The sequence below is a fragment of the Lissotriton helveticus genome, chromosome 5_1 (assembly GCF_964261635.1).
Source record: "Lissotriton helveticus chromosome 5_1, aLisHel1.1, whole genome shotgun sequence".
NCBI lineage: Eukaryota > Metazoa > Chordata > Amphibia > Caudata > Salamandridae > Lissotriton > Lissotriton helveticus.
Genome location: NC_136065.1, coordinates 803,708,101 through 803,996,458, shown reverse-complemented (window position 1 = coordinate 803,996,458; position 288,358 = coordinate 803,708,101). Strand labels below are relative to the sequence as shown.

Sequence of the window (288,358 nt, the reverse complement as noted above, 5' to 3'; positions counted from 1 at the left end):
ACAATTTGCTGGGAAAGCCCTCCAGATCAGAGTTGTAAGGAGGGTTTTTCCTACCGAGATCGTAATCAGGCCCTTGATAGGCAATTCTCAATCAACATGTTGGTAGAATAAGTTGCACCACTGTAAATCCACTGGAGGTGAGCTTCCCCGATGTGCTTTCTCATCGCTTGACAAAAAATGTAACTTTGTTATATGTACTCTATTCTACCTGTTCTACCTATCTGCCACCATTTTCCAGTGACACAACTCAGTCTAGCTATCTTCAAGTAAATGGTCAATATCAACTTTTAATCCCAAATTTAAGAGCCTTTCTTGGCACTGCTCCTATCTTTTTCAAGCAATGTGTCAAAAGCTGATCTCTTCACTCCCTAAGTTCAACCATTCTACACCTCCTGATTTTTTAGTGTGATTACATTTTATTAGGGTTAAAAGAGAGAACAAATCTCAATTGTAAGAAGGAAAAATAAAGAATTATCAACATAAAGTGATTAGTATCATTTTATATATTGAGAAACTCGTTATGTTATAATGGATCTCATATTGTAGTAAAATATAACCTCGCTTTTTAGAAATATGAAGGACAGAAAGAGAAAGAATGGATGACAGAAAAGAAAGAAGAAAAGATAATTAAGAAACAGTATGTGATAAATATGTAAAAAATTGTAACAATAATGAATCAAACGTAACCGTAGCTTGAGTATTTTGTAGTGGAAATTGCATCAATTCTATGCTTGTCACAGATATAAATCCCCCAAGAAGAGTCTAAGAATCTTTTCTTGAAGCAGTTCTCTGCCTAAAGAGTATAGTAGGACAGAGATCTAATAATAAATATCTGTATAATATTTGGTCCCTGTGAGAGCAATAGAGACTAGAAAAATATTTTGAAAAGAGAGAGGTAATGAACAATTTTAAAAGGAGGAAAATGTAACCCAAGTAAGTTGCCTATATCGATCAACATTGGTGCATTGAAAAAGCATATGTATTAAATACTATGGGGCTTATTTACACAACCCTTGTTCCACCTCTTTTTCCCAATATTAATAGTGATGCACCAATGGTGCAAGGGGCTTGTAAAGAAGCCCCTAGGTTCTTTTTCATAGGACCACAATATGGGGCTCATTAGGATGGCGGAAAGACTGGAGTGCGTCCGCGATCCTGGTGTAAACCAGGACCGTCCACCATGCATGCGCAATCCCGCACCACAAATCAGGATGTCACCGCCACCATGGCGGCTGCATTCTGAAGTTTAACATTGCGACGGGTGTTGCTAATTGCAGCACCCGCCGCGATGTCACTATGGCATGTCGCGCATTTCACAGCACTATGTGACAGGCACCACAGGGTGTCTGCCAAGTAGTACTATGAAATTTAGGGGGTGCCATGGGTACCCCTAATGCACAGTTGTCTCCCCCAACACAAAGGGGGGCCCGCACCAGGCCGACAAACACAATCCCCCCCAGGCTTTCCATAGCAGTTCCACCGCCATGGAAGGGCTGTCTCCACCCATCATCGTAATTTAGCGGATGGTAATTGCTAGGCACTGCCACCATTTTAGTGGTGAGGACTGCTCCGCCAGGCAATCCCAAAGATTCCCTGTGTCGGTTCCACGGTGGACGGACTTTGCGACCACTACGGTCGCGGCGAGATTCCCCCACCATCCTAATTTGGCTGGGGAAACATGCGGCTGGCGTATGGAAGGACAGCTACCACAAAGCTGGTGGTGGCGGTCCTTCCCCCATCCTAGTCGACCCTAAGTTCGAATCATTTAAGTAAAAATTCACAGATTGCACAGGAGTAATGAACAGTCTATTGTAAAAAAGAATAACAATTGTGTAAAGGGAGAAGACCTGGAAACGTGAGATATTTTCCAACAAATTGTTGTCCAAATACTTTGATGAAAGCTTTGCTGCATATCACTTTCCCAAACGAGTTCCACAGCAGACTGAGATCTATGTACTGGTATATCAAAAATGTATACATAGTTGCAGCTTTGGGAACAGTATGATTACAAATTTCACTTTCTACTTGAAGTCAAGACTTGTGCGACTCTTGAAAATTCAAAATATTTGAGTTACTAGACCATCACCTTCAAAATATTTGAGTTTCTGATCCCTCACATCATGAACAGTGTCTATCCATCTCGACTTCATTTCTTTCACTACTCTTAATTGAAAACATCCTTTCTTGCTCTGGAGAAGTTAACATTTGTCAATTCTACTCCTCTGTATCTTACCCAGAATGCTCTACCTGACAAACCACAGTCCTTATCCAATCTGTATTTTTTTGTTAATGTGTTTTGTATAGCTTATGTGATTCTGTGATTCAATATCAAGTCGTATATATAATGGTACAAATATGATATTGTCCTCAAGTATTGACTTTCTTTTGTACAGCATTTAAGCTAAAAGGGCTGCTTCAATCATTCATACAAGTAAAACATGATATACAGTAAATAATGCTTAAAAGGGATGACTGGTGAACATTGAGAAACATGGCATTGTAGACATAAAGAACGAATGCCAAATGAGAGTGGCATAGGCTTAATGGTCTAAGGCAAAGGGTCAGGCATGTAAAAGGGTAAATCTACAACAGGGGTGGATGCCTCGATTTACAGAGCCTTTTATTACTTTCAAACTGTTCGCCAGAATAAATAGTGTCCTTATAATACATAGCAAAGGAACTAGGCCGAGTATTTTTCTCTGCCAGTGATATCCCTGTCATTAAACCTTAACCCATGTTACCAAGTTCTCTGGCTCACATTAAAGTAGGGCACCTCGTAGCTAGAAGACATGCTGCAGATTGGCTTGCCTGTTAATAGGTACACAGGAAACCATGAAAACAACGCCCCAATAAAATAACAATCAACCCATCCAACACATTGAAGGCTAGAGCCAGTTGGGGACCAATGGAAATCATGGTGAACTGGTGAGGCTTATGTAGCTGTGGAGGATCTTTGCGTCAGGTCAGGTGGACTGGTAATGACGTGGGCTAGTAGGTTTCTCTAGACAGGTACATTCCTAAGATGGTCTGAACTTGCCCTGGGGCCCCAAGGGAAATTCCAATCTCAGTCACAAATATTAGATGACTTCACACGTCTATCAGGTGATGCTGGCTATTAGCTCTACACTCGTCAGAATTCCTCAAAGACAGACTACGCTCAATCAGACTGTAACAAGACTTACAGCAGTCAAGAGCGCTTGGTCAGCAGTCATCACACCTTCGCCTACACGCTGTCAGTTAGGTCAGATGGTAAGCTTCCCTCCGGAACCTTCTACTTCACCTAGCCCCTGTTGCTGGTTGGATTCGGTTTAAAACCCCAGTGATACCTCAGTTCCGATACAGCCAGCAAGATTCAGTGAACGCTCATTCAAACAAACCAGTAAAGCCTCATTCATTTCATAGTAGCCAAATCAGTGCAATGTATTCCTGAGATTGGTGATTTCTTGACAGCATTACTATCCTATAGGGGTTCAACTGTTTCTAGAAACGATACAATATTAAGTAAGAGCAAGGGGGATAAACTGCAAGCAATTATTATAAAACATTCTTTAAATGAGCAAAACAAGAAAGCAGCCTCAAGCCATTATGCACTACTATCTTTCTTCTGTAGAACGTTCTTTTAGTCTTCCCTCTCAAGCACCTGAGTCAATTGGATTTCCCTCCTTACAGTTCTTACAGCATGTCAAAGAGACAGAGGAAGATAATGACCGTCACATAGGGAGTCTAGGAGTGTCCACTGCCAGTGGCCACAGCATGTGCTCTGTACCTTACTCTACTGTGGTTGCTTCAATAGTGCATAGAGAAACTTCAAATATCCATGAACGTGGGCTTCATAGTGTACTTAAACAGAACTTTGCCAGTGTAGATGTAAATATTCCCGCATTAGTATCTCTACAGAAATGCCCACTATTATCATTTGTTGGCCCTCTGAAAACACCTTTGGTGAACCTGGATCTCTCGGATGAGCAGACGAGAATCTCAGCAAGCAGCATCACAGTACAGCGTGCATGAGTATCACCGTGTTGTCCCTTGAGCAGTGTTTCATATTTTAGTTGGGGCCTATGTGCTTTTACACAATAGGCACACACGACCTCATCAATCATATTTCAATTCTGAAGTTATGTGATGGGTGCAGAGAGAATTGCATAGAATGTGAGGCTATAATGTCAGCCAGTGTAGGATACATAATCAATAACTATGTGCTTAAACCAAGAAACGCCATCAACTTGAAACCTAGTAACTACTTGGGAATGTAACAATGAAAACCATTTTAGAAGTAATCTCAAAACAAAGTTACCAAAGATAATGTGCGATAGGTTGTGAGACTCAGAGCTGGGTCTGTAAGCATGTTTGCTGACGCTATTGTATGCCCTTGGTGGAAATTAAAACACACAAGATGATGGAAGGAATGTTGCACAATGGCAAAACATTCACCCCCAGTCACAGATCTTGGTTTAATCCATTGTTTTTTTGCACTCCATTTTGCATGCCTGTCAAATTGCAGGCAAAAATAAAGAAATAATGGGGAGATGTGTACCTATGAGTATGGAATAAACGATCTCCCATCATAGGCTGTTATAAGGAATCGACGGCATCTCATTTCACAAAAAGTTAACTGCACAGCAGGTCTTCTCATGCGCTGAAATGTTCCTCTCTCTTCGGCCTCGTGATATTAGCTCCCTGGGGACATTTTTTGTTATATAAAACAACATAAACAAATTTAAAAGCTGATAGCATCAAAAGCACCTATCAAAATCAATAATGGAATGAACTTGGCAAGGCCCACAAGGCGACCAAGCTGAGTCTGTTGCTGCCTGAAACGTTCACTCGATGAAGCTACAGTTATTCAAAGGCAACATTGAAGAAGAGAAGGCAATGAAAGGCTGTCTCTCGAGGAAGCCTATCGAATGTGCTTCTTGGGCTCGCAGGCATTGTTATGTGCCAGGGGTTCATCTGTTATATTTTGAAGATGTGTGTCTGGAATGCCAAGGGTAAAAATCAGACAGTTCCCAGCACTCAAAGAGCTATCTGAAGGGAAGCAGAGCTTCTATCTAAGAGGTATTCCCTTTAGGAATGGCAGATTGTGCTGAAGTACGGAGCTAATGACTGAATTATCCAAGAATCAGAAAAGCATGTACTGTGTTTAATTGTGCTGGTGCTTGCATATAGTGGACGTGAGTACTCATTTTTGGGGCCTGGGACTTAGTTTTGATTAGCAGGCTTTGACTTATGGAACGAAAGAGAAAAGCTGAACAGTTAGAAAGAAGGAGGTTGAGAAAATTAGGAAACAATGGCAATGGGAGAATTAAAGGATAAACGGGAATATGGAAGAGATCGCTAAGGAGCAGGAGTTTAGGGTGGTGGAAGAAAGAAGTATAAGGTGAAATCAAAACTAGACATCTTCTTGTTCCTAAACCTCAGAATTATTTGGCAGCACCACTAGGGACGTGGTCTAAAGAAGCAAACACCTAACATAGAAGTATGACTAAAAGTCTAAATGAAAAAAACAAAGGTTAAGAATAAGGTATAATTAGGAAAACTGCATAAATTCTTCCTATATAAACCAAGCACAAACACAAACATTACGAATTCTAAAGTTATAACTTACATTTATAATTCACTCTTTATATACAAACATAATTTAACCTAGACAAACCGTAGTTATAACTTAAATTGATCATTTGCGCACCACCTTCAAATTATTATAAGTCATGTGAGTTGTTGTAGAGTGGAGTGACTTGCAATAGGCTGGAGTGGGTAACTGTACAGTGGAGTATAGTGGCACGTTGTGTACTAGAGTATTGTTTAAATGAAGGAAGCTTGAAAATATGTGAACAGATTTAATGTAATGTGTGAGAAATAAAAATCAAGGTGTGTAAAGGGTTCTGTTTGGTAGTAGATCTAAATTGTTTCAGTAGATTTAACGTTTGATTCACAAAGGTAAACTTACACTTTTGTGTAAGTTTATGACTGTTTGCTATTCTCAAAGGTATTTTATGAGCTGTATATTTACGACTGGGTAGTAACTTCACATAAAAAGATAGGTCAGTTCTATCTTTTTATGGGTGGAGCGTTCACAATCATAAAGTTACAATGAATAAAATGTCTTTGAGAATAGCAAATAATGGAAAATATCCACAAAAGTGTAAGTTTACCCTTGTGAATCAGGCCCAATAGGCATAAAAACTTATATATTGTGCCACGGTATACTGTGGTAATGTTGCACTATACTGCCGTAGGTGCCTGTTAGAAACGGGACCCCCGGCCGGCCAACGCTCACGCCAAGGTCAGTCAGGGATCGCCATTTCTAAGGTCAGGGCAAGGGAGTTACACACCAAGATAACCCCTGCTCACCCTCTAGGTAACGTGACGCGAGCAGCAAGGCTAATCTCGGAGGCGATGTGTAAAGCGTTTGCGCGCGCACCCCAGCAGCAACACCCTGAAGACAAAGGAATTTACAGTATAAGAAGGGGCTGTGTCCCCTTACAATTGGTTCTCTGTTCTACTTTTGGATCCTTGCCAGAGGGGGCTGTTGCTGCTGCTGGGGCCAGGAGGACCGCCACTTGGACTGTCTCCCTGCCTGGAGACCCAGTGTGCTGGCTCTGGCCCAGCCTTGCCCCCCTGCCTGCCTCCAGACCTTGCTGGAGCTTTTCTTTTGCCCCTAGCGCTGAAGAGCGCTTCCTTGGTGCTGCCTAGCGCTGGGAGCGCTTTATCTTTCCTGCTAGCGCTTCGAGCGCTTTATTCGTATCCCCAGCGCTGGGAGCGCTTTCCCCTTTGCTCATAGCGCTTGGGAGCGCTTTTTGTGTAGCCGGTGCCCACCCGGCATTTGCCCGAATTTGCGGCGCATCGCGAGTGCTTACCTCGCTTTATATTTTAATTCAGAGGCCGGTGCCCACCCAGCATTGCCCCGTTCTTGGATTTTTATTTATCACAAGGGAGCCCACTCCTCGGATACTGAGACCCCGCCTGCCTGCCTAAAACGGGCCGCCGCGCTGCCCACGACGACCTGGAAGTGCTGGGTCAGTCAGCCAATCGCTGCGCAGCCCGGGAGAGGCGAACCGGAAGTCCCGCCCCCTGAGCCGAGCAGCGAGGAGAGAAGCCGCCGGCCGTGCCCGAGGCTCCCGAGTGAAGGGAGAGCCCCGGCAGAGGAAAAGCCGGCCAGGAGCAGTGTCAGAGCGTCCCCGCCGTCCCGGTGAGTGAGAGGCAGCTGCATTGTGTGCAGAGCGGTCCCGGTTGGCGGTGGGCCGCTCCGCAAGAGAGAAGGGGCATTCCTTGAAGATTGGAGCCACGAGGCTCCTGGGGGCATTATCTGAGTCTGAGTCCCCCGTGAGGGACTCCAACGAAGCCCCCATTTGATTTACGAGCCCCGAGAGGTTCCAGGGCCCCGCAGTTGTTCAGAGCCCAGCGAGGCTCCAGCCCACATATTGATCTTTGAGCCCCGAGAGGCTCTGGGGGCCATTTTCAGTGTTTAGAGCGCTGAAGCTCTAAATTGCCTATTGGCTGTGTGAGCCCTGAGAGAGGCTCTTGGGGGGCCCAGTGAGTTGGTCAGAGCCCCGTGGCTCCCACGCTGTGTTCCCTCACCTGTGTTCTTGAGCCCACGAGGCTCCAACGTTGATCAGCCTTATTTACAACTGTCCAGCACTTAGTGGACAGTTGCTCCGTTTAGGCTTTGTGTTCTTGGCTGCCTGCGCAGCCTTCCCTGACATTGAGACTCAGGGCATTTCAGCCCTTGCGAGGCCAGTTGGCCTGGGGGACAATTCTAGTATTGTGCTTCATGCACCCTGCACAATTTATGATTTACTGCTTATGTGATTCCTGCGCAAATGTTCTACCTGCACCTCTGAATGTGTTTTAATACCTCATGTGCCATGTTCTCTATGTTTTATCCCCTTTGCTAAAAGTGACCTGCTTAGAGGATTGTTTCAGTTATTACCTTTGCTAAAAGTGACCTGCTTAGGTGATTCTTTATGTTTTTATTCCCCTTTGCTAAAAGTGACCTTCTTAGAGGGTTGTTTGATATTACCTTTGCTAAAAGTGACCTGCTTAGGTAATTGTTTATGGTTTATTCCCCTTTGCTAAAAGTGACCTGCTTAGAGGAATGTTGATGTTTTATTGCCTTTGCTAAATGTGACTTGCTTAGGTGATTATTTTAGGTTTCCTTCCCTTTGCTAAATGTGACTTGCTTAGGTGATGGTTTTCCTTCCCTAGGTCCTGATGATAAGGTCCTAGTTCCCTGCGTGATTTTCCTACAGTGTTTAGGGTTGCGTAGGAGGTATTTACCCTTTACCAGGAAGTCCTGGTTGTGTGCTACATGTAACTATTTTGTGTGCTACATTCATTATATGTTTATGTGCTAAGTGTTATACCTACAAGTGCTATTTCTAAAAAGTGCATACCCCTGACAGTGGTCCAGGTGGCCCTGTCCTGTACATAATCCCTTGTAAATCTGGCCCGTGCCTGTTGGCACATTGTAAAGTGTGTGTCTTATCTAATGTGTTTTTATTATAATACAAAGGCTATTTTTGATATAACCTTGTGTGGAGTTTCCTTTGTGGTGGGCCTAGGGTGTTGTCGCTGGGGTGCGCGCGCAAACGCTTTACACATCGCCTCCGAGATTAGCCTTGCTGCTCGCGTCACGTTACCTAGAGGGTGAGCAGGGGTTATCTTGGTGTGTAACTCCCTTGCCCTGACCTTAGAAATGGCGATCCCAGACTGACCTTGGCGTGAGCATTGGCCGGCCAGGGGTCCCGTTTCTAACAGTGCCCATGATAAAACAGTATATGTTTGTCTAATGACTACTGGCACAAAGTAAAACGCATCCATATAGTTTAGACACACTTTTGCTGTGTTCTAGCTTTTAAGTGTAAATATAGCGTCCTACTGTTTTAAAAGTATATAGGAAGGGATGGGTCAGTTTATATGTTTGTAAAGGTAAGTAGATATTGTTTTATCAATTTATATAGTTTAAATAATGTTTGCAGAGTACCGCTGTACTACCATTTTGTTTAGACTGACTTAATCAGCGTTGTGGGTTCTAATGGTAAATAAAGTGTAGTAGGATGTTTTTGCATAATTTGGTCACATATATTTTTTCAGTACACTGTACTACATTATATTGCCCCTTAATTCCCTGAATGCACACTAAGGGCCTGATTACGAGTTTGGCAGTGTGGGAGCGGGCCGCCATGCCAGTGCTCCGCTCCCACACTGCCAAATGGGAGACAGCATTTACAATGCTGTCAGTACCACGCGTGTTGGTAACAATGCAGACATTACATCGTCCGCGTTGTTACCACGCATGGCATTACATCGCAAGTCATTTCTACGACTTGCGCTAGATGGCGTGCAACACCAGGGAATGTGTTGGATTTTCAGTCCAACACATTCCCTGCTGTTGCGCTAAAAGGAGTAGGAATAGTGATTTATACTATTCCTAAGACCAACGTGCCATCTAATGCAAGTCGTAGAAACGACTTGCAATGTAATGCCATGCATGGTAACAACGCGAACGATGTAACGTCCGTGTTGTTACCTACCGAGATGTAATATGTGGCGTTTTTACGTCCCATATTCCTGCCAAACTCGACCGTCAACTGCCCGCCAGATTAGGAGTTTTCTCCTGGTCTGGAAGGTGGTGCTTTAATGGTTCCTGGCAGTGAGCCTTAGAAAGGCACAGCAATGGGAACACCAAAGTGCGTTCCTGCATGGCATGGACTGGTACATTCCATGCGGTGAGGAACTGGGGTGCATGCACACAGCGGGGCACACCATGTGCCACACTGCATGCACCCATGGACCTGAGGCTACAGGGGACCCTGTGGGGACCCCTTAGTTGCCTCAGCGCCACAGTTGTCATGGTGGTCTCACCTCCATGAAAACTGTGGTGGTGAGGAAACTCGTAACATGCTTTGCAGTGCGTCAGCACCACCTCCAGCATATTGTGGGTCTCAGACTTCTGCAAGACTGCCAGGGACCTGGAGGTAACAGTGGTCCCATGATGGTCTAACAGCCCAACATGAAATACAGCAGTGCAAGTATGGCGGTATCCACACCGCTACTGTGGCTTGTGTGGTCGATTGGACTGCCAAACTCATAATCAAGCCCTAAGTGTGGTGCAAACAATATTTATTCCAGCCAAAATTGAAAGTGCAAAACATGGTTTAGACCATCCTTACTGTGTATGTTGGGTTACAAATGGAAACATATTGTAGTACAGTGTTTTTTAAAGTTTTACATATTTAATTTTGTTTACATTTTTACACAGAGTGTACTACACTATACTATACTTTGCCTTAAATCCCAAAATTCAGCGTAAGTGCCAAAATAAAAAACAAATGTTATATATAAACTGATAACACTGTAATCCCCTATACTACCACCTAAATATAATATAGTAGTGTTGTTTGTAATTACTCTACATATTCTTTTTAACAATAGATGTTATTTGGTCATTTGGGATACAACGGACAACAGCCCCACAATGACACGTTGAATCATTCGGACAATATGTGCATCAATAACCATTTCCATGAAAATAAGCAATCCCTGCTAAACACGCAGGTAAAATAATAATCTAAACAATTTGCAGACAGTGGTCAAATTAAGAGGTACAGCACATGATTCAGCAGATACAAAATACACATCCCAGTGAGACACATCCCAAGAGTCAAGCGATAAGAACTTGGGGGACACATGGCAAGGAGCGGAGGATACCGCTTAGGAGTCCTCCTTAGGTAGAGGGGGCAGGTCGATTCCACGATATGTCGCCCACCGCGACCATATCTTGCGATGTTTCCGTGGGCAGCCCCTAGCCTCAAACACTGCAATCTCGGCTCCCAAACACCTATCTAATTTGGTCTTCCATTTGCCTATAGTCGGGGGAGATGATGCCTTCCATCCCTGTGTTATGTCTCGTTTGGCAATAGGGAGGGCGAGGAACAATAGATGTTGTTTGTATCAGTTCCCCCCAATGTCTTCAGTAGAATGCAACAAAATCAGTCGTGGATCCAGTGGGAGCACCCACCCCTGCACCTCATTAAGACATGACCTAACTATATTCCAAAAGGGCTGTAGGGCCGTGCAAGTCTATATTGTATTGGAGAAGGACCCATCTTCTCTGCCACACCGCAGACATACTGGGGATTTGAATAACCCCCATTCTCCATAGTCATACTCTCTACTCTCGTGTAAAAGACTCTATGTAAATATTTGAATTGGATGAGCCTGTAACGTGTGGAGACCGCCACACCCCTTGGACTGGCAATCGCCTCAGCCCAATCATCATCAGTTAATTCGGGAAATTTTGCCTGCCAGGCAAGTCGGGTCTTGTCTAGAGTGGTGGGAGTGTGTGTTGTCAAAGTTTGGTATATTTGCCTAATTTTGTGTAGTCCAAGGTCTCCCATCAACAGGCGACCCTCTAAGGGCTGGAACTCAGGGAGAGTCTCCATATTTTGGATCTGGGGGGGAAAGTGCGTGTCAGAGCTGTAAAAAGGTATACAATTGTGATTTATGGAGGTCAAAATCAGTCTGTAATTGCTGAAATGATTTTAAAGTCACGCCCCTCAAAACATCTCCAAGGGTCGAAATCCCCACCAAGTCCCACCCCCGGAACTCGCTCAGTGTGTTAACTGTCGTGAGGTATATAACATGCCACAAGGGGGTCTGTCGAGTAACTTGCCCTTTCAATCTCATTCGTCTGGTCTTTGCCCTCCATAACTATATGACTTGCCTGCCAGCTTGTGGTACATGGTCTAGCCTTGGGTAGCTATATAATAAGTGGATTAGGGGGACGTGTTCCATTGCGGCCTGTTCAATAGCATAAGCCAGATCAGTGGGAGAATTATACCATAATTCATTGATTACGAAGATGTGAGAAGCAACGTCATAGAAATAAATGTCAGCAGCAGCGATCCCCCCACAATACGTGGATTGTGCGCAGGTGCGGAGTGTCACGCAAAAAGCTCCACCACTCCAGATGAACTTATTTTGTGTTGCGTTTACTTGAGCAAACCACGCACAAGGGGTAGGATAAGGGAAATTTTGGAGGCAATATAAAATCTGAGGCAGGGAAACCATCTTAAAGATGGCTGAGCGCCCATAGAGGGACAAAGGGAGAGCAGACCATATTGTCGTTTCGTTTTTGTGACTGATCAACAGTGGGGTGATATTGTGTGTCCACATCTTAAGGCATGGGGAGATAAAGGTCCCCAGATATTTGAAACCATCTGTGGCCCGGGACAACTGTGCAGCCCACGATTCACGACCTTGATGTCCGCACACTGGGAAGAGGATGGATTTGGCTGGATTAGCGTGGAGGCTGGTGGTTCCACCAAATACTCTAAGAATTTTCATATCCAGGGCTCAGAATACCACGGGTCTCTCATAAAAAAGAACACGTCATCCACATATAATGCTATGCGAACAGACCTTGAGCGGGACCAATCGAATCCCCTGAGCACCGGGTCACTTCTGACCCAAGCCGCCAGATGCTCAACTGTCAGGGAGAACAACAATGGAGATAGTGGGCAACCCTGGCAGGTATCCCTCTGGATCGGAAAGGGGCGTGAGCAGTGTCCTGCAATTCAAACTGAATGCCATCAGATCCGTGCATAACAGGCGTATATATGCCAAGAAACGGGGTCCAAAGTTGATTGCCTCGATAAGCTGAAAAAGATAGACCCAACTTAGTGAGTCGAAAGCTTTGTCAATGTTAGCTGACAAAAGGGCAGCTGGTCAGCCTAAAGCGGGGGCTGCAGCAATGACATTATGGACTCTCCTGATGGTATGTCTAGTGGCCCTCTGCGGCATGAATCCTGACTGATCAGGATGGATCAAATCGGTAATGCACCCCCTAAGGCGGTTGGCCAAGACTTTTCCTAACTATTTGGGTTTGAAATTTGTAAGGGAAATGGGGCGATAGGAAGATGGGTCCTCAGGGGGTCGGCCAGGTTTGAGAAAGAGCACTATCTCCACGTGACGCGAGTCACTTGGTACCCTTGCCTGGTCAGATGCGTCCACAATGGTTGTTAATAAATGAGGCCCCAAGAGAGGCACATGAGATTGGGGGAATTCCATGGGGAACCCGTTGGGGCCTGGGGCGCGACCTGGCTGGAGCGCACTGAGGGCTCCTGTTAATTCTTCTTGTATTATTGGAGTCTCCAGTTGTTCCCAAACGGAGTGTGGGAGTCTGCGCGGTGGAATGTCTAAGAGGAACTCCGCTATAAGTTCGGCAGAGATCTGCTCCTTCCGGGCATATAGGGATGTAAAGTGTTTAACAAATTCTTCTGCTACCCCCACCGGCGACGTGTGTAAAGACCCATCTGAGCCACGAATAGTGAGTTTGACGGCCTGGGCACCGTCGTCTTGGCACAATCTGTGGAGCATTTTGCTGGACCTTACCCCCACTGATATATCCGGTGTTACGATGCCTCCCAGATCTCTTTGGCTTTGCCCAATAGATATTGACTCAGTTCTGGCTGTGTGAGAACTAAAATGCGGCAATGATGGAGCAGGAGTTGGCACTGAGTAGGGAAGATAGGGATGCCTGGCGCATTTCTAGGGCAACGAGCCGTTCGAAGCGCATACGTTTCTCTTGTGTGCGATAGCCAATTTCATAGCCCCTGAAAGTCGGCTTGAGGGATTCCCAGAGGACAGTGTTCAAAGGAGCAGAGGGGCCGTTGACGGCTAAATAGGTAGTAATCGGTGTGTTGAGCATATCCTGATAGGCCGGACTGTGGAGATGTCAAGGGGACATTCTCCAGCAGAATGGGCGCCTGCGGGAGCACGTGTGGAATTCCATTGTGACCGGGGAATAATCAGATAGACCACGGGGTCAATGTTGTTTTTTCGAGAATCTATGAAGAAAAACCCGGGGGACAAGAAAGTAATCTAGTCGGGACTGTGACCCATGGACCGTCGATAGATATGTGTATGCACACTCAGTAGGGTGAAATTCCCGCCATATGTCAGCCCAGTCCATTGTCGATGCGAAAGTAAACAATTTGGTCGGACCCAATGGTTGCGGGAAGTCGAGGATGCACTGGCAGTCCAAGGGCCCCATAGTATCATTCCAGTCACCCCCATCAGGGTCAAACCAGTTGGAAGGGAACCCCAGACCCCCAATAAATTGTCAATAAAAGTTGCACCTGAGGGGGGGCATAAATGCTACCAATAGTGACCTGTTCGCCACAGATCATACCCATGAAAAACAGGAATCGGACCCCAGGGTCTGCCCTATGTGCAACATATTTAAACTGAACTGTGCGATAGATAAGAACCGCCACCCCTCTGGAGCCCCTTGTGGACCCTGCGTGGTATATATGACAGAAACCGAAGCGAGCGAGGCACGGGGCTTTCATTCCCATTAAATGGGTTTCTTGTAGAAGCAGGATATCAGCCCCATACCTCTTTGCCTGTCGCAGAGCAGCACAACATTTTATCTTATTCAGTAGCCCTGGACACTCCAAGATACCACTGTTACATCCCCAAGGAGGTTTTAGTCACCAGGTGTCATTGGAGTCGAAGTAAAAGCTGAATGGAGCTAGGAGATTTGCTTGAAAGACAATATGAAAAATATCCCACCGTCTGCATGTACACAAACATATAACTTTATATACCAACATATCCGAAGGGATATCCCCCCACCCCCCCACCCGACACTACCAAAAACAAGGAGCATCTGTCACGGTACAAAGAGCAGCGGATCCCCATCGGGGGCCCCCAGATATCACACCAAAGGTGCCCACCCTATAACCCAAAGAAAACAGGGAGTTCAAGACACCTGCAGCCCAGCATCCCGTGCTCAAGTACTCAAGCCCACCCGGAAACTGACAGTACTGATATATACAACCAACCATATGCAATGTCTTACAGTTCACCATTTGAAGTGTGGAGCAGTCCTGATCAATCAAGGTGGCTGCTTAGGGCTCGGTGACACTCTCTCCGACCCCAGCCCCCGCCGCTTCTGGGACTTGTTGTGGCGCGGCCGCTGAGTACGAGAGCTACGAGAGGAGTACGAGTCTATGGCAGATGGAGAGTTCGCTCGGAGCTGTGGATGCTCATCGGACCAAGCGAAGACTGCCTTGGGGGTGTCGAAGAAGTAGGACTTGGAGTTGTAGATTACTCGCATCCGGGCTGGATTTAGCAGCATGTATTGAACATTCAACTCACTAAGTCTGCGCTCCGCGGCCATGAAGGATTGGCGTTGTTGCTGGACTAGGCGCGTGTATTCTGGGAATACCAAGATTGAGCGAGAGCCATGTATAAAGCTGTCTTTGTGTGTCCTAGCAAACCGCAGAATAGTGTCCCGGTTGGCGTAGTTCATGATCTTTGCAATGACAGGCCTTGGGGCTGTGCATGGGGGGGTCCTCTGCGTCAGGGCCCTGTGCGCCCTCTCAACAATGAAGGCAGAGGATAGGAGGTCACCAGGCAGGATGTCTTTGAGCCACTTTGTGATGAAGTTCGTCATGGATGCCCCCTCACAACCCTCGGCCAGGCCCATGATGCGCAGGTTGTTCCTACTAGTGCCGCCCTCCGCATCTTCCACCCTAGAGGCAAGTTCCTGCGTGAAAACAGTTAGCTTGTTTACTTTCTTTTGAAGGGAGGTCACTGAGTCTTCCACCGCTGAGACGCTTGTTTCAGCCTCGGTGATCCGGTCCACTGCCTTATGAAGGTCCTGGCATAGGAATGAGACTTTGGATCCCACCGCACCGATCTTGGCATCCAGCATGTATTGGGTGCTGTTGATTGCCACCAGGAGGGCCACGTTATCTGGGGCAGAGCTGCCCTCATCTCTGCCAACGGCACCTCCGGTAGCCGTAGTGTATTGGTCCATAGTGCCCTGTTTGGGGCCAGCCCCACTCGGCCCACCCTTGCCCATTAGGATGGTCGGGCCTGGTTGTGAAGCAAACAAGAGGGGGCAATGAGCCCACACCCATGGGGCAGGCGGTCGTCCCCCGGGGCGGAACTAGATGGCAGATGTCAGGTACAGTCTTGGATAAAGCACCAGACACACTCAGAGGATCAGGCCGGGAAACAGGGTCCGTCGGTGGGTAGGCAGCCAAGCTGTCCAATTCACCAAATCAAGCCCCTGAAGCCCAGGGAGAGCTCATATGGGATGGGCACCAGAAGGGGCCGCAAGCCACAACAATTTGCGGACCCTTCACTGTTCTAGCGGACACGTCTCTGCTCCCTCAGGGCAGTGCGCCAGTATCCAAAGGTAATACAGGCCTAACAGTGGGGGCCATTGTGAGTCTGCCCCGCGCAGTAATTAGAGCGACCTCGGTCACCCGTGCACAAATTCAGAGCCACAGCTGTAGTGCGCTCCTCATGAAGTGGAGGTCCTTCCCAAAGGTACCGGCGTTGCTGCTAGCCAGTCCCGGACAGGGCCGATCCTGCGCCGATCGCCGGGGGAAAAGAGAGATGACGGGGTCACTCACCGTCTGGGTCGCAACCCGACCCCTAGCCACCTACCAGCGCCCCACTCCGTCTGCCCTGCCAGGGCCTGCATTCATAGTCATTGGTCTGAAAGGCCGCGATCACCGGCTCAGAGGGCAGCTAGATCCTCATGTCCCTCACTGCAGGAAGCCAGGCGTCACCCCTGAACAAGCACCACTGCACTCCCAGTGCGGCTCCAGAGAGATGGCGGCCGCTGAGCAGAGGGGGAGGGGTCAGGCGGCGAACCTCGCACGGAGGCACATCGCTTCCCAGCCGCGTAGCTCACTGGGGATACAGCGCGCCACTCCCTGGAATTCGTGCCGCAGGCACCAACGAATCAGCAAGGACCAAGGTGGCATCCAAAGGCAGGCGCCGCCACACCTCCGGCACTGCACCAACACAATGGCAGCCGTGAAGCAGAGGGGATGGGCCAAGAGCGATCGTCACACACTGGTACTTCACTCCACACTGAAGCAGCCCTCCGGAGGCACGGGGCATCTCCCTCCAAGGTCCGATTCCTGAGTGCTGTGCAGTGCCTGCCCCGCAGCTCTACCCAACAGTCTCCAGGCCAACCACAGCAGCGAGAGTGGCAATAGGCGGTCTGACCTGAGGATATTTGATGGTCTCAGCCACCACGCCACCAATCTTCAAATTGCAGCGATTCCCACACTCTAGAGCAGATAGGGTATGCAGCGAAGCTAGGTGAGTCTTCTCCAGGCAGGATTTAGCAGGATAAATAACGAAAGATGGCATGGGTGGACGGAGCTCAGCTAAGCTGTGTCTGCCATAATGGCCTGTCAAGCCACGCCTCATTACTCTACATATTTAATTAAAAAATATATAATTAAGTAGTGCAGTAGTCTGTAGGTAATATCACAGAACTGTGTAAACTTAAAAAGAAATATGAACAAATTGAAAATATACATTTTGTGTAGTACAGTATATTTCTTTATGTTTTCCATATTTGTTAAGTACTACAGTACTTCCCAGGTAGTGCTGAGGTGCTTCATAAAATCTGTTACAAAAGAATTATAGAAAAATATTAATAATTTCTCCTACTTATAACCGCTTTAATAACGTGGCACACCATAGGGAAAAATATAAAACATACTATTTAGCTATATCTAATGGCCTAACCCAAAACATGGCCAAAGTGTGGTAAAACCGACATGAATGCTTTTCACTTTTTGAAAGGCAGCCATTAGTCAATCATATACCGCCTTGTCATTGGCAAGTACCATAATATATCACAAAATTACTGCGGCATAGAACAGCCTTAGATATCACTAAGGCTTAGCAATTAATAAGTCCAAAATGGCTCAACATATTTTAATGAAATCCCAACAAGGTTCCAATTCACACCATAATCTATCTGCCTGCCAAATTCCATCAAAATATGTTCAGTGTTTTACGGCTATACCACTGTAAAAAGTCCATGGAAAATGCACTGGTGGAAAAACATATTTTGGGACCCCCTTTTTTTACCCCCTTAATGAATCCCCAAGAAACGTTGTATCCTCCACCAATGTAGAAAAGGTGTCATGAACCCTTCAGTCTTTGCAGAAGCAGATCAGCCGCAGATCCCAATGCCCACCCACCAGTACCGCCGCTAAGTATAGCAACGTCACCAGCAGGGGGGATAGGGGAATTGGATTAGAGAAGAGACACTCCGTCAACAGCTGCTACCCTCACAGTGATGTTGAAAACTTCTGTATGTGTTCCTCACCTTGCCAGGGGTACCTAATGCACAGAGGGAGAAATCATGTACATACAACTACTACACAGATTTTTCCTACCATGTATTTGAATGAGAATTTCTTCCTACCAGCTGTCTACAAAGTATTTGCCTCTCTTCTGTGGTGTATGATGGTATTTACGTGCTGAGGAGTTTGTAAAATCTGCAAAATAAATAACAAGGTTACCATAGGTTCTATTGTCTGTATGAATGAAAGAGTGTAAGAATAAACCAGTTACCTGCACTCCTCACGTAAGCTGCCGTAAATACTTCCTAGGGAACTCTATCCTTGAAATGAACTTTGACGAAGGATTCTTCCCTTGCTAGAATAGTTTTTGACTATTGCTGCAAACCGTGTCAATTTATTTTCAATGATATAAATCCACTCGAGAAGCGCGCAAAAAGGTACAGGGAAGGAGAAGATAGGAAGGAAAGGTAAAGGGATAAGCGCAAGAGGGAGATATCACAGTTACTGAGTTCGGAAAGGGATTGGGTAACGGTTTCAAAATATCTTACAGTATTGAAGTTCAAGCGCCGCTCTCTTTCTGACTCTCAAACTTGGAAGATGTTCGATGAAAGAAGAACTCCAGCGACCACTCTTAACCCTCGCTTCAGGATTCCTCTCAAAGGCGCGGGGTTACTCTGTCCTTCAAAGTCAAAAGGGTACAAACTTTCTACTCAAGAAACTCTCGCCTGCTAATCAGATATCCACACTGAAAAAGAGCGAGTGAACTATGATACGAAGCGGAAGGTAATTCCGCAACTACTCTGAACTTTTAAATCACTTCCGAACTACAGTTCAGTCAGAGGTAACGGAAAACAAAGCTCTCTGACGAAAATCTCAGTTGAAGTGCGCAGTTTGAAAAGCGCACGTTCCACACTTTGACTAGACTGTGCTTGCCGCTGTAGGGTACATAAATGACGGCCACAGTGGCGGCCATCTTAGGGTGTGCACTACCTATCCTATAGTATACCAATGATTGATCAGGCTAGGTTTGACGATCACTCGCCTCCTTTTCCATAATGTAAGTGTCCCAATGGGTACTATGGAGGCGATAGTGTGGTTCCTGACAAAAGGGAAGAAGATGCACAGCCTCCCCTCCTTGAGCCACACATGGCCCTGGGGACCACCACCACCCAGGGTCGGCACCCTCGGACATGTATGTTTGCTATGGCTTGGTGGAAGGGGAACTACTCCCACCAAGCCATAGCAACCTGTGCCTGCTTTCAGCAAGCAAGAGCATTTCCCTGTGTGTGAAAAAAATGCTGGCTCCTGCAGGAGGCCCGGAGCTGGCAGGAACTGTGTGGACGTTAAGTCTCCACCCACGGTCACCAACACTAGAAAGTTGATACCCTGGGGGTGACCAGGCCACCCACATAGATGCTGAACCCCGGGGATGGGGTCCCCTTTGTCAAAATTGGCCTGGGACAGAAGCTGAGTGAGTGTCAAACTAGTTTTGAGAATTTTGTGAGGATTCATCAAACAACTCCAAAGTTATCGGCAAACCAAAAATTGCTCTTTCTATGGAAACTACAGCCTAACTATTACTACCTACTGGCGCCTGCCAGCAGGTAATTTATCTATATATCTACATATCACAGAAAATCACCCTTTGATGCATAAAGATGAAATCGGCACTCTTGTGGGTTTCGCTGCAGTTTATTGTTAGAGTGACATAATCATCTATGCGTTTCGACTGCCAGATTCAGCCTTGTTTACGATGACGAGTAAATACATTCAAACTCTATTTAGATCAAACATAGAGTGAGGACAAATGTTGGGAGTCCCCATACACCATATCTGGTAAACATTAGTGCCATTTTGGAGCAAAATCATTGCTTTTTGTCTTTTGTTTAGTAACTTCAAGATGAGATACTTCTTGTATTCTTATCTAAAAAGTACTAGGTATATATTTGGGAAAGTTCCCCTTACAAACTATCTTCTATATTAAAAGACCGTAGCAAACATGCATTTTTTCCCTTCCCTCTTTGGCTAGGGCATTTTAAAGTGTATTTCTGGTATCCTCAAAATATTCATCCCAGTGCTGATATTAAAGTGCTGATACTTATAAAGTGCTTAATGTCTAAAATGCTTACAACTTATAAAGTGCTAGTGATAAAAAAAGTCCTCAAATATATCTACTACTTATATTCGGCATCTTCCAATGAAATGCATTCAGTTGATCCATACACCATATATTCCTGGCATTCCATTTTCTAAAAACATTTATTTAAGAATTTCCATGAATATTTCTTTTCTTTCAACTTCAAAGACATCTTTAATTGGGAAAAAGCTTCTTCCATACACCTTGCAATCTCTATGGAAAAGGGTTGCCCTCCATATTAAAGCTGCTGTTTATACACATCATTCTTATTACTTGGCAGATTCCTATTTATACTATTTTTTAATGTTTGTTAATAAATAACTAAAACGTAGGTTCTTTAATCCCGTACCAAAAGTGATACCTCTCTATAAAGTGCTTTGTGATAATCTACATGTACCCTCCTATTATTATAATTCATTTAAATAAATTAGTTTACCTCTCTTTGAGGATTATGTTTCTTGGGATGCATTTTACAGTATAGGCAATTAACAATTTCAACAAAGTTGAAGCCATTCGGTTTCTTGTTATCCAGCTCTAGGATGAAAAAAGTTTGCAATTTTGTTAATTCCTTTCTCTGACTCTGCCTCTTCTCCTTTTTGTTGCTTGTGCAATGCAGCTTTATCTCATTGGTATGGGGTTGCTCCGATGATCTTTTTCAAAATGCCTGGCTACGATACTTGTTAACTATGGCTCTACTGTGCTGTAACATTCTTTGTGTACTCCCTACATAGATATCTTATTACACTGACATTTCAGCATAAACACTACATAGCTTGTTTTGCATATTAGAATTTCCTTGACTTTTATAGTTTTATTAAAAGCTGTTCTTAAAATTGAGATATTCTCCCCATGTTGGCATGCCTTACATTTTAAGCACTATCTAAAACCTTCCTTTAATTGAAGTCAAGTTTGTTGATATATATTCTCTGAAAAGTCACTTCTTACTAAATAGTCTCTTAACGATTTAGATTTTCTATATGTAACCTGTGGTTGTTTTTTTGTCAGCTGATCTATGATCGGATCTTCCTTAATAATGTGCCAGTGCTTATTTAAAATTTTACAAATGTTCATATGTTCTATATTGTATGTTGTTATAAACCTGTGCACACTCTGTTTTCACATTTTTCTTTTTTGCAGTGGCTTTTGATGGTTCAAAAAGTGCATTCTCTCTATTCAAACCCCTTGCTTTCTTTGATGTTGCTTCTAGAATTGAAGGTTGATAACCTCTCTCTAGGAAACACACGTTTATCTCTTGTTCTACTTTGTCATATCCTTCTATGGTGTTTCATGCCCTCCTTGCTCTGTAGAACTCCGCAAATGGTATATTTTTTATCAAAGTGTTTGGATGTGAACTACTGGCATGAATAATTGTGTTTCCAGCAGTTGGTTTCCTAAAAATTGGGGTTTCCAATCGACCTTCTTGCACCCAAACCTTAATATCAAGAAATTCTACAGACGTTTTACTCTTATGTACCACAACATTTAAATTCAAAGCATTTACATTTAATTCTGTAATAAAATGATCAGCTTCTCCCTCTGTGCCCTGCCACAGCACAAAGACATCATCAATAAACCTTAGCCACACCATGATTTTTTCTGACTAATGTTACAACCTTGGCCCCCGAGCACCTGCTCCTCCCACCAGCCTAGATGTAAATTGGCATAACTGCTATTTAATATTTACTTTAATCCTCTGGCTGATATCGCCAAGTAGGTGGGACTGTCAATTTTTTCCACAGCTGATGACATCCAAATAATCTTCTCCCTGTCTGCTAAAGAAGTTGCACAATCTTCTTGTCTCTTAACAGGGCTTCGCAATATCACGCAGTGGATATGGCTAATTCACTGAAACTCAATGGGGAGAAGACTGAGGTGTTAATCTTAGGGAAGAATAAAGATCTTTGGGGTCCTCAGCATTGGCCCCCTGATTTTGGTGCCTTTCCACAGCCTACCAACCAAGCTCGCAATCTGGGTGTCATCATCGATGATCAACTCTCGATGAAACATCATGCAGTAAAGGTGGCGGCTACCTGTTTTGGCATCCTTAAGTGGCTAAGAAAGATCTTGTGGATGTTGCCAGATTCTACACAAAGAACCGCAGTCCAAGCCTTGATTACCTCTTGCCTGGACTATGGCAACAGCCTCTTTTTGGGACCCAACAAGGATGTTATAACCAAGTTACAGGTAGTACAGAATGACGCTGCTGGCCTTCTATGCCGTATACCTATAACTACGTCTGCCTCTGGATCTTTGCGTTCACTCCACTGGCTTAAATTGGAAAACCAAATCAAAATTAAAATTCTAACTATCATGTTCAAGATCAAAACTGGCAAGGCCCGGCAATACTTGAGCACCTTTGCTCAATCATATGTTTCTCCCGGCCCCCTTTGCTCAGGTAATCAAGCTAATGTTATGGTCCCTAGGCAACGCATTTTCGTAGATCTCTGAAAACCTGTCTTTTTGATCAATAGGCTTCCCCTTCCTCTTTTTGGCAACCTGCAAGGCGGCGCCGGGAAACCTTTGGGTAGCTGTGTGCCTTATAAAACCTAAAAAAATAAATAAAAATAAAAGAACTGGGGGAGAAGCAGGTGCCCATAGCCGTACCTTGTTCTTATTGGAACAGTTCATTTTCAGACAGAAATATATTTCTTGTAAGGCATCATTCCATCATTTCTAACAACATCTTGTGTTCTGCAAATCTGATGGGTTTCATACGTAAAAAATGTTCAGTTGCTCTTATCCCATCCTGATGTCTTATACCCGTATATAGGGTTAAGACATCTGATGTAATCAAAACCATATTTTGTTCCCATTTATCATCATAAAGATATTTAAAAAAATCTGCTGAGTCCGTTATGTATGATTGAAGAGTGGTAGTAATTGGGTGTAAGAAAAAATCAATGTATTTGTAGACATTTTCAAAAATACAATTTTGTGCTGAAAATATTGGTCTCCCTGATGGATTCTTTAAGTGTTTATGAATTTTTGGGATCATATGAAAGGTAGGCAAGACTGGATGCTCCTATTTCAAAAAGCAAAACTCATCCCAGCTCAAGAAATTCTGATTCCTCCATTTGCTCAGTGTATTACTAAAGCTTTCTTTGACATCTTCATGTCCATCCATCATTATCATTTTATAGCAGTCTCTATTATTTAGTAGGCTTAATGCCTCAGTTATATACACATTTTTTCCACAGAGGACTATATTTCTTCCTTTGACAGACAACTTGACTATTACCTCAGGTGTTCTTTTGATTTTTTCAATTGTTTGGAAAATCTTTTTTTTCATTCAGGTTATGTTGATTTTTGCGATCATCAACTATCTGATATAAATCTCTTAAATTGTCCTTTCTCATTTGTGGAATGTACCTCGTTTTTGGTTGGAATGGGGTGAAATCTTTGGTTAAAAAATCTAGATTCGCTAATTCTGCATGATACATGCTTGATTACTACCCGACATTTTGCGAAGTCTGATTTGATGGCAGAGTTCTATCAGTTGTTTCCATTGTTTCCAAAATATCCATGGTTGTACTTTTCATTTTATATAATTTCATAGGCTTTATGTTTCTCCCATACTTAATAGATCCATCCTGCTGTTAACATAATTGAGTTAATTTCTGTGGCAGTGTGACAATCCTAATTCCAAAGTAGCCATATTTCCTGTTGATAAAGCCATTGAACTTAAATTGACAACTGTATTGTACTCCTTTTTTGCTTGGTCATCTGTCTCGAATTGTATCACATTGATCTTCTTGTTGTTTCTTTGCATATTTCTCTTTCACCCTTGGCCCCCTCTACTTTGCTTCATTTTACTCAAGGTCTTCCTCGTCCTCTTGTTTTACCAAGGTCTGTTATTTGATCCAATTATAAAAAACGTAATTCATCTGCTACTGTGAATCGAGTAGCCCCTCCTCCCTTTCTCATTGATTCCTCTTGTTCAACTTCTGATGCAGTATCAAAACTCCTCTCACTTTGTGAGTTTTCTTTTTTAAATGAATTACTGTTTTGGACTTTTTGCCTCCTTGATGTATGGAATCGCTTGGCAAACGTGTATATTTGTCCATTATCATAAACCAAGCGATCACGTAGGAACTTAGTTGCTTTTCTGGCTTTTATCCTATTTTAATTTTTTTCCAAGTGACCTTTAAAATCACTCTTGAATTTCATAATCCTTGTTTGATCATCTTCTTTATCTAAGATCCCTGATAATACTTTTATTTTTTGGATAACTTCAGGTCTCTCAATTTCTGCATATTTTATTAATATGCGATTCATGCCTATTGAGCTATCTGCACTATTCTCTGCACATTCTTTTAATAACCCTGGTGAAATACGGCACCATCTGACGCTCAAGAAAACAACATGGTGGCCGGTGTTGAAACATTAAAAAGGAGGTCAGTACACCAGCATATGCAGTACACAGGACGGAAGATGGAGATGATACCCAGAAGGGCGAGTCGAGGGAGGAGCCAAAGACACCGGAGCAGGGTGACCAGATGCCGCAGATGTCAGAGAAAGCCACCGGGGAAAGAGAGAGAGACCTACAGCGAGACCCCGCAAGCAGCGGTATCGTAGCCAAGAAGCAGACACCATGCCTGCCTGATGAGAGTTCTGCTGTTACCGCTGGTGCTCCAGAAGAAGCCATTGGTACACCCGCTGCCAAAGCCCAGTAGGGTCTTGGTTCCAGGCAAGTGTCTTCCCTTAGTATGATAACATTACTCCGCATGTGGGCGGGATGTCCACTCTAAACAACTGCACTAGTAAAGAGACATTACACGGGTGCGGTGAAGGGAGCACAAAACTAAGCTTGTAGACACCACACTGTAGTGACTGTGTGTTCTTGTGTTTTCTTTTATGTTTTTTTTAGGTAAGCTATTCAACCATACAATATGGGTGGAGGATATCCACACTTATAAGGCAACCAATCTTGAAGAGAACATACCCACAAGATGCCAGCCTAAACCGTCCAAGGAGACCATTTCCCTCTTCCCCATTTTCCTCAGCCACTGATAATGATTTAATAAGACTGTTCCTACAATAATGTAACTTTGCTCAATAAATACCAAGAACAAAGTCCCAACCCTATTTCCTCACATGTCTCATTTACGCCGTGTTGTTTCACCTAACTGAAGCTGACAGCAAAAAGAGTTGGGGGGAGAAGGAACGGCCAGTCCAACAGTGGTGTCAGAAGTGGGATCTGTGTGTCTAGCCCATAATGACACAACCCATTACAATGAAGGCTAGGATAGCCCAACTGGCCGAAGGACGACGTCACCTACAGCTTGTCCTAGAGCAACAGATGAAAAATGCACAGGAAGAAAGAGTGGCTTTCCAAATTGTCTTAAAAGAACAGGCATCATTACTTACCACCAACCAGCAGGCACAGGATTCTGTTATCCTTCGTCTTACAGATGCTATATACCAGGCTCGAGTTCACCCGAACGTGCCCAGCTCAGTCCTGCAAAAGCCCCAGGAAGGGAATGACCCAGATTATTTTGTTGTAAACTTTGAGAGGGTGGCTTCTACTGCAGCCTGGTCACCAGAGCGCTGGGGCCAATATATAGCCCCCCTCTTGTACGGGGAATTGCAGGCAGGCTATCAGGTAGCTAAACCGGGAGGTGCAACATCTTATCAGGAGATAAAGAAGGTTATCATGGAAAGGCTGGCTTGCGACGAAGAATATTACAGTGCCAAATTCCACACGGAGAAGTGGGTTCCAGGGGATAACTCCAGGGCTTAAAGACCTCTGAAATCAGTGGCTACAACCCACTATGTCGTCTGTAGAGGAAGTCATCGAAAGAGTCGTCTTGGAACATTACCTAGAAGCATTGCCGTATAGCACACATTCCTGGTTAAAACACCCTCACCTTATTGCACACTCAGCCATAGAGCTGGCCTGTGCCTACCATTGTTCCCCTGAAATCCGTGGTACGTCCCAAAAGACTACCCTAACAACACCCAAAACAGTCCCCTGCACACTAACTTGTGCTGAAGAACCACAACATCCTGGCAACATGAAAGGCATACCAAAATCCAAGGTTGAAAGTTCAAGCCAACACATTGTACCCCTGTGTTTTTGCTGTGGCGAGTGTGGCCATATCTCACAAAATTGTCCTCAGAAGACAGAGACTGCAGAAACTATGGAAATGGGATATACAAAGAGAAGAGTACTTGTGATAGGAGCGGAGAAAGATCGGTACATGAAAACGGTCTACCTTAATAGCAAACCAATCAACACTTTGCTCGACACTGGGTGTCGTCACGCAGTGGTTTCCCAGGAACTGGTACCAAAAGCCCTAATAAGCGACAACAAATCTATATCTGTGTCCTCGGGACATGGGAATGTAAAAACCTATCATGTTGCAGAAGTATTACTGACTATCGACGGGGAACCCCAACTACGCCATGTGGGGGTCGTACCCGAACTACAAGAGAAATAATACTAGGGACTGAATTGCCCCCTTTAAGCGATTACCTTTCGAACACGACCAGAGACACCTGACCGGTGGAGTGGCTGGGGGAGACTCCCTTCTCTGGAGTAGCCATAGAAATGTCCATGGTAAAGGTCCCGAAGACTAAAAGGGAAAAAAGAAATAAAAGAGTGCTTTATCAGCATTCATTCCAACCCCCTATTACCTCTGTTCTCTCATCCCCAGGTGACGCACTGTTCCTTCCCGAAGTATCAGAACAGCACAAAAAGATGACAGTACCCTGACATATGCCTGGGACAGGGCAGAAGAAGAGAACTCTGACCCGGAAGGCCCCTATTTTTGTGTGAAGCAAGGTTTACTGTATAGGGTCCACCACAACAAAAAACAAACAGTTGAATAACTCCTAGTACCTGCAGCCTTTAGGGAAAAAGTCATGTGTCTTGCCGATAGCATGGCTGGTGGGGGCCATTACAGACAAGATTATACCCTGAAGTACCTCTTAGGGCGCTTCTACTGGCCTGGATGTCAACTGATTAATCCCACACATGCAAAACAGCCCCATTATGAACCCTCCCTTTTATTGAAGTCCCTTTTCAGAGAGTGGAATGGATCTAGTGGGCCCTCTAACACCCTCAGCTAAAGGCCATCTGTATATATTGGTTATTGTGGACTATGCAACATGTTACCCGGAAGATATGCCTCTAACAAGCATGACATCTTTGTCCGTTGCCCAAGCCCTGATTACTTTTTGTCCCAGAGTAGGCTTCCCACATGAGATCTTGACTGACCAGGGGGCCCCCTTTGTTTCTCAACTAATGAACCAAGTATGCACACTCCTTGGGGTACCACAGACATGCACAGCCGTGTATCACCCACAGACTGATGGACTGATAGAGAGGCACAAGAGAACCATCAAAACCATACTAAGAAAATGAGTAAACAACTCAGGCAGAGATGGGAAAAAAAGCTCCCTTTGGTCGTTATTCCTCTATCCCCTTTCAAATTGGTGTTCAGACGAAATCCCCGGTCATTGTTAGATATGGCTTTTGAACAGTGGATAGAGGAAGAAGATGAGGGAAACCCTCTGTTGGCCTCCCGGGATCTTGGACTTCTCTTGAGTCCACTCACCAAACTTCCTGATCTGCACATGTCCAAACCAGTAAACCGATTAACCCACAATCACTCAACACGCATTCTCACTTCGCAAGACAACACAAACAAAACATCACCGCAATCTAACACACCACACAGTTTCATACTCACTGTACCACTGTTTCCAACGCACCATCAGCATCGGCTGAACTCCATCAATCACCGTTTCTCCGCCGTCTTCTGTGTTGAGTCCAGAGCCAGAATTCTCTTCGCTTCTACTCTAAATCCCTCATTTCCCCTCACTTTAGAGGCAAACTATCCTCTGCTACCATTTGATTAAGCGAAACTTGGGCCATGTCTTACTATCCATGTTCAGCTATGATGGTCTTTCATTTGCCTGCTAAAAGTTGTCGAGGGGAAGAAACAATTCGAAATTATACTTACAATGTAGGCATGCTGTAAAGACCACAAACTCCGAATTCAATTTAAGGAAATTTATTATAAGGACAAAAACAATTGGATATAGACACACCGCAAAATCAGTGAATATGGGTACAAGAAAATCATTACTGAGCCAAATCTGCGCATATATTTGTTTCGGCAAAAGAGACACAAAACTATAAACTCCAAGATTAATACACAACCCAAGATGGAGGCGGAGTCCAAAACCCTTTTCATTAGGAAAGACAGCATGAAATATCTTTGCCTACACTACTCTCATAAATGAGGATTCTAGTTGGCTCCCCTATTCTCAGTTCTCAAAGGTGTCAGCATGTGTAGACTTCCTTTGAAGTACTCACGTCAAATGGTTCAAAATCTAGAAGACTGCGTTTTTCTGTCCCTGCGCACAATACAAAAAGGATAAATTGAGCCCCTTCCTAAATGTATCACGTGACAAATCATTCACTTCTTCAATGCACCGGTAGTTTTCTATGACTTCTTTAATTAAATCTTCTTGCCTTCTTTTGACCTTGGAGTGTAGATATCCTCCCTTTTCGCTTCTCAGACTGTTCAAAGACATTCCAGTTATCTCCCTTAAACTAAAATAATGAGGATGCATTCCTTTTACCTACAATGGGATAAAAACATACTATTCTAGCACAAATAAAGATGCATTTAAATAATTCTACAGTAGTTGAGGAAACAAAACCATGAACACCCTGCATCTCGGGACCTAGACTGCAGGCAACTTTAACACACACAATTACATTATTATTAATATAATGTCTCCCTACACAGGTGCATATAGACATACTGATGTCTTCTTTTGCAAGTGAATTCTATATAATGTGCACATTACATTGCTTGGTTAACGTGTAGAAAAAATGCATTTAAAACATAATACAGAGTGATACTAAAACATCTGTAGGTGCATTTAAACCATGAATATGATGCACCCCTACAATTAAAGTGCTGTATGCGCACTATTACAGGTATCCTTCAAGATGTCCTTTGAGTCCTAACTAGTGTGATTTGAGACTGATTTGAGTTCGCCTCAAGATGAGGAGCAAAGGGAGCAGGAGCAAGAGAGCGGCTCCAGTCACCAGCTCCATTTGCTCAACTCGGGGCTCGGGGCAGAGAAAATGGGTGAACTGGGGGAGCCGGGGGATCGGAGAGAGGAGAGCGGGAACAGGAGAGTGCGCTGCCGCCACACTAGCCCACCCGCATGACACAGCTTACAGTGACTCAACCCCGGCTCAACCCCAGCTCCTCTAATCACTGATTCTTGGGACTGGCTTGCTGACACAGCTCACACTGCTTGCACCACTCGGACTGCGGACCTTGGAAAAACTCCTCCTCCTTCTCCTCACAGGTGGACATGATCAGGAAAATGGAGAGGATGCAAGATGCATCCTTTCAATTTAGCTTGATTTATCATTTAACAAGGAGTGATCTCTCTACTGAGACCTCACTGTTGCATGTCAAGTCACCAAAGTTGGATATTGAAATACTTGGCTTCTTCATTACCAAGTTTCTGTAGCACGAAAGATTTGCATAGAACTGTATAGATACATACACATGCAGTCACAGCTCTGCAGTCCTTGAAGATGGAACTGCCAGTTTTAATCAACATAACAATAGTGTAATAATAGTCAACTAATAAACAAACAAATCAGTAGTAACTTTCATCTTTTTCACTACAAAAACCAATCTAAAAACAATACAAAACTACACCTACATTAAACAACTATATCAAGAACTATAAAACAAACAGGACTAACAACTTTACTCTGATGAGAAACCACCAACAACTCTAACCTATTTCCTTCATTTGTCTACTGGATTTTGATTAGGGTAAACATTCTTCCCTTGCTCTATTTCAGCAATATTAGACTGCCAAGAATCTTTAGTTTGGCAATTTGTGTTTATATCAGGCTAGGTGGCAAAATAGTCTCAGCAAACTTCTCATTTCCAAACTTTGTAAAAGCTAAGTCTACAATTTTCTAAAAAAGAGTTCACAATTCGTGTTGCTGAACTGGAGAACTCTTTAGGTGCTTCCACATCCTTTCAACCTGAATACACCATGCCTGGTCAGGTACATACTAAACCTGGGCGGAGTTTGTGGAGTTCATCTAAGCGGAACTCTGCGAAGTGCAAAAAAACCTCTGCCGCACTACGAGGAGCTCCACAAGCGGTGGAGTGCGCTAGATAAATGCACTTTGCGGTGATTTTCAGTGACAGCTGCTTGTCGGCACTTTGCAATCGTCGTGAATGTCACCATGCACAACACAAGCGGGTGCTGCTTCCTTTCTGCCTCTTGAGTAGATTTTTACTTGAGCGGCTGCATTCTCAACGCAAATGGAAGTTTTCTCAACAATTGCAATGAGAAATCTGACTGCCCATGTTGAGAAATCTCGTCGGAAAGTTTTTTCCATGCTCGAGTATGCCAACTTTATGTTGACTATCGTGAATGAGGAAAATTCTCGCAGGAGGGGGATTATCCTCACTTGCTCTCACCAACTTCACGTTGACGAATGCAAGGGAGGAAAAAAATCTCCATGAGCTCTGTGTAAAGCGGAGTGCGGAAAAGTTCTCAAACTCCGTGAGAGGAGCGGAGCTCACTGCCGAGACTTAGTACTTACCTCTGAACAACACAATAACCCTGCTTATCTTAACAAGCCCCTTTTTCTCTGCTTATGTAAGCAGATCATATTTTCATCAGATACAAATAGAGCTACACAGGACAAGCTTGTGCAAGACCACAAATGTCCCCCTGTGCAATAGAAACACTATCACTTCTCCAATTAATAGTGTTTTTCCTGATTTTCCACAGAGTTATTATTTCCTGTTCTTCAAAAGTGAGCAAGACTTCTTTTTATCTTTGATATACTTTGTCGTATGATAGTTTTCTGTTTCACAACTTCTGTTTTCGATCTTCCACCTGCAAAAAGACAAAATAGCCAAAAATGATCAGATACATGCAGATAAATAAGGATAACAGTGATTCATCACTATATTCTCTAAACCTTTCTACATTTTCCTCCCACAATCTCTAATTTATATCGAGTGTACTACTAACCTGTTATTTTTTTCTCCTGAAAAATTCCACACCCTCACCCAGTGCATTTTTTTCATAACTAATTTATAATACGCCAACAAACCTGATTCCATAACAGTTCATACAGTAACACATTCCTAATGACACACATTTGCTAACAGTGTGCATGGTGATTTACTCCAGAAACAGCAATATCATCACTCATGGAGTTATATGCACAGTGAGGTTCATAAAAACACCAGGGCTTATATTAACAAATTCTACAGTCTTTGCTTTAGAATTTGAGAAACAGTACGTCCATTACTTACAATACAGTTTGAACACTTACTTTTTTAACATAATCTGCAATATTTGTTGATATCTCTCTACATTCTAATGTTTACCTTGCAAAAACTATATTGAGAAATCTACACCTCGAAACCGCTTTCACTCAGTAAACCTTCTGTAGGGTAAGTTTTCCACCCATTGTGCACTTACTGACACTTTTCAACAAAGGTCATTTACTACATTATTAAATACCTAAACTTGCAGCTCTTTCCTAAATCTACCTGGAGACACCAGAGTCTTTGAGTTCTAAATTAAGTCACGTCCGCTCAGCACAACTCAAAAAGACGCCCTGCTCCTCCAAAGTCCCAAGGAAAATCTGAGCTATCTCTGGTTCTGCAGCCAATCACATCATAGCATTTCTTCAACACTATAATAACAATGTTAACTATTGGTTCATCCTTGGCCCTTTGTTTTTAACTTCTCCCTATATGATCTCGCAAGACTCTTGCAGGATCGTAATTTTCCATGCAGGTCTTGCAAGATACTTGTGGGATTGCAACATGTTTTTAGGTAATAGTTGTATCTCTCAGACAGGCATAGTCAGTTATTTTTAGGGACTAGCATTTCTACTGAGACCACTCTCTAGTATGATGGGTGTGTATAGTAGAGTGTGGGGAGGGAATAGCCACTCCACTCAGGCCTTTCTATCAGATGACGTATTTACATAGTAGTGAGTGGGGAGGGACTTCCTTCTCTGCTGAGACCTCTCTCTCAGGTGACAGCTGTGTAAAGTATGGTGTGGGGAGGAACTGGCCTCTCATTTCAGCTCTCTCTTTCAAACAACATGTATGCATAGTAGGTTGTTTGGATGAATTGATTTCTCCTTTGACACCTTTCTCGCAGATGATGAGTTTGCCTAGTAGTTTGTGGGAAGGGAGAGGCCTCTGCTTTCAGACCTCTCTTCCAGATGACAAGTGTACATAGTAGTGAGTGGGGACTGACTGACTTCTCCTTTCGTACCTCTTTCTCAGATGATGGGTGTGCATAATACCATGTGTGAAAGACTGCCCTCTCTTGTCAGACCTCTATCTCAGATGATGGGTGTGCAGAGTAGGATGTGTGGATGGACTGGCATCTCCTTTCAGTCCTCTCTCTCTCAGTTGATGGGTATGTATATTTGAGAATGTGGATTGACTGGATTCCCCTTTCAGCCCTCTCTCCCAGATGACAGGTCTGTGTACTAGAGTTTGTGGATGGACTGGCCTATCCTTTCAGACCTCTCTCTCTCAAATAACAGATGTATGTAGTTATGTGTGGGTGTAGAACCTTACAAGAATAGACAATTTACATATATGTACATGGAGACAAAAAGCAGGATGAGTAACTCAATATCCAAATTACAGAAGTTTGACCAGGTCTTTCATGCCTGAAAATCACAAAGATGGACAAAACACACATCCACTCATAATACAGTAACAAGATGATTTCCTCATTGTATTGAACAAATACATGTGTTGTACATATGACAGGACAGATTTGCAGAATCTTTAAGCCTATAACAGTCTTAACAAAAAGATGATGCATGCCGCTGGCATGATACAATATGGTGGAGTGCATTATGTTCCCATGCTCAATGGTTTGTACAGTGGACACTTTCCAGAATTAAACAGCATCACAATTTGCAAAATACTTTGTCCAATCAGGAACAGACACTTTAGGATATATTTACAAGGGGATTGTGCCACTCAAACACCACTTTAACTGACATTCTTGTGGTGTAATGCTTTGCACCATATTTACAAAGTGACAGTATTTTTTGTGCCGTAATGCTACTTTATAAATATGGTACCCTTTCATGCAGGTATCTGGTGAAAGGAGCGTGCAATGGGTGTTGTTGTGGGCATTCCACCGCAACCAACAGTCATTGGTTTTTGACACTGCCCTTTAGTTACAAGGATCTGTAATCAGAGGCAGCACCAAAAACTAAGCCATGCAGGAGCAGGCGATAGAATGGCGCAACAAGGAGAAAACACTTTTATTTCTCTTCATTTTTGCTTTTTCTATGTGTGCTGCATTTTGCAGCACACATAGAAAGATCACAACATAATTATTGAAACAATCATTAAATAACAACAATTTGCTACTTCTAGGTGTGCTGCTAAATGCAGCACACAGGGAGGTAACAAATTGCCATTATTGATTGTTTATGTGCAGGAAGGGACACCTTTCTGCACATAAGCAAACATTCCCTGCAATGCTGTCACCCTTACACTATGGGGCAATGGTGTCTATGTTGGTACTAGGCAGCTATTTTAACGGCAATGCTAGGGAAAATGCAGGGCTGTGATGTATTCTTGTAAATATGGTACATCCCTGAGTTGTCGAAATGGTGGAGCATGGCAGTGAGAAATTTGCTGCAGCACCACACTCTGCCATTTCCTTGTAAATATGCCCCTTAGTATTATCTATATCTTGTATGCTAAGGATGGCTGCTGCTGGGCTAATGGGCAAGTGCATGTTGCAAGTAGTGCTATTGAGCAGGCCTTGCATTACAAGCTGTTAAACAGAGCATGTTTGTCATTAGGTCACTTTGACTTTGCACACGTTTTGCAGGTCTTAACATCATTGAGAATCACAGTGTAGGGCAAGCCAGTGGAGACCAGAGATAGCACAACGATGTATTCCACATCCCCCTCCTCTAATAATCAATTATGTTCTCCTTCCTATACCTTCACTTCTATTTCTATCAATTCCTCCTGTCCCGTCCCTTCCCTTCCTGACTTGTTTTCTCTATCAATGTGCATTGTGTTTTTTTTATAAATGGCTTTCATCTCCTCGTTCTGGTGTGTAGGTTGCATGGAAATAGGTTGTAGCAACAACTGTTAATTATAGAGGACAGACAGGTAGGAGCCACCTGTATAAGCACACATATTGTTGAAAGTGCCGCTACTCCTAAGACCAGGGCTTCCAACATCAATGTTCCCCAGTCCCTAAGCCAAGAAATATTTGATTCCGACATGCTCCCTCCCTGTATACCATGTGCCTCTTCTCCCACCTTTTTATGTTCTGTATCGCCCGTCTTATGTTATCACTGTTATCAGGTATGTACAAACAGAATCTCTGGTGTACTATCTGGGGCACTCCGCCTTCCTTAGTCAGGATGATGTCTGAAGCAATGCGGTTGTGGATCACTATCACCTTCATTGCAGTTAGCTCCTCTATATTGTTTCCTAGGGCCACCATAGTGGAATCCACCATGTTCTTAAACCTCCCACCCCACATTTACATTGTAGCTGTTCTAGGCCACCCCCAATGGTGGGTCCATTACACCTAATCTCACAACCAGGTTGTTCACCCAATCTGCCAATCGTTTCCACCTAGTATTCTTATGGCCCAGGTGGCCTACCTGTGACAAGTGGGTGTCATTTGTCAAATGTGGTCATACGAAGGAGAGGTACCAACTTCCATGCCATCCCATGGGCAAGTAGAAATAGGCAGACTTTTGACATACAAAGAACAGGCCCTTATACCCCACAAACTCCGTGGACAAGTGCATTGGCCCTCTCTTGGTCCTCACCGAGTTGACATAGTGTATGCATTTGCTATCACCCAGGTAAATATTTGTATTTTCTATCTCAGGGGGGATTTGCAGTGTCATGCAAGTCTGGCAGCATTTCCATCCCTCTCTTCTCATCAGCAGCTGCTGTATAGTGCAGTGGACTAAGGTGTCATCACAGGCATACTTAATGCTGAAGGGGGCAACCACCTGCTGTGCAACCCTTAACCTTGGTATCCCTAGGTCACCGGCCCTCTTGTTCCCCGGGGAGTGCCACACCGCTTGGTCAAGATGACTGCCTAGTCCTTGCCTTGTGTCTTTTTGCAAAAGGTGTTTACAATGACAGTTCCCTAGCAGTGGGTTGCATATCCATGCATGGTGATAGTTGTACCCATGGCCATCAAAGGTAAGCCTTCCACACATGGTGTGTCTCCCTCTCAAGCGGCATGCTAATTGTATTCAAATGTTGTGTTGGACATGAAGCATTTTTCTTACCATAGTATGTACTACATTGTAACTCATCTTGTCCTCAGCATCTCTTGGCCGGTATGTGCAGATATAACATCCTGATACATTTATTATATTCACATACATTGTCAACATTTCATCATATTTATTCCACTCATATTCCTCCCATATAATGTTCTCCTCCCTGCCTGCATCATCATCCTCTCCCATATTGTTCGCCGTTATTTCATTATCAAGGTGGGGCGAGAGGTACAGGATTGCATTAATGTTATTGTCTGATACTTGTCCATCAACAAAGGGTATGGTGATGTGTTCCGCAAATATTATCACTAGAGGTATTGTTATTGGAGGAATAGGGGTGCAGACTGCACCTACCAGCCATGGCCACTTTTCCACCCGTTGTGGGGAGGTGCTGGACATAGTTATCTGTGTGAGTGTGAAAAGTAGTTGAAAACAAAACAAGGAAATCCAGGGAAATACTCTGTTTCCGGTTAGACCATCCATTCTATGGGAGAAGGTGCCTGATCTTAGCACAGCAATCAGTACTTTTATTAGAATGAGGGTTGTAACCTTGGTCCAGGTGAGGCTGTAGGTGATGGAGTTGGTGCTTGGTGGTCCAGGTACCTAGTGCCTATTCTGCGGTTCCAATTGATTCATGGTGTGTGAGCCGTGCATCCAGGAAGTCAGACCTTCACATTTGACAGCTGTGGTGGTTTTCAGGAGGACATGGAATTTCCCTTGACACCGTGGATGAAGGCTGTGGCATCTGGTGTGGGCCTTGACCCAGATACAGTTTTCCTGCTTGCATTGCAGCTTCAGGAAGAGCCTGCAACACCTGTTGGTGAAGACAGCGTAATGTCTCTGTTAGTTTCTTGCAGTATTATAAAAGCCAACCATCTGATACTGTCAGAGGGACAATGAACATGTGGCCAGGAATTTGTATGAGCCGGCCAAACAATATGTCACATGTACTCAATTTTGTAACTCTCCGTGGTGCTTCTGATATCCAACAGGGCAAGTTGAAATGCGTCAATCCATGATAGTTCTGTAAATCTTTCCTAGTTTAGTCTTTAGCACGCTATTTCTGCGCCTGCTGCTGTTGGGTGGTAGGCACAGTGGAATTTTTGTGTGACCCCAAGCTCCTGCAATTCCCTTTAATCACTTGGGAAATTAATGCAGGCCCATTGTCAGCGCTCAGGAAGGCTGGAATCCCAAATAGTGGGATACCCTCCTTCAGGAGGGATTTAGCAAAAGTTTGTGCATCACATTTCCTGGTAGGGTTTGCCTCAGTCCATTTGCTTAATATGCACACAAAGACCAATGTGTGCTTGCACTTGTGTGTGTAGATGGAAACCAGCTGGATGCTTTTGAAAAGACAGTGTGGAGGAAGGAAATGGCCATGTGTGATGGGTGTACCCTTTCTGGTGTTGAATTGTGTGCACACAGTTATTGCCTGCATAGGCATTCTGCTATCTGGCAGAATGTCGTATTATACTAACAATGGGAGGACAATCTAACATGCCATCTTGGCCAATGTGTGAAGGCCCATGAAATAGGCGAGCCATGGATGAAAGCATAGACATAAGCAAACATAATTTCCCATTTGGTCCAGACTACAATCCCTCCTCTGTCTGCACACACCCGCCTTCCCTCCATATTTCATTTTCATTTTCTTCCACCTTCCTTTGAATATACTTAGGGTCAAAATACATTTCATCTTCATTGCTCTGTACTATCTGTGGTATTTGCAGTAACAGAACCATAGCTAGTTCACAACCTGTAAGAGGTATCCTCTTTGCTTCTCTATCAATGAATGAATTTCCTTGTGAAACATAGTCCTTGGAAGATGTGTGTATGGCACATTTTATAATTGCTACTCTATCCAGAAGTAGGAGGGCCTGCAAAAGGTTACTTATTAGTTGTGCATGCTGAATCTGTTGTACTGCTGAAGTCAGAAACCCCCTCTTAGCCCAAAGTGGGCCAAAGTTATGGCTGACCCCCAAGGCATACTGACTGACAGTGTATATATTGACCGCCTTCCCTTCAGTCAAACAGCAAGTTCTAGTTAATGCTATTAATTCAGCTGCTGGAACACTCTTTACCATTATTAACCAGGCCCATCTAACAAGTTGCATGCAGGCACCACTGCATATGAGGCGTGCAAGGTCCCCATGCTGTCTCTTAGACATGTGCCATTAACAAAGTTATCACCATCAGCATGCAGTAGGGACGTGTCTTTCAAGTCTGACTGTACCTTAGTGTGCCTATCAATAGCAGGCACACAGTCATGAAAAGCATCATCAGTTGTAATGTCATCATCATAGTAATCAGTGAGTAAAAGACAGGTCTGGTTTAGTATGGTACATCTTTTTATGACAATGTGTGGTGTTAACAATATTATTTCATACCAGTTGAGACGTGCATCGGTCAGGTGCTGTGTTTAAGTAGTTGTCAGCGGTGCATCAACAGCATGTGGAACATGTAAAATAAAAGTGTGTGCCAATACAATATTCTCAGATTTTTCCACTGTCAATGCTGTGGAGGCTACCGCCACAGACAAGATGGAAGGGAGCCACGAGCTCCAGGCTTGCAGAATAATATGCCACAGGTTGTTAAAATGACCCATGCTTGTGTGCTAGTACAGCCAAGTTACATCCGCCATTTTTGTGGCAAAAAAAGGTGGAAGTCCTTGGTATAATCAGGTAAGCTCAGTGCCGGTGCCATGTGTCATTCCTTGTGTTTTAGGGTATAAAAAGGCAGGTTGCGTTTGTGGGACAATGGCACTGGGTCATGCACATCCTTATGTGTTAAAACCTGCAGAGGTCGGGCGATCAAGGAGAAGTTCAGTATCCAATGTCAGCAGTACCCCGATTTACCAGAAAGGGCCATACCTCCTTCCGTGTGTGTGCTCTGGGGAAGTGTGTAATGGTAAAAATCATACAATGCAGCAATGTACATGCCCCTTCAGCCAGTTCATGACCAAGATATTTAACTATTGTTAGGCAAAACTGAAATTTCTTGGGGGATACCTTATAGACCTTCAGCACCAGGTGGCACAGGATAGCTATGGTGTCAGTTGTGCATGCGGTCTTTGATGGTAAAGCAAGCAGCAGGTCATTTATGAACTGAACCAGGGTGGATACCCCTACAGTGTAATGAGTGAAGGTCAGTTTTTAGTGTGTTTGTGAAGATGGAGGGGGACTCTGTGTACCCCTGCACCAACTTACACAAAGTATACCCTTTTTGTTTAAATATAAATGAAAACGATAACAGGTACTGGTTATCGGGGTGCAGGGGAATGGTGAACAATGCTGAGTTGAGGATGAGCATGGTGAAGTACGTGGCTGTCTCTGGATGTTGGACAGTATGGTAGCTGGGGTTGGTACCGTGGTGAATGATGGGACCACTATCGTATTTAGCACCTGGTGATGCTGAGTGAATCTGTTTACAGGGGCCCCGTCAAGGCCTCAGGAGGCCTTCTTTACTGGTAATATCGGGGTGTTACGGGGCGCGGAAGCAAATCTCCCTTATTATACCTTGTTGTAAGAGGTCATGTATTATTGGTGCGATATCTTTGTACTGGAGCGTAGTCTAGCAATTGTTCTACATCATTCTGGTGGGGTGCCCAGACATGGTGTGGTACTCTATTGTTGGAATGGATGAATACCATATTATATGTCTGCAAAAACATGGGCCATCGAGAACCACTAATTTATGGAGGGGTATAAGTCCTTTTTTTTTGCCTGCCACCTCTTCGAGGGCAGGCCAACCCAAAGGAGGCCTGGTCATTTATGTTTCTCTGGTGGTGAAATGTGACATTGTTGTGTTGCCCACAGATAATCTTTGCTTGCAGGCCTTATCACTTTACAGCGGGTCTTATAAACTGCAGCTTTTGAATTTTTATAATGCCACATCACCTCTCCCAGAGGTTTGATATATCTCTCAGTTGGGTGCCTTTTTGAGCAAAGTTAATGTTTCCACCTTTTCAAACAGGCATCTTATGCTGGATGGAGTCTTTAACATCCATCTATTCGGGGATCCGAGAGAGTTAGGCCCTAGAGCTTCTGGTTGTCCTCATTTGACAGGAATGCATCAAGAACACACCAGCCAGCGAGATAATCTTAACACCTTAGTGAATGAGTTTGGCCTAACATCGGCAAAATGCAAACTGAATCGAGGCTGGATGGAAATCATCCCCACATTTAAAGGGAATGGAAGTGACTCATTTATAAATTTTATATTTGTTTCAACTTCTCTTTTTTACCTTATCTCAGACTTCACTATTGAAGCAAGTACCTATTGTGACCATAACCTTTTGTGTCTCAAAACAGTTGGCCCCCACTAGCCCAAAACAGGAGGGTAGGAGGGGGGATCATTGAAAGCATCAGGAGGTGGGCCCCAATAATCCCTGATTCTTTCCACAAGACCTTATCAGCCAAATGTTATAAGGAGCTACAGACTTGCCTAGCCCGCAGGAGGAGCCAGCTGACATCATTGATGACTTTAAGGTTATTTCCTGCTCAATATCATATTTAGTTGGGGCCTGACCCGAAGGCAGCCAGAGTGGGTACCAAGATTGTTTGATTCTGGATGCTCTTGTGCATCCAGGAAGCTTAAGGATGCACTACGCACCATCCCAAGGGATACTTGTTTAGTAAGAGCTTGTAGAAATCAGTACAACGGCGCTTTAGCTAGGCGCAAGGCGGCGATGAAGGAGGAGGCCTGGAGCAAGCTTATCAATGCTAGACCCTTAAGAGTAGTGCCAAGTTTTGGGGCATTGTCAACAGCCCTTTCTTATCATTAAACACAGCCAATGCCCATTTTGAGGAAATGTTTTGGTGCACACCTGCCATGAGTACTCCTAGTGGAGTGGGAGAAGGGAAAACCGCCCCGTCTGTTTTAGAAGAGAAAGTAAGGATGGGCATAGTTGGGTTGTCTTGTAACAAGGCCCCTAGATCTGATGGGATTCCTCCTGACCTTTACATATCCAATCAGGAGCAGTGGGTCCTAGCACTTACCTCTATAATCAACGCAGCAGTTAGAGTCGCCCCAGGTACTTGGGCCACTCCACTATAGCCCCTGTTTTTTAAAAAAGGGAATGGAGGCAATACTCATTGTTATAGGCCAATCTCCCTGCTGGACTCATTGGTCGGATGTATCAATCTGGACACGATATCTAGTTGGGCAGATGACAACAATATTTTACCAGAAGTTCAGTATGGTTTTCGTCCAAGTCGACAACTGTGAACCAATGTCTGAATCTGTTTATGATTCTCAACAAGTATACAGTTTCCCGCCCTGGTACCATTTACTTGGCATTTATGGTCCTGTCCTCCACATTTGAGCGCATCAATAGAAGTAAGCTGTGGCAGATCTTGTTATCTATTGAGGTGGACAGGGACATTGTTCTCTTTTTACAAGATTTTAATCGAGATACGAAGGCGGAAGTCTTTATGTACTAAAGACTTCAAGGTCACTGATTGTCCCGATATACAAGAAAGGCTGTAGGGACAGCCCGCAGTGCTACAGACCTATTTCACTGATTGATGTTTCTGCCAAAGTTCTCGGGAGGGCGCTCCTTAACCGCTTAATAGATTGGACTGACACCCACAACATCCTGGTGGATACCCAGTACGGGTTCAGAACAGGTAGGTCAACTAGTGACCAATGCCTCAATCTATACCTCCTCACGGCTAAGTACACCAAGACGACTGATGGGACCATATACATGGGGTTTATGGACTTAGCAGCTGCTTTCGATAATGTTAATAGAGCCAAACTATGGTCACTCATGTCTAACTTGGGAATTGACTCGGATCTTATTAATATTTTGAGGGAGCTGCACTGGGGCACCACTGCCAAAGTCCGCTATAGTACGGGGGGTGAGTACCGATCCCTTCCCGTGCTCTGGCGGGGTGAGTCAGGGGTGTATCCTGGCGCCGTTCCTGTTTTCCCTTTACATAAATGGACTGGAGAGTGCCCTGATAGCACTGGGAACTGACTGTCCTAGGGTGGGCTCGGGAACTGACTGTCCTAGGGTGGGCTCGCGTCATCTGCCGGTACTTCTGTACGCTGATGACGCGGTCCTCCTAGCACGAACGGCAGTTGGTCTGCAGCTCTTAATTAAGGGTTTCTCTGACTTCATGAGGAATTTGGACCTCTCCGTTAACATGACTAAATCTTTCATCATGGTAGTGGGGAAGAAACCACAGAAGAAATTTGTGTTCAAACTAGGGGATCACGTCTTGGACACTGTCAAATCATTTCCGTATTTGGGCCTTTTATTTGATGAAAAATTCAAGTTCGCCCCTCTGATAGAGGAGAGGGCTAGGAGACTAGTCTCAGCTAATGGAGCTATACTAAATTTCGCCCGTCGTATGGGACGTTGGTCCCCAGAGCAGGTGATGACATTGTATAGGTCGATCAGTATCTCAAAGACCATCTACGGAGCTGAAGTGTGGGGTTTCAGGGATGCACAACCAATACAAAGAGAGGAAGACAAATTCCTAAAAAAACTGCCAAAGCTCCCGTTGAACATCCCAGCAGCGATAACACACGAAGAGTTGGGTACCCCATACATAGCCGATCTGATCAGACTGAGACCCATACTGGCCTGGCTTAAAATTTGGTCAAACCCCAATGCGGAATTGTCCAGACAGATCATCCAGGATTGCCTGTTGAAAGAGAGATGGCTCCAAATCCCCTGGCTGAAATACGTTAAAGACACACTGGGGGATATTGACGAGCAAAGGTTATTTCTGGACCCCTCAAGTGTGGATATATATTCCAGACATTTTGTACAAAAGCAACTACTGGAAAAATATGATGGTAGGAGGAGGGAGCTTGACTCTGCTAAATCCTCGGTAGTTGCTCATTCGCTGGTTTGCAATGAAGTGGGCATGGAACCGTATCTCTTTTTAATGCACAGTCAACACGAGAGGTTTTTAATGACTCGTTTTAGGCTCAATTTGTTGCACCACATTTTAGCCTATCCGTCTGGGTTTACTGAAACAATTGAGCAGAAGGGTGCCTGCGGCTGCGACAATAGGTCTCCGCAGGACACCCTTCATTTTGTATTACTGTGTTCTTTTTATAAAACACCGCGTCAAAGATTTTTAGTGGATGTTTTAAAGGACTCAAATATTATCCATGCTAAATCTGCTTTATTGTTTCTGCAAAGAGCCACTGAAATACGTACTCTGTTTGCTACCATGAGTTTTCTGAAAATTGCTTTTAAACTAAGAAATACAAGGGTTTGATATGGTTGGTGGGATAGGAAGGAAACTAAAAAGTCATATGGGGCTTGTGTCATATTTGCACTCTGTTTCTATCATTTACAAAAACCCCTTTTTAACTTGTCGTTCTTTTTAAAAATCGTTATGTTGTTCAGTATGTTTTATGCGATCATGTATTATTATGTATTTTTATGATGGTTTTCAACCTTCGAAACAAATAAAAGAACTGAACTGAACTGAACTGACTCATTTATAAATTTTATATTTGTTTCAACTTCTCTTTTTTACCTTATCTCAGACTTCACTATTGAAGCAAGTACCTATTGTGACCATAACCTTTTGTGTCTCAAAAACAGTTGGCCCCCACTAGCCCAAAACAGGAGGGTAGGAGGGGGGATCATTGAAAGCATCAGGAGGTGGGCCCAAATAATCCCTGATTCTTTCCACAAGACCTTATCAGCCAAATGTTATAAGGAGCTACAGACTTGCCTAGCCCGCAGGTGGAGCCAGCTGACATCATTGATGACTTTAAGGTTATTTCCTGCTCAATATCATATTTAGTTGGGGCCTGACCCGAAGGCAGCCAGAGTGGGTACCAAGATTGTTTGATTCTGGATGCTCTTGTGCATCCAGGAAGCTTAAGGATGCACTACGCACCGTCCCAAGGGATACTTGTTTAGTAAGAGCTTGTAGAAACCAGTACAACGGCGCTTTAGCTAGGCGCAAGGCGGCGATGAAGGAGGAGGCCTGGAGCAAGCTTATCAATGCTAGACCCTTAAGAGTAGTGCCAAGTTTTGGGGCATTGTCAACAGCCCTTTCTTATCATTAAACACAGCCAATGCCCATTTTGAGGAAATGTTTTGGTGCACACCTGCCATGAGTACTCCTAGTGGAGTGGGAGAAGGGAAAACCGCCCCGTCTGTTTTAGAAGAGAAAGTAAGGATGGGCATAGTTGGGTTGTCTTGTAACAAGGCCCCTAGATCTGATGGGATTCCTCCTGACCTTTACATATCCAATCAGGAGCAGTGGGTCCTGGCACTTACCTCTATTATCAACGCAGCAGTTAGAGTCGCCCCAGGTACTTGGGCCACTCCACTATAGCCCCTGTTTTTTTAAAAAGGGAATAGAGGCAATACTCATTGTTATAGGCCAATCTCCCTGCTGGACTCATTGGTCGGATGTATCAATCTGGACACGATATCTAGTTGGGCAGATGACAACAATATTTTACCAGAAGTTCAGTATGGTTTTCGTCCAAGTCGACAACTGTGAACCAATGTCTGAATCTGTTTATGATTCTCAACAAGTATACAGTTTCCCGCCCTGGTACCATTTACTTGGCATTTATGGTCCTGTCCTCCACATTTGAGCGCATCAATAGAAGTAAGCTGTGGCAGATCTTGTTATCTATTGAGGTGGACAGGGACATTGTTCTCTTTTTACAAGATTTTAATCGAGATACGAAGGCGGAAGTCTTTATGTACTAAAGACTTCAAGGTCACTGAACAGCTATCTTTTACAGAGAGGTGTCCTGCAGGGTTGTATTGTGGCCCCTTTTTTGTTTCACATATAAATAAACAACTTAGAGACAGTATTATTAGAGTCTAAGGTGGACTATCCCCAGGTGGGACGGCGCACCCCCCATGTTCTTCTGTATGATGGCAATACTGTCCTGATGGCTCGGACAGAGAGGGGGCTGCAAACGCTGCTAAACTTCTTTGTCCAATTTATGGAAGATCAGGACTTGTTGGTCAATAACTCTAAATGCTATGTGATGCAAGTGGGATCTTGTTCGAGTAAGTCCTACAGCTTCAAGGTCGGGTCCACGCCTCTCCCCAAGAATAGTGTTTTTTAGTACTTGGGGGTACTGATGAAACCCAAGATGATTTGGGGGCCTTTAAAAAAACGTGAGAAAGGGGATTTCTCATGGGCAAATGCCGCTATCTTCAACTTTTCATCTAGATGAGGCAAGAGACCGGTTGGGGTGCTCTTGCAGATCTATAGGGTCAAGTGCATTGCCAAGGAGTTGGACGGTAGTGAAATCTGGGGTCATATCGCCCATGATGATCTACAGATAGCAGAAAACATATTTTTGAGACTGCTCCTAGCTGTACCCCAGGGTACTCTCACCTTTGTTGTCTATGAGGAGCTTGGTATGGCCTATTTTACTGACCTGTTGGCCTTTTGCCCTCTTTCACAATGGATAAAAACTTAGCTCGGCATTGGGACCACATAAAATAAATTGATTTTAAAGGACTGCATATCCTGTGGCTCAAATATATTAGGGATTGCTTTTTGAGTCTTGGAAGAGTAGATCTTTTTTTCAAATCAGAATCGAGTAGCAAGAAGAATCTTGGTTCAATAAAGGAGGCCTTTTTTAGAGAGCGGTCAGCAGCCAGGGAAGATCAGGAGCTAATGAAGCCCAGCATATGTCGTTTTAATATGTTAAGAACTACACAGTTTACTGAACCTTATTTATTAGGGCTTGTGAGCTCTTATGATCAGTTATTATTGACAAGGTTCCGGTTTGGCCTCTTTCATCTCCCTCTTGCCCATCCAAGGGGGTATAGTAAGAGCCAGAGGCTGTTGCCCTGTGGATGTGATGGTAGGATATGCTTCACTTTTTAATGTTTTGTAGTTTTTATGACTTACCCAAGAAGACTTTTATCATTCCGATCCTAAAAAAAGGATACTTTATAAAAGTGTGTCCCACTTTTATCTTTTTATTAATGCTCACAGGCAATACCGTTTTTTTATGTGATTAGCTTTTTAAAGCCCACACTCAGGCTCAGATCCAGTTGTGATTAATTAGAGGTGGGCGTTTCATGGCAGGATCTTAGTCAGGTACTCGCTCTTTGCCATCTTGTTATTTTGTACCTTGTTAATGTAATTTTTATCTTTTGAACTACCTTTACCCAAATAAGTCTAGTCAGAAGAGCTATGCATACAGAATCTGAGGCAGCATATGTCTTTTATAGATTTGATGTTCTGTAGATTTACTTGCTCCTGGATTTTTATGGTCCTTGTAAAAATCTAATCAAGATTTTTAAGATACACCTTAGCTTGAACCTAACATATTCTCTACCAGCAGTTTCTTATGGCAGCTCTCAAGGTTTTACCTCTTATCGATGTAGTTGTAACAATTAGTCAACCTAGGACACGATGCACTTTACCATGTTTTGCACTCTTTACAAAAATCAAAGAAAGCCCCTCATTATATTGGACCTCCACCTGAGAGGGTGGCCTGCCAGGTTGTTAGAGAGCTACAGGGCTCCGGTTGATTTTAGTAGCCCTTCCTCTGTTTCTGTTCGTCAACCACTATCTCTTGGAGGCGGATTATTAAGCCTTGGCAGCTGCGTAGATGTGTGCAGTTGGCGTGCCGCTGACGCGCCAAAGGCAAGCCCGTCTGCTCCTGTCTGCTCCCATAAGCACCTGGACGGTGCCAGGGGTGAGTCCCCGTGCTGGTTTGAAACCAGGGATCTAGGATTATACAAAAGTAGAACTTTCCAACTGGCTTCTAATACTGCCGCAATCTGTAAACACTTTATCGAACCTTCTGAGGCTGATAAGAGTTGCAGTAAGTGTGGTTTTATGTTTATAGCCCCAGCCTGCCTCACTACGCTAACAAATAAAATCCGCTCTCCTCCTTGCCCTTCTAGCTCAGGGCTAGAAGCAGTTCACTTTCTAAACATAAATTAGTAATTCATTATTTAATAGTTGATCAAACACCAGAGATATTGATCCTGGTCAAAACATGGTTAATGGCTTCATTGTCCCCAGATATTTTGGAGGTGATTCCAGAAAACTATGCAATTCTGAGAAGGGATAGACTTTCTAAAAGGGGAGGTGGGATTTCAGTATTTTTAAAATGACATCTTCCCTGCACAATGGTAGAAGTGGAGATTACTGGCTGTGAGGCATCCTTCTTTTAATTGGCTCTTTCTAGTCAATGCATGCCAGCTGGTCTATTGATTTATCGCCTGCCTGGTCCTGCGGCACCTTTTGCTGTGGACCTGCCAGATTACGTGCCGGCTTATGCCCTACGCTGTTCTAATTTCATTATTCTAGGTGATCTTCATTAGCACCTTGAAGACCCCACATTTCAAGTGGAAATGTCCCTCATTGAAGAACTAATGGTGCTTCAGTGTTTCAAATGGTTCAGAGCTCTACGCACATATGTGGTCACCTTCTTGGTCCTATTTTGTCGCCGGTGACATCATGGTCAGATCATTCTGCTATACCCTTCCATGTGGCAGACAGATTCCGTAAAATGAGGACTTGGGGTAAGGTGTCTAAAACTGCTTTTACAGCAGCTCTGATTTCCAGAAGTCCCTTGCTCACAGAGGAGACCCACCTAACAAATTTGCATGTGGATACTTGGATCCGCCAGACTCTGGACATCAGCTCCTTGTGTTTCCTTTGTTCTCCCTAGGTTGGCAGGGTAAGCCCAGGCGTGGGTCACTTGTTCACTTTGCCACTGGATTCAAGCTAACCTGGCTGATGAAGGGTGTTACCTAGAAACTGGTCCCAGGATGCTTGTTTCCTGTTCAGGGAAGACCTGGATGGGCAGTTCGGGCTGGACTATTCCCATGAGGCACAGGGTCAAGACTGATTTGCAAATGGCTGGGTCTGAAGTGAGGTGGCGAAGTGAGCTAAATAATGATCATGGATTCAACCCAGATCTGTGACTGGGGGTGAGTGTCTGAAACGTTTCAGTACTCAGTCCATCATTTCCTTGTGTTTCCTCTGGACAATATTGCCCATGAAAAAAAGGGAAGTAGGGCTCGCTCAATGCCCTCAGCGGATTGGTACAGTAATGAGCTACATCTTAAAAAGAAATATTGTAAACGTCTTGAATGCCTATGGCAAAGAAACGATAATGCTACAGATAAAGATACTTATCGTAAGGCCTTAAAAGAATACCATGTCTTAATCTGACATACTTCAAGTTAGTTCTGTGTTCAAAAGGTTGAGCTCTCTTAGAACTCTCCACGTGAGATTTTTAGATTTGCAAAATCGCTCTCCTCTCTGGATCATGTCTCAGCAGTTAATAGCCCTTCTATGGAAACTTGAAATCTTCTCTGATAATATAGACAAGATCTATACCTTATTCAAAAAGAAGTTTGAGAGGCTTTACCTTTTGTTCAATGGTCTTCCTCATCCAACTCTCGGTAGAATTTTTCCCAAATAAATACTCTTTCCATTTCTGAACTCCAATCTTTTATTCTTAAAATCAAATCAGGTCCTGCTCCTCCTATTAGATTGGAATCAGGTATGGAAGTTATTCTACGTGTTCTGTGTGAATTACTTAATCAACCAATCACAAGTGGCGAGTTTCCCTCTCACTGGAAACGTGCAGCAGTGGTCCCCCTCCTGAAAAAAACGTCCTTACCTCTGGCCAAGTCTGAATGTTTCAGACCTGTTTCTCTGCTTTGTTTTTGGCTAAAATAGCTGAGAAACATGTTGTCATGATTTGCCGCTGTCAAACCATTTGAGTGAGGAGGAAGATGAACAATTACCCCCTTTCGTTTCCCCTGTTCTTTGATTTCAGTCACCATGAGAGGCCCAACATCTGGAAGTCGACGGCCCCTTTAACACAGACTGTTTATACGATGATGTCGTAACCCATGTGGAGGGGTCACATGCTTTTCCGGGGGAGGAGCCCCTCAGCACGGGGATACTTGAGCCGCGACCAGAAATTGAAGCGGCCGCAGCCTACGGGAGAAGACGCCTCGGAGGAAACGATGGAGTCGGATAAGAGTTACCCGCCCATCTACTATCGAGTCCGCGTCTCTACGCTGGACCACTGGAGACGGAAGCTGTGGAGCCTGCCGGAACACCGTGGAACTGGAGTTACTGACGAGAGCGGGTACCAACACCAGAACAGGAGGCTTCAAGACCAGAGAGGGAACCGGACCCATTCCGGCACTACGAGACCGCCAGCCGCGTACCTGGGGCTGCATGGCTTTCCGGAGGTACGTGCAAGAGTACGCGGGTGGTTTGCTAAAACAGACCACTGCTAAGGAAGTCCAGAGTAGGGTGGGGGAGAGACAGGACCACGTTAACGGGAAGAGTGTTCTAATGTGATTAGAACATTAGAACCCACTGGGTGATGGTACGGGTGTTCTCCCCTCACTCCCCCTCCCCATTGGTACTTCATAGAGAAAGGACAAATTTCTAAAACGTTCCTTTCTTTCTCCATTTTATTTTGTAATGTATGTAATGTATAGGCATTTATATAGCGCACTACTTACCCGTAGGGTCCCAAGGCGCTTCGACCGCTGCGAAACCCTTCCTGGTTTCCCTGAGAGATGGTCCCTTAATGGGTATCTCCAGGGTGAGACCAGGCGTCCCCGGCGGTCTGGTGGGGCCATTAGTGAAGATGAGGCAAGCTAATGCCCAGAGTTGCCGAGTGTGATCGCTGATCAGAGTGGGCACCGAGGCGAGAGAATTATCGAGTCCGCTGACCCTGGTCCAGAAACCTGCCGCGCCGGGAATCGAACCCTGGTCCCGGGCCGTCCTCTGCTCTCGGGTCTGCCGCCTCTAACCAGTGAGCCACACTACTTCACTCATTTTGGCTTCCTGATCATGAGCGCTGTGCACATACCCTTTCCTGACGCTAAGGAGAAGAGGAAAAATCTTTGAGAGACTGACAACCCGTAACCGCCCAGAAAAGAAAGGAACCATGACTCAGACCAATTAGTTGGAAAAACCGATAATTTCAATACAGTCCTCTCTAAAACCTAAAAACTTCTCTGGCATCCATGTGTACAACGACACATATCAATCAGCAATTGATGGTATATATTGAGAGGGAAAAGATTCTTCAAAGGACCCATTCTGGGTTTTGACCTCATCACAGCACTGAATCCGTACTCCTGCGTGATGAGGGTAGGGCAGCTGCCCTGGTCGTGTTTGATTTCTGAGCGGCCTTCCCGAATGGCTATGGGGTTTCAGTGTTGAGGGTTCAGCCTTAAGCTGGATGGCCACTTTTCTCCAGAATCTCATGTTTCAGGTGTTCTAACTGCCTTTTGCTCCAGAGATCTTTTGGTTACGTCAGCGAGTGCCACAGGGTTTGGCACTCAGTCCAACCCTGTTTAATCTATACATGCACTCTCTAATGGATGTGGTGAAGTATTCTGGTGTCAGAATCAAATCTTATGCTGATGACACCCAGTTAATCATGTCTCCATGTCAGGATAAGGGACTCGCTGCAGCCAATTTTAGAAACTGTTTGGTAAGTCTAGCTGTTTGGATGTACCACAGCTGCCTTAAATGTAATGCTGAAGAAACAGAGGTGCTGATTGTGGGGAAGCAGCCCTCTATCTGGCCCACCACATGATTTCCAGATGCGCTGGGAACAATCCCAACCCTGGACCCTAAGATAAAAATCTTAGGAATTTGGTTTGACAATAAACTCGCTTTCGGTCATCAGATACTCAACCTTGTAGGGGTTTGTTTTTGCATCCTAAAGATGCTTTGTAAGATCCTGGGATTACTCATGGACACAACTAAAAAGACAGTGTTCCAAGTGTAACTGGTGTCCAGATAGTACTACTGCAATGCGCTCTGCCTGGGGACGACGCTAAGCAGTATGAGAACTTTCCATCATGTTCAGAATGCTGGGGCTAGAAAGCTGCTTAACATCCCTAGGTCCTTCCTTGTCACGTGGCTCATGGGGGCATTGTTGTATTCACTAAGTTGGCATGATCACGCTTCAGCCTGTCTGCTGCTTTGCACACGTTACTACACGTTTTTATTTTTTGCAATAATTTCTATTGATGTTTTCACATGGGAACTCATCGCTGTGTTCAGTCTCTGCATGTTTCTAGGATTTTGACTAAACATTATGAGCAATGTCGAACGACAGTTCCTCTTCCTATTTTGTTCTGGCCAGGCCTTAACCCTTTGACAAAACATACTGATGCAGATGTTGGGACAATGCACTTTGGTTTTATTGGGATACAGAACTAGGTAGCACACACTTGGAGAGGAACCTTGACAGGGGAAGAGCAAAACAGTGCCTATGATGTAGATCTACCATTTATAGGCTAAGATTCGGTGTCTGCTGACAAAGCCCAGAGATCTTCTAATATATAATAATATTATTTCCTAGCAAGGGGAAGGTGGTTAGGCTGTATTATCTTTCCAGGATGACATCCCGCTTCAAGATTTATGGACTCTCTGTATTTGTACTGTGCATTTTCCTGATTGTTGTGGCACTTATACTGCATGTTATGGCATGTTAGTTAAAATAGATATTTTAAACTGTTTCATGTCTCTGTCAGATCTTATTGTGGGCAAATACAAAAGTGCGGGCTAAAGGGTGAGTCTTGTTACCGCGATTCCTGAGAGATCTGGGAGTGTTGTGCGCTGGGGTGTCTAATCATTTGTTTCTCTGTGAGTGAGTAGGAGAACTACAGCTAGTTGGTCCTGGGCTCATGGGTACTAAAGTGGTAGGATGGCTCAGTCCCTGAGCACTAAGGACCCATAATCCTACGCATAGTTCTGTCCTTGGGCAGAATCTCTGCAACACCCTACGGGTTCTGTCCTCTACACTGACTCCTGATCAGGGAAAGAATCTCTTTTAAGGCACTTTGATTTTGCCACAGAATTATGAACTTGAGGGGGCCCTGTTACCTATACCCTCTGATCAACCCCTACCATCCTACTCGCTGTTTGAGGACATCCGGTGCTGAATTTGCTATATTCCGTAGGATAACCAGTGCACGTCTGCTCCTGCCTCCGTCTGTAGTCCCAAGGTGGCCCTTAACATCATTGGGGTCTCCCTTGTTAATGATCAATGGACCCTGGACATAGAATTCCAGTACAAGGCTGCTCATCTCAATTATGCGGCGGATGAGTCCCATGGGAGGGGGTCAAATGCCAACATAGATACCCCATGCCAGGAAATCTGGGATAGCAAGATGTAGAGGTACACATGGTTGGAGGGGAAGGGGCAACCCCTAATATTACGGAAACTTACATTGTACTCTTTATGCTTCAGAGACAAAAGAACCATACCTTTGGGCTGCAATGACAATTACGGTATGATAATTCATATACTGGACCTGCAATGGGGCACCCCTACATTGATGGATCTGTATTGGCAAAGTGGGGACCTTGCCTATACCCAGCACTTCCCCGAATGGTGTGGCCTCTGCACCCGCTTGACCATACACATCGGAACCCTGGTTATCCCTGGAGAAAATCAGTCTGAGTTCTCTCAACATCTGTTACGGAAGAAACCAACTCTGTTGCATCAGGCTCAAAAGAGAACTTCTGAGTATTTTGGCTGGTCTCAGTACAAGCACATTCCAGAATTCAGACTGTTCACAGAAGCTCAAGTTAACGCTGGAGGATCAATACTATTTTTTACCTTGCTAGTAAAAAGCCAACACCAGCTGGTTGCAAATAACCAGATGGGAAATCATGAAACTAATAAACAGTACTGAGCTCGGCCTAAAAGCTGTCAGAGAGGAGTTGAGAGCCATCCGCCTTATGGTGATGCAAAATCGTTGTGTGTTGGACTTGATGACCGCTATGGGCGGTGCGGTGTGTGCCAAGATTGGTGCTTCATTTTGTACTTTTATCCCCTGAAATGACCTGGATAACGGCTCATTAGCCCATGCTATCTAAGAACTGCATCATTTACAAACCAAGAAGAAGGAGGTAGGTGCCCCAGAGCAGGACTGGTTGCATATTTTTTCATGGATTCCCTTATGGGCCTCCAAACAATTTACGTTGGTTGCATGGATTCTCATTGCTGCACTTCTGTTATGTGGTTTCCTACACGTAGGGGTTTCTTGCTGTAAAAATGCAGTCTGCAAATTAGGTAGTATGCACTTAGCTAGGGAAAAACCAACCAACACTACCGGTACATACAAACACATCAACACATACACACCCACACACACTTTTAAATAACATAACTGTCATGACATACGAGGAAGATAGAGTAGTTGATGAATAAACAAGTGGGGAGGGAGAATGTTGGAATGGGTGAATACGATGTCAATGAAGATCATGATATGAGTAGGCCCAACAACAGCAATATCGGTAAGTGCAATGTGATCATATGCCACAGCTTGAACCCGCACAATGCCAGTCAATGCAATGTCAATGTATACTTTAACTTGTGCCTGCACAGCAGTGCCCGACATCAGCAATAATGATACCAATGTACACCATGACTCGTGCTCATATCATAATATTATTGTTGCGAATAAGAACAATGTCAGTGTATGTCCGGACCAGAGCAAACATAGCCTCGTTAATATCAGTACGAGTGATATCTGTGTACAAAATGATACCTGTTTGCATAATGCTGATAATGTCAATAAAAATTATACCAGAGGCTGCCATATTATTTCTAGGACTTCCGATGAAATCACATCATTACTGTTGGATTCACCCACGGTGACCTCTCCATCAACCCCGAGTAAGAGATAAGTGGTCAGGCAGGTATTGCGACCCATGCCCACACCTATCGAGTAACAGGTCACAGATGTGGTCCCCATAAACCAAAGACAAAAATGCACCCAGAGAAAACCCGGATGGATTCCAAAGATAGACAGCTGCACCAGAAACAAGTCTGAGGTAATTGACCTCAATGAAAAATGTGTGGCCAAAGACTCACGTACCCCAGGAATACCACAAAGCTAGATACCACATGTCGATAGGCACACTCAACCAATCAGGACATGACAGGCAACCCACATGTCGTGATCACACACTCCCCATGCCGTACATCTGAACACATACACACTGGCCCACACTAGCTCTCCCCGAGGTCAAGAGCCATCTGTGTCCTTATCAGGTGCCCATGTTTGTTGATTTACAACTGAGATGCTGTTTTGGAAGACGCATTCTTCTCGGATCTCCGGGGCGGAAGCACTTAATTAAACCAAAATGTTTCTGTTTTGCCAAACACCTCTTGTCTTATTAGTTATTTAAGGTAAATTCATATCCAAGGAACACTACCTAACTTGCCATGAGAGCTTTAGCAGTCGTGCCACTGTAAACATTAATTGTACTTCTCTTACAGGATACCTCAGAAGGAGAGTGGAAGGCAAACAACACCCATGTCCTTGCCCTCGCTCTTTGAACCTATTGGCTAGGGCAACTATGTTTAGCAGTATTGAGTCTTTGTCCCAAAATTCTACAACCAACTAGATGGTTTCCCATATGATATAGCTTGCGGACATGACAATATGGACTACATCTCCTCATATCTCAAGTTGTCTAATAATAAGCATATCTTTCTTGGCTATTTAAATCCGAAGGGCACCTCACAATACACACTTGCTTACTTTTGCTGGAAAAATTACATTATTCAGCACTCGCTGAAACTTACTCACTTCAAAGTGGAACTCCTGTTTTGATAGTGGCGTAAAACGACCTTCTATAAATGGATGACCCCGTTACAGTCAACTATTCTCATCGTTACGAAATACATTTTAACTTGACCTTTTCTAAAAGCATGATTTTTGGTCAAACTGAACAAACCAAAACCTTGCTCAAAGACACCAAAACACACATCATATTGAAATAGTACCTGTTCTTCCACCCCCCTTGAGGCCCATAGGAATGAATGGGAAAGCCATTCCTTATTTGCGATTCGCAATTAGTGAATCGCAAATAAGGAAGCAGTAGAAATCGCAAAATTAATTGCGATTTCTACATGCATCCCGTTTTGCGAGTCTTTAATAGCGATTCCTTAATAATCGCTATTAAGGACTCGCAAAAGAGGACTTTGATGAATCTGGGGGTATTTCCCATGCATTCTTATGGGTCAGGAGGCCCATAGGAATGATTGTGAAATAGTTCGCAATTTGCGATTCGCAATTTGCGAATCGCAAATTGAGAATAATTTCAAGGGTGCAGAGGTGTCTCAAAGACACCCTGCTGCACCCCTGAAATTTACATGTGTGTGCATATGGCGCACGTATGTGCGTCACATGCCACCTTCACAAATGCCAAATAGGGCATTTTTAAAAGAAATCGCAAATTACCACCAAGTACAAGTTGGTGGTAATTAGCGATTTCTTAACTCAAATTCCCAATTTCTAATACCTACATACATCGCATTTAAGGAATCCCAACATTTGCGATTCCTTAAATGCTTAAGCAAAATAAGGAATCGCACAATTTTGCGATTCCTTATTTTGCGATTTTTTAATACATATCAAAAAATGCAAAAAAGCCTTTTGCGATTCGCAAAGGCCGAAATTCGCAGAATTCCGGCCTTTGCGAATCGCAAAAGGCTTGATACATCTACCCCTTTTTTCCTTCATATATTGCATTTAAGGAATCGCACATTTTGAGATTCCTTAAATGCAATCGCAAAATAAGGAATTGCAAATTTGCGATTCCTTATTTTGCACTGAAATTTGCTACATACATACCATTTTGCTCAACTGAGTTCGCAAACGCCGAATTTCGGCGTTTGCGAACCCATTGAGCTTCATACATCTGGCCCTTTGTCTCTATGTGGAAACCATTTCTCACGGTGCCAAGCAGACAGACCCACCCTCCTTCTCTCTTGCAAGGGCGCTGTCCTTGGGAAAGTAGACTGGCTGGTTGGTATAAAAATATCCTCTTCTGTTACCCTCCCTTCTCCTGCAGCGTAGATGAAGTAAAGATGGAAAAAGCTGGCTGTGATGTTCTCAGGGGTTCAGAAGTGATAGAGCAAGCCATTTCATAGCACGTCTTTGTCCTTAGTACTTTTGACATTATTAACAATAATTCGACACATTTGTAATCTGTTCTTGTTGAGCTAGTTAATTCGTTATGTACTCTTACTTCAAATAAGGTTGTTTGTCTAAAATAAGGAGCGCCTTGTATGTTATACTTTAGAACACAGTGTACATGCGTTCTGTAGTTTAATGCAGCATAGGCAAGCCTGCATTACGTTTAAAAGCGATTCATTGAAATCGTAAAGGGGATACATTCATGACAGGCAACCATGCACACCTTGTCCCTTTCTAGCAAAGCGGAGTTATGAATACATTGCACGCGGTGTAGGGATGAACACACAGTCATAAAAATGCCAACTTCTAGTCTCATATATTGCACGGTACGAGGCCGCGGTGTCTAGCAACTAGGAAATGTCCGTACATAAAACAGAGGGACCTATAGCCTACTGCGGTGACACATTGCACAGCACATCGTGATGATCAACAACCCTGCCTTTCAGGGCTTTGCACCCGGAGACACTTGAAAAATCAATTCGTGCTTGATAGAGGATGTATATCAATGAATACATACATATTGAGGCCAGGAATTCAGTCTGCCTATAAATAATTCATTCAGTAGAGATCCCACAGACCTGTTGACAAAATGCAAACCACGTAATGTGCCTGCTAACATCTCCAGGCAGCAGTACCTTGCTTAAGGCATCATATACTGAGTAGTACGAGGTGCCAGCGAGCTGTTTAGCTGAGTCTCGCGGAATAGGATTTCGAGCAGAACTCACCCCATGCGCCGTGAATTTCATCAGCCTGGACAAAGGGCTCAGGCGCCCTCGGGTCGAGTTAAACACATCAAAAATGTTTCTTTGAAGGAATATGATATGATATGATAGTCCTTACAGCAAAGGTAGGTGTCTGCTTGTTTCTACACAATATAAGCTCCAGCATTTTTTATCTCATTCACATTAAACATATTCTAATGTATTTTTTCAAAAATTGCTGATTACTTATTAGTGTGCTTACGGTCGTTTACAATAGACATTGGCCTAGATGTATCAAGCCTTTTGCGAATCGCAAAGGCCGAATCGCAAACGGTCTATTTGCATGTTTTGGCATGCATCAAAAATTCGCAATTTAAGGAATAGCAAAAATTTGCGATTCCTTATTTTGCCATAGCATTTAAGGAATCGCAATTTTGCGATTCCTTAAATGCTATGTATGTAGCATTTTTGATTTGCGAATTTTGGTTCAGAAATCGCAAATTACCACCAACTTGTAGTTGATGGTAATTTGCGAATTCTTTGTAAAATGCACAATTTGGCATTTTTGAAGGTGGCATGTGACGCACACACATGCCCATAGGGCATGTATGTGCGCCATATGCACACACATGTACATTTCAGGGGTGCAGCAGGGTGTCCTTGAGACACCCCTGCACCCTTGAAATTATTCTCAATTTGCGATTAGCTAATTGCAAATCGCAAATTGAGATTAATTTCACAATCATTCGTATGGGCCTCCTGGCCCATAGAAATGAATGGGAAATTATTCCTTAATTGCGAATTCGCAAATTGCGAATTCGCAAATAAGGAAGATTAAGAAATCGCAAAAAAATAGCGATTTTTTACATACATCCCATTTTGCGATTTCTAAATCGCGATTCCTTAAAAATCGCTATTTAGAAATCGCAAATGTTTATGTTGATACATCTGCCCCATTTTTTTTTTATTGCTCACGTCTACAGTGATCATGAAAAATTTATTTAACAAGTATTTAAGTGGTTTGTAGTAAGGGTGATGATGTGACTATGTATTATAGGGAATAATATACCCTCTAGTTTGGAGTTCTGGGATCTTATAAGGAACGCAGCCTTCAGCCTCCTTCCTCTATATGGTCACAGAAATTCTTGGTGATTTGCAATATCCTCATAATGCAACACAGGGGTACGTTATCTCATACATAATAGGTGGATTTCCGCAATCTCCGTATAAAAATGAGGCTCTAATTCCTTTATAATAGGCAAGGTATGACACCGCCTAGTATAAAGAAATGACTGAATCGCTCAACTGTAATAACTTATTAACTTTGAGTTCTGACATCACAATACCTACTGCCACAGCCAAAAGCTGAGGGGAAAATAAAGTCAGGTCATGGAGCGTAATTAAATCAGATCTGTTACAACATTGCTTTTCTTTCTTTTGCTCTGTTTTTTTAGCAGAACAGTGACAAGCACAAAGGAAATATTGATGGCAATATTTTTTTTGCACTCATTAGCTAATTATGACATGACCATGTACTATACAAGAATAAAGCACCCCCTGCTGTACATGATCAGGATATTGCAAGTCACCTCATAGTTCCATATCCTCCTACAGGTCCCGGGCCTTCTGCCTCGTTCCTCCTTAGGGTCATGGAACTCCTCGGTAACTTGCAATATCCTCATAGTATATGGCAGGGGGTACTTTATTCCATACATAAAATAAATGAGGCAACTCAGCCATCCCAGCCAATATCCTGCTTAAGGAAGAGTTAAGTTGATTACAAAATGGCACTCAATTACTCAGCTCTCACAAGAACAAGATCTGTCCAGCTGCAGGGCTAACACTTCTTTAGAGAAAAACTGCTTGCTGGCAAGCAAGAAGGAGGTGGGAAACTCTAGGAAAGCCAGGATTACATAACATTTTGTTTACATAATAAAACTTTTGGTCACTCCTTATTTTGCTGTAAAGGTTTATGTTAGTTTTGCACCACAATCTCAGGTAGTGATTTAATAAGCGGTAAATATTTGTGTAGCCGGGTACCTTGAGATGGTCTTATGCAATGTTTTGCTAAAGTATTAAACAATATATAGTAAACTGCAAAGAACTCAGACCCAGCAGAACACAGGCCCAAATTATTTTCTTTTACAGTTCTAAACCACTTCAAAGTGCTTTTGAATAGCTGGCAATATTTTGCACGAGCTCTTAATGCCAATTATTTGAATAGACGGCATGGGCATGTTCTAGGCAGAGATAAGTAGGCATGTAAGATATTTTGGTGGGGATAGCATTGGAAACATTTGGGGGGTCCGCTTTATTTTGGGTTCCAAGTGGCTGATCATCATCAATTCGACACATACCCTGCGGTGAGAGAAAACACAGTATTTGGCATCACCTAATAACATCGAACTGTTAGCTGCCCCAAGTAGGAACAAGCCAAGCCTTCTGTTTTATAATTTAGAACTATGTTGTAACAGGAGAGCAAGGCTCCAAGATGTGCAGGGCCTGGCGCAAAGATAATATAAGAAGGTATTGTTTGTGGCACTGATAGCAAGTTTCTTTAAAAAAATTCCACTATTTGAATATCCTTAACTTCTTTATATCCCCAAATTTCAGAGCCATAATTTAAAATAGCAATGCATTTCGTTCGATATGTATTTAACATTGCTTGTACTGGCTTTGCCCCAAACATGCGTGCAAATCAAGAAACGTTATTGTAGATCTGGCCATGGCAGTTCTTTTGGCTTTCCTTTGCGGTACCCACATTCCCCTATCGTCAAATAGAACACCTAAGTACGAAAATGTAGTTACCCTAAATATTTTGTTTCCTTCACAATAACGTGTTTTGGGTCTTCTAGCTTTAGAACCCATGATCTTTGATTAAGATTTAGAAAAGTTTACATTTAAATCAAACGATCTCATAAAATCAGCAAAGGTACTTAAAGGACACTGTAGGCCAACTGCTGTTCGGGCTAATAAGGCAACATTATCTGTATATAGGAGAGCTGGGATCAGTCGTTACCCCACAAGCGGAATGTCCTTGCTAGCTCCACCAGGACCAGATCCAAGTTGTTAATATATAGAGTAAACAATGGGGGAGCTAAAATGCATCCCTGTCTATCTCCTCCTGTAATGAAAATTCCCTGCGTGTAGTTGCCCCTTTGATCAAATCTCCTGTGGCTGTTAGGTCCCTATGCAGATCAGCCAGGAGGTTTACAATGTTCTTATCCATACCCAATTTTAATATTAATGCCCATAGTTTGGATCTGTTTATCCAGTCAAAGGCCGAGGTCAGATCCATAAATGACAGGTATATTGTCCCATTCTTGGAAATAGTGTATTTCCCTGTTAAGAGATGCAGGTTAAGGCACTGGCCCGTGGTACCCCTTCCTTTCCTGAACCCATATTGCAGGTTTGATAATATATTGCACTCATTAAGCCAATCAGTGAGTTTACTAATGATCACTCTTTCTAACAGTTTAACTGCTGAGTCTATCAGTGATATTGGCCTATACCATTGTGGGTCTCCTCTCTGCCCTTTTTTTAAAAACTTGAACAATAGTTGACTGAGACCATGATCTTGGCCGGCTATATTTACAGGTCATATTAAAAACATTAGCTGGTAATTTTGCCCATAAAGTCACACTTGATTTAAAAAGGTCTGCCAGAACGCCATCCGGCCCAGGAACCTTATTAATTGTCATTTGTATAATAGCTACAGCCACAGCTACTTCCTTTTCGGTGAAGGCCAAAGTATAATCCTCGACCGTAAACGATGAACTTGAGGGACCCTGATCCTCCTGGTTGCCATATATATGTTTAAAATGGCTGAACCACTGCTCCTCAGGGATGTTACAATCCAGTGAGCTGCCCTTTATGTCAGAGAAAAATGGTCTATTGACGATTTTCCAAAACTTGGCGCTATTCTTAATAAAGTGTATGGAGAGTAGATTGTTCTAAGAGTTGTGTTTAATTTCTGTTCTATGTGTATGAATGGCCAACTTTTATGTTTTCCTAAGGGCAGCTATTAAAATGTTATCTTGAGGTATTTGCTTTAGTGCGACAAGCAACTTTTGGTGGGCAACTGTACAATTGTGATCAAACCACCTCTATTTAAGAGTTCCCCATTCGGATATGTGAGAGCTCTGGCCACTTGTTTACAGATCTTATCCTACGCTGTAAGAATTTCAGCATCCCTTTTCGGGCCATCTAAACAGAGATCAATCTTGGTTCCGACAGTATACACTAAATTGATAAAAAAAGTGGTCCGGGACTACCTTACACCATTTAAGTGTACAGCCTTTGTCCTTTGCCTTTAGATTGGGGACAGAAACACACCTATTTATTTTGGGAGTAACCCTGATCCCCCTGCTGATATAAGGTGTATGGGATTATGATCACTGAAATGTGACCATTTAGCAGTGTAAACTAATACCAGGGGTAACAATGATGCATTAATAAAAATATAATCGATTGTTGAATTTGTTCCCCTTCCCTTAAAGGATGGGATATCAGCCTTGTCGCACATGGTATTGTGGTATGATAGGCCAAATTCCACTAAGGTATCCTCTAAAAACCTGCCTTGTTGTGTGTGTTCAAAATGTGTCTTTGAATGATTACCAGGGCCAAGGCTATCGGTGACATGGCAGTTCTTTGAGCATAAATGTATATTAAAATCTCCTAAAATAATAACCGAATAAGGTGTAATGTGCTTTTCCCTATACGACTCCCAAAAACTGTTTAAACTGCATAAATGTTCCTTTGCAGAGATTCTTTCAAATGAGTTATAAAAATTACTCTGGGTGCAATAATAGGCGTGATCTGAACAACTAGACAATTTACTGATCCAGAGTCCAATTTGCAATGGTTACCTATAACAATTAAGGAAATTACAGTCATTAAACCTCCTTTGGCCTACCAGCAATGGAAGGCTGTTCTGGCTCGAAGTAAGTTGTATAACCATCCACCCAAAAGGTATTGTCAGTTTTCCAGGTCTTTTGAAGCCCAACCAAATCATATTCTCTTAACAAACCATGCCACCTAGCATCGTCAATTTCGTTTTTAAACCTGCTATATTCCAGCTAAGTACCTTGGAGTGTTCAATTGTTCTGCCCTCAGCTTCACCAATCTGATCAAAGTTAAAATCAATGCAGTCACCCTCTACCAGTCATGGGCAGCATCCGACCCATCCCACCCGCCTAGCCATTATGATATGTGAGAATGCTCTAAACCCCCATCAGACAGTTTTTTACACCAGAATTTTACTTTACTGATGAGCTCTTCTGTTGTTTCAGTAATGTTATCTTTGAGAGGGGGCACCTCTGTTAGTACCATTACCAAAGGAATAGCCTCAGGTGGTAAATGAAGCCTTCCTCGGTTAACAGACTGTTGTGTGGGTGATTTGCTAAGCACTATCATGTATGGGGTTTCTGCCAACCGGAAGGGGCCCCAATGGATACCACTGCTAACCCCCTGTCTGGTTTCAGTACTGTTCCCTAGGGTATCCTTGTTAAGTTTTTGTGGCCCTGGATGTAAAGTAATATAAGGTTAAGCCCCTGTGGATGCTGCTTTTTGTTTATGTTGGATGTTTTGGGCGCTATTAGGCACATTATACGTGATATTTTTATCCTTCATCATACCCCTGGTGCTGTAGTCCGATAGTTCGCCCAATTGAGACTCTATTCTAGACAGCTTCTCCATCATGCCTTCTAGCCCATTCCTAACACTGGTGATTAAATCCTCGCTAAGTGTCCCAAGGAGTGTGTCAATAAGCGACAGAATAGAGTCTGCCACTATTGTATTAAGGTGAAAGAGCAGCCGATCCTCCGTGGTCAAGGTTCTTTCACCCCCGTCCTGAGTTGGCAGTTCATTCTTAATAGTACCCAGCTTCAAGCCTCTTTTCATACTTTTTTTGTAAGGGCGCCATTTTCAGGACTGGTGATGTTTTCCTTTCAAATCCCCCCCCTTCTTCGATCAGCAGATCTTGTTTTAGAATCATCAAGCTTTGCTTGGCCCGAGCCCGGCTAGAGTCACTCTTCTCCACGCTGTATCAATATCAGTGTCTACGCTTAAGGTAACATGACGTGGGACTACTGCAGGGGGAGTATTGATAGATTTTGACTCAGTCCCCAAGCTTAACTGCTCCTCTGCATTGTGAATCTCGGTTGTTAGGGTTCCAACAGCTGTTAAATAAGATAAAATGGAAGCACAATTGCGTGATACTTTTGCCTTGACCTTATCCAAATCAGAGCTGCACAGGAGTTTACTCCTACCCATGATGACTTTTGCATGAAAGAGGAGTGGCCCAGCCTCTGTCGGACGCTGCCGGGTGCAGAAGGGCCTGCTCTTGGCCTGGGTTTTGCCTAGGAACCCCTATGTGCGTCCCACGCTGCGGGAAACCCCAGATCATTTTCTGTGCCTCCAAGCACGCGAACAATGCAGTGCCGCGGTGCAGCTGGGAGTAGTGGTCCTCCCACGACCTCCTCCGGTATCAGGCAAACAGCTTTCCACGCTACGGAAGCCCTGGCTCCTTTTCTGCTCTCCAGACACAGGAATGATGTTGCGACAGTGGCACTCTGCCGTGGTGCAGCTGGGAGTGGTAGTCCTCCCCCGACCTCCTCCGGTATCAGGCAAACAGCTTCCTGCGCTGCGGGAAGCCCCGGCTCCTTTTCTGCGCCTCTGGGTGTGGGAACAATGTGGCGGCAGTGGCGCTCTGCCGCGGTTCAGCTGGCGAGTGGTAGTCCTCCCCTGACCTCCTCCGGTATCAGGCAAACAGCTTCCATAGTCAAAGGCAAAGACAATAATCTTAGATTAGATGAAACATTAGAGATCAGGTACAGTATTCTTTCACCAATAACTAGATAATTACTAAAGTGCCATATAACAATAAAATATAAGTCCGGGTAAAGCTGAAAGTTTGGCCAATATTAAGGCTACTCATGATGTTTTGGAGTGCTGAAGAACAGATTCGACATCGCCTGCTAAATCTAAAACAAGCTTAAGGTGTCTATAGTGCATTAGGTCCAATAAATTAGGCAAAAATATCAACATATAAGTCATAGTTAACGTTTTTGACCTATTGACATGAATCATTTTTAAAAAGGGAAGCTAAAGTATCGATAGTGCAATAAAGTGCTGTAAATAGGTATCTATAGTACAAAAGAGTGCTGTAAAATAGGTGTCTATAGTACAAAAGAGTGCAAATGAGTATACAAGTATATCAACACATACAACATTAGTTAAAATTTCTGCATATTTAGAACAACCTTTAAAGATATATTTTTTTAAAATTCAGTCCAAATGGGCCATCCAGACTTTTTCAAACTTCTGAATCCCACCAATTCGTAATGCTTACAAGCACTCACTATTCCTAACCTACTTCATTTTCAGAACCTATTCGCCTTTTGATGGTACCAGATCTGATTGCCATTTCTGTAGCAAGAGTGACCAGGCGGCCGCCATTGTGATATATAATAATTTAACCTAGTTAACAGAGAGAAGTAAAGAAGGGTCTTAGCCAAGTACTTTGAGCCAATTATTGGAGTATATGATGAAGAAACATTCAGCCTCAAGATGACAAAAAATTCTCATCACCCCTGAATTTAAGGGCACTGTGATGTGTCCAATTGGCAATCGGATGATTTAAGCAGCAGAAACACTGACCAGTTTGGCTAGGGTAAACCTTAGATAAAAAAATGTGGGGTTCTATATAGAAAGAACACGTGGGCACCACATTACGATCCCCTTCAAGCTGCACAGCTAAAACCCAATCCAATGAATTAAATTCATGAAACTCTTCACTTATTCCCCAATTTTCTCCATTATAATTCATCCATTTTAATCCTCTGTATTCTTCAATTCATTTTACTCATTTTCATTCAGTATTGTTCAAGATAGGCACAGGAATGATGAATGTTTCCGCATGTCACGCTTTATTAAACATCACCCAATGCATTTCGGGAAAATCCCTTCTTCGGGGGTGTATCTATAATACAGAAGAATCAATCACCTACTTTTAAAATTATCAAATTTATAATACAGTACACATGCTATATGCGCTCATGAAGTACAACACTTTTTGCTAAAAACGTTCATATTTACAATTCCTGCTGTGTGTCTATTTGTATTTTCATTAGTTAAGCATCAACCCCTGCTCAGTGACCCTGTTACTCAACCAACTTGCATTTTTACAATCTAAACGTCAAAATGCTGTTTCTAACTAATTCGCATTGCATTACCTCCTCGCCCTGTCTTCCTCGCCACAGTAATACACATATGAGCCTCCGGCTCCACACAGAACTCCAAGTTTAAAAACATCGCTCTAGTCTCCCCTCCCTCCTCCAAGATGGCCCCAGTGGCTTCAGCCAATCCCATAAAGGGACACAGAGAAACCAACCCGACCTGTTCTTTTTTTCTGCACTTCTCCGAGTGCTGTGTTCCCTGCTGGTCAGGTGAGTGGGGCTGGGGTCTTGCTTTAGCAGCCCCTTTTAGCCTTGGTATTTGGTTGGGGGAAGTTAGATTGTGTATTTAATTGTTTTTGTTCCCCCTTTCTTTTGCCCGGCACCGTGTCCTGGTGAGCGGACTTTGGTGCTCGTTTGTGCGGGTTCGATTTGTGTTCCCGCTCCGAGGGGCCACGCCTCTGTTTTCCTGCTTAGCGGGAGGATCGTTGTGGTGCGTGTTCCCCCTTTCCGTCCGCGCGTCCTGCTTATGGGACTCCGCGCGGTTCTGATGTTTTGACTTCTTGCCGGCGCTTGCTGCATGACGGGTGTTTTGCGGGTACAGCGTTTTTTTTGTTGGTTTTTTTCCACGCGTCTTGCTGTACGCGGTGGAATGCACACATCCCTTCCCGACCGCGAGTCCGGTTGCTACGGCTCTGCGCGGTCGGGTGTTTGTTTCCTTGCCATTGTTGCCTCTTACCTGGGGTCTTGGCAGGGTTGGGTGTGGGGTTCTTCCTCAGTGTTTTCCTTCGTCGGGGGCCTCTTTAGGGATGGCTCGCGTTTCTTCCTGCCTTTTATACTTTCTTAGGGGGCGTGTCATAGGGTGTGTCTATGGTTGCTTGACAACCTGCTGCCTATTTAAGGAATTCAGGTGTGTTTCTGTCGCTTGCTGTTGGTTATTACTCGTGGCTGGTGCAATGGAAGGCGGTTCTTCCAATGTGTCTGTTCCTGACTCTTTGGAGGCCTCTGGTTCAGGAATGTCTGTTCCTTCGATGGTTTTATTGCAGAAAATGATCGATTCTGCTGTTGCTGCTGCATTGCATGACAGAGCTCTTGTTTCTCCTGACAAAAGAGCGCGTGTTGATGACGCTCCTGCTGTTGATTCTGACGCTGAGGAGGAGGTTAATGTCAATGGTCGTTTTGTACAGGGGGCCGACCTTAAGGAGGTCCTTTGTCACATACGCAGGTACTTGGTTTTCCCTGAATCTGTGGTTCCTGTGGAGGATGAATTATTTTCGCAGTATCAGCGTCCTGAGCCTGATTCATTGCCCTTTCATTCGTCTGTGTTGAAGGTGTTGGAAACTGAATGGAAGGATGTGGACAAGGGTTAATTTCCTCGTTTCCTGAATAAACGATATCCTCTGCAGGATTTTTCGGTCAAGTTTCCTTCCTCTGTCAAGGTGGATTCCTTGATGGCCAGTATGTCGTCCCATGGGTCTGTGGTCTCGGAGGAATCTTCTCCTGCTGACCCTGTTGATCGGAAGGTTGATGGGGCTGTGAAGCGCACTTTTGCAGCTGCCAACTTTTCCATTCGGGTGGCTGCCTATTCATCTTACACGATCCAGTCCGTGCTTAAGGATTTTCAGTCTCTGTCGGTATTGTTGGACCAGGGTGAGGATGTCTCTTCTACCCTGGCGATGATGGAGCAGCAGGTTCGCCTACTTTCGGATGTGTCTTTTGATTCATTAGGGGTGGCTGCTTCTGTGGCTGGGTCCTCTGTGGCTGCCAGGCGTCAGTTGTGGCTTTGTGTCGCGATCGTATGCATACAACGTAGAAAACGGGTTAAGACAGGGAAAACAGACTCAACACACTTCCCTGTTTTGAATGCTCCAGGCACACGACACTACAAATCCCATAATTCCAAGGGGCACCACGATTGGACGCTAGTCAGGTGATTCGAGCATGGTAGTACTTAATCCCTCCCCTAAAAGAAAATGGTGCTTGACAACTGACCCGAAAGTCGAGTTCCCGGAAAACTCACCGCAAACGGAGTTCTCATTCGCATCTTTCCGTATTCCCCAGCATCCTGAGAAGACTCGAGTCGCAGAGGTTGTTGCCTTTCCTCGGCTCGATCCAGGCGTCTAGAAAGTTGTAGACCGCTCCCGGAGGAGCTCTCCTCTCGACGCGCATTATAGGGCGTTTCATGCTTGCTAGCCGCTGTACCAGGACCTGACTCGAGAACTCCAGGTATTCAGCGCGTCTTCGAGAGTGGAAGACTGCCCCCGGAGGAGCTCTTCTCTCGAAGTGCGCTTTGCACAAACAATGCTTTATTCTTGCACTTGTTTCACAAGGGTAGCGTGTGAGTGGAGTCCTTTGAGCTCCAAACGCTTCCCTGCTATCTTTGTTTGTTAGCGAAACGCGGGGCATGAATGTAATGCTACTGCCTTGTGCTGCATGGCTAATTCTTTTCACTCGCTCTAGTAATACTGTTCCTGTATCGATATTGCGAGTGTTATTTCTGACTTTGGGTTCTGGAGCTATTTTAAAGGCAAAATAGTTCCTCATCTAGATACATTAATTATCCTAAGAAGGATTAGGGTAACAAACGGCAGAACCAACATTGAGTCGCCTACTTTTCCTGTTATTTCCTTTTGGTGACATGGGAGGTTGTTCGTATGCAGATACCGTACTAAGGATCTTGCCATAGACTATCATCTTCCCTACCTAGTGAGTGTTACGCTAGAATAATACTTTGAGTGCATGTGTGATCCTTGTGTACCTTACTTACTTCTTCCTTCTCTATCCATACAGAACACCAGAGTAGGTGCTCCTGTCCTGACCTGTGAAGAAACAGGATCTCTGTTTATTATTTTATCCCTCTTCCCTTTTCCCTTGGGTACTCTCATTTCTTACATTGTAGTCAAACAGTGTGGAGGTGCTAGTGTTCAGGGTAGGAGGGAGGATATTCTCCACGACATCGTTCCTGCTGGCTGTATCCCAAAGGTTAGTGGTGCACCTCTTACTTGGAGCTACTGACATCCCTGACACTTCGCTCCTGGAAGGCGGATGCTGCGCAGAAAAGTCTCCTGATGAAGATCCCTTTTTTTGGGGTTAAGCTTTTTGGTTTGCCTTTGGATGAGATGGTGAAGAAGACGGCGGAGGACCGTAAGCTCCTTGCTCCTGAGCGGCCTGGTCGCTTCCGTTCCTTTGGTTCTCAGAGGGCTTTTGGTCCTTCTAGGAGGGGTCGTGCTGGTCAGCCCTTTCGTGGAAGGGGCGTGGCCGGGGTGCTCCTTCCTTTGATAAATCCCGGTTCTCCGGTGCTTCTTCCACCTCCACTCCCGCTTCCAAGTCCTGACTGGATCGCTCCTGGTGTAGGTCGGGTTGGGGGTCGCCTCACTTACTTCATGGATTCTTGGCGCGAGACGGTGTCAGATCAGTGGGTGCTGCAAGTGGTGTCCGACGGGGTTCGTATTGGATTTTCCCGGACTCCCCCAGACTGTTTCAGGTCTACTCCTTGTCCCAGGGACGCTTTGAAGCGAGTGGCTCTTTTGGAGGGTGTGGAGTCCCTTGTTCTGAAAGGGGCCGTGGTTCCCGTGCCCGACGATCAGTTGGGGTTGGGGGTCTATTCCATCCTCTTTCTGGTGACGAAACGCACAGGGGATCTCAGGCCTGTGATGGATTTAAAGTGGGTGAATACTTTCGTCCCTCATCAGTCCTTCAAGATGGTCTCCCACCTGGTGATCCTTCCTCTGATCTCTCAAGGAGATTTTCTGGCCTCCATAGACTTGAAAGATGCTTATCTGCATGTGCCTGTTCACCCGGATTCTCAGAGGTTTCTCCGTTTCTGCATCATGGGTCGTCATTATCAGTTCCAGGAATTACCTTTTGGCCTCTGCTCTTCGCCCAGAATTTTTACTAAGGTTCTGGCTCCTCTTATTGGACATTTACATGGGGAGGGCATTAGTGTTTTTCCTTATGTGGACGACATTTTAATTTCTGCTTCTTCTTTTTCTAAGGCGGAGTGGCATGTCCGGAGAGTGTGCCATGTCCTGGAGCATCACGGTTTCCTCATGAATGTGCCGAAGTCCTCCCTGGTTCCTACGCAGGACTTGACTTTCATTGGGGCTCTGTTCAAGACTCATTTGGGGATGGTGTTCTTGCCCCCTCCCCGAATTCTGTCCCTGATGTCTGCAGTTCGTTCCCTGTTGTTGGGGCATTCTCATCCTGTGAACCTGTGGTTGAGGGTTCAGGGTCTGATGTCGGCGTCTTTGATGACGGTGCCGTGGGCTCGCCTCCACATGTACCCGGTGGTGTCCCACATTTTGTCGCATTGGGACCCCTGTTCCCTCGATATGAGTGTTTTGGTTCCTATGTCGGAGGATGTTCGGGTGGTCCTGGATTGGTGGCTGGTCGAGGGTCATCTCTCCAGGGGCCGCCCCTTTCTGATTGTTCCCACCCAAGTGGTCACTACCGATGCTAGCCTACTGGGATGGGGTGCTACCCTGGGGGATTCGACGGCTCAGGGGGTTTGGCCTCAGTCGGTGTTGTTGTGTTCCTCCAACTACAAAGAGCTGAAGGCCGTCTTTCTGGGTCTGTTGGCTTTCTCGGATCTTGTTCAGGGTCACCATGTGCAGATCCGAACGGACAATCAGGTGGTGATGTCTTATGTGAACCATCAAGGGGGGTGCAGGGTTCGCTCCCTCAGTTGCCTGGCCCGTCGGATTTGTTCTTGGGCGGAGGTGCATCTGGAATCCCTGTCTGCCATTTACCTGCCTGGCGCGGAGAACTCTGTGGCGGATTGTCTGAGCCGGGTGTTTCCTTCCATGGGGTCCTTGTCCCTCACGCGGTGGATGTTCAGGAGGTTGCAGGTGATGTTTGGCTGTCCGATTGTGGACCTGTTTGCCTCCCAGGACAATGCCCAGATCTGATGCTTTTGCACGATTATGCCTTGCCGGGATGCCTGGAGGGTGGACGCTCTTTCGTTCCTTTGGCCGAAGGGTCTGTTGTATGCGTTTCCACCTGTTCCCCTGATTCCAGCCGTGTTGCAGAAAATCAAGAGGGAGGGGTCCTTTGTGCTTCTGATTGCTCCGTGTTGGAAGCGTCGCCCTTGGTATCCCCTACTGTTGGAATTGGCTGTCTCTCCGGGATGGACCTTGCCGTTCGTGCCTTATCCTCTGATGGGTACTCTTCTTCCTCTGCCTGTGTTCCGTTCCATGGGTCTGCGGGCCTGGCCCTTGAGAGGGATTCTTTGATGCGGGGAGGTTGTTTGGTGGCTGTGGCTAGAGTCATTCAGCAATCTCGGAGGCCTTCTACTCTGAAATCCCACACAAAGCTCTGGGATAATTTTACTTCTTGGTGTGTGGGTCAAGACCCGTCGATGAATTCTTTGGACCCGGCTCGCATTCTGGATTTTTTAAATTATGGTTTTGTGTTGGGCTTGGCCATTTCGACTCTTCGGGCTCAGTGGGCCGCCATTAGGGCTTTTCATGTCCTCCCTTTGGTTTCTATTTCACCGTTGGTTGCTAGACTTTTTAAGTCTCGCTCTTTCCAACGCCCCCGTCCTATCATGTGTCCTCCTCCTTGGGACCTTCCTTTGGTTTTGCGTTCCTTGCAGTTGGCTCCTTTCGAGCCATTGGATTCAGTGGACTTGAGGTTTTTGACTCTCAAGGTGGTTTTTCTTGTGGCAATTGCTTCTGCCAGGCGTATGGGTGAGTTGGGTGCTTTCCTTCATTCTGCCCCATTTTTGTTGGTTTTGTCGGACCGTGTGGTCTTGCGCCCTCATCCTACGTTTATTCCTAAGGTGGATTCTTATTTTCACCGGTCTGCTGAGGTGGTTCTTCCTGTTCTTTGTCCTGATCCTTCCTCAGCTGAGGAATCCCTTTTGCACCTCTTGGATGTTCGTCGTGCCTTATTGATTTATTTGTCTCGCACTTCTTCTTTTTGTAAGGTGGACAACTTGTTTGTGAATTATGGTTTGTCACGTCAAGGCCTGAAACCTTCCCTCTCCACGATTAGTCGTTGGATTAAGGAGGCCATTTTGTTGGCGTAAGCTTCAGTTTCTGAGGTTCCATCCCTTCCTGTTCAGGGTCTTTCCACCCGTTCTGTTGCTGTGTCATGGGCTTCATTCAAAGGGGTGTCCGTGGAGGATGTTTGCAGGGCTGCTACTTGGTCATCCCCTCATGCCTTCATGTCCCATTACCGCCTTCAGGTTGGGGGTGGGGGTTCTGTTTCCTTTGCCTCTTCTGTTCGTTCTGCAGGGGTTCCTTGAGAGGTTGTACTTTTTGTTGATCTGCCTCTGAATATTAAATATGTTTTTCGCTGCACTGTTGGTGTGGTCTGTTTTCCTTACATGAAGCTGATTGCTTTGGTATCGCCTCATATGTGTATTACTGTGGCGAGGAAGACAGGACGAGGAGGTAATGCCCCGGTTACTTACCGGTAATCTTCATTACTCCGAGTCCATGTCTTCCTCGCCACAGTATAGTTTCCCTTCCCTCCCGGCCCTGGTGGTGGCTTCATGTCTGCGGCTTGGTTTTTCAGGTCGGGTTGGATTCTCTGTGTCCCTTTATGGGATTGGCTGAAGCCACTGGGGGCAATCTTGGAGGAGGGAGGGGAGACTAGAGCGATGTTTTTAAACTTGGAGTTCTGTGTGGAGCCGGAGGCTCATATGTGTACTACTGTGGCGAGGAAGACATGGACTCAGAGTAATGAAGATTACCGGTAAGTAACCGGGGCATTATTAAACCCTCCAGCCTGCCATTTACTTTTGCATGTTAACAATTTCTACACCACGCTTACCATGACATGAGCTGATCTGTCTCTCAGTGAACCACTTATCAACATTGCCGTTTGCATTTCTCCATGTTCCTTTTTATTTCATGGTGAAAACCTCGAACCAATCCTGCTTATTCCATCGAAAAAATGGCTTCACTGTTACCGGCTTTCACCACACCTTTATTGCCTAAACTTCCCTTAGGTGATTTGTCACGTGCCTGTCAGTAAGAGCTGAACTCACCGCCGGCTGGCAGAAAAAACTCGTAGGCTCACTTGAATAATACCAGTTTACTAAACTTCATTACCCAGAGTGCACCCATGTTTAGATCACTAAGACTAGTTCTGGAAATCGCTCTGCTATGCTAATGCTCAGAATCAGGCAGTATGCAGGACTTGACCAACAATCTTGAAAACAACAAACTAGCTGTTATACATAATGTATTTTATGAGTACATTGTATTCAGTAAGTAATTCTTACAAAAAAGTCTGTTTCTACATCGAGTACTGTTCCATAATTAAAATTATGCATGACAGGGAAACAACACTCCTGCCCACTATGTAGATGTTACTATCCCATCTGTGTAAACCTGTACATCTTGTCACTTTTCCATTTGGGGTGCAATCTCTCCTTTTGGACGGAAAGGTTATTCAATATCAAAAACAAGATGGTGAGATGCACACCTTCTCTTCTATGAACTCCCATGTTCTTTATGTCCCTTAATAAACGTACTCTTTCAATTCAACATTACAGGCGTGCTCGCTTGCTCCGCGCTCCGTCCAATTGCGCTGCAATATAGTAAGAACACGTGGGCACCACATTACGATCCCCTTCAAGCTGCACAGCCAAAAATTAATCCAATGAATTAAATTCATGAAACTCTTCACTTATTCCGCAATTTTCTCCATTATAATTCATCCATTTTAATCCTCTGTATTCTTCAATTCATTTTACTCATTTTCATTTTCATTCAGTATTGTTCAAGATAGGCACAGGAATGATGAATGTTTCCACATGTCACGCTTTATTAAAAATCGCCCAATGCATTTCGGGAAAATCCCTTCTTCGGGGGTGTATCTATAATACAGAAGAATCAATCACCTACTTTTAAAATTATCAAATTTATAATTATCAAATTTATAATACAGTACACATGCTATATGCGCTCATCATGAAGTACAACACTGTTTGCTAAAAACGTTCATATTTACAATTCCTGCTGTGTGTCTATTTGTATTTTCATTAGTTACGCATCAACCCCTGCTCAGTGCCCCTGTTACTCAACCAACTTGCATTTTTACAATCTAAACATCAAAATGCTGTTTCTAACTAATTCACATTGCATTATGAAACCCTCCAGCCTGCCATTTACTTTTGCACGTTAACAATTTCTACACCAGCTTACCATGACATGAGCTGATCTGTCTCTAGTGAACCACTTATCAACATTGCCGTTTGCATTTCTCCATGTTCCTTTTTATTTCATGGTGAAAACCTCTAACTAATCCTGCTTATTCCATCGAAAAAACGGCTTCACTGTTACCGGCTTCACCACACCTTTATTGCCTAAACTTCCCTCAGGTGATTTGTCACGTGCCTGTCAGTAAGAGCGGAACTCACCGCCGGCTGGCCGAAAAAACTCGTAGGCTCACTTGAATAATACCAGTTTACTAAATGTCATTACCCAGAGTGCACCCATGTTTAGATCACTAAGACTAGTTCTGGAAATCGCTCTGCTATGCTAATGCTCAGAATCAGGCAGTATGCAGGACTTGACCAACAATCTTGAAAACAACGAACTAGCTGTTATACATAATGTATTTCACGAGTACATTGTATTCAGTAAGTAATTCTTACAAAAAAGTCTGTTTCTACATAGAAGCCATTTGTTGAAAAATAGCATCCGGAACCAATGAGCTCCCCTTTATGTTGTAAAATTAAGTTTATTTAATTCAGACCACATACTCGCTGTAACTTCCAAACCTTCATGTTTTTCCCATTTTGTTACTGCTTTCTCAGAGAGAGCCGAACCTCTGATAGGGATTAAAAAATGTTTCCACTCCCCTGGTTTCCTTGACTGTGATTTCTTCAAGAGGAGCATATGCCAGATTCTTAAGTTTGATCATTTGAAACAGATCCAGTTTGTTAAGAAATCTGATAAGAATATTAAATGATCCGAGGAGAAGGAAATCATTCAGAATTAGGTCGTACAATTCGTAAATGCTCAGCCACCTATCGATTCGTATAAAATATGAGATCTTTCAGAAGCCGGCCTTCGCCCACCTTTGAATAATTTCGGTTGATTCTCTAGCCCCAAATACCGACGTGAGTTTGGATAGTGGGGTTAAAGACTTTATGACTGGAATTGTATATCTTCTATAGAAGTCATGGCATTTATAAAAGAACCACTGCATGCACTTACAACGCACTAATTTAGGGGATTTCAAGATTTTAAAGGACAGCGTATCTGATGCTCTTTACAGATTAAATTCATAAAATAATTTACGAATAGCCCTGTGTTCAAATCTGACTATATTGTGCAAAATATGCAAAATAATAATTCCTGAGATTAGGGTGAGCTAACCGACCATCCTCTACCTCCGCATGTGAAGTGTTTAGCACAATTCAGGGAGTTTTCTTTCTCCAAAGAAAGGATGTCAGCATGGACTCTAATTTAGCAAAAAAAGGTGCTGCTAAAACACACAGAATTGCCGGGAATAAAAAATTAAATAGCGTGAGAACAGACATTTTAATCAGTGAGACCCTACCCATAATATTTAACGGGATCGAGTTCCAACGCAGCAGAAAATCTTGTACTTTCTGCAGAAGTGGGACAACATTTAAATCATACAAGTCAAAGATTCAATACGAGAAATAAACCCCCAGATATCTTTTTGGTTTAGAATTTAGACAGGACAATATATCAAAATGTAACACATCAAGCTTGCATCAGCATTAGATTATTTCCGTTTTTCTTTTTGTTGATTTTATACCCTCCAAGCAGTTCAAACTGCTCAAAAACCTTAAAGCCTTTTGCTTGGACCCCCTTATCGCCTTTAATTATAAGCATGATATCATCCGCATATAATTTTAGTTTCCCTATAGTAGGTAAAGGGGGGAGAATATCTGCATTATTTCATATAACAGTAGCCAAAAGTTCAATAAAAAAAGTGAACAAAATGGGGGACAATGGACAGCCTTGTCTGGTCCCGCGTCTTACACTAAGTTGTCCTGCCTCGGAGGCGTTGACGATAAAGTTGGCTTCTGCATTGAGATATATTCCCTGAATTAACCCTGTGATATTAGGAGGTATACCAAAACTGGAGAGGATATGGAATACATTCTCCCATACCACGAGGTCAAATGCCTTCTTGCCGTCTAACAGAAGGACCAAGGCTGGTATTTTCTTGGTCTCGAAATAATCCAATGCTTCTGAGAGATAATGCGTGTTAGTCCCAAGCTGTCTTCCTGCTATAAACCCATTTTGGCTGGAATGGATCAGATTCCGGGCTATAACTTTGAAACTGTTGGCTAAAAGTTTGATGATGATCTTATAGTCGATGTTTAAAAGTGTAATTGGGCGGTATGAGTTGGGATCTTTGCAGTCTCTTCCCTTTTTAGAAAAAATAACTAGATTCCCTTTCTGGAATGAAGGTGGGATCAGGCTTCCCTCTAAGATTGAATTGGCAACCAGCAAAAAATATTTAAAGCCAACATATATAAAAACGTTTTAAAAAACTCGGTTGGGAGACCATCCGGACCACATGCTTTCCCATTTGGGAGGTTTTTTATGATATTCCTCAACTCTTCTCTAGAAAAAGGGCTCATCATTCTACTTTTATTGGCCTCAGAAAGAACGAGAATTTCCTGTTCCTGAAGAAACTTGTCCAGGGATACCTCATCAATAGGTTGTTGTAGACCATAACTATTGTTATAGTGTTGAAGCATTATGTCCCCTATAACTGCTGGATCTTCGCTTCGGGTCCCAGGTACAGGCCATCTCAAAGTACTAATCCGGTTATTTGCAGCCTGCTCCTGGGCCTGCCAAGCGAGGAACCTCCCGGTGAAATTGCTCTCTTCATATACCTTCTGCCTATTGTTTATATTAAGTGTTACACATTCTAAATAATAAGCTCTGGTAAGATCCTATTTGGCCTGATCAAATTTACCTTGGTTGGGGGCCGAGGGGTTACTAAGAAAATTATCATAGCACCTCTGCACCTCCTGGTCTAAATTTCGCTTTTTTTCCTTCATATTTCTAGAACTTTCAGCATCCTTCCCTATAGCTAGGCCCAGAATAAAAGCTTTCAGAGAGTCCCAGACTATATGGAGAGGAGCCGTTCTGTTATTTCTTACAAGGAACTCCTGTATCTCTGTTTTACAGAGCAGAACCCAACTTTCTTATGAAAGATATTGCCTAAAGCTCCATCTCCTAGAATGATCCGAGATTTTACCTAGCTCGAGCTCTGAAATGAGCAGTGCATGATCTGCAAAACCGTTCGGAAATTTTTTCTGCTGACTAAAGATCAAGGTCTTAGATATGGGAAAGAAATGTATGCGTGAGGAGGAGAGAAATCTACCCGAAAAGCAGGTGTATGCAGTCTTAGTCAGGAATGCTGCTCTCCAGTGGTCGAATACATCCAGAGTTTTCCTATAATTTTTAATAATTCTGCAAGTTTTTGGTTTTAATTGTATTTTAGAAATGGCTAAGGAATCCATTTTTGGATTTGCTGGGAAATTGAAATCTTCCCCTATAATCACATCTCCTGGAGTTTGTTTTAGGGATTGGAAAAACTCTTCGTTTAGTACCAGATTATCCACTACAGGAGGATAAATGCTAGCAAAGGGCAAGAATCTATGTCCCATTTTAGAGGTCACCCAACACCACCTATCTCTCTGATCTCTAACAAAATTAACCACCTTGGCTTGAAGTTTTTTGCTCATGAAAATCGCTGTGCTGTGATGTGATGCGGAGGAGGAGGAGAAGCCCCAAAATGCTGGGATTCTATAATTAAAATAACGGCTGGATTTTCTGTTTTAATCCATGATTCAATGGCCCACATTTTCTTTTTATTATTGAGTCTGTTTACATTAAAGGAGACCACCTTTAGGATTGCCTTTTGATCCATTAACACACTACATTATATGATCCTAAAGGGGACACAGGATGGCTAATGTTTGCTGGAGGAACACAAAATCTGTTGTTACTCCCCAACTCGCCCTGACAGGATATAGGTTTATAGGTAAAACTTGGATTAATTTACAAATGGATCTTACCCAGATCCCCGAAACTGGCAACTTGAACTTGTGCCAGGTACCACTGGCCTACGTGCCCGCCCACATCCAGGACATGAAAGAATAAAAGAAAATAAACACCACAGTACTCTATAAGGAAAATAGAAAACTAGAGAAACAGACTAACAAAGGAAGAAAAACAGATAAGAGAGCAATTGCACAACTGATTCTAGCAGCAACTATAAAGGCCCAAGCTAAGAAATCTAGGTCTTGCTTGAAGAGATTGGTTGCAATAATTCCTGCGCTTCAGGGTTTAAAGAAAATGTGTAATCTACCTTTAATGAGCCCTCTAAGTTTCCTTTGTTGTGCAATCATAGCCTGTGCCCCATGTTCTTTAAATAAATGCGACATTTTACAAAGTCTTTCCACCTTTTGCTTGCGGAGGCAGACATATCAGAAAAAATGCGACATAAAGGAACGTCAGAGGAGGTGAACTGACGCTGCTTTAAAGCCTTAGATACAATTTGTTGCTAGACCCTGAAATCCCCAAAAGTTAACAAGGAATGTTCACAGAAATTTAGCATTAGGGGGGAGATGTGCGAGAACCCGGTAGATTCTCCTCATAATAGTCAGAGCCCGATTAAATTCCAGGAGGAAATATTTTTTAATGAATTGGTCAACCCATTGTAGAGTCTGCTGCCCTCAAGACCATCTGGGATGCCAATAATACAGTGATTAGAGCGCATACAGTGATTCTCCAATTCCTCCAATTGAACTCCATTTCGGATTTTTGGCTGTAATAAGCAGAGACTTTGTTGTTCATAATAGCGACCTGGTCCTCCAACTATGAGATTCTGGTCTCCGCCTCCTGAAGTCATGCTGGGACCCGTGCCATGTTGTCTTCGATTTTAGAGAGCCGGGCATGAATAGCAGCAATTTCTGTGGATTGAGAGGTTTTGAGCTGTCTAATCTCTTCCAGAATTAGGTTGAGCAGGCGCTTAGCATCCCATTGCAAAGAAAAATATCTATTGTCACAAGAAGAATTTAGATTGCGCTGACGATGTTCTGGATGTTACAGCGCATGCTACAGAAAAAATGTTATTATCAAGTAGTGCCTGCCCATCGTCTTCAGAGGCAGATTGACCCGATAGCCTCCATCTGGGGGGATAGTACTTGAGATTGTAGACGGGCAGCGCTGCTACCGCTGAGAGACGTCCCCTTAATGTAGTCTGTAGGATGATCAGCTATAGGTGGAATAGTCTTAGCCCCGTCTATGCCAGATATTAACCCAGATTTGGGTTTGGAAAATAGAGGGTATTCTTTAAGTTGATTAGATTTCCCAGCCATAGAGTCACCCCTGGGAGTCATTGCGTCTGGCTCCACCAAGATTTGCACGGTTAAGGGCCCTGCTCCAGGATAGGCAGCAGGGACAGCAGGGACAGAACAGCAATGTGTGTCCAGTTACACAGCAGGCCCCCCAGCCTTGTTTCTTGCTGTGGCCATCTCAGACTTTTCCGTCAGTAATCCCAGGTCTTTCCTCAAAGTTGCTGCTCAGTTAGTCTGGGCCCTTTGAGCCAGAACTGGGAATACAAGATGGGATGCAACTGTATTTCTGGAAACATTTTGCATATTGAGAGACCCGGAAAAACGTTCTACCACTTTCTCGTGATCGGTTGCCAGAGAATACCAGGAAAGGAGAAAAACAGCTTTAGCGCTTATAACTCCCCCAACGACCCTCTACCAAGTAGTACAAAAGACCCATGCACAAACAAGCAGCACAGCACATGCACTTATCCCTTGGAGAGAAATATGGTGGATCTCCATTGGCACCGTGAAAAGCGAGTCTCAGAAGTAGCAAGCCTGCTTGAGTACTAGGAGGTGACGCTGCCCAATGCAACAGATTTCCTTTTCTCTTCTTTTCTCCTAAAAAGTGTCCTTACTACTCCTTGTATCCTCTGTATTTATTCCAGAGCCGCCCAGCAGCGATCCCCCCCAAAAAAACAGGAGTTTGGTTGATAATGAGGCTCTCGACAACCGGACTTTGAGTACTGCTTGCATTGAGGTTTTCCAACCGGTTGCTCTTTGCCTGGGCTGCTGTTTTTTTTATCCCTTCTCTCAGCCACTTCCTGTTGCTTCCTGCCATCCCGGGCCAGAAAAGTCCCAAACAGCGATGCTCGGTTTTGCGGTGAGCACCAGAGCCTCCCTAGCTCCTACACAAAAAATAGATTTAGGCCCAGATTTTTGTACTGGGGGGAATGTATGATACTATTCTGCATTCTGTCCATCAATTGTTGTTTTTGCATTTGTCACCCCAAGTGGGACGGGTATGCCCAGACGTGGGTTCTGTGCTCTCCATGCCACTGGAGACAAGCTATCCTGGCTGAAGAGAGATGAAACCCCAAAACAGGTCCTAAGTTGCTTGTTTCCAGTCCAGGGAGGACTTGGCCTGGCAGTTCGGGCTGGACTGTTCCCATTGGGCACAGGGTCAAGACTGATTTGCATATGGCTGGGTTTAAACTGGAATAGCATGGTGAGCAAAGAAACAAAGTATTCATGCCCAGATCTCTGTACTGGGGAGAATGTATGTCATTTGTCTGCATTCTGTCCATCAATTGTTGTTTTTGCACATAACAGATGTGGGCACAGAGGCAAAGAAGCTTTCAGGAGATGCACTGACAGTGCGTCACCTAAAAGATGGCACATGTGAGTGCTCCTCCTGGGCCATATTACACTAAAGGCGCATTTTCATTGTTTGCTTCGGGCGCACCTTTTAAAAGGTGTGCCCAGCATAAGCAATGAAAATGTGCTGTATTACCATGAATGCACTGCCCCCAGGGCAGCCATGAACTCGCATTGCCCTGGGGGCAGTGCATTCCTGTGCAAAACAGAGCAGCCGCTTTGAAGGTGCATCCTCGCTGATTGGGAAGCATGGGGCTGAAGCCCTACTCGTGTGTTCAAATAGTGTGGCTGCCTCAAATCACAAGGAGGTATGGCCCCATAGAATTGCAGTTCAAAGACAGCCTGAGCTGCATGGATACAAGCCAGAATGGCATATGCACAGAGCATATGTTCCTGTGAGTGTGCCTGAGCCTTGCACAGAATGAGGGTCAGAGACAATTCAATATTAGTGCCTGCAATAAAACATTTAAAAGAAAGTAGAAACAAGGAAATACGGCATGGGATGGAGCCTCAACGCCCTATTTAATGCGTTGCCCCTGACTACAAACACAGTTAAAGGTATGTGTAAAGTGAGTATCTGCTAGGATTAAACAAGAATTTTTTTAATAAAATGCTGTCACATGTTGTATATTTTGATGCTGCCACCGCGTTTCACATAAAGCATGTATAAAAGATGGGTTGCATGTTTTTCCACACTCTTTACACATTTATCATTTTAGTTTGCTAAATCTATGAAAAAGCTGTACATGCCCAAAATTTCTCATCAACAGAAAAATAATCCAAGGCTGTCACATAGGGAGTCTTTACAGGCTGACAGCCCTAATGTGTTACTTTGTTGCCTTTGTTTGAAGCACTGTAAAAGCCCTCTCTTTCTTGTCATTCTGTGCAAAGTGACCATTAAACATATATAAAAATACTCCCGGTTTAGACATGCTTTTAGTCACTTTTTACATTTTAACTGAATAAAGGAGGACTGCTGTTTTAATGGTAACAAGATAGAAATAAATGCCTTGGACATCACCAAATATGTTGTGAACTCATTTATGTGACCCACAACCTTGGAGTCCGCCCACACTGCAGCAAAGAACATAAAATCTGTCTTTCACTCAAACTCAACCTAATTTTCCCAAACACATGCTGTGGTCAAGGGCATCAACGTCCATCTTCTCATGACCAGAATTATAACACCCCATCAAAAAAATGAGTGAAACTATCAGTCTGCAAGAATGTGGCCAGCCTGGACTACTGTTGTAGCATAATTTTTGCTCAATCATTTAACTTGTGGTTTGGCCACATATATATTTACATTTGGCCATATGTACTCATGTAAAACAATAACACTAAAGAGACAAGTTGTGATAAAGGTATAGAAAGTGCATCTGTGTGTGTTCTTATTAATGTTTCTTTTTCAAAGACATCTGGAATGCTGATACTAATCTTCTATAGGTTTAGATTGTACGGTGGTGTGCTAAAATACATTTAATGCCATTCATTTGCCAGGGATTAGTGAGAAAGAATCATATGTGTGTTTAATGTTTTATTTATGAATTGTGACCAGCTGTCATTTATGTTTAACAATACATTAAATAGTTTATTCTGCCACACATACGAGTACAGTATAATTTATATGTAGGTTGTAGAATTAAAAAACCTTTAAAAGAAATTGTTAATTTAGCATGATTGAGGCCTTAAGTTTACAGTTGAGACATTTAATACTAAGGTTAAAGTTGCTTTTCCGCAAGTTTTTCTCCTCTGCAGGTGCAGATCAAAGGCATTCATTAGTTAGTGAAAAGCACATTGTGTTTTAGAGATAGTTAGGCAAGGAAGAGCTGGAAAGGACAAATGATCTTTATGAAGAACAAAGGACAGGAATATGGGAGTAGTGTTCAAGGCTCCATGGGGCATATTTACAGGGAATTAATGCCACCATAGTGTAAATTGTTTGACTCTACCGCTGCTTTTTTTACTGTCATATTTACAAGTTGCCATTAACTCCAGTTAATGGCATTTTTTTTGTGTAAATGTGAATTTACAACAGCACCACTCCTGTTAGCATGACTTACCAAAAATGAGACGCAAGGTAGGTGTTCTGGCATTAAAACTCCAGCAAAAGACACAGCACAATATTTACAAGTATTTTCTTGAACGTCGCTAAAAAAACATCTCAAACATCCTTCTCCAGGTTCCTACCCACTGTCATGGATGCCATCATCAGTCTGACCCCACAGTATCTACACTTCCCCAACACTGTGCAAGAACAACATACCAATTAACAAAGCTTTTATGCAAGTGCTGGTTTTCCACATGTGTTGGGGCAAGGGACTGCACCCATGTGCAAATTGTGCCTCCTGCAGAAACTGCCCACATCTCCAGAACAGGAAGCACACCTACTCCATGAATTTGCAGACAAAAGTTGACCATCTTGGTGTGTTCCTGAATGCTGTGGCCAAGTACCCTGGCAGTGTCCTTGATCCGTTTATCTTCTGCCAGTCTGTCACCAACCAGTGGTTCCAGAATGGCACCTATGGAAATGGACTGCTAGTTGGTAAGTACAACTTGAACTGTAATACACAATTATAAAATGTAAAGTACAACATATATGTAACTAGTCCTGCCAAAGGAATAGGCTGGAAATTGATTACAACCCGTGTTGTCACTCAAGGAATACATATCTTCCAAAAGTCATTGAGGTTAACACTTCTCATTTAAGTGTCTGTAAAGTCAGCTCCCCTTAGTCCAATGCTACACGATATTGCAGCTGTACTGTTCAAACAAAATGCTAAAAGTGCACATTCAGCAGTGACATTTGCTTACTACATACCTTACCTAATTTAACTAGGGATCTCCTAACAACATTTTATTCATTTCCTCCAATTCCATGTGCAATATAAACTTTTCAAAGTCGTACCACACTTTGGTCCATTCCCTCAACATTGTGTTCACCTCCTCGCTTTTTTCACTCCTCATTGTCCACATTTCAATTTTCTTAAGCTGCTTCACAATTTATCATTGTTTTCTACTTTGCAGTCGAATAATCTACCTCCAAACCTTACATCGTCCCTTCTTACCTTCTTTCAATCCCTTTTTTCCTTCCATTCATCAAATCTTACTTTTTCCTATGTTCATTCACTTGCCCTTCTACTCATCACTCATTTCCATGTTAAATCTGATTGGTCCGCTTTCCAACTTAGGGCCCGATTCCGATGTTGTTCGTAAGGCCACCAAATCGTATTTAGCTTTCCCAGATCCAAATCATAGCCCTTGTTTATGACCGAATCGTACATAGGTCAGAATGACCAAGTACGTTGCGAAGATGGTGTACGCTCTGACCGAATAGTTTCCAGGACCTGAACCTGTCCGTACGACTTGTTCGTAGCCAAATCGTGCGGCGCTTTGAGTGTATTCTGACCGAGTGAGTACGATGAACGATTCCGACAGCTGCTTCACCTCGTTCTCAGTGAGACTGTCGGTAGTGTACTTCAGAGGACCGTAGCTGCCACTCCTTCACCCAGGGCCCTCCAAATCTGTCAAGGAGGTGTGTCCATGGGTCTCCCAATCCAGGTATGCACAGTGTGGTGGACACCATGGGATGCCCGCCACAGGGTGTACACTTTTCCCCACCCTGTACACGGGCGTTCATAGAATTCAATGGAAGTTTGAGCGAACTGAGTCAGTAAACATACAGCAGCATCATACTCGATCGTACTGACTCTAGGCGCACTTCTCGCTTGGAAAGCCCTCCGATCCGAGCCGTGCAGACTGCTTTCCTTGCGAGATCGTAATCGGGCCCTGAGTATAATTTGTTTGGTAATCACATAAAATCATATTTGTACTAAAATGGGTATTACCTAAACCATTTTGCGAATTTTAGTGTTTACATTCCTCACACTCCTATTAGTAAACGATGACCTACGTTGCATGTGCATCTGAGGTTTATCCTGCTTCCATTACCTTACCTTTCACATTCATTTTCTTTCTTTCATCATTCTGCGCTGCTGTTGCCACGTCTTTGTAACTAACAAAAGGTTATTCATCACGTGTTCATAATCCCTGTTTTGTGGGTCACAGTTCCTAAACCGTCTGATTCACAATTGTAGCCTAATATAAAATGTTGCCACTGTCGTTAAGTTTCTCCTTTAGCTTTACAATGTCAGTACTGCCATAGATGACACTTAAGAATGGGATGTTAAACAAATCTGTCACAATCTCCCATGCTTAATCAGGTATAGCGTGCGCTACCCTACGCCATGCCATTATTCATGTTGACATTCAATAAGACATTGTGGGCCACAGAAACCAGTCTCATGGGATGAAGGACTGTCATTTAGCGTGATGCTATGGATGAGGACATGGCATTGTCCCACTACATGGTCATGGGAAGAAATAATGCTGAGAGTTTCAAATACCAATAGGTAATCAGTAAGGCAACCCAAAACAAAGGACATCACACACTTTGCAAATGGCATCATTGTCGTGCATGGATTATTTGTTAGCTCTCTACACTCAAGATATCTTGAGACCACACCTCAACATACACCTCCAATGTAGTGCCTTCATTTCACAGTGTTGAGGGGGTGTGTCCAGGGCCGGACTGGCCATAGTCGGCACCGGGCAATCCCCCGGTGCGCCACACGGGTGGGGGCCGGTTTTGGGCCCCTGGGGGCCATTTTTGTTACAGGGCCGTTTTTGCAAAATCGGCCAAAAACCGGCCCGGCAAAGAGCTCGGCAGCACCTCCAACCCCCACCCCCCCGAGTGGGGAGGGGGGCCAAGCGAGCACTTTGCCAGGGCCGGTTGTGGGTGTGTCACCCTCCAGAATCTTAGCTGAAGACACAGAAGTATAGGGTTCATCCTCATATACGGCATGATTAGTTCCTGTAACCCGTATCACATACTGTAAGAGTGTATTACTGAAGTTTGAAGTTTATTTATTATGCCTGAATAATTAAGCCATCGTGTACAAAAAAATGTAAATACCTTACCATTTTTAAAAAAACAATAAAACGAAAAGGATTCCCAACTTTTTGACAGCAACGGTAATTAAAATGAGTAATACAATTTTTACGAGACGTTAAAAAAGTGTGCAAATTATTAAAACATTCTGTACATTAATCATGTTACTGTAAGTATTGTTTCGACTGTTTTCGTTCTTATAGAGATTATATCAGTTATTTTAGTAAGTAGTCATTAGGCGACTCGGTCCAGTGTTTCAATCTTTTTGCAGTTATATCAAGGTATTTAGTTAGCCAGCAATTTAGCTGGACCAGCACAGGGTTGAAACACAACATTACCGCTTGTCTGCACGATATAACTCCATACTGTTTGAACGCTGGCTTTAACAGGGTGATCCTTATATCTTTTAGCATATTACAGGTCATACATATATAGCAGGACTTAATCTCCTGCTAGACAGGACCAAATCCTCTTCCCCAATGGATCCTGTACCATTAAAAAAGTTAAAGGAGTGCAGAAACAGCATCCTTCCGCCTCTGCTGGAAATCATGAACGGGGCTATTGTCCAGGGTGTATTTCCGCCGGTGTGGAAGAAGGCTATAGTGAAGCCTCTCCTTAAAAAACCGTCCCTGGACCCGGGCCTCCTTAAAAATTTTAGGCCGATCTCCTTACTCCCAGCCCCGGCAAAGATGTTAGAAGCGCACCTTAATACACATCTTTCCACCTTCCTTGAGCCTAGTGTGTATCTTGATAGCTCTCAGCACGGATTCAGAAAACATCACAGCACCGAATCCGCTCTCACTGTTGTGGTGGATAATATTCGCCGCAAAGTTGACCTTGGCCAAACTACAGTGCTGGTCCTATTAGACCTCACGGCTGCGTTCGATACCCTGTCTCCCGCCATTTTAACATCTCGGCTTAGGGAGGCAGGGGTTACTGGACCGGCCCTGAGTCTTCTTAACTCCTTTCTCCATGACAGAGAACAGAGAGTCATGCTTGGAGATTTCCTCTCCCCTGCCAAGTCATTGCAATGTGGGGTGCCTCAGGGGTCGGCCCTTAGCCCGACCCTATTTAACATCTACGTGGCCCCCCTTGCTAGACTAGTAAGATCGCAGGGGATGGAGGTGGTGTCTTACGCCGACGACACCCAGATCATGGTGTCGCTGGCCCACTCTGTCAGTACATCCGCATTCAGCTTTAGGTCATGCATGCAGCGTGTGGCGGAGTGGATGATCGTTAACTCCCTAAAGCTGAATGGCGACAAGACAGAGGTCTTGGTCTTCGGTAAAGACCAACACGTGTGGTCGAGCGAGTGGTGGCCTTCATCTCTCGGCACCTGCCCCACTCCCTCCCAATCGGCCAGAAATCTCGGCGTCATCTTTGACACTTCACTCTCCATGACGCTCCAAGTGAATAGGACAGTGGCCACTTGCTGGGGTGTCATCAAGATCTTAAAAAGAATTCTCCACTATCTCTCCTTCCAGGCGCGCAAACAGATTGCGATTGCTCTTCTTGGCTCCAGGCTTGATTATTGTTACTCTCTCTATGTGGAGTCCAACAAAGGCCTCATCCATCGACTGCAAACTGTACAGAACGCCGCAGCGCGCTTCGTCCTGGCCCTTCCCATAGCATCATCTGCCACCACTGCCAGGAGAGATCTTCACTGGCTTCCCGTCCAGTTTAGAATCTCCTTTAAGCTCCTATGTCTCACATATAGAGCACTTGCGGCTGGCCCTGTGGACGCACTTGGTACCCTGCTTACCCGCTATGTACCCACGAGATGCCTACGATCGGCCGGGCTACACCAATTGGTAGTGCCCCGCGCTAGGCTGACCAGATGGGGAGCGAGAGCTTTTTCTGTTGCCGCTCCTCAGCTTTGGAACTCCCTTCCGGTGGAGATCAAAACCCTTCCCTCCATTGACCTGTTTAAAAAGGCCCTTAAAACTTGGTACTTCATCAGAGCCTACCAATGAGATATTGCTGTCTGACCTGGCTTGTTCCTTTATTTTAGGCGCCTTGACGCCCATTGGGCTAAGTTAGCGCGATTTAAGACACAATTCATTCATTCATTCATTCAGGTGCATATGAATTACGTCCTCGGCACCACTGCCGCATAAACTGCAAGGCTGGACTCCTCCCTTTCTCTCCCAAGGTGGCATGAATTGATTAAAGGGCCCAACCCCCAGCCGGAGTTTTAGAAATTTTTCCTTGATGTTTTATTCCTACTTTCAAGTAAAGCTGGGGTTTGAGCGTTTTGTATGTGTTTGGGATCGTCCAGCCGTGCGATCATTTGGCTAATGTTTTTTTATCCTCTATTGTGGATAATAAGCAGGTTACTTTTGTTACGTTTTTTTAAATATGAAATGATTCGTCAGGACGTTCCACAAGTCTGTTAGACCCAAGTTTATAATAGATTCCTGGAGGTATAGACTAGCTGGTGATTTTCTTGGGTGAGAAAGTTCCATCCAAAGTTGGTCATTCAGGTTTCCTTTTTCGTCTGTTTTGATCTTATGCCAACATTTCACGTATGCTCCCATGCGTTCCAAAGACCTCTTTTTGTAGCCCAAATTCCAATCATATTTGGGCCGGGGAGACCATTCTGGGGAGTTGAAAGATTGCTCGATATGAGTTTGATATTATGTTGTCAAGGGTTGTTGCATCTTTTCCCTTCAGTGCTTTGCTCCCTTAGGTTATTGTTGGCTGGAGTTTAGCTTGCAGAACCCTTAGCAAAGGGTCAAACTTCAGATCCGGTAAAAGCCTCTTTAGGGGTTTTATGGCTAGGTAGGTCATTACCCAATTTCTCTGCAAGGATTCTATTTGTGGTTTCGATGAATTATTTTGATCCAGTATTACCCCTAGGTATGTGTAACTTACTGCTTGTTCCAAACCATGTCCGTCAAGAAACCAATTAAGGTACTTCTTCTTGCGATAATTGACTGCCATCATTTTTGTTTTATTGAAGTTTATTTTTAGTGCATTTTCTTGCGAGACTCTATAGGTTACGTTCAGTAAGTGCGGGAGTCCAATTGGGGTCCTACTTATCAGGACTAGGTCCTCCGCGTATAACAGGTTTGACAGAATAAAATTCCCTAATTTTGGTGCGTGGGCTGCACAGCTGTTCAGCTCCCCCGGAAGACCCGCTAGGAAAAGATTGAACAACAGGGGGGGCTAGAACGCACCCTTGTTTAAGCCCTTTTGTAGTAAGAATTTGTTTTGATATATGTAAAACTTCGCCGAGCCCCACCCTGACCCATGTTTTAGTGTGGAGGTTCCTTAGTTGGTACAGGAGAGTTGAAGGGATCCCCAGCCATCTAGTTTTTGCCAAAGCTTTGTTCGGTCGACGTGATCGAATGCTGTAACAAAGTCTATTAAACAAAGAAAAAGCGGGTATTTTCCCTGTTTAGCTGCGTCTATGAGTAAGGTCAGGGCCAATATTTTAGGTATTGTACCTTGTCCTTTCCGAAATCCTGTTTGCGTAGACGGTATTATGTGATTCTCTTAGGCCCAAGTGGCTAGATCATTTACGAGGAGCCCTGCAAAGTATTTGGCCTCGATGTCAATCAGGGTTATCAGGCACAGACCTCGCACATTGTTTATAAATTGGACTTATAATTGAGCCTCTCCATGAATCAGGAATTGTGGAGTTTCTGACTGCGTACTGAAAGACAGGTTCAAGTGCGGTGCTCCAGTAGTCCGGGTCGCTTTTGAACAACATTGGCGAAATGCCATTGGGGCCAGGTGCTCCAGCCAGTCTGCCCCTTGCTATTAGTTTCTTTATCAGTTGGGCTGGTTGGCTAGAGTGCCCCTCTTCTAATCTCCGTGTGTCCTTTTGTGCGGAGGTTGTTACCCGTTATTGTTGGGATAGCACTGCTCTTTCTCTATCCTCAAATGAAGGTGGGCGATGTTGTGTTTGCTCCTTTGCGATTCTGCTTGAGCTCTCAGATCCCGGAAGTTTGGGGTGTGTAGCTATTTGTTCTGTGTCGTTAAAATGGTTAGAAAAGAAATCTACCCAGGCCTCTTCAGTAATCTGAGAGTTGATTCCTGGGTGATTTGGCCGATGTAATTTATTTACAGATTGCCAAAATTTGGCACTGTGTTTTGCGTTGTAAAGTAGTTTAGCCCAAAATTCATTATTCATAGTTGTTTTCCTGGTCCATCTTCTTCGCTTAAAAAGGGCCTTTGTATCACGAAGAGACTGCTGCAAGCTCGGATTTCCTGGTGTTCTCCGGAGTTGTCGTAATAATTGGTTTATTGTTAGTTTCAGTTTCTTAGAGAATGGGCTCTTTTCTATCGTCATCGGTGGGTCGTTTCCGTTCTTTCGTTTTGGCCCTGTTTTGGTTGAAAATTTGTTGCCATGGGAACAGATGAATTTTTCCCAACTTTCCAACATTTGACTTAAGTTGTCTTGTACTTGCTTAACCGCATGCGTGCGGGCGGAATTCCGCTCGTACGCTGAGATTTTTAAAAGCGCATGTTACGTGACGAGCTGGGCTCGTCATCAGCGTGCGAGGAGGCTACGCCATGACGAGCCCAGCTCGTCATCAGCGTGGAAGGGGTTAAGGACTCCTTTAGCTGTAGTTACTACTGTTTCTATATTAGTTGAATTACACCTTATACGTTTAAGGTTTATTGTCACTACTGGAATGATGGGTTTGTCGACCTCCAAGGATAGTGTTGAGGCCACTTGAATTTTCATTTCTTGTGGCATATGGTCGCTAAGTATGTTGTTGTCTATTTGATATGAGGCTATCCTGTCAAACATGGATAACGTAGTGAATGTAAAATCAAGGTAAGAGTGAGTAACTCAGCTTATATTGCAAGGCTGTGACATATGTATTGCATAACCTAATGTCAGCTCCATACACCAAGATAAGACATCCACAATGCACCAATATATCAGCTCAGTCAAGCAAATACTTAATTGATAAATTATGTTTGAGCCTGAACAACATGGATGTTGTGTATGTCAAACCAAAGCACATACCACACTTTGCTCTGCATTCAGGTTAGCTCAGCCCTCTACATATTGTCCTGGACATTTATGGAAGCACACTTCATATTAAACAGCTATAACTAGGCAATGAGAAAGCAATTCATCCCCTTTGTGAACTCTGTGTCCCATAAGGTGGTCCTATGAGCAAGAGGAGAGATGACAATACACACTTCTATGGGTAAGCAAATGAATCACAGACAATAGTACTGCAATAGCCATGCTAGACAATGCTGCTCATCATAACAAAACTAATTAAAAAAATAGCACACAATGTAAACAACAGGATAATAATTGAGAGAAACATTATCACCCGAGCTCTCACCCACAGGATCAGACTATGCAGCCAGTACACATAACATTGTATACACACAACACTTCTCCTATCACAACTAATTACAACATCTACAAGGGTATATTGTGTGTGTCACATTGGTGAGCAGCACTGTAGGTGCCAGTGCAAACACACAATGAATGGATAACAAACAGTTTCAAAGATATGACAACCACTTGTACCAAGGTGTCTTGCCTCGCAGTGTATACAGTATACTTGTGCCAATGTTAATGTCTAACCTCAATACAATACACAGGTAGTACATAATGTATGGTGTCCCTAAAATGGCCAGTTTGCACTGTGTAGATCAAAACTCACAAGGCCAAAAACATCTGCTTTCATGTCCATGACTGACCCATTGAAACTCGTACATCCAGAAAATTAAATGGAAGTAACTCCTACAGCTATTGCCATGTGTCATGTGATCGTAAGGATGATGAGTAACACATTTGTGTAAAGGTAGCCATACTTCCTGACTATACCATTATGGAGGTATTACTCAGGACCGTGCTAATGGCATTTTAGTGATGTGTATGCTGTAAATAATAGGCATGTTAATGGCTAAATGCAGCTTATTTGTCTGTACCATGCCATGTGGAAGGTCAATGTTGAATGCTGCACACAGGACACAAAGTCAAATAGTGTAATCCGCTAACACATCATGATAATAGACATGTATCTTTTCTCCATTTTCTGCTTCAGCTGGCCAAGGCTATTGACTATTGCCATGTGTGATGACACCCATTAAGGTGGCACACACACAGGCACAGAGAGACTACAACATGGCACCTGGCCACACAAGGGCCATAGTAGAAAGAACATTTGGAATTCTGAAATCAAGATTTCAGTGCCTGGACATGTCAGGTGGAAGGCTCCTTTATAGCCCGACTTTGGTATGCAATATAATACCTCTTTGTTGTATACTACACAACATTTGTGAATGACAAATACACCTCAGCTGGAGGAAGAAGTGGATCCGAGCCAACCTTCCACTTCTGCAGCTGCAACATTGAGGAGGAATTCAATCATCAACAACTTCTTCACATAATGTCACCTCACAGTTTAGTTTCACATATAGCTTGACGCCTATATGTTCACCTCATGATGTAGTTTAATAAACAATCACTTCACCAATATCTAGGTGAACAATCAGGAAAACTTAAGTGCTCCAATCAAGAGTGTCACACGGAGCAATCACCTAGCAAAGTATATGACATCAACTAATCCATGACCTGGAATACTACATTTGTTTTGTGAATCGGAACTACTGAATGCATATGGGCCATCATAGAGAAACACAATGGGCCCGATTCACAAAGATAAACTGAGCCAAAAGTCTAACTTTACGACTTTCAGTATTCACAAAGTGCATTTACGATTAGTAAAAATAGACATCTGTCTCAGTTAAACTTAAGTTTTTCTCTTAAGTTTAACTAAGACCAGAATTCAGAATCAGAATCAATTACTTTATTTGGTTTTCATAGATTAGAAAAACCATAAAAGTGCATATAAAAACAGTGGTTTAACCATAAAAATATAAAAAAACGTTCTATGTATATGAACATGAGCAACATTAAATAAAATAAATCTTAACATATGTTAAAAAGATAACAAGCTGTCGGGGTCGGTAAAAAGAAAAAGACTGAATATGGGGGATGACATTAAACAATTACAGATACATGATCAGGATATCAAGTTCATACTGTGGTCTAAATTTGCCCTACATCTGAGCATTGATTTCAGAAATCTGGCTACTTGGTTCGCTATATACTGTTCCCCTAGAAATTGTAATCGAAGAAATGCTGGGCGGCATCTTCGTAGACTCATTGTCTTTAAAATAGGGATTATCCAATGCTTTCTTTGAACTATGTAAAACTTACAAAACAAGACAACATGCATAGTCGTTTGAGTGGAAAATTCTTCACAGGGGCATGGGGATAAGCTTCTCGCCCAATCATTGGTTCGGGGGAAGGTGACAAGGCGATGGAAAATGTTCATTCTGAACCTTGTGAAGAGTAACCTTTCATAGTTGGTTAAAATAAAATTAAGGTATGGCTGAATGAACAAGGTTGTTTGAACCATTAGCAAGTGTTGTGCGCTTTTTTTTGTCACCTCGTTGCTCAGACGCAGCTGCTCTAAGTGTGTCATACAAGTTGTTTTAAGAGCTTTTCTTGATATCTCAGCAATTGCTGGGGGCGTGTGGAAATATTTTGCCATTCCCAGGTCATAGAAAAAGTTCTTGATGTAAACAATCCAGCCTATCTTGTGTGCATTTTCTAATGAAAGACAATCCAGAAAAAGATTTTGACAGAATGTTGTTTTAGTGGATGTCCATATTCGGTGCCACAAGAGAGGCTGGATTCTTACTATATCCATCAGGAAAGGCAAGCCTAGCTCTATATGGCAGGAAGAAGTTGCAGAGCCCTGCGGTAATGCAAGAAGATAGGAATTTTCCACATTTTGGATAGAGTCAACCTTCCCGTAACCCCATAGCCCCATAGCCCCACCCCTTAGATTGCAGTGGCTATGCATTTTGCCTTATAGATGTGTATTAGTTCTGTTGGAGGCCGCTTCCCCAGTCTACGAGATAAACTAGTTAGTGCCGCTGTTGTCCTAGTAAACAGCAATTTCCTAGTTTCGATGGCTTGTTTCCATGATTGCTTATTGTCTATGACAATCCCCAGGTAGGGGTAGGTATTTGCACTGTCCAGCTTGGTGTTATCTATGAAGATTGCCTTAGGCCTATGTGGGTTTCTACCTAACGTCCAAAGAGTTAAACTTAAGATCAAAATGTACTTTTAACTGAGACAAATGTCTAACTTTACCACCCCAAAATTTTCTTTGTGAATACCAAAAGTTGTAAAGCTAGACTTTCGTTTCAGTTTACCTTGGTGAATTGGGCCCAATGTGCTTGCTGTGTTGTGCCCTAAGCACCATGAGGTCCACCTTCTCATAAGAGTTTAGGAGTTAAGACAATGTTTGCATGCTCCTTAATCCCCTGCCAAACCACGGCCAGGAGCACTACCACCCTTCCCAGCCCGTAGCATTCGCACCCGAATGCACGGTGGACCTCTACTCAGCACACCCTTGCTGACCTCCTTTCCATTGGATTATTCTCGCACTCCAAGACTACTTGATATCGATCACGCCACTACAGCCCTGATGAGTCACGGTCTCTAACCTGTGATGAAACACGTGTCGGCTGGCGTTTTTTCGAATAAAGAAAAAAGAAATAAAGACTAATATTCAACACTACAAACTGTCTTCAAGCAATCAATTATATTTACATTTCTCTTTGTCTCAAAAACTACCACATTACCAATACTGCTTCGATCTTACGTGTGCACAGTACCTGTATTTAATGTGTGCATGGTGCTTTGATGTAGCTGGGGCCACAATGCTCAAATATATTCCAAAGTTTTGACAAGCAATCTCCCTGTGTAATCTGTTGCACTGGAATGTTTTTTTGACAAAAGTCACAAAGATACATGACAATGGTGATCCGGATCAACTTGACGGTGGGGAGGCTGAAGAATCAAATGATAGTTGAGCCAGACTAATGGATGAATAAATACAGTGCAGGAACTGCATCTTACACCAATCATACACATATTTTCCAGAATTGCAGGTGAATGTCAAATTTGAAAATGTCTTGCATTACAACCACTGTGTATGATTCATCTTTCAATACTGTACGGACCTTACATTGTCATAATTTTAGCAGCACAAACACTGACACATAGGTTAGCAATGGAACAACTGTTAAAGCATCAGTATTCCATTCGTAGGCCATATGAGATGGCAATGTCAATAATGTGTGGCTATCCAACGTTCACCAGTAAGAGTGTTGCATGGCAAATAATGTTGTGAATTGACACTATCCGCATCCCATCACACAAACCGTGTGTTGACAACCAACAAAAGAAATCTGATAGACAAATGAGTGAAATGTGTCAGGGATACCAACAACCATGTCCAAAACATGCAAGTTACAGACAAAGAATCACAGCATCAAAGGTTGATGTATTTGTGTAAGACATACCACAAACGACATGGTAACACAATTTATTTGATTTATTTATTTGTTTATTTTATTTGATGAGTTTTATGAAGTTTTAATGAAGTGGTGTCATCTCCCTCTGGAATCCCACTACAACATTTCACACATAATGGGGCCGATTAGGATGGCGGTTTTTCCGCATCCTCCGGGCCGGCGGAAGTGTCCGCCGGCCTGGAGGATGCGGAAAAACCGCTGCGGAGCCTCCAAAGACCCACCGCCAAATTAGGATGGCTGGTGGGTCTGGAATTCCGTCCGCCGCTTTTCCGCCGCGGTCGGCTTCCGACCGTGGCGGAAAAGCTATAACATGGCAGGCGGTGTCTATGAGACACCGTCCGCCATATTAGGATGTTCGTGAATACATGCTTTTCCACGGCGGCTTTTCCGCCATGGAAAAGCATACGGACATTCACTTTGGGGGCCCGTTGCGGGCCCCCTGGGTGAATGGGGGGTGGGGGGTGCACATGGGGGGTACCTATGGTACCCCCCTGCATTTGCGTGCACAAAGCAGCAGGCACCGTGCGGTGCCGGCCGCTTTGTGCATGTAAATGTAAAACATGCTTTTTTAACATTGCGGCGGGTGCAGCTTGAAGCTGCACCCGCCGCAATGTTAAATATAGAGGATGTGACCGCCACCCTGGCGGTCACATCCTAATCAGCACGGAGGGAACGCCGCAGCCCCTGCGGACGTTCCCTCCTCCTCAAGGGTGGCGGACGGACGCAAGTCCGTCCGCCATCCTAATCGGCCCCAATGTGTGTAATCTAGGTATTAGTTACAACTACACATGTCAACATATCACTCTATTTGCAAGCACAGTTGAACGCAAATACGAATATACATCATATATGAAATGGTCATTTCAAATACTGTTGTATCTCTACAGGAATGTACACAATACTCATGAACACACACGTAAATTAGTGTCACATCATCCAATCCCTCCACCTACTCACACATTCATGCACATATGGCCTCAGACACATGGTGGGACACAGGCCAAAAATACCTAAGGAATGCAGGACACAAATCAAAATCCTATCACATGTAAAAGGACAGGTATAACGTCTGCCTACAACATTCATGGCCTTATTTACCAGTGCATACTACAAAAAGAATGTCACTTTCAGCACTGTTTTGATGTAAAACTCACACTTTCCCAATTTGAAAAGTGACGTTAAGCAACATAACGTGACATAATGTTGCAATCAATGTTAGGCACATGCACTTGCTCCACTCTGCATAAAAGGGGGATGCAAAGGATGTTGCAGGAGCTCTTACGCTGCAACATACTTTGTGTGACGATGCTGAAGCAGATGTAGACATCTGAGACTGTACCCACATATGTAATGGCTCAGAAAAGTAGTTTTAAGAATGATGATACAATGCAAAATACATAGCATTCACCTTTCAGTATGCTAATAAAATGGTGAATGCATGTTGCTGCACATATTGACACATCATTTTAAGATGTACCTTTGTTATGGGAAAACTATGAGGAAAGGCCTGAGTCAGGTGTTGTGTAACATTCATTCACATAGTGCTTTATCTTGTCTTAAGCCACAGGAATGGGGCAGGTGTAACAAAAATACTTGGGGTTGCCATGTGTATGCCCTTGTGGAGGTGTCCAACCATCAGGGCAGTCCATGTGCCGGCACATGTGCCATCAACAAAGTGTGAATGGTCTGCATTTGAATGTTTTTTGAATGACAGGCCCCTTCCACCATAAAATTATAATGAAAGTAGAATGTCCTCTTTCAAATGTGCTTCCTAATGTAGCACACATGGAAATATATGTAAATCACAAAGACATATTACATGTCAACTCTTCTTGGCTTTCTATTGTTGAGTTGACAGAGTAGTCAAAGTCCACACAGCCCCACAAGTATCATTCTGGACAAGCCTCAAAAGTTCTGCAAGTTGTGCTGAACTGTCCTACTCCACACCAATGTCACAACCAGTTACTGTATTGGAGTGGTGTGGCACAGATATCATGGACAAAGTGGCGTTAAGCCACGTTGAGTGTCTTTGCAGAAACCAGTGTAAATCTTCACTTCATTGCCACCACCTAAGCAAATACTCCAATGAGAATCTGTAGTCAACATTTGCATTGTATACATTAATATGAATCTTCAATACAAGTAGTCAATGCTTGTTGTATCAGTTAGTGTGTGTCTCACCCCTATTACAGTGGTATAAACCGTACAGCAATGGGCTATGTAACAGCGTAATATATAGACACCCATACAACCTGTGGTAATATGTATCAGTACCTCTAATGCATGCATTGCCTATCAAAAATTAATATATATGGCTCTGCATTAATGTGTGGCATGTTGACAGTTCAGATTTATTTTCTGATATTATAGAAAGACACATACACAACACAGGTCACATGCCATAGCCATATAATGTTGTTAGGAATGCAATAGCATGAAATATAGTACATTTGCTGATCACCTAGCATACATAGAGACAATTATTTTCCAGCTTTTCACATAAGCGTTAATTTTTCAATTAGAGCTACATAAAGCACCCTCAAAGATACTGCATTTACAAATTCTTGTTTAAATAATAGCAGGGAAGAAATTCACACTAACTCACAAAAAGGGTCATAAACTCACAGGAAGTGATGTTATCATGCATCCTGTTTCCTGGATTTGTGCTGCACACTTTCACTTTCACTCACACTGTTAGTGTCTTTTGAGGTGCTTGGTTTTTTGGAGGTGTGAGTTGAATTTCTGTGGAAAAACTGTACTTGTGGTCTGTAGTGTGCTGTCCCAACTGTCCCTGTCCAGTACAGAATCACTTTTTTGTTAAGTCTTTTGTGTTTTGAGTCTAGTTTTGTCAGGTGTTTGTCTAGTGGGTTATTTAAGTAGTATCTTGTCAGTTTATTTTCATTTAGGTGGGGTTATCATTTCATACAGTGGTTTGTTTATCATAATAGGATGTTGGGATAAGGTAGGGATGTGAGGATGTTGGAGGGAGCATTTGGGGCATTTGTCTGACTGATTCAATTTTACCTCCTCAAAATGGTTGGATGTGGGAGACAGTTCCTGCAGGCATATAATGTTAAGGTTTGGAAAATGGGGTGGGAGCGCATCCGCCACCACATACTGAGGGTCTTAGGTGTTGACAGGACTGTCCCCCAGCTTAAACATCAATGGCATGATTGCGTTGGCTGTGAGGGAGACCTCTTGGACAACCTTGAGATATTCGTTGGCAGGTAAGGTGGGGAGTCCATTTCAAATATTGCTTGGTTTTACACTGTGTGCTTCATGTACACTTCTGTTTTCAATGTCAATAGGTCACGTTGGAAACAGGCATTTCACAGAGTGTTTGAGCACATTTTTGCGGACTAGCATATACCCAGCCAGTCATGCAGCATTGTGCAAGGGTGGCTGTGTTGCAGGGAAATATTTTTAAAGAGCAGGTAGGTGTCTCTTCCTGCATATTAACAACATGGACGGTTGCATTGAAACTTTTATATCTGTAGCTACATGTCACACACATAGATAGTGTACTTCATTGTGTAGTGATGAAGTACGATGTGCATGAAGGGACACCTTCCTGCACATAAATGAGTTTGCCAAACCAATATCATGCAAATATATGTGCTCCACATTTAAGTAGGCCTATGTTGAACACATGACATGTAGCATGGTAATTTTTGATCTTGTAGGTTTATCATTACACCTCCTACTTGAAGTTGTTTAACTGAGATAGACACAGACTTGATATTCATGTTTTGGGTCACAATATATTGCACATAGTGTTTCAATCCCCAGAGATATACCTATTGCCTACCCTTTTGCTGTAGTACAATGCAGTGTTAAGGGCCATATTAACAAGGTGGCATAAGTCACCTTATTTTGTACAGCATCACAGTTTAATTTGTTGTCATGTGGCATCACAAGTAGACCACACCAAAAACACTACCAGCGTCGGCTATATAGCAATTGCTAACATATATCCAATTATGAAAGACGCAAAGGTAGACTGAAGTCTCAGAGTCTGATGTGCTTGTGAGATGGATCAATACAAGACCTTGCATTATCTGACATACACAACTGGCCCTACTTATCTGACTAATGAAATTAAACCCTATCTACCCATACGACAATTGAGAACCAGCAACCGTAATTTGCTCTGTACGCGGAGAATAAGGAAGACTAAAATGGGTGGCCATGCGTTTTCTTATTTGGCCCCTAGCCACTGGAACAAGCTCCCTGAACAAATACGTACCTGTTCCAATTTATCTCAATTAAAATAAATGCTCAAGACCTGGCTATTCTAAAGACTTCACTGAATATTAGGTCTCTCTTCTCAGGCGCCGAGTGATCCCCTTGGGAATGATTTGTTGCGCCATACAAATGAGTCAAATAAAAAATAAATACAAGTGACGTAGGTTTGGTCTTTTCTGAATAGATGGTTAATCAAGGTTTGATGTGACTGCCACTCCCAAATTGTAGTGACAAGAGAAGCAACTATTTTTTTCCAGATTGTCTTTTACTACACAATTCTGCAGTGAGCATGTCTTGTGTGTGAGTCATTCATTCTACTCCCCTTCATCTTTGAAAAATGTATCCACACGTTATACAAATAAGTAGCTTTCTTCTGAAGATGACCAAATGCTAAGCCATTGTATATGTGCTACATGATGACTGATCAATACTCCTATTTCTTCTGTTCTAGCTGGATACCCATTATAAACCCAGGGAGACATAATCCCTGGATTATGATGCTTATGAAGACACAGATGCCTTCTAGGACACCTTGCCACTAATGAGTGCCTTAGTTCATGTATGTTGGTTCTGCTAATGAGGGTTTGTGATGAGTGGTCTAGTATGTTGTTGATCCCATTCTGGGTGTGCATGACATGGATATCACCTCTTCCATGATAAGGCAGAACCATGACTTGATCTATGGGCATATTTACAATGAGGTGATGAAGTGTGGTATTAGCCTTGTAGGCTTAACGCCACGCTTCACCACAACTGAATTGCAGGGGTGAAGCATATTTACAATAAAACAGAGCAGCCCTGCAATTTCCTCCTGCACTGGTGCCAATTGCAGCTGTCTAGTGCCAAAGCAGTCACCCTTGCACAATAGTGCAAGGGTGTCTGCGTTCCAGGGGAAGATTGTTTACCTGTAGGAAGGTGTCGCTTCCTGAGCCTAAACAATCTGAAATAGTGATTACTGATTATATGTGTGCGTGTGCTGCATTGACTAGCACACATAGAAGTTGCAACTCGTTATTTTAACAATGATTGTTTCTGTGCAGGGATGGACACCTTCCTGCACATATACAATCATTGTGTTATTTTCTGTTTATCTGGGTGCTGCACAACGCAGCACCCATAGAAACAGCAAATACGAGGAGGAATGAAGCATTTATCCTTGTTTTGCAAGGGTAAGACTAGGTTTTCCCTGGTTTTATATTTTGCAATGCCACATATTTATGCCACCCTAGTAAATATGGAACACCAATAAAAACAATGAATGTTGTGGTAGAACGCCCATAGCAGCATACATTGCTCGCACCTTTCACGTTCAGTATAGCGTGGTACCCCGAGTGGTACGGGTATGCCCAGACGTGGGTCCCGTGCTCTCCATGCCACTGGAATCAAGATATCCTGGCTGAAGATGGGTGAAACCCTGAAACCAGTCCTAGGTTGCTTGTTTCCAGTCCAGGGAGGACCTGGGTTGGCAGTTCGGGCTGGACTGTTCCCATGAGGCACAGGGTCAATACTGATTTGCATGTGGCTGGGTTAATACTGGAATGGTATGGTGAGCAGAAAAACGATGGATTTAGGCCCCGATCTCTGTACTGGGGTGAATGTATGACATTGTTCTGCATTCTGTCCATCAACTGTTGTTGTTGCATTTGTCCCCCTGAGCAGTAAGTGTATGCCCAGATGTGGGTCCCGTGCTCTCCATGCCACTGGAATCAAGCTATCCTGGCTGACGAGGGGTGAAACCCTGAAACCAGTCCTAGGATGCTTGTTTCCAGTCCAGGGAGGACCTGGCTTGACAGTTCGGGCTGGACTGTTCCCATGAGGCACAGGGTCAATACTGATTTGCATATGGCTGGGTTAATACTGGCAATGGTATGGTGAGCAGAAAAACGATGGATTTAGGCCCCGATCTCTGTACTGGGGTGAATGTATGACATTGTTCTGCATTCTGTCCATCAACTGTTGTTGTTGCATTTGTCACCCTGAGCGGTAAGTGTATGCCCAGATGTGGGTCCCGTGCTCTCCATGCCACTGGAATCAACCTATCCTGGCTGACGAGGGGTGAAACCCTGAAACCAGTCCTAGGATGCTTGTTTCCAGTCCAGGGAGGACCTGGCTTGGCAGTTCGGGATGGACTGTTCCCATGAGGCACAGGGTCAATACTGATTTGCATATGGCTGGGTTAATACTGGAATGGTATGGTGAGCAGAAAAACTATGGATTTAGGCCCCGATCTCTGTACTGGGGTGAATGTATGACATTGTTCTGCATTCTATCCATCAACTGTTGTTGTTGCATTTGTCACCCCGAGTGGTACGGGTATGCCCAGACGTGGGTCCCGTGCTCTCCATGCCACTGGAATCAAGCTACCCTGGATGAAGAGGAGTGAAACCCCGAAACCGGTCCTAGGATGCTTGTTTTCAGTCCAGGGAGGACCTAGCTTGGCAGTTCGGGCTGGACTGTTCCCATGAGGCATAGGGTCAAGACTGATTTGCATTAGGCTGGGTTCAAACTGGAACGGCATAGTGAGCAAAAAAAGCGATGGATTTAGGCCCAGATCTCTCTACTGGGGGGAATGTATGACATTGTTCTGCATTCTGTCCATCAACTGTTGTTTTTGTATATATATTAACAACACCCCTGCTGCCATGCTGTAGCCCCAGTCAGGCCACTATTGTCTATCCTATTGTGATTGCTTTGTTGCCTACCATACAACAACAAGCAACAGCATTTGTTCAATTAACTTTATCCCTTGCGTGGAATTTTCAAGGTGTCTTGATAGTGGACCTACGAAGTGGAAATTTAAGCAATGCAAGTAAATGTATGTCAAATGTCACTTTGTAAGAAAGAAGGCAACTTGAGAAACAAAAGCATGACGAATGGTGGTGTTTCTACCTCGGCCGATCCTACCCATGAATGCCCATTATACCAAGAGGAAACATTACAACATAGAGGCATATTATGATGTCAGGTGAACCGTCTCAGAAACAGGACCGACCAACCTCCGGTCGGCAGTCTCAAACGCCTGATTGGGATGCAACCGAAAACTATTCGGTCGCATTCCGACATTTCCCTATGGGAGCATGTGTTACGGCTGTAAACAGGCTGTTGTGTATCACTTTAGGACCCTATCATAATTTTCCCGATTCATGCCCTTATATAGGTATAAATCACTATGTCCTTATATAGGCATAAGAATCATAACCATATTTAGACAAAGCTCATGCAGTCCAAATACGGCAGGGCTACTTCCATTAGTTCCGAAAATCCTCAACGATTTCTTGGAAAACTTGGCTTTAGCAGCTAGGAACGTCCCCTTGCTTGAGAACTGACTTGTCCAAGAACTCATGGAGTTTTCAAATACCTGAGACTCTTTTAAGAAGTTATTATGTCCACCTTTAGGTCAAACTCGGAAACTTCAAGGTATAAATATACCCACACTTGCCCTAGCAAACACACAGTGATTTGGAGCAGTTCGACTGTCTACTTGCCCGACGCATCCTCCTACTGCAAGTGTCGAAGGTAGCTGACCCTCCAGCAGATGCACTGAGCGAGACCCTGTCTTTTCTCCTTCCGAGAAATCCAGCTCCAGTGATTCCAAGATCCCCTTGCGGGGTGTTGGGAAATCGAGTCCTGATCCTGACCTTCTCCATTCCAAATCAAGGTAAGGAGCTGATTAGACCCTAAGAGAAATCTCGGACAGATTCTTGGCAAAAGAATACTATATTTATTCTACACCTCACTTACTTCCTCCCTTGTACTAAGCTTAGGTTAGGTACATCGGGGTAGGCGTGTTTTAGAAACACTTGTTGAGTACTTTTAGCCTCTGTTATTTATGTATGTATTTATTTATGGTTTAGGAACCATACATTGGTCTTACAGTATTATTTTATCCTACTTTTCTACTGTATGCATTATATTTTACAACCAGTTTTACGATTGTAGCAGTTCAGTTCTTATGCTTGAGAAAGAAGACTGTTCAATAAATCCTTTTATTGAAAACGCCCGTCTATCTATTTTCTCTGCACCTCTGGTGAAACAAAGCATGCAAGATTGACTGAGTAAAATATCTATCTATTGTTCCACGACTCTGAAGATCAGTTTTATCTTGGGGAAACAAAGTTGTCTTGTTTATGCGGTTGTCAGAAACTAATCCCTTCTTGTTCATTCGAGAAAGTTTCTAGTGACCTATGAGCTAGCTGGCATTCACAATTAAGTCTAATATATTCAATAGAGACCTAGTAGACATAAGTCCTACGTCACATCTATAGGATATATTAGTCCAATGCGCAGAGCCTATTGGGAATATAGGAACTACACTACAAGGCATTAGTTTATGCTTCCATAGAGAAATGGGAAGTGGTGTTAATCCCTGCACCCCGTGGCAGGTACCTCAAGGAGCCTGTCAAAGGGTGCAGGGATTAACAGGCCCCTTGGCCACCAACCGGAGGCTGCCAACGGCACCCATACTCACTCTCTGAAAGGCTTTCAATGTCAGAAAGCCCATCATGGAAAAACTGTTGAAGGCTGAATATCGTAATCCCAAGAGCAGAAGGGCAGCCCTTTGGGATTATGGGCTGGCCTCCAACTGGCCGATGGGCTCCTGGAGCCCCTCGGAAGCCAGCCAGAATGACCAGCCGCTTCAATTCCAATCAGCTGATTCATAATCAGCCGGACGGAATTGAAACCAACGATGGTGGTCGGAAAGCCTCTGACCTCCAACTGCCATTTTATTAAGCCCCATAGTGTCAAATATATTCAATAGCCCTTTAAAACCCTTGCATAAAATAGATAATTACCATTTCCTTACAAGAATCCTGAAAATATAGTATATTCAACAGCCATTTATAATTCTACATGCAGAAAATAAATGGCTAACTAGTATTTCCTTAAAGGAATCATGAAAATACAGTGCCAGGTATGTGTAACAACCACTCAACACCCATCGCCCCCATGTAAAAATTGCTCTGCTCAATATGCCCAACGGAATAAGTAAAACAACATTGCTTGAAAATTATCAAATAAACTAGTAGAAAAAGTGAAAATAGTATGTAACAGCCCTCTTACACCCATAACCCCTTAAAATGGAAATTGTCTTCTACCAGGTCCTTCCAGGAATCATGAAAATACAGTGGGAGGTATGGGAAACAGCCATTTATCACCAATCCTCCCCATGTACAAAATCTGTATGCCTATTATCCCAAGACGAATGACTAAAATAGAGTGCGCGGGATAAGTAATAGCCATTAGAACATATTGACAAATATATTTAGCAGCCCTTTAAATACCCTAATCGTCCATGTGTAAAATAGCTAATTACCAATGTATTTTCTTAATGGAATCATGAAAGTATAATGCCTGGTATATGTAATACCCCATGTAGAACACTGCCTATAACAATTATCCCTAGACGAATAAGAAAAACACCATGCCTGGGATTTGTAACAGCCATTTACCAGCCATAATCCCTCATGAAAGAATCACTGTGTCCATTATCCCAAGAAGAATGCGTAAAATAATGTTCTTGGTACATGTAATAACCATTTACCACCCACAGTCCCCTGTGTAAAAATTTGCTAATCCCATTTTCTGTAGAGGAAATATTAGACCATTGTGAGAAATGCATCACCATTCCCATGCAGCCCATATTGCTTAAGTGTAAAGTAGATAAATACTATTTCCTTATGGGAATCATGTAAATGGAGTGCTAGGTATATGTATCAACCAATTTACCACCCATAATCTTCCAGGTGTAAAAAGATAATTATTTTTTATTACAGTAATCATAAAAGTAGAGCATGAGGTGTATGTCACAGCCACTTAACACTCATTCTCCCCATGAAGACAATTGCTATAACCATTATGCCTCGGGGAGTTAGTACAACACTGAGCCTGGGGTATGTAACATATATTTAACAGGCAAACCCTCCATGTAAATATTTGTAGTTCCATTTGTTCAAGAGAAAACATTGGAACAGCGGCAAAAATATTTAGCAGCTCTTTAACACCTATAATCCTGCATGTGCAAAATAGATAATTACAATTTCCGTACAGGAATCATAAAAATTCACTGTCAGTAATATGAAGTAGCAACCAAGCACCTTTCATCAGCATGTAGAATATCACTATTCCTATTATCCCAAGAGGAATAATTAAAACAGTGTACCCATGATAAGGAATAGCTATTTACCATCCATAATCACCCATATGAAAACAATTATTCCCATTTCCCTAAAAGGAACCATTAGTATATGGTATTCAAGAGCCCTCTAACCCTTATAATCCCTTCAAAAGAAATTATTTATTTCATTTTCCTTAAAGAAATCATTACAGTGACAGGTATATGCTTCAACCATTTACCACCTATAATCTCCCATGTAGGAATTCCCCATTCCCAACAGGAAACATTAGAACTTAGCAGCCAATGTATTCAATAGCCCTTTTACAACCTACAATCTGCTTTGTGTAAAATAGCTAATTGTTGTTGTCTTACAGGAATCATGAAAATACAGCGCTAAATAAATAAAACCGCCATTTAACACTCATAGGGCCACATGTATCAAAATGTGTAATAGCTATAATCTAATTACGATTTTCAGCGAACCGCAATTAGGTAATTGATATTACAAATGTATCATATAGCGATTAGTAGGTGGTTGCAAATCAACCTACCTCATTAACAATAATGAGGTTGGTCGCACTTTGCAACTCCCTTTGAATCGCTAAAATCCCTGGGATGTTGGCCTGCTGGGGGCAATAGACCACCATGTCCGTGATTGCTTTTAGATAAGCAATCTTTTTTTTTTTTAATGCAGCCATTTTCTTTAAAGGAAAACAGGTTGGGGCAGATTTATGAAGGCCTTGCGCCGCCGGTGCGTCACTTTTTCTCATGCTAAAAATGACGCACCGGCGGCGCAAGGCATTCATAAATCTGCCCCGTTGTGTTTAGAAAAAAAATGAATACTTCACTTTTCATTATTTAAGAGCAGGCAGTGGTTCTTGGGACCACTGCCTGCTCTTAAAAAAAGGTTTTGTATACATTCACAAAGAGAAAGGGGTCCCTTGAGAACCCCTTCCCATTTGCAAGTGGGTTACCACCAAATTGAAGTTGGTGGCAAAATGCAAATGTTTTGTTACCGCATTCATGGTTACAAAACTTTCGTACATACCGTTATGATTTGGTATTTCGAAGTAATGCTCTAAACACGCCCCCTGCAAAATACCGAATCCTAAACCCATTTTGGGATTCCGTAACAAGTTACAGAATCGCGAAATAGGGTTTGATACATGTGAAAAACATTATATACATTCACAAAAGGGCCAATTCTTAGAATTGGCCCATTGGCAAATGCAAAAAGGCTTGATATATGTGGCCCATACTTCTCCATGTACAAAATTGCTATAACCATTATCCCAAGAAGGATAGGTAAAACAATGTGCCTGTGACATGTAACAAACATGTTCCACCCATAATCCCCCATGAAAAAAATTGCATTCCCATTTTTCCTAATGAAACATTAGAATATAGTGACAAATGCATTCAGCATCCCTTTAAAGCCCATTTTCCCCCATGTGTAAAATTGAGACTTACCATTTCCTTACACGAATCCTGAAAGTGTAGGGCCCTATTATGATGCCGGTCGGGCCAGCGTTCAACTGGCATCATCTTGGAAATGGGCTCGCCCGACAAGTTTATTTTCCCCTTCCCTAATAAGGATGCAACTGCCTTCACGGTCGGAAAGTGCATATTTTCTATTGCAGCTTGTACAAGACACAATAGGAAATATACACTTTTTAAACATCCCTGCACCATGTGGAAGGCACCATGTGGTGCCTACCACATGAAGCAGGAATGTGGCCCCTGGCCCACTAGCCCCATAGTGGAGAGAAGTAGGGCCCTGCTAGGGGCCCCCAAAGTCACTTTCCACCTGCCGCGAAAAGCAGCATTGTAATCCCGGCGGCAGAGCCGAGGCTGGCTCCGCTGCCATTTTGGGATTACTTTTCTGACCGCCGCCCCGACAGGCTCTGTGAGCCCATCGGAAGCGGAGCAGACTTCCCCTGTGGTTTCCCTCCGACTGCTAATATTGTAAAATGGCAGTTGAATGGAAACATCTGATTTCAGGCGGAAAGCCTCCCACGAGCTGTCGGTTTGCTTTATATCCAACATCATAGTGAGACTCATAGTGTCATGTATATGTAACAGCCAGTTCCCACCTATGATCGCCACAAAATTAGCTATCTTCTTTTTACAGAACATCAAACATTAGAAAATAGTATTCAATAGCTTTTTAAAGCCCTTAGTGCCCAGTTTGTAAAGTACCTAATTACTGTTTCTTTACGGGGATCATGAAAATACATCTTACGATATATGCGACAGCAATGTAACACCCAACATCCTCTGTGTAGAAGATAGTTATGCAAATTTTTCTAGCAGAGACTGGTAAAGCAGGTACCAGATATATTGAAATACATTCAATAAGTACCGCATGTACTATACAGAAACATAACCCCTGGAAAGGCGGGATTTTAACTCTAGAGTCGGTTTACTATTCTCCAGAATCCCGTCACAGGTCGACTGGACCTTTTTACCTGTCATAGAGTGAATTTAGGCAATCTAGGCACCACCAATCTATTTAATATCAAGATACCCAATTGCTTTCCCCAAGAACCACTGACTAAGGACTGAATTAAAAGGTTTATTACATAACCAAAAAAACTGAAGATACAGACACCTCAGCAAGAGGTTCAAGAGATAAACAGGCACTAATACAAACATAATCCTACGGAAAAGTCTCAAGCGACTAATGAATAATACGAGGATCAATTCCAGAATCATCAGACTAAACAGAATTGCTATAACCTGTGATCTGGTATGCATTGGAAAAAACATAAATTCAGATTAGTCTGTCCCTACACTATACTAAGTGACATCCCTACTCAACAACAGCCCAATCCTAACCAAAGGTGTCAGCAGTGGAGACTTCCAAAGAAGTTCACCACTTCTCCCTTAGACTAAAAACTCCATCACCACAGCTAAGCTCCTTGCCCAAGCGACCGCTCTCTCTAGCTCCTCAGCCCATCTGCTCTGTCTCCACCCTCGGGGTGCTGTCCCTAATACCAAACCCCACAAAGTGAATGACACACCTTCAGGTATGCCCCTCTAGGAGGTGCTGGGTTTCTGGAAATATCCAGAATGGCGCTGGTCCATCCTTGTCCGTTCAAACGTCCTTGGGTCCCAGACTCTTCATCCTTTCAAGTTGCTTCTCTGAATTCCTGGTCTACTCCTCCATGTCTGACTCTAACATCCTAACGCTCATACACAATGGGCCCTTCTACTCTACTATCTGCTTGATGATGCGCCTGCAAAGAAATACACACAAATAGCCTACAGTCTACAAAAGTTGCAACATTTTCTAAAAGCTCTTTTATAAATCGTTTCTACAGTTTTAAATGTTAAACAAGACATTTTCAACCAGGCCTGCACCCATTCTATGAACTAGGCCTCTGCTTGAGTTATAGGCCCAACATTTTACATTAGCACTTCTTCTCGTTTCACTAGGCCTCCAACCTTAACAGCAAATGCATTTTCTAATTTAAGCTAATTATCGAATACATAAGCACCATTATACATTTGATTAAAACAGCCTCTATATGCACAATAGTGCTTCGTTAAAACACACATCTTATTAGTAAAAGACTTCATTTCAGCAACATTTTCTATGTTAATCAACAAGTGTGGATTCGCAATTCATTTAGTTCTCTACCCTTCATTGCATCTAAACATGATTAAAGGTCCTCTATATTTCGGGCGCTGACTACTTGTACATATGATGCACCCCTACAAATTTCACTGTAAATGGCGCTCTCTCAGTTCCCCCCTTTAATGACCCGTGTCATCACCACCCTCACATCATCCTCAGGGTAAGAACTAAGTTAAACAGAGCTTGTGGCCATTTTCCCTCTCTTGAGCATTTCCAATGCTCTCAAGCTGCGGTATTGATTATCTTGCAGCCTTTCCATTCGCATCTCTTGCGCTCTCATTGATCTCGCCAACCTATTCGACTTATACCACTTGTACATTCTCACTAAACCCCATAAGGCAATCACACATGTCACTGCTATGATGAGGGGTTTCAGTACAAATCCAAGGAAACCCTTCCCTAGGTTGGCAAACCAGTTTCCAACCTTCCCAAATCCCTTGCCCACCGTCTCCCACGCATTCTCTTGGGTCAAGTCCTCAATCTCATAATGGATTGCAGTAATGTTGCTTATATATTTCTCCAGATCCTTAGAGTTGTCTGGGATATAAGTGCAGCATTCCTGACCCTTCAAACGTTTACAGACTCCGCCCTCTTTTGCTAGGATGACGTCTAGGGCAAGCCGGTTCTGTAAAACCATTGTCCTTATCGACAACATCTCACCCTCAACCAACACTAATGACTTGGCTGTATTCATTGACAGTTCATCCACCACAGTTGCCAACCGCCTTATCTTGATGTCATTCAAAATGACTCCCAACATAGGTATCGCCGCTCCAAACACATCTCCAACGATTGCTCCAGCACTCTCTCCTCACTTTACCCTCCTCTGGGACCCTCCCTCCAAGAGAGCAAAATCCTCAGTATGGTAAATCTTGGGAAAGATAATTGCTAGGTAACACGTTCCATACCACTTCTCTGGCAATCTCACATACGCATTCTTTCCACAGACAAAATATACAGTAGGGATCACCTGTACCACGCTCTTCAAGAAATCCTTAGTATAATACTCCAATGTGAAGGTGTGTTCACATGTAGTATGGCCTACATAGACGTTCTCATAATATGTCTGTGGTCTGTGCAGGCACAGCTTCCCCTTCTGTACCTCATCTAAAGCTATCGGACCATAACTCCCTCTTGACTTGTGCTTCTTCCCTTCTTCCGTCCAATCTACCTTTCTTTGTCCTGAATCTCTCAACTGTTTTTGCTTCGTGTACCTATCTTCCACCTGTTCAATGAACTTCTTTTCTACATCTGACAATGAACAAGTCAAATTGTGTCGGTGTGCATACGGGGTGTCTAGCTCTTGTGTAGGGATGAAAAAATATCTCAGTCTGTCTTCTGATTTATAATAGTCCCACTTATTCAAGTGCTTGTAATTAGGGACTTCTGGTAACAGAGCATCATAATTGGAAAAATAATATTCAAAATGATTCCGCCCATATAATATGCTAATCAACAAACTACATGAAATTCCATATGTCAACGGAAGGTGGTGGTATCTAATACCCTCGTCTACTGAAGCTGGCAGTTGCATACACACATAACAGTCCTTCGCATCCATCGCATCAATGTATTCATACAGCCGCTTTGCATATGCGTTCTGCCCAAAATTTCCTTTAGACAGATCTGTATGTAACCTACGACTTTCTGCAGCCAGCAAGGCCTTCTCCCTTCTTTCTCTTTCTACCTTCTGGCTAGGGGTGGTAGGTGTCGGTGTCCCCTCAGCCTTCTCTACTTGTTCGTGTGGTGCAAAATAGGAAACTGAAACTACTATAACTATAAGGAGGATCACTCCTGCTAAAAGGGTGCCTACTATGCACTTAGCTCTACGATTCGGGTTTCCAGGCGCCATGGTTTCAGCACAAAGTAGTTCGTTCTCGGAAAGCACCCAAAGTCTCTTTCTCCGTTATTCGAGTCTCTTGAACCACATCTGTTAGCCTGAAGTCCCGTTTCAGTTCTTCTTTTGCTTCAATCAACAGACAGCCCTAACCCTTCTCCGTCCTCTGTGGAAAGTCCCTCAATTTCTTCTTCTTCCACTCGGCTCTAGGTTAGTTCAACAGCTATTTACAACAGTCTTTCAAAAATCTTTACGACAATCTCTCAAAAGTCTTTAATAATCAATGATGATACTTGATCCGATTGCCTGCAACACATAGTCTAAAAGTTCCATGCGGAGCACAACTTCATCATAGGCTGGCATGTCCGGAACAAAGGTAGGAAAAATCAGTCTATCCAGGAGTAAATCACGTATCTTGCTTAGGAGAGGGGGATTAGGAATGGTGAGTGTCAGTATACCTTCTATTTCAAGTCCAGGTACCAACAGCATCACTTCCAGCTTAACATTGGGGATTGTGCTGGTCACCGCCACTGACCTCACCCTCCCGGACCTCAATACGCCTGGCATTTGTAAACGGGTAGGTCCACTCAGGAGTGGCGTATCTTTGACAAGGTACTCTCACCCTCCTTGATCTTCTCAGACCTCCTTGCTCACGTTCTGGTTCTCCCACTTCTGGATCTGATTCTTCGGACACCGGGGCAAGTTCTCTTTCGGAAGCCAATCTCACATTCATTCGCCTCCTCCTCTCGGGCCAACAGGCCTCTGCATTTCTTGCTCTTCTGCTTCTCGTTCACACTCCCTGTTCTGCTCCACTGTCGGCCTCTTCTGCACTCAGATCACCTTCTTCGCCACTTCCTCCTTCTGAGGCAGACTCGGTGTCACTGTCGTCGAAGTCGTTTCCTGCTTGATCAGGGGAGTCCCCAACTTCCACCGGCACCCCCACAGCTCGACTTGTCCCCTCTGACGAATCTTCCTCTTCTTCGTTATTGTTTTCATCTACGAGAGGAGCTGTTCCTTCTAAGGGTGCTGGAACTCGTCGAGTGTGAGAAGCATGGATCCAGGTTGGCAGTCCACCAACCTTTACAGACTTTGTTGTCACCAAGATAACTTGGAAAGGTCCTCTCCAGCGCACATCCAGGCAGCTTTTCCTGACGTGTTTCCGCACCAAGACCCAGTCACCTGGGCACAGGTCGTGACAAAGGTCGCTAGAAGCTGGGATCTCAGCAGCCTGCACCTGAAGGGACACAGAACGGATGACATCAGAAAGTCCCCTGCAGTAGTCTAGAATCAGATCATCTGTGATATTCAGCAATGCAGTGGTAGGGATAGATGGTAGTCTCATAGCCCTCGCCATCAGTACTTCATTAGGTGAGAGCCCTGTCCTCCTGTCTGGGGTACTGACCACTGGGGTGTCTGACCAGTGGCCCGGTGGCAGTGGGCTGATTGGTCGGTTGCTTGGCGAGCTGCTGCTTCTCCCACCTCCCGCCCCGCTGATTGCGAGCGGTGGTGACTTCCTGGCAAAAATTGTATTTTAAATTGTTTTAACCTACCTTTCAACTTGTGCAGGCATCTAAATACTTTTGGGCATTTAGGGGTGAGCTGCCGGCTGGGTTGACCGGGTTCTTTGCGGGCTCCCAGTGGCAGCGGGCGCCATCTTGGCTTGGGCTTCGTTTTCCACCTCAGCCCTGCCCCTCCCCCGCCGCTCCGCCCCTACTTAGCAGCGCGTTTCCCCGCTCCCCTCGTGTCTGACCAGTGGCCCGGTGGCAGTGGGCTGATTGGTCGGTTGCTTGGCGAGCTGCTGCTTCTCCCACCTCCCGCCCCGCTGATTGCGAGCGGTGGCGACTTCCTGGCAAAAATTGTATTTTAAATTGTTTTAACCTACCTTTCAACTTGTGCAGGCATCTAAATACTTTTGGGCATTTAGGGGTGAGCTGCCGGCTGGGTTGACCGGGTTCTTTGCGGGCTCCCAGTGGCAGCGGGCGCCATCTTGGCTTGGGCTTCATTTTCCACCTCAGCCCTGCCCCTCCCCCGCCGCTCCGCCCCTACTTAGCAGCGCGTTTCCCCGCTCCCCTCGTGTCTGACCAGTGGCCCGGTGGCAGTGGGCTGATTGGTCGGTTGCTTGGCGAGCTGCTGCTTCTCCCACCTCCCGCCCCGCTGATTGCGAGCGGTGGCGACTTCCTGGCAAAAATTGTATTTTAAATTGTTTTAACCTACCTTTCAACTTGTGCAGGCATCTAAATACTTTTGGGCATTTAGGGGTGAGCTGCCGGCTGGGTTGACCGGGTTCTTTGCGGGCTCCCAGTGGCAGCGGGCGCCATCTTGGCTTGGGCTTTGTTTTCCACCTCAGTCCTGCCCCTCCCCCGCCGCTCCGCCCCTACTTATACGGATAGCATGAGGCAGCGCAGCGGACGAGCGCAGCGGGCGCGACGGATGCGCGCCGGAGTTGCGCCTGAGTTAAGCCCGTCTGCGCCCGTCCGCGGCCGGCCGGGGCTAGGGGCACGGGACGCTGCTGGTTATACCACCTATACCCCGTCTCAGCTTTGCCTCTTATGGTCCCCCGGCTGTATAAATTCTGCCACGACTACCGCCCTACAACATCTTGGCCTATATTGTTCCCCTCCATCCCACCCCCCTAGTCTTGCATCATTTTCTGTTCCATCTGCTTCCATATCCACCCCTGCCCCCCCTTCACTCCCTGCCCCTCCTGCTCAACAGCCTTCTACCTCGGCTACCCTTCTAAACACCAGATCCGCCGTAAATCATCAATACGAGCTATTTGACTATCTTGACACCAATGAACCAGACCTCCTGTTTTTAACTGAGACCTGGTTCAAGACCGACTCCCTCCCCAATGTGCTTGCCGCCCTGCCATCTACCTATTCCGCCATTCGCGCGGATCGCTCTGACGGCAAGCGGGGAGGCGGAGTGGCGCTAATAGCCCGCACTGACATCACCTTCCATATCCTCCCCTCCCCTACCATCACCGATGTTGATCTTCTCGTAGCTCGTTCTACCTCCCAGCAAGTCCCTTTTACTTTTGTCCTCATCTACCGCCCCCCCCCCAGCCCACTCCCTCGTTCCTTCCTGAGATCCAGACTTTTCTGGCCACTCTGGTAGTAAATTACTCCTCTGTACTTGTACTAGGGGATCTTAATTTCTGGCCCAATGACCCGGCCGAAAGCCCCCAGTCCAAGGAATTTACCAGCCTCATGGAAAATTTGAATTTTGTACCGCTTATCCACAGTCCTACCCACCAACATGGCCACACACTGGACCAAATTTGGACACTAAATATCCCATCCACCCCGCCCATTATCTTTCCCTGCCCTTGGTCAGATCACTTTACCATCACGTTCTCCCTTGCCCTATCACTCCCGGTCAAACCCCCCCTTCCTAAAAATACCTGGGTTCGGAAATGGGGTAAGGTCAGTATGCCCTCCCTCTGCTCGGCCCTGGCTACGACTTGCCCGGACCTTACTGGCCTGACAGCCGGCCCTCAACTGGCCGCAATTAACAACTGGCTCACGAGGGCAGGAGACAAATTCGCCCCCTTCAGGCGCCTTTCAGTAAAATGGGCCCATGCAGCCAACCGTTGGTTCACCCCCGACCTGAAAGAGAAAAAACTTGCTGCTAGAAGGGCTGAAAGAGCTTGGCGTAGAACTTACGACCCTGCCTTAAAAACCATTTACTTGGCCACTCTGCATACCTACAAAAAGACCATCCTGGAAGCTAAGGCTGAATATTACACCCACAGGATATTGGTTGCGGAGTCACAATCGAAAGAAATTTTCTCCACTGTTCACAAACTTACCTCCTCCACCAGAGCCACATCAACCATTCCCCCGTCTCAACTCCTCTGTGACTCGCTTAACGAGTTTTTTATAGATAAAGTCGAAAAAATTAAACATAACATTCCCCAACCCTCCCCCACTTTCATGGACCCTCCCCCCCCCCCCTCCTCTGCCAAATTGACCAACTTCCCACTCCTTACCATTGATACCCTCGGTCCCCTGCTTCAACGGGTCAAATCAGGCTCGCCTCAGGACTTTGCCCCTGCCAACATACTCAGGGAAATTTACTCAGTCTGCCTCACCCCCCCCTGACCCTCCTCAATGACTCCCTTATTCATGGTCACGTTCCCATCTCACATAAATCAGCGGTTGTCAACCCAATTTTGAAAAAGTTGGACGCTGATCCCTCCTCTGCTTCTAATTACCGCCCTATTTCACTCCTCCCCTACCTTGCTAAGGTACTCGAAACCCACATCACTTCCACGCTGAGCACCCACATCGAGGCAAATCATTGCCTCTCCCCCTGTCAAGCTGGTTTCCGCCCCCTGCACTCTACCGAAAAAGTGGTCATTTCAGTTACGGACAAGCTGCGTGACGGAATCGACATCAACCGTCCGCAAGCCCTGATTCTCCTTGACCTATCCGCCGCTTTTGACACGGTGAACCACACCATTCTTCTTAACCGTGTCAGGGCGGCGGGGGTAGAGGGCCTAGCCTTTTGTTGGCTACAGTCCTTTCTGGCTGAGAGAACACAGAGAGTCCATCTGGCTGATTTTGTAGCAGCCACCCGCAAGGTAGAGTGCGGGGTTCCCCAGGGTTCATCACTCTCCCCTCTTCTGTTTAACCTTTATATTTTTCCCCTCATTTTTATGTTACAGCAACTGGAGGTCACCGTATTTAATTATGCGGATGATCTCCAGTTAATCTTTAATCTGTCCCATTCACCTTCATCCGCTCTGAATGTTCAAACCATAATGACCCTCATTCAAGATTGGATGAACTGCAGCCACCTCAAACTTAATCCGGACAAGACCAAATTGGTCCTGACCGGAGGTGGCTGCAGTCCCTGGTCTCCCTCCTTTTGGCCCCCCCTCCCTTGGTGTCCCTCCACTCCCGGTTCCCAAAGTGAAGACCTTGGGTATCTTTCTAAACCCCCAGCTCTCGGTTCTCCCACAAGTTAATTCTGTGGTCTCTTCATCTTTCTTTTCCCTCAGAGTGATTAGGAAGGTTTCCCGCTTCTTTTCCCCCCCAGCTCTAAAAATTATCATGATGGCCATGGTGTTATCTCGTATAGACTATGGCAACATAGTCTACAACGGAGCCCCTGCATACATGATCCACCGTTTGCAACTGGTGCAGAACCAGGCGGCCCGTCTGATCCACGGCCTTCCCAGATATCATCGGGTCACCCCTTTACTCAAGACCCTGCACTGGCTTCCTATAAGAGAGCGTGCCCTGTTTAAGCTCGGCTGTCTTACCTATCAAGCCAGAGCGGGCACTGCTCCTAAATTCATCTGCTCTCTTATTAAACCATACTGTCCAGGCAGAGAACTCCGCTCGACCCATTTGGCCCTTCTTACCATCCCCCGCTTTAAAAAGCAGAGGGCGGGCGGAGTGAGATTCGCTGTCCTGGCCCCAACGTTTTGGAACTCCCTCCCAATTGCTCTACGTACCTCCCTCTCGTATCCCCTTTTCCGTAAAAATCTTAAAACTTTTTTGTTCACCCAAGCCTACCCTTAAATCCTTTTGCTGCCGCCATCCACTGATCACCACTAGCGCCATGAAACCGTTGGGTATGCGAGCGCTGTACAAATGTTTTTAAATTCAAATTCAAAATACTACGCATACTCATTAGTACCAACGGCAGTGCATCGGGCCACTTCAGAGACGTGGATGAGCACACCTTTGCCATTCGGGCTTTCAGAGTTCCATTTATTTGCTTCACTATGCCAGAAGCCTCTGGACGATAGCTACAATGCAGTCTCTGATAAATGTTCAGGGCAGAGCAGAGCATCTTCACAACTTCGCTATTAAAGTGCTTTCCTCGGTCCGATTCCAAAGACGTCGGAACCCCGAATCGAGGCACTAGCTCCCTCAACAACAGCTTTGCTACTGTGAGGGTGTCGCACCTACGAGTGGGATATGCCTCAACCCACCTAGAGAACACACACACAATCACCAAGACATACCTCAAGCTGTTGCACCTCGGCATTTCAATTAAATCCAGCTACATCCTATAGAAAGGTCCACCAGACCTCCCGATGTGACTCAAAGTGACTGGTGTTCTTTTCCCCACATTTATCTGTTGACATGTCACACATCTCTGGCATACTGCTTCTGCAGCCTGTCTGAATTTGGGATTGTACCACGTTTGCCTGAACACTCGCATCATCGCATCTCTTCCCAGATGCACAGGACCATGTATCTGTCGTGCCATGGAACTCACCAGCTCGTTCGGCAACACAGCTCTTCCATCCGCCGAAACCCACATGTCCAAATCTCCCTTGACACATCCAGCTGATAACCACACTCTTTTCTCATGTTCTGACGCCTGACCCTGCATATTCTTCAATTCCTCCCATGTGTCAGCCACCTCAAGCATCATGCTTAACTCGGTTCTTTCCTTTGGCCCTTCAACAGTTTGTTCAGTGAAGGAGTATCCCTGCTCTGCACAATAACGTGCAACTTCATCAGCATAGCGATTCCCCATTGACACGAAATCGGTGCCTCTGGTATGAGCTGTACATTTTACTACCGCTATTTCTGCCGGACCCTGCAAAGCCTCCAGCAGTAATCTGATGAATTCTCCATTTCTGATTGGGGAACCCGCTGATGTCATGTATCCCCTTTGAGACCACAACTGTCCGAAGTCATGAACCACTCCAAACCCATATTGGCAGTCGGTGAATATGGTTATCCGAATCCCATTGGCTGCCAGACAGGCACGCGTCAATGAAATTATCTCAGCCACCTGCGCGGAGTGTACTCCTTCCAGGCAGGCGGCTTCAATTATTCCAGAAATAGTACAGACAGCAAATGCTGCTCTCAACTGACCAGTATTGTCTCTTACACATGAGCAATCCACGAAGTAAATTTCATCAGGGTCTGTCAATGGCACATCAACAATATCCGGCCTAGGTTTGGTGCACAGTTCAGTTACATCAAGACAATCATGGTCTTCCCAATCATCTTCAATATCATTTGGCAGTGGCAACAAAGTAGCAGGATTCAAGACAGAGCACCTCCTGAGAGTCACATTCTCCGCAGCAAGTATAACCTGCTCGTAGCGTGTGAGTCTATTGTTGGTCAAGTGCTGCGTCTTGGTCCTGGTCATCAACAATTCCACAGAATGAGGTATATGCACTGTCAGTGGATATCCCATCACAATACTTTCACATCTTTCAATGCTGACACCTGTTGCAGCAACGGATTTGAGACATCCGGGCAACGCTGCGGCTACTGGGTCTAAGGTAGCCGAAAAGTAAGCAACTGGTCTACGGACTCCTCCATGATCCTGCACTAAAACTGCCAAAGCACATCCCTCTCTCTCACAGCAGAACAATGCAAATGATTTGTTGTAATCGGGCATTCCCAGAGCCGGAGCACGACACAAGTCCTCTCTCAACTCAAGAAAAGCCATCATACAGTCTGTGTCCCATGGTACCGGATCACTCACGTCCTCGTGCGTCAGTTTCTGCAGTGGTTTCGCTTTCAGGGAAAAGTTAGCAATCCATTGTCGACAGTAGCCAACCATGCCTAGGAACATTCTAACTTCTCTTTGAGTCGAGGGCACAGTCATCCTCATGATCGTCTCAATCCTATCAGGCGACACCTTCCTCTTTCCCTTCTCAATTCTGTGACCCAGATACTGCACTTCAGACAGGCAGTACTGTAACTTGTTAGGTGATACCTTGTGTCCATTCTCTCCCAGATGGTTCAACAAGGCAACGGTGTCAATCCTAGAAGCGTCTTCGGTGTCTGACGCAACAAGGAGGTCGTCTATGTACTGTACGAGAACTGAGTTCTGCGGCAGTACCAGACTCTCGAGATTCCTTTTCAACAATTGATTGAAGATCGATGGGCTCTCTGTATACCCTTGGGGGATACGGCACCATGTTAAGACGCGACTCTCTATTTTGAACGCAAAAAGAAATTGGCTTTCCTCATGCAGTGGGATAGAAAAGAAAGCTTGACACAGATCTATCACAGAAAACCATTCAGCTTGGAACGGTATCTGAAACAGTATTACTGATGGATTCGGCACCACGGGACAACATGGGACAACTATGTTGTTAATCTTTCGTAGATCCTGCACTATCCTAAACTTTCCACTTGGCTTCTGCAAACCCATTATCGGAGAGTTACAGGGACTGCCCATAACCTCCTTCAGAATCCCTTGTCTAATCATGGACTCAATCACGGGTTTTATACCTGCAAGTGTCTCTGGGGTCAACTTGTACTGGGGTGTTCTCGGGAAGTCAGCATTCGGTTTTACTTGAATTCTGACAGGCTCTACTCCTTTGATCAGTCCGATCTCCTCCCCCGTAAAATCCCACACCTCCGGTGAGACCGAATCTCTCAAATCCCAAGGGAGTTCCTCCACAGTTATGGCAGGGTACAGTTCAATGCACACATGCGTGTTTGCAACCTTAAAATCAGCATCGTCATCATTAGTCTGCAATTCTACTCCCTTGGGGGTGCAATAGATGGTGCAATTGAGTTTACACAAAAGATCTCTTCCTAGCAAGCATACGGGACTGGATTCGCACACTACAAACTGGTGTCTATCTCTGAAACTTCCGATCTTCACAGGGACTGGCTCAGTCAGGGGGTTTGTCATTCTTCTATTTGCCAGTCCTACCACTTGAATAGTCTGTCCCGAAAGGGGCAGATTGGGGACCACTGCGGACCGCACAGTAGATCTGGAAGCACCAGTATCAACCAAGAAGGTGGTGGGATGTCCGTCTACGTCAGCCTCTACAAAGGGTCCCCTCTGATCTACCGCCAGTACTGCTCCAAGAGTACAACCCTCTTCCCCATCCAGGTGCCGTCCCGTCACTGGGTCATAATGGTAGTACTCGTCTCCTTCGACTATGAAAGGCATCTGCTTGTAAACCTTGTTCCCTGCTGAAATCTTCGGCGGCTGGGGAACTGGAGCCCTAGGGGCTGACGTCCCTCCTTTTGTCGTCTGGGGCTTAGTTACTGTCACCTTCCGTACCGGAGGGGCCTCAACTTCCTCCTCCTCCTCCTCCTGTACCTGATTGTCAGGATTATGGGGGCACTCGCGTCTCCAATGCCCGACCTCATGACACTGATGGCACTTGGTCGTCTTTTTCATGGTCGCTATATCTATCCTAGGTCTCGGGCCTTCTTCATTGTCCCTCTTCTGTCCCCCTGACTTCTTCCCCAAGGTGCCATTGCCTGACTGACCCTGTCCTCCTGCTTGCATCTGGACTAACATCAGTTTATCCTTAAGCTTCCTTGTCTTCGAGTCTATCTCATCACTGCAGTACCTCGCATACCTCAAAATCTCATCTAGAGGCTTGTTTTGCCAACAGATCAAATGTTGCTGTATCATGAGGCAGATATCAGGCCTCAATCCCAGCACAAACTTGGATACGAACTGTCCCATATCCTTCGGATCCATCACATCTAATCCGCTGTACTGCTTGAAAATCAGCAATAGCCTCTCATAGTACTCATGCACCGTCTCTTTTGGTTCCTGCCTGGTACGATCTATCTTCACCCAATCGATGTCTTGTGGTGGTACTTTAGTTTTTAACCACGTGATCGCTTGTTCATACTTCGCCATCACCCTAGGTGACGGTCCATTCGTGGCAGAATCTCGTTCTGGCTCTGCCATGGGCCATTCAACGCTAACCTTACATGCTATCCACAAATCTCCTGGAACCACAATGTCGAACAGTGTGTTTAAATCAATCCACAGTACCTTTGAGATTTTAACGAACCTCTCTACCTGCTTGTACCATTCCACTGGGCTCTCGCGCAACTTTGGGAAAGTGTTTGTAAAGGCAGCCAGATCTCCCCTGCTCCAGGGTACATGTACATATCCCCCATGAGCCACCTCCCGCAAGGGGTACGCTTCGGCATGCATCAACCCTCCTCCCGGGGATGTCTCGATAACACTCCGCCTAACAGTCTTCTTCTTTGACCACCTTTCGTCCCATTTCTCCAACTGGGACCATGTTCGGATTCCCATAATCAGCTCCCTAATGTGGGTTTTTAATCCGATCACCCTCTTTTCTTCTAGGTCTTGATCTGAGTACTGTAACCTGTGGCCACCCTGTAGGGCTTTAGTTTTTGTCAAATCTACCATATACTTGTTCGCTAGTTCAAAGAGTTTCTCATGAGCTGTCCTAGCCTTCCGAGTGACATCTTTTGCCACAAACAACAGCTCATCTGGTTCGTAATGTTCAATCCTTTCTAGTGGCAAGGTACCTTCCACTATCTCCTCTACTTCTGACTTTAGTCTCAGCACGTCTAACCTTCTTGCCTTTATTGCCGCCCTCAATGTACCTTGGTTAGAAGTTTCCTTAGAGTCCCTCCCGCCACAGTCCTGACTCTCACTTCTGTTCTCTTCAGGTGTGTTTGGGGGAACCCTTCTATGCTCGCAACCCTCGCAGTCCCACTCCTGTCTACTGTCTCCGGAAGTGTGGTGGGACGCCCCTCTACTTCCCACACTTCCTCGTTCCCATTCCTGCCTGCTTTCGCTAGCTGCGCATGTGGTGTTGGGTTCAAATCAGGCCTACATACTCTGCTAAACTCTCGAACACCTTAGTATAGAAGTTGGCACGGACACTGGAAAAGGTAAAAGACAAGTTTATTAAGACCCCATGGGGTGGTGATACATTCCTACAGCACCCTTCGGCAATGTAAGAAGTAGCACACCGAACATTGGTGCGCGACCTCTTTTATACAGTTTAATAGTAATAAAAAGATAGGCGGTTACAAGTTACACATTTTAGGTACATATAAGGTCATTTTTGGAACACAGCCAACGTGTGGGAGGAGCTTCAACAGCACTGGTCAGTTAGTGTGAACATTCCTAAAGAGTGACCAATTGGTGCGTAATGCGCATGTGCGCTTGACCAGTACTAAAAATAGCCTGTTGCCGAGCAGACTAGTGACCATGGGTATCGAGAAAGGACGAAAGGGCACACTGACCACGAGGCAGCGTGTTCATAGGAAACGGAAGTCAGAGGGATTCAAAATGGCCCCCGTTCGTTTTGGTCAAGTTAACAGAAAAGACCGTGTAGCTGTGCTAAACGCTAACTCAGGAGCTGCCAAAACACGACAGACGGCCCTTTTAGCGTTTAGCAAAAGCTACCTCATAGTGGACATAGTCAGAATGTTCATCTTCAATGTTAATAGCCATTATTTTCAATACTTCATCATTGATCAGTTTCTCTTGCTTAACAATAGCTCGTTTGGACGGAATACAGGCTGTGATACATACAGAACATAATGTAGGGCCACATTGAATACATAGACAAAGAAAAAATAGTATTCCAATAAAAACACAGAGAATCGTTAATAATTTCCAACCCCAAGTACTAAGCAGGGTCCAGAACCAACCAGAAAAGGTCCATGTTCCATTTTCTGGGTGGATCTCAGCAGCTATCTTATGTAATTTTGTAATTGAATCATATACAGAAGGTGAGTTATCTGGTACGTACACGCAACAACTACTTCCGATGACGCGGCATGCTCCACCCCTATCAGCTAGTATCACATCTAGAACCATTCGATTCTGGAGCGCTACAATTCTGGTAATTTGTAATTCCTCAGTAATATTCCCTAAAGCAGAGGCAGTTTCGTTAGCGACGGCTTCCACCACACGTGTAAGCCGCCTTATCTTCCTGCTATTCAGTGCAGCTCCTACAAATGAAAATAACCCCAAATTAAAATCTACATATTGTTGTAAAGTGGTATCAGTCTGGTCTATTTCATCAAGATCTATTGCTCGTTTCACTCTATTCAATATGAAATCATGGTACAAAACATAATCATTGTGATACATGGGAGGAGCAATAAACACAGGTGGTAATACAAATGCTATATAACACGTTCCCAACCATCCCAATGGTAGACGATGGTATCCCTTATTTCCACAAACGAAATATGTGTTATGTGAAGCTACAAATGCAATTCCAGTCGGTGTATCAAAGGTAAGTGTAATATTACATTCACTGCGGCCTACAGGGATTGTACCTTTATTTCTAATACACAAATCTGCTTTTGTATCGATAACGGTTATTATATGCGAGTTCGTCACATTTATAAGTCTTTGATTCGTATATACACGAGGTGTAGAAACATTGTCCGGACGATATTCTTCCCATTCGAATTTAGTTCCTTCAGCGTGTGGATAGCCATCTTTATCGTTATAGCATATTTTATTCAACCGAAAAAGTAATCCACCTTTCGTCGGCCATCGCAGAGTAAAAAGAAGAGTGTACCAAGCATGACAAGAACCATTATGAGAAAACGGGAGAGGAATGAGTGGTGTTCCTCCCTTCTTCTGGTGTCCGGGCAACATTCCACATACCCAACAATTGGACGTATTGGTCATATTATGAGTATGATGCAAAATCTTAATAAAACTGTTATTCAAATAAGTCTGCCTATGCCTTTCTTCGTGAAAAGGCAGAGTGAAATGAAAATGTTCAGACGGACTTGGAGTGGTGGGCAGTAAATGTTCTCGTACAGGAAACAACAGTTCTATAGTCCAAGCTAATACTGCGATCACCACTATGGTCAAGACAAACAAAACAACACCAAGAATTCTCCTCTTTCGTGTCGAAGGAGATGCCATAGTTCATAAAACAATACTCTTCAAAAACAACACTAAGCGGGAAAAATAAAAACGATGGTTCTGAACCGAGGCTGCCGTTGATTTGTTCTCCGGGATTCAAGACGGGTGTCGCTACACTGGGCAGAACTGATCCCCCCCCCTTGATATTCCCGGCTTCCGTTTCACAAACCTCAGAGCGGTCACCAACCAGTTTCAAAAAGAGCACAAAAGAAATCTTATTTCCTGGGGCGTAGATTATATTTCACTTTATCAGAAACAACGTGGTCCGGGAAGGCTCCCTCCAATTCATCAGGCGTGACAGCTGGGCTCTTTTCTGTATCCAAAATCTTTCTGTAGTCGGATAGCACCACAGGGCTCACCAGATCCGGAGAGACACGTCGGCAGTGCGTTGAATGTATCCACCGCTTCTTGTTGGTGACTCTCACAGCAGTTCGCGTAGCCAGCAGCACTTGCTCAGGGCCATGCCATCTCGGTTCCAAACTGCTGGATCGCTCAAAGACTTTGACCATCACGTGGTCCCCAGGGCGGAGATCGTGAGCCTCACCAGTGGAGTTATCAGGGAGCGCCTCTCGAACCTGTTGATGAATAGAAAGCAAATCATTTGTTAATCGTGCCAGATAATCGTTCATCATTATACAAGGCATATCATGTATCAAACAAGGTTTCGGAACTCCCCAGATATTCATAGGCCTTCCAAACACCACTTCATAGGGTGTGAGGCCAGACCGAGAATGGGGCACTGATCTAATGGACAGCAATGCCAGAGGCAAAGCGTCCGGCCATTTCAGAGATGTCGATGCCACTATCTTTGCTAGCTTCAGCTTCAGTGTTGCATTGTATCTCTCTACTAAACCTGCTGATTGCGGATGAAAGACAGCATGGAATCTTTGTCTGATTCCCAATCCTTTCAGGACATATTCCACTACTTTTCCAATGAAATGAGGGCCATTATCACTCCACATAAGTTTACAAACACCATAGCGCGGGAAGTACTCCTTGAGTAGCACCTTAGCTGTTGTCAATGCTGTATTGTCTTTCGTAGGGTAAGCCTCAATCCATTTGCTGAAGGCACACACCACCACTAGGACATACTTGAGATTATTACAGCGTTCCAGCTGGATGTAATCCATTTGCAATACTTCGAATGGTGCAGTAGGTGGAACAAACCCACCTTTAGGAGTATGAGTCCCTTGTCCAGGATTGTGCTGCAAACATATCAGACAGGTCTGCACTACTCTCTTAGCCGTGCTAGCAATGTCAACATTGTCCCAAACTCGTGTAAGCAATTTAGTAATTGCGAGAGCTCCAATGTGTGCCAGTCCATGTGTCATTTGCACCATTGTTTGTAAATAGGCCGTGGGTAATTTCCATCTCTCCATATCTTTACTACGCCAGCAACCCTCATCATCCAATACTCCCTCGGTGGCCCATTTCACAAGTTCTGCCTCTGATGCTGACTTCTGTATATCGAGTATTTCTTCTCTAGCATCATGCCACCGCTCAGCTTGTGACTTCACCACATACATGGGGAAATTATTTTGCAGCATAGCGGTCTCTCTCGCAATGCGGTCTGCAAAAGATTTGCCCTGTCCTATTTTGTCCGTCACCTTTTTATGTGCGCTGCACTTGACTATTGCAACTTTCTTTGGGCATAACAGTGCATTCAGGAGATCGCGTACTAATTCTCCATGCATGATGTGTACTCCGTGTGAAGTCAGGAATCCTCGTTCCTTCCAAAGTAGGCCAAAATCATGCACTACTCCAAAAGCGTAACGACTATCCGTGTAAATGTTCACACATAGTCCAGCACTTAACTCACATGCCTTCGTTAAGGCTATCAACTCAGCCGCTTGAGCCGATTTTTGGGGTATCCGTGCTGCTTCTACCACAGTCTTAAGTGTCGTGATCGCATAAGCTGCGGAAGTCGTACCATCTGGTAACCTCACACATGACCCATCAACCCACAGTTCCCCATCTACATCTGGAAATGGCGTATCCTGTAAATCGATACGACCCTTTGTCTGTTCCTCAGTCAGAAAAACACAATCATGTTGTTCTTCCTTCTGGGTCTCAGCAACAGGATCCGGCAATAAAGTAGCAGGATTTAGTGTTGCACATCGTTTTAGTGTGATGTGCGGCGCCAACAACGTTAGCTCATATCCTGTCAGACGGGCACTAGTTAGATGCTGTGTTTTCGTTTGATTCAGTAACGCATCTACTGCATGGGGAACTAGCACCAACAATTTGTGTGACAAAACTATTCCCTCACTTTGTCGTATCGCTACTGCTGTTGCTGCAACTGCTCGAAAACATCCAGGCAATCCTCGAGCCACAGGGTCGAGTACCGCCGAGAAGTATGCACAAGGTCTCTGTTTGTCTCCGTGTGTCTGCACTAACATTGACAATGCGCACCCATCTTTCTCGTGTACATATAATGTAAAGATCTTCGTGTAATCAGGTGTACCCAACACTGGTGCAGAACAAAGAGCTTGTCTCAATTGCTCAAAAGCATTCTGACATTCATCCGTCCATTCAATGGAAATCAGTGTATCTTTAGACAACAATGCCAACAATGGCTTCACGATATGCGAAAAACCCAATATCCATTGCCTACAAAAAGACGTCAAACCTATAAAGGCGCGAACATCTTTCTGAGTGCGAGGGACTGGAGTATCTAGAATTGCTTGAATTCGATCTGGTGTCAATGCACGGCCCTCCTTAGACAAAAGATGACCGAGGTAGGTCACCTTTGGTCTACAATATTGTAGCTTTTTCTTCGAAACTTTATGATTATGTTTAGCCAGGAAAGAAAGCAAGGAAAAGGTACTCTTCTCACATTGTTCTGGCGTGTCTGCAGCAAGTAAGATATCGTCTACATATTGAATGAGAACCACTCCCTCTTGTAAGTCAAAGGAATCAAGCTGTCTTTTTAATGCCTGACTATAAATGCTAGGACTTTCAGTATAGCCTTGAGGAACTCGACAAAATCTGTACGATTTATTATTTAATGTAAAGCCGAATAGATATCGACTGTCAGGATGTACAGGGATCGAAAAGAAGGCATTCTTCAAATCAATGACTGTAAAAGTAGTTGCCGTCGGTGGAACCAACGTAAGCAATGTGGTGATGTCAGACACCACCGGGTACTGAGGCACTACTATCTTGTTTATTTCCCTCAAATCAATAATGAAACGGTAAACCTTAGTATCTGTATCTCTCTTAAGGATCGGTAAAATTGGACTATTGCAGACATTGTAAGGAACTTCCTCGACTACTCCTGCCGAAATCAAATCATTTACAATGTGTATTAAAGCAAGTTCACCTTCTCTAGAAATCTTATATTGCGGGACACGTGGCAGAGATACTCCCTCCTTTACAGTAATACGCACTGGAGGAATTATCATTCGTCCTACATCCGTGTCAGAAGTGGCCCACAACGTTTTTGGTAAGGAGGCCAATACTTCAGATTCATGGAGAAAACACACTCGCTCAAAGTCTGGGTAATTCTCATTCAACACAACTCGCACTCCTTCTGGGGCACAGCGAATAGTAGCTCGAAAGTGTTTTAACATGTCGAGTCCCATAATATTATCTGGTGTATTTGGAGACAACAAAAAGGGACATGGGGCAGCAAATTTATCGACATGGAATATAACTGGTTGAGACAATGGGCTAGAAGTAGGCGTTCCATCGAACCCTATAGCTGTAATTACCTCGCCAGACAGGGGAGCCCTTGGAACCAAGTGTTTGGACAAAGCGCTACGAGTAGCTCCTGTATCAACCAGAAATTGATCAATAGAACCCAGAACCTGGGCTTCTATGTATGGACCCCTTTGATCAACTGGTACCTCAACCGATTCCACCCCCCATCCTACGCAATCCTATGCATAATGCTCATCCCGTAGTTCAGCAGGACCACCCTCATTTATCTGATATTGATTGCGATTATCAAACGTATTATAATCTGACTGACCACGACCCCTTGCTCCATATCCCCCACGATCATTCGTGCCATAACCTCCTCTTGTCCCTCCATAATAACTTCTAGACCTTCCACTTCCTCGCCCCCTCAAATTACGCTGTTCTCGAAACACCGGACAGTCTGCAATCCAATGCCCAAACTGTTTGCAGTATGCACATTGATTCACAGAAATGTCAGAACGAGGGGGAGGAGCATTACTGTACGATCCTCGTCCCCCTCTATTGTTCCCTCTCGTAGCCTGAACCTGGGCTAACATCACCTTCGTTTTCAATTCCTTCGCCTTCTTTTCACTACTTTCTTTCGCCTCCAATTCCTGTCTTTCATAATATTGAGCCATAGTCAATAAAGAAGCAGGGGTTGCTGTGGTCCATGAACTTTCACTCGCTTTCAATCGTTTCGCAATCTCCGGTAGGAGATTAGCCACATACTTATCAACGAATAAATGCCTGCCAGTATCTTCTGTCAATAATTGACCACTGTAATCATGGAACGCTTCCTCGAAGCGAGAGAAAAAATCGGAAACTGATTCATCCGCTTTCTGCTTACAAGAGGCTAATATAGTCCAATCAATCTTTTTAGCGGGAGCAAGAGTCTTTAATTTTGTTAGTATGGCCCCTGGAAGGTCTAATATTAATTGACACGGCTTACATGCTGGTTCTCTATCTAAATCAGCCTGAACAAGATCTTTCCAAGTGGCCCCGAGAGTCGTGAGGTCATCAAACCTACGAATCGCTCTCCACATGTCAGGGGGCAATATCAACCCGAAAAATAGATCAATATCAACTAACGTCATGATACACGAAGAAATTGCACTTTCAACATTTTCATAGAAAGCCGCAGGATTTTTACGGGGATCAGGTAAAGCATTCTTCAGTGCCATAACATCTGCTCTATTCCAAGGCGTATAAACCCAGTTATATACAAAATACCCTTTCGCGTCTTTTGATCTCTTATCATCATCTGTGCCATCCCCTTTATGAGGGACATATAAAGGCGCAGCTTCTCGCATAGGTCTAACATTAATCGCAGCGATCTTATCTGTTTGAAAGATAGGGCATTCTTTAGATATCCCCGTCGCTCCGGACGTAGACGAATTCTTCGACTTTTCCAACTCCCGTAGTTGTGTCGCCTCATTACGCAGTTCAATCAAACGTTTGAAGAAGTCGTCCGCATCTGAAAGAACAAAAAGACCTTTACGAAAATTCTCACAACCCTTGGATATCTCCTTTGGTTCTAACTCGAGAGAATATTTTCTATACCGCTCAACAACTTCATCTCCAAAATGATCTAAAAAATACAGTCGTTCTTTATCAGGCCACTGTTCCATTTGTTCAGTAACGTCAGAAACAGTAACAGTATTACTATTTAATTTTCGTGCAAATGAACGTAATTCCGCAGCTCGTTCCGCATGTAACCTGGTACGCTGTGTTCGATCACTATCCTCGTCCGATTCCTCGCTCGGAGCCGTTGGTGCGACGTACGGGGGTGGACAACGATCTAGTAATGAAAAATCATCTGTTTCATTAGTAAGGACTGGATAAAGAGGACGCCTGATAGGGAATTGACCATTAACCTGTAAATTTCGTTCTCGTCTCTCCCTCTCTTTCTTTTCCTGTAATTCCTTCTCCTGTAGCTGTAAAGCTTTGTCACGTGCAGCCTTCCGCTGCACTTTCTCCGCCAAGGCTTCCTCACGCTTCGCTCGTTCACGCACCTCTTTCTCCCACATACGCACACAATCAAACATATCTTGTCTAGACCTTCGCTGAAACAAACACTGTTCTACATACTGTACCTTTCGAAGGTCAAACGACCCATATAGTGGCCACTGTAATTCACGATCAGTTTTAGTATACTTATGCCATAATGTACTATACATTATTGGTGGAATACCGAATTTGACATACATTTCCCGATTTGGAGTCCCCTCTGGGGGAGCCGGCTGTTTTGCACTTAATCGATAATTGGTACCGTTTTCAGAACAGCACATCCTACGGAGTGTGCTAAAAACAGGCATGTTTCAAAAAGTACCACGAAAACGTGATACTACAAAAAATGCCACCTAACACGGTGCACTGTTCAAATCAAATAAATCAGAGAAATATCCCTACATGCCTGCCTATGTGAGGTGCACTTCACATATTCAAATTCAAATTCAAAGATTCAAACGTTAGCTAACAAATTCAAATTCAAATTCAAAATTTCAAAAAGCCACAGTAAGTGTCAGTAGACTACTTCACCACTCAAAAGCTTACCAAATATTTTCAAACGTCCAAAGTCCAACTGCCAAGTTCTGTGGTCAAATCAGCCAAAACGGCACATCACGACAATCCAAGATCAGAATCTCAGTCGAGGACCGGCGCCACCTGGAAGGTCAGATCGGAAGGAAGGGAAAACACACCGTGGGTGCCGGGACTCGGGTCACTCAATGGCAGCGATCGCGTCCATGGCGAGTTTCCTAACCTTCGTCACGACCTCTCCTTCGGGCATCCGAGTCGCCGATGAGTCCCTTCGTGGTCGCCAATTGTGGTGTTGGGTTCAAATCAGGCCTACATACTCTGCTAAACTCTCGAACACCTTAGTATAGAAGTTGGCACGGACACTGGAAAAGGTAAAAGACAAGTTTATTAAGACCCCATGGGGTGGTGATACATTCCTACAGCACCCTTCGGCAATGTAAGAAGTAGCACACCGAACATTGGTGCGCGACCTCTTTTATACAGTTTAATAGTAATAAAAAGATAGGCGGTTACAAGTTACACATTTTAGGTACATATAAGGTCATTTTTGGAACACAGCCAACGTGTGGGAGGAGCTTCAACAGCACTGGTCAGTTAGTGTGAACATTCCTAAAGAGTGACCAATTGGTGCGTAATGCGCATGTGCGCTTGACCAGTACTAAAAATAGCCTGTTGCCGAGCAGACTAGTGACCATGGGTATCGAGAAAGGACGAAAGGGCACACTGACCACGAGGCAGCGTGTTCATAGGAAACGGAAGTCAGAGGGATTCAAAATGGCCCCCGTTCGTTTTGGTCAAGTTAACAGAAAAGACCGTGTAGCTGTGCTAAACGCTAACTCAGGAGCTGCCAAAACACGACACGCAGTGAGAACCCATCCTATTCTCCTCATTCCCAGACCCAAACACATTTTTCGATCTGTCACTCTGAGTGTCTACTATCGTCTCCCAAGTTCTCAAATCTGGCCTTAATTCCCTCATCGACCTCGGCCTCGGTCCTCTCAGATCCATTGATCCCCTCCAACCCCCTCTTTCTTCCGAGGAGTCTGCCGATGCTACCAAAGGGGTGCTCCGTTCTGCGGGTCTGGGTAGTGTCTTCCACCCATCAGCCACATTAGTTCTGTCTTCGCTGGCATTCCTCTCGCTCCCCTTCCGTGGTGGACTCTCACCTTGTGTCTGTTCTGGATTATACACTGATACTATGGGACCTATGGTAACAGGTACTGTAAGGGCATCCGGCAGTTTCTGTGAATGGACACCCTCTTCCACCCGAACTTTCTGTACTGTAAACCTTCCCACTACTCTCGTCACTGGGGAGGGTGGGGGTGCCCTTTCTCCCTTCTCCGGGGTATACTTGTCCCCTGGGGTGCTCCATCCGTTTCCCATTGGGACCCCACCGTCCCCGTCTGGGGCTTCCCAGTTCTTTGCCGATGCTGGCGTTCCCTCTAGCTCAGGATTGTATGGGGGTGGTCTTTCTGACAACAGTCTCTCTATCAGGCTGTCGTCTGTCTCACTATCCTCATCCTCGGTACTCTTCTTCTGTCCATCCCCTGCACTTTCCAGCAACGGATACAACCTATCCCCTTCAATGGTCTGTACCCTCCATCTCTTGGCCATGGCATCCCATCTCGCATCTTGGACCGCCCTTACCGATCGTTTCACTCTTTCTTGACGCCTATCTCTGTTCCTGTCGTGGGCTGCCCTGATCCATGCATTTAGCGCTTCAAACTGTGTTGGTCTGGGCAAAGGTCGCAATGCAGCCATAATCGCCTTCAACTGGTATAACACTTCTAATCTAAACGTTCCATATTTAGGAAATGTCAATTCTTCGTTTCCGTCTGTCATCTTACATCAATTATCAAGCCACAATATGGTATGCAACCCAACATTCGTTGCCATATAATAAGCTGGAGTATCCTCGGGTGGAGCCTCCTCCCCACCCCGAGGTTCTATCATCTTTTCGCCTTTGAAACAATTCCGCAACACTTTAAAACATTTCATGATGAAACCCACAATGTTTCCTTGTTTACAACACTCGTTGTACTTCCTGATGACAATCCACCAATCCCAGCGCGGCTTCACGCTGACCGCCCTATCCCAGCGCGGCTCCTTCTGACGTCACTCGCCTCCGTTTCGCAGCAGTTCCCCTCCTCTCTCCGATGTCTCACTGGTCACGCATGCGTCCCAATCATACACTAGAAATGATCGCTTCCGACCACCTTGACTGTACGGCCACAGTCTAACTGTAATTGTCACCAAACCTGCAAATGTCTGTCCGCGAGCGAACGGACAATCGCCTCAACTGATAGGTTACAAACACACGGCAACTTCCGACCAGCGTCCGTTACCCACGCACTCACACATTCGTTCCCCCTATCTCGGTCCTTCGGGCGATCAATGGTACCTCATGACCCCCTTTCACAATGGTCGACAATTACTTTGGGTGTTCGATACACCCGAACCACTTAAACTCCCCTTGAGCTTAAGATTTTCTCCGGTTGCGCGCGCTCACAACCTGATCTCCTTTCACACTACAGGCATTCAACTCCGCAAGACATTACAACACAGTGACAAAACATAGCACCGCAATCTAACAATGCATGACCCTTTTCATACTCACTCTCCTCCGACCTGCTGCTCTCTGCCGCACTGTTACTCTCCGTCAGTTTTCATGGAACGCCATCCTCCGTCCGCGACTTTCTGGACACTCTTCATTTTAATCTCTATGGGCCTCGGGGAAATCTCAACCTACTTCTAGATTACCCTTACTCCAGAAGGTAAACCATCCTACTCTGCTACCAACTGGAAAGGCGGGATTTTAACTCTAGAGTCGATTTACTATTCTCCAGAATCCCGTCACAGGTCGACTGGACCTTTTTACCTGTCATAGAGTGAATTTAGGCAATCTAGGCACCACCAATCTATTCAATATCAAGATACCCAATTGCTTTCCCCAAGAACCACTGACTAAGGACTGAATTAAAAGGTTTATTACATAACCAAAAACAACTGAAGATACAGGCCCCTCAGCAAGAGGTTCAAGAGATAAACAGGCACTAATACAAACATAATCCTACGGAAAAGTCTCAAGTGACTAATGAATAATACGAGGATCAATTCCAGAATCTACAGACTAAACAGAATTGCTATAACCTGTGATCTGGTATGCATTGGAAAAAAACATAAATTCAGATTAGTCTGTCCCTACACTATACTAAGTGACATCCCTACTCAACAACAGCCCAATCCTAACCAAAGGTGTCAGCAGTGGAGACTTCCAAAGAAGTTCACCACTTCTCCCTTAGACTAGAAACTCCATCACCACAGCTAAGCTCCTTGCCCAAGCGACCGCTCTCTCTAGCTCCTCAGCCCATCTGCTCTGTCTCCACCCTCGGGGTGCTGTCCCTAATACCAAACCCCACAAAGTGAATGACACGCCTTCAGGTACGCCCCTCTAGGAGGTGCTGGGTTTCTGGAAATATCCAGAATGGCGCTGGTCCATCCTTGTCCGTTCAAACGTCCTTGGGTCCCAGACTCTTCATCCTTTCAAGTTGCTTCTCTGAATTCCTGGTCTACTCCTCCATGTCTGAGTCTAACATCCTAACGCTCATACACAATGGGCCCTTCTACTCTACTATCTGCTTGATGATGTGCCTGCAAATAAATACACACAAATAGCCTACAGTCTACAAATGTTGCAACATTTTCTAAAAGCTCTTTTATAAATCGTTTCTACAGTTTTAAATGTTAAACAAGACATTTTCAACCAGGCCTGCACCCATTCTATGAACTAGGCCTCTGCTTGAGTTATAGGCCCAACGTTTTACATTAGCACTTCTTCTCGTTTCACTAGGCCTCCAACCTTAACAGCAAATGCATTTTCTAATTTAAGCTAATTATCGAATACATAAGCACCATTATACATTTGATTAAAACAGCCTCTATATGCACAATAGTGCTTCGTTAAAACACACATCTTATTAGTAAAAGACTTCATTTCAGCAACATTTTCTATGTTAATCAACAAGTGTGGATTCGCAATTCCGTTAGTTCTCTACCCTTCATTGCATCTAAACATGATTAAAGGTCCTCTATATTTCGGGCGCTGACTACTTGTACATATGATGCACCCCTACAAATTTCACTGTAAATGGCGCTCTCTCACCCCCACAGTGCCGGGTATATTAGAGTTATTGAGTACTCCTAATTCCCCAAACAAAACCTTTTCTCTACATTGCCATACATTTGTTTCTAACATTTAACACAAATATTCGCCCGTTAGCCAAGTCAACTTAAATTGTGTTTTTATTATTTATTAAATTAAATTATTTATTTGGTCCTATGCCTGTTAATAATGACAGAATAATTTTTTTTCTAACACCACATATTTAAATATTCTGTATATTTACTAATTCAAAAACGTAACATTCTGTGCTACTAACATGTTATTCACTTACTTCAACCAATTATTCTTATTAAAGTACATTATATGCCTGGTACCTCTGAAAGCTATTACATTGCAGCTGTTTATCGTCCAGCAATCACCATCAGTGTACAATGGTATAAAACATCAATTTACATAAGGTAAAACATCATATTTCAAATCTAAGTGACAATGTCCCCAAAGGCACATCAAGTGACTGTCTACCAGCAAGGTAATGATTAATGAAAAGTGTGTTTGTGGGAAATGGACCATTGCAATGTGTTGTGTAGGTATGCAAGTAGCACATTTCCTAAGTCTTTTTCTTTACATATTGGGAAAACAGAACCATTACTTCATTGTGTGACATTGCAGGCAGCCATTTAATGGTAGTAAAGTGTGTGCGTATCAACCATTTGTAAGAAAACAATAGAACATCCTGTTAGGTAAAAAACTAACAAATGCTGAAAACCAAGTGAACTTTCACTTTGTACCTGTGATTTTGCCACCGGTGAAATGCATTCCATAATCCCATCAACCCCAATGATCCTTTTAATGCACCCCATGCACCCTGAGTTATGATACTTGATACAGTGACTTTTATAATATAAATATGTCTGGCAAATAATTATGCATGCCCGTCATGTATTTTTTCTCTTTTTAGACCTCAGCCACTTCACACATACACTGTGTGACCCTTTGTACTGAGGGAATGTTCTTCACATACACATACTTTCCATATCTATTAGAGATGTAGACAAAATTATGTAGTAAAATGAAAAGTCTTGACTGATCAAATCTGTTAAAATCTACTGTGGTCTATGGTTACTTTAATGTTTGCTAATCACTGGCACACTTAAGTCTTTCTGAGCATACCAAACAGTTATCTTCATAATACTGGAACATTCCTTTTAAGGGTACAGTGTAAAACCCCTAGATCTCAAACATTCAAGGAAAAAATTAAAGGTGGATACATTTCTCGTCTTCCAGATTCCTCACTGGCAGTTCTTAGAAACTTTAGACTCACATGAGGATGTTTTACTCTTCAAGACTGTGATCATTGGAATTACTAAATACAACTGTGTGTCAGGTACTCTAATGACTTCATGGGGAATTGTGTCCCAGTTTGACCTTCATAGTTCTGAAACATGTTTGTTTCTCCCATATTTAGTATTGAATGCCAAATTCTGGAGTATGCAAGGAACTCTTGCTCAGAGTTCCTTGGAATAGTGGTCTTGCAGAGAAGCTTCATACTGAACAGGTCTGTAATAATCAGAATGTTGCAAACACGTGTATCTGTGTACTCTAGAGAGTTCATGGGAAACTGTGCACCCGTTTTTGACTATTTCATTCGAATGAAGAGGAAAACATAGTGCATACCCATACACTGCTATGAAAAAAGCTGTTTCGTGCTTATCTTGAGTTCTTTATCCTGAAAAGACAAGATTTTGTCCATATCATGTAATTCAATGCAGTGTAAAAGGTAGCTTGTGCCCACAGCAAACATCATGCATACTAATACAAAAATGAGTTACTTCATGGATGCATGTATTTTTCGGTATGATGGCCCAGATTTACTACTAGTTTACACTGGAATAAACTGACACAAAGTGATGCAAAGTATTGCATGGTTCTTATTATCGAGCAAAAAAGGTGTATTTCCCTAGAAAGTGCAAAACTTGCTTAGTTGAACTTTGCCACCGAGGTGGTGTAACTATTGTGAATCCGTTAAAATAAACACCGGTTTTGAGACAAAGTCCGATCTACTAAAATTGCAAAGCTTGGCTTCGTGGTAATACCTTCTTGAAGCATGTATAAAGAAGCAGACATATGTTTATTTCTTTAAAATCCCATTGCTTTGCATGTGTGCTGCTGTGTCCAGCACACAATATGTGATATCCTACTGAGTTTGTCTATGCACATGAATTTTACTGGGAACGTATGCTTTCAGCACAAATCTCATAATAGAAAATGGCACTCACCTCTGTGCCATGGAGTGAGCCTGTGCATCGTGGAAGGCAGCCTGTTTGTCCACTAAAATACAAGATGACAACAGCAGCAGGCCAATACTTAATACATGTGGCTCTGTGTCATGTGTTGCCACGATGCAGCATTAAAGATGTAGTTGCTGTGCTACGTTGCATGCAAAATTATTAAATCTTGGCCGAAGAGTCTTTTTCATGTCAAAGGTAATGATTGATTGGCAGTGTGACATTCGTCAATAGGAAAGATGTTGACTTTTAACACTACAGGTCACTATGTAAGTTAATGGTCTTGCTCGGCTGCACCTATTAATTTGGTACATTATAGTTCATCATTAAGGCCCTACATAGGTGTGGAATGTCTAAAAATGCAACAATCCTTTTTTCAGTACGTTTTGTGCAGTCATATATGGGGTTTTGCAGAGAAGGAGCAGTATCATTGCATGAGGTCATGTCCTGACTTTTTCACAGAATATATTGGTCCTTTACATTTTTTTGTGAACAATGGGTTACACAGTTAGTCATTAGTAATTAGTCTTGCACAGCGAATTAGGTTCTTGTATACTTAAATTGTGAGTAAAATATTTCTGATGGCCATCCTACTCAGGGGGATATTCACAAGAACGTGTGATAATCATCGCCACAGTCGGCCAACGCAATCTTTCATATCACCGTCCATCGCGGGAAAATAACTCTGTGTCAACGTTCTGTTCACAACACGCAGTAACATGCAATAGTCTCCCGATAACGCGTCAAATGTCTGCAATAAATTCACCGGGACTGAGATAAAAATCTGAACCCAAACGAGAAAAAAGCTGCGACGGGCTCAACTGCAATAAAAAATGCAGCGATAAGCCACACCTGCAAGTCCCAGAAGTGAGGTGGGAAAAATCAATATAAAAGTGGCAACAAACAACACAAACAAAAAACATACAACTGTGAAGCACCATGGAGGTAGCCGGAGCAAATACAGAGGACAACCAGAACCCCACAACCCCCACGGAGGACCAGCCTGAGACCATCAATGGGGAGAAGGTGGCAGGAGTTGGGGGACCGGACACTGCACAACTTGACCTGAGGCAACAACAACAGGGCGAGTAACAACCATGGATTGGGGGGTACTGGGGTAGATGGACACAATTGCACACATGCACATGTAAGTATAGCACATCTGCGGACAAACCATGCCCAAGAATCACAACTCCGACTAAGAGCCCAATTTACCCAAGTCTGCAACATCTCAGCCCTGCATAAGCACAGAATTGAAAGACACACTGCCTGAAAGGGATAAGGGCCAGCCAAATCAGAGCCAAAGGGGCAACTCACCCACAATCAAGCACACACACATAAGATGCAGAGCACCCCAACATTCACAACAATGTGGTACAAACTGCAACACTTCCCCAACAGAAAAGAGGACACAACTGCTGCCGCTTTTGCTTAGAACATGGCCATTCGCATGTGGCATAGCAGGAAAATGTGAGATGACAATGTACAACTACAACCTCACATCCCCGATGGCATAGAGATGCCAAGTGTCCACTTCAAATAGGTGTCTTCTCATAACGTGTCACAATGTACATTGTCATGCAGTCTGACAGTAAACTTGTACAAAGTGTGAACATACATGTGCCCACAATGCCAATGTGAATTTCCCCTTCACGTTGGAGGGAGAATCAAAGCAACCCTCCTGCAGAGCAGACCCAACAACTCAGCACTGATGATGAAGAGGACCTCCCCAACATCTACACTGAGGGACAGCTCCGGTACCCCACCTCCCCAATCAGGGCAGCCCAGCTGCATCCATGAGACCCCATCTCCTGCACGGACCACACAGTAGGAAGCAGCCACCACTACGGCTGCCTTCTAGGACCCGTATGACCAACACATGGCATTCCAACGCTTTGTGTTAGGGTGCCAGGTGGAGATGTCAAACCAGCTGCGGGTGGGGTTAGACCACATGGCAGCCATACTAGATGCCATATGAAAGTATGGATGAATGTGGGGATGTGATTCCACAAGAAGGTACTCCCTGGGTACTGCTATCAATGTGCATGTATGGCCATGACCCAGATAGGCAGTGAAACACAGCTTGTCGTTCAAATCAACACTCATCACAGTTGAATATAAGTGAAGGTGCGTAGACTTTCTTAACATATGCGTGTCAGTACGGTCAAGATAAGTGCCACAACATGCAGACCAATGCGGCAGTATGTCAGAATGAGGAATGTTGCCAAGCGCTTCTATTCACTCCAGGGGAGTGCCTCACCTTTCACAGGAGTGTGTTAAGCCGGGTTGTTGTCCGCTCATGTATTCGGAGTCCAGGCGAATGCAGCCATGTCCACTGTTGTTGTGGGATATGTGATCAGATCACCAAGATGCAGCAAGATCTCTGGACATGTGCAATGTGTTCCAATCTGTTGTGGCTGCAGGTACGTAATTACTTGTCCATGAAAGTGACTGCAGCTTCGTAGGCTAACATTTCCAACATGAGGTCGTTGTCGACTTCATCAAACAGGAGAGTGAGTCCACCCATTAGCAGGTCCGGACACGTGCTGCGTCCACCCCCTTTCACCAACTTGCACTACAGCTCAATACGGGAGTGGTTCAATGTGGTCACTGCACACGAGGGTTTGTGCAAGCTCCCAGGCCCAGCTGCCAGCATGTAAGCCAAGTATTAAGGCCTCCCATAAATGGGTATCACAGTGACACTCCTGGTCGTGGGCCAACAGGGAGCTCACACACACATCAAAATCCAGTTCAACTACCGTCCTGTTGGATAGGCAGACATCCATGCACCACTCGAATGTGCACAATCAACAATGCAACACAGGCTGCATGCAGGTGATGTTGGCAAGGCGGAAGCTTAGCCGGTAATTGATCCGCATCACTGCCAATGGCAGGGCCCCCAGTATATGCAGCATACGTGCACGGTACAGTTCCACATGACAGTGGTTGTGCATGTGTCTGGGATGTTCGGGCATTGCGTCAGTGGCTCTGGTTGAAGCAGGCACTGAGCTGACCAGCTCCAGTTCTGTGGATGAAATGCCACATCTTGAATCAATGAGTTTTAGTGTGCAACGGTTGTACGCCTGGGATGTTTTGGGAGTAAGTGTGTATTCCATGCAAGATTACGTCAAGCAAAGCCTGCTGTCTGTGGGGTGTGTATATGTTGTTCCTTCTTCGGGCTGTGCGTAGTGTGGGAGTCATCATCAGCTGCTATAGTATCTGTCAGGGGTTGCCGGGCACATGCGATTCCCAGGCCGAAGGTGTAGATGTGCTCCTGCCCGGTAGTTCAAACGAAGGAGCTTTCATCCCAATGTTAGTTGTCATCTGCTTGCATTCAGGCAATGTAATGTGGTTTGTTGGGGATGGGGTTTGGGATGTGTGCGACTTTGGGGCTCACGTTTGACATGTCTTCCATGTGGCATATGAGCGGCATCATTTTGTGTTATGTTGCCTCACAGCTGCTCCTCACTCCCCCGAGCCTATTCACTTGTGGGCGCTGTGCTGTTGCATCACTTGCACTCCTAAGACACACCATTGTCATGCCTGTCTGCGCATGTCCACAAGCCTGACAACGACACCGTGATGTTGTCCGTTGTAGGTAGTGGGCCACATGAGTGTAGGTCTATGGTAAGGATAGGGCGGACACATATGTAGAGTAAGTGCCTGGCTGAACTGGCACAGCTAATGTGTCTAGACATTTGGCTCATGCTGCGGCAATACAGACACACACAGCGCATGTATGATCCTTGACCCCCAGCGGTGTTGCGCTCCTTCATTACTCCGTTCGTGCGAGCCTTCCCTCTGGGTGCATGCCTCATTGCAACATTTTCGTTTACGGGGGTACTTATCTGCATGTCCAAGTTCTTCCCCACTGCCTGAGGTAACATGGTTGTGCCCGCTGTCCATAACACTACAAACACCAGCAGTATATGTCCATATGGACAGGTCTGTGCTCTGCATACTGAGGTCTGTCCAGCACTTCACCGCCACACTTGGCATTGTGTGCATTCCTATTCATGGGTGACTTGCCACCTTCACACATACTTGGTTCCGCCTCTCCCCACATTCTGCTATTGTGTGGCTGAGGGGCCATGCTGTTTTCGGAACGTCCGCTGTCCTGTTCTGTGCTGTCTTGGTGGTAGTCCGGGGGGGCATGGGGGTGGTGGCAGCAGTTGTTGTGGCCCTCTTGGCTCTCCAAGCTGCATGATCATCGGCTCCATGGCATGTGCTGGTCTTAAGATGTGGCTCTGGGCTGGGTTCCCTTTCATACTGCAGGTAGACGTCCTGCTTAACACCAGTAAAAGGCAGATGTTAAATTCCTGCTGCTATTGCGCCTTATCTTCTGTTTTTGAGTCGCATCGCAGATCTGGCTGGTCATTGAGAATGTCGCAAAGTGGTGTTTTTGTGTGTTTTTGCACGTGAATGCCTACTCTACATATCATTAGCGTTAGTTGTGGCTCTCATCCGTAGCGATGTTTTTTGCCGGAGCTATCGCTGGGAAACTGGTGATATGGGCAGTTTGCACCAGGTTGTGAATGGGGCGATGATTCTTTTGCCACTTTTGCTGTGCTAAAGTGCCGATAACTCAGCGAGGAGTCCTTGAGAATAAGCCCCTATATCTCTTGTTACATGGGCAAAAACATGAATACATCCAATTTGTTCTATTACCTGTGTGCGCTGATGTTGTTTCCATGGAAAGGTAATTTCTAGATTTATGGTAATACTTCTTCTTACTTGATTGCAAGCCTTGCACAGTAATACATCCTTTTGCTGGAGGAACATTGCAGAGCAATCTGAATTTGTTCAATAACCACACTCCAAGTTGTCTATTAGCATAAAAGGCCATTTATTATGACAGGGTTGCTAACCTACTTTTAACTTTATTAACATTAAGAACATTTCACTATTATGCATCTTGACATATAACCAGACAGTTTCATTCTCTCCACACCATTCACAGTCAGCCAATTTCTAGTCCCCAGATAGTCCATATTCTTTGCTTCATTCCTCCACTTTTCACTCACTGACATTGTTCCATATACTCAGTCATTCCTTCACTTGCCCTGCAAACATCCTCCCCTGAAAACCCTTCCCTTGGTTGTTGCATCCCGCGCACCACCTTCAGTCACCTGCGCTCGCTTCCACCCCCCAGGGGTTGATCTGTCCACATGTGACCCCCCCAAACAAACGTGCACCTTTCGCCTCTCATCAATATGATCTGCAGCACCAGCTGGACTCATTTCATAATGTGCTCACCGCATCCCTCATTTCCCACATTTAGGGGCCGATTATGATGGCGGACGGACCTGAGTCCGTCCGCCACCATAGAGTAGGAGGGACCGTCCGCAGGGGCTGCGGAGGTCTCTCCATGCTGATTAGGATGTGACCGCCAGGGTGGCGGTCACATCCTCAATCTTTAATATTGCGGCGGGTGCTGCTTCAAGCTGCACCCGCCGCAATGTTAAAAAAACATGCACGGCATTTGCGTGCACAAAGCAGCAGGCACCGCGCGGTGACCGCCGCTTTGTCCACGCAAATGCAGGGGGGTACCATAGGACCCCCCCATGTGCACCCCCCACCCCCCGTCACCAAGGGGGCCTGCAACGGGCCCCCGAAGCCAATCTCCGTATGCTTTTCCACGGCGGAAAAGCCGCCGTAGAAAAGCATATGTTTTCCGCTATCCTAATATGCCTGGCGGTGTCTGACAGACACCGCCAGCCATGTTAGGGCTTTTCCGCCGCGGTCGGAAGGCGACTGCGGCGGAAAAGCAGCGGACGGATTTTGAGACCCACCGCCATCCTAATTTGGCGGTGGGTCTTTTAGGCATCCGCGGTGGATTTCCCGCATCCTCCGGGCCGGCGGTGGCTTCCGCCGGCCCGAAGGCTGCGGGAAATCCGCCATCCTAATCAGCCCCTATGTAAGCATTTCCCAGGTGCACCCCATCCTGTCTGAAAACACCTGACTCTTTTTCTTTGAGCCTACTATGTGTAATCACTTTGATGTCATGAGCCTGACAGAAAAACCCTCATCGCCCTGTTCAGCTTCCTCTGGGCCTTATCAATTCCAGCATGTTTCAATGCCCCTTTAAATCCTGCGTGGTACCAGCTCAGTCCATACCACACACGTTCCAGAAAAAATTCCTTTTGATTGCCATCAAGTCCCCCTGCTTATGTTGGAGTGAAGACAGTCCTGACACTCGGACCAAGTCATTTTCCCCCAGGTGAATCAGAAGCATGTCTGTGCAGCCCCTTTGCAGAATCAACTTAGTCAGCCAAGGTAACAAAGCAACCCAACATATTTCCTCCTTACCCCACCAAAGCACCTCATGGTGGCTGCTCCAAAACCCCAGATTATGTCCATAAACTTGTTAGTCCACAAACTTTGTTGCCCAGTGCACAAAGGAATGTCCCACAATTCAGGCAACTGCCTTGGTCCCTGGACCGCTCACGCAGCCTATGGCAGAAACAAGAGCCTTTTAAGTCCGGAAAAAAAAAACACCTCCCTTGGCCCCTGAAATCATGCCACATAGGATTTACAGCGTCAAGACCTCCACCTGCCAAGTTGACGAATCCGCCCCCAAGACCACCCAAGCCTGCAGCCGCCATCGCTGTTCCAATCTGTTAAGAGTGCGTACCAAACATGGATGAATCTCTACCCAGCCTGCGTAGGGCCATGTGCAACACTGATAACACCATCAGTGTGGCAGAATACTCCTGATAAACACCAGTTAGGCAACAACTGGAAACCACGCCTTTCCTGGACAAGGCACACATCACTCCTGCCACACCCGCACAGCCACACCCATTTCCATCTACCCACTTGATCAGTTCCAAGATTGCCACAGCCAAATCCCTAATCTCCCCAGTTTCAAATGAACATCTTCATACAACATTTCCCCTCGGTAAGCAGTTTCCAAAAGCTCAGAAACCTGGAAGGCCTAAAAAAACCCAGATCATACACAGGTGAAATATTGCCACCTCAAACTTATCCTAGCAATAAACCGGCAACATAGCCAACACTTCCCACAACAACTTAAATGTAACTGTTTCCTTGAAAGCCACACTCCATATATCCCTCTCCCTTCCCCAAACTTTCAAAACTCCGCCAAAAATCTCAACCTTAGCAGGGTCAAACCCCAAATACAGCTTGCCATAAAAAGAGATTCCAGCCAGCTTGCCCGGAATAGTTGTGGGCAACAACCTTTGTCAAATACAAAACAAAAGACTACTCAACACTCCTTGCCCAATGTCCTGACACTCCAGATGCATCTTTTTGGAAGAAAAACCACCTGAGAACTCTCTGAATGTTCTCCATGCCTGTCTGTAACTTCTCCTGGTGGACTCTGCTAATGACTTCTTCACCAGTCCCGCAACTCTCACTCCCCCAAGGCCCAGATATTCGCTGGCAACTGTGTCTTGAACTCCTCCGCTCCTGGTGCCAGCTAGCGGAAACATTGTCACTGTGAACAAGACAAGGAATCAGTTATATCATTGCAGGCCCCCGGAACATGCTTTGCCCTAAAAAACACATTTAGCCCCATGCATACCAGCATGAACCTCCACAACAGCCTCAGCACAAATTCCTTCCTCGCTCCCGGATTACCAAATCCACCACAGTCATATTGTCGACAAGAAAAATGACCACCCTGTTCTTTAATTCACTGCCCCAAACTGCCAATGCTACCAAGAGTGGATATAATTCCAAGAACACAATGCTCCAGCCCTGACGACCTTTCAATGTCAACCATCTTCCATCCCAAAAAGGCCAAAACCCAGGGTCCGGCCACATCTGAGAAGATTTGGACCTGCCACACAGTGTTCTTCTCCAAATAGTCCATAGATACCACATGGAACTCATCTATGAATGTCTGCCAAACACACAAGTCAGCCCACACTGCCAATGAAATCTGCACACTGTAGTGCGGCAGAACTGCCCCTAACATGGCCATGATGAGACCCCTGCAAAAGGTCCTCCCTGCTCTCACCACCCCACCTGCAGAGTTCAGGAAACCGAGCAGCCTTTGAACAGCCCTCCATTTAATTTTCCTCTCTACCACCACATGGGTCAGAAAGCCATGGATCTCCACCACCTTGTCCCTTGGCAAATGGGCCTCCCACTGCATGGAGTCCAGCTCAATTCCCAGGAAAGTCAACACCGTACCAGGCCCTTTCGGTTTCTCCAGAGCCCACAGTACACCAAATTCTCAGGCCAAAGGCTCAAAGAACAGCAGAGTCCACATACAGCTCCCGGAAGCCTGCCACTTCATTACAAACAAAAAATCATCTAGGTAGTGGGACACTTCCCAGAGGTCAGTGCTCTTACTGAAAACCCTTGGCAAAAAGGTGCTGAAAAGTTCAAACAGGACACAAGAAATGGCACACCCCATTGGCAGTACTTATCTACATAGATAGCACCCCCAAAATGCATACCAAGTACAGAGAATTAAGTAGGATGAATGGGCAGCAAGCAAAAGGAAGATTTGACATTGCACTTTGCCATTTCAGCCCCTGCCCACATTTCTGGACTAGGCAAATAGCATTGTCTACAGAGGAGTACAACACTCTGGTTTCCTCTGCGGCAATGAAATCATTGACATATCTGCCTCCCGGCCAGGACAAATGGTGAATGATCCTATATTCTCTCACTCTTTTCTAGGCAACACACCCGAGCGGAGAGATAAGTCTGGCAGGGGCCACTCAAAAAATGGCCCGGCCACTATGCCCTCAGCCACCTCCTCGTCCAATTTTGCAGTTACCATCCGGGGAAGTTCCTTAGCTGACCTCAAATTGCCCCTAGGACCTTGATACCCCACTCCAAATACTTCCTTAAATCTCCATTCCAATTTCAGCACTGCTTCACTGTCAGGGTACATGGAGAGCCAAGGTAACAAGTCCTCTACCTCAATTGGGGTAGGGGCCCTTAGGTCTAGACAGGCCAGACCTATTGAAGCGCTCCATTGTTCTACGGGGCTGGTGAGCATAAAACACAGCATGATTGGATGGCGTCCCCCGTACTTGGAACACTCATGCTTTAATTTACAGGCGTGCTGGGAACAGAAACCCTTGTTGAAGTTTCAGCATGCCCCAGTGGTGGGTCTTACTGGCTTTGGAACATATCCCGCTCCCTGCAGAGCAAGGTGGGACTGAAAACGTGGAAGCAGAGGATTGAGTGGGACATCCACTGCATCCACAGCTCCAAATCCACCTCCCCCCTTGGCTTATCAGGGTTAATGCTGACCCTTCCCCAAAACTCCTCATCGTAGATCAGACATGCATAGCCCCCAAAATGTATCTGGCCCTTGCAATTAATATCCATATATTTCAACAGTGCAATAGCCCTTTCCAGTTGGCTCTCATATTATATGCTGGCATAAATCGAAAAGGCAGAGGTCCAATTCTCCATATTTATCAGAACCCTCGTCCACCTAGTCAGCTCCTACTCCATCTCCTTAGACCCTTCTTTTGCCTGAATTTCCCTGTGGAGGAGCATGAAAACATCCCCATACTCATTTTTCGAGTTCCTATTCTTGGTTTTCTCAGACAAATGGAACCCCAGTGGCATTGCCAACCCCATGTAAGGGAGTCTACTTTTATGCTTGTCTTCCTCTGCTTCCTCCTTACCGCCTTCCCCTTTAATTAATTTAATTAATTAATTAATTAATTTAATTAATTGTGGGTTTATATAGCGCTAGGAATCGACTCCCGGAGGAGTATCTCCACGCTTCGACCGCTGGGGAACCCGTCCTGGCTCACCCTGAGAGATGGTCCCTGATGGGCATCTCTAAGGTGCGACCAAGCATCCCCGGCGGTCTGGGGGGGCCGTTGTGAAGATGAGGCAAGCTGATGCCCAGAGTTGCCGAGTGTGGTTTCTGACTAGAGTAGGCACCGAGGCGAGAATTATCGAGTCCGCTGACCCTGGTCCACGACCCTGCCGCGTCGGGAATCGAACCCTGGTCCCGGGCCGTTCTCTGCTTACGGGTCTGCCGCCTCTAACCAGTGAGCCACACTTCTCCCCACCTTTGTCATCCTTATCGTCCATTTGGAACTTCATACCTACAATCTGTTTCCCTTTGCCCACCCTCGCTAGCTCCGGGGCAAAAGCCATGTCCGTCTGAGCAACCCTCAATTCATCCACCACTCCATCCTGACACCCACTGACTTACAAGACCTACCCCCACCCCTAGCATCCTCAATGCTCAATGCTGCCCACCAATCGCCTTTACCTGCTGACCCAGTTCCACCAATGGCGTTATTCATCCACTGTCCTCTGCTGCTTTGTGGTCCCTTCAGACTTGGTGTTCCCTTTGTCCGCCGCCACCTGCAACACACCAACTTCACCTGTTGTCCTCTCCTTCCTCTCAGGCCTCCCCAATGGCACATCCTCAGCATCATGTAACTCCCCCTCTTCCCATTCATCACTCTCCTCAGCATAGTTAAGGATCAATTCAGCCTCAGTCACATTCACATCACCAGCAGGTTCCCGCTTCACACCTCTCAGACTCTGCACTGATATGTTTCAACAGATAGGGCTCCAGCTGAACTCCCTGTGCCTTCACCCTTGGTGGAGGGCAGGCCTCTGTGGACCCCCCTGCTCTTCCAGACAGAATCTAGGGGCAGTGGTGTGCCCCGCTGGCATTTCTGAATGTCTCCCAGCCTCAAACGCTGGGCTTGTGCTTCCTTCCCCTCCAGGCTGTTCCATCCTGGGCATCCTACGCACCACCAGGTCCATGAGCCACAAGAGCTCACCCACCACAATGCCCTGGGTCCCGGTCTTCAGGAATCCAAATCCACTGACCCTTCTGTCTGAATCCCAACTGCCCTTGCGAGTCCCCTCATGCCCGTGCTAGCGTTGACTTGTCTTTCACCACGGCCCTCTCCCTGGCTTCACTCTTCTTGGCCCATCTTTTCTCTTTCTATTGTACTAAGAGATGCTGTTCTCTAATGTGTGCCTCCAAATCAATGCCCTGCCACTTGCTGAGCTGAATGAACTTTGGGACTCTGGGCCTCTCAAGGCCTCCAGGGGCCACAGTATCTCCCGGCTGGGCTGATGAGGCCCCACCCATGCCCCCCTCTCCCTGAGCCCAGCAACAACCACTTTGGACTTCTTGAGGGCGGGCCAGAGGGAAAGCCAAATTGCCATGTGAAATTCCAGGGGGGTCCTTGATGATAAATCCAAGGACCCAACCCCCCTGCATGTATAAGTAGCTGAACCATACTGGCAGGAGGACCGCGCATCTGCGTGACCTCTAATAATACAGACTCCACCCCCCACTCACCTCACCAGCTCTGCCTACTCCTGCAGAGGGGAGACGTGCCAGGAAGCTCTGTCACCTGCCTCTATGCTTGGTAACGGTCAGAGTCCGCTTCGCGTTCCTGCCACGCCCTGTTACAGGTTTCTTGGATGGTAGCATTTCTGACATGGAAGCTGCTACTATCTCAGCATATCCGTGTGATGAGGAACACGTTGGGCATCGCATGTCTACCCAACCCTGTTCAATAACATCAGGCCTGAGTAGATCCACCCTCCCCACCGACCCAGTGTTAGCAAAGGTGACCAGACCGCCTCACCATTCGGAGACTCCATGCCTGCTCCGCTGAAGTCGAACCCAGGAACCGCAGGAACTGCCTGCGACTATACCCTATACTTCCTAGACCTTGAACAATTCTCTCCCTACCCTGGTGGTGCTTGCCATAAAAAAAAGGCTGGATTTGCCTCCCCAATGCTTATATAGCACACCTAACACCCGCTCCTTCCCCGTGGCCTAACCTATCCCCACCCTGTCCTGTTGGCCCCGCATGAAGCACCCTGGGGGAAGACTGTTCTGTGACCTTCACTTCCCCAGGGGGCCAGGATTGTGGTCTTATTTCCTGTCGGGGTCTAGCATGGGTAACCAGGACACTTTGACATTTTGTGTAAGTAGTGGACTTTGGAGATGTCAGAGCCAATTTATATAATTCTCTAGCTTGTAATTATTATTGTCCTCAATATGTTAGGTAAAGTTCATAAAGTAGTTACACAGTTAAGTCTATCTCAGTGTTTCTAAGGAGGAGTTTGGAAAAGAGCTTAGGTGAAGGTTCTTTGAATCACTTTCAAGAGCTGTACCCTTTTTTGTAATTAAATACCGAGTTAATTGGCATGGTTGTTGTTAAATGTGTGTACTTGAACAATCTGTACTAATTCTTAGGAAACGATCTTAGTTAGGGGGCATTCTCCTCAGAGATTCCAGGTGATGACTGAAAACTCAGTATAGCATCTTTGATAGTGGGTTTTGGGTGTACTGTGGTTTATAGTGACCCTTCCGTTGCCTGTTTAGTAAGAGCAAGAAAGACAAACTGGATGTTTTCATAGTGGTAGTAAAATGCAGATGTTCATGATGTCTGTTAATCCACATGAAAACTTCTTATACTTGAGCCCCAACTTCTGTCCAGGTAATTGATTCATTGTTAATATATTTTCCAAATGTTAATTAGCTCTTGCAAGTGATTGGTGTCAGTAAAGAGACCATTAGTTTCATAAGCATGGACAAAGAGGTTTGCTAGGTCTAAAACCATTGAATTGCCAATAGAGCCATGGTGTTTGCTTGACAATATTTTGTATTCATAGAAAACAAACTGAAGTAGGTGTTTGTTTTCTCTGATCAAAAGTCAAGTCATTAAAACATATTTCTTGGTCAGGGAAACCTTTATTTTTCCTCCCATGACTACTCTAAATCTACTTTTGACAGACGCAAAGAGTTCCTTCATTTGACACTGGATCTTCGTTGGAGCTTGTTTTGGCCTATTTCATCCTTGCCAGTTTAAAGTCACATACCAAAACATGACTACTACACATGAAGATCCGGTTAAACTGAAATGTTTTATTAATGCATGCAAAATTGAAAATATGAACACCTGTGGTCCTTCTGCCTCCTATGCGATGTTCCTTTATGTTACCTTGTTTTTTCTCAGGATACTTTAATTCAAAATTCGGTTTGCTATATAAAATGTTTGATTACACTATGCTCAGATTTTCGCTCCTCATGAGTGCTCTGGAGCCTTCTTCTCCTTCAGTATTATCATAGTTTTATTACTCTTAGAATTAAATATTAACTTTATTTGCTTCTCTTGCAGGTATTTCATCCGTGTTTGTGGTCTTCCCCGTATTATGTAATATGTGACATGCTCTTCTCGTACTATCCCCATGGACTTCAGTATGTTCCATGTGGTTTCATCAACCCCCCACCTTTTCTTGGATTCTACTCTTCATAGGTAAGCTTTACCCATCATTTTTTTTCATCAATGTACTTCCTCATGTTTTATGAACTATTTGCCTTCTCTCAATATTTCTTTATCTATGTTTCACAGCTCTTTGGTCCATACATGTCATGGTATGGTCTACAATTTTTCTTTTTCTTGTTTGGTGTGATTTGTTGCATTTTCTACTTCTCAAAAGTGGTTTAAACTCCCATATTAAAACACAACATGTCTTATCCATTTGGCACATCTGACTGCCAGCATAGCTTTAATTCAGAAATTGCGCTTCACAGAGCAAGAATCTTTAAAATTTAAACAAGGTTGGGTTGGTGACTTGTCTTTTTCCTCAGGTGATGGTAAAAGAAATGGGGTTATTATGCTATGTCATTGGTCAGTGTGTGCTAAGCTGATTTCCAAGGATTTTGATAATGTTGGCAGCTGGTTTTACACTAAATTGTCAATTCGGAAGGTTCAAGTCTCTTTGCTTAATATTCATGCCCCTACGGTCAATGATTCCCACTTTTGGTCTGGCCTGAATCAGATTCTTGTATAATACCAGGAAGAAAATGTTATTCTGGCCGGTGATTGCAATCAGATAGTCAATCCCTTTATACATTGTAATTCTGCGGTTACATTTATACGAAATAATACCTACAAACATTTTGTCCACACTAATAAGTAACGGAAGCTCATTGATGCCAGGCGTCTTTTTAATCCTACCCTGAGAGAATATACTCCTGCCCATCAAACCCAATCCCATATTGATCACTTTTTCGTATCCCACAATATCTCACAGTTTCTACGTTCTGCTGATATTGGATCAATTCTCATTTATGAACATGCCCTTGTTTCCCTTCAGTTGGATCTACCTCTCTCTTCTTTCCCCCCCTGCAGGTGGAGCTTTAACAATTCACTTCTTTTAGATCCCAATTTTACCTATTCTTTTGAGTTGTTTTTTTAGAATTACTTTCACCTCAATCTAACAAATAACCTCCCTTTTCACTTTATTTGGGATGCTTTTAACGCCTCAGCATGTGACTTTACTATTTTTTATGTTGCTAAGAAACGAAAGGCATCGCATGTTCATATAGCTGACTTTTAAGCACAGATAAAGAGACTGGAACCCTCCTTTAGTACTTCCAAATCAAAAGATTGTCTAACTGAGCTCATTCACACTAATCTTCAGTTTAACAGACAATCCACAGATAATGCTTCATTGTTTTTTACTCAAATCCAGCGCAAAGTTTTATGGTGGTAAAAATAAGGCAGGTAAATTATTGGCAAATTACCTTAAGGTTAAGAACAACACATTTGATATTGATTCAATTATTGGTGGATCTCAAACATTGAGATATAAGGATTGAGAGATTTTGGATTCATTTTTTCAGTTTTATAATCCTTGTATACACCTGAAAATGACCAAAATATTTCTCAATATCTCTCATCCATTCATAGACCAGCAGATAAAAGTGTTGACCTTTTATCGCTAGAGGCGGATGTATCACAATCCGAATTACACATTGCACTGAATACACTGAAAGAAGATAAGGCCCCTGGTCCTAACTGCTTTACTGCTGAGTTTTATTTTCATTTTGCTACATTGCTCCTCCCCAACTTGCAAGGCCTCATAACCTCTTTCTCTCACTCTCTAATTCCTTTCTGGATGCTTTAATTAAGTAAGTAGGTAAAGATCCTAAGTTTTGTAAAAAATTACAGGTCTATTTCTAGTCAATGTAGGCTATAAAATATTTTCTAAGGATTTAGCTTTGAGACTTGATTCCTACCTCCCTGATCTGCTTATTAAGGAGCAATTGGGTTTTGTCAAAGGACAACATCTTTCAGACAACACTTTTTTTAAATTTTTTATGTTCTTTCCAAATCCTCCCTTGAATCTGACTCTATTGCAGATTTTGCTTTAGATGCTGAGAAAGCGTTTGATCGAGTCTATTGGCCATTTATCTTTCAAACTCTTCGTTGGTTTGGTTTTGGTCCAAAAAGTATATCCCTCATCTCTCTCCTGTATTCTGCCCCAAGAGCAGCTATTTGTGCCCTTGGCCTTACTTCCTCCTATTTCTCCTTGGGAAGAGGTGTACATCAAGGTTGTCCGCTTTCTCCTTTTCTTTTTAATTTAGCGCTTGAGCCCTTTCTTTCCCGTCTACAACAGAATCAAAATATCTGTGGGTTTCCCTTTAATGGTTTGCAGATTAAACGTGCAGCATATGCTGAGGATGTTTTACTGTTCCTTTCCCAATCCTTCTCATCATTGCCAGCTTTTTTACAAGAAGTTGCCTCGTACAGTAGTGTCTCTGGTTGTAAGCTGAATAACGAGAAATGTGAGATACTGCCCCTAACTCAATTTACGTTTAAGGAGGAATTCACTATGTCTAATTTTACATGGAATCCTAAACACATTGCATATCTTGGTTTGTGGTTCACTTCCTGTATATCGTCCTCAGTTTCTATAAACTTAGAATAATGTATCCATAACGTACCCAATTTAACTACTAAATTGCACCCGCTACATTGTTCCAGGTGGGGTCGTTTGGATACCATTAAAATTATGCTGACCTCTATTGTATTGTTTACCATATCAAAACTCCTGGTGTGCATTCCTCTTAAATGCTTCAGGAAGATTAACTCTATCCTCATTTCATACCTTTGGATTCATAAAAGATCTTGCATGTCCTTACTTAAGTTATCTCGTCCAAAGTCGGAAAGAGGGGTTATATTTCCGAACTTCTCAAATTATCATAAGGCATTTTTGTTATGTCTGTCGTCTACATGGCTTTCTAATTCCACGAAAATATGCCCATTATGGGTGGATGTGGAAAGGTCTTTTCTCCTCCCCTTCTCTTTTCAGGAATATTTATCCTTCATTCGCAAACGACAATCTCTTTCTATGCCTATTCTTAAGCACTCATATAAATTATTCGATTCCACTCTTCATAATACACTCACAGACACAGATACTCTTCTTGGATCTACCATTTGGCATAATAAAGCTATATTAGTTAATAATAAACATGTTTATTGGAAATTCTCGAAAAACAAAGGCTTAACTTGGGTGCACCAACTGTTTGAGCATGATACTTTTTTATCTTTCTCCCTAGTCCGTCATCCATTTGGTTTCCTTTTAACATTTGAGCGCAAACACAGACTTTTTCACCTTTGGTGCGGGGCTGTTTCCCCCGCTGTGCTGCGGGGCGGGGAGCGCGTACAGCACCCCAGTGCTCATGACGAGGTCAGCTCATCATGAGCCACTGTGCTCCGGTGCTCATAACGAGCTGAGCTCGTCATGGCCACACCCGTTCCCATGGAATGCTCAGCACAGCAGGGGAATCAGCCCAGCGTGCTAGCGTTCCACGGAACGGGCGCGGTCATGACGAGCTCAGGTCGTCATGAGCACCGGAGCCCTGTGGCTCATGACGAGCTGACCTCATCATGAGCACCCAAGGGGTTAAATAAAGCCCTTTGCACTGCGTATGAACATAGTCAACTTTTGTTATCTTCAGCTTCAGCCACTAATAACTTCTGGTCTACTTTGTTTCACTCGTCCCCAAATGCATCTACCATTTATTCCTACTTACTTTCCTCTGACTCTAATAGGACCAAATCAAAGGTGGAATTGGCTTGGGAATCTGACTTTGAGGTTAACTGGTCAATTCCTTTCTGGGCAAAAATTTAGAGTAAAATCAGAAGGCCGTCTAGAGCAACAAATACCACGCAATCCCTCTTTTTTATATATAACAGACTTTTATTAACTCCTACTCTTCTGGACACAATAAATCCAGCTACCGCGGACACATGTTGGACATGCTCTTTCCCCCAGGCAGATTTAAAGCCTCTACTTTTTACATGTCCTTCTGTGTTGCACTTTTGGACACAGGTTTGGGCTCACGTCAATTCAATATTTCATACTACAATCCCATTCTCTATCTCTAATATTTTTTTAGGTAGTATTTCTGAGGCTTGGTGCTCAACTCCATGTGACGCTTGTATTTTCGATCTACTATGGGCTGCAGCTTTCCAATAGATTAACAAAAAATGGAAAGATTCAACTAAGCCTGCGCCGAGACACCTTCGGGTATTTGTGCGCAATACAAATTTAATAAATAAATAAATAAAATACAAATAAGCTATCATTTCAAGCTTGGTGGTATGCGGTCTATTATAATTATAGATTGGACACTAATTATGTCTCGCCCATGTCTCTAGCTCTGAAGCGCCAGATCTTGTGGTCTCCTGTTATGCAATTTTTTGAACATAGTGTTCAATATTCCTTTGAAGACACACCCGCACAACAGGAAGTTCTTTAACCGCCTTGACTTTCCTTTTGTCTCCATTTACAATATTTAAATATAGTGATTTTTATCATTATCAATAAATCTTTGTTCAGCTTAACCAGCCCTAAAAGAGTACAAAAAAGGGCCTTCAGTGCATCAACAAGAGCAGCATCGATTTCCAGCCTAGGACAAATGACCATACAGTAACATTACATACTTCACTAAAATTCATTCGCTGGGTCAAATGTGATAGCTTCAAATGCAACATACAATAATTACACAGACTCTTTAAACCATCACAAAAGAAAACTAGAAGACATGTCAATTCCTAAGTTAAGGTGCTTTTCTAGTGGCCTTTATGGCAGCTGAGTAGACCTCCACAATATCCATGTTGATTAAAATCCATAACCTTCAAAAGTGCATATTACTTAAAATTCAATAAAAACAACCTGGTATCAATTCATAACACCATTAGGATTCACAAAAACATTATCACAGCATATAAACAGTTCTGAACAATATGTTAAAAACAATTAATGAAATACCAGGGACATGCGACTCTTTGAATACGGTAGTTACGGTGAGACAACTCAGGGAATTCTTACTCATAACGTTTCCTAATGGTCCAAGATACTTTTATCTAATTGGCTACTGCAATACAAATATCAGGGGTAGCCTGTGAGTGCAAGAATTTAAAACCATCAACATATGCAGAAGGGCGAATTTTCTTTAACCGTGGGATTAAAAATTGACTCTTTGACATTTGATATAAAGTGCAGAATAAGATAAAGTACAAAGTGCTTTGGCTTGTAAGATTATCACATGGACAAGGTTAGAGATCATTTGCCCAACCACTCTGGGGTGGAAACGCCAGCAAAAAACTGTGCAGTACCTAACTGAAATCTAGTTAAATAAAATCTAATCTGCAGATTAGTGTTGGATGTTAAATATTATTGCAATGGGGCAGGGGACAAGAACATGCCACTGATGTCATCTTGGTGAGGATAACGTATGTTTCCCCCTGAATGTAACGCCTCTCTGATAATGACTTTGGCGTCCAGTAGGAAGCTTTCAGGACTATCATAGAAATGCCCTAATCCTAGGTTATAATATTTATCTTTCACGAAATGAAGCCATGGTATTATTAGAGAGCTGGCCAAGTTTTGACAATCTTTTATTATTTCTTGTGAAAACGTTAGTTCTTCAGATAGCCCATTGGAGTAAAGGGGCACAAGATATGCAATCTTCTATATGCTCTAATCCCAATCCGTCATGACATCGGCGGTTAGGGGCACTATTAGGCATCATCAGAAGCCTTTTTAGTGAATTTATTTTCCACTATTTGTAGCTGGCAGATATTGTGATGCCATTTATTGCAATCGAAAGGTATTTGACACTGTAAAAGGGTGATTATTTTCCTAAAAGGCTTATGGCCTAATTTGCATGAAAAGTGAAATAGCCCATCCACAGCCCTAGTTCAGCAGTGGGCGCTTGCTGTCAGAAGTGGGTCCTAACTTGGCTTATTGTTAAATAAGTTCCCCAGGTACATACAATTCTCAACCCTTTCTATTCTCTTATCCTGTGCTAGGAAAATATTAGTTTGTGTACTCTTTGGGCCGCATACCATAATATATGAATTAATAAAATGTTCTTTAAGAGCAAGTGATGACAGAAAATCAATAAAAGTGTCCAGGCAATTCAAAAGGCCATTTGCTGTCATGGCCATTGTTAGAAATGGGGGTCTCTAGTTGGCAGTGGCTGGCCAAAGTCCAAGTAGGGACCCTTCTTCCTAAGTCAGAGTAAGGGGGCTACACCATTTGATAACCCCTGCTCAACCCTGTGGTATTGTAGCACGAGCAGCTAGGCTTATCTCAGAGGCAGTGTGTAAAGCATTTACAATCATAGACAGTAACACAGTGAAGGACACTACAAAGGGACACCACACAAGTAGTTATAAAAAATAATTATCTTTATATATAGACTTAGCACAAGACCAATAACTGTAAAAAGCCATAATACTGAAAAATAGGGGTACTCTTAAAAAGCTGGAAAAAGAGTTCAAAGTGTTCAAATAGGGGTTCAGTTCAAAGCAGGGGTCTCTGCAACGCTTTTACTTAAAAAGTACCTGGATTTCATAGTAAAACAAGCAAAATGTCGCAAACAAGCTGTAGCGATGATTTTCCCCACACTAGGCCGGCGATACGTTGGATCCTTGCCGCAAGGGAGGATGATGCGCCGGTCTGCGGGTGCATGCAGAACTAAGCAACAGACTTCTTCAAGCTAGGCCAGCGATGCGTTGAATCCTTGCCACAAGGGAGGATGATGCGCTGATCCTGTTGCGTGTGCGATCTAGTTGCAGTGAAAGAAAATGGCGCCCCCCGAGGGAGCGACGATCCGGGTGCGATGCGAGGAAAATGGCGGACGCACGGCGGCCGCTCTGCGATGTCGTGATGCAATGATCTCGATGCGATGATCTCGGGGGTTAGCAAGCATTTTGTGGCCCGCAAACGTGCGATGCAATGATCTTTGGTTTGTGAGCGCTCTTTGGCAGCAGCGCGATGATTTTTCTTACGCTCTTCAGCTGTGGCGGTTCGCAAACTGGCGTTAGCGATGATTTCAGCACTCTCTTCTCTATAGTAGAACTAGAGGCTCTGGAACTCACAGGGACCTCACCTGCAGATAGAAAGCCTCGCTGGGAGGAATCAGGAGGCTGGTAGGGGAGTAAGGTGTGCCTGTGACTCCAGCAGCAGGCTAGCCCTCTTCTAGCCCTTGGGTGATTGCTTAGCAAAATGAAAGTCTCTCAAAAGTCCTTTTCCCTCTTTTTCCAAGTCCAAGGGGAACTACTGCAGGCCACTCCCAGAAACAGCACACAAGCACAAGTACAGTCCTCTCCTGTAGTTTCCTTCAGTAACATGGCAGAGGTTCTTCTTGACATAAAGGAGCAATACAAAAATCAGGGGTTTGGGCACAGATATTCATATCCCATAAATCTTTGTTCTCAAAAGTCTCTAGTCACTGAACCCAGCCAGAACCAGTACTGCTTAGGCCTGGAGCACTTTGTTAACACAGGCTGCATCCTTCCTTTCAGAAAGAGGGGCGTCTGCCATCAGACGCACAGTTGGAGTTGGAGCCAGCATTCACCTTGCCTGGCACAGCTCTATTCAAGTCAAGGAGCTACCCCTCCCCATTACTCAATGCAGATCTCTCTATTGAACCCAGGTCTGACTCAGCCTGTCTTGCCCCTCTAAACCCAGACAGCCAATACACATAACAGCAAGGCACACTGGAAGGCATAGGCAAGAAAATACCCACTTTCTAAAAGTGAGATTTTCAAACACAGAATGTTAAAACCAACTTCACTAAAAGATGTATTTTATCATTCTGAGTTCAGGCATACTAAACTCGAATTTCTACCATGTTCCCTGAATCAGGTAGGACTATAAGATGTAATAGCCAGTCTGACTATTCTAGCCTATGGAGAACAGATAGCCTTGCAGTAGTGAAAAACAAAATGGAGGGTAATTCACTACCAGGACGTGCTACACATATCAAGCCATGTCCTACCTTACACACACAATGCACCTACCATAGGGGTGACTGACATGATGCTAAGGGAAGGTTCAAGGGCTGGGAAGTGTGGACACTTCGCAGCCAAGATGACAGTTCTGGACTGCACGCAGACACTGCAGAGGCAGGTCTGAGGAACACTTTACAAGCTGCTTCTGGGGGTGGCACAAACCAGCGCTGAAGGCCCACCAGCAGCATTTAGGTTACCAGCCCTGGGGGCACACATGCAATACACTACTAGGGACTAACAGGTAAACCAAATAAGCCAATCAAGGATATACCAATTCACAGTCATATTTACACAGGGAGCATTTGCTCTGTGGCACTGAATGGCAGTGGCACAGTGCCCAGAGCATCTAATACCAGCAAAAACAGAGGAGACAACAGCGAAAAATGGAAGGAAGACCCACACCAATGGTGCCAGGTCTAACATGTGTCCCCCTCAGCCGAAATGTGGGGAGAACTACCCATCTCCTTCGGGGTTCTCTTCACTAAGGCGGACAAATCTGGGCAGACCATCAGCATTAGCGTGTTCTGTACCAAGGCGGTGTTCCACAGTAAAATCCATACCCTGTAGGGAAATGGACCACCTCAACAACTTGGGATTCTCACCCCTCATCTGCATCAGCCATTTGAGGGTCCTGTGGCATGTCTGAACCCGGAAGTGAGTACCAAACTGGTATGGTCCCAGCTTCTTCAGTGCCCAGACCACAGTAAATGCCATCTCGCTCAATTACACTCCGCCTCTGTTCCCGAGGAAGTAACCTCCTACTGATGAAGGCTACAGGTTGGTCTAGTCCCTCCTCATTGATCTGTGACAGAACAGCCCCCACCCCATGCTCTGAAGCGTCTGTCTGGACAAGAAATTCCTTAGCAAAATTGGGTGCCTGGAGGACGGGTGTTGTACACATGGCAGTCTTGAGGGCATTAAAAGCTTTCTGACAGGTGTCAGACCAATTCATAATCTTTGGCTGCTTCTTGGAAGTCAGCTCAGTCAAGGGGGCAACAATGTTGCCATACCCCTTGACAAACCTCCTGTCATAACCTGTGAGACCTAGGAGTCTGGGTCCTGGGGGGCTCCCATGCCAGGATGGTTTCAATCTTAGGCTGTAGAGGTGTCACCTGGCCACTCCCAACCTGGTGTCCCAAATACACCACAGAACCCGGCCCAATCTGGCACTTACTGGCCTTGATTGTGAGGCCTGCTCTGCGCAGCACCATCAACACCTCCCAGAGTTGGCGCAAGTGGTCCTCCCAGGAGGAACTAAACACTGCAATCTCATCCAGGTAGGCGGCACTGAAATCCTCCAGCCCAGCCAACACCTGGTTGACCAACCCCTGAAAGGTGGCAGGGGCATTCTTTGTTCCAAAGGGCATCACACAGAACTGGTAGTGCCCATCTGGTGTGGAGAATGCTGACCTCTCTTTGGCCCCATCAGTTAAAGCGATCTCCCTGTACCCAGACGTTAGATCAAATGTGCTGAGCACCGGACAGCCCCCAACCGATCTATGAGCTCATCAGCTCTGGGGATGGGGTACGGGTCAGCCTTCTTGATCGAATTGAGTCCTCGGTAGTCCGCACAGAATCTGAATTCAGGGGTGGCACCAGGCGTGGCACCTTTTGGTACCAAGACCACGGGGCTGGGCCATGGGCTGCTAGAGGACTCAATCACCCCTAGGGCAAATATTTTGGAGACCTCCTCCTTAATGTAGGCCCTGACCCGGTCAGTCACTCGGTAAGCCTTGTGCTTGACAGGAGGACTGTCTCCGGTGTCCACATCATGGACGCACCACTCAGTGACACCCGGCACCAGGGAAAACAAATCAGAAAATTGCCCCAACAGCTGGTGACAATCTCTCTGCTGCTCAGGGGTCAGTGTGGTGGAGAGGACCACACCGACCCCTGACCCATCCTTCTCTCCTGCACACAGGTGGTCGGAAAGAGGCTCACTCTACTCCTCCATTCCAGCATCTGTGGCAAGAGGCATGTCCACTTCAGACCTCGAAAAGTGGGGCTTCAGGCGATTCACATGCAGGACCCGCAAGGAGTTCCTGGGAGATTGAAAGTCCACCAAGTAGGTAACTGGACTTTTGCGCTCAACCACCTCGAAGGGACCGATCCACTTATCTTGGAGCGCACTAGGCTCCACTTGTAGAAAATATAGAAACCTTCTCAGGGGTCCCACTGATACTTGGTCCTTTTACACCAACAAAGAAGAAATTGGCACAGAAGCTGAAATATAAAAGTAACATTTTTATTAACCTCAAATGAGTGAGACTTCGTCACACAGAAGCTTTAGCAACTGAATGAGGCAGTCTGAGGAGTGCAGAAAACAGAGGCCTTATATATGCTTAGGGTTACATAGTCATCATAAGACCAAGGGGCAGTCCTGGCTCATGTAAGCATGCAAAATGACAAGATCTGCTTGCTCAACAAAGTGGGAGGAGAGTTATTTCTCCATACAGCAGCAAAAATAGCCTGACAGTTATACTAGAGAAGCAGGTGCATTCTACTAGCTAGACCCTTCTGGGCATGTGCGAAGGTGGAAGATGCTAAATATAGTTGGTTTCTAGGCAGATTACAAGAGCAGTCAACACTGAGGGAGGACAGAGCACATGGTGAGCACGTGGCAGCACATGGCAAACAAAATGGCTGCCAGAAATACAAAATGCCTTTCAGCTCATGCTAACAAATCCCACTAATATTTAACACACTGGGGCCAGTACCGAAACCTTCTGACCAGGTTGAAACTCGACCAGAGTGGTGTTCTGGTCATGCCAACATTTCATTTCCTCCTGGCTGGCTTCCAGATTTGCCTCAGCAATTTTTCTGAAACACCGAGTCTGGTTCCTGAAGGCCAAGATGTAGTTGAATACATCTTGGGGAGGTTTCTTGGGAGATTGCTCCCAGCCTTCCTTGACCAGACTCAGAGGCCCTCTTACCGGATGGCCATAGAGCAGTTCTAATGCGCTGAACTCTAATGACTTCTGTGGCACCTCACGGTAGGCAAATAACAAGCATGGCAAGAGGACGTCTCACTTACGCCTCAGGGGCTCCTCTAGGCCCATAATTATGCCCTTCAAGGTCCGGTTGAACCTTTCAACCAGACCATTTCCTTGGGGCTGGTAAGGAGTGGTGAACGTATAAGTTACCCCACACTCCTTCCACAGAGACTTCATGTACTTGGAGATGAAATTGGTCCCCCTGTCAGACACCACCTCTCTGGGGAACCCCACGTGGGAGAAAATCCCCATCAGTGCACGTCCCACCACGGGGGCCGTCACCGTCCTGAGTGGTATGGCTTCAGGGTACCGGGTGGCATGGTCCACCAGGACCAGGATAAATCTGTTGCCCATGGCTGTCCTGGGATCCAGAGGCCCCACAATGTGAATACCCACTCGCCAGATGTGGGTACTAACAACTGGAAAGGGCTGGAGTGGGGCCTTGATCTTTCCCACACTCTTCCTACTTGCCTGGCAAGTCCCACATGTCCTGCAATGAGTGTCAGAACTCTTGCGCATCTGGGGCCAATGAAAGTGGGTGACCAGCCTTTCAAAGGCCTTGGTCTGCCCCAGATGTCCTGCCGATGGAATGTCATGTACAAACCCCAGTAGCAAGGCTCTGAAGCATGCGGGCACCACCAGCACACAGGCTGACCCCAGCTCAGCAGCCTTAGGCTCGCTACACAGGATACAGATCTCCCAATAAATCAGATGTGAACCAGACTGGTCACCTGCTGCATGGACTGCAGCCTGACTTGCCGCATACCCTCAAGAGAAGGGCAAACTCTTTGCTGATCACAAAACTCCTCGCTGGTGGGTCCTCCTTCCTGCTGCCAATGGGTCAGCTCAGGCAGGTCCCCCAGGTTGGCACTCTGCTCCCCGGTAGGCTCCAGAGCATCCCCCCCGGGGTCTGCTCCTTCCTGGTCTGTGGGAACCACGGGGGCCGGTTTCCCGTGTCCCCTGCCCCTTCTCTCTAAGGCAGGGATCTGGGCCATACTATCAGGTCCCAGATCTTTCTCAACACCCTCCTTGGCTGTCATGGACCTAGTGGTATCACACACCCACTCAGGCAGACCCAACATTTGTAAGTGAGCTCTCCTCTCCACCGTAAACAACAGGGAGTTCTCTAAATCATTGCCCAACAGACAATCTACAGGCATGGTGGGCCTCACAGCTACCTGAAGAGTTCCTGAGACCCCCCCCCTCACTCAAAAGGAACCTGAACCACCTCACATTGGCTCTCTGAGTTGTCTGCTGACATTACAGGGTAGAATGCATGAGGGACAACCTACCCTTTGGACACCAACCGGGAGCTGACAGCAGTTACACTGGCTTCTGTGTCAGTTAGAGCCTCCACTCTATGGCCATTAATGGTCAGCCACTGCCTGTACTTCTTAGTGTTTTCAAGCAATGCAGGTTTAGGGACCATCTCAAAGTCTCCTAATGAAACAAGGGTCAATTCTACGGGGTCCCACCCCTCTGGGGGACCCATCTCTTCCACGCCAAGGGCTACACTAGCAAGCTGGTGGGGTGGTGCAAGGGTTGGTGCAGGGTGGTCCCTCAGGGGACACTGGGGATCAAAATACTGGTGGCCCGCATGGCCACACTTATAGCAAGTAAGGGGCCCCCTCTGAACAGGCCTTCCTGTCGGGGGCATTGACCACTGTTCTTGGGGAGGCTGGGACACCACTGCTTGGTTCCCTTGGGAACTACTTTGAGGCCCTCTTGGAATCTCCCTTGGTTTACCCCTGTCTCCCCCACTTCTCTGCTTAGGACCCTGCCTACCTTTGGCAAAAGTCTCCCATCGGTCCCTTGCGAACCCGGGTGCTCACCCAGCGGTCCGCCTCCTCAGCAAGATTCCTAGGGTTAGTTAGCTTGCAATCAATCAGGTGCTGGCGTAGCTCAGGAAAACAGTTACTAGATAAATGCTCCCATGCAATCAAATCATTCAGTTGCTCAAAAGTTTCTACTTTGCTACCTTTTACCCAGCGCTCCATTGCTCTGCAAATAAAAGACACATATTCAACCCACATTGTACTCTCTAACTTCTTGCAGGTCTTAAACCTCTGCCTATACATCTCAGGGGTTAAACCATAGCGGGTCATCAAAGCTTCTTTCATGTGGGCATAAACCATTCTACTTTCCTGCGGCAGGTCCAAAAAGGTATCCCTCCCTGACTAACAAAGCGCCCCCACAACCCAGCTCCCCAATCCTGCTCAGGGACCCGGTGGGACACCATGGCTAATTCGTATGCTGGAAACCACTGTCCAATATCTTCACTTTTGTGGAAATCCTTAATAACTTCTTTGGGTATATACACTCTACTCTCAGTACGCACTACAGGTATGCTGCCACCAGAGGGGGAGATCTCTACACTCTTTGCCTTAATGTCCAACTCCCTCAATACTCTCTCACGTTCAAATTTCATCGTCATATCTCAACCTCTAACTTCTTGTTCTCTAGGTCCCTCTGACCCTCCATCTTGAGTTTAGCCATCTCCATGTTATGCCGCCTATCTTTCTCCCTGTCCTCCATCTCTTCTGGAGACAGGCCCCTTGAGGAAACACTAGTGCCCGGGCTGGAAAGCGCTTACTACCTACCAATCTACTACTTCCACCTGCTGCTCTCCTGTATTCTTTCCCTCCTCCCCAGCCAGGCTCTCCCACATTCTTATGGGCATCCTGGCTTCTAGGCCTTCAGTGCTTTGTAAAACTCCTCCCTCTTAGTGAGGCCTGTGATAGGGACTGTGAATCTTTTGCAAAAAAATACTTGGGCTGCTTGGCATTGTAGGTATCTAATCTCTCTTCTACCCAGGAGAGATCCTCCGAGGCATTGGATCTGGGCTTGCCCATTGTTGAAATAACTAGCGATATCAATCAAAAATAGAATATAAAACTTCAAAAATGTCTGCGGTTGCGTTATGGACTGCACTCACTAGTAGTGTACACTATAATTACGGTATGCGATCATAAATGCAAGTCCAGATCCTCACCGCTGACCACCACTGTTAGAAATGGGGGTCTCTAGTTGGCAGTGGCTGGCCACAGTCCAAGTAGGGATCCTTCTTCCTAAGTCAGAGTAAGGAGGCTACACCCTTTGATAATCCCTGCTCAACCCTGTGGTAACGTAGCACGAGCAGCTAGGCTTATCTCAGAGGCAGTGTGTAAATCATACACAGTAACACAGTGAAGGACGCTACAAAGGGACACCACAGAAACAGTTATAACAAATAAGTCTCTTTATATATAGACTTAGCACAAGACCAATAACCGTAAAAAGCCACAATACTGATAAATAGGGGTACTCTTGAAAATCTGGAAGGGGTTCAGTTCAAAGCAGGGGTCTCTGCGACCCTTTTACTTACAACGTACCTGGATTTCGTAGCAAAAAAAGCAAAATGTCGCAAACAAGCTGTGGCGATGATTTTCCCCATGCTAGGCCGGCGATGCGTTGAATCCTTGCCGCAAGGGAGGATGATGCGCCGGTCTGCGGGTGCGTGCGGGACAAAGCGACAGACTTCTTCACGCTAGGCCAGCGATGCATTGAATCCTTGCCGTAAGGGAGGATGATGCGCCGATCCTGTTGTGTGTGCGATCTTGTTGCGGTGAAAGAAAATGGCACTCCTCGAGGAAGTGATGATCCGGGTGCTATGCGAGGAAAATCGCGGATGCACGGTGCCCGCTCTGCAATGTCGTGATGCGATGATTTGGATGCGATGATCTTGAGGGTTAGTGAGCACTTTGTGGCCTGCAAGCGTGCGATGCAATGACCTTTGGTTTGAAAGTGCTCGACTGCCGCAGCGGGATGATTTTACTTACGCTCTGCAGTTGCGGCGTCTCGCAAACAGGCGTTAACGACGATTTTAGCACTCTCATCTCTGCAGTAGAACTAGAGGCCCCAGAACTCAGAGGGGCCTCGCCTGCAGACAGAAATCCCCACTGGGAGGAATCAGGAAGCTGGTGGGAAAGTCCGGTGTGCCTGTAACTCCAGCAGGAGGCTAGCTCTCTTTTAGCCCTTGGGTGATTGCTTAGCAAAATAAAAGTCTCTCAAAAGTCCTTTTTCCTCTTCTTCCAAGTCCAAGGGGAACTACTGCAGGCCAATCCCAGAAACAGCACACAAGCAAAAGGACAGTCCTCTCCTGCAGATTCCTTCAGTAACACGGACAGAGGTTCCTCTTGACATCCAGGAGCAATACAAAAATCAGGGGTTTGGGCACAGATATTTATACCCCAAAAGTCTTTGTTCTCAAAAGTCTCTAGTCACTGAACCCACCCAGAAGCAGTTCTGCTGAGGCCTGGAGCACTTTGTTTACCAGGCTGCATCCTTCCTTTCAGAAAGAGGGGGTCTGCCCTCACCTTGCCAGGCACAGCCCTATTCAGGTCAAGGAGCTACCCCTCCCCATTACTCAATGCAGATCTCTCTATTCAACACAGGTCTGACTCAGCCTGCTTTACCCCTCTAAACCCAGAAGGCCAATACACATAACAGCGGAGCACACTGGAAGGCTTATGCAAGAAAATACTCACTTTCTAAAAGTGGTATTTTCAAACACAGAATGTTAAAACCAACTTCACTAAACAATGTAGTTCAGGCATACTAAACTCAAATTTCTACCATGTTCCCTGAGTCAGATAGGACCATAAGATGTAATAGCCAGTCTGCCCATTCTAGCCTATGGAGAACAGGTAGCCTTGCAGTAGTGAAAAACAAAATGGAGGGTACAATTCACTACCAGGATATGCTACACATATCAAGCCATGTCCTACCTTACACACACAATGCACCTACCATAGGGGTGACTGACATGATGCTAAGGGAAGGTTCAGGGGCTGGGAAGTGTGGGCACTTCACAGTCAAGATGGCAGTTCTGGACTGCACGCAGACACTGAAGTGGCAGGTCTGAGGAACACTTTGCAAGCTGCTTCTGGGGTGGCGCAAACCAGCACTGCAGGCCCACCAGCAGCATTTGGGTTACCAGCCCTGGGCACACACAGGCCACACTACTAGGGACTAACTGGTAAACCAAATAAACCAATCAGGGATATACCAATTCACAGTCATATTTACACAGGGAGCATTTGCACTGTGGCACTGAATGGCAGTGGCACAGCACCCAGAGCATCTAATACCAGCAGAAACAGAGGAGACAACAGCAAAAAAAGGAAGGGAGACCCACGCCAATGGTGCCAGGTCCAAAAGCCATTAACACTGTGTCGTCAGCATAAGATTGCAAAGGGACAAGTTTGCTGACAATTTTGGGAAAATCAAGTGTCCTACTTAATAGGGAAGCATCCAGACCATTTGTGTTTATTAAAAATAAAAAAGGGGCTAGGATGCACTCTTGACAGATACCCTCTGATGAAGCTATTTGCTCTGTTTTTTTCCCCTTGAGTGTCGTATCTTATGGAGATTGAAGTATTAAAATGTAGCCACGGCGAGGGCAACACGAGTGCTTGTTCAACACTCAAAATTTCCAGCATATAGTTTCTCCCAGTTAACAGTTTCAAAGGCACTAGACAAAGCCAAGAAGGCCAGGCGTATCGAGCCCTTCCTGGCCTGCACATATTTGTTGATAATTTAGGGCAAATTAAGGCATTGCTTGGTCGTGCTAAGCCTCCTCCTGAAACCATATTGCGTGTTGGGATATCACTCCTGTGGTGGTTGCCCAGATCTCCCAACGGGTGAGGAGAACTCTACCCAATACCCTAACTGTGGCATCAATAAGCAAAATTGGCCTGCAACATGCGGGTCACTTCGATTACCCTTTTTTAAAATGAGGACCACTATTGCCTCATCCAAAATGTTGGCATGGGCCAATAATTACTGCCATAAATAGATTCATCAACAGGGGAGCCCACAAGTTTTGATTTTCTTAAAAAGGTAAAAGGGGACCCCATCAGGACCTGGTGCTTTTAGACCAGACCCCTGGCCTAACGCCTCCTTTGTGTAGCTGCAAATAAATCTACAGACACATCCCTTATGTATTCCTCATTTTGGGGGTTAAAGTTGACAGTAAAGGGGGATACCCAAGTGTCTTCCAGGATCAGTGAAACCATCTCCTTAGTTTCTTCAGTAAATAATGGGCAATTTATAATTTCATTAAACAACAGGAGAGAAAGGGTCAGACAGTCACTCTTGTACTCCTCAAATAAACTTTTATTAAGTGACGTTAAACCAGGTGCAATTCCCGTGTGAAGTCTCCTTATATTGCTGAGGGTCTTCAATTATCCGTGTGGATTGCAATTGCACCCTGGGCTCGTGGCAGGGGCAACCTTCACGCCCGAAAATATTCTTTTCAAGGGACTCCCCACTGCACACCTACAGCGTTCACATCCACGGCCCGAAAGGTGTGGTCACCATTCGGGCCGTGGATGTGAACGCTGTAGGTGTGCAGTGGGGAGTCGCTTGAAAAGAATAATTTCGGGCGTGAAGGTTGCCCCTCCCAGGAGCCCAGGTTCCAATTTATAATTTCCCCCAAAATGTTTGTGTCTCTTAGGGCTGCTGCTCTCTCTAGATATTCCCATGCTAGACTTCTCAGTTCTGCTTTTCTACCCTCAATTATTGTTTTATATTTGTGCTTTGCTGCTTAACTAGATCTCTGTTACAGGGAAAAACATGAAGTTCCCTTTATAAATCTATATGGGCCCTAGAACAATTGGAATTAAATCACCAGGCGTCCTGGGTTTCCCCATTCTTAGGACTCCTAGTCAGCCTCATGGCTACCTCAGCGTATAGTGAGCCAAATTCCAGAACAACATCCTCTGGGGGAGAGTCTGACTTTAAACACCCCATAATTAAGTGGGAGTAGCTTTTGATAAAATCTCCCTCAAATTTGAGGGGATTGATCTTACCCCAATGCAGCTTGACTCCCTTGATCCACTCGTAATGGATCGGGCGATCATCGCCCTCCCCCACCTGGGTCTTTAAATTGAGGGAGATGAAAAGGGGGTTATGATCACTCAGACAATGAGGTTCCACCACAAAGTCGAGAACAAGGTTAAACAAATTTCTAGATATTAGCATAAAATCGATGGAACTAGACCTGCCATAGCCAACATGAGTGGGACACTGCAGTGAAAGATCCTTGGCCCAATAATTTATAAGGCCAAATTGTTCCCTTTTAAAACAGAATTTATGCCTTCTCCCTAGGATGAAAAACATGGGACTGGGTCTGTCCCTCCATGTCTTAGAGCTCACACACACGTTGAGAGCTGTGCTTACAAATTGTACAGTTAAAATCCCCTACCCACATGATGCATAGCGGCTGCCACTTCCCAATGATTTGCGTGATCTCATGATGTAGGGTCTCAATGGCATTACAGTTATTTGGATCAAAGATATTGTGGTTTCAATTCACCAGGAGTATTTTGGCCTTATTTAAATTATGGATCATAATTAGTTGATACCAGGGTGATGAACATATACTAATGACTTTTAGAGAGCCACATTTTACTTATATAAAAAACGCAATCCCACCGTTAGCCCTTCCTGTGGCGGAAGGTAATGCAGGAATGCAGAAGGAGCTATAGCCATCCAAGGATATATCATCTCTAGACCAGGTTTCCTGGAGGAAAATGAGGTCAAAGCCGGGGGGTGTAACCAGCAGCTGATGGAAATTGCCACCGCCTAGAGCAACTCTGGACCCCTGCAGGCTTCCCCGACCATCCGTTCAGCCATCCGCAGTTGAAACCAACCAAAAACACAACATGACGATGTCGTAAGGCGTCGGGCACCGATCCAGCTGATCGTGGTGTTCACAGCCCCATAATTGCTCAAGTCTGGCCGTGTGAAGCAACCGCGGCCTACACACCACGCTGAAGTCGGGGCCTTGGGTGAATTACCGGCCCAGAAAGACGGGACCTACCAACAACTTCACCCTGCGAGAAGCAGACACAACAATAGCCCAGATGGCAAGTGGGGGCGCAACTCGTCGTAGTGACGATCGGCACAGTAACTGACTGGCAGTGTCCCTGAGAGAACACCCAGCTCCGTGTTCAGGGCGCCGCACGCCTGTCTCAAGCAGTGAGAAACGAGACTGGGGTTAGAGCACCTTGACAAAACTAAAAGGTACATGCATTCAAGGGCTTGCTTTACTAGACGGAGTGGCCCCCACTGCCCAGCATCCCTACACACCGCATAAGTGGCAACAAGAAATGTTGACACCCTTGGTGCAAAATTGCCCATCACCAGGCACACTGCGGCTTGCTGTCAGTGAGGGCTCGGGCTGCAATATCCCACTGAAACAAATAGAAATGAGACCAGGCTGTTGGGGGCAACATGAACAGTGATCTCACAAGCCCCCACAACACTGTTATTTATCAAAACTGGAACAGAGTGTATAGTCACTGCAAAGGAACCCATGGACGATATGGGCCGCCGCGTAATACCTGAGCAGCGGAGGAAGGGTGAAAGTTCGTCCACAACACAGATTGCGTAAAATACAATAACCTGCTGGTGCAACCCCTAACTGAAGCCCGTCAAAGATTGTGAAGAAGAGTAGAGGTAGAAAACCCGAAAGGCCACGTGTGACTACCCTACACACTGGCAGACAGCGGTGAGTACTAGCACCTAGACCTTCACTAATACAAAAGCTCAGAGTTCGTATCCGGAACCATGGGAGGAAGGGGTCAGCATATCACACATCAAACCAAATTATACAAATACGCTTGCACCAAATCAAACCAGGAGCTACCAGATCACACTACAATGTCCACAGAGGATCGTAATGGGGTGGACGACAAAGAAGACATGCTGCAGGACATAATGGCTGCGCTCAATAAGGTGCACACGTCCTTAGAGTCCAAGAATAGACACAGTTGCCACCGAACTCACGTTAATACCTGAAGAGTTCCGAAAATTGAGCATAAGAGTGTCAGATGTGGAAACAATGACAACCAGTCTCACTGTAGACATGGCTGCCCTCAAACGACAAATGGTGCACCTAGAAACCGAAAACAAAGCCGGAAACAAATACGATTTTGAATGCCGCTCTCGGCGTAATAATGTGCGCATCATAGGTGTGCCAGAAGGAATAGGAGGACTAGCAATTGACCCCTTTGTAGAGGACCTTATTAAAACCAATTACAACCTCAAGGTCTCTCCACTTACTCTTCCATCAAAAGAGCCCACGTGTCCCGGGAGGCAGGCCTAAGCCAGGTGCACCCCTAAGACCTATACTAGCCCTGATCTTCAATTTTAGAGACTGCAACTTCATTTTACAGACTGCCAGAGTAACCCCTTTGGTTCAATATGAACAGAGTACAATCTCCGTCTTTCCCAACTATACAGCCGCTGTAGCCAAACAAAGGCACAACTTCTCTGCAATAAAGAAAGAACTGCGAGCTCGCTTGTTCAAATACTCGATGATGTTCCTCTCGAAATTAAAAGTGGTAGCAAACGGGAAAGCATGGTTCTTCACAACGCCGGATGAGGCGCGAGATGGCTTGACAGATGGCGCCAAGTCACCAATCGTGGAAGACTCAGGAAGAACAATGAACAAAAAACATTAAGTGCATCACAGTTAGAACGGCAAGAAGAAGCAACCACACATAAAGACCCCAACAGAGACAACAACCCAAAATAGCAGAATAGCTCATACTAGAGGCTGATGGCCTTGGACACAACCTGTTGAGATGCTAACATGACTTATGCAGTGATGCTGCAATGACCCAATCATCACAAAGGGCCCTGAAAGTAAAGACCCAACAAACAGATGCTCATGAATATCCAATGCAATGCTGGCATTATCCGATGGCACTTACAGACCGGCCCTTAGGATTGTAAAGCAAGACGTTGTGGTGATTGTAATCACCACTGTGGACTTATGGAGAACTGCAATATACAGTGTAACAGATAAGAATGGGTTCTGGGGAGGGCACCGGGGTGGTCTTCCCCCTACAAATGTTTAGACAATGGGTATTAGGCACTCTGCAATGTTGGGGAGGTGTGTAGTTTTTAAACCGTCATGCAGCGAGGCAGGGAGGGGGGTGGGGGCACCGTTCATATTCACTAGTTTTAGTTTAGTTTTTTTCTTTTTTTTCTTTTATGCTGTGGTTTATGGTACGAACAAAGCGATACAAAAGGGGATGATGGACGGAGCGTTTGAGCAAATCAAACACTCACCCCCAGTCAACTGATCTGGGTTTAATCCATCACCATTCTTTAGCCCACTCAGCCACCCCATTTCAGACATGGCTATATGCAAATCAGTCTGACCCTGAGCCTCATGGGAACAGTTTAGCCCGAACTGCCCAGCCATGTCTTCCATGGACCGGAAACAAGCATCCTGGGACCGGTTTCGGATTCATAATCCTCATCAGCCAGGCTATCTTGAATCCAGTGGCCAAGTGAGCAAGGGACTCACGTCTGAGCATACCCTGCCACACTTAGGGCGAACAAAGCGATACAAAAGGGGATGATGGACGGAGCGTTTGAGCAAATCAAACACTCACCCCCAGTCAACTGATCTGGGTTTAATCCATCACCATTCTTTAGCCCACTCAGCCACCCCATTTCAGACATGGCTATATGCAAATCAGTCTGACCCTGAGCCTCATGGGAACAGTCCAGCCCGAACTGCCAAGCCATGTCTTCCATGGACCGGAAACAAGCATCCTGGGACCGGTTTCGGATTCATAATCCTCATCTGCCAGGCTATCTTGAATCCAGTGGCCAAGTGAGCAAGGGACTCACGTCTGAGCATACCCTGCCACACTTAGGGCGAACAAAGCGATACAAAAGGGGATGATGGACGGAGCGTTTGAGCAAATCAAACACTCACACCCAGTCAACTGATCTGGGTTTAATCCATCACCATTCTTTAGCCCACTCAGCCACCCCATTTCAGACATGGCTATATGCAAATCAGTCTGACCCTGAGCCTCATGGGAACAGTCCAGCCCGAACTGCCAAGCCATGTCTTCCATGGACCGGAAACAAGCATCCTGGGACCGGTTTCGGATTCATAATCCTCATCAGTCAGGCTATCTTGAATCCAGTGGCCAAGTAAGCAAGGGACTCACGTTTGAGCATACCCTGCCACACTTAGGGCGAACAAAGCGATACAAAAGGGGATGATGGACGGAGCGTTTGAGCAAATCAAACACTCACCCCCAGTCAACTGATCTGGGTTTAATCCATCACCATTCTTTAGCCCACTCAGCCACCCCATTTCAGACATGGCTATATGCAAATCAGTCTGACCCTGAGCCTCATGGGAACAGTCCAGCCCGAACTGCCAAGCGATGTCTTCCATGGACCGGAAACAAGCACCCTGGGACCGGTTTCGGATTCATAATCCTCATCAGCCAGGCTATCTTGAATCCAGTGGCCAAGTGAGCAAGGGACTCACGTCTGAGCATACCCTGCCACACTTAGGGCGAACAAAGCGATACAAAAGGGGATGATGGACGGAGCGTTTGAGCAAATCAAACACTCACCCCCAGTCAACTGATCTGGGTTTAATCCATCACCATTCTTTATCCCACTCAGCCACCCCATTTCAGACATGGCTATATGCAAATCAGTCTGACCCTGAGCCTCATGGGAACAGTCCAGCCCGAACTGCCAAGCCATGTCTTCCATGGACCGGAAACAAGCATCCTGGGACCGGTTTCGGATTCATAATCCTCATCAGTCAGGCTATCTTGAATCCAGTGGCCAAGTAAGCAAGGGACTCACGTCTGAGCATACCCTGCCACACTTAGGGCGAACAAAGCGATACAAAAGGGGATGATGGACGGAGCGTTTGAGCAAATCAAACACTCACCCCCAGTCAACTGATCTGGGTTTAATCCATCACCATTCTTTAGCCCACTCAGCCACCCCCGTTTATGGTACAACATTCAAACCCTTGTACGAGACCACAACCTGTAGATCAGACTCACTGTTCTGACTCGGACAACTCCAAAGACGCACATAGCCACACACCCTGCTCCTGTTATTCTCCCGCCCACACACACTCAGCACCTACCATTAGTTTCCTGGAACGTGAATGGCCTTAGAGATAATGTAAAGAGAGGATTGGTATTACAATATCTTAAGTGTAAGGCACCAGCAGTGATACTCTTGCAGGAGACCAACCTTGTGGGATCCATATGTAAGGTGCTCAACAGATGGGGCTTCAAACTGATAGTACATTCTGAATTTACATCCAGTTCTCGAGGGGTGGGGATCTTGATTAAAAAACAATACCCACTCATTATCAAATGCACGTACACAGATGAACAAAGCTGCTTTGCGGCCGTCACCTGCCAATGGGAGGGATGATCGATGAACATCGTGACAGCTTATATTCTCCCAGCACTTCACTCTCTAGCATTCCCAGCACTCATTGTATTTCTACTCTGACTTCTAGAGGGAGAGCTTATCTTGGGAGGCGTCTTTAATGCAACTGTCAATGACAACTTGGCCCAATCGCCGACCCCGCAGCAACACCACACTATTGGACTGAAAATTAACCTTCGGTCTCCTCGCCCCTCATTGCGTGGAAGCGTATAAGACAATTCTACCTGGTCAAGCTATCTCTCTAATTACAGACCATAAAAGAGAAAAGGCAAAAACTGTACTGACACTTGAACATGAATTACAAGCACTAGAAACACTACATTCCCATGACCGCTCAGACGTAAACATGCACCCACTGCAGCTCAAAAATCAAGAATATAAGGAATACTTGTGGGAAGATGCAAAAACCCGACTGACAGCCACTCTCCGAAATTCAACACACCACGGGCGAAGTAGTAAAGGACCCCAAACCATAGCAGACACTTTGGTGCATCACTACGCCAAGGTGAACACCGCAGCAACCAAAATGCAAAAGGATGAGGTGGAGGTGTTCCTCCGAGACATCCAGCTCCTTAAACTCACAAAAGAGGATACAATATTATTGGAGTCAAAACTCACTGCTGAAGAATTAATGATAGCAATAGGAAACATACAGTCGGGGAAAGCGTTGGGGCCAAACGGCATGCCTATCGAATTATATAAAAAAAGTGCAATCATAATCACCTCACACCTACTGAAAATGTACAACGCAAGCCTAGAAAGGGGAGAGCTTCCTAAAGATCAGAGAACATCAACCGTCATACATAACCGGGCAAGCCAGCCCGAGAATGCACCTCTTACAGACCCATGGTCCTGGCCAAAGCGTTGACAAATAGACTGACACCTAACCTAACAAACCTGATACACCCGGACCGGTCAGGGTTCATGCCAGGCAAAACAACAGCCCTAAATTTAGGGCGACTCCATAATGTATTAGGACACAAATACACGATACAAGAAGAGGCCATAATACTGTCTCTTGGTGCCTGTATGGCCTTTGAAACAGTTGAGTGGGCTTTGCTATTTGCAGTTCTTGTACGGCTGGGATTTGGGGCTATGTTCTGATCATGTGTAAGACTGTTGTAAACGAAACCCCTTGCACACGTAGTGGCGAATAAGCACATATCCAAAGAATTAACGTTAGGGTGAGGCACAAGACAAGGCTGCCCACTGTCGTCACTGTTTTTCACCCTTGTGTTGGAACCCCTGGCGGCATGGATAAGGCAGAATCCGAATATTTGTGGGCTCCGTTGGACATAGAGCTGCGAGCATCACATATCTCTATATGCAGATGGCATCCTGCTATACATGGCCTCCCCCTGCCACTCATTGCATAGAATCCTGAATATATGGGACGCTTACAGGAGACACTCAGGGAATACGATCAATTGGAGCTTGGATGGAATACAAAGATCACACAGGCAACACCTCTCTGGAATACTGGCATACTAGGCACATTACGCAATAGTAAAGGGTTCAGGAAATGGGATGCCATAGAAATATTGCGGGTTGGAGATCTATTGCCAAAGGAAAGGTAATTCCATTTACTCAACTCCAAGACCAATATGAGATGGTGCCTACAGAAATGTTTTGTTATCACCAAAGTAAGAATGCACTGGAGGCAGTCACCCGCCTGATACGGTCCTACCCGAGGCTTCCCCCTTGGAGGACAGACAACTGATGGAACACACAAACAAAAAAGCCACATCTTTAATATATCGTAAGCTCATCAATAATCACCCTGAACCCACACGATCCCTACGGGATAAATGGCAAAAAGAGGTGGGAGCATTGGACATGATGGACTGGCAAGAGGCACTAGCATCCCCAAGGGAGGTGGCAATCCCTTCTATATTACGCCTAGTCCAACTTAAGTGTTACATCGGATCTATTACACTAGGGCAACACTATACAAAATAGGAAAGATAGACAATCAACTTTGCCTATGACAGTGTGGAGCAATAGGCACATCTTATCATACATTGTGGGAATGTCCAGAAATAGTGACATACTGGGAGGCAGTCATGTCCACAATAACAAGAGTAAGTGGGGCCCATGTACCACCAGAGCCTAGGCGATGTCTATTAGTTATATGGGAAGCCACAAACCTTAATATCGCAGCACAAACCTGGGAGACACTGGGTATGATCTTAGCTAAGAGGAACATCGCTAACCAATGGGGCACACAAAATACTCCCATTGTAAGGGATGGGGTTATGACATGGATATGGCGATGGTGGCCGAAAGAGCGGTGTACATTCATAGAGAATGCCCCAAGAAACTGGAATGGTTGTGGGGGGAATGGAACACCTTCAGAGGTGGCATATGTGCAATATTGGCTGGGGAGTCATTATTGGAGAACAGTGAATGAACCGTAAAGCATAGAATGATTCTGACTGTAAAGAATTATTGTACTCATAATGTGTGAGTCTTCCTGTAACAGAAAGCTAGAACTATAACATGTATTAGATAATGATCGCAATGTTTACTGAAGATAACAATGTAAGTTTTGTACCAAATAAAACGAGTATAAAAAAAATTAGGTCAAAGCCTCTGATATACGCTAGCCACTCCTCATTTCCTATCTTAGAACAGAATACTGCAATATTGCACCAGATGATTTTACAGCAGGTGGTAGATTTCCCCTGGTTTTCAATACCCCTAACTCTATTAGTGGGTGGGGTAGGGTATGGGACATACTAAAGAAGCACGCCCTGTGTCTTCAGTTTCTACCACATCAGTAACACTGCCTAGATTGTTACCTGCCTGTGCCGTGCCCCCCTCCTCGGATACCTCTTTAGTATAAGAAAGCAGGAAATCAATATCAGCAAGGACTGATAGCATTTCAAAGCCATTGGGGTGGATGAACAACAATTGGTGTGGACAAGCATACATTCTTAGGCTTAGGGTAGGGGGCCTTTGGCTCTAGATGTTGCCCCTGTTGGGTGGGTAGAAAACGTCCAACATGTCCCTTATGGGGTCATTCTCCTGTGCTGCATCATTAAGGCACTTCAAATGGAAATGCACATACCCAGGGTCCCTAAAATTAAGAACGACTCAATCTCCCTTAGCTAATTTTATTGTGCGGCCCACCCAGCTCACTCGCTTGGCCATTATGATATTATCTATCAGATTTATGTGGAGTGATATTTTACTGCGACACCAATGAGATGATTTATTAATGAGACTTTCTCAGTTTTCTTTGCGGCCTGTTGTGAGATAGGGGACTCCAGTGAGTACCAAGGTATAGGGGGTGCAATTGTGTGGTAAGTACAGTATAGCTTTTTCACCCTCCCTATTTGGAGATGTATTTCCTGGTCACTCTAAACTTGGGTTGTGAAGTGGATGTTGCTGACTGGGCCCAACAGGCAGATCATGATTGCATACATTTTGGTGTCCTTGCCTAAACATTGTAATTTTGCTTAGTATGGATTCTTACCCAGGGAGATCCCTCGCAAGTGATTGCAGGGAAATCTATGGGTGGGGCCACACAGGAGGTTTCCTTGAGGGGGTTTAAGGCCATTGTATTTTGGGGGGCATTCCTATCATTTGGTAAGGCCACTGTGCTTCTCCGCATAATAGCTTCAACCTTCTGTGGGGCCTGTGCAGGTGACTTATTTGATTCTCGAAGCACAAGAGCAAGCTGATCGTCAATACGATCTAGATGATTCACATTAGGAGCAAACGCCTCAGTTGTTAACTTACTGATTTTAATTAAAGGAATGTCCACCACATCTGGTGTGGGCCCTTAACACAAGCCCCTTCTGGTCCTACCCCCTGTTACTGGGTGTTGTCTGTTTTTTTGTTACAAGTACATGGTCCTTTGGTTTACATCCCAGCCCCACCACCTCAATTCTCTTCCTCTTCCCCCCTATTACTTGAAGAGAGCTATTCTCCTCTAGAATGTAGTTGAAGTTACACATCTTTATCTTATCTTTTGCGAGGACATCATCCTTGTACCTGATTACCACAACAGGCACTGCGGTCCTCCTATCAAAATCCATCCCCAAAGAATCTCTGTCAGGATCTCCAATGGAGTCTAGAAGAGTTGGTGTGGACAAATCACTTGCAGGGACTAATGAAAGTCTGCATTCTGCTTGCTTGATTCCCTTTGTAATAACCCCCACTACTTTCTGGAGAAAACCAGCCAAGGTGGTGCCTGTAGATTTTGCGGCTGGCATGGTCTTATGTTTACCCATCATTCAATCAGTCCAGTTACTAAAAGTATGGACCAAGGGGAATACAAAATACAATGATGTAATAAGCTATAAGTTCCCAAATGCTACGGAGATAGATGTTCAATTTAGTTCTATAAGCAAATTTATATGTAACACACTTGTATTTCTTTTTTTTATGCTTCTATTACCAAATTTCTTTTGTTTTAGACCATGTACAATTTTTCTCTTTCATAGATGACCTGCATTGCTTTGCTATGTATAACTTAGAGTTTATTCACTTGTACTGTTTTTTTCACCCCTATGCTTTATTATATTCTTAATAACCTCACTTTTACAACTTAAGAGTACTCATCCCAAACTAAAATCCATTAGCAATGCCTAAAGGCGCACATTTTTAAGGAGCCATGTGGTTGCCAGCAAACCACTTCAATTTCACCCACAGGATTTTCAAGGAATTAAGCTACATAACTTAAGGTGTGGACCAGCGGCCAGGGCAGCTGACTTCGGAGCACAGAGCGCATGGTTCGACCCTCAGCTAGGCACGATGTGACTCTGGCCAAAAGGAATTGTTTGGCTTACATTGTGCAGTCAAAGAGATGAAACATCCAAGATGTGAAATGTTTGCGGCTAAGTACAATTCTAAAGATATAATTTCATCAAAGTTAGATTGATCCGGTTGTATTGTGCAATTTATAATGCGTGGATATGACTCAAAACTTTAACATTTTGGGTTTACGCAGAAACTTTTCATTGTAGCTGCAGCTTCTCAAGCAAAGAACAATATCGGGCGTGGAGTCCAACAAAGCTTCGATAACAACAGCCAGAATGTGATGGAGACAGTGGTACAAAGCACATTGAATAATTGTTTTTTTAAATATACACCGTAAGCATGATTGCAGTATAGGAGCAGGGATGAAGAGAGATTTTGCCCACAACCAAACATATTCATTTGTTCAAGTTAGATCTCCAACTCTCAAGGTCAGTGTCTTAAACATCAGACACCATCAATTTTAACTTTCAAGCTCTGATTTCAGAGATCTCGATGGTGAGTGCTGTTCTGGATGAGCTGAAGTTCCTTTTGTTAAAACTTAAAATGATACAAAGAACCATATCACAATATATTTGAAATCTCCCAAATTAAATACTTTCTAAAATCATTTAATTATTAATCTGAAGATCAGTTGACAGATTTGAGGCAGGGAATAGCAATTTAATCATTGTAATTGCAAACACTCGTGAGTCAGGATTGTTAATACACGTATATGAAGAGCTGGCCCCGTGTAAAAATGCTTGTAAAGCATGCTTTCTTTCCTTCAAGCCAGGCAAAAGCATGTTAAGGCAAGGCAGGCGAAGTGGTCTTTCAACATTCAACAATAAATGGGTAGGCCTACAATTTTATGGCAAGACCGGAGGCTCCTATTATGCTTTCTTATCTTGCAATTTAATTAACAGCAGCCAAGATAAGTGTAAAACTACAGTCCCCAGAGGGCCAGGCGACAACTGGGCCATGGGGACGAGAAAAAACGAGATAACAGTAACCAATCAGAACACACCTAATAGATAAGAGCACACACTGACTGCGCAGCTTCCTCTTTTCTTGCTGCTCGCAGTCAGATAAGTGTTCTCTTATCTATGCTCGCTATGTTTCATGCTAATTTATGCATATTTATGTTTTCAGCTTAATATTTATGCTCCTGTGTTCACGCGCTGTTGCGTTGCTTTACTAGCGCTTTGTGCGCTTCCTTTCATTCGCAGTTGTCCCGCTTGCCTCACGCTTGTTTCCCCCGTCCCCGCCCCTACAGTGGTCTCTCCCGCTCCGCGGTCTTCGCGCTTGTTCGCGAACGTTCTCACCGCCTGCAGCTCGCCTGCCTCACCGGCGCCGGAGCCCGTTTTTTCATTCTTCCCGCTTTCCACTTTGCTCTCGCTCTCCCAGAGCCGGCTGACTGACTGCCTCCAGCCCGGTTTCCTCGCTCAGTTCAGCCCGCCCCTGCCCTTCCCCTGTTCACGCCCCCTGTTCTTTCCCAGTCATTAACCCTTCACTACCCAAGCTGGCTGACATGGAACACGAGAGCTCTTCTGAGAAAAACTCCTCTTCTTTGGATAATGGGTCTCTCAAGCAGGACCTTCACAAGTTTATCAACACTTCAGTTGAACAGGCAATGGAAGTCTCTATGAAAAGACTATCAAAAAATATGGAAAATTCCATGGTCAGCATGTTGTCCAAGGTTTTGGCCCATTCTGCGGGGGATAGCAGAAAACGCAAGGTGGAACACTCTGCTTCTGTGCATAAGTCAAAAAAGTCAGCTATGGTTAGCGAGTCTCACTCGCTTATGGACGAGGACTCTGTGCCTCACAGGCCTCCTACTAAGGAGGGGTTTGTCGGTTCCGAGGGTAAAAAGAAGCAAAAATCTAAGCACACAGAGTCCCCTACAAAGAAATTAATGATTTCCACCATCTTGGACACAGATGATGATATGCCTGATGCTGACGACCTATTGATATCTTTGACGTCACTGACCCCCCCCCCCGAAACTTCCCAAATGTGATTCTTTTAACTTCGAACCTGTTTTTGACTCGGAGGGTCTCCCTATGTTTGACCCGTCCTCCATTCGTCATCCAAATTCGACCGAATGGCTACCCTCTCACCATGTTGGAGAATATATTTCCGCCCGCCTTCGTCTCCCTCTTGAGGCGACTGTGCGTTCCAGGTTGAAGTCTGAGTGTCCTAAACCCGCCCTTCCAGATAAGATCACCCTCGTCCCTACCATCGATCAACCTCTCCTTACCTTCTTCTCTAAATTTGGCAAGGACCCTCGTCGTGGGGTAGACAAGGCATGGTCCACATGTCAAGACAAGTTATTGGACATTGTGGGTCCCTTAGCACGTATTTTCGACATGGCAGAGTCTGCCCGTCTTGATGGTTCGGATCTTTCAGCCCAAGACATTTCCATGTGGGTTCAACGTGCCTTTTGCCTTCTGGGCAATGCCAACGCTGCCATTACCCACGAAAGACGTAAGGGCCTTTTGATCAAATTGGATCCCAAACTGGCCAACCTTGCTCCTATGGACCCCGGCTCAAAGGCGAATGGTCTTCTCTTTGGGGAGAATTTGGTGCGCGACATCAGCCGGTTTGTCTCTACCTTCGCTTCCCTTGACAAGGCTCAGCAATCTATCAAAAAGACTTTTGCTCCTCGGGTTTTTGGCCGGGCCGGACGAGGCAGGGGTCGCTCTTCCGGCCGTCCCTACAATCAAGGCTCCAAGACTTCCTACGACAACACCCAAGAATACAAGCCGCGCTTTTACCCACAACGAGGCCGTGGTTTCCGCGGCCGAGGGCGTCAAGGTTATCGCAACTCCAACTCCAATCAACAAGGTAAGCCCGTCTTCTTTCCCTCCTGTAGGGGGTCGATTGAAACTGTTTCTACCAAAATGGCAATCCATAAGTGCAGACCCGTGGGTCCTTTCCACGGTTCAAGGCTATCTTATAGAGTTTTACTCTCCTCCTGTCCAGACCTTTTCCCCTCCGCCTCCCGTGTTCTCTCTGCACATGGCAAATCTCATTTCCACCGAGATAGACTCTCTCTTACAAAAACAAGCCATTCAAATTTTTCCTCACGACTCTTCAGGCTTTTTAAGCTCCATTTTTCTGGTTCAAAAGAAGAACAAGAAATTACGCACTGTCATAAACCTGAAATGGTTCAACCACTTTGTGGTGTATCGTCATTTCAAAATGGAGACGATCCTTCATCTGAGGGACACCCTTCGCCCCCGCGATTGGATGGTTCGTTTGGATCTCCAAGACGCCTATCTCACAGTTCCAATCCACCAGTCTCACTGGAAGTTTCTCCAATTCCAGTGGTCAGGTATGACCTACTGTTTCACATCTCTCCCTTTTGGTCTCTCCTCGGCACCATGGTGCTTCACGAAACTGCTGAAGCCAGTGGTCGCTTTTCTTCGCTCTCTTGGTATCCGTCTCATAATCTACTTGGACGATATCCATCTCCTGAATTCGGACAAGCAGTGTCTTCTTTCAGATCTTCAGACCACTCAGAGTCTCCTTTTGGACTTAGGTTTTCTGGTAAACCTCGAGAAATCCTCTCTGGTCCCTTCTCAGAACATGGAATTTCTGGGCTTCCTAGTGGATTCGGTGGCGGCGTCTTTACGCCTCCCCCTTTCCAAAATTTCCAAAATCAAAGCGGAAATCGCCTCGGTGCTACATCTTTCTGTCATATCTCTCAGATCTCTGTCCCGGATTGTCGGTCTTCTTTCTTCTTCTATTCAGGCGATATTTCCGGGCCCTCTGCACTACCGGGCCCTTCAGCGCTTGAAGATCAGACACCTTCGCCAAGGCCTCGCTTACTCAGACGTCATCGCTCTAGACCAAGAGTCCCGCACAGAATTGCAATGGTGGATAGACCATTTAGATGCGTGGAACGGGCGCACTATCTTCGCCACATCCCCAGATCTTGTGTTGGAATCCGATGCCAGTCTATCGGGTTGGGGCGCCCGATGTGGTCCAATCTCGACTGGAGGAGCATGGTCAAGAGAGGAGTCCAGACTGTACATAAATTGTTTAGAGATGCTTGCTGGCTCCTTTGCAATCAAAAGTCTTTCCAAAGACAGGATCCGCTGTTCCATACTCTTACGCATGGACAATGTTTCTGCGGTTCGTTACATAAATCATCTCGGCGGCACAAAGTCCAAACCCCTGGCGGACTTAGCCAGAAGTCTGTGGGAATATTGTCTAGCCCATCATCTCTCCTTGACAGCGGAGTACCTTCCGGGCAACCTCAATTCAGTGGCCGATTGGCACTCGCGGTTCGTGCGCGACTCCAGCGACTGGAGGCTTTGTCCCTCCGTCTTCCTTTCTCTTTCAACTTTATGGGGTCCCTTTTCTATCGATCTCTTTGCTTCTCGCCTCAATTCTCAATTGCCCCAGTTTTACAGCTGGAGACCAGACCCCTTGGCTCTTGCCACGGATGCTTTCCTCCAAGTTTGGTCTCGTCAACTCCATTATGCCTTTCCTCCTTTCCTCATGATCAACAGAGTGCTGGCGCAGATTCGTCGCCAGGAATCCTCGCTAGTACTGGTGGTTCCTTTCTGGCAAGCCCAAATTTGGTTCCCTGTTCTTCTGGAGATGGCGATGGATTTTCCTGTACTTCTGCCATCCTTCGACGATCTTCTTCTCAACCCTCTCGGCGAGCGTCACAGCTTGATCCTGGATCACTCCCTCACTCTGTCGGCCTGGAAAGTTTCCGGCCTCCCCCTTCTAACATCCTCATTTCACAAGAGGCTGCTCACTTTATCAACCAAGCCTGGGCCCCGGGCACTTCAAAAGCCTACAAATCCGCCTGGTCTCTTTGGGCAAGCTGGTGTCTGGAAAGGTCTCTCGATCCCTTTTCAACCTCTTTAAGTTCTGTTATCAACTTCTTAGCTTCTCAGGCCAGTGCTGGGAAGGCCTATCGAACCATTAACCTTTATCGCTCTGCTATCTCCCTTCATCATACCCACATTGATGACAAGCCCGTTGGGGCTCATCCTCTGATTTGTCGTCTCCTCAAGGGCGTTCGATGCTCCAAACCACCGTTGGCTAAGTATACTTTTTTGTGGGATGTTTCTGTTGTACTTAAATTGTTCTTGAATTGGCCCTCTAATTCTGCTTTGTCTCTCAAAATGTTGTCAGCCAAACTTACAATGTTGCTTTGCTTGGTGTCTATCAAAAGAGTTTCTGATGTCCGAGCCTTGGATGTTTCTTCTCGCCATTTTTCCCCTACAGGTGTGCTGTTCCAGATTCGCAGACGCACAAAGACTAACTTAGACTCTGTTTTTTATCCTTATTTTCCCGATCAACCCCAACTTTGTGTGGGACAGTGTTTGAAAATGTATGAACAAAAGACCGCTGATCTCAGAACGCCCTCTTGTTCCCAACTTCTCATTTCCTTTCGTAAACCTCACCTTCCTGTTTCCTCCCCTACCCTGGCCAGGTGGGTTCGCTGGGTTATGTCCCTTGCCGGTATTGATGTCTCTGTTTTTGGAGCACATTCGGCTCGGGGAGCCATGGCTTCTAAAGCCTTTTGGTCTGGCTCCCGTTTAGAGGACATACTGAGATCAGCAGATTGGTCCAATGACAGTATTTTCCGCATGTTTTATTGTAAGCCTATTCATTCTGTTGCTTCTGATGTTATTAATTTGCTTTGAACAAGCATAATAGGAGCCTCCGGTCTTGCCATAAAATGTAGATTTTCCTAGTTATTATGACGGAAAGTCTTAATTTTATTAAAGACACGGAGGCGAGTATTATCCCGCCGCTACACTACTAACATGTGTTCTCCCTCCCTACAGCGAATCCGGCATTGCCACCTGCTTCATAGAAGATCTTCTCTCCAGCGGTTCCGTTCATCTCCTGATTGGATGTCTCCTCTGGTTCTTCCATCCCCTTCGGATCCTTTTCCTGGACTTTGGCGATGGATTCCTCTGATTAAGGACTTCTGCTCCTGGACTTTGGCGTTCTTTCTGGTTATGGCTATTTTTCCTTTATTCTCTATTGTTATCTGACTGTCTCTCAGCGAAAAGAGGAAGCTGCGCAGTCAGTGTGTGCTCTTATCTATTAGGTGTGTTCTGATTGGTTACTGTTATCTCGTTTTTTCTCGTCCCCATGGCCCAGTTGTCGCCTGGCCCTCTGGGGACTGTAGTTTTACACTTATCTTGGCTGCTGTTAATTAAATTGCAAGATAAGAAAGCATAATACTCGCCTCCGTGTCTTTAATAAAATTAAGACTTTCCGTCATAATAACTAGGAAAATCTACATTACACACCCTTACATCTTTTAAAAGTGGGTAAATATATTACTAACGAAAACTAATAAAATGGATAAAAATAACGCCTTGCTTGCAGCACTATAATAATAATAATAATAATAATAATAATAATAATAATAATAATGATAATAATAATAATATTAATAGCACATAGAATTTTAATGTATAACTTTATAGATTGAGCCCTTTCTCTCACAAATTGAAATAAAATGTCGATTTTAGAAATTGATGGCACGAGGCTACCACACATACAGAACTGATTTCCATTTTTTGACAAGAGCAGGAACTTAAGTATAATGGTATACAATGAAGTCTAACGAGTTTAAACAGTTTCTTTATTTATAGGTTTTATTGTAAAATATTTGTGTTTGATGGCTAGTCGGGTAAATATGCATGAACCGTGGATTTTCTCTGTTCAGTGCTGTCACTCACTGAAATAGTACAGTTTAAAGTATTTTTGCAAACCTATTACTTGTTCCCACTTGCTAGGTCAAACAAACCATTTGGCAAGTTGCAGTTTGGTACCCAGGGCGTAGCAACCGGTGTTGGAGATGACACAATGCATTGAGCCCAGACCTGGGAGGGTGGCCAACTACAAAAGCACCTGAGAACTTAGAAGGCACCTACTAGCGTAGGTGCTGGAAGTAGGGGGTGTGGGGGGCACTGCAGCCTCCCAAAAATAACCAACCTGGAGTACCAAATATGAAAAAGCATTAAAGATGAGTGTTGGATGTGGCCCTTTTCACAGGGTTATCCCAAAACCTTTTTCTTTCCTTCTATTTTCTGACCATCTTTTTGTAGGATTTAGGACTCTTAAACTGATTACCAGTGGTAAAGTGCCCAGAGTGCATGGTCTCTCTCTCCTCTAAACTTGGTATGATTGGTTTACACCTGTCTGGCAGATTTAATTTACTTGTATGTCCCTTGTACAATGGTATACCAAATACCCATGGCCTGTAAATTAAATGCCACTAGTGGGCCTGCAGCACTGCTTGTGCAACTGACAGATGTAGCCTTTCAAACTTGTCGCAGGACTGCAACTGCAGGGCCTGCATGCACAGTTTACTGCCACATTGACTTGGCATTTAAAACTACTTGCCATTCCTTAAACTCCCCTTTTACTACCTATAGGTCACTCCTAAGGTAGGCCCTAGGTATCCCTATGGGGAGGGGACTTTTTAGGTAAACGTGAGAACATGTACCTTTATGTGAAGCTGTTTGTCACTACCAGGACATGCCAGTTTTGTTTCTCACTGGTACAAGGCCTACTCCTCACATAGACTAGCATTGGGAATTCCCTTACATATACTTAAGTGGTAATTCCTGTTTAGAAAGGAGTAGCATTGCCATGTTTGGTATGTTTAGAATAATGGTGATAAATCCTACTTACTGGTGTAGTTGGATTTTAACATTTCTTTTTTACAAAGGCCAAGTGGATATTTATATGTGCTTAAGAATATTTGCAGCCTGACTCCAATCCACATCTGGGCCTGGGTGACAGATACATATTGTGCATACTTTCCAGACAGCCATCGCACAGGAAGGAAAGGATGTAATAGGCTGACATCTGCATTCATTTGCAAACTGATGATCTTCCTGGGCTGGAAATGGGGAAGTGCCTACACACTTTACAATTGTATAGGCTGTGCCCTGCCCCCACACAAAGGGCAGATTTACCCCTTACTAATGTCGAGAGCCAGTGCTGGGTTGAAAGGGACTGTTGTGCACTTCTAAAGAGTTCTTTTGAAATCACCCTTTGAACAAAGAAAATTTTGAGTATAAGTACAGGGGCTCTGATCCTATGACGTTAGATATTTCATGGATCTTTAACCAGGCGCTCCTGGCTCTACATGCTGCACATTACTAGGAGACTGTTGTACTGCCAGGAGAAACCACTATTGGAACTACTTGCTTTGTTGTGCTGGCCTGCTTGCCTGCTGAAGAAACTGCCACTCTGCTCAAGGAAACTAGTGTGTTGGCCTGCTGCCTACCTGCCTGCTCTATGTGCCACCAATGCTTTCCAGGAACGGGTTGACTTGCCCTCTCCCTGTTGGATCTAGAAGGATTCCACTCAGCCAAGACCTAAAAATGGCAGTGGGACTAGTGAGTCCTGCCCTCACCAACATTTACTCAGTGTATGGGGAATACTTCATTTTTCATTGATCTTAGGCCAAAAATTAGCTCGTAGTGGGTGCTTCAGTTTTCACTCAGCATGTTGGGCACTGGAGCCTCCCAGCGCATGTGGGGTGCTTTGAGACCCTTCATCTTGGTCTGCATGGTGCGTCCACCACAGAGTGTGCAGAACATTAAAATCACAACCAAGCATAACAGCAGGAGGGACCCCTAGTGTGATCTCCCCTCAAATGTGTTGTTCTGGCAGCATGGGGCTGGCCAGCCCTACGAAGCTCATTCTGGTCGGCTCTGCCCCCTGGATAAGCGTGTGCACCGAAGGAACCATGCAGGCCCAGCTCCATAAACCTGCTGGCTTTTCTAGCTGTGAAAGACTTCCCCCCACATTTCGCAAGTCATCCAGAAGGTACTGGGGTGAGACTGGGAGACTGGGAGGGAGGCGTGTTAAGACGCTTGTAGGAAGGTAGGATCTGACTGCATAGTTACCCCCAGATTTTGCCTGGTGTTTTGCTTGTTTTTGACTAGTCTGATTGGAATCCTGCTAATCAGGACCCCAGTCTATTTGCTTTCTCCCTAACATGTATACATGTACTTTGGTACACTCCAGATTGGATACTGGGGTACCCTTATAAGTCCCTAGTTATGGTCCTATGCACCCAGGGCATAGTTACCCCAGAGACCTCCCATGGGCTGAAGGATGTATTATGGCACCCATGAGAGGCCATGCAAAATGGAACTACAGGTTTGCTATTGCAACCTGTGCAAGCTGCTGCTTGCACCACTTACTTAGATATATGTTAAATATATCTATTGATCACTACACTTAAATCTTATAAGTCACCCCTATAGCAGGCCTTACCAATCCTGCAGGCAGGTTGCTGGGTTTTATGTGAGAAGGTGCCCCTGCATGAGCAGAGTCTCTCTGCAGCCTTCGGAGACCATTCTCCCAGGTTGTATGTGACTCAGCCGGACATATAAGTAGAGGTGCATTATAACATCGCGGTAAATGCCTTCTCGAAAATGGCTGCATAGAAACATATTGTGTTTGGTGTCAAACACCTTTGAATCATTCCTCCACATCGGTAACCGGTGTGGGAGGTTTGATTCCACCCTTCAGAAGCGAGCTTCGTGGTGTCACTGATCTATCCGGTGCCAGCCTTCTCGCCCCCGCCAGCACAAAATGAATGCTGCCTACTAGAGACACATTTCTTCCCTCCAGCTGCTGTGCCAAGCTTGAGCAGAGGAAGGCAGCACAATAGGCATAACCCTTTTCTGTACGAAGCTTGGTTTGTGCCTTTGCTCCAAACAGGTCCATGCAGGACCTATAGTGTACTAAAGACATCTGAAGAATCTCCCTTGGAGTGAAGGAATCACATCCCTGCATACGCAGGCACTGAACAACAACTAACCGGTCTGCTGCTCCTGAGCTCCTGTAGACTCCAAAGATTTCATCAACACAGGAGGTGGGTTTATGAAGGTCGATCTCACTGAGTTTGAGGCTAGTATTCCTTGTGGTGACTGCATAACCCAAACCCCTGTGCACCGCATCCATTTAAAGTTGCATATGCTTGTTGGTGATTCCCAAGCATGTGCATTGGACTCCTTGTAATCCTGACCCAGAACAGTATTTGCACCAAAGATCTCCGGCTTCCTCACTCGGAGTGCTCTGTGGGCTGGTGCTCTGCAATCTTGCTCGAGATCCCCTCGCGACTCCTGGTCATTCAGGCTATGGGTCCTCCTGAGGGTCATCTTGAATTTGCTTGGGCTTTCCTGGTTGCTCCAGACGTGTCCTGACGCCCCATTGCTTTGTGAGTCCCCAGGACCTTGCTGGTCCACACAGTGACCTGTTTGTCCTTCCTGCATGGGTTGCTTTTGCCAAGGCTTGTTGTTGCTTCAACCAGACACCAACCCCTCAGCACTCAACATCCTTTGTGGGACAGCTCGCATCCGGATCTTGGTCATCCTCGACATCTCCTGAGCCTCGTGGCTGCAGAGTCAACATCCCTTCTACGCACCTGAAGCACCCAACATCGGTGGGGATTCGTCTACCGAGCCCCTGGTCACGTCGAAGTGACCCAGACTCTGTCCGCTCTGCTTTCAGGTTCCTTCCTTCCAGAATCCAGGTTTTGATTCTTCCCGCCCCTTTTCACCTTCAAGGCAGCAGTACTTATCCGCATCCTTCCATAGAGAACAACAGCAGTTTACGTCACCACTTCAGACCTATGCACCTGGCTCCCATGGGATAGGTAACTCAGGTACCACAGTATTCATGGGTGGGGTGTCTCCCTAACCTCTTAAGTTCCAAAGGGTTTGGTCGAATTCCTCCTAGAAAGCTCCTTAAATTTTAACTTTGCAACCCCGACTTTCCCATAAAGTTGTACGGATCATGCAGTCGTGTTTCCTCACTGCACCAGTCCTCCGTGGGCTCCCTGTGCATCACCTTGGGTGGTTCCTTGGGGTCTCAGCATTGTTCATGCACTAGGCACTGTCTCTAGTCAAGTCATGAGTGTTATACCACTATTTTAGTACATAGTTTGGTCTCCCCCTGGAGCCCACTGTGCTTTGTGCTACTTACAACTATTCTAGTGATCTCATATTGTGTGCTTTGTGTTCTATCCTCGTGTAGAGGATAGTAGAGAGTGTTATATTAATAAATACATATTTGTATATAACTACTGTGTGGTCCCCTTCATTTAGTCATTCAGGAGGTGATATTCTGGTAAAATAAGCTGCTTTACATTCCTTCAAGATTACGCCTTAAGGCTGCTCTCCACAGCTACCACTAGGATACCTTTCTAAAGGTTATCTTTGACCTAATACATCATACAACATGAGGGCCGTTTGGACTGGTGCAAGTGCCCGCTTTAATTATTGGACAGCATATACCAGGCCTACTTCTCGCAAAGCTGTCCTATGCTCTCTCATGAGGGGACTTGCTAAAACCAACGGGGTGGTAAGTCCAAATGGCCATGATGGACCTCAGACTCGCCAGCCTTCGGGAACTGTGTTTCTGTTGCATGCATGTGATCAACTCTAGCAACCAAGCCGCCAGAAGGTTGCACACATTCTTCCCTGTGCAGGATTATCCTTTTGTTCAGCAGAATCATTCCATGCTCAGGGGCAGTTGCACTTGGTCATCGTGCAGGTAGGGGACCCAGCGAGCTCTCCAGCTATGCTGCACCTTCCGCATCTTGGTGGGATATACCTTGTATTGCTTATCTGCTATAGTCTTTGGGGTGAGATCTCGAAGGAGGCTCCTACTTTGTTGAATAGGAAATTCACTGACGTTACCATAAACCGTGTAGTAGGTGTGCAGGTATTCTTGCAGCCTGAAGTTATAACGGCAATTATCCAAAAGGATATCATTGGCTGCTGTAAACACTGCATAGCATTATAGAAACACAGGTGTGCTGCTTCATGCACTTGTAAATGATTTAACCTATCTGTTTAAGGTGGTATTCAGTGGTCTATGTACTTAGGTTGATTTCTGATTATTCATGAGTTTTGCCTCTAACCAAACTGCAGGATTTCATGCCCTGATGTACTGATGTATGTAGTTTTGATTCTTGCACTGCCAGGATAATCAGTAATATCATAGGACGGTATAGTACGCACAGTGGTTATCTTTGGTGTGTAACGTACCTTCCCTTACTAGATTGGTGGGTCCTGCCTGGCTTAGGTGCATATCCTAGCCATTCAGGAACCCCATTTCGAACAATGGCTTTAAATGTTGTTTTTATTTTGCCACATTTACTGTGCGTTCAAAGACAGAGGTCAAATGTCAGTATTGTCTTATGACAAATTGCTCCTTATTATTTTAACATAGAGAGTTGTATTTACTTTTGTTTCTTCTTACTGTAAAATGTGAGGATTGGTATAGTAAGCTATCTGACAATTTTACTGATGTGAATTGAAAGACTGTAGAATGTTCTTTTCTTCTAACACACAACACATTTTCAATACCCATAAATGAACTATCCAGATATTTTAAAATAGTTGAACAGATAGGAGAGAAGAAATAAAGCATCTTTTTGACTAATTCTGTAGTGGGATGGATAGAAAGATTTCAATAAGATTAAAAGAAATCAAGACACTTTTTACTTGGTGATGCACAGATAACAAATATTCACTGAAACCCAATGTTCACAGATTATGGTGCTATATAGTTTTATCAGTAAAACTCTATGTCGGTGAAAATGTAGTGGTCCTTCCAATGGAAAATGTGCTCTCTGTGAACCCTTAAAATTCTTCTGTTAAATTGACGTGGCTCAATTGTGACTCTTGTTCTTTGTGTGATTCTTGAATTTTTCAGAATCCCTATGAGCTCAACGAAAGTAGATCGATGGATGCCCCCCCATTCTGAAATTTGGTCCAATAAAATTGCCTAATGAGCTTCTACAGCTTTGAGAGCTTGCTATTAGCTCCATACATTTCCCTCAGCTGCAGAAGTCAGACTCTGAGCAGCAGAATCTACTGAAGCACCTGTGGGGCCATGGTGAAGGCTTCATTTTTTTTACCATTTGGCCCTGGTTGCCTGACACTAGCAGAGGTCAAAGAAGAAACTATGCCAACACTACTGCATGGCTTCTAGAGACAAGACAGTCACAGTAATCACTGAGTTCAGCCTGGCAGGTTGAGGGCAGACAATGGCAGGTAGTAAAAGCTTGGACTGAATGCTGGAACTGTGAGAAATAATTGTGCATTTTGTGTTTCATTTTATGCTAAAAAATGCAAGGTAATTTAAAAACATTTTCTTGGGGATGCTAATGCACAATTCTTCCTCATAAAAAGCAGAAGCAGGAATAGCTATCCTTCTGAGACCTGGGGAAACTGATGAGAACCTTGATAGACAAGATGTTGTTCCCCATAGTAAGATACTGGAAGAACTAAGGGTCTGTCTTGGCTCTAAGCACCCATCTTGGTTCCAAGAGCCCAGACACAAGCTGAGCTGTGGGATATTTGGCAAGGAAATTGTGCAACAAACATGTAAAAATATGATAAATTGTCTTTAAAATTCAAAACAATATTTTTCTTCAACAAACCTTCCACCTTATTATATCACCTCATTAGGAGGCATTTAATAAAAGTTATTGTGTTTAAACATGAACTTGAAAACCTGTATGTCCCTTTCCTCCACCCAGATGATAATACAATTAGTAAACCAAGAGGCAATTCAGTTGTGATGTGCACCTTATATGTGGGTTATATTCTTATTTTCCATAGAGCAATATTATAGGCAAGGAAGAAAAACACAAGACAGAATTGTGTACAGCACACACCCTGACCTATTTCAATGTTTTCCCAGCATAAAGGAAAAATATGAAGAAAACAAATAAAATAATTTCATAGAATCACACAATTTGATCAAGTGGCCAAGACAAGATTGAGCCCTTGTTGTCTGGTTTCACGTGCGTTAATTCAGACACTAGATTAGCATTCCTTTCTCACTCCTGTTTGACTTACGTTTTTATGGATTTTCTTTCATTCTTGGTGCATGGCCACCGAAAGCCCAGCTCATTTTGGGCTTGAGGGTGCAAGAGCACATTGAACTGAACCACTGTGTGGCATCTGGCTAACTAATCTCTGTACTTTGCACAGGGATTTAGCTTAGTCCAAGAGATTCAGAGAGTGTGAATCTCAAATTTTAAAACTAAAAAATCAATGAGCTGCAGGGTAGAGGGGCAAGATGACCAAGGTTTAGAATGGGCTGTTTCCACGAGGAGCATGGTCAGAACTGATTTGTATTAGGTAGGCCTCTGTCTACAGCGGCGCATTAGGAAGGTACCCCAAATGATTGCCATTGGTTCAACTATTTTCAGGCATTCATCCCATCACCTTTGGGTGTTTGATTGCCAGTAGTATGCCGTAAACTTGAATACAATTACAGTCTATTAATTCAAATTTTAGAGGTGCGTGTACAGACACTTCTTAAACTCAAGTTTTTAAATGTGCACTCATATGTGATAATAAAGAAAAATAAGCTCTGTGAAATAAAATATTTGCCTAGCATCACACAATTAGGGCTTTCAGGGAAGCCAGTATTTATTCCAAGTTATCTTGTTCCCCATTTTGGAATTCAGCCACCATTGGGTATCTCTGTCTCTATCTCTCTCTCTCGTTTACATCAAAGGTCACTGTATTGTCTTTTGTTTTAGCTCATGATGAGAAACAATGACACAGAGATAGCAGACAAGACCTGGGGCCCCAGACCAACTACGCATTTATTTGAGGTGAGTCATCGCCAAACACCCTCTGTAGCTATGTCCCCCACTTTACACTGGGTATTCCGTGCCTGAAATAAGCTTAGATGCTGCTGCCAGTGGATACTATTTTTTATGTGAGGACATCACACTTACACTGCTGCCAGATGCTGCACATCAGTGTTTATATGTGTTTTATGGTTGTGAGGGTAGTGTTTTCTTCTGCCTGGTGCTGTACATATTTTTTGTGTGCAAATCTTTCTATGCTTCTGAGTCAAGCTTGCATTAGTACATTACATTGCAATTCCTTACACTTGTTAGACATCTGAAATGCTGCTTATACATTATATCTAAGGGAGACATTAAATGCTGCTGCCCAGTGCCTCCATTATTCCATGTCGGTGGAAGTATGCTGTGGCCCTGCAGTACTACACTTGTTCCCTGTCTTTGAAGGAAGTTTGCACTGGCTGGCCCTGCAGTCCCGAACTTGTTCCATGTCTGTGAAGCAACCGTGTACTTTGTTTGCAGTACCACACTTTTTCCATGTATTGGAAGGTAGCTTGAACTGATCTTGCATTGCTCCACTTGTTCCATGTCTCTGAAGGAAACTTGCAATGACTGACCCTGCAGTAGCAAACTTGTTCCTTGTCTTTGAAACAACCTTGCACTGTTCCTGCAGTACCACAATTGTCCCTTGTCTTTCAGGGAAGCTAGTAATGCTCTTAACCTTTGCTGTATGTCTTATGCTGGTGAATCAAGGACCTGCTGTGCTCCACATCCCAGTGCTCTATCTCTTTCTGAAGTTTAAGGAGTGATCAAACAACTATTTTAGTTGTCTCATCAGCCTCTTCTTTTCTCAAAAAAGAATAAATAATCGTACTTAGACAAAATGGGAATTGGGTAAGCCCACTTCACTTATTCCTCAACGTGTCATTCACATATTGGTTCAGAACAGAATACCTACAGCATTTCGCCTGCTTAAATCTGCCTCTAGAGGAGTCCAACCTCATATGGCATTTCTTTCAGTTCATTCCACAGAAGCTCTCCTGCAACTCTGGATTAGTGCTAATTAAACAATGAGAGTACCAGCATCACCGCTGCTATTGCTTTGTACCACAATTCTGTCATGTAGAGCACTAGGCGCTCTGCGTTTTTCTTCAAAACATGCCACCATTTTGAAATGGTATTTTGCATTCTCTTATTTTTTTTTCCTGTTCCATGATGGCAGATCAGTGCCAAGCTTTACTTTGTAGTTTTTTTTATTGCAACATGTGCCCTCAACATTTAGTTGGCATGTTTTTTCTTCGGTTTTGTTGTCCTTATTTCTATCCTTATATCTCCATATGCTTGCACTACAAAGAATGATTAACAACCACAGGGGCTGTCCACGAACCCTGAACCAGGGACAATACTTATTATATCAAACAAAAAGGCTCAGGGGAAAAGAAAAATTAAAAAATTGGAAAGGTATCCAATATGAAATGTAGAGAAGTCCTTCACAACAGCCTCATGGTATCAAAAGATATACATTTATTTTATTTCAACAATTCAGAAAGTTTCACTTCAACATATAAATAATCTCAAGCAAGAAAAACGAAGCTGGTGTACAAAAAACAATACATATAGACCAGACAGGTGGCAACAACAATACACATCACAGAAGCAAAAGGAACACCCAAAACATGAAAACTGTGTCCTTAAAGTAAATCAAGCCACAGGGAAGCGTCGACGGCGTTTCGACCGATACATTATTTAACGGTCATCTTCAGGACTGGAAAATGTTCTTGTGCAAGAGATCTGTACAATAGAATGTATAATTTTAACAATAATTCTTAATAATAAGTTATACATTAATGTCAGGGTAGGCTTCTCATGAGGAAAAGGCGGCCGTGTGAAGGAAGGAAAGATGTTGTACCATAGGTCCACACCACTACGTGAGGGGGATCCTTATAACCGTGTATATTTAAAAACAAGTCAAGAAGGCAAAAATACCTTTAACTTTGGATTCGAAAGGGTAATTCAGTTAAAAATCCAGATGCTCGAAAATCAATATTCGGACACTGAAAATTACCAAGAAAAACTGAATGTCACTTAAACTACATCAGTAGACCTGAAATTAGACATTGTCGCCCCAAAGGTCAGTATAGCACTTACCGCAAGAAATAAAAATTAATTGTGCGATAAGTTCTAGCTACTTAATAGCATAATGTGGACGTCATCAGCACATTCGCATGGCCATCAAATGGTCTTCGGTGGTGAAATCAAAATTAGTTCACCAATTTATAACCTGAAAAATTATTAGGAAAAATAAATAAATAAATAGAGCCCAGAATTACGTGATAGATAGAACATTAAAAAATCGACTAGCCAGATGGTTCAAAGAGTGAGCTATGCCAGCTCCAATCATGTAGGTCACATAGGCTTAATCAATAGTTAAAATAGTTTGAGATGGGCTATTTATCTCAAGAAATAAGTGCCTGGCAAGCACCCTGTTGGCAACGTCCTGCACATGTATAGAAATATATATGAGCCGTGTCAAAAAAACGCTGCTGCACGATAGGTAGCCGGAATTGTATGGTTGCATAACCTGTGGCATAAACAAGAAAAGGCTCACTCAAGGTGAATACCAAATTGACATTGTCCACGGCATACATAGAATATGTGTGCCTGGTCAGAAACGTGAAAAATGCTCACTCAAGGAAGATCGGTTAATGTTAACGCGCCAAAATTAGAATGAGTGCGCCAAGTCAAAAACGTTAATAGAAGGGGTCTCGCTCAAGGTAGACAGATCAGTGTTTGTACACCAAGTTTGAGGTTAGTTATTCAAAGTAAATCTTACCGTCTTGTGGAGTTCAAGACCGCAAACTCATTGCCGCGTGCATCATGCCAAAAGTACGGCAAGCACCTTCCACCAAAAATAAAAATAGTAATAATCAAAAAGGGACAATTGACCCGAAAAAAAGCGGCGCCATCTTGGACTGGGCCAAAATCAGTACAGCGCGTCCAAACTTCAGTGTCCACACGACTGTGTATACCCAAGAACGAAAAGGGGAACACTTGTTAGCCAGACATTTTTCATTTTGAAAAATTATAGGTCTGAATGTAATTACAGAAAGTAAGGGAGTGTTAATGAAAGGAGGGTGGGGGAAAGGGGGGGAGAAGAAGGGGATGGGAGAAGAGGGGGGGAGGAAAGGGGGTAGGTGGATAGTTTTATTGGGAAGTTAGTGAAATTAAAAACAGCCATTTTCATCACAAGAGGTCTAGGTACATTTGCTTACATATAAAATTCAAAAAAGATGTCATCAGCACAGGTTATGTATAAGGAAGGGGGGGGAAAAACATCAGTGTTCAAACACTTTACTTCTACAATCACATTAAAGATGTATGTTACTCCTAGTCTTGAAACACAGTTATAGGAGCTAACATTACGTGCAAAGGATACAGTGTGAATTGAGGCGAGTAACAATAAAGATATTATATTCAAAAACATACTAAACGTCCTTGATCTACATCATTATAGGTTAATCACCACAGAATGACATTCCTCAATAGAATTCAATCCATTGTTCACACTATCACAACGGAGTATCCATCGACACTCACTCTTGTTTAGAATGTTTGAAATACTACCTCCTCTCACAGGGACATGAATGACCTCTATTATTTGCCAACGCATTTCGGATGGAGAATGGTTCTTTTCAAAGTAATGCGCTACTAGAGGTGCGTTTTCAGTAAGGCACCGTATCCTACTCTTATGCTGTGATAATCTCGTCTTTATTTTTTGGGTTGTTTGTCCAATGTAGATCAATCCACATGGGCACCAAATCGCATACACAACGTTAGTTGTGTTACAATTTGAAAAGTCACGCAGATCATAGGAAATGTTCCCATGTGTGAACTGTTTGGTATTCATACTTGTATCACACATGAGGCATGATCCACATTTGTAGTGGCCCACGATTTTGTCCATACCCCATAGAGATGTAAGAGTCACAACCTCCGTTCGGGGTAAGGCAGCCCGAACCAGGTGGTCTCGAAGATTTTTTCCTCTTTTATAAGAGAACAGGGGCAGTTCATTTGTGATTCCCGTAGAGACCACAAGTGGCCAGTGTCTTTTAATTATGGTCGAAATCTGATTACTACGAGTGCCAAACGTTGTGACACATGGTATCCGTTTCATTTGTTTTTTAGGTTTAGGCGTGAGAAGAAATTCCCGATGGTTAAACCACGCTCTTTTCATTGACCGTTTGATCAACTTCCGGGGGTACCCGCGTGATTGGAGTTTTTTAGATAGAATTTCCGCCTCACGAAAGTAATCAGCTTTAAACCGGCAATTTCTGAGTATCCGCAAAAATTGCCCGAAGGGCAAACCATCCCGAAGTCCTCTCGGATGATTACTTGTATACTCCAAGAGTGTATTACGGGCAGTTGCTTTAGTGAACAATTTAGTGGAGAGCCCGCCATCGTGTGGGAAATTCGTCAAATCCAGAAAGTCAATTTGGGTTTTACTGGAATTTGAGGTGAATTTTAGATCTAAAGAACAAGAATTTAGCCAGTTCAGGAATAAATTCAGCTCCACAGTGGTCCCAGTCCAAATAAAGAAAATGTCATCAATATAGCGCCGCCAATGGCAGACGCTATCAAAAAAAGGATTAATGTCTTCGTCAAAAATAAACCGTTGTTCAAAATCATCCACAAATAAGATTGCAAAATTGGGGGCATAAGAAGCACCCATTGATGTACCTTTAATCTGTAAATAATATTGTCCGTCAAACTCAAAGTAGTTGTAAGTCAAAGAAATTCGTAATAACTCAACAATAAAGTCAGTAGGAACAGGTACTGGAGAAGTCCGGGTGTTCAAAGCCTTTTTAATCACCTCCATTCCCTCCATTTGGGGAATGTTGGTGTATAAGGACTCAAGGTCCAAACACACCAACATCTGAGTTTCAGGACAAAAATCCATAGTCTCCAATTGTGAAATAATGTCTCCACTGTCACGGACATAACTGCGTGTAGACATCGCTAGATCCTTGATAAATATATCTATGTATTTACATAGAGGTTCCAGGACCGACCCACAGCCAGAAACTATGGGTCGGCCTGGGGGATTGGTCTGATCTTTATGCACTTTTGGTAAAGTGTAAAGGACAGGTGTCCGGGGATTCTTAGAATTAAGGAAGACACATTCTTTGTCACTTAAAAACCCTTCTATTTTGGCCATGGTAGTAGTATTCATGATCATGCCCTGAATCTCAGCAAGGGGGTTGGCACGTAACTTGAGGTAATAGCTAGTGTTGCTAAGTTGTCTATTCACCTCAGCTTTGTATTTGTCCATTGATTGTACAACAATCCCCCCGCCCTTATCCGCTGGTTTAATAATCACTTCGTGATTTTGTTTTAACTTGATCAGGGCTTGGCGTTCACCAAGGGAAATGTTATAAGGAATGAATTCAAAATCTTTATTGAGTGCAGTTACATCTTTTAGAACCATTGACTCAAAGGCCAATAATTCAACTGGCATTTGATTCGATGGAGGATTAAAAACAGATTGAGGGCGCAGACCTGACTGGCTGTCCGCCGGGAAAGATTCTCTATTCAGAAAAAAGGCTTTAAGTCGCAATTTTCTGAAAAATTGTAAAAGTTCCAGCTGTATATCAAGAAGACATGTCTTTTCAGTAGGTACAAAACTGAGACCCTTTGTCAAAAGCGAAATCTCAGCTGAGGACAAAAGGTGCTCCGACAGATTGAAAATAGGGATCAGTTCATTATTAGTGTGTTGACAATCATTCACTGTGGGGGGCCCCATTGATAGAACTTTCGGCGTGTCTGTCTCTCTCCTGCTTGGAAGTTCCAATGTTGTTGCAGAGCTGGAGGGTGGGCATTGGTTTGTTGAGGGCGCGTTTTCCCTCTGCCTCTCCCCCTGCCCTGGTGGTCTAAAAAAGCTGGTGGAGTGTATGGGCTATTGGCAGGACCTGATCGCGTGCTGGTATTGGCATCAGAGTCCTCCGCAGAACTAGCTGAAGAGTTAGAAAAAGTTACACCCACGTTTCTTTTGAAACGACCCCAAGTTGGATAATTGTCGGAGTATTGCTGTCTTGGTTGAGAAAAAAATTCATCCTTTAGATACGGATGAAACCGAATTTGGTCAAAATTTGCAATATCTTTTTGAATTTTATTAGACTTTTTGTTTCTTTCTATAGTTTCAAACTCTTCTATTGTCTTGGTTACTTTATCAAGAGCTGCCTTGGCATCTGTTACCACATTACCCTCAGATAATCTTTTCTCAAGGTCTGCTATAATTTCCAGCTCTTTTTTACTGTGCTCCAGTGCAGTATCTATCCCATGTACCAGCCAATGGCGGGAACATGTGACACCGATATGACTGAAGCCTTGCCGAAATTTGGGGTCATTGGTAAAGATTACAGGCACATTTCGGACCTGTAATCCCACAGGGATGACATCAGTTTTTAAATATTCTGTCATCATCAGTGCATGGAGATTTGTTCTAACATGTTTTTTGCGACATTGTTCCAATTCATCTAATAATGCCTGACCCTCATTTAGGGCAGGAGTAGCCACCATAGAGTTTAACAAGGATGGTCCGCTTTTAATTCGGGAGATATATTCCTCCGAATAGGTAGGAACATTAATATTTGCCATGATGATTTTAGGACAAATATCCAGAGCAAACAGAGCCCTCACAGTCAATCGACTGTACTGAAATGATTAACAACCACAGGGGCTGTCCACGAACCCTGAACCAGGGACAATACATATTATATCAAACAAAAAGGCTCAGGGGAAAAGAAAAATTAAAAAATTGGAAAGGTATCCAATATGAAATGTAGAGAAGTCCTTCACAACAGCCTCATGGTATCAAAAGATATACATTTATTTTATTTCAACAATTCAGAAAGTTTCACTTCAACATATAAATAATCTCAAGCAAGAAAAACGAAGCTGGTGTACAAAAAACAATACATATAGACCAGACAGGTGGCAACAACAATACACATCACAGAAGCAAAAGGAACACCCAAAACATGAAAACTGTGTCCTTAAAGTAAATCAAGCCACAGGGAAGCGTCGACGGCGTTTCGACCGATACATTATTTAACGGTCATCTTCAGGACTGGAAAATGTTCTTGTGCAAGAGATCTGTACAATAGAATGTATAATTTTAACAATAATTCTTAATAATAAGTTATACATTAATGTCAGGGTAGGCTTCTCATGAGGAAAAGGCGGCCGTGTGAAGGAAGGAAAGATGTTGTACCATAGGTCCACACCACTACGTGAGGGGGATCCTTATAACCGTGTATATTTAAAAACAAGTCAAGAAGGCAAAAATACCTTTAACTTTGGATTCGAAAGGGTAATTCAGTTAAAAATCCAGATGCTCGAAAATCAATATTCGGACACTGAAAATTACCAAGAAAAACTGAATGTCACTTAAACTACATCAGTAGACCTGAAATTAGACATTGTCGCCCCAAAGGTCAGTATAGCACTTACCGCAAGAAATAACAATTAATTGTGCGATAAGTTCTAGCTACTTAATAGCATAATGTGGACGTCATCAGCACATTCGCATGGCCATCAAATGGTCTTCGGTGGTGAAATCAAAATTAGTTCACCAATTTATAACCTGAAAAATTATTAGGAAAAATAAATAAATAAATAGAGCCCAGAATTACGTGATAGATAGAACATTAAAAAATCGACTAGCCAGATGGTTCAAAGAGTGAGCTATGCCAGCTCCAATTATGTAGGTCACATAGGCTTAATCAATAGTTAAAATAGTTTGAGATGGGCTATTTATCTCAAGAAATAAGTGCCTGGCAAGCACCCTGTTGGCAACGTCCTGCACATGTATAGAAATATATATGAGCCGTGTCAAAAAAACGCTGCTGCACGATAGGTAGCCGGAATTGTATGGTTGCATAACCTGTGGCATAAACAAGAAAAGGCTCACTCAAGGTGAATACCAAATTGACATTGTCCACGGCATACATAGAATATGTGTGCCTGGTCAGAAACGTGAAAAATGCTCACTCAAGGAAGATCGGTTAATGTTAACGCGCCAAAATTAGAATGAGTGCGCCAAGTCAAAAACGTTAATAGAAGGGGTCTCGCTCAAGGTAGACAGATCAGTGTTTGTACACCAAGTTTGAGGTTAGTTATTCAAAGTAAATCTTACCGTCTTGTGGAGTTCAAGACCGCAAACTCATTGCCGCGTGCATCATGCCAAAAGTACGGCAAGCACCTTCCACCAAAAATAAAAATAGTAATAATCAAAAAGGGACAATTGACCCGAAAAAAAGCGGCGCCATCTTGGACTGGGCCAAAATCAGTACAGCGCGTCCAAACTTCAGTGTCCACACGACTGTGTATACCCAAGAACGAAAAGGGGCACACTTGTTAGCCAGACATTTTTCATTTTGAAAAATTATAGGTCTGAATGTAATTACAGAAAGTAAGGGAGTGTTAATGAAAGGAGGGTGGGGGAAAGGGGGGGAGAAGAAGGGGATGGGAGAAGAGGGGGGGGGAGGAAAGGGGGTAGGTGGATAGTTTTATTGGGAAGTTAGTGAAATTAAAAACAGCCATTTTCATCACAAGAGGTCTAGGTACATTTGCTTACATATAAAATTCAAAAAAGATGTCATCAGCACAGGTTATGTATAAGGAAGGGGGGGGGAAAAACATCAGTGTTCAAACACTTTACTTCTACAATCACATTAAAGATGTATGTTACTCCTAGTCTTGAAACACAGTTATAGGAGCTAACATTACGTGCAAAGGATACAGTGTGAATTGAGGCGAGTAACAATAAAGATATTATATTCAAAAACATACTAAACGTCCTTGATCTACATCATTATAGGTTAATCACCACAGAATGACATTCCTCAATAGAATTCAATCCATTGTTCACACTATCACAACGGAGTATCCATCGACACTCACTCTTGTTTAGAATGTTTGAAATACTACCTCCTCTCACAGGGACATGAATGACCTCTATTATTTGCCAACGCATTTCGGATGGAGAATGGTTCTTTTCAAAGTAATGCACTACTAGAGGTGCGTTTTCAGTAAGGCACCGTATCCTACTCTTATGCTGTGATAATCTCGTCTTTATTTTTTGGGTTGTTTGTCCAATGTAGATCAATCCACATGGGCACCAAATCGCATACACAACGTTAGTTGTGTTACAATTTGAAAAGTCACGCAGATCATAGGAAATGTTCCCATGTGTGAACTGTTTGGTATTCATACTTGTATCACACATGAGGCATGATCCACATTTGTAGTGGCCCACGATTTTGTCCATACCCCATAGAGATGTAAGAGTCACAACCTCCGTTCGGGGTAAGGCAGCCCGAACCAGGTGGTCTCGAATATTTTTTCCTCTTTTATAAGAGAACAGGGGCAGTTCATTTGTGATTCCCGTAGAGACCACAAGTGGCCAGTGTCTTTTAATTATGGTCGAAATCTGATTACTACGAGTGCCAAACGTTGTGACACATGGTATCCGTTTCATTTGTTTTTTAGGTTTAGGCGTGAGAAGAAATTCCCAATGGTTAAACCACGCTCTTTTCATTGACCGTTTGATCAACTTCCGGGGGTACCCGCGTGATTGGAGTTTTTTAGATAGAATTTCCGCCTCACGAAAGTAATCAGCTTTAAACCGGCAATTTCTGCGTATCCGCAAAAATTGCCCGAAGGGCAAACCATCCCGAAGTCCTCTCGGATGATTACTTGTATACTCCAAGAGTGTATTACGGGCAGTTGCTTTAGTGAACAATTTAGTGGAGAGCCCGCCATCGTGTGGGAAAATCGTCAAATCCAGAAAGTCAATTTGGGTTTTACTGGAATTTGAGGTGAATTTTAGATCTAAAGAACAAGAATTTAGCCAGTTCAGGAATAAATTCAGCTCCACAGTGGTCCCAGTCCAAATAAAGAAAATGTCATCAATATAGCGCCGCCAATGGCAGACGCTATCAAAAAAAGGATTAATGTCTTCGTCAAAAATAAACCGTTGTTCAAAATCATCCACAAATAAGATTGCAAAATTGGGGGCATAAGAAGCACCCATTGATGTACCTTTAATCTGTAAATAATATTGTCCGTCAAGCTCAAAGTAGTTGTAAGTCAAAGAAATTCGTAATAACTCAACAATAAAGTCAGTAGGAACAGGTACTGGAGCAGTCCGGGTGTTCAAAGCCTTTTTAATCACCTCCATTCCCTCCATTTGGGGAATGTTGGTGTATAAGGACTCAAGGTCCAAACACACCAACATCTGAGTTTCAGGACAAAAATCCATAGTCTCCAATTGTGAAATAATGTCTCCACTGTCACGGACATAACTGCGTGTAGACATCGCTAGATCTTTGATAAATATATCTATGTATTTACATAGAGGTTCCAGGACCGACCCACAGCCAGAAACTATGGGTCGGCCTGGGGGATTGGTCTGATCTTTATGCACTTTTGGTAAAGTGTAAAGGACAGGTGTCCGGGGATTCTTAGAATTAAGGAAGACAAATTCTTTGTCACTTAAAAACCCTTCTATTTTGGCCATGGTAGTAGTATTCATGATCATGCCCTGAATCTCAGCAAGGGGGTTGGCACGTAACTTGAGGTAATGGCTAGTGTTGCTAAGTTGTCTATTCACCTCAGCTTTGTATTTGTCCATTGATTGTACAACAATCCCCCCGCCCTTATCCGCTGGTTTAATAATCACTTCGTGATTTTGTTTTAACTTGATCAGGGCTTGGCGTTCACCAAGGGAAATGTTATAAGGAATGAATTCAAAATCTTTATTGAGTGCAGTTACATCTTTTAGAACCATTGACTCAAAGGCCAATAATTCAACTGGCATTTGATTCGATGGAGGATTAAAAACAGATTGAGGGCGCAGACCTGACTGGCTGTCCGCCGGGAAAGATTCTCTATTCAGAAAAAAGGCTTTAAGTCGCAATTTTCTGAAAAATTGTAAACGTTCCAGCTGTATATCAAGAAGACATGTCTTTTCAGTAGGTACAAAACTGAGACCCTTTGTCAAAAGCGAAATCTCAGCTGAGGACAAAAGGTGCTCCGACAGATTGAAAATAGGGATCAGTTCATTATTAGTGTGTTGACAATCATTCACTGTGGGGGGCCCCATTGATAGAACTTTCGGCGTGTCTGTCTCTCTCCTGCTTGGAAGTTCCAATGTTGTTGCAGAGCTGGAGGGTGGGCATTGGTTTGTTGAGGGCGCGTTTTCCCTCTGCCTCTCCCCCTGCCCCGGTGGTCTAAAAAAGCTGGTGGAGTGTATGGGCTATTGGCAGGACCTGATCGCGTGCTGGTATTGGCATCAGAGTCCTCCGCAGAACTAGCTGAAGAGTTAGAAAAAGTTACACCCACGTTTCTTTTGAAACGACCCCAAGTTGGATAATTGTCGGAGTATTGCTGTCTTGGTTGAGAAAAAAATTCATCCTTTAGATACGGATGAAACCGAATTTGGTCAAAATTTGCAATATCTTTTTGAATTTTATTAGACTTTTTGTTTCTTTCTATAGTTTCAAACTCTTCTATTGTCTTGGTTACTTTATCAAGAGCTGCCTTGGCATCTGTTACCACATTACCCTCAGATAATCTTTTCTCAAGGTCTGCTATAATTTCCAGCTCTTTTTTACTGTGCTCCAGTGCAGTATCTATCCCATGTACCAGCCAATGGCGGGAACATGTGACACCGATATGACTGAAGCCTTGCCGAAATTTGGGGTCATTGGTAAAGATTACAGGCACATTTCGGACCTGTAATCCCACAGGGATGACATCAGTTTTTAAATATTCTGTCATCATCAGTGCATGGAGATTTGTTCTAAGATGTTTTTTGCGACATTGTTCCAATTCATCTAATAATGCCTGACCCTCATTTAGGGCAGGAGTAGCCACCATAGAGTTTAACAAGGATGGTCCGCTTTTAATTCGGGAGATATATTCCTCCGAATAGGTAGGAACATTAATATTTGCCATGATGATTTTAGGACAAATATCCAGAGCAAACAGAGCCCTCACAGTCAATCGACTGTACTGAAATGATTAACAACCACAGGGGCTGTCCACGAACCTTGAACCAGGGACAATACTTATTATATCAAACAAAAAGGCTCAGGGGAAAAGAAAAATTAAAAAATTGGAAAGGTATCCAATATGAAATGTAGAGAAGTCCTTCACAACAGCCTCATGGTATCAAAAGATATACATTTATTTTATTTCAACAATTCAGAAAGTTTCACTTCAACATATAAATAATCTCAAGCAAGAAAAACGAAGCTGGTGTACAAAAAACAATACATATAGACCAGACAGGTGGCAACAACAATACACATCACAGAAGCAAAAGGAACACCCAAAACATGAAAACTGTGTCCTTAAAGTAAATCAAGCCACAGGGAAGCGTCGACGGCGTTTCGACCGATACATTATTTAACGGTCATCTTCAGGACTGGAAAATGTTCTTGTGCAAGAGATCTGTACAATAGAATGTATAATTTTAACAATAATTCTTAATAATAAGTTATACATTAATGTCAGGGTAGGCTTCTCATGAGGAAAAGGCGGCCGTGTGAAGGAAGGAAAGATGTTGTACCATAGGTCCACACCACTACGTGAGGGGGATCCTTATAACCGTGTATATTTAAAAACAAGTCAAGAAGGCAAAAATACCTTTAACTTTGGATTCGAAAGGGTAATTCAGTTAAAAATCCAGATGCTCGAAAATCAATATTCGGACACTGAAAATTACCAAGAAAAACTGAATGTCACTTAAACTACATCAGTAGACCTGAAATTAGACATTGTCGCCCTAAAGGTCAGTATAGCACTTACCGCAAGAAATAACAATTAATTGTGCGATAAGTTCTAGCTACTTAATAGCATAATGTGGACGTCATCAGCACATTCGCATGGCCATCAAATGGTCTTCGGTGGTGAAATCAAAATTAGTTCACCAATTTATAACCTGAAAAATTATTAGGAAAAATAAATAAATAAATAGAGCCCAGAATTACGTGATAGATAGAGCATTAAAAAATCGACTAGCCAGATGGTTCAAAGAGTGAGCTATGCCAGCTCCAATCATGTAGGTCACATAGGCTTAATCAATAGTTAAAATAGTTTGAGATGGGCTATTTATCTCAAGAAATAAGTGCCTGGCAAGCACCCTGTTGGCAACGTCCTGCACATGTATAGAAATATATATGAGCCGTGTCAAAAAAACGCTGCTGCACGATAGGTAGCCGGAATTGTATGGTTGCATAACCTGTGGCATAAACAAGAAAAGGCTCACTCAAGGTGAATACCAAATTGACATTGTCCACGGCATACATAGAATATGTGTGCCTGGTCAGAAACGTGAAAAATGCTCACTCAAGGAAGATCGGTTAATGTTAACGCGCCAAAATTAGAATGAGTGCGCCAAGTCAAAAACGTTAATAGAAGGGGTCTCGCTCAAGGTAGACAGATCAGTGTTTGTACACCAAGTTTGAGGTTAGTTATTCAAAGTAAATCTTACCGTCTTGTGGAGTTCAAGACCGCAAACTCATTGCCGCGTGCATCATGCCAAAAGTACGGCAAGCACCTTCCACCAAAAATAAAAATAGTAATAATCAAAAAGGGACAATTGACCCGAAAAAAAGCGGCGCCATCTTGGACTGGGCCAAAATCAGTACAGCGCGTCCAAACTTCAGTGTCCACACGACTGTGTATACCCAAGAACGAAAAGGGGAACACTTGTTAGCCAGACATTTTTCATTTTGAAAAATTATAGGTCTGAATGTAATTACAGAAAGTAAGGGAGTGTTAATGAAAGGAGGGTGGGGGAAAGGGGGGGGAGAAGAAGGGGATGGGAGAAGAGGGGGGGGAGGAAAGGGGGTAGGTGGATAGTTTTATTGGGAAGTTAGTGAAATTAAAAACAGCCATTTTCATCACAAGAGGTCTAGGTACATTTGCTTACATATAAAATTAAAAAAAGATGTCATCAGCACAGGTTATGTATAAGGAAGGGGGGGGAAAAAACATCAGTGTTCAAACACTTTACTTCTACAATCACATTAAAGATGTATGTTACTCCTAGTCTTGAAACACAGTTATAGGAGCTAACATTACGTGCAAAGGATACAGTGTGAATTGAGGCGAGTAACAATAAAGATATTATATTCAAAAACATACTAAACGTCCTTGATCTACATCATTATAGGTTAATCACCACAGAATGACATTCCTCAATAGAATTCAATCCATTGTTCACACTATCACAACGGAGTATCCATCGACACTCACTCTTGTTTAGAATGTTTGAAATACTACCTCCTCTCACAGGGACATGAATGACCTCTATTATTTGCCAACGCATTTCGGATGGAGAATGGTTCTTTTCAAAGTAATGCGCTACTAGAGGTGCGTTTTCAGTAAGGCACCGTATCCTACTCTTATGCTGTGATAATCTCGTCTTTATTTTTTGGGTTGTTTGTCCAATGTAGATCAATCCACATGGGCACCAAATCGCATACACAACGTTAGTTGTGTTACAATTTGAAAAGTCACGCAGATCATAGGAAATGTTCCCATGTGTGAACTGTTTGGTATTCATACTTGTATCACACATGAGGCATGATCCACATTTTTAGTGGCCCACGATTTTGTCCATACCCCATAGAGATGTAAGAGTCACAACCTCCGTTCGGGGTAAGGCAGCCCGAACCAGGTGGTCTCGAAGATTTTTTCCTCTTTTATAAGAGAACAGGGGCAGTTCATTTGTGATTCCCGTAGAGACCACAAGTGGCCAGTGTCTTTTAATTATGGTCGAAATCTGATTACTACGAGTGCCAAACGTTGTGACACATGGTATCCGTTTCATTTGTTTTTTAGGTTTAGGCGTGAGAAGAAATTCCCGATGGTTAAACCACGCTCTTTTCATTGACCGTTTGATCAACTTCCGGGGGTACCCGCGTGATTGGAGTTTTTTAGATAGAATTTCCGCCTCACGAAAGTAATCAGCTTTAAACCGGCAATTTCTGCGTATCCGCAAAAATTGCCCGAAGGGCAAACCATCCCGAAGTCCTCTCGGATGATTACTTGTATACTCCAAGAGTGTATTACGGGCAGTTGCTTTAGTGAACAATTTAGTGGAGAGCCCGCCATCGTGTGGGAAAATCGTCAAATCCAGAAAGTCAATTTAGGTTTTACTGGAATTTGAGGTGAATTTTAGATCTAAAGAACAAGAATTTAGCCAGTTCAGGAATAAATTCAGCTCCACAGTGGTCCCAGTCCAAATAAAGAAAATGTCATCAATATAGCGCCGCCAATGGCAGACGCTATCAAAAAAAGGATTAATGTCTTCGTCAAAAATAAACCGTTGTTCAAAATCATCCACAAATAAGATTGCAAAATTGGGGGCATAAGAAGCACCCATTGATGTACCTTTAATCTGTAAATAATATTGTCCGTCAAACTCAAAGTAGTTGTAAGTCAAAGAAATTCGTAATAACTCAACAATAAAGTCAGTAGGAACAGGTACTGGAGCAGTCCGGGTGTTCAAAGCCTTTTTAATCACCTCCATTCCCTCCATTTGGGGAATGTTTGTGTATAAGGACTCAAGGTCCAAACACACCAACATCTGAGTTTCAGGACAAAAATCCATAGTCTCCAATTGTGAAATAATGTCTCCACTGTCACGGACATAACTGCGTGTAGACATCGCTAGATCCTTGATAAATATATCTATGTATTTACATAGAGGTTCCAGGACCGACCCACAGCCAGAAACTATGGGTCGGCCTGGGGGATTGGTCTGATCTTTATGCACTTTTGGTAAAGTGTAAAGGACAGGTGTCCGGGGATTCTTAGAATTAAGGAAGACAAATTCTTTGTCACTTAAAAACCCTTCTATTTTGGCCATGGTAGTAGTATTCATGATCATGCCCTGAATCTCAGCAAGGGGGTTGGCACGTAACTTGAGGTAATGGCTAGTGTTGCTAAGTTGTCTATTCACCTCAGCTTTGTATTTGTCCATTGATTGTACAACAATCCCCCCGCCCTTATCCGCTGGTTTAATAATCACTTCGTGATTTTGTTTTAACTTGATCAGGGCTTGGCGTTCACCAAGGGAAATGTTATAAGGAATGAATTCAAAATCTTTATTGAGTGCAGTTACATCTTTTAGAACCATTGACTCAAAGGCCAATAATTCAACTGGCATTTGATTCGATGGAGGATTAAAAACAGATTGAGGGCGCAGACCTGACTGGCTGTCCGCCGGGAAAGATTCTCTATTCAGAAAAAAGGCTTTAAGTCGCAATTTTCTGAAAAATTGTAAAAGTTCCAGCTGTATATCAAGAAGACATGTCTTTTCAGTAGGTACAAAACTGAGACCCTTTGTCAAAAGCGAAATCTCAGCTGAGGACAAAAGGTGCTCCGACAGATTGAAAATAGGGATCAGTTCATTATTAGTGTGTTGACAATCATTCACTGTGGGGGGCCCCATTGATAGAACTTTCGGCGTGTCTGTCTCTCTCCTGCTTGGAAGTTCCAATGTTGTTGCAGAGCTGGAGGGTGGGCATTGGTTTGTTGAGGGCGCGTTTTCCCTCTGCCTCTCCCCCTGCCCCGGTGGTCTAAAAAAGCTGGTGGAGTGTATGGGCTATTGGCAGGACCTGATCGGGTGCTGGTATTGGCATCAGAGTCCTCCGCAGAACTAGCTGAAGAGTTCATTCCACAGAAGCTCTCCTGCAACTCTGGATTAGTGCTAACCCATATATCTCCATATGCTTGCACTACAAAGAAAGCACCACCTTGTTTAATGGGAGTCAAGTGGGTATTTCTTTGATACCAAGACTCTTACCTGCAAACGTCCACAAATATCAAACTGATATAGTCCACAGTGCTACTACTAGTGTGGCTGTTGGGTGATTAGATAACCTCAGTGGCATTCAGATTGCAGGTAGCTTACCTCAACAGCTTTGAACTTCACTAGTATACAAATACACCAGATACTCTACCTTTGCCCCCTGTGCCACCATCTGTTCCAACTCTGCTCCTTCCTGATGAACAATGAACCTGCGTGGAAGCAGTGTGCTTGTGAGTACAGGATAGCTGCCAAGTTTTGTGAGTGCATTGTGAGAGCTGGGCATGTGTGAATGCAGGATTACTATTGTCTTTTCTGAGTGCAGGGTTAGTGCAGATTAATGATCTACAGGTTGAAAACTGTGCCTCTGTGAGTAAAAAGTGAGGCAGATGCCTACGTCAGTGCAGCTTGTGGGTGTACATATATGAGGGCAGCAGTGTGAGTGTTGGGTCCTGGTCCTTCCATGGTATGTCTTTGTGTGAGTGCACTTTACAAGGGTCAAACCTATTGTCTTTGGTAATGTTTTTTCAGATTATGGCTGAGACTTGTAGAAATGCAGTGCAGGAAGTTTAAATACAACAGGGTACATATGACATTGGTATTGAGTTCTGATATGGCAGGTGAAGACTTTGTTGAAGGAGGTTGACGAGTGTTGGGTGCAGTTGACAGACCACGATGTCAACCATGGCAACCTAGCTAGTGAGGCCACTGTTAGGTAATCTCTAGTATCCTGTAGTTCAGCCACCATATTCACTCAGCAGTAGAAGTGGGCAGAATGTTCTGTTCCACCCCCAGAATTAGTGGAATTTTAGTCACTCTGAGTTACTATTTAATGTGGAGTTCAGACCAAATTCTGCAAACCGCCATGGGCAGAATTGTTTTCCTGTGAGGCTCCAGAATAAGCGAGCTGGCAGGTTAGAATGAGATTTGGCATCCCATAGTAGGACTCAACATTCCACGGAATCGGCTCTCCTGTTCACTACTGAAACTATCCGCTCAGCCCTAGACCACGGTAAGAAGGCCGTCCTGATCTTATTAGATCTGTCGGCGGCCTTCGATACGGTCTCACATGTCATCTTAATAGACCGGCTAATAACATCTGGCATTACAGGCATAGTTCTGGAGTGGATAAAGAACTTTTTAAGTGACAGGAGACAAGTGGTGACCCTGGGGGAATTCTGTTCCAGTGAGAAACCACTGTTGACGGGAGTACCTCAGGGTTCAAGCTTGAGTCCGACACTGTTTAATGTTTACACCGCACCCCTGATAAAGTTGATATCGTCATTTGGCATAGATGTAATAGCCTATGCTGACGATACACAACTGATCCTGGTAATGGATAAGGATAACCAGGTATGGGAGGAAAAACTCAAAGGTTGCCTAACGGCCACTTTTGAATGGATGCGGTTAAATCACTTAAAAGGCAACACAGGCAAAACTGAGATCATGCCAATAGGCCCAAAAAATGATTTCATTCCCAGACTATGGTGGCCAGAAAAGGCAGAAATACCGCCCCACACTACCAGCTCGGCCCGCAATCTGGGGGTGCATTTCGACGCTGACCTGTCCTTCAGACAACAAGCGTCTAAAGTGGCAGGCACGTGCTTTGGGGTGATAAAGGGGTTGAGGAAGTTCTTCGACTTGTTGCCCTTTGAAGCAAGAAAAACAGTTACGGTTGCATTAGTAACATCACGCACCGACTACTGTAACAGCCTCTATGCTGGCACCAATAAAGTAGTCACACATAAACTTCAGATGGTGCAACATGCAGCAGCAAGGCTGGTTCTGAAATGGCCGAAAAGATCATCAGCAACCAAAGCCCTTAATGCACTACACTGGTTACCCATAACAAAAAGGGTCCTGTTTAAAGTGCTATTAATGACCTTTCGAGCGGTCCATGACCTAGGTCCACTATACCTAAGAAAAAAATTTCAGAGATACTGCCCAACTCGAGCATTACGATCCTCAACTGCCAAACTGCTTACCGTCCCAGGGTTTAGACTCAAAACCCGAGGGGGCAAGTCCCTGGTGGTATTGGGTGCAAAAGCGTGGAATACTCTTCCCCCTACATCTGAGAGCATTGGACAAGGAAACAGATTTCCGTAAACACTTAAAAACCTGGATTTTTAATCTCCAAGACACAACTGCTAGAAGCCTAGTGTGATTTTGGATGTGGTCAAGTTAAGCAGAGAGGCAACATGACACCTGGTTGACCTTACATGGGCGCCTAGATGCTCCTTGGAGCGATTGTTGCGCGATACAAATTGGCAATTACATTACATTACATAGTGCGATTTTCTAATGTGGACAGTCGCCGGCAAACGTGAGTGGTCACAGTCAGAGGGCTGTAGTTTAAGTAGATTTGCTGCCGCTCAAGTACATTTTTAACTCCAGCGGCAGCAAAAACAACTCAAATGGTTGCACGCTACTGCACATCTCATGATGCTGTTTGTGCTGATTTTCAGTGACGCTTTTGCTACTGGCGCTAAATTACAGCGTGAATTGCATATTTTCTGCCCATTGTCAGATTTCCATGGAATCTCACCGAGCTTTTCTGTAACTTTGCAGAATTCCACAGAGTGAAACTCTGCGGGTTCCGCCCACCCCTACTTAGCAGTCAAACTAAAAGAGAAATAACTTGTGTTTCATTGGTCAGATTTACCTCGTCGTTTTGCCTATCATAAACTAACAAGGTCTGTGACTGAGCTATAATTCTCCATCAATAACACAGCCAAATGTTGACCTCAAGAGGTCCAGAAGTTGGCATACGCATCTATTATCTTCTCTTTCACCCTACAGCTTAAATATTGATACAGATTTACTTCCTACACATCAAGACTACTTGATTTGTTAGTCAGTGTTATAAACACAAAGACATTTCAAATACTTCAATTTGACTGGGCCTTCAATATGTGTAGTCTGCGTATATAATTATTCCAGCACAGAGTTTGGTGAATGAGTGTATCCTTTCTAGTGTGAGGATTTTTATATTTTTATAGTTTCACATCAGAGTAGTCATGTGTATTTATCTGTCTTTCTGTCTGTCTCTACATACATATTTACATTTTTTGTATTGAAAAACCAAAGGTTAAAGTGGAGTTATATGTTAGGAAGGTAGCAAGACTTGATTTTAACTTATATTTAAAAAAAAAACACTGGAATTTGCCAGTTGTCCTAACTGAGATAAATATAATTTGTACCACCATAGCTTTCAGATGTCATCAATGATGTAATATGTGAGGTCAGAAGCAGTGCATTACGGTGGTTCAAATTACACTTTTTTTCTGTTAGGTAAAACTGTCTAGTTTCAAGAGTTTCTTGGTTTTCAAACAGCAGTTGACTCTTTGGTTGGAGACTATTTTTTGTCCCATATAATTTTGTGGGATTTCTATGGAAGAGCCAGCATATAGTAAAGCAATATTTTACAAGTAGCACGCTCAGTGCTTTGGTGTAAGTTATAGGCTCCAGTAGACAGGGTCTAACTGTTGTCTCTATTCTTACACCTTTATTCTTACACCCATGGTCATCAAAGCAGTGTCACCACCTCTGCCCAGTCTTTTTACACTAATCTACAATACCAGGCCATGTGCAACACAGTGTCCCTCAATTCCTCACACTTCGGGCAAGTTGGTGATCTGTCTGCGTGTATTTTTTGTAGCCTAGAGGGAGCAAGATATGTGCCGATGAGAGTGTAAAAGTTTGTCAGCTTGAATCTGGCATTACTACGAATGTTTATCGTTCTGCACCTGTTTTCTGCCCTTCCTTCCCATCAGTGAATCTTGTAAATCATTATCTCGCAACACTCTTCCTCTCCGGAAGTGTGTTTTCCTCTCTGCTTTCAATTCTTTTTACACGTGTGATGGGCCACTGAGTAGCATGAGTATTCTTATTGAGCTCGGTGTAACAACCTCCAAATGTCATTGCTGGCAGTCATGTGAAGCTTTGATGGGTGTTTGTCGAGGTTCATGTCTAATATAAAATGAAAATCTCCTTTCAGACTATAGGAACATCTACATTACGGAGGAGCAAATCGAAGAGTGACCAAAAGTAAGCATTATCAATTCAATTCAATTAATCTTTATTCGGATATGCATCATAATCATAAAAGATAGAGACATAAAAACCACATAAAACCATAAAACATTGCAATTATACAGTCCACCTTAATTCGATCAAATCGCACATTCTATAGACCTTTAGTACAACCTTATCCTCAAATTTTGGGAGCATAGCAGTATATGAATTTAGCAAGCATATTTCTACCACATCTAGAAAGCCAGGGATGAGTAAATGTCTACCCGTTATATCAGCTTGTGAATGCCTGTGCTTAAAGAGGACAACAGGCAACATCCATATTGACACTGTTCTTGTTTTATGTTTATTATTATTTTTTTTTAAATGTTCCCTTCATTTATTCTGACAGTAATCTTTTCTGCATCTGTCAGGCGTACTCTTGGAGGAAAGCAATTCATACTGCGTATCCACAATGCATTCATAAAGAGGCACTAAAATGTTATGGAGTCTTTCTTACAATTGGTTATTCAGTTCTACAGGGGCGGCACCAGCACTACAGGGGCTGCATCGATGATTGCCTGAAAGTGCATGTAGTGTTGTGCGAGACCAAAAGACTATCTCGTTGTGGAAGCCATTTTGTCGTCAACAGTATTATGGCACTGCGAAATGCTATTTATCTTACAAGCCACATTGTATTCTATGGAACGCTTGCAGTGTATTCAGTATGGAAATGTTGACATGCATGTGGAGATGCAGCGCAATCGTAGTTGTAGTTTTAAAATTATTTTACATAAAACATATCCCTTTACATGTCAAGAGTCTGTGTGATATAGCCAGTGCTGTCCACTGGGACTCGGTTGTTCCTCCTTTGGTCCTGGGCTCTTCAGCTTTTCCCTTGTCCAGAACACCCAGCATTTGATCTGCCTTGACTGCACCTGTGGCACACCACTCGCTATGCCATCAGTGATGCCTAACAGTGCTGCCAGTCTGTCTGAGCCTGGAGGTCCCAATCCCCACTGTCCACAAACTCCACTAAGCATGGAATTAGACATCAGCGCCTCTGTCAGCAGAAGCACAGTGACTCCGGGGGTGACATCATGTACACATGGATGACAACTTCACAATGACCCAACAGAGGGTGAGCTCACCCTTCATGTGGGGAGATTCGCAGACACGCCGATCATTGACCACTCGTGATCTGGCCCTCTCTTGTGCTTCCACTGGCAGGAGAGGTCCCCATCCAGAGCTGCGAATTTGTCAGGCTCCTTCCTCTCAGAACTCTTCAGGGCTGTGCCGAAATACCTATAACTTCCCCAAAGCAACGTCCCCAGAGTCTGATGCAGAGACACAGACTATAAAGGCCGTTCAGCGAGGGAAGGAAAGGATGGGGACAGCAGGGAGGGAGATCTGTAATGACAAACGACAGGGAATTAGACACCCCCTGATTTTCCTCATACTAACCCACCCAAGTTCTTACTCTTTACAATACAGTATATTCTATAAACACCCCCGTACCTGTAAAGGAAAATACAGAAGACTATATCCTAGGAGATGCGCAATGAGAAGGTACCAGAGACTTTGACCAACTGTAAGGAAAACAGAATGACATACAGTGAAACCCTTCTCTTAGTGTGGGCTATGCTATCCCTAAGGATGAATGCAGAACATACCCAGGTAACGTATATACACACTTCAGTGGTTAGACAAATCCCTCTGAATCGATACCCCTCATTGGTTCTCCTGCTTGGGTACAAGATAGAAAACGTTGTGGAGAAAAAATCATAAAGAAACAGCAGACAGGGTTAATAGCTTCTTAACGTAGTCTGCAGCGCTTTCCAGGGAAACCCAGGGTGTTCGATCATACACAGTCTAGGAATACAAGCCACCGATCTCCGCTAGCTTGCAAAGCCTTCACGATAGTTTGTAGAGCAGGGGCAAAACGCCGGATGCTCTCTCAGCCGAGAGAGGACAAGAATTGCTTGTAACACCACGCAAGATGCGTGATGAGAAACAGACACTCAAAGGATTCACACTGTTACTATGAACACAGTACAAGATTACGGAGGGGTGATCACCCGGTCTCTTACCGCTACACCAGCTTACCGACTCACAAGTTGAGGCAAGAATTATCAGCACGGCTGGCCTCCTTGGCGACGTCTTTATTTCCTGGTTTAGCGCGCCGTGCGTCACGAACGTGATGTGCCTCCAGGCATGCTGGGAGTAGTAGTTTGTTCCTACTCCGAGCCTCCGTGTGAGTGTTTAGATAGGGCGGCGACCCGCTGTCCTTGCAGGTTCTGAGAGAATTACTCAGGACTGTCGGGACCCCTGTTTCTTCAGTGACTGCTTGAGATATTCTCCTACTCTAAATGAGACCAGCCCACACCACATACTGCAAACCACCTCCTCAATGCCATCCAGAGTGTTTAGAGTTATTCACCAGTAACTGAAGATGCCCTTGATTTCCAGGGTCACCTCCAGACCTAACAGGACAACTCTTTCAATCCTGTAAATCAATAGACCCTCTGCAGTCTAGCCCCTCCTATTCACCAACATTTACATTCCTCTGCCACATTCTGGGAGCACAACCTTCTCTCTACAGACTCTCGGAAACCCCTACCACTTCCTACATCTTTCTTCCACTGGATCCCCTTCTATTCGTGGACCCTAGACCCCAGTGTGCCCTACGCCTCCCACCCTTTCCCTCGACCTGAGAAAGTCCTTTTTTTCATTCCCCCTTCTATCCCTGACTTTGTCCCTCCTCTCCATCCAACATCTCTGGGAACATTTGTAAACCTCCCCCAGGTCTCTGGGTGTCTCTGTCCCACATCTGCACACTCACAGCTCCATCTCATCAGTCACCTTTCTCCTCTGCTGGTGTACCTCTCAAAAGCAGTTGAATAGAGTGCTTACTCCCGAAGTAATCCAGGTGCTCAGTGTCCACTGCCTTGTCACCAGGCTGAGCCATACAATTAGGATCCTTTCAGCCAGATCACCAGCTTCCGCGGCTTTCCAAATTTCACTCTCTGGGAGCGGTGGAAAGCCAAACAATGATGGAGACAGACATGATGCTGCAACAGATGTTTTTAGGGTCTTGTCCAGTGCATGTGGAAAGCAAAGGAGGTCTTCCAAGCACAAACTCATTCATGTATGAGACACAAGGTGCGTCAATAAAACACTTACCTCGGACACGTACAGAGCATCATGGACATTTTGGTGACACATTGAAACACATCGATATAGTTGTATGTTTGGCAAAAGTGGCCATAAACCCCTACACGTGCTCCGCCTTGCAACAACTGCATCCCTCTATAATCCAGAGAAAGAGCTAATGACATTAGAACACATTCTTCCCAAAGCCATTGCCAAGCCATAGTCTTGGATGCAGAGCTAGTGAGTCAGTTGTAGATACAGATACCGGAAATTAATAGCCTCAAGATGGCGATGCTAAAAAGGGCTCTGGGAAGTTGGAATTCCGTAAAACAAAAGAAGGTCTCACTGCACCCGGATAGTTCTGACCAAGTCCTCAAGATGCAAACATTTGACAAAGACTGTTAGGTTCCCACTGTCCAACTCAATCCCAGTTCATATGTGGAATGAAACTAACAGAGAATCAGAGGAATGTAGGCCAATGTCAAACCTAACGGGTGAGACAACGTGTTATGTTCCATGTCTGTCTAACAGCTCTAGAAGAAATGAGTGCACCTTCGCTAAGCTGATGGTGACAAACCCAAAAGTGGCGGAAGGGTTCAACAAGCAGATGAAAACAATGCTTAGAATAAAGAAAGATAAGATTTGAATTCAAATTGAAGATCGGCAAAACATCATAATCACTAATGTCTCCAAGACTGAAAGGAATCAATACCGGAATGCCATTGGAAAGGACAGTTTTTATTGCTCCTAGGGCACATTGGATCTTGCATCTCCCGTCTTTGTGAACTCTGCTATTTGGAGAGGGTCCACGTAGCAGAACACAGTGCATGAATGAACTGTCTCTTTGTAGGTTGGGGAGAAGGAACCCTATCAGACAAACTTTGGAGGGTTAAACATCTAGTAGAAATATATAATCTCTAATACTTTTGGATCCCTCACCCTTACTGTCATGTTCATCCAAGTGCCAGAAAAGTCCTCCCCCTGCCCTTGTGACTATAATGTATTTCTTCTTCCGCATTTGATGTTTATGTACTGTGACAAAATAAACTTAGGACACATGGCCTACCGCCACATGGTTCATTAGAATATTTTGTATGAAATGTTTCCATACTTCCAGTACCTGTGCATGCTTGAACAAAACCCAGTGTTTTTTTCTTTATTCCATATTGGTAGCTGAGTCATGTTCTGAGTTTGTAGTCAAAATGTATTTTCTTTATTTTTCTTTCTTCATTTTCCTTTCGAATATGATATGAGTCCTTAATGTTCCCACAAATTACCATATGAATGAACAACAGTCCTCATCCTTGTGACGTAGATTAACTGCTGTTAATAACACATGGTAGTTTATGCCTCTCCTTGTAGTATGTATGATACCCTGCTATACAATATTAGATAGTTATCTTTATTATTCTAATGCAGCAATGCTGGTTAGCAGACGATAGATAAATAAATGTGACTTGATTTCAAGCAGTGACTGCTTCTAGACAGTCATGTGTTGACTCAGGGACTATCACAATCATGAGCTACGCTCAGCAGCAGAAGACACCAGTGGCAGAAGATCCTGCTTTGGAAAATCAACATGATCTTACCATAGCCTTGCTTATTAAATCCGTTCCTCAGTTGGACTTGGCAAAAATCAGACGCCCTCAGCACATTGACACCGGCATCTTGGGTCTACAGTCCTGGGAGAGGTATTTGCACAGACGCATCAGGTAGGCGAGTGACACAAGTTGCAGTCATTGTGCAGTTTTATCCCTTGGTCTATGTGTCCATCTTGTTCCATGTTGTTGGTGGAACCCACGAAATTAAATATTTATTTTATACTGACATTGATGCTCTTGCCGGTGACTTAATTTCCTCATGGTCAAATTTGACCTGTCATGTGGCAAGCTACCCCACCTAGGGGAGCAGTATTAATGACTGCTGTTGGTTAAGTGTTCTGCCTGGCATGTTTTATTTTTTTGTACATCAATAATAGGAGCTCATTTGTTATAGTTTTAAAGGATGAGACATAGTTCAGGAAGTGTGTTTCTCTTGGTTGTATTGATGGCAGTTTTATTTAGCCCACACCATATTTATAGTAGAAACAGATATTGAGCAGCTGTGACCGCCTCTCGAACATCTTGCATCAACTGCATCCTAAATGCTTATTTATATTCAGAACTTTCTTCTGTTCATTTTTCTGGTTGTTAATACTGTTCAGTCTGGATAGTAGGGGTTCCATGACTAATTGGAATAAGAAAGGGGAAAGTGGGCATCCCTGTCTAGTACCCTTAGCTAGTTTAAAGGAGTTAGACAGGCGACCATTTATTCTAACTCTCGCTACTGGTTCAGCGTGCAGTGCCATAACCATACCGATGAAGCCCTCTCCAAGATGGAACTTGAGTAAATCCTCACTCAGAAATACCCACAGAACATTATCAAAAGCTTTCTCTGTGTCAAAAGCCAACGCGGCTGTCGATGAGGAAGAAGAGCGTGCTTTTTTCTAATGCATGGCAGAAGACCTGGATGTTTTTGGCAGCAAGTCTACCTTTCAAAAAATCTGTTTGGGAGGGGGCGATGAGCTGCAAAATTACCTGTTCCAGTCTAGGATTAAGAACCTTAGCTTATAGCTACAATCAATATTAATTAGTGATATTGGCCTGACGTTCCTAAACTCCAGGGGGCCTTTGTTTTTTGGGGGGATAACCAATATTGTGGTTTCATAGGCTGAGCCAGTGACACCATCCATAGAGGCATAGGCATGAAAAAGGGCTTGCAGGGAGACGGATAGAATATCAGAGAATCTTCTGTAAAACATCACAGAGTACCCATCAGGGCCATGTGCTTTCCAGATGTGAGGGGTTTAATGGCAAGGAAAATCTCCTTGGATGTAATTTGAACTTTAATGTAGGGATCTCTCCTCCAAGGAGGCAATCTGGAGCGTACATAAGCTCAGGTATGATGAGCAGTCCTCCAATCTAATATCTATGTTCGGAATATATAGGTCAGTACAACATTTATGAAAGATGTCTAGGATTTCTTTAGGAAAGTTGTGTGTGTCTCATCAGACTTGGTTATGATGGCTGAAGTAATAATCCTATTTTTGGAATATTTCAGGTAGTTCACAAGTGGTTGATTTCTCTTCTTTGGTGAGATCCACCCATTTCTGCACTCTTTTACTTAGTATTTGGTTGTATTCATATTGCAAGTTGTGCACCTTAGGGATATCCTGTGAACCAGCAGAGTGTCTAATGGACTCATTCAAAATTGTAATCTCTGCTTCAATGGAGTCAAGGCGTTTACTCAGAGTTTTGTTCCTGGCTGCTGATACATTCAAGAGGGTGGCTCTCAGGCAAGCTTTCATGGCATCCCACCTGATCGAATCAGAGGTGTAACCTTGTATGTTTTCTTTCAGACAATGAGTAATTTCTTTGACGATTTTGGTTTTGGAAGACTCGTCCTCCAGAAGGGCATCATTAAGACGCCACAGTTTCAATGGATGGGGGATATCAGTCTCATCGATGTCTAATGATACACACATGTGGTCGGCGATTATGATAGGTTCAATCTTGAGATTCAGTGACAAGTGGACCAGGGATTTGTCTGCTGAAATGTGTGATGAGAAGAGTAGAATGTATTTACCAGATGGGTTGAATTGCCACCAGATGTCAATCAAATTGTTGCTTTTACAACATAATCATTTGCTTATGTGATCTACTGTCTTGGTATTTATGTGAGGAAAGTCTATCTAAGACACAATCTATTTGCAGGTTAAAGTCCCTACCCCCCCCAATTGTGATGCCTATTTTTTCTGGGATTTTGGAGAGGAGTTTGCCAAAGTCCTTCCAACACTTAATAGAATTGTCATTGGAAGTGTATATATTTACTATGGCAAATTTCCTACTTTTCCTTGAAACTCTAGTAATCAACCAACGAACCTGGTGGTCATGTATTTAGGATAAAACATTGATTTCCAATGTTTGGGAAAACAGGGTGCTACCCCCTTTCTTTTTATCTATGGCTGGGGAGATGATAGTGTCAGCGGCCTAGGGACAATAGAATCTTGCATCTTTGGTGGACTCAATATGGGGCTCTTGTAGTAGCATTACATCCCCTTCAAATTATTGCAGAAATCAGCAATCTTTTTACATTTTACAGAGTATGAAAGTCCCTTGCAATTTGGGACAATTCTAAGACCAGCAAGCCATCTAACAGTTGGAAAGAGATTTTGTTATGGGAGGGTAGACGCTGAGATACAGAAATGGATACTGAGCAGTTTAGCCAATATACCAGGGGTGCTGCAGTGAAAGAGGGTACATGTGATATAATGACATGTGCAAGTATATCACAAATGCATAGGGACGTAGAGTATAGAGTAGAGAAAGAGGGTATGTAAAGTCATCATGAAATCCAATGCATGGATAATGCAGCAAAGTAAGCCACAAGCTTGAAATATTTGATGTAACATGTATGTGGTATATCGTGTTTATGGGACAACCAGAGAAGAGGAATCCCTAAAGTGATGAAACCCATTGTTAACTCATTTATCCCGACCTCCAGAAGAAGTAATAGATATAAATAGTAGGAGGATGGAAAACCTGGCACAAAAATCTAGGGGCATATTATCAAGGACGGGCGATACATTATCGCCACTTTTATCGGCAGGAAACTGCCGATAAAGCGGCGATAATGGGCTTGATAATATGCTCTATGAATTCTTATCGAAGCTCATGTTAGATGTCTTGACATCTAACATGGGCTTCGATAGGAATTCATAGAGCATATTATCAAGCCCATTATCGCCTCTTTATCGGCAGTTTCCTGCCGATAAAAGCGGCAATAATGTATCGCCCGTCCTTGATAATATGCCCCCAAGATATGTAGTGATGAGGAGAGCAGCTGAAGGAATGGATGCAGGAGATAAGAAGTAAGTAAGTGAGAGACAAAGAAGAGAAGGGAAAGTGAACCAAATAAAACCTCAAATACCAACCCACCTGCCACCTTAACCCCGAAATGCAGAGGAGTCGTGTTTCCCCTTCCAATCTTGGTGGAAGAGAGGAAGGCCAAGAGGAGGCCAAAGGCTTAACATCAACTATCCTATCTTCATCCTATAAAAGAATATGTGAACCTTCCCAGAATCATCAACTATATACCTAACGAAGTGAGGACAGATATGACGTGAAATGTAATATCTTTTAAATTGCATGGAGCGTAATCCTGTGCAGAGAGCAAAATCAAGATGTAATAACCATGCAGCAGGGAATGGGAAGCAGTGACATTCAGTAGAAACATTGACAAACACTCCTGTTTTGGGAAGGGACCAGTGGAACTTAAGCGTAAACGCTAAATAACAGTACATAAAATGACATGACAAATGAGTACTTACTATTATGTTCGTTATCAGAAAATATCGAACAGAGTAAACCACTGCCAGAACTGGTCCTCCTGAGCAATAACAAGCAGCTAAATTATGAGCAAGAATTATAAGCAGGTACTATGAGCAAGTACAGGATGCTAAGGGTGGATAATGTCTAGTAACAAACCAACAGCAGACCTAGCATGGGAACAATTTCAATCAGGCAGACAATTGGGGAGAGGATGTAGCCTAACGTCTAGAGCAGGCGACATCAAAGCTGGGGAACTGGGTTAAAATCTTGGCAACGACACTCAACATCCTATTATTCTGGACAAATCACTTAATCTCCCAGTGCCTACCAAAAAAAAGAATGTGTGCATCTGTAACGAAACTGGTGCTCATGTAAAGAGCCCAAAAACATTTTTTTGGTTGCAGCTCATGCCGATGATGTCCTTATCTTCACTGAGGACGCTGATGTGGCAATCCCCCACAATATGTCCATTCCAAAACAGAGGTCTTCCCCATGAATTTACACTACACTCTCTCAATTCTGGGCATTTCAGAATCGAAATGGCAATCTGATGCACTCAAATACCTTGGCATTTGACTTGGCTAAGATCTAAGCTCTTCCCTCACAATTAACAATACCAAAACACTTTCCAAAATCAAAGTACTACTAAACTCTTTGTTTAACAAGCACTTGACATGGTAAGGTGGAAGAGACACATGCAAAATGATCGTTGCTCCACTAGTCAGCTACCTCATGAGTAATGAGTATTCTTCCCATAAACCTCTCCACCAACTTCTTTAAAGCTTTTGACAAGCAACTTTCAGACTTCCTATGGAAAGGGAAGAGGTCTAGAATTGTAGGCCCCTTCTTAAAACTAAACAAATCTAGGTGCGGTCTCAACATGCCTCTCCTCCTCAGGTATCAGCAGGCAAATTAGGCAGCTCTGGGCAACTTGTGTTTTAGAGAGGCGGATGACCAATCTCCTCCATGGCTCCACATTGAATCACATCTAATATACCCTCTTCCTTAGAGTTCCATTCTGACTTTTCCTGGCCTCCAGGAACTACCCATGGCTCATTTGTACCCCATCCTCTCCAACGCGATATCTGCTCTACTTTGGGTAGATAACATTCTGTGTGACCATCTCTCTTATTCAGGACTTGCCTCCTTATGGCACAGCCAGAGAATTAAGTTTGAGGGTAAAACTGTGTTCTGGGCAGAATGGGATCGAAGGGGCATTCATTTCATTGGACACTTAATTACTTCCCTGCATCCTATCTCCTTTGCATGCTTGCGTACATGTTACGGTCTCCTTCCTATCGAATTCTATAATTTTCTAAACTTAAAAGTATCATTAGGAAACTACCGAAACCATATACCTGTACCTTCGAGATCTTTTCGGCAAGCTCAAAAGGGCGAACCACTCCATGTAGCATATCGATAAATTATTTTATTCGCCTAGATTACACCTTCTTAAAAGCCTGAAACAGAAATGGTCCTCTTTCATCTCAGAGGAACTGACATCACATTTCTGGGACTCTACCTGGGATAGAATACGGCATCCCTCCTTCCTTGCTAAAATTATACCTGCAAACGCGCAGTCAAGATTCTGCGCAATACACAAATCATACTGAACTCAATCCAGATAGTACACACTAGGGATCTTACATTCAGACAATTGCTGGAGCTGAGAGGAATCTCCTGGCTCACTTGAGCCTACGTTTTTCACATGTAAATTGGTTCAGTCCCATTGGACAAAATGCACCAGACAATTTGCAATGTACTTTCTATCACATCAGAGTATATGTTGTGGAAGTAATTCGCTATACCGTTCATCCACCATGAGTGTCAGCCGAAATACCTGTGGAGTCTTGGGCCCTCGGCCCACATGCCTAGCAATGAGAGTACACAGCCACTGTAGTAGCGTACTAGAACTGGCCTAGGCCACGTGTGCCCAGCCCCTTTTATGAACAGGGTCGCCTGACTGGTGATGCCTGTGATGGGTGGGTGCTAGTGTGTTTTTGACAAGGTGAAACACTGGAACGTGTCCAGCCTGACATTACATCCCTCACAAACTTTAATGAAAAGAAAAAAACAAAAGTCCAACCTGGAAGAAATCAAATAAAGAACACATAGCACCAAATGAGTCTCTTCAGGCCATCAGCCAGACAGCGCTGGAGCTTCGGACCACATGGTCAGGATGATTTGGTCTGCATTAGTGATGTACTTCAGTCCGGCCTGGTCTCGCGTTGTTGGGGTCTATTTACAAAGCTAAAGTATCAGTGAATCTGGAGCAATGGTGGAGTACACTCTGGAGATCTTGCCGGCGCTGAGGTTCCGGTGGACGACAAACTTACAGCTGTTGAGGATGATCTCAGTGCCAATGAGCTGACGAACTCTCCTGGGATGCACCTGTGTGCCTGTGGGGAGGTACTGTGAGCTGGGAAGACTTGGGCGCCATTGCAGCAACCCCTGATGACATTTCTCGGCTCCTTACTACTTTTTGCTCTCTACTGATGACGGCTAAACCCAGAAACACGTGTCTAGAGATAATAGCGCTACCTGCACCAACTTTGGTACAAGACTACAGCAACTTTGAAAGTAAGTGTACTGAATTTACCAAGATGCAATGGGGTGAACTGTGTTGGGATGAGAGGCAGTGTGCTCCCTCCCCCCTGTGTTCAAAAGGCTCCGATGAGCCAACAAGCTGACAAGCTCTCCTGGGATGCACAGGTGTGCCTGTGGAGAGGTACTGCGACCTGTGAAGACTTGGGCACCACTTCAGGAACCCCTCATTACTTTTTTCTGCTCCTTGCTACTTTTTGGTCTCTACTGATGACGGGCTAAATTCAGAAACACGTGTTTAGAGATAACAGTACTACCTGCACCAACTTTGGTGAAAGACTACAGCATCTTTGAAAGTAAGCGTACTGAATTTACCAGGATGCAATTTGGTGAACTGTGCTGGGATGAGAGGCAGTGTGCTCCCCCCCACCATTTCAGCAACCCCTGATGACTTTTCTCTGCTCCTAACTAATTTTTGCTCTCTACTGTTGACGGGCTAAATTCAGAAACACGTGTCTAGAGATAACAGCACTACCTGCACCAACCTTGGTGAAAGATTACAGCAACTTTGAAAGTAAGCATACTGCATTTACCAGGATACAATGGGGTGAACTGTGCTGGGATGTGAGGCAGTGTGCTCCCTCCCCACCCCTGTGTTCCAAAGGCTCCCTTGAGCCAACAAGCTGATGTGCTCTCCTGGGAGGCACCTGTGTGCCTGTCGAGAGGTACTGTGACCTGTGAAGACTTGGGCACCATTTCAGCAACCCCTGAAGACTTTTCTCTGCTCCTTACTACTTTTTGCTCTCTACTGGTGATGGGCTAAACCCAGAAACTTGTGTCTAGAGATAACAGCACTACCTGCACCAACTTTGGTGAAAGACTACATCAACTTTGAAAGTAAGCGTACTGCATTTACCAGGATGCAATGGCGTCTGCCTGCAGTCGAATGTCGTCTGTTACATTGACCAGAGCTAGTTCGGTGCTGTGCCGGGGACAAAAACCCGACTGGGAGTGATCAAGACAGAGGACTCGACAAATGCTGAAAGATGCTTGTTAATATGTTTTTACAATAGTTTACTGTATAGGGGGAGCAGTGACATGGGACGGTAATTGGTAATGACATTGGTCGACATTTTGGAGTTTTTCCTGATTGGCATGACCTGAGCATCTTTCCATTCTTTAGGAATTTTACCTTGTTTAATTGAGCTGTTTAGGATGGAACGGAGAGGCTCGGCCAATTCAGCTGAGAGTTTTTTTGCAGTTTTGGCTGGGATTAAGTCATTGAGAGAGACTGATTTAGCAGATTTTAGTAAGGATTCTGTATCCTGTACGGTAAGCAGCGGAAAATCTTTCAAAGTGCGCAGATTGAGGGGGCGGGGGCTCTCATTCGTCGAGTTATGCCTGAAGTTGGCGCTGGGGGTGGATATCTTGTTATAAATGTCCTCGATTTATTGTGTAAAATGATCAGCTATGCTATCACATAGCGATTGGGATGACTCTTCATCGGGGTTGCATGCTTTGGGATTAATAAGGGTGTTAAGAATATGAAACACAGTTTTAGAGGTGTTGTCTGATTGCTCAAGTTGTGTGGCTATATGTTTTTTATGGGCATTTCTTAGATTTTTGTGATATATATCTAGATTCGATTTGTATTTTTCCTTATCCATCAGGGCTTTAGTTCCGTGCCATTGGCGTTCTAGTTATTTACATTAGCTTTTCTCTGATCTCAGCTCTGATGAGTACCAGGGGGTCTGGGGGCGAGTGGTGGCTGTGGATGATTTTTTCACAGGGATAATAGTATCTATGGTGTGTTTGACGGAGTCTTGGAAAGCCATCAGGCGTTCTTCCACTGCATCCACAGGTGGCTGGTGAGAAGGGATAAATGCTTCACAAAGGAGAAATGGTGTGAGTTTGTGCCATTGTCTGTAACTACGAGTTACTGAAGCTTTAATGGATACGTCATCGCTTGGACCCGCCAGGTCGAATGAGATTATCGAATGATCAGACCATGTCAATTAATTGGTGTGTTTATAGATTGTATCCGAAGAGTTGGAGAGAACCTGGTCCAAAGTGTGACCTGCAATGTGTGAAGGGGCATCTTTTTTATGAGGCCAAGGGCTGACATTTCCTTCAAAAATGTGGCGGCCTCCAGATCCTGCGAGTTCTCACTAAGGACATTGAAGTCGCCCAGAAGAAGAATTTTGTTGGAGGAAATCACATGTGGAGCAATCATGTCCAAAAGGTGAGTAATGGAGTTTGAGATAGGGCCAGGAGGGCGCCCTTGCAACTCAGTTGAGAGTGGAGGTCCAGCCTAAATATAAGAATTTCTATTCTATCACTGATATATTGGTCTAACATTGTGGCTTTTATAGGGTCTTTATATATGACAGCTGTCCCACTGCCCGCCTTGCGTGTCTGTCAAGTTTTAAAATGCGGTAGCCATCTAGTAGGGCTTTAGCGATGGCTGGGGAGGAGGAAGGTTTTAGCCATGTGTCCATCCGGAATCCGATGTCCGGATGAGATGAGGAGAGTAAATCCCAAATATTAGTAGCATGTTTGGGGAGAGAGCGGACATTGGCCAGGAAACAGTTCCACCTGGTGTTGATGAAATTGTGGCTATCCACATGGGATTTAATGTGGGGATCATTTACTAGTGTTGGGATACTTTGAAAACCACAGGGAAGGCATGACAAAGGGCTTTCCAAAATGGGAGGAAATTGGTAAGTGCACAAGTGTGTTCCAGTGTCAGAGGTAGGGGAATGTGTGAGAGCCCTAAAGAGTAGTAGTTCCTGCCTGGAATAAGTAACCCTCAACTCAGGGTCGATGGTATGACCAGTAGAGAAACCAGCAGGGTTTCTGGCTCCTGGCGACGGTCTGGCGCGGACGGGCGCAGACGGGCTTGCCAGCTGTGCGTCGGCCAGGGCATGGGGTTTTAATGTACTCGGCAGAGGCCAGCTGATCTGGTACCTGATGTCACTTCCGCTGGTGCGACACTCCCCCCACACAAGCGGAACTTTCCGTGGTGGACCGGGGAGGCGCTATACAATCAGCACAAACAGGCAAGTGCAGGAAGCTTTGCGGCGAGTGAACAAAGTGTAATATTTAAAACCAAGCAAAAAATGTGGGTTTAAAAGTACATTAGCTTCGTTATAAACAGTGCTGTCTAAGTAGCGCTAAGCAGTGGTGTGGCAGTAGCGAGCGTGCGGGCATTGGAGGAGAAGAGTCAGGAGGGTTCTAACTCAGCGTTCCCTTCAAAGTTCTGACAACAAACCTCTAGCGCGTCCGCTGCGCGTCGGCCAGGGCATGGGGCTTTAATGTACTCAGCAGAGGCCAACTTATCTAGTCCCTGATGTCACTTCCGCTGGTGCGACACTCCCTCCACACAAGCGGAACTTTCTGTGGTGGACCGGGGAGGCGCTATACAATCAGCACAAACAGGCAAGTGTAGGAAGCTTTGCGGCGAGTGTGCAAAGTGTAATATTTAAAACCAAATTAAAAATGTGGGTTTAAAAGTACATAAGGTTCGTTATAAATAGCGCGGTCTAAGTATTGCTTAGCAGTGGTGTGGCAGTAGTGAGCATGAGGGCATCGGAGGAGAAGAGTCAGGAGGGTTAAACCCAGAAACCCATGTCTAGAGATAACAGCACTACCTGCACCAACTTTGGTGAAAGACTACAGCAACTTTGAAAGTAAGCGTACTGCATTTACCAGGATGCAATGGGGTGAACTGTGCTGGGATGGAAGGCAGTGTTCTCCCTCCCCCCCCCTGTGTTCAAAAGGCTCCCTTGAGCCAACAAGCTGACAAGCTCTCCTGAAATGCATCGGTGTGCCTGTGGAGAGGTACTGTGACCTGTGAAGACTTGGGCACCCTTTTAGCAACCCCTGATGACTTTTCTCTGCTCCTTACTACGTTTTGCTCTCTACTGATGAAGGGCTAAACCCAGAAACACGTGTCTAGAGAAAACAGCACTACCTGCACCAACTTTGGTGAAAGACTACAGCAACTTTGAAAGTAAGCGTACTGCAATTAACAGGATGCAATGGGGTAAGCTGTGCTGGGATGAGAGGCAGTGTGCTCCCTCCCCCTCTGATCTCGGTGTATGAGGCCTTCCCTTGGAAGCGACGTGTTGATGGTCCTTCTAGCTCCTGAAAGCTCTCTTGACTGGACTCTTCTCTCACTGGAGACTCCTGGAGGGCCTTCCAGCCGGGCTGCCATGGGACCGTGTGGACTGTGCGGGCTTTATGTAAGCCACGCAAAGGCGTCGCTGAGGAACTGCCAACAGGACTCACAGCCAAGTCGCTCATATAGCTGCAGAGAGTGGTGTCTTGGTCTGGACTTTCTCGCCATCAGGACTTAGTTTCTGTGCCTTCCTCTGGTGGTCTTTGGTTGGCCAGTCTTCAACTGGGACCTCCATGCTACCCGTGCCCATCGTGGAGCTGCTGCCAACGCATCTCTCCTATTCAGAGTCCCCTCTCACAGGAACTCCGTCGAGGCCCTTGCCCCTGGATTGCTTCATGATCTCGTAGACTGTACGGGCTTTTTCGTAGGTCTTGCTGAGGGGTCACTGTGGAACTCCCAACAGTGCCATGGCCAAGAGTGTGTAACCGCAAGGGTGGATATTCCAATGGCCGGGTATACTCTACTTCGGCAGGCTTCAGGTTGACAGGGGCCCACAGAAGGTTCCTGGGTGGCTCACCTAGTTGAACTCTGGTTGTCTGGAGTGTGGGGATCCACTCTGGTGGTGGTATGCTCCTGGGTGAGGATGCACCTGGATGACGATGATAAAACCGCGATTTTACCTCAGTTGGGCAAACAGGCGGCGATCTATGGTCTTTGGTGACCTTGGGGAGTGAGGAGGACTAAAGGGACTTCGCAGCCGTGTCTTCATCTGGCTGAGGCTGTTCTTCACCCGTGGCATATGTGGTGAGGAGCAGGTATGCCGTCTGACTTGGACAGCCGATGCTTGTGACTGAACGGTCACACTGGAAGCGTTGGAGCGAGACGCGGTTCATGCTGGCTGCGACTTACATTTGGTTCTCCCATTGGGCTGTCTCCAGGGACGTCGGTCCGGCTTGACGGCTGTCTGGTGTCTCTGGGTGTGCTCATCTTGTGGTGGTAAGAGTCCTCTGTCCTGTTGCTCTGCTTCTTTTTCTCCTGTGTGCTTGTGGTGGTTGTCTTCCCTGTGGCGTTGTGCCACTGTTCTTCCTTCCTTCGTGGAGTGGCGTCCTGCCACTTTCTTCTCCTCCTTCCGACCAGGTCCTCACTTGGATGTGGATCCTGCCACATGTCTCATTTTTGCACCATGTGGACATCTTGCTGGTCGGGTCTAGTTCTTCAGATGGTCTTCACTCTTCTGTGGACCTATTGCTGGTCTGTCCTGTCAGTAGGACTTGCTTCTTCCTCCTGGGGACCTTTCATGGGCACCATCCCCTCCTCAGGGATTTCGCAGTGCTCCTCTTCTCTTCACTCGAGAGCGTTGTGCTTGCGCCGTCGTGGCACTTGATCTTGCCTCCCTTTCGGGAATGCTTGGTGGAGTTGGTCACTTAGCCTGACGTGCTCCATGCTGGCGGTGCGACTGGGGCATCCGGGCATGTGTCGCCTGATGTCAGAACACACGTCGTGATGGCGGCTTGTCACATGGGGTGTGCGACTCTCCTCTTGCCTGTTGTGAATCTCTGGCGACTCCATCTTGAGGTAGTCTGAGGGAGGACACTGATGTGTTTGGTCCACTGCGGAGCTTCACTGGCATAGTGGAGATGTAGAGGATCTCCCTGCGGTTTTCAACATTGCTTTTCTCTGACTCTCCCTTTCTTGCGGTGGTGGCTGTTAACCATTAGGGTTGAGTGGTGTTGTTTCCTCACTTGCAATGGTGGCAGACAGCCAGTGGGGTTGCGTATTGCTCACTTCTCTCCTCGGGTGTGTCTCTTCCTTGTTGTGTGGCCTTTTCTCTCTGGCCGGCATGTAGTGCGCCTTCCCTGGGAAAGCAGATCTCTGACTACCGGCAGAGGAAATAGCGGGTATTTACAGTCCCTGGTGAATCACTATTACATCCTCTGGGGGGGCCAGGCAACTTTGCTGACATTGTGGGTTATGCTGCTCCTTTTCTTCTTTGATCTTCCCCTTGTGTGCAGTTACAGTCTCTTGCCCTGCAACGGATAGGTAACTCAGTTGAGCTTTGCTGAGTTCCTCTCCTGACTCCTCCGCAGCATAGTATGGTGAGTGTGTCCGGATGCTGGGAGGGGGGGGTAGTCTTCAGGTTATGTGTGGCAGAATAGCTCTAAAGCTCTGCATGTATACCGTTTTGTTTGCGCTGGCAATGTGATTGGTGTGCCCCACTTTCCTGGTCTGTGCTTAAGTGTTTGTGGCTATGTGTTGGGGCATTGCTCGATCTCTATCATGCCCAGTGTGGGGCACATGTGGCTGACATCTTGATCCCCAGGCAGGTCAGTGGTCCTTTTGGCAATGCTGCCTTTCCACTTGTTGCCATACAGGTGTGCAGATGTGTCTCTCACCGGGTAACCTCTCCTTCCTTCCATACAGCCTACCCTTTTGCATGGAGGAAGCTTGTGGTCCTTCTCCTGGGTATTCTCTGTGGTACAAAAGGGCATGATGGATGGAGCGTTTGAGCAAATCAAACACTCACCCCCAGTCAACTGATCTGGGTTTAAACCATCACCATTCTTTAGCTCACTCAGCCACCCCAGTTCAGACATGGCCATATGCAAATCAGTCTGACCCTGTGCCTCATGGGAACAGTCCAGCCCGAACTGCCAAGCCATGTCTTCCCTGAACCGGAAACAAGCATCCTGGGACCGGTTTCAGATTCATAATCCTCATCAGCCAGGCTATCTTGAATCCAGTGGCCAAGTGAGCAAGGGACTCACGTCTGAGCATACCCTGCCAACTTAGGGCGAACAAAGCGATACAAAAGGGGATGATGGATGGAGCGTTTGAGCAAATCAAACACTCACTCCCAGTCAACTGATCTGGGTATAATCCATCACCATTCTTTAGCTCACTCAGCCACTCCAGTTCAGACATGGCCATATGCAAATCAGTCTGACCCTGTGCCTCATGGGAACAGTCCAGCCCAAACTGCCAAGCCATGTCTTCCCTGGACCGGAAACAAGCATCCTGGGACTGATTTTGGATTCATAATCCTCATCAGCAAGGCTATCTTGAATCCAGTGGCCAAGTGAGCAAGAGACTCACGTCTGAGCATACCCTGCTAACTTAGGGCAAACAAAGCGATACAAAAGGGGATGATGGATGGAGCGTTTGAGCAAATCAAACACTCACCCCCAGTCAACTGATCTGGGTTTAATCCATCACCATTCTTTAGCTCACTCAGCCACCCCAGTTCAGACATGGCCATATGCAAATCAGTCTGACCCTGTGCCTCATGGGAACAGTCCAGCCCGAACTGCCAAGCCATGTCTTCCCTGGACCGGAAATAAGCATCCTGGGACCGGTTTCGGATTCATATTCCTCATCAGCCAGGCTATCTTGAATCAAGTGGCCAAGTGAGCAAGGGACTCACGTCTGAGCATACCCAGCCAACTTAGGGCGAACAAAGCGATACAAAAGGGGATGATGGATGGTGCGTTTGAGCAAATCAAACACTCACCCCCAGTCAACTGATCTGGGTTTAATCCATCACCATTCTTTAGCTCACTCAGCCACCCCAGTTCAGACATGGCCATATGCAAATCAGTCTGACTCCGTGCCTCATGGGAACAGTCCAGCCCGAACTGCCAAGCCATGTCTTCCCTGGATCGGAAACAAGCATCCTGGGACCGGTTTCGGATTCATAATCCTCATCAGCCCGGCTATCTTGAATCTAGTGGCCAAGTGAGCAAGGGGCTCACGTCTGAGCATACCCTGCCAACTTAGGGCGAACAAAGCGATACAAAAGGGGATGGTGGATGGAGCGTTTGAGCAAATCAAACACTCACCCCCAGTCAACTGATCTGGGTTTAATCTATTCTCTGTGGTGCCTTGTGTGCCTTCCCTGTGGCACGGGGACTTTTCTTTAGTCGACAGCTGGTTATTCCACTTAAGCAGCAATGCTGGCTAAACACCACCAGGTGGTGCTGCAGCTACCATTCCTAGCTTCCTGCAACTACAGGCAGCAGCTTGCTCAGGCAGACGTGAGGTCATTGCTGCTGCAGTGGGCTGTTGCAAAGGTATGAGCTCGCACCGCATACTTCACGCTGTGGGTTTGAGGGCAGCTATTCAGTCACCCGGGGCTGCTCACTGGGCTCTGCTGTCACAAATGCTTTCACTGCAGGACGAACAGGAGGGAGCATGTCCAAGCGTGCCACAGCTCCACTGCTGCAGTCACTCAGCAGCAGGTGTGGGAGGGTGCCCTCTGTGTGAACTACACTTTTCCCCACATGGACTGGGGCGCGACCTCCTCCTCATTCGTGGGACAAGACCCACTCGTCGCCATTGTGGAGTCATGGGCCCTAGGCCCACATGCTTAACAATGAGGGTACACAGACACTGTAGTAGGGTACTAGAACTGGCCCAGGGCACGTGCGTCCGGCCCCTTTCATTAACAGGGTCCCCTGACTGGTGATGCCTGTGATGGGTGTGTGTTAGTGTGTGTTTGACAGGGTGAAACACTAGAAAGTGTCCAGCAGGACATTACAATACCAACTGATATTATATTATCATTGTGTACTCCTTGCTTCCTTACTTTGATTGTGTTACAGCTCACGTGATATCTTTGTTTCATATGATGATGTACATTGTACCCTGTAGTGTGTATTCATTATCCATCTGTGATTGCTTTCTTCTTCAAAAAACACTGTTCAGTCTGTTCCTTTGTGTTTGGGGTGCCCTTTATTCTCTTTGTACAATCAGTATGTGACTGCTATCGTATTAATCTACCACAATGTTTTTGAATATTGTAAAATGTCTTATGCCAAAGTTCCAAAGACAAAACACATATTGCCTGTTCTCAATTAAACGTGGGCTGAATCAAGTTAACACCAATGGCTGTTTCTACTATGGATATGATGTGGTCTAAATCAAGCTACCATCAATATAACAAGCAGAAACACACCTCATGAACTGTATTTCATCCTTTATAATTATAACAAGTGTGCTCCACTAAGCGAATTATTGAACTGTGAATGACATTTCATTGTCATTCCTGCAGCATCTACGGGTGGTAGCAGATTATTTTCATGGTTGAGCAGCACACAAATGTTGACCCTGAACTGTACTTGCTCGTCCTTTGTACTGTGCCCACTCATTTTGGACGTGGAACTGTTTTCCCATCTACTACCATTTTAATAATTGGCATGTTTTACTTTCTCGTTAAGGAGTTTGGCTAACTGTCTTAATTGTATTTGTTTTTCAAGCCAGCCTCTGCTTTGGGAGAGAAATATCTAATGAAATGAAAGCATATTGCGGAAAGAATCAACTAAACGGAACTAATAACATAGATGGCACAAAGAAGAAATAACTAAAAATTGTCGTGGTGAATTTGTGATTTTAACTATATATGCTCACTCAAGGCCCTACAAGTACTGGAATGTTTCATGCGTGTCCTTTATGTGACTTTTTAACAAATGTAATTGAAATCTGAGCTATAAAAAGCAGAATTTGACCCCAAGTAGTTCAGAAATGTCTTGGGTAGAAATTTCACGAAAGATGCACTGCAAGAGGTGAAAATGGGAGAGGCCTCTTAAAGAAACTTTTGGGCATCTGCGCTTATTTTTTTAATCTTTTTACAAATTAAGTATTGGATATAGCTGCTACTTTGAAAGCGCCTTTCTAATTTACAGTGTTATGTGTACCAAGCGGGAAACATCCTTTACAACGCAACTTTTACCACGCAGTGCTATTACAACGCAGGTTTTACAACGAAAACCATTACAACGCATTGCGCTGGGGGGCGGTCTAGGATAGGGAATAGATTTAATTTACTATCCAACACCTTCCCTAGTGTCCACGGGGACTGGAGTTGGAATAGTAAATTAAACTATTCACTATCCAGCACCCCAAAGCGCTATGCGTTGTAATGGTATGCGTTGTAAAAACTGCGTTGTAACAGCATGCGTGGTAAAAGCATGCATTGTAACTTCATACATCCGTACCAAGCTCACAAAATCGATGCTTGAACATCGAATTCACTGTTGGGAGCATACACAATTAAAGGACAGAACTGTTGATGTGTATGTTCAGGGATGTGCACACTATCATGGGCGCAATAGCAGGGCATGTTACATATGCATGTCGTTGGACTGATTTTTATGACTGGAGGTTTGTTTATTAAACCCCAGGTGGGAATCTCTGGTGACACTTAGATTTACCGTCACCTGTCAGCCAGACATTGTGCCAAACCTCCCCGGATGGCCAAGACTCACTTTGCATGCCGTTTGTCCATGTGCCCATCAGAGTGGTAGAAAGACAACTAGACAACAGGGAGGATTTTTTTTTCTAATGAAAAGGGGTGAGGGTGACCTGCCCACACATCAGGCTGAGCTCCTACCCCGAGACACCCCAACAATCTTTTTGCCTCCATGGGGCAAATAGTAGACTATACCTCCAATATACTCCCTGGGGGCAGAAAGCACACTAACAATAGGGAGGTATTTTTTTGTATAATGAAAGGGGCAGCCGTCTGTCTAGCTATAGGACCTTGTCCCATCCCAAAATCACACCAACAGCCTTTCTGCTGATAGGAGGACTTTACCTACAATCTGTGTAAGACTGGTAAACTAAGCTATTTTTTGGGGGGGGTATAATGAAAGGGAAGTAAAGGATTGCTTAGGCGGGTATTAGATTTGGTTGCACTTTTTCAAAAAGAGTATCTTCTATTAAATACTACTCAGTTTCCTTTTCTACTTTTCCTCTTTTCAGGATAGGCCACTACCGCTGACCCACACTGCCCCATAGGACAGAAGCAGCCCCCACCTCTGCTGTTCCTACTGGTGCTACTGGTACATCATATTGAATATTTACTGTCTGTACACTAGTATGTATTAGGGTATTTTGTATTTTCTCTAACTTCTCCAATCTACTTTACTGTCCGCTTTAATCATGTATATCTGCCTCCTTGTGATTTCTTCTATATTCCCCTAGTTTCAGCAGCTGACTTCCTCCTGTCTCTAGCTTTCTTCCCCTGTCGTTTTTAGTAAACTTTCCCTCACCCCTCTGTTAGAAATTGGGTTTTTGTATGGCAGAGTTATGCACCCTGTCCAGGCAAGAACCACAATCCGAATTAGGGTAAGTCACAAACATACTCCAAATGAATCTGTGCTCACCCCCTGTTAGCCTGAATGAGAGCAGTCAGGCATAACTTATGAGGCAATGAGTAAAGTATATGTGCAACACTCAAACAGTAAAACTGTGAAAACACCACACAAAAAGATTCCACACCTCTTTAGACAAGTAGAGCTTAATATAATGAACAAAACAACACCAAAATGACAACCGTCCAATGAGTAGAGCCAGAGTAATGAATTTGTAGAGAATAAACTGAAAGGTTGTGCTTAAAAGCATAAAGCACCATCAGAGGCTATCTGGGTGTGCTAGACCAGGATAAATCAAAATGTTCAGGCCAAACGTGATGGTGCACAGGTTGGACAGAGGGACCAGCCTTGGCCCGCTGTAAAGTAACTTGTTTGCATCAATGTTAAGGGAGATGCAAGGAGAGAGGAGGTGATGCATCATCGTCAATCCTTAGGGTGGAGGAGATACATCAACTTCGAGCTGAGCAACGTCTGAGATTGAGGTGATGCACCGCTCTGTTGTCAATGTGATGCAGTTGATCCTCTCAGCAGCGGTGATGCGTCAGCACAAATGGATGTGGCCGGTTTTCAGAGTCACACTCTGGGTTCTGTGTTCATGTGGGTTTAATCATTCTCACCCAGGCAAGGAGGGCAGCATACCAGAACAGCAAATGAGTCTAGTAGAATCGCAGACCTTTCAGCAGAAAATCAGTCCTTCTTCCTGGCAGACAGAGTATCCACGGGTCCACAAGAAGAGGCGGTGCCTGAGGTCCAGTACTTATATCCAGTTGTGCCTTTGAAGTGGAGAAGACTTCAAAGGGAGGCCTTTTAAGTACACAGAGTCCCTGATCTTCCTGTTCTGGCTCCTGATTCACTACAAGGGGGTAAGAAGCCCTTTGTGTGGGGACAGTACACAGCCTATTCAGGTGTGAGTGTGAGGCAATAACACTTAAAGCTATGATAGTCAACAAACATATAGTTTTTGAAAAAGGGAAAATAGACATGGTACAAAATACTGCCAGGGCGTGGCAAGAATTGGGGAGACGCGCGCGGAAAGTGCTGCTATATGCGCCAAATATGCCGCTCTTACACCATAATGCGATCTCAGTGATGGGGAAAGCTGGCACACTGAAAAATCTTAGTGGGGTAGGAATGTCAACCATGGGGGATGTGTTTCCTGATGGTCAATTTGCGGAGGTAACAACTTTTCTTGAAGATGGGAAAAATGCTGCAATGCGAATATTTGTATACACGAGACTGCAATCAGCTTTGTGTGCGTTATACCCACAGTTTCCTGCAGAAAACCACCAACCTTAGAGGCACTGCAACTCCTCTACACCCACTCCGACGCGTGCTAGGCTGGTCACACGATTGTATCGTGCCTCACAGAAGGAAGGAGCTAGTATATTGGGAGCTCATTGGATAAGTGAAATGCATCTCTCTCCAAACCCCTATCAGAAGAAGACTGGAGCAACTGTTGTAGATTGAAGGGGCAGCTAACAGCAAATGGCAATCTTAGATTGGTACATTTTAAATATTTACATCAAATGTACTATAGACCTACTCAGCTATATAAATATGGTTTACGTGAAGCTGCCAATTGTAGAAGGTGCGGTCCCCCAGATACCGACTTTCACCATTTAGCATGGTCCTGTCGGAACGTAAACTCATTATGAGGGCAGGTCATACACATTCTGCAACTAATGGTGGGGATGCCCATAGCATGCACTCCCCAATTATGTCTGTCGGGAAATGTTACCGATATTAAAGCCGCATTAGGAAGTTGGTGGCTGTGGCAATATAAATAGTTAAATGTAGAGTTTCTATATGCAGGGGGGTAGACCCATGCCGACAACTAGACAATGGTTGCAGGACATTTGATATGCTGAAGAACTACCCAGAGCCTCAAAACCCCATGACATATGGAGTCCACTTACTTCTTATTTGCCTACTGTAAATGATATTTGATGGCCTCATTCTGCACTGTGCTGCTCTGCTCTTTCATTTAGAAGATTTATCAATGTCATACTAGTGCTTGTACAGATAGCAATTTGATATGACATTGTTGTGACGTGCTGAATGAAATGCCTATGTTTTATATGTCTAACAACTGATAATGACTTTATGGTTGTACATATTTTTGAAAATTTATAAATAAAATATAATTTAAAAAATGCCAACTTTCTAAAAGTCAAAAATACACCACTGGGTCTGGACCTCCCAACAGCAAGGCTGAGCCACAATTAACCATTGAACAACAACGATGCCAATACTGTATCACTATTTCCTTTAAATCAAAAAAACCATAAGAATTGTGCACTTTGGTCATTTGACACAAACGTGTCTGAATCAATGTTTTGATTTATTTTTAAATTTGCTTCTCAAAAACAGACATTTGGTTATTATTTACCGATTCATTGCACGACCTCCTATACACAATATATACATTTGCACAATATTAACAAATACAGTTTTTCAACAATACATCGAAATTTCCTACATTCACAAACAATCATACCCTCATGCATACACAGCCATTCATATCTTTATACATATACAAAACACACCGGAATAAAATTATTCACAGTAAGCCATAAAAATACATTTCCATCAATAAAGTTTTGTTGAAAGAAAGTTTTAAGATCACTCCTTTTAATTAGTATGGCATACATTGTCTACGCGTTTCGAACTCACGAGAATGGGGGAGTTCTCATCAGAACAAGGGGCTGTAAAAAAAGAGAGTAGAACCTTTCTTTAGGCAAATGACAATAATGATGGTAACCTTCCTACCACTTCCATTACTCAAGCTTCCTCCTCTTACCTCAAAAGTATTTGAGCTGACTGTGGTTTTGAAAATCAACCCGGCGGGGCAACAGACAATCCCAATAACATAAATCTGTGTGAAACAAGGGAACCAATCAATACCAGATTCACTGTGTTTAAAATTCAATTTTGTCTAGGGTGGGGCGCATGACTTACTTGTGAGTTGAATCACGGAGGTGAAATGTGGACACGTATCAGTCAGCCCTGTTGGAGAATAATTACGTTGTCATTTCATTTATCTTTCCAATGTGGGTTATGACCATATCGGCTAAAGCTCACGTTTACTTGTCAGTTAGTGGCTGAGGTCCGTAATGGAATACACTAGATGCGGGTGATTTCTGTGATGGGGGAGAAGTTTGGATGTTAGTTTGGATGTTAGTTCCCTGTCCGTGCGATGCTAGTCACCGAGAAATTAACACTCACAATCGTTGTTAAAAAGCGAGTCATACCTATTTGGACGGCAATCTTGACAACCCGCTTGGGTCGGAGGGCATCAATTCTCCGGGCGCTGTGCTGAGTAGCAGCGCCGATCCAGCGTCTCGGTACCAACAACACTTCCGGGACCGCAAAGGCTCCTGGGAGTTGTGGATTTACGCTCCTGTTGTCCTTAATTCTGCACTGCCCAATAGTGGTATTATTACCAAGGTGCAGGATTGCTCTATGCTCCTTAAGAACCTTCGTTGTAATTGTCGGGTACTTCAATTAAGTGAGATCTTGGGGCAGTAAAATCATGACTGTATTCACTCACATCGTATAAATTCGATCCGATTATAAACGGTGTCGGCCTTTTTGGATTGGGAGTTTATAGATTTTCGCCCCTTTTGTCCTTAGGTATGCACTATCCGTTATCAGTTTTAATGCAAATGTACACGATAGGTCAGTGCCACTTATGTTCCTCCGTAATACTTGTCGAGTACATCAATTTCGTATTCACAGTGGCCAAATGTGTTTGATCTAAAAAAGTTGTTTCCAATTTCTCAAATTACAACGGTGCAATCTGGCATGTTTGGAAAAATCATGGGGTTCCGTTTGACAGGTCTTGGGGCAGCATAAATCATGAATGCATCCAATCACTTCATGATAGTTCGATCCGATTGTGAACGGTGTCGGCCATTTTGGGTTGGGCTGTGAGACTATCCAGTTGGTGCCCAAAGTGTAGATGGCATTAATTCCCAATTTGCAAAAAGGTGATGGTATGTCCAACAGTACTTGTCCATTTAATACGGCATACTTATGCTATGACTCAATTGAGTTTGTAAATTTCAGTGAGTTCATTGAGTCCGTGAGTGGCTGCATTGAATTTCAAAATTAACATTGCCTCCCGTTTGGATAATTTGAGATCCAAATCTCCTCCTCTTATGTCTTTCTCTATTTTAGAGATTACTGTCCACATCAGATCTGATTCCTTGTGATTATGTAGACGCCAGTGATTAACCAATGGCGCTGTCAATACATTATTGTTGATTCTTGATTTATGTTGCTGAATGCGTGTCTGGATTTCTTGATTTGTTTTTCCGATATAGATCAGTCCACAAGGGCATCTGATGCTATATACAACGTACCTTGATCTACAGTTGTTAAACGCTTCATGTTTCCATCCTATATTGTTATGTTTGAAAATGGTTCCTTCAACGGTGGTATTGCAGCAATTGCATGAACCACATTTGTGGTGTCCCTGGATAGGTGGTAATTTTAACATCGTTCTTAAATCAGTCGGGTTTGTCTGTGGTAGTGCTACCCGTACCAACTGGTTGGCAATGCTTGAATTTTTCTTAAAGGCAAAGAGTGGTTCCTTGAGGAAAGTTTCATTTAGATTTTTTAGTAGGTGGCAGTTGTTTTTTACCACTTTCTTCAGCATATTCGAGTTAGGACAAAAGGTGGATACAAAGACCATCCTTTCTGATTCTTTTTTATTCCTTCTCTCCAACAGACATTCACGGGGAGTCCACCACGCTCTTTTCATGGATTTCCATAAAAGCTTTTTTGGATATCCACGTTGTCTTAAATTGATTGTGAGATTTTCTGCATGTTTTTTATACTCTTCCTTATCATGACAATTACGGCGAATCCTAAGGTACTGCCCGTACGGCAAGTTATCCTTAAGGTTGCGCGGGTGATTGCTTTTGTAGTTGTGGTAAATAAATAAATAATACCTCTCTTTTTGACTAGACATATATCATAACAGATAGCTCAATAAATAAGAGTCAAGATTCGAGGTAGTAGGAGTTTTGCAGGTTTAATACAGCATAAGGACAGGAACAGGACAACCTGCATAGGAATAGGATGACAGGGCCCAGCAGCTGCTGGGGCTCGATCTGGGATGAGCGCGCTAGCTTTTAATAACAATATATGAGCATATATACATAACGCAAACACATAGCATTACATTGCAGTAGGCGTAGCAGTGGGTGGAGCAGAAGGCGTGACGCGTAGCAGTCGCGAAAGATAAGGGCGAAAGTAGGTGTAACTGGGCGTATACATAGACATGTGATGCAAACGTAACAGAATATGTCATGAATGGGGCGGAAACCATGGAGGGGGCTACCTGAGGAGCCGGGACCTCTAACCTGATGGTGCGCGCAAACTAGCAATGACGTATCACTAGGAGAAGCTGGGGGCTATGAACTCTGTGCTAGGAGCAGAGACTGAAGTCTGGAGAGTCAGGGCGACATGTACCTAAGCAGTATCTAGTATCTGATGTTTAGAGAACATGTTGATATAAACGAGAAGTCAGGAGGGGAAAGGCTAACTTGATTCTAAGACTGGACCATGCATTATTCTACATGTAGTGCGTGATGAAGAATATTAAATGACCATTAAATGCAGTATTTCTCTAACGTGGAGACGTGAAGGCTAGACAATGACGGAAACTATTGATTCAGTTCAGTAGCTTAGGAATGCAGAGAAGGAGGACTGAACTGATAACTGGAACTATAACATATTCTTGGCAGACTCAGAGACTGAGCCAGGCACTGCGAGGCAGGAAGTAAGTGAAGGGTCGAGGATACAGGTGGGGGCTGTATCGCTCCTCAGCGAGGCTTCAGGAGACAGGAGCTGAATCTGGTGTCCAGGCCCTTTTGAGGCCTAGAAACGGAGACTTTATAATAGAATAACGTGCACACTGAGAAACGTGGCAACGTATCTTTACATAGGCCTGATATTCGTAGTATTCACGAGAACTGGAAACTGACATACTAGAGGTGGACACAACTGTAATTGCGTCATTAATCGAACATGGGGAATGCATATGCATATTTAATCATGCACACATAACATATGATGGATGACACGTAGGGACACAGAACATGGCAAAATTTACTTTTCCACATTCCCTCCTTGTCACTACGTTTCCATCAGGAAACATCAATATTCATGATACCATCTATCATTTCATACAGTATCATTTGCTCGTCTCGAATTATCCTGGAACGGGATTTAGAACGGGGCTTGGGACTAGGAATACAAGAGGTAGCACAAATGCCGCAAATCGCAGGGCCACATTGTATACAGAGGCAGCAGCTGAATATGATCGCTACTGCAATACCTAGAAAGGACAATATTTTCCATCCCCATGCGGAAATTATATTCCAGAACCAACCGGACCATGTCCAGGTGCCTGGATCTTGGTGTAACAGATGGGCAATTTTATGGAGTCTGGTTATAGCTGAATAAACAGACGGCGCGTTATTTGGAATGAAAATGCAGCAACTAGATCCGATGACTCTACAGGCCCCGCCCCTATCGGCCAGTATGACGTCAAGGACGAGACGATTCTGTAAAACGACAAATCTCATAGCAGATTGCTCTTCGGTTAAGTTACCTAGAGCAGAGGCAGTCTCATTTACTACAGCTTCGAGGGTTCTGGTTAACCTACGGATCAGTTTACTATTCTGGATAGGTCCTATAAAGAAAAAGAAACCTCTGTTGAAATCTGTATACTGTTCTAGAGCAGTTTCAGTATAATCGACAATTGGGGACTCCCTTCTATGTCTAATGTGTACTAGATGTGTATTTCTATGATAATCAGGTGGGGCTAGGAAAACAGGTGGCAGTAGGAAGGCAATGTAACAGGTTCCCTCCCAATCGAGGGGCAGACGAACATATGCAGTTTGACCACAAATAAAATAAGAATGACGTGAAGCTTTGAAAATAGATTTCCCACTGTCACTATACTTGACAATAGTAGTACAATCACTATGTCCTACGTGTATGGAACCCTTATTTCGGACACATAATTCGCCTCTGACTGGTAGTACTGAAATAGCAGGTAAGTCTGGAGTAGTATCAGACTGAACATTCAGGACCATAAAATTCGAAGAATAGTTACCTAAATTATACACTTCATTTTCTAGATCTAAACCTGTTCTGTGGGGGAGACCTTGCTTGTCTGGAAAACATGTACTGTTAAGAAAAGACATATCTGTTGAGGATGACGTTAACGTGGACCATGCTCCACACGAACCATTATGTGAAAATGGATAAGGAAAAAGTGGCAGAACTCCCTTCGGTGTCTGGAAAGGGGGGAGTCGACCACACACCCAACAATTAGTGGCATTGCTGGTCTGATGTGAGTAATGTAACATGCGGATGAATGAGTTATTTCGCATAGCGAGGCGGTAAGAGAGTTCATGAGGAGGCAGATCACTAAACGTGTGCTCTACTGTAGCATTAGCAGACTTATTTACATGAAGAACTGGGAAATACAAGAAAAATGCATAACTGGTGCAGGAAATCATAAGGCTGAGAAACAATATGAAACATAGAAAAACGATACATCGGATTGAGTTTTGACTAACTCTCTCACTATGGGGGTCTATTTTATACATGTCAGAAACAGTCTAACCGTTTCACCTAGGGGAGGACTTAGACAATCAAACTGACTGACTTATTTTACTAGACCGGAGTTTTAGTTTATACTCCTGTTGTGGAGTTTTCTCTAACAGGGGAGGGGTTGTAGCAATGTCTTTTGCGGGACAGTCCTTGAGAACTATGCTTTGGCAATCCTTCAAATCCTGGGAAATGTTCTTTAAGACGGGTTTCAGTCCATTAAAAAGTTTAATATGAGAAAGGTGCACCCAGCCTTTGCGTCCTTCCAACTTCACGGCTGTACGGGTGGTGAGGAGGACCTGTCGGGGCTCTTTCCAACGAGGCTCCAGCGGACTTGATCTGTCAAAGTTGCGGACCATCACCATGGATCCTGGAACGATTTCATGCGGTGCCACCTCGGTATTGTCTGGAAATGCGGCGGCAACCTGTGAACGACATGAGTTGAGGGCAGACATCAAGGAAGCTAGGTAATCTGTCAGCATATTACTTGAAACATCGGTAATACTTCGGGGTCTAGGAGTACCCCACATATTAGGGGGGCGGCCGAAAATGACCTCGTACGGGGACAGACCTGATCTGGAATGTGCGACCATGCGCATATAAAATAAAGCGACTGGCAGAGCTACTAGCCAGTCCACACCTTTTTCTTTACACACTTTTGCAATACGGATTTTCAGAGTCTGGTTATGTCTCTCTACGAGACCGGCTGCTTCAGGATGGCGTACACAATGGAACTTCCACTGGTACCCTAACAACAGGGAAACATGCTTCATGAGTTCGGATGAGAATGGCTGACCGTTATCAGAATATACGACTCTAGGGAGTCCATAACGGGGGAAGAACTCACGAACCAACTGCTTAGCAGTGGTCGCGGCTGTGTAATCTGGGACTGGATATGCTTCTGTCCACCTGGACAGAGCGCATACAACTACAAGGACATACTTGAAACCTCGACATCGCTCCATCTGAATATAATCCATCTGGAGGACTTCAAAAGGGTGGTCAGGGGGCTGGAATCCACCTTGTTCCACCGGGACACTTTTACCTGGATTAAACTGACAACATATCATACAGGTACGGACTTTCTGCTTGGCTGCAGCTCGTAAATGCTTGTTGAACCAAATGTTCTGGATACTGTCTAACATAGCTTTTTCTCCTAAATGTGCTGGACTATGTGCGGTATTAATAATGACTTGAACCATAGAGTCGGGGAGAAACCATGTGGCTCTACCCTTCGTTAACCATCCTTGATCTGTCTGGACCCCTCCTTGTTCTGACCATTTCTTGATTTCTTCGGGAGTAGCATGTAACTGGATATCTATGACATCTTGTGTAGGGTCCTTAACTGTCATACATGTAGTCGGATCTGGAGTATGTGTCTGTGTCGGATTAACTTGAATGTCTGGAGTCTGTGCTGTAAGCTTGGCTGTGCGATCTGCTAGATCGTTACCTTGGGAAATAAGGTCAGTAACTTTCGTATGTGCTTTGCACTTCATGATAGCGATAGATGTCGGTAAGTGTATGGCATCTAACAGAGCTTGAATAAGGAGACCATGCTGAATCTTGGTTCCATGAGAAGTCATGAAACCTCTCTCCTGCCAGAGCACTCCGAAGTCGTGTACAACTCCAAATGCGTAGCGTGAATCTGTGTAAACATTAACTTTCAAATTCTTGGCGTGTATGCAGGCTTGTGTCAGAGCAACTAGCTCTGCTGCTTGAGCTGACAGGGTATCAATACGGTGTGTTTCAATAACTTCGATGTCAGTAGTCACTGCATACGCGGCGACTAGTTCTCCTGTACTTGTTCTCATACATGAACCATCCACATAAAGTGTCAGGTCGGGGTCTGGTAACGGAGTATCTGTCAGATCTTGTCTTGGCTTTGTCGTAATGTTAACTACTTCCACACAGTCATGTGTGGCTGGATTTGAATTAACTGATGGTAACAATGTAGCAGGATTTAAAATGTTGCAGCGTCTGATTTCTATGTGTGGCTGGAACAGTGTCAATTCATAACCTGTTAAACGTGCAATTGTCAAGTGCTGAGTTTGTGTTCGGTTTAAAAGAACTTCCACGGAATGTGGAACTTGTACTGTCAAGGTATGTCCTAAGACTATGGAATCACTTTGTCTGATAGCTAGTGCTGTGGCTGCAACTGACTTGAGGCACGCAGGCAGAGCCTGGGCTACAGGATCTAATGTGCTCGAAAAATAAGCACAGGGCTTGTATTGTCCTGCTTGATCTTGTGTGAGAACAGATAATGCTGTACCTTCACGTTCAGTGACGAAAAGTGTAAAAGGCTTACTGTAGTTCGGTGTCGCTAGAACTGGAGCTTGGCATAAAGCTTTCTTTAACTTATTGAAACTAAGTGTATGTTCAGATGTCCAAGGGAGGACAGTCGATACGGCTGCCTCCTGTGTCGTTAACTGTATCAGTGGTTTGGCTAGAAATGCATACTGGGGAATCCATTGTCTGCAGTAAGAAGTGAGGCCGATAAAAGCACGTACCTCCTTCTGGGTCTTGGGCTGAGGAAGACTCGCTATTAACTGGATACGGTCTGGTGTCAACTGCCTACCCCTCTTGGACAGTAAGTGTCCTAAGTAGACCACTTGCTGGACACAGAATTGAAGCTTAGAAGGGGACACTGTGTGCCCCATCTCGGCTAGGAAATACAAAACTGTCAGGGATGCTCGCTCGCAAGCACGTTCAGAACGGGCTGTGATCAGTAGATCATCGACATACTGGAGCAGGGCAGTGTCAGTTGGCATGTGAATGTTGTCTAGTTGTCTCTTAAGTGCTTGACTGTAAATACTAGGACTTTCTGTGAAACCTTGAGGAGCTCGTGTAAACATATAGCTCCTTCCATTTAAACAAAATCCGAAAAGAAACTGGCTGTCTGGATGAATAGGAACACTGAAAAATGCGTTCTTGAGGTCTATGACAGTGAAGAACGTGGCTTCGGAATCAATGGCTGTTAATAGGGAAGAGATGTCTGGGACAACTGGGTACTGCGGAATAATACATTTATTAAGCTCTCGTAGGTCAATCACTAATCGATATACTGGGGGTGCATTTGGATCAGTACGTTTCATGACTGGAATGATCGGAGAATTACATACATTGGAGTCAGTTTCTACAACCACTCCTTGAGCCATGAGCTCGTCAATAATTTTGGATAAGGCTGCTACAGCCTCAGGTGGCAATCTGTACTGTCTGATTCGTGGTAACACTACACCTGGCTTGAGAGTCACACGATAGGGTGTGATTTGCATGTAACCTACATCAGTTGGACCTTGCGCCCATAAGTGCTGTGGAACATTAGACAGTCTTGAATCAAAATCTCGTAATACATATTGACCCTTGAAGTCACGTAGGAACAATCGTATTCCCTCTGGGGAACAGCATATAACTGCACCTAACTCTTTCAGTGTTTTAATGCCTAATAGATTTTCTGGACATGACTTAGTAAGTAACAGATCAGTAGTGCGGGACAATGGACCTACTTCTAGAGTAACTGGCTTTGAAATCTCATTTACGATAGGTTTTCCTGAAAATCCAAGGGAAACATTTCTTGAGCCTGAGAGCGGAGCCCCTGGAACTTCGGCGTGACTAATTGTGGTCCTACTTGCCCCTGTATCGATCAAAAAATTTCTGTCTTTCCCTAATACTTGACTATGAACATAGGGACCTTCTTGATCTACAGGTATCTCGATGAGAGGCAAGCCTACCTCCCTCTCTAGGCTGTTTCATGAATACTGCTGGTACTCTGGATACTCAGACTGTGCATACTGGTACATCTGCGATGTAACATGCTGTGTTGCAGCAATAGGCTGCGGTGCTGTAACTGTCTGTGGTGCATTCTGTGGCTGAGGAATCTGTGAAACTTGTTCTTGTCTAGGCGGACGTGGTCTTTCTTTAGTCTTACCAGTAACTATGTTGTGTTTCAGAACTGCACACTCATTTATGAAATGACCTGGCTGTTTACAATAATTGCAGTTCCCTTTAACGGGAGCTGCAGGATGACTGGCTTGATTCGGACCCCTCTTCTGACTGTCTTGAGGAACAGATTGTGCAACTAGTACTTTCATTTTCGTGTCTTTCATACGTTTTCTCTCGTGTTCTTGCTCTTCTCTGATTCTGTTCTGGTGGTATTGGAGCATCTGCAACATCTGGGACGGGGTATTAGCTTGCCAGGTACTTTCGACTTTCAAAACTCGATTTTTAATTTGTGGGCTTGAATTCTCGACTAATTTAGTAACAAAAAGGTGAGGGTATGACTCACTACTTGTCTTGAGGCCACTGTTGATGCTAAAACATTTTTCAAATCTAGAATAAAAATCACTAATATCTTCGTCTTGCTTTTGTTTACAGGCTGAGATTGCATCCCAGTCTTCTTTTCTAGTTGTCAATAATCTGGGTAAAACTTGTATTAATAATTCTGGTAATTCTTTACATTTATCTCCAAGACCGGTACCTGGTACTCGTGCCTTGTCTTCAGCTTCTAGAACTGCCCAATCGATCTTTTTCTCTCCCACCTCCCATTCTTTTTCCTTGAGCTTTTCATACACCCCTGCGGGCAGCAGAACCTTTAACATTTTAATTATATCTGGATATGTGTATTCTCCCATACGGAGCATGTCTTTTAATTCTCTATGGAACCCTGCTGGATCTTTGTCATGACAGGGAATTAATTTCTTCATCTCGAGGAGTTCCATCTTTGTAATCGGAGTGTAAACAAACACTCGTTCTAGTTCGCCACCCGTTCCTCTAACTGGGTGGACTTCTCGTAACGGATTCTGTCTCTCCATGTAAAATGGTTTACCTTCTGGAGGTGAGGCATGAACAAAATGCGGGTTCAGAAACGTTCTATATTTGTGACGCTGTTCTAGAATGACACTAATTAAATCGGTACCTAGACCTTTCCATCTATACTGGAGTAACTCGTTCAGGACATCATGTAACGGACCTGGATCAGAGTGTTGACCCTCATACAAAGTAATGAGGTGCTGAATCATATACATACCCACCAGTCGTTGTTCGGCTGGGGGCATTTTCAGAAACATTTGTGCCACTATTTCGTCTGGAAAAGTGGTAGAATCAGTAATCCATCGGACTGCTGATCGGGCTAGTTCTTGTTCATGCATGGTACTTAACTCACTGTAACCGATTCGTGATTTCAGAATGTGATCGGTAGCTTGAAACACTTGTTCTAGAGAACCTTGTTCTGGTGCTGGAGAATGAAAAATAGACTTGTGTTCTAGGCGTAAATGGCGATCTGGAAATCTAGATTTTCCTACATACGCTATTCTGGCGGGATTCTCGTCCTCTACCTCTTCAGTATCAGAGTTACTTTCTTTCTCGCTTACTTGTGCTGCTTTACGTTGTTCGTGTATCTTTATTATTTCTCTACGGATTTTCTTGTACATACTCTCCATAGCACCGACGGTCTTGTGCTTACCCTCGGCTATATTATCACTCCACCTTGTCAGGGTTCTCATTTCGGCCGAATCTTTAGACGGGTAATCTTGTTCTCTTATTAGACAATTGATCAGAAACTTTAATATCATGAGCTGGATCTCGGCTTTCCTTTGAGACATGGCCTCGCTAATGCTTTCTGGATCATCCCCTGTACGGATGAAACGATATATTCTGTCTAGATCTTCTTTCATATTCGGTAAGGTGACTAGATACTCGGCCACCTTTCTTACGCGGAATGAATATAAAACCATATTATCCTCGCCTGGGACTGGATCATAGCCGCATTCGGCAAGGGTTTTTCTTATTTCTGCTACAGTCTGATGTCTGGGCGTACGCTGGGACGCTTGTGCATGTAATTCGGCTGTCGTTAAACGCTTGTGTGGCGGCGGGGTTTGAGGAGTACCTCCCCCTGCGGCCCCTAAACTAGAGTCGTCTACTGAGGCTCTTCGTCCTGGCAGAGTGGGAAATGGAAATGCAGGCTGGACTTGTATGGCGGGCTGGACCGGGGGTACCGTAACGGGTACTCCGGTGTCTGGAGGAGCGGGAAGTGCCTGATTTACAGGGACTGGCGGGGCGCGAACAGGATTTGCATATTCTGGGACTGTGTCGTCCAAATAGGACGAAATAAAAATATCAGCTGCGGTCTGTTTGTGACGTAGCTTGGTCGGAACTAATGGTGGCGGGAAATTACTGGATGCCTCTGGGGTCGCTTTTGGCAAGCCCTCGGCAAGAAGAGGATACATACCCCTAATAAGGGCATGCCTCTGTCTGTCTGACTGTTCGGCTTTGACTTGTTCACCTATCTCGATTAGTTCTTTTTCTTGTGCTCGTTCTAAGGATTCTCTACTTAATTCTGACTTTCTGATTTCCTTTTCAGTTCTTTTATGAGCTTCTTTGCGCCATAACTCGATGGCATCTTTCTGTGACTGTCTGGCTTTCTTTTTCCATAATGCTTCTTCTACTCGCATGATGCATTCGGCATCCCATGTACCCGATACGGGCCATCTATACTTTTCTTCTAACTGTTTGGTATACTCTACCCATAAATCTAGATACAATATGGCGCTTATGCCATGCTTCTGATACATAAAGTGACCTGGACTGTCCCTCGGCGGAACAGGAACTGCTTCTTCTAACAAACCCTTTCTAGTTCTTAGCTGACGTAATCTCGAAAAGAGAGACATTGTAAACTTGAATCGGAACACAATACAATACACGAGGAACAATAACAACTGGGAAAACAATTCAGGCATACCACGACATTGGAAATACATTGAACAACATCATAACATAACAGTTCGGACAGAATATTACCTGGAATACTGAGAACAGAAACACAAGAATTTCTCGAGAACGGAACAGACTAGAGTTACTGGATGCACTGCTGAAACAGTACGGAACATACCGGTCCCATAAAGGGACGCATCAAGACCCGTATCCACCTAGGTGAACACTTCGTTTGTGAGTCTGTGTACCACCAACCCACGGACCAGAGTCAATTTAGATTGACCCTGTCTAGATACTACCCCAGTAATGGTACTCACCGGGCAGCAAGAACGGAAGGCCTCGGACTGGACTGGACTGCTACGACGACGACGGACTTCGGACTTCAGTTACGGGTGGACCTCCGGATACCTCGGACCTTGGACTCTTGGCTTGGGCTCTGGTCGGGACTCGCCGCGTTCCTCCACCGTCTCGTTTGGATGCTGGACCGCCTCCTCCGTCTCCTCCGTGGGCCTGAGGGATACTTGAAGCAGAAATATCTGCCGGTGCACAGAAGAGTTCCGTCACGACTGCAGAGGGTCAGGGGGTCGGCGTGGCTTCACCGACGCGTGGGGAAAGGGCAAGTCCCTGTTCGGGCGCCATTATGTGGTAAATAAATAAATAATACCTCTCTTTTTGACTAGACATATATCATAACAGATAGCTCAATAAATAAGAGTCAAGATTCGAGGTAGTAGGAGTTTTGCAGGTTTAATACAGCATAAGGACAGGAACAGGACAACCTGCATAGGAATAGGATGACAGGGCCCAGCAGCTGCTGGGGCTCGATCTGGGATGAGCGCGCTAGCTTTTAATAACAATATATGAGCATATATACATAACGCAAACACATAGCATTACATTGCAGTAGGCGTAGCAGTGGGTGGAGCAGAAGGCGTGACGCGTAGCAGTCGCGAAAGATAAGGGCGAAAGTAGGTGTAACTGGGCGTATACATAGACATGTGATGCAAACGTAACAGAATATGTCATGAATGGGGCGGAAACCATGGAGGGGGCTACCTGAGGAGCCGGGACCTCTAACCTGATGGTGCGCGCAAACTAGCAATGACGTATCACTATGAGAAGCTGGGGGCTATGAACTCTGTGCTAGGAGCAGAGACTGAAGTCTGGAGAGTCAGGGCGACATGTACCTAAGCAGTATCTAGTATCTGATGTTTAGAGAACATGTTGATATAAACGAGAAGTCAGGAGGGGAAAGGCTAACTTGATTCTAAGACTGGACCAAGCATTATTCTACATGTAGTGCGTGATGAAGAATATTAAATGACCATTAAATGCAGTATTTCTCTAACGTGGAGACGTGAAGGCTAGACAATGACGGAAACTATTGATGCAGTTCAGTAGCTTAGGAATGCAGAGAAGGAGGACTGAACTGATAACTGGAACTATAACATATTCTTGGCAGACTCAGAGACTGAGCCAGGCACTGCGAGGCAGGAAGTAAGTGAAGGGTCGAGGATACAGGTGGGGGCTGTATCGCTCCTCAGCGAGGCTTCAGGAGACAGGAGCTGAATCTGGTGTCCAGGCCCTTTTGAGGCCTAGAAACGGAGACTTTATAATAGAATAACGTGCACACTGAGAAACGTGGCAACGTATCTTTACATAGGCCTGATATTCGTAGTATTCACGAGAACTGGAAACTGACATACTAGAGGTGGACACAACTGTAATTGCGTCATTAATCGAACATGGGGAATGCATATGCATATTTAATCATGCACACATAACATATGATGGATGACACGTAGGGACACAGAACATGGCAAAATTTACTTTTCCACATAGTGTAGGGCTTTGTTGCGATCGGTTGGCTTTTTGTACAGTGTCGTGGCTAGACCGTTCTTATGCGGATAAATTTCAACGTCCAAAAATGTCATTTTACTTTTGGAATAGCTGGTACTGTATTTGATGGATGCTGTTTTGTTATTAATCCAATCGAAGAACTTCAAAAGATCATCTTCGGTACCAGTCCACACGAAGAAAATATCGTCGATATATCGACTCCAATTTTCTATCCATTGTCCGTAAGGGTTGTTGAGGTACACAAAGTTTTCTTCATATTGGACATGAAAAGAATCGCCAATTCAGGGGCAAATGGACAGCCCATCGCTACACCGCTTATTTGTAGATAGAATTCTCCATCGAAGCTGAAATAGTTTTTTTTAAGTGCAAAAGCGGCTAATTTTACAATGAAGGAGGTGGGGATCCTGTGTGGTCTTTCTCTTTCATCAAGTATGGACTCAAGTACATATAATCCTTCTTCCTGCGGGATCTTGGTATAGAGGGATGTGATGTCCATCGTCACCATCCAGAATTTTTCCTTCTCAAAATGAATCCCTGTTATTTTATTTATGAAATCTGTTGTGTCTTGAATATATGATTTTACTGTTGGAAGAAACGGTTTCAAGAAAAAGTCAACAACTTTCGCCACTGGTTCTATTAAGGACCCACACCCCGATACAATTGGGTGACCTGGTGGTGTTTTTTCATTCTTATGTATCTTGGGGAAAACATAGAATAGTGGTGTTCTTGGATGTTTAGTTTTAAGGTATTCCATTTCGGTGACTAGCATCGCACGGACAGGGAACTAAAATCCAAACTAACATCCAAATTTCTCCCCCATCACAGAAATTACCCGCATCTCGTGAATTCCATTACGGACCTCAGCCACTAACTGACAAGTAAACGTGAGCTTTAGCCGATATGGTCATAACCCACATTGGAAAGATAAATGAATTGACAACTTAATTATTCTCCAACAGGGCTGACTGATACGTGTCCACATTTCACCTCCGTGATTCAACTCACAAGTAAGTCATGCGCCCCACCCTAGACAAAATTGAATTTTAAACACAGTGTATCTGGTATTGATTGGTTCCCTTGTTTCACACAGATTTATGTTATTGGGATTGTCTGTTGCCCCGCCGGGTTGATTTTCAAAACCCCAGTCAGCTCAAATACTTTTGAGGTAAGAGGAGGAAGCTTGAGTAATGGAAGTGGTAGGAAGGTTACCATCATTATTGTCATTTGCCTAAAGAAAGGTTCTACTCTCTTTTTTTACCGCCCCTTGTCCTGATGAGAACTCCCCCATTCTCGTGAGTTTGAAACACGTAGGCAATTTATGCCATACTAATTAAAAGGAGTGATCTTAAAACTTTCTTTCAACAAAACTTTATTGATGGAAATTTATTTTTATGGCTTACTGTGAATAATTCTATTCCGGTGTGTTTTGTATATGTATAAAGATATGAATGGCTGTGTATGCATGAGGGTATGATTGTTTGTGAATGTAGGAAATTTCGATGTATTGTTGAAAAACTGTATTTGTAAATATTGTGTAAATGTATATATTGTGTATAGGAGGTCGTGCAATGAATTGGTAAATAATAACCAAATGTCTGTTTTTGAGAAGCAAATTTAAAAATAAAACAAAAGATTGATTCAGACACGTTTGTGTCAAATGACCATAGTGCACAATTCTTATGTTTTTTTTTATTTAAAGGAAATAGTGATACAGTATTGGCATCTTTGTTGTTCAACTTTCTAAAAGTGGCATTTTCAGTATTGCAATTTCAAATCCAGCTTCACCTTCAGTTGTGATTTTAAATTGTGTTTCCAGAGACACCAAACTCGGGGGCATCATCTCTTCCCAACTGGATATTACACTTATAAAAATATACATGCCCTACTTTTTAAATACATTGCACCCAGCCCTTGGGCTGACCAGGGCTTACCTCATTGTTGACATATATATATTAAAAAGGAAGGTTTGGGCTTGGCAAGAGGGTTAACTTTCCAGGATGATATTGCAGTTCAAAACTGCATGCACTGGGCGTGGCTTGAACAGGAAGCATGGCGGACGCAGACTGAGAGCTCCGTGTGCCCACGCCATGAATTTGGCAATATATCCAGCAAAATCCTGACCTGAGGACTGCACGACGATCGGGTCCTGTCCCAGACATCCTCGGGCATACCCTGGCCTACCTGCAGTGACTGGAGTGCTGTATGACTATCGCCCTGCCATGTGAGAGCTGCTGCGTTGGCCGAGGCCTGCCCCGAGAGCGGGCTTACCGCCCAGAGGTAAAACTAGGAGCCCGGTGTGCACTGAAAACCAGGGCCTGGCTGAGGTCTGGGAGGTGAGAGATCCTGTGCACATGGGGGCTGCCAGGGGTCTTGACGTTCTCCTCGTTCTGATTTGGGTCCCAGTCAGGGCCTACGAATGGTGGTGCTGTCCCCTCCTCCTCCGGGAGCGCGAGGTACTGATGACCGGCTGGGAACGCTGGAAGGCTGTATGGTTGTTGGCGAAGCCCGTAGACTGTGGCGGCATCCGTTGTGGGCCTGGCCCCTACCCGAGTGGATGATTGGAAACTGAAGGCTCTGTATAGAAGGCACCTCGGGGCTGGGGGGAGTTTAGGGGCTGCCTGATTGCAGGTGGGAGCGCCCACACACAACGATTGCAGAGGTTGCTTAGACGGCTCCGGAAGGCCCAGTTCCCAGCTGCGGCCCAGGCACTCATCCCCCGTGTGCTACATCGGGAGCCAGAGTCATCGCTCACAGCGGCCAACGAATATAGCCAGCATCCCTCAGGCCGGGAGAAGCCAGAACCATATGTCACCACATTCCACCCGGAGGGACCCGGAGAGCTCCAACACCCTCCTCCAACACTCGCAAGAAGGTGGGTGCCGTTAGACATCGGTGACGGAGCCCCTGTGCAGGGTGCTTCTGACGGGTGATCCGGCGAGGTTGGTCTCCTTATCAGGCCTCCTTAGTGGGTGACCTTGGGCTGCAGAAGCGGCCAGGCTAGGCTTGGTGCGGCTTGCAGCCCAGGGGTTGTCTGATTCCGTGAGGGCCCGCCAGGTGGAGAAGTGTGGCTCACTGGTTAGAGTGGCTGTCCCTGATGCAGAGGTCTGGCCCGGACCAGGGTTCAATTCCCGTCGCGGCAGGGTTTTGGGCTCAATGTTCTCGGACCCGATAATTCTCGCCTCGGTGCCTACTCTAATCATGGGTCCCACTCTGCAACTCTGGGCAATAGCTTGCTTAATCTCCACACCGGCCAAACAACGCTAGGATGCCTGGCTTCACCTTGGGGTGTCCAGGAGTGTGCACCTCACAGGAACAGGCCAGGACGGGTTCCTCAGCGGTATTCGTACAGCGCTTAGAGACCTCTGGGTGATAGGCGCTTTACAAATGCAAATTAACATAACATAACATAACAGGGAGCACTCCCCTAGGGTCAACTGGACGTCAGCCCTGCTGCTTTCTCCTGCCTGAGCCCTTCTCCTCAGTAACGATAAGGGCACGAGTTCAACTTAATATCCGGTGGCTGACCACAGTACACATTTCCCACCAGGATACAATTGGCCAGGACAAACCAGGCAGCCCTCGCCCCAAGCGAGGCACCCTAGATCACGTCACCACGCCCACGGGAGGAGCTACTGGAGGAGATGGCAGAGGTGTGGTACCTGACAAAGCCGCCCTCCTGGCGAGGCAGGGACAAACTAGATGCCAACATCAGTGCTGTAGGTATGGAAGTCTTTTTTCTGTGCCAGGATCTCCGGCAAGCTGTGGACTCCATCACCGAGGCAGAGACGCATGTGTCGACAGTGGAGGATTCTGTCTCAACCCTCCAGAAAAAAGTGAATAAATTGACAGTTGTCTCACAGGAATTGGCCTCCAGAGTAGAAGATGCTGAAGGCCCAATACCTGGGTTTCGTGGGCCTGCCGGAGGGATGTGAGGGGCTCTCCGTGACTCAGTTTATCACACAATGGCTCAAAGATATCATACAGATGGAGCTGCTTTCCATTTGTTTTAGTCGAGCTGGCCCATCTGGCGCTCACACAAAAGCCGCCCCCAGGCGCAAGTCCCAGACCAGTGATTGCGAAACTCCTAAACTAAGCCGACCTGGACTCTATCCTTCAATACGCAAGGACAAACAAAGAAAATTTTCAGTGCGACTCAAAACCTATCATGATATTCCCTGACTACACGAGCCTGCTGCAACAACAATGCCAGTCCTTTGTGGCCGCGCCAAGCGTAGGCTACGAGACATCAAACTGCAATATATGCTGCTATACCCTGCCAGGATTCGCATCATACATAACTTCAAGTCATTCCTTTTTGACTCTTCAGAGGCTGTCTTTGCATGGACTGATGAACATCAACACCTGAAACCGCACATGCCTCCACCACGAGACTTGTACTCCTCCCAAAGTTCACAGCGCAACAGGCCTCACAGGCCCAAATCAAAGCAGGGACATTGTTCTAGCCCCTACAGGCGATCTTCCAGCCACAAACGCCCTCTCTGAAAAGGATTGATATACCCCGGGTGCACTCCTCGCCAGTCATGGACCTTTCACACATTGAGATTGTATTGATGTTTAACATCCTCTTACCTGGCGTGGGGCTCAGTGGTAAAGCAGCTGTGGGCCGGACATTTCTATCCCCCATTGTTAATGTGTTGTGGAAGGGTTAGGTAGGGTTGAAGTGGGGGCCCAGGGTCCCCCTGTTGGGGGCCCAGAGTACCCTACACTGCAACAGATGCTCCTAGTTCCCGGAAGTGTTGGGAGGTTTTTATTTTAGAAGTTTAGTTGTATTATTTTAGATTATGCAGACTTCTTATCTCAATCCAGACAGTACCCTGATGCAGCCTTTAGAGATGCAGGATGATAGGGCAGACAGGTGCAATCCCCGTTGGGGACATTGTGGTAGTTTCATGGAATGTCAGGGGCCTGTTAAACAAGATTAAGCGTGGTGCGGTCTTACATCAGGCCAAGCGATATTGGTAAGACGTTCTTCTCCTGCAGGATACTCATCTTATGGGCCCAAAAGTCCCCTGTTTGGCTAGATTTGGGTTTCATCAGATATACCATGCCGGGTTCGTCAGAGGATCGTGCAGCACCGCCATCCTCATTCACCGTAGAATCCCCTTCCAGAATGAGCGCATCTGGGCAGATGATGGGGCAGGTAGGTGGTGGTCACAGGCACATTGTATGGTGAACACATTACTTTAGGCAGTATCTACGCCCCCCTCCATTAGGAGCCACTTTTGTCTATAAGGTCACCAGACTCTGGGGGGAATTGCTAGAGGGCTTCTCTCTTCTCGGAGATGACTGGAATGATACCATGGGCCCCAGTGATAGGCAGCGCAACCCGGACTGCCCTCTGGCAGCGGGTCCCACCAAACTACACACGTTAATAACCACCCTAGGCTGGGCTGATGTCTAGCAAGAATACCACCCCACAGAACTCGGGTTCGCTTACCTGTTCGCAGTGCATGGATCCCAGCCCCGCCTCGACCACTTCTTTATACCCAGCATGTTCCTGCATGGAGTCTCATCGGTCACACATCTGGTTAAATACCCTTTCAACGAATCCTTTACGACAAATACTTTCACCTAAGCATGAGCACAAAATCCGCTCCGATCGCGGATTTTGCGGATTTTCGGTAAATCCGCGATCCGCGAACTCTCGCGAATTTACCGAGAATCCGCAATCCGCGATCGGAGCGGATTTTGCGGTCAAAAGTTCAAGCCTAATGCATAATTTACGATGGCGCCGGCAAGCTGCCAGCGCCATCCTCAAATGGTTACTTAATTAGCTTCGACAGGAAGCTCTAACAGATAAGACAAAGCAGGGGCTCGAGCGCCTGCTTTATTTTATCAGTTGGAGCTTCCTGTTGAAGCTAATTAAGTAACTTTTGCAGGATGGCGCTGGCAGCTTGCCGGCGCCATCGTAAATTATTTACATGGTGTCTTCTGGCAGGGTTCATTCTGGCACGACGGTCCTGGCACAAAAAATAAACCTCAACAGGAAACACTTGCAGATATCAATAACGCATGTGCCCTAGTTGAAGCTTAAATTCAGTGACTCATTCATCAGCCCAAAAATAATCGTGAGCGTTGTGGAGGCTGGGCAGGTGTGCCTTGTTCCCAAATATACCATCGAAAATCCGCTGTGATGCTGGTCTCTGACCTTTTATACACACAAGAGGCATGTGCGCTCGCATGGAAGCCCCGTCCGTTTGGCCCCGCCCACACACTCGAGGTGTGCACCGTCTTCCCGCCATTTACCCACTATGATGGACATTTCACTCAAGGGACCCCTGCGCACTTCGGCGCGATTGCATAGTAACACACACTTGGTCGCTGGAACTAGTTGAAGCGCAAATGCAGTGACTCATTCATCAGCCCAAAAAAAATCTTGAGCGTTGGGAGGCTGGGCAGATGTGCCTTCTTCCCAAATATACCATCGAAAATCCGCTGTGATGCTGGCCAGAGGCATTTGCATCTTTGACTTTTACGAGCGCAATCCCCGTGCTGTTCCTGTGACCAGGGGCTTCTGTCTCTTAATCTGCTGCTCTGATCGGTCTCTGACCTTTTATACACACAAGAGGCATGTGCGCTCGCATGGAAGCCCCGTCCGTTTGGCCCCGCCCACACACTCGAGGAAGCCCCGCCCCCAAATCCGCAGATCCGCTAAATCCGCGGATTCTGCGGATCCACGATCCGTGAATCCGCAAATTCGTGAATCGTGGATCCGCAAAATCCGCCCATGCTTACTTTCACCCCGCATCCCATTATAACGCATTGTTAATTACGATTTGTTTTACCCTGCATAGACTTTCACCCCACAAATTATTACAACGGATATACCATTACAACGAATATTTTTTGTAATGGTTTGCAGATATAAATTATGGCTACGCCTCACACTGTAATGGACAAAATGTGAGACTCGCCTTACTGGAACCAGCTCGCACAAAGGAGGACGACTTGCTTGGCAGTAACTAGTGTGCATGATGGAGGATGACTTGCTTAGCAGGGCATCGAGTATTGAAAAAAACAATTAAGGTGCAGAAGGTTTTCTAAAAATCATGAATCTCGCCCGAAGGAGGACAACTTTCTTCGAAGGAACCAGCTTGCATGAAGGAGGACGACTAGCTTTGCAGGGCATCGAGTTTGGAAAAACAGCCATGAAGTGGCTGAAGATTTCTACCAATCATGATACAAGTTCAAGTTCATAAGCTTTATTCGATTGTTCAATAAACAATCATAAAAGCACACAGAATCAAAAAAGTCACGTTAAAATTGTTACAAGGTAAAAGAATTACAATATATTACAAAAGAATTGGGACAACTCGAATGGATGCAATGCCATGGGTCTAGCAGCAACTAATTATACAAAAGGCAATGTTAAAATTCCAGGCTTTTTCTAATGGACACTGATTTTAAAATAAAGGTTGCAGTAAAGAAACAGATATCCGGGGTAGCAAGTGCAAAAAGTAATCTCAAGGCAGTAGCAATTGTAGACGCAGAGTATTTCTTAAAAAGAGGCTTAACGTAACAGGTACGAAGGTGCATATACAGTGGACAAATTAGCATAAAGTGCAACGTGCTTTGTTTGGTGGTACTGTCACACGGGCATGGTGTTAAAGTATAGGTTTTCATCTTTGGGAATGCCACCAGGTTATGAACAATGCCTAATCTCAACCTTGTAAGAACGAACTGGTGAGACCGTTTAGTAATTACTTTTAAATACTTAGGCATGCCATAACCTTCCTCCTTGTTGGAAAAATAAAAAGCATGAGTTATAAAATGGCTGCAATGTTCTTTACGCCTATTAGATTTGTTTTCCTAAAAAACACCTTTGACCACCTGTTTAGGTATATTAATGGCACATAAGGGTTCACTATGAACATCCAAGTCAAACATTTCCTTATAGGAAGTTAAAACATAGTTTAACCAGGGGATCTGGCGGGCTTTGTCCAAGCGAAGACAGTCTTGAAATATTCGCCTGGTAAATCCAGTTTTTTCCTTAGCCCAGATTGACCTCCATGCCATAAGGGGTCTTAATCCTGTTAGGTCAGTCAAGTATTCCAGCCCCACCTCTTTATGGATCAGTTCAGTGGATGCCGAGGGAGGGAGACAGAGGAGTCTCTTAAGGAATAGGTTTTCGGCTACCTGCAGGTCACCTTGGTTCCAGTGTCCCCACACTCCTGATCCATAAAGGGCAATTGAAGCACATCTGTGCCGGTAGACATTCAACATATCAGGGATGCGACGACTGCCTAACTTATAAGCAAAGCAAAAAACTCCTGAGGACCCTTTGCCCATCTTGACCCACTGTTACTAAAAGTTATGCCTAGATAACAAAATTTGTCCACAACCTCGATTCGATGTTCCTTGAACTAAAATGATTTAAGATGATTCACCTTTTTCCCACAAGCCATGATAAAAGTCTTGGAGTTGTTAATTTTTAATTTCCTCCCCTGAATAAAATCATAAAAGTGATTCATAAGTTTTTGAAGACCAAATGGAGTTCTCGAAAGTAGGACAGTAACGTCTGCATAAAGCAGTGCCGGTATTGGTTGACCCTCAACTTGAGGAGCGGCAGCTTGGACCCTCTTCAAGTCGGACTCCACAGAATTTATAAAAAGGGAGAAAAGTAGCGGGGCCAAGACACAACCTTGCCTAATGCCAGATTTAACCTTGATCTTCTTCGTGCATTCCCCTGCTTGCCCAAAGCGGATCTGGGCTGACAACTTATTGTAGAGTCTAGCTAGAAAATAGATTATTGCTGCCAGGGCTCCCATTTCGAGTAAGGTGGACCACAAGAGAGTATGGTCCACCAGATCAAAAGCACTGGAAAGGTCTGCAAAGCAGAAAAATATGAGCCCTGTTTAGCTTTGGTGTATTTCCCTATAATAAGATCTAAATTAATACACTGCTCGATTGTGCCGAGACCCTTCCGGAAACCATATTGGGAGTCCGCAAGGATATTATTGGCTTCGGCCCAATCCTCCAAACGTAACAGTATGACCCTACTCATAATTTTTAACGAGGAATCCAGAAGGGAGATAAGGCGGTAGTTCTTGGCCTCTCCTCTATCTCCCTTCTTATAAATCGGCAAAATTATGGATTCGCTCTAGGTAGAGGGGGTACTATCGTTAACGGAGGCATTAAACACCTGGGTCAGGAGGGGGCTCCATAGTGCCAGATCAGTTTTATACAAGTCGACCGGAACTCCGTCCGGTCCTGGAGCCTTCCCCCCCTTGCTATTACGGATGGCATTATCTACTTCTTGTAGTGTAATCCCCAGGGGTTGTTTAAGTCCTGTAGTATCAGTACTAATACTAACCTGATCCTCCCTAGCTGGATCAAAGATTCCTGTAAAATATTGGACCCAGCTATCCTCACAAACCTGGGCAGTTAAAACTGGAAATTCCTCCTTTTGGAGGAATGGGCTGTTGACAGTACTCCAGAATAACTTACTGTCACGCAGCTCCGCCGCTTTGGTCAAGTTGTCCCAGGCTTGCTCCCTAAGCTCCTGTTTTCTACGGGTCAACTGGTGTTTATAGGTCGCCCTAAGAAGTGTAACGGCATCCCTATCTCTAGGGTGGCTTGACAATGCCCTCTTTAGTTCTTGTAACGAATTTGTGCATGCTCTGTCGAACCATCCTAAAGATGCCCTCTTGGATATACCCTTAGTAATAGTGAGGGACCTTTTAATTATATCGCCGAGTTTCTCAAAATCGGCAATAATGCACCAGGGGGCAGCATCAACATCAAGACAGCGGAGTAGCTCTTCAGAACCTGCTCCCACTATTTTTCGGAGCAGTTTATCAGAATTGTCCCCACACCATTTAATCCGAATACCATTTTGCCTGCAAGGGGTAATCTCATCAACAATCCTGCGCCTAAAACTAAACATAGTCCCCCAGATGGAGGTCAACATCGTAATGGCATTATGGTCACTGATACCAAAATCAACAATGATGGGGACCGTACAGAGTGGGGCAATATGCACCGATAACAACAGATGATCAATGACGGAGGCAAAATTCCTCCCAACAAAAGTCGGTGCAATATTACCCTCTTTATCCGCAGCAGGTTGGTGGATTAACAAATCAAAATTTAACAAAAGGGTATTAAGGGAGTCGCCATAAGGAGTGTGGGAAAAATGGGCCCGGTTCTCCCCGTTATCCCCGTCAAACCCACATACATTAGTAAAAGAGTTGGGGCAAGTCCGGATATTAAAATCCCCTCCCCAGATAATATCACAAGGCTTATGAGTATCTCTACAAATTTTTTTAACAGCTATCTCGAATCTATCTACAACACAGGTACTCGAGGAATCAAACATATTATTGTAGTGATTGATTAAAAGAGCATCTCGGCCCCCTCTTTGTTCCAACCTGAGAATTTGTGAATGAGATCCTACAGTAGAATGGGATCTCACACGTACTGGAAAGTTCACAGACAATAAAATTACAAGGCCAACTTTTACCCTCCCCATGTTGGACTCTTGTGCTAGACAATTGTAGGTCACAAAGCCGTCAAAATGGATATCTGTCGTGGACCAGGTCTCCTGTAAACAGAGGATGTCAAACTTGGAGATGGATTCCCTCCAGCCCAGAGACGACACCCTCTGTCGCCAACCGGCGATATTCCAGCTCACAATTTTGAAACCAGGGGGACATGAAACAGGCGCTGCGAACCCAGGATCACTTGGGAGCACTAAGGTTGTTAGCGGCTCCTCTGATATATCCAAAAAGATTAATGGGTGGGAGGCGTCAACTAGATCTGGTTCCGGGGATAGCTCCAGGGGTTTAATAGTAATAGGAGAAGGAGACTTCATAGGGGCTACAGCCATTGGCAAGCACACTACGGGGCACATTTCATTTATCTCAGCCTCTCCAGCCAATAAACCATTACCAGTGTCAGGGAGGGAAAATCTTGAATCATGGGCTGGGGATAGTCAGTCAACTCCATCTAGACCATCTAGACAACTGAACAGATTAAAATCACAAAAGGGGGCATACTGGGGCAATACGACCGGACTTACATCGTATCTTCTTTGTCTACCCCTCCGCTAAACTCTGGTCTAGTCGTCTCTGCCTCTACCATGGTTCATATAATTAGGTGGAAAGAAAAAGGACACTGGGAGGGTCTGAATGGTGGAGTCAAGTGATCTATTAAAACCTGCACAGATATGCGAAATGGTTCTAGGGTCTCTGAAACTGACCGTTATACAGTCCCCATTTATGGACTTGGCAGTTTTACCCAGCCATGGCACCCTCCTTACCATGATGATTTCGTTGTGGAGGTGGGCCGGAAGCGGTCTATTCCAGTTGAGCCACCTAACAACTTTGCTTTTTAGGGAATAGAAGGTTTCGGCTTCCCGGCTTCCAACGTAGGAGCTCCTGCCAAGACTACCATAAAACGGTTTGCTTCGGGTGGAAGGTCTTGCAAACGTGGTCTGGTGGCTCTAAGTTCTTTGGCCGGGAAATCTATTTGACCTTTGACCCTTAACCCAGTTGCGTTAGCATTCATTGGTTGCAGCCCAGATATTTGTTGCGTGGGAACGTTGTAATTAACCTGGATGGAGTCCTGGGGGCCTACTGGGGGGCAGGTTAGGGTTAGGGCCTCTTTAACTGGTAAGGGACCAGGGATAGTAAGGGTAGTTGGTAAGGTACTCGGGTTACTGGGCTTGTCAGAATTAGCCAATATAGCAGCTGTGACTTTCTCTATATTTGTCAGTCTGAGTTCTATCTGTTCTATTTTGGCCTCTAGGGGGAATAGAATCCATTTAAATACGGCACCCAATCTTTCAAATAATATATCATTACTAATCAAGGGTTGGGTTGGACTTATTGGAGGGGGGATGGTGTCATGTTGTAACTTCGCTGATTTAGACTTTCTACCAGCTTTCTTATTGTAGTTCCTCTTGCGTTTTGCGGTAGCCCCTTCTTTAACCCCCTGTGACAAAGTATTATTAATAGTAACATCAGGTTCAGGAGAAATGGGTACATTGTTATCAAGAACGACATTAATTTCTGAAGATATTTCATTATCAAAAATGTCCATGGGGGGCGTGGCTTGGACAGCAAGAGGAATGGCCGCTTAGCCTATCTTCGCGCGCACAGGGAGCGACATCACGGCGAAAAAACAGTGAGAAGCGGTTCGATAATAGTTACACCAAAGGTGGATTTGGTGACCGTTTTGCTCCGTCCACATGGTAGTATTGACAAATTAGATGTCCACTTACTGAAAACGGGTCGGGCCGACGACCTTGATGTGGACCGAGGAACGTGAAGCGCAACCGCCATTTGAAGACGGAGATGCCGGAGAACTGACGATCCTACCAGGGTAAACACAACGGACTCCAAGAGGTGAGGGCTGCTGAGCGCGAAGAAGACGCAATACCTCCCCAGTGCATAATACGGGAGTCACAAGCTACATAAACCCCCTGCAATGTTACTGTCTGCCTAACCCTAAAATGGCGCTCTGAATATAGCGCAATAACGCGATAGAAGCACAAACTCGGCCCGAGCCCTACCAACAGCCCAAATATCGCAGTGTGCTCCCTTCCTGCTGTCACCAATGCGTATGGGAGTGTGAACAGCTAAATTGACATTCTGGGGAGAATCCTTGAACTTTCCTCGCAGCCTGACCCCAAGATAGAGATAAATGGGACACCCTCACTCAAGGCCAGATCTATATCAGACGTCTACTCCACTACTACATAGTTCAGGATATGAAACCTAAAAACCATACCAAAGTGCCAGCGCAGTGTTCAATGGAAACCCACGTTGACAATTTCATGCCTAATTAAGCTTAGTGGAGCAGCCTGATAATTAACGATATGTAGCCACAGCCAGCATCAATCAACACCTGCCAGCTACCAGTAAATATCCCAAAACACTAAAGTCTGCCAAACATAACGCTATTCACGGGCCCCGTGTCACGGTTCAAAATTTTGAATCTGTACTGATCTGCCAACCACCACCAGGCTCCACTACATCAAGCAGATCAGTAAGCAGAAGTCCCAGTTCACTGAGTCACAGTATGTTATGATCACCACTCTCTAGCTTATGGGCTCGAACCACTCACCATATCTAACACCACAACTGTTTAAGCTCTCCTCACTAAACAAATACCACGTGACCAACCACTACTAGTGCGGAGATATCCATTTCGGCCAGCGACCCACCAAAGGATCAACAATGGCGGACAGGGATTCCAAGAACAAGAAAGTTCGCCCAGAGTCCTCCATCTCAGACTCACCCATCAAATATAAAGGAGATATATCCGGCACCCTAGACACGATCTTAAAAAAACTGGCGGACGTGCATGACCTCTCCAAATCTACAAAAGCCAACACAGACTCGATGCAGCTTGAACTCACAGCAATTAGAGCTGACATGAACGCCATGAATCTTCGCCTAGACGAGACCGAACAAAGGATCAGCGATGTCGAAGATAAGACCTCAAACAGTGCCAAAACCATCCAACATCTCCAAGCTACTACCAGTGACCTCAGACGCCAAACTGCGGAATTGGAGGATCGCAACAGGAGGGGCAACGTGCGCATTTTTGGGGTGCCTGAAAACGCAGAAAAAGATGCAGACTCATGTGTGGCATTCTTAGAGACATGGATCCCAACAATCACTGGGATCAAATTCCATCATGGTCTGGAGCTAGATAGAGCCCACAGAGTTCTAACTTTTCCACAACGTACAACGAAGGGCCCCCGACCGCTTATTTGCAAGCCTCTCCGATACCAGCACACGGAAGCTATTCTACAATACGCCAGGAAGAATCAGCATATCTCCTGGGAGGGAAACCGTATTATATTCACTCAGGACTACTCCAAAGAAACAGTGGAAATACGAAAAAGCTTCCTATCTTTACGAGAGAAGCTACGTGCTAGAAACATCCAATTTTCATTTGCTGGCCCGGCAAAATTCAAAATTGTCGACCAAGGGAGACCACGTTTCTTCTCCAACCCACGCGACTTGTCAAGCTATCTAGAGAGCTCACCTCAACAGGAAATGGACTTACCAGGAGGTCCATCCAATAAAAGGAAAACAAACATGCACGATAAAGGTAGTCAAGACTGAAGCTATGTTTGATTACCTACGTTCTACGCACTAACACCATGAATATCATACCAAGACATAGACTTCCAATCTGCCTGGTTCCTTGGCTGTCGTGTTAACGAAAAACTCATGGTCCACATTATAGGCTCATTTGAGCTCTGACTTCAATGCATACATAGATGCCTTATGTGCCTTTTGTCTAATTTGCCAAATAATCTAATGTGTCTAATGTGTCTAATATACCTATGTGTCACATCACTAATGATGTCCACCTTGCACAGTACGTTGGAAAAGATTGTAGCACTTATACCGCCTTATTCCGGCTAACTGGTTGGTTCAGAACATTTGCAATCTAAATAACAACCCACCAACTGTCCCACTAATTACATTCTCCTATGAGTAGAATCTATAACTTGACTGTTCGAACTGCACAAGTAACCGCTTGTTAAGTGGAGCTAACACGTAGCTAGTAGCTCTATATCACAGGCTCGAAATCCAAAAAGAGCTGGAAGCTTTTTCCCACCTTCTTTTCCAAGTCATTGTAGTGGCCCTAGTATGATCACTCTGGTAGTGTACATGGTTGACAATTGTTGAACAACTGTATGGAGTCGCTAGACTGAACCACCTACACAAAATATCAGGGGGAATGTTAGTGCCCTTAAAAGAGAAAGGTTAATGATCTTAAAGTTTAATTGTTGATAAAGGTTTGTTGCATATCGAAACATGTAAGTCAATGTCTAGGTACAACCTCACTGTTTCAGTTATCTATGCATAATCCTGTGTGAGCGCAGACAATACTGCTGTCGCAGCTCTCAAGTTCGAGTTTCAGAGGGGGAGGGAGGGGAGGGAGGGCAGATGGGATGGGAGTTGAGGGATGGGGGAAAGGGTGTGGGTTCGGGGGGGTGGGGGAAAGGGGGGTTAAAACTCGGATGTTTCAGTATTGCTTTTGGTGTGCTCTATTCGCTTCTTTCCTTACTCTTTTCTTCCTTTCTTAATATCCTTTCTCTACTGCCACCATGGACACTCTCCACACACGACTCGTTCCAGACGTATGTCGTTACCTGACGTAGCTCCTCTTACACACGTCCTACCACCGGGGACAGAAATATATTGCGTAACTCAAAGGTCTCGGACTGATCCACCTAGCCTGAAAAAACAATCAACTGTTCCCAACCCTATGACATGCCTGCCCCTACACATATGTTTGCCCCTACACATATATCTTTTTAATCACTGTCATGACTCCAAATAAAAACTTAGCGGCTTCTCTGAATGTAGTCTCCCTAAACGTTAAGGGGCTTAATCACCCAGTCAAACGTAAAAAAATACTAGACTATCCAGCTAAAACCAAAGGCGATGTAATTCTCTTACAGGAGACCAAACTATCCCTGGAAGATGCGGAATTCTTTAAACAACACTGGACTTCCCATACCTTATGCTCTCCGGCTACGCATAAAAAAAGAGGGGTGATCACCCTTATCGCTAAAAAATCAAACCTAGCTTTGATCTCTCACACTACCGATGCTGAAGGCAGACTAAGTATCGCTCATCTACAAAGAGATGAGGACCATATACATGTGGTGAACATATATGGACCAAATGCAGACCTCCCTGAATTCTGGGAACATGTTTCGAAAAAACTAGAGAACATCCCCCAAGAAGAGCTCCTAGTGGTGGGAGGGGACCTCAACCTACCACTTGATCCACTACTAGACAGGCAATCTAAAAGTTCTTATCACCCCACTCGATCTCATGAGGCATTGTTAAGATTATGCTCTAAATTCCACCTACATGACTCACTGCGGCTACAACACCCAGACGGTCGTGATTACACCTTCTACTCCTCACCACACAACTCCTACTCGAGAATAGATTATTTGTTGATCTCCAACCCATTCACACACCTAATTGATGAAACAGATATAGGCCCTATTTTGGTGTCAGATCATTCCTGCATACAAATGAAACTAGCAGGGTCACACACACTTATCCCCCGAAGCGGTGGCGCCTAAATGAAGAGATTTTGCTGGACCCTGAAAACAGGAGGACTATAGAACACGCCATACAAGAATACTTTGATATAAACTCTAACTCAGACTCGGATACCGCAATGATATGGGACGCCTTTAAGGCCACATTAAGAGGCACGTTAATAGGAATTAGGGCTCGAATGAACAAGATCACCAACTCTGAATTAGACTCCCTAGAAAAAGAAATCAGACAACAGGAGGCTTATCATACCTTAAACTTAAATGATAAGGCAACTATTGACCGCTTGACGAATCTGAAGTATAAATATAATGCAATCCTAAGCAAAAGGGCAGGAGTATGGATTAACAAATTCAAAGCGCAAAAACTCTGCGAGAGTAACAAAGCAGGGAAACTCCTGGCATCCTATCTCAAACACAAAAGGAAACAATTCCATGTCACCTGTATTAAAGATCAGACCAACACCACCTTCACCAAACAGAAAGATATCCTACGCACCTTCCAATCTTTTATGAGGACCTATACAAAAACAAGAATAAATTCAACTTAGATGATTGTTGTACTTATTTAAAATCAATGCACCTACCCCGTATTTCTGAGGCTAATAAAGCTAAATTAGGGGCCCCACTCACAATTAAAGAAATCTCAGACGCGGTCAGATCATTAAAGAACAACAAGGCTCCAGGGCCTGACGGCTTTACAGCTATGTTCTATAAGACCTTTGAAGACCTACTCAATCCCTCACTGCTCAGCCTGTTTCAATCCTTCTCACAAAACAATAGAATCACCCCCTCGATGAACGAGGCCACAATCATAGTGATACCAAAGGACGGAAAGGACCCACTACTTCCAAAGAACTACAGACCGATCTCCCTCATAAACTTAGATTGTAAGATTTACGCGAAAATATTGGCCAACAGGTTAAATTCCATCCTACCAACTATAATTAATAGATCCCAAGTGGGGTTTCTAAAACACCGACTATCCAATGACAACACAAGGCTTCTTTGCCACGTGCTAGAGAAATAAAAAATCTCAGACGCCCCCGTAGTTGCAATTACTCTTGACGCAGAGAAGGCGTTCGACAGGGTGTCGTGGCCATTCCTGCGCCAATGTATGCATACATTTAACCTGGGAGACACGTACATTGACATGGTCATGGCACTATATGCCTGCCCTTCCGCTAGAATTGCCATAAATAGCTCACTCTCAGAACCTTTCCAACTAGAGCAAGGGACCAGACAGGGATGCCCCTTGTCACCTGCCCTTTTCCTCCTAGCGTTAGAACCACTCCTTCGCGACATACAGCAAAACAACAGAATTAGCGGGATTACGTTTGGGGACACGAGAGTTAAGCTTGCTGCCTATGCTGACGACATCCTGGTGGTTACTGAGCAGCCAGAAGTATCAATAGCGGCCCTAATGGAATCAATCGTATCCTACTCAGCACATTCGTGCTATAAATTAAATTGCGATAAATCGGAGGTCAAACCTCTTAACATCTTCACCAACAAAGAGGTGTTAGGCGACTCAGGATTAGTTTGGCAAAATCCGCGCCGCGCAGGCGCTCCGAGCGGGCCGTGACGGAACCGCTCGGTCATCAGCACAGTGCAACCGCAGGTGATGACGGAGTGGTTCCGTCACCAGCAGGGGAGGGGTTAAAGATATTTCCTACTTTACATATTATGCCGAAGTCGCGACCCCCGCCCTACTTCTAAAATGGCTACGCGCGCACCCATCGTGTAGGGTGCGCGACTTCTGCATAAATATAAAAAAATATATATTAATAATATAGTTTACCTACCTATAACTTATTATAAACTTTTTAAAAATATATATATGTATATATGTAGTCAATAAAATAACATAGGATTTCGGCACATTATACTTAGAAATTAGCATTTAAAAAACCTTTGAAATTCACTGAAAAAACAATAGGCATAAGGTACGTTATAGTTAGTTGGAAATTTCACTCGTACAAAACCTGAGAAATGTGGCCATCATAGTTAGTTCAGCTAACTATAACTCGCGCTCCAGCAATGCACTGCTGATGACTTCACATATTACATCATTCATGACATGGTCAGTGACATCACTGATGACCTCACTGATGACATCTCAAATGACATCACTGATGCCATCACTGATGACATCATCCACATGATAATCTGATGCACCTCCTCGTACCCTAATATAACCTTTGATACACCCACTCTAAAATACAAACTACAATTTTTGAAACGATAGACACACCAATACCAGTTAGTACATACCCACTCACTAATTCCTAGGTCTACACACACATCCACTCATTCGCCCATACTGTCACTCATACATGTAGTCAACCATCAATACAGCATTATCATAAGCACTCACATATCTATACAGACACTCACACACAGCCACTCATCCATAGAGTTACTCACACACCTAGTCAGTCATGCAAACAATCAATCACACTCCCATTTACTCACCTATACAGTTATACACACACCACCTCACGTATTCAAACATATACTACCACATACTTACACTCTTATACAATAACTAATACAAGCACACACTGATCTATACAGCCACTCTCACAATCACTCACTCTCACATATAGTCATTTATACACTCCAACACTCATATATACTGCCTTTCACATATGCATTTACTCACACATGAACCACTGAGGCATCCATTAACTCACCAACACACCCATACACACACTCACCCGCCGATACATCCCTTCACAGATGCACTCTTGTGTCCTTACACCCAGTGAATCATCCACTCATACATCTAGTCACAAACACATATACTCAGGCACCCATACAGATACTCAGACAACCAATCAATAACCCATATAGATCCTCATTTAGCTACTCACCAACCCATGAAACCTCTTACACACCAACTGACAAACTAAACTGTGTAAATGTCTGTATCAGTCACTAACCCCTGCATTCAGTAAGGCACATTTAATCACTCACTTATACAGTCAGTCACGCACCTACTAAATCATCCATTCAGATACTTATACACCCACTCATTCTTCAATTCACCTTGGCATATATATAAAACATATTTAAACTTTATAGAGACACACAGTCACTGGATGATGTCATCAGTGATGTCATCAGTGATGTCATTTGTATGTAATTTGTGACGTCATCAGAAGTGCATTTCAGGGGGCGCAAGTTATATTTAGTTGAAATAACTATAACAGCAGAGTTTCTCTGGTTTTGTATGAGCTGAGGCCCAATGCTTTCGTAGTGAGATTTAATGGCAGTATTACCCAACACGTTTTGCAGCAACAGCCGCTTGTTCACGAGTACGTGTTTGTGCTCATTCATTGAATCTCACTACGGAAGCACTGGGCCTCAGCTTGTTGTCTTTTGAAGTTATTGACGACTGTCTGTTGGATTTATTGGGGTTGGCGAACCCCGCTGCAGACCGCCATTGAGAGTGGCGCGGGCTGATATCGCCAGAAATGTTGGAGATATATATTACCTACTGGCGGTATATATAGTTAGGATTTTTTCCCTATGGGATTTTTGAAAATTCTATGTCTAATAACTTTGGCGTTTGTGGACGGAATTGGCTGAAATTTTCTGGAAAATGGAACATTTTGTTTCTGAGCAGCCCCTGGAAATTTGGGGGGGGTTCGTCAAGGGGGGGCCGAGAAAAAGGGGGGTCCCAAAACGTGTTTTTAACATTGAGTTTTCCATAGGGCGGTTGGCCTCACTTTTAGCCCGAACGGCTGAATGGATTTCCACGAAACTTGGCAAAATTGTAGGGACTGGTAGCCCGATGTGCCTTTGCTAGGTCTCAATATATGTGCTTCAGTGGATTTTGAGAAATTAACGTTCAAAAAAAGATATATATCTGTAACAGCGGACCGGGCAGCGCTCCGGTTCGCGGACTTTACGCGTAACGGAACTTCGCGTAGCGAAGCTGATTGGCTCTCCGGTGTCTGTCAACATTCTAAACAGTCCGGAGCGGCCGCCATCTTGTCTCTCGGTAGGATTGAGAGACAAGAGGAGGCCAAAACAAAGGGGAAAATGACCATATGGGGGCATAGTAGATCCTCCCTGACCCCCTAGGTTTAATGTGGAGGCTTTAAAAGGGCCCCGCAGGGCAAAAAAAAAATTTTTTTGTTTTTTTTTTTGCGTGGGTAGCGCCCGGTTCGCGAACCGGGAAGCGTTCTGGGCAGCGTACTATAAGGAAAAAAGAATGATAGACTTTTCAAATACTGTTTGTTAATTGATTGTTGGTTTTGTTGATTATTTTTTATTTTTTTTATTTTTTAAGCAATTATTTATTATTGTGATTGTGTTTGAAAATTTAATAACATTTCTAACATTTAACTAGTTTATGAATTACATATAAAAATGATTAAAGACTCAAACAATTTTTTAATATTACATACAATTTTATTTTTCGGATTGTTTTTCAAAATTTAATAGAACGTCTAGCATTTGACTGTCCGATATGTCCTCTTGTTGAGTGAACATAAGTTCCCACATTTGACCGTCATCATAATGAAGTAAATGATCCACAGATTCTACACATTGAACTAATTCATGGTCCCGTGATTCATCCATGAAATCTGAGTCATCATTGTCCTCAATATCTTTTTCTGTGTTGTTCTCCAGAACAATTTCGAAGGAAACATTCTGCTCACCTTCCATTTTATTGCTGTAATTTGCATAAAAAATAAATATATCAGTAGAGATAGGGCACTGTTGGGTTTAAGTTCAGACAGGTACTTGTGAGTTTATAACAGAGAAGTAATCTATGGGCACTGTATGGTTTCAGGCGTGAAGTAGTACTATTAAAAAGTGCCTGTGAAAAAGCCTAAGTAAATTCATAATTATACCACAGAAACCTAAATCAATCCATAATTATAATAAAGAAGCCTTTCTCAATGTCTAACTCTTACAGAGGGATAGTATATAACTATCTGAAAATGTTTTCAAATTTATAAAATAATATCTCACCTTCTAAAAACAAGTTTAAGTTGTGAGTGAAAATGATCTTGCAATGTAGTTCAGGAAGTAGTAGTCAAAATGGCTGTGTTTCTCTCTCTTCCTTTATATATATTCAGGTACATAACCAATCAAATGTCAGGTAAAAAAAGTAGAAAATGAAAGTAACATTTTAATTGGTTGTCAATTCCAACACTTCAGATGTGTTTTGGGAAGTAATTTACCTCAGGGTATTTAGAGAGGTCTACAGGCTAAATGGTTAAATGGAATTTCAATCAAATTTGTGAAAATGGTAGGCATTGGTATGTAGTATGAGCTAATCTATATTTGGTGAAATTGTCTCCAGTCGCTTTTCTGTAAACTACTTTCCCACCTTTTTTGATGGTGCGCTTCCCAGGGAGCGACCCGGTACGCGAACTGGCGAGCGCCCCGGTTCGCGAACCTTAAGCGTTACGGGAGTCCACCATTTTGTGTTTCGGTCGAATTAAGATACAAGATGGAGGGCAAATAATGTTCAGAATGGGTAGAAGGGGGCACGGTAGACTTATCTTGACCCCCTAGGTTTTCTGAGGGTGGCTGAGGAGGCCCATATGTGCGAAAAAAAAACATTTTTTAAAAAATTTAGCGAGGTTAGCTCCCGGTTTGCGTACCGGGCAGCGCCCCAGGGAGCGTACTTTGTTGAAAATTAGTGAAAAATGTTAGAGTAAAATAATAATTGTGAGTGATCAGATGTAGGGTAGCTCTGAGAAGAGCTTTTGGGTTTATGGTACATTTAGGTACTTATAAGTAGGTACCAATGCACAGTCTTAAATTCAGAATGAAAATTCTGTTGCCCTCATCTGAGAAGTGAACTCCATCTCCTCTGTAGATATCTTGCATGTAGTAACGCAAGTTATTGTTGTACACGGAGCCCATTCCATGGTCTCTCATGTAAGCTGAAACAGATTTGTTTACATGCTTCCTCGACTTCTCAATTTGTGGACAAAATTGGTTTGACCACCTCCATTTCTGTCTTTGGCATATATTTGAATATCCCAAGGCAGTCTGAGGAAAAAGTGCCATCAATTGCTCAAAGATGTCCATTAAAAGCATTTCCAGACCTACCCCAGTCAAAGTGCCCAAATCATTACCTCCACAGTGCACAATTAACAGGTCAGGTTTTGGCAAATGCATAAAGGTTTTCACCAATGGTATCAATTGGTGACATTTTAATCCTCTGTGGCCAAACCACTTAATTTCCACATCTTGTAAATTGAGGTTAGGTAAATTCCTGTTCTCAGCATACCTCTGAGCCCAATAGATGTAACTATGTCCAACAATCCAGACAGAAAACATGGTGAGAGAAGGTTCTCCTGCAGTCAGATGAAGTGTGGCAATGAAATGGCAGTTGAAAAAATAAGAGTTTAAAATGAAAAAAAACTGTGGAGTTTCTGTGTTAATGAAGCAGTAACAGTGATTGGTGGATTTTGATTGCTGAAAACAGAAAGTTAGGGTGCATGGATGAGTTGTTTGAAAGATGTATTTTGAGTGGTCAAGAAAAAATCATTAAATGAAAGAATGCACTGGATATGAGGTGCACTGAGAGTTCAGAGATCAATTGCAACATTGTTGTGTGAACTTGCAAACACCAGAGGTCTTCCAAGAGGTGGTTGCCATGCAAAAAAGGCAGAAAGGGCAGAGGGGGGAAGGGTTTTCATTTGAAAAAAAGTGAGGGAAGAGTTTTGATTGGGTGACATGAGAGATATGTGTGAAGAATTACAGCATTTCTGTGCTTTTGATAGCTGCAGACTCTGGAGTGCATACCTTTTGCTCTGCTGAAGACAAATTGGTGTGTTTCTGAGACTGTTTTGAAACTCAAAGTATTTGCTAAGGTGAGAAAAGATTTCTTTAATTTAGATAGAGAATAGTGTGCTTTAAGGAGAAAATTATGAAGAAAGTTGTGTTTTTCAAATGTTGCTTTGTCTCAAGTGTTTTACAAATAGATTTTGTTTCTTTGAGAAAATGTAATTGGAGAAAATGTGAAGTATTAGTACTGACAGGGTGTTATTGTGCATAGGAGCTGTGGAGTCTTTTCAAATTATGACTTGAAAATCGTTTTTGAGGAAAATGAATGGTTATAATATTTATGACAAGGACATAATGGTGTATGCTTCTTTATAAGGCAATTGAGTGTCTCTGATGTTATTTTTCCCATTTTAATGTAAGACCTTTCTCTGTGGAGCAAATTGCTTGTAAATATGCTCCCACCTGTGCATGGCAAATTTAGATTTTGAATGTTTGCGTTACATAGCCATGTTAAAAGTGACACAAACATGCTGCAAAGGCAATCAAAAAACGCTTTTATGTGTCTTAAGGACATTTTAAGTCATTTCTCCATGTGCAGTGTTTTGAAATTATGATTTGAAAATCGTTTTTGGGGAAAAGGAATGGTTTTTAAATTTATGACAAGGACATAATGGTGTATGCTTCTTTATAAGGCATTTCAGTGTCTCTGATGTCATTTTTCCCATATTACATTAAAAGACCTTTCCCCGTGGGGCACATTCCTTGTAAATATGCTCCCACCTGTGCATGGCAAATTTAGATTTTGAATGTTTGTGTTACATAGCCATGTTAAAAGTGACCCAACCATGCTGGAAAGGCAATCAAAAAACGCTTTCATTTGTCTTAAGGACATTTTAAGTCATTTCCCCATGTGCAGTGTTTTCAAATTATGATTTGAAAATCGTTTTTGGGGAAAAGGAATGGTTTGTAAATTTATGACAAGGATATAATGGTGTATGCTTCTTTATAAGGCATTTCAGTGTCTCTGATGTCATTTTTCCCATATTACATTAAAAGACCTTTCCCCGTGGGGCACATTCCTTGTAAATATGGTCCCACCTGTGCATGGTAAATTTAGATTTTGACTGTTTGAGTTACATAGCCATGTTAAAAGTGACCCAAAAACTTGCAAAGGCTTTAAAAAAACACTTTCATGTGTCTTAAGGACATTTTAAGTCATTTCCCCGTGGGCAGTGTTTTCAAATTATGACTTGAAAATCGTTTTTGAGGTAAAGGAATGTTGTTAAAATTTATGTGCGCCATATGCCCCCAAATTTCTTTTTCTGGGGTGCAGCAGGGTGTTCTTGAGACACCCCTGCACCTTTGGAAAAATTCCTAATTTGCGATGAGCTAATTGCTAATCGCAAATTGCACCTTCATTCCTATGGGCCTCCTGGCCCATGGAAATGAATGGGTAATTTGCAATTAGCAATTTGCTCATCGCAAATTAGGAATGGTAAAGAATCGCTATTTATTCCTTAAAATTCGCTATTTTGGAAATGCAAAATAGTTTGATGATACATATGGCGGTTCATCTCTAACAAGATAAGAAGCTTAGGGATACATTTATGATGACTGGCGCAATGAAGTGGACATCACTTACTTCATTGGTAGAGCTTTACATGTATTATCTCCTCTGTATTCTTCATCAAGCGTAACTTTCATCTGCAATCCTGAGTAGGCCTCACCTTAAACAAACCTCTGGATAGGGCACACCTTATCGTCATCCTGAATTAATCATTTAAAATGCTAGGGACAGATTTATGATAGGTGTATGCCTCTTTTGCGCCACTGTGCGTCACTTTTGTGATGCAGCGGCGGTGCAAAAGATTTGCTATGAGGCGACAAAATTACAAATTGATGCATTTAGGAATGGTAAAGAATCGCTATTTATCCCTTAAAATTCGCTATTTAGGAAATGCAAAATAGTTTGATGATACATATGGCGGATCATCTCTAACAAGATAAGAAGCTTAGGGATAGATTTATGATGACTGGCGCATCACCAGGGATGTGCCAGTCATCCTGCGCTGCTGTTCCGCCACCCATGGTGTGCTGCATTTACAATGCGGCGCAGCATGGGGCAAAAATGGCACAGATGCGTGACGCATCTGTGCCGTAAAGGTGGCGCATTGCTGGAGTTGTATCGCAAGTGTGATGCAGCTCCAGCAAGGCTCAGGGGTGCCCCATCTCCACAATGTTGCGTCAAGACCTATGCCTGCTTCAAGCAGGCGCAGGGTTTTGACGTAGCTTTCTCCTATCTGATTGTAAATGCGGCACACCATGGGTGGCAGAGCAGCGGTGCACGTTAACTGGTGCATGCCTGGGGATGTGCCATTTAACATAAATCTGCCCCTTTACATTTAAGTATGTGCAGGGGATACAGAGTCGGTGAGGCTTATCCAAGGTTAAGAAGAGATGAGTTCTGTTCACTGAAAAATTAGACATAGGCTTCACCTGCTCAGCATCGCTGGACATGGCTATATAATAGCTGCAAAATGTCACTCTTGTTATACAATTTTACTATTATAATCTCTGAGATTTGTCTCTTACTCTGCAACATCTCATTGTTGTTATCTTTCTTTAAAGATAAAGACAACATCAACATGAGCGACAATCAGCAATCAGTTGATTTTGACCTCATCATTGAACTCGTAATTGAAACATCAGTGGATGTTGATGCCTTGGATGATTTAAATCCTGAGGATGAAGAAGAACGTGATGAGGATGCAGATTTGTCCGAATTATATGACATAGGATGGGAAGCTGACGTGCTTGAGCCTATGGAACTATAAACATTTATTTTAAAAATTTATAATAAATAAAAAGTAAAAATGTAAACCGTTTAATTTAAAAATAAAGACACCTTCAAAAACAGGTTATGTGTAGTGTCTTCAATAAAATATTAAAATATGCTCATAAAATTAGATCAGATTCACATATAAAATAGCACAGGTAACATGAATATAAATTCCATTTCTTTTCTGCTATTTCTGTATTCTAAATTTGCCAAGCACTAAAAAATCTTCTATGTAAAAATGTCAAGAAGTGTTTAAGTTTTTGATTACTGTTATTGATTTACTGTTGGGTAATAGTGGTTAATAACATTTTTTAACATATTTTACCACAGATTCAACTGCAGATCATTTCAAGATTTCACCATGCCAACGAAAGAAAGACTGAGAAAGGCTGCAAAATGTCAAAGACAGCAGGTCAATGAAAAAAAGCAGCAGTCCTCTAATAAAAAGATTTGTCAAGTCACCAAGAAAGCACCGGGTAAGAGTACAAAAACATTCATAAGAAATATTTGTAGTAAAAAAAATATTACTACAGAAAATGTTTCAGTCCAGAAAAAGAGAAGCAATTCAAACGGAAAGGAAAGGCCAATGAAAAATGTTACTGCTAGAGCAAGAGATAACTCTGTGCATGATATTAGAAGGAAACAACAGTTTAGGGACATTCGTAAACGAATGTTCCGCAACAGGATAATTGGCAATTTGTTAAAAAATATTAAGAAAGGTCAACAGAAAGTGGTTTTTTATAAGAGAAAAAAAAAAGTTGAGAAAGTTATTGATCAGGCATTTGAAATTAAACATAAGTTATTTATTTTGATAATCAATAGAATTAGGAAGCTAAACAAGGCAATTTATGATTTCAAAAGAAATAGTAGATGGAAGAGAATAGTTAATCGTAGTAATTTTTGTGAAGTTTTTTCTGGAGAATGGATGCATAGTTCAAGCTGTGAGGCATTTTTTAATAAGGAGAGTTATTTCCAGGATAATGATTTGGTGCATGCAGTTGACACCAGTGGTCGTGCTTATGAAGTGAAAGATGGTTGTCCAGTTGAAAAAGAAAAACTTGTGACAACAGAGGCAGAAGAGGTGTTAGGTAATGAGGTTTTAGGAAGACGTGCTAAGGGTCCTGTGTACACCTGGAAGTGTAGTAGTATTTGCAGTGTGCGACAGGATTCCATCAATTTGCTTTGTGATTTTGTACGGTCATTTAATAAGAAAAGTTTGAAGCAGAAAATGAGGTTGTTGCAAGAATTAGATCCTTGCAGAGTGAGAGAAGTGACAGGTTTGCATGGTCATTCACTGGCTTGTCTTTCCAGGAGAGTATGCCAGAGTGTTTTTCATCATTTCAGGATGCTAGCAGTGCATCATAATAAAGTGAGGAAATTAGTTAGAATGTTGTATTATGCTAAGAGTCCAGCAATTATGCTTAAACAATTATGCGCTGCTCTTTTGCATGGTTCTGAAATAGATGTGAAGAATATATGTGAAGAAATTGAGTTTTGTTACTTTGGAAGTAAAGAGGAGAATGTTGAAATTGACCAAGAAGAAGCGGGTAATGTGGAAGATAGTGTACAGGTTTCCAGTACAGATAATTTCCAGAGGGAAATTGCGACGTTTCAGGTCAAATCAAGTGAGAGGCCAAATTTCACTTGTGTGTGTTGTCGACGCACTTATTATAAGAATCAGACTAAGTTAGTGGATTTATATGCAAAAAGTGAAAGGGAAAATAATAGTAAATGGAAGGATTTCACAACATACTTGATGGTAGAAAATTGTTTTGATTTGGGATTGGATCAACGTGTGTGTACTTATTGTTGTTGCAAATTAAATCAAAACCAGATGCCTGCTAGAGCAGTTCATAATAATCTGGAATTGGTTGAGATTCCTTCTGAATTGAAGGATTTAAATACTTATGAATCTATTTTGATTCAAAGTATCCATCCCTTTCAGGCTATTGTAAGAATGGAGCCAAAGACAGGGAAATTGCCTCCATCAGATTTACAGAGAGGATTAAAGGGAAGAGTTGTTTATTTGCCTCTAGATTTGAAGAAAAACATTAACACAATTGGAGTAGAAAAAGTGGAAGAGGAACCTCTGGTTATCTTAGTTAATGGGGTTCCGACAAAGAATAAGAAAATATGGCAAGATTTAGTGGATGTTAGGAAAGTTAAAAAGGCAACATTGTATTTGAAAAAAAATAATAAATACTATAAGAATGTATATGTTGCAGAAGAGGAAGTAAGTGAGGAAGAGGATAGCGATTTGTGTGCTGGTCAAATTGAGAAAGTAGAACCCTCTACTAGTGAAGAAATATATGAACATTATAGTGTTCATCCATTGCATTCCAAGGAAGTCATGGGGAATGCTATTGAGTTGTTTCAAATGAAACAAGCCAAAGGGAGTCCCATTAGTGTTTGGGAGGAAAGTTTGGAAGCTCGGTGTTTCCCACAGCTTTTTCCAACAGGTCAGGGAGGAAGATATGATGAGCGACCTCATCAAATTCCTGCTTCTGAATAACGGACTTTGCGATTGTATGCAGGAGATGCTAGGTTTCGACAATGCATTCCTTATTTTTTTCATCTCCTGTTTGAAAGCGATCGGTCTGGACTGTCATATGCAGTGAACCACATCTTGAAAAGTGGTATACACATGCAAAACATCTCGGCAAGTGACTTTATGGATAAAGTCAATGTCCAAGACAGTATTTTGGATTCTCACCTGATTAATCTCATGGCGTGTCAGCGTGGTACTAATGAGTACTGGTACCGTCGTCATGGTGATTTAAAATGTATGCTGAGGAACTTAGGAACTCCCACATGGTTCCTCACTCTGAGCTGTGCCGAGTATGGCTGGGAAGACTTACTTGAATTTCTACGAGAGGCAAATGCTAACGTAGAAAACATCGAATTCAAGACACCCGGACAACTGTGCTCTTTGGATCCAGTCAATGTATGTAGGTACTTCAATCATAGATTTGAAGCTATGATGTCTTTCATCATGAATAAGAAGAATCCACCTCTTGGAGAGGTGTTGGATTTCTTCTGGAGAAAGGAGTACCAAGCAAGAGGTGCTCCTCATATACATATGTTGCTGTGGATCAAGGATGCACCTAAATTTGGAACGGATCCAGAAGACTCAGTGATGAGTTTTATACAACAGTATTCTACGTGTGCTGTTCCAAACGCAAAGGAGAAGAAAAGCCTAAGAGAAAAATGTCTGCGTTTCCAAAGCCATCGATGTGGAAAGTACTGTCGTCGTAAATTCCGAAACAAGGACAAGTTCTACACCAAATGTCGTTTCGGCTTTCCACGACCGGTGATTTCTAAAGGAAGAGTAAACAGTTTGATGTCTTCGCTGCGACATAATGTGATGAAGAAATCACCTAAAAACACATACAATTTGAAGAGGAACGAAGAGTCCAAGTACATCAACGAATACAACCCGGTGATTTTGTCCATGTGGAATGCTAACATGGATATACAGTTTGTGGCTGATAACTGTATGGCTGTGGCTCGGTATGTGACATCTTACATCACCAAAAAAGAGAAGACAGAATTGAAGGATATGTGGGAGGACATTTCTCATGAAAAGAGCCTCAGCAAGAAGTTGTACAGTTTCAGTCTGAAGATGTTGTCGCATCGAGAAATCGGAGCGTACGAATGTTCTGACCGGTTGTCTTCATCCAGTCTCTATGCCAAGTCCAGGAGTATCGTTTGGGCGAGTCTTGGTCTTGCTGCAACGCGTAATCGAGTTCTCAAACCTGTGCGGGAAATTGAGTATTTGGCGGAAAAGGAGCCAAACAGTACCGACATTTTGAAGACCAACATGTTGGATACATATTATCCAAATCGAAGCATTCACCTCGAGAATGTTTGTCTGTATGAGGTTCTTCAAAATTACATATTCAAGAGGAACATCAAAGAAGATACTGAGAAAGGAGTGTATGCTGTAATAGGAAGTGAGGGATGTCTGGTCAAGCAAAGAAAATGCCACTTGGTAAACCATCGAAAATTGAGTGGCGAATCTCCTGAAAAAAAGGAGTTTTTCTATTTAGCACTTTTGCAACTTTTCAAGCCTTGGTGTGCAGAAGAGGAACTGCTTGGAGATTTTCTCTGTTACGAAGACTCTTTCAATGCCGCCAAGGACACCATAGAATGTCCTGCTTTTCCCAAATATGTAGAAATGTTGAATGCGGAAATTGAGCAGGAAGCAATGATTGCAGCCGAGATTGCCAGAGACAGTTCTCAGGACAGTCAGAGTTCTGCTTCATTGAGTCAGGATCTACTAGGAGGACCTGTTATCGAAAATGAAGCTGCCACTGCTATGAATGAAGTGGAAAGAGCCATGGCACATGCTCAGGAGGATGCGGTTAACTTAGAAGAGTTGGAAAGACAACTCAACGTTGAGCAGAGGAAAATATATGACGAAGTTACCATGCAAATTGATCATGGATTAAGTCATGACAAGAAAGAGTGCTCATGTACGTCGTTGAAGCCTGTCCGACTGTACGTGAGTGGAGAAGCGGGAACTGGAAAAAGTTTCCTTATTAAAGCAATTTCATGTTATTTGCAGGAAAGGACAGAGTCATCGCTGTCTTGTGTTGTCACCGCTCCAACTGGACTGGCAGCACATAACATTAAAGGGATTACTTTACATCGTTTACTGATGCTGCCAGTGGAGCATGACAACAAATTACAATATCACAAGCTATCTGGAGATGCTTGTTTTGAAGTTTCAAGAATCTTGAGGAAAATGAAACTTCTTATCATTGACGAAGTAAGCATGGTTTCCAATGTCATGCTTGCCTTTGTGCATTTGAGAATGCAAGAAGTTCTCAAAACAGAGTATGATGTGTTATTTGGTGGCAAACACATCATTGTTTTCGGAGATCTTCTGCAGCTGACACCAGTGAAAGGGCAACCTGTGTTCAAAATGCTCACGCATGAAGATACCAGGAAGTGCCTAGGCAGCATTGGCAACGTCAATATATGGTTAAACTTCAATTATGCTGAACTGCATGAAAATATGCGTCAGGCGAAGGATGAAGTTTACAAGACTATTCTACAAGATGTTAGAATTGGAAAAGTGACAGAGCATGGGAAAGAAGCTTTACATGCACGATTACTGTCAAATTTATATCCAGAACAAGATGTTGTGCCTGAGAATATTTTTCAGAAAATTACTGAGAAGAAATCTGGAATATGTTTGATGCCAACTCTTGCAGAATGTGCCAAATTCAACAACAAAATGTTGCATTTAGAAAAGCAAGAGATTGTGAAACTGGAAGCTATTGACAGAGTAGAGCATATGGGATCAACAATTTTTTTGTCTGAGAATCTGAAAACAAAATTGGATTAATTAGAGAAGAGTATATCTAAAACTGCAGGTTTTGAAAAGACTCTGAATGTGTGCTTGAACTGCCGTATAATTTTAAGAAGGAATTTACATGTTGAAAGAGGTCTGGTAAATGGATCAATGGGTAATGTTGTTGATTTTGTAAAATACAGAAATAGAGATGGAATTGAATTTTTAAAAATTAAATTTGATGGCATTGAGGAAGTACAGCTAATTGGTCGTTGTTCTGGTAGATTTTTGCTTGTAAAAGACTTATATGTTCGCCGTAAGCAGTTTCCTGTTTGCTTGGCATATGCGGTGACAATCCATAAATCGCAAGGTTTAAGTGTAGACAGTGCATTGGTGAATATTGGCAGTTCTGTGTTCAAGGAGGGTATGGCATATGTGGCATTGTCACAAGTTAGAACTTTATCGGGATTGTACTTGATTGAGTGTGATGTCACAAGCATTTGTGCGGATCTAGATTGTGTTAAGGAATACAATAGGTTAAGAAGAGAGTATGCGCCACATTTGCCTCAATATCCTTTGTTTGAGAAACGTGTGGTAGGCCGGAAACGAAGAAATGTGACCAATACTGGGGAGGTTGTAGCAAAAAGACGAAAAGTCGATGAACCTGAAATTATAAGCAGAAACAAAAAGGATTCTGTTGAAGATGTTGTTGGTTTTCAATTTGAAAACAGTTCTGGTGTCAACTGCTATGCTAATGTAGTGGTTAATGTTTTGTTTTCTCTAGAAAATGTAAAAGAAGAGATTGTGGTCAATTCTGATCAAAGATTTTGCAGTTTGTTAAATTCTGTCTTAGAAAAATGTAGCACTGATAGAACAAACATAGAAAGTGTGTCTGAAATTCGAAATCTGTTAGACAGATGTTCAGGCCAAACACAATTCTCTCAAAATATTCAGCAAGATTGTCAGGAGTTTTTAATGTATATGCTTGATGTATTGCATGCTGAAGGTGTAGATGTAGATCAGCTGTTTGGGCTTTCTTATCAATGGCAGCATGACTGCGAGAACTGTAGGGTATCAAGTACTACTAGTGTAGACTCAGAAAGATTTATATATTTAACTTTGCCAGACAGTAAATCAGTCTCCTTTAATAAGCTAGTAAAAGCAGCTGATCACAACATGGAGTGTAGCCAATGTAAATCTGAAATGATGTCCACATTATTTATACGAACATATGGCCAGTATGTCATTTTAATGTTCCAACGATGTAGGCCTGATGGAACAAAATTGACAACTTTAATTAAAAATGTTGTGGCTTCGCAGTTGTCAATATCAGGAAGGACTTTTGTAACTGCAGCAATTATATATCATGACGGTCCTTCAATAACATCAGGACATTACACAGCTTATTTAAAGTCTAGAAATGGCTGGTCATTCTGCAATGATTCTGTTTTAATTTTCAAAAAAAAATTGCCGTATGACCTTAAAAACTCTTACCTGGTGTTTTTAAGACCAAAATTTTAGGGAAAGAATCTCGGGATGTGCTCTGAGGAATTTCAAGAAGTTCTAATGGCTCCTACACGATTTGGCCTTGAGGATAAGTGTAGTTCAGAGACATAACTTCTAACCATAAGACTGGACGTCATGGAGAAATAAGTGCACTTTGAATGAGTTCAGAAAAACTATTTCTTTTTATAAGCTAATTGAAGCAGCCAATCAAAACATAGAGTAGAGGGAATGTAAGTCTGCAATGCTGTCTACTGTTTTACATTGCTTTGTGATTAAAAGTGATGTAGAGAATTAAATAATAGTAGTAGTCATAGAGGTAGTGTAAGTCTGCTTCATAGTAAGCAGTATCAGTGTCATAGGAAATGTAGAACAAGACTGAGGAAGAAGGGGAAGATATTACTAGTCCAGGATTGTGAAAATGATCTTCAACGTTTTAATTCTGAAAGTTGCGGAAATGACAAATGACGGGATTGGCTTACAAGAAATCCAAGAGTTATAAATGGCTCTGACAAGATTTGGCCTTGTGGAAACTTGTGGTAGAGAGCAAGAAGTCATTTATTGTATGTAACATGTTTTTCAAAACGATGGAGGTTTTCTTTCAGAAAGTGGCGGGCTGAAAGTAATAACAGCACAACAGAGTGTAAGCTGTTCATAGGATATCCTTTGACGTCATGGAAAGTAAGTTAACTTTAAGGAGTTCTGAATTCAGATTTGTTATGTTGTATGGGTTTTTTAAACACAATCATTTTGATTGTGGTTTTTTTTTCCCGCTGTTATATGATGAATACCTTCAAGTCACTGTTTTTAGTGAAATTTGATACATTCTGAGAACAGCAAAAATAAACCATTTAACATGTATAATTAATTCTGTACTGTTTCCATTTATGATGTACATTTAGAACTGTGTAGGAGGCATGGAGAAGGAGAGGCTTCTGTAAGTGTCAAAGTTCTTGCATACAGTGCTCATATTCTACGTAGTCTTTCATATGATAGACTACATTTCCACAATGAGATACCTAAGCAAAGGAAACACAGGTCATATGATTGTGGAATGAGCAAAAAAATGTGCATGTTTTTCAATTATATTACCTGTGTTTCCTAACATTACACACCACATTGTGTAGATGAGGTTTAGGCCTGTTCCTGGAGACAGAGGAGGTCTGACATTTGTTCAAGAGTGCAGTGGACATTACTCACTTCGTTGGTAGGCCTCCACATGTATTATCTTCTCTGTATTCTTCAACAAACCTAAATTCCATCTGCAACCCTGAGTAGGACTTACCTGAAACAAATCTGTGGATAGGTTACACCTTATTGGCATCTTGAAACAATCATTTAAAATGTTAGGGTCAGATTTATGGTGGCCGTGCGCCTCTTTTGCTCCATTGTGGGTCACTTTTGTGTAAAAGATGCACCATGTTGCAAGATAGGTTTCAGTTCATCTCCAGCAAGATACCATCAGTTTAAAATGTATATAATTAGCATTGTGTAGGGGGCATGCAGAAGCAAAAGCTTTTATAAGTGTCAAAGTTGTTGCATGCAGTGCTGCACTTCTAGGTACTGTTTAATATGCTGGACTACATCTGCACTATGAGATACCTAAGCAAAGGCAACACAGGTGATGTGATTGTGAAATGAGGAAAAGAAACTCCACATTTTTCAATTACATCACCTGTGTTTCCTAAGTTTATGAATGACATTGTGCAGATGAAGTTTAGGTCTGTCCACGGACACAGAAGAGGTCTGGCCTTTGTTCAAGAGTGAAGTGGACATGACTTACTTCATTGGTAGGCCTTCACATGTATTATGTCCTCTGTTCTCTTCAAACAACTTGAAATTTCATTTGGAACCCTGAGTAGGTCTCACCTCAAACAAACCTCTGGATAGGACACATCTTATTGGCATCCTGAAGCAATCATTTAAAATGTTAGTGTCTTGCGACACTTTTCTGAGACAACAGCAGTGCAAAAGATGCACCATGTTTTAAGATAGGCCTCACTTCATCTGCATCAAGATACTGTTAGTTTAAAATGTATATCTTTAGGACTGTGTAGGGGGCCTGGAGAAGCAGAAGCTTCTGTCAGTGTCAAAGTTGTTGAAAAACTGTTTGTCCTTCAATCTTTTCCCTTGTCTTTTGTAATTTTTAAATACATGGTTTAATATTTTTCAAATGTTTGTTCTCTCTTTCACAGATTGAAAGTATAAAAACAAAAAGTGAATAATTTAACGACAATTATAAGGTAAATGTTTTGTATTCTTTTCGTTACATTTCTATCACATTCACCTACTATTAGTTCCACAGCTTCATTTCTTTAACCCTCAGTTTCCTGCCTTTGCTACTTTCCTCATTCCTTTCTCTATTACCTACTTACTCAACTCCTTCCACTCTTTTTCTCAGTCTCTCTCTTCTCATAGTTCCTCACTCTTGTTCACTCACTCCGTCTCTATTACTCTTAGTGTCTTTGACTGATCACTCTTTCACTACTTGTTCATAATGCTTTCTCTGTGTAGTTGAAGCACACTAAGGGGCATATTATGAACACAGCCAATAAAATTATTGCTGTTTTTATTGGCAGAAAACTGGTGCAAAAGTGGTTTTAGCGGCAGTTTTCTGCTGCAAAAGCGGCTTTGGTGACATATTTCTGCCGATAAAAGCTGCAAAACTTTTATTGCCTATGTTGATGATATGGCTCTATGTTATTTACATTTCTTTGCTGTTTCAATTAATCTTTTTCTGTTATTTTTTGTTTTCTGTTTTCTATTTTTTCTCTCTGTTATTCCCCATGTATTAATCTTATTTTGAACATTCACTCACATTCTCCAAGAAACTCTTCTTTGTTATTGTTCTACTCTCTTTTTTTTCTTTCACTTCCTTATCTATTTTGTTTTTCACAATTATACCCTCTTCCGTCTTTTCTTCGGTAAATAGATCTATTAAACAGTATCTCTGGTTTACTCCCTATAGCTGTCTTTCTTTTAACATCACTCTCTGTTTACTTTCCTTATACTTACGCTTCTTTTTTTTTGTAAAAAAATTTTTTTTGGTTAGCTCCCGGTTCGCGAACCGGGAAGCGAACTGGGAAGCGAACTAAAAGAAATAGAGCTTGCCAGAGTGCTAAACATTCTAGCAATTTTTTTTGAAAGGGGAGGTAGTTCTGAAAAGAACTTTTTTTAATGTTTTTGTTGTTTTATATATTTTTTTTATTTTTTGAATTTTTTTTGTTTTTTTTGTATTTTTTGAACAATTTTATATTTTTTGGGGTTTTTTTGGGGGGGAAACAACAAAAAACAGGCATTGAAAAGGGCTCAACAGGAGCAAAAAAAAAATTACTGTCTGGGGCGGTTAGGACAATTGTGATTGTTATAAGCTAGGTTGATTGAATTAATGCTCATGTTACCACATGATATCAATGCACCGCAGTGCAGACAAGTATATTTCATATGCCCAAAATTCTCCTGGATGTTTGGCACGGTTTCCCGTGCCTCTGCTGCTGTCAACGATATTAGCGATGTTGACCTGGCCACAGGAGTTGCTGTTGGGTTTTCTTCCATGTCACGTATCTCCGCCCGGCTGTAATTCAATGGATGCCACCTGTTCATGTGCCGATGCATGGTATAGTTCCCGTAGCTATACTTTTTATCAGTCCCTCTTGATAATTTCTCTTTGCAAATGAGGCAGGTGACATACCTCGCATTTACTTTCTTCTGCCCTGAAGGGATTGAAAAAAACTGCCAAATGAAACTGGCTTTCCTATGGGAAACCCGGGGCACCTCTTCCAAGAACTGTGGTCCTTCTGTCTCCTCTTCCTCTAGTTCTTCCTCTTCCTCCTCTGTGTTGGTGATGACCTGGGGAGGTGGTCCTCTCTTCCCATGAGGAGGTGGAGGTGGTGGTGGGGGTGCACCAGCTGAAGCAACTACTGAAGCCATTGCTCTACTATGAATAAAGGTCTTCCTCTCACAATGATGAAAGTCAGAGTGAGGAAAGAAGGAGGGGTTTTCATCATTTGGGAAAAACAATAGTTCTAAACCAATGAAAACTGTTATTTTTAGGTCACCTGACCTAGCCTTACATGATTATGAAACCAAAAGTTAAATGAACCAATGAAAAGTTTTATTAACAAGTCACATGACCTCTCACGCTTATGTTACGCGCTGCGGAACGCGCCCCGGATCGCTTCCGGGTCGCTGCGCTTCGCGCCTCGGTTCGCGCCCCGGAGCACTTCCGGGTGCGCTAACGCGGTGCGTCATAAGACGCATTACGCGGCAATGCGATACGTCGCGCTTTCGCGATGCGCCGCGGATCGCTTCCGGGGAGCTGCGCTTCGCGCCTCGGTTCGCGCCCCGGAGCACTTCCGGGTGCGCTAACGCGGCGCGTCATAAGACGCATTACGCGACAACGTGATACGTCACGCTTCCGCGACGCGTCACGATGTTGATTTCTAACGCGGCAGTTGCGCAAACGGAACGTTTACCGGTTCGCGGACCGGGTCGCGGCATCAAATTGAGCTAACGGAAAGCTTCCTGGTTCGCGAACCGTGAGCGAAACAAAAAAATATTTTAAAAAAAAATATTAATAAACATATAAAATATATTTTTGGATTTAAAGAAGAATACATTTTACAGCTATAGATATTAGCTTTTAAAAAACCAATGAAATTCACTGAAAAAACCATAGGTTATAGACCATATATAGTTAGGAATTAGCATTTACAAAACCTTGAAAATTCACTGAAAAAACCATAGGTTATAGACCATATATAGTTAGGAATTAGCATTTAAAAAACCTTATTTTACTCACACAAAACCATTGAAATTCCATATATAGTTAGTTGTACTAACTATATATCGCGCACCCGCAATCCACTGCTGATCATGTCACATATTACATCATTCATGACATGGTCAGTGACATCACTGATGACATCTCAAATGACATCACTGATGACATCACTGATGACATCTCAAATGACATCACTGATGACATCACTGATGACATCTCAAATGACATCACTGATGACATCACTGATGACATCTCATTTGACATTACTGATCACATCACTGATGACATCATTCATGTGATAATACGATGAACCTCTTCAGACTCTAATATAACCTTAGATACACTCAGTGTAAACATACACTCACAGACTGTCACTCATCCATGGAGTTACTCAGACACCTAGTCAGTCATGCAAAGAATCAATCACACCTCCATTTTCTCAACTATACAGTTATACACACCTTACTTATTCAAACATATACTAAAACATATTTACTCTCTTATACAATCCTGGATACAAGTTCACAATGATGCATACAGCCACTCACACATTCACTGGCTCCTATGCACAGTTATTTATATATGTAAACTCTCACATGTACTGTATTTTACATATGTACTTACTTTGACATGTAGCACTGAGATATCCATTCACTCACCAATACACTCATGCACACAGTCAACCGCCCATACAGCTGTTTCCACATGCACTTTTGAACCCATACATCTAGTGAATCAACTGCTCACACATATATGCACAGAGTCATACACCTCTCAGCCACCCACACACACACTCAGTCTCCCATACAAATGCTTGGGCAACCAATCAATAACCCATATAGTTACTCATATAGCTACTGATCAACACATGCAGCAGTTTACAGAACAACAGACATAATGATGCACAAATTAAGACAGTTTAGTCACTAACCCATGCATTCAGTGAGACACATTTAATCACTCACTCATATAGTCAGTCACTCAGCTACTAAATCCTTCATCCAGACACTTCTACATCTACTCATTCTTCAATATGTAAAACATATTTAAACTTTACAGAAACACACAGTCACTGGATGATGTCATCAGTGATGTCATCAGTGATGTCATTTGAGATGTCATCAGTGATGTCATCAGTGATGTCATTTGAGATGTCATCAGTGATGTCATCAGTGATGTCACTGACCATGTCATGAATGATGTAATATGTGACATGATCAGCAGTGGATTGCGGGTGCGCGATAAATAGTTAGTACAACTAACTATATATGGAATTTCAATGGTTTTGTGTGAGTAAAATAAGGTTTTTTAAATGCTAATTCCTAACTATATATGGTCTATAACCTATGGTTTTTTCAGTGAATTTTCAAGGTTTTGTAAATGCTAATTCCTAACTATATATGGTC

General features: G+C 44.1%; 1 protein-coding gene across 1 annotated transcript; it reads left to right on the top strand.

Annotated features, from left to right (window-relative positions):
- Positions 1-65,909: 65,909 nt before the first annotated feature.
- LOC144752551 (uncharacterized) lies at positions 65,910-191,085 on the top strand. The gene is made up of 5 exons (XM_078640448.1): positions 65,910-66,245; positions 81,488-81,659; positions 177,147-177,328; positions 177,663-178,494; positions 190,976-191,085. Exons 1-5 carry the CDS (start codon positions 65,910-65,912, stop codon positions 191,083-191,085), a joined length of 1,632 nt encoding a protein of 543 aa, XP_078496574.1.
- Positions 191,086-288,358: the final 97,273 nt, after the last annotated feature.

Coding starts and splice junctions, on each gene's coding strand:
- LOC144752551 (XM_078640448.1), top strand. CDS start 65,910: ATGTCGTCCCATGGGTCTGTGGTCTCGGAGGAATCTTCTCCTGCTGAC. Junction 81,660..177,146: donor TGGAAATGGACTGCTAGTTG/GTAAGTACAACT, acceptor GTTCTTTCCCAG/TCATTAACCCTTCACTACCC. Junction 177,329..177,662: donor AAAATATGGAAAATTCCATG/GTCAGCATGTTG, acceptor AAACTTCCCAAA/TGTGATTCTTTTAACTTCGA.